This window comes from Drosophila innubila (assembly GCF_004354385.1).
Source record: "Drosophila innubila isolate TH190305 chromosome 3L unlocalized genomic scaffold, UK_Dinn_1.0 0_D_3L, whole genome shotgun sequence".
Classification (NCBI taxonomy): domain Eukaryota; kingdom Metazoa; phylum Arthropoda; class Insecta; order Diptera; family Drosophilidae; genus Drosophila; species Drosophila innubila.
The window spans coordinates 13,072,816-13,361,173 of NW_022995376.1; the positions used below are offsets into that span (position 1 = coordinate 13,072,816).

The 288,358-nt window shown below is 38.3% G+C and overlaps 19 protein-coding genes, 3 long non-coding RNA genes and 4 other non-coding genes across 28 annotated transcripts; 13 read left to right on the plus strand and 13 right to left on the minus strand.

Annotated features, from left to right (window-relative positions):
• Positions 1 to 24,358: 24,358 nt before the first annotated feature.
• LOC117787660 (MOXD1 homolog 2) lies at positions 24,359 to 153,592 on the plus strand. Its single transcript, XM_034626238.1, has 11 exons — positions 24,359 to 24,962; positions 83,966 to 84,894; positions 111,924 to 112,079; positions 128,912 to 129,193; positions 129,475 to 129,657; positions 130,820 to 131,015; positions 137,188 to 137,357; positions 137,461 to 137,623; positions 139,720 to 139,855; positions 148,292 to 148,460; positions 153,060 to 153,592. The coding sequence occupies exons 2-11, from the start codon at positions 84,397 to 84,399 to the stop codon at positions 153,375 to 153,377; spliced, it is 2,271 nt and encodes a 756-aa protein (XP_034482129.1). The 5' UTR covers positions 24,359 to 24,962; positions 83,966 to 84,396; the 3' UTR covers positions 153,378 to 153,592.
• On the minus strand, positions 124,754 to 125,289 carry LOC117787661. The gene is made up of 2 exons (XR_004617691.1): positions 125,045 to 125,289; positions 124,754 to 124,982 (listed from the first exon to the last, which is right to left on the minus strand). It is a non-coding gene; the product is annotated as an uncharacterized LOC117787661 (long non-coding RNA).
• Positions 153,593 to 167,161: 13,569 nt separating the features above from the next.
• LOC117788455 lies at positions 167,162 to 167,756 on the minus strand. Its single transcript, XR_004617771.1, has 2 exons — positions 167,635 to 167,756; positions 167,162 to 167,359 (listed from the first exon to the last, which is right to left on the minus strand). It is a non-coding gene; the product is annotated as an uncharacterized LOC117788455 (long non-coding RNA).
• A 2,855-nt stretch (positions 167,757 to 170,611) lies between these two features.
• LOC117788113 (guanine nucleotide exchange factor subunit Rich) lies at positions 170,612 to 175,437 on the minus strand. Its single transcript, XM_034626782.1, has 2 exons — positions 175,287 to 175,437; positions 170,612 to 175,209 (listed from the first exon to the last, which is right to left on the minus strand). Exon 2 carries the CDS (start codon positions 175,183 to 175,185, stop codon positions 170,929 to 170,931), a length of 4,257 nt encoding a protein of 1,418 aa, XP_034482673.1. The 5' UTR covers positions 175,186 to 175,209; positions 175,287 to 175,437; the 3' UTR covers positions 170,612 to 170,928.
• Positions 175,438 to 175,910: 473 nt separating this feature from the next.
• LOC117787493 (ATP-dependent RNA helicase Ddx1) lies at positions 175,911 to 178,449 on the plus strand. Its single transcript, XM_034626037.1, has 4 exons — positions 175,911 to 176,007; positions 176,074 to 176,125; positions 176,191 to 177,863; positions 177,922 to 178,449. The coding sequence occupies exons 1-4, from the start codon at positions 175,992 to 175,994 to the stop codon at positions 178,365 to 178,367; spliced, it is 2,187 nt and encodes a 728-aa protein (XP_034481928.1). The 5' UTR covers positions 175,911 to 175,991; the 3' UTR covers positions 178,368 to 178,449.
• On the minus strand, positions 178,326 to 179,053 carry LOC117787494 (GSK3-beta interaction protein). Its single transcript, XM_034626038.1, has one exon. The coding sequence runs from the start codon at positions 178,957 to 178,959 to the stop codon at positions 178,516 to 178,518; it is 444 nt and encodes a 147-aa protein (XP_034481929.1). The 5' UTR covers positions 178,960 to 179,053; the 3' UTR covers positions 178,326 to 178,515.
• A 1,425-nt stretch (positions 179,054 to 180,478) lies between these two features.
• On the plus strand, positions 180,479 to 187,232 carry LOC117788842 (inactive rhomboid protein 1). The gene is made up of 6 exons (XM_034627731.1): positions 180,479 to 183,876; positions 185,341 to 185,682; positions 185,762 to 186,016; positions 186,085 to 186,342; positions 186,409 to 186,699; positions 186,763 to 187,232. The coding sequence occupies exons 1-6, from the start codon at positions 180,508 to 180,510 to the stop codon at positions 187,048 to 187,050; spliced, it is 4,803 nt and encodes a 1,600-aa protein (XP_034483622.1). The 5' UTR covers positions 180,479 to 180,507; the 3' UTR covers positions 187,051 to 187,232.
• Positions 187,233 to 187,253: 21 nt separating this feature from the next.
• On the minus strand, positions 187,254 to 188,162 carry LOC117788840 (probable H/ACA ribonucleoprotein complex subunit 1). Its single transcript, XM_034627729.1, has 3 exons — positions 188,108 to 188,162; positions 187,559 to 188,047; positions 187,254 to 187,496 (listed from the first exon to the last, which is right to left on the minus strand). Exons 1-3 carry the CDS (start codon positions 188,145 to 188,147, stop codon positions 187,309 to 187,311), a joined length of 717 nt encoding a protein of 238 aa, XP_034483620.1. The 5' UTR covers positions 188,148 to 188,162; the 3' UTR covers positions 187,254 to 187,308.
• Positions 188,163 to 189,010: 848 nt separating this feature from the next.
• LOC117788838 (bifunctional peptidase and (3S)-lysyl hydroxylase JMJD7) lies at positions 189,011 to 190,079 on the plus strand. The gene has a single exon (XM_034627727.1). It carries the CDS (start codon positions 189,036 to 189,038, stop codon positions 189,987 to 189,989), a length of 954 nt encoding a protein of 317 aa, XP_034483618.1. The 5' UTR covers positions 189,011 to 189,035; the 3' UTR covers positions 189,990 to 190,079.
• A 216-nt stretch (positions 190,080 to 190,295) lies between these two features.
• Positions 190,296 to 197,594, minus strand: LOC117788837 (putative uncharacterized protein DDB_G0271606). Of its 3 annotated transcripts, none has more exons than XM_034627725.1 (9): positions 197,035 to 197,594; positions 196,373 to 196,481; positions 195,761 to 196,125; positions 195,553 to 195,648; positions 193,871 to 195,494; positions 193,545 to 193,798; positions 192,897 to 193,426; positions 191,186 to 192,356; positions 190,296 to 191,123 (listed from the first exon to the last, which is right to left on the minus strand). In XM_034627725.1, the coding sequence occupies exons 1-9, from the start codon at positions 197,305 to 197,307 to the stop codon at positions 190,533 to 190,535; spliced, it is 5,013 nt and encodes a 1,670-aa protein (XP_034483616.1). In that variant the 5' UTR covers positions 197,308 to 197,594; the 3' UTR covers positions 190,296 to 190,532. The 3 variants fall into 3 exon arrangements, with proteins under 3 accessions (XP_034483616.1, XP_034483614.1, XP_034483617.1); XM_034627723.1 differs by having other exon boundaries at positions 195,553 to 195,651; XM_034627726.1 differs by lacking the exons at positions 190,296 to 191,123; positions 191,186 to 192,356 and having other exon boundaries at positions 192,723 to 193,426; positions 195,553 to 195,651; positions 197,035 to 197,593.
• A 291-nt stretch (positions 197,595 to 197,885) lies between these two features.
• Positions 197,886 to 199,159, minus strand: LOC117788841 (coiled-coil domain-containing protein 110). The gene is made up of 3 exons (XM_034627730.1): positions 199,057 to 199,159; positions 198,746 to 198,808; positions 197,886 to 198,657 (listed from the first exon to the last, which is right to left on the minus strand). Exons 2-3 carry the CDS (start codon positions 198,791 to 198,793, stop codon positions 197,992 to 197,994), a joined length of 714 nt encoding a protein of 237 aa, XP_034483621.1. The 5' UTR covers positions 198,794 to 198,808; positions 199,057 to 199,159; the 3' UTR covers positions 197,886 to 197,991.
• A 55-nt stretch (positions 199,160 to 199,214) lies between these two features.
• LOC117787082 lies at positions 199,215 to 204,474 on the plus strand. The gene is made up of 9 exons (XM_034625526.1): positions 199,215 to 199,218; positions 199,623 to 199,826; positions 199,893 to 200,329; positions 200,393 to 200,616; positions 203,120 to 203,139; positions 203,195 to 203,218; positions 203,287 to 203,553; positions 203,612 to 204,096; positions 204,160 to 204,474. Exons 1-9 carry the CDS (start codon positions 199,215 to 199,217, stop codon positions 204,379 to 204,381), a joined length of 1,887 nt encoding a protein of 628 aa, XP_034481417.1. The 3' UTR covers positions 204,382 to 204,474.
• Positions 201,009 to 202,056, minus strand: LOC117788839 (peritrophin-1). The gene is made up of 4 exons (XM_034627728.1): positions 202,037 to 202,056; positions 201,844 to 201,984; positions 201,341 to 201,777; positions 201,009 to 201,270 (listed from the first exon to the last, which is right to left on the minus strand). Coding segments are annotated over exons 1-4 (804 nt in total). The 5' UTR covers positions 202,038 to 202,056; the 3' UTR covers positions 201,009 to 201,045.
• An 896-nt stretch (positions 204,475 to 205,370) lies between the features above and the next one.
• On the plus strand, positions 205,371 to 212,558 carry LOC117787634 (protein kinase 4). Its single transcript, XM_034626206.1, has 3 exons — positions 205,371 to 205,423; positions 210,249 to 211,021; positions 211,196 to 212,558. Exons 2-3 carry the CDS (start codon positions 210,273 to 210,275, stop codon positions 211,920 to 211,922), a joined length of 1,476 nt encoding a protein of 491 aa, XP_034482097.1. The 5' UTR covers positions 205,371 to 205,423; positions 210,249 to 210,272; the 3' UTR covers positions 211,923 to 212,558.
• On the minus strand, positions 206,600 to 206,672 carry Trnav-aac. Its single transcript has one exon. It is a non-coding gene; the product is annotated as a tRNA-Val (tRNA).
• On the minus strand, positions 207,473 to 207,545 carry Trnav-aac. Its single transcript has one exon. It is a non-coding gene; the product is annotated as a tRNA-Val (tRNA).
• Positions 209,025 to 209,097, minus strand: Trnav-aac. Its single transcript has one exon. It is a non-coding gene; the product is annotated as a tRNA-Val (tRNA).
• On the minus strand, positions 209,436 to 209,508 carry Trnav-aac. The gene has a single exon. It is a non-coding gene; the product is annotated as a tRNA-Val (tRNA).
• A 587-nt stretch (positions 212,559 to 213,145) lies between the features above and the next one.
• Positions 213,146 to 214,321, plus strand: LOC117787253 (nitric oxide synthase-interacting protein homolog). The gene is made up of 3 exons (XM_034625734.1): positions 213,146 to 213,967; positions 214,023 to 214,131; positions 214,194 to 214,321. Exons 1-3 carry the CDS (start codon positions 213,207 to 213,209, stop codon positions 214,263 to 214,265), a joined length of 942 nt encoding a protein of 313 aa, XP_034481625.1. The 5' UTR covers positions 213,146 to 213,206; the 3' UTR covers positions 214,266 to 214,321.
• Positions 214,322 to 214,881: 560 nt separating this feature from the next.
• LOC117787085 lies at positions 214,882 to 215,560 on the plus strand. Its single transcript, XM_034625531.1, has one exon. The coding sequence runs from the start codon at positions 214,882 to 214,884 to the stop codon at positions 215,467 to 215,469; it is 588 nt and encodes a 195-aa protein (XP_034481422.1). The 3' UTR covers positions 215,470 to 215,560.
• A 694-nt stretch (positions 215,561 to 216,254) lies between these two features.
• Positions 216,255 to 224,969, plus strand: LOC117787316 (B-cell CLL/lymphoma 6 member B protein). The gene is made up of 5 exons (XM_034625809.1): positions 216,255 to 216,385; positions 219,915 to 220,089; positions 221,132 to 221,455; positions 222,346 to 223,367; positions 223,973 to 224,969. The coding sequence occupies exons 2-5, from the start codon at positions 219,955 to 219,957 to the stop codon at positions 224,433 to 224,435; spliced, it is 1,944 nt and encodes a 647-aa protein (XP_034481700.1). The 5' UTR covers positions 216,255 to 216,385; positions 219,915 to 219,954; the 3' UTR covers positions 224,436 to 224,969.
• Positions 224,970 to 225,184: 215 nt separating this feature from the next.
• On the minus strand, positions 225,185 to 229,382 carry LOC117787317 (actin-interacting protein 1). Its single transcript, XM_034625810.1, has 7 exons — positions 229,223 to 229,382; positions 228,769 to 228,890; positions 228,247 to 228,337; positions 226,983 to 227,246; positions 225,874 to 226,928; positions 225,663 to 225,813; positions 225,185 to 225,603 (listed from the first exon to the last, which is right to left on the minus strand). Exons 1-7 carry the CDS (start codon positions 229,254 to 229,256, stop codon positions 225,494 to 225,496), a joined length of 1,827 nt encoding a protein of 608 aa, XP_034481701.1. The 5' UTR covers positions 229,257 to 229,382; the 3' UTR covers positions 225,185 to 225,493.
• A 251-nt stretch (positions 229,383 to 229,633) lies between these two features.
• Positions 229,634 to 230,817, plus strand: LOC117787282 (GPN-loop GTPase 2). Its single transcript, XM_034625770.1, has one exon. It carries the CDS (start codon positions 229,702 to 229,704, stop codon positions 230,623 to 230,625), a length of 924 nt encoding a protein of 307 aa, XP_034481661.1. The 5' UTR covers positions 229,634 to 229,701; the 3' UTR covers positions 230,626 to 230,817.
• Positions 230,818 to 231,495: 678 nt separating this feature from the next.
• Positions 231,496 to 252,052, plus strand: LOC117787090 (hemocytin). Its single transcript, XM_034625535.1, has 26 exons — positions 231,496 to 231,819; positions 232,321 to 232,413; positions 232,499 to 232,594; positions 232,764 to 233,159; positions 233,379 to 233,506; positions 233,569 to 233,664; positions 233,740 to 233,937; positions 233,999 to 234,165; positions 234,226 to 234,383; positions 234,794 to 234,948; positions 235,009 to 235,611; positions 236,392 to 237,513; positions 237,583 to 238,476; positions 240,022 to 240,570; positions 240,629 to 241,945; positions 242,004 to 242,073; positions 242,135 to 242,384; positions 245,379 to 246,117; positions 246,628 to 247,116; positions 247,182 to 247,688; positions 247,818 to 248,301; positions 248,627 to 250,410; positions 250,678 to 250,893; positions 250,961 to 251,416; positions 251,478 to 251,734; positions 251,848 to 252,052. Exons 1-26 carry the CDS (start codon positions 231,710 to 231,712, stop codon positions 251,974 to 251,976), a joined length of 11,463 nt encoding a protein of 3,820 aa, XP_034481426.1. The 5' UTR covers positions 231,496 to 231,709; the 3' UTR covers positions 251,977 to 252,052.
• A 19,518-nt stretch (positions 252,053 to 271,570) lies between these two features.
• On the plus strand, positions 271,571 to 272,973 carry LOC117787534. Its single transcript, XM_034626079.1, has 2 exons — positions 271,571 to 271,774; positions 271,826 to 272,973. Exons 1-2 carry the CDS (start codon positions 271,758 to 271,760, stop codon positions 272,727 to 272,729), a joined length of 921 nt encoding a protein of 306 aa, XP_034481970.1. The 5' UTR covers positions 271,571 to 271,757; the 3' UTR covers positions 272,730 to 272,973.
• Positions 272,974 to 278,185: 5,212 nt separating this feature from the next.
• On the plus strand, positions 278,186 to 284,098 carry LOC117787932. Its single transcript, XR_004617709.1, has 2 exons — positions 278,186 to 278,263; positions 284,022 to 284,098. It is a non-coding gene; the product is annotated as an uncharacterized LOC117787932 (long non-coding RNA).
• Positions 284,099 to 288,358: the final 4,260 nt, after the last annotated feature.

The following is a 288,358-nucleotide window of genomic DNA, read 5'->3' on the forward strand; positions in this document are numbered from 1 at the left end:
TGGATGTAGTAACTTTACAAGTCAAAATTTTTGTTCAATTTTCCATGATTTTTGACAAGAAAATGTAACGTCTCAGAATCAAGATTTAAGTGTTGTTTTATACTAATTTTGATATAAGGAGTTGATTAAAAGTGAAAACTTTAGATTTAAAAAGTCCCTTAGCATTGAAAACCGAACACTTTATATACCGAAAAAAAATTTGTTTTAAAAATTAAACGTTTTGTTTCAGTCCGATCTACTGTTTCATATAGCTGGTATATTGAAATTAATTTATTTTAAGTTACTTTTATAGATATTTAATTGGTCTATTTGAATAAAAATTTATTCTCTTGCAAATTGGTAAATAAATAAACTCTATTCTCTGCCCGTTTATGGCAATAAATGTCTTTATAACGGAGTCATTTTAATTGATATTTCAGTGCAGAGCATTGAGGTAACGCCCAGTTCTACATTTGCTTTCGATTTGGCTTTTTGGCTTACAGCTGCAATTTTGCTTTTGCCTTTTTGTGCGACATTTTTGGCCCATACATTTGACTCTGGCCCGTTCTATGGCACAGTGACTATATGTATATGTAGATATACTTAAATGGGTGTGTGTGTGTCTGCTTGTCAGTGTGTGTGTTTTTGTGGGTTAGCCGTGTATCTGTGCGACTTACGCGCGGGGGCGTTTTTTAATCAAAATGTAACAAGCCAAAAGCAAACAAGCGTCGGCTCTTCTCCTCCTTCCTCCTCCTGCAGCTTCAGACTCCATTGCTGCTGCTTGCATAGCCATGACAAGCCATGGCCCGGATTAGTATACAAAAGAAAGGCAAAACAACAACAGCAACAACAACAAGAACAGCATGAACTATAGCATAAAGGCCCAGAGATAGCCGGCAAAAGCTATAGAAAGATAGTTGCTGGCGTCGTTCTTTTTATTGGACTTTATGCGCTTTTGTAGTGGGGCCAACTCTGGTCGCTTTGTTCAGGAGCTGCACAAAAAAAAAGGTAGCCAAATCATATAAAAAGCCATGGCCGATGGCTAAAGCAACTCAATAAGCGAACCAGTTACCACCCTCAACTTCCACCCATTTCTAAACTGTGTCTGTGAAAAGGAAGTCTTACTAATTTGTAGGGCATTGCTGTGAAGTTGAAGTTGATTAAATATGAAGGAATCGATTGCATATTTTTGTAGTGGTCAATGGAGATGACAGTGAACGGACTGGCAGTGAGGCTGGGCACATCAATGAAGATTCAAGTTTGTTTTAAGCGTTCGAGCATGAAATTGTACAGACCGTGTGGTCAACGGTATGACGGAGCCAAGTAAGAGAGACAGGGATGGAAAGAGCCTACAGGGCTTTGGCCATGGCTAATTTGTAACAAAATTTACGAAACAAAAGGGCTCATGGTTGAAATGCTTATGGGAGTGGATTTGGAATGGGATGCAGAGAGGTGAAGCACATGTAAGCACTTGAATGCGCCACTTGACGCCCAGCAGTTGTCCTTTGTGGCATTGGCCAGAAATTAATTAACCAGCAGCAGCTGGAGCCGTTTCTATAGACCAATTCGAGGCAACTATTTAGGAGTACTCCTGCTGCAGCTATACAATAAAACAATAACAGCAGTTTGGCCACTGTCAACGCATTACAAGCCACTCAATGAGCTGCCACCGACGGCGCCTAAAGTGCCATACACACAACTTGGCAATGGACATCAGATGATGACCACAAGACGGCTCTGATGATGATGATGATGATGGGGATGATGATGAAGCTCGATTTGTTGCTGTAATTTCCGACATACCATGAGTAGTACTCATACTTCTAATCATACCCATTCTCACACTCAGGCTCAAAACTCACAGTAGTTCGGCTAAGGCGTTCTGGATTGAGTCTTTTGTTCTCACAATTCCGCACTGGGCCCAGTTTGACTAACAGGCCGAGTCCTAACAATGCCTGTCCCAAAATGCCATTCTATGGACGCATTCGGCCGTGTGCCTAAGATTTTTGTGCTGGTCATGATGATGCCTGGACAGCACTTAGGTAGCTTATACACATTGCCATAGGTAAGAGCGGGTTGCTTCAACAGTTTTTTTTTTCTTACACATTTTCTTCTATTTATTTTTTGAATGGACATAAGTGGCCTATTATGATATTATCGCTTGGGATTAGCAGAAAGACGGGGAAAATATTACGCAAAAGGTGAACAGTCAGTTCAATAAAGCATAAATGTAATGTGCATGGAAGGTCACAGCATTTACCTGGAAACAGGTGACTCCGTAAAGATTATAAAAGCATTGCCAATGATAAAGTGAATGAGAAGTCAAACATTGTAAATTGAAATGGAAATGATTGAAGCAGAATATGCGAACAATAGAATTGATCGCATCAACGATAAAGATGAGAAAAATAAATACATTGAGTTGTCCAGAAACATAAAGAAGAAATGTGTGAATAGATGGGAATAAATTGAATGATATATGGTGCGATATATTATTCTTAGGTGGGATGGCGTTGAATAAAGGGGAAGGTGTTGCCATAAATTGAGAGATAAGTATGTAAATTGATTAAGATGGAAATACTTTTAGAATAGGAAGACAGGAAAAAAACAAATCTGAAATGGAAATATGTTTTGAGTTAATAATTTGTTTTAAATAATGAATATTATTTACTTTAAGTAGTAAATAATCACATTTATTAACACTGAAAAAAGCATCATATACTATTAAAGGTTTATTATTTAATTACATGTAAACTGTATACAGAATTGCAGCTCCGACTTAGTTAATCTTCTTTTGCATTTGTTAATTCATTGACACCTGCAATTCGTGTTTATCCACTTTGCATATGAATACTTTTCTTGCCACCCACGCAACTAGTTTGATTGTAATCAACGACCTTTATGCCAAACAATGTGTTTAGGTTCGTGTAACGTCTTTGTTCGTCTACAAGTGAGTTCATATGCCTAACTATAAGTGAGTGTGTGTGTGTGTGTGTGAGTTTGTATTGGTATTAAAAACAAAAGACCCATAAAGATTATGTCAAAAACAAGCTATTCAATTAAGTAACTAAACTAACTGACATTCGCATACAAAGTTGCAGGGACTTAGAGTGTTGAGGAGAGAGAAATAGGAAAAAGGAGAGAGAGAGAGAGAGAGAGACTTACACATACCACAACTGCTACTTGCCACATGCCAACTGTCGTCCTTACACCGAAACATGCGGAGGAAACTTTTGCTCTTTGTCAAGGAAAGCAAAAACAATTACATTTGCCTCTTTTTTTTGCTCTAGTTTATTTGCATAGAATTGAGTTCCCTTTTTTTTTAAACCATTTTTACAGTATTCTTTTTATTTTGCGTAAGTCAGCTGCAATGACAATGATGGGGTTGAATTTTAGTTGAGATCTTCATACGTGTGTCTGGTCTCTCAAGTTAACAAAATATTATTAATACAGTCGAAGGGCTTTGCTTCGAGTGTGTGTCTCTGAGTGTGTGTCAGCCTTTGTGTGGAAGTTGAGTCCAGTCTGTGCTTATTGGCATTATTAGCAAAGGCTTAGGGTCCTTGCGCGTGTCAGCGCCTTTGGCACATGGATGGGTATCTCCGGACACGGACTGCTCGGCCAAGGAGCAGGCCACGTGTCATAAAATAAACAATAATCCTGCTGCGCCTGCCATTCCACTTTAGTGCACAATACTCGTAAATTGTATCTAATAATATGGCCCCGTGTGCGTTCTCTGTTCTGTTCAGTTTGCAATGCTCAGCCGGCAAATAGAACAAACAATCAATCAATAGACAATATTTTCTCGTACCGTTGCCTTTCAACCGGATTCCGATTGCCTTAAAACAAAAGCGCCCGCTGCAAAAAAAAAAAAAAAAATGAAAAAAATTGAAGAAAAAAATAATATACAGGAATCAAGATGATAGAAAAAAAAGATAAATATTTATACCCGGAGCGCAGTGCAGGCGACGCTCGACTTGTTTTTTCAGCTTCGCTGAGCGTATAGGAAAAGAGAGAAATAGACAGGAATGGAGATGTGGAGAGAGAGTTTGTGAGAGACAGAGAGAGAGAGAGAGAGATGGAGAGCAAGCACTGAACATTTGTAGATAATAAAAAACAAGTAGGTAAATACAATATAAATGCTGGTAGCAACTACAACAGTAGCAGCCTCCATCTACGTCTTGTCTGCGTCTTTGCCTGGTGCTATTGTGTGTATCTTAGAGATACAATTCGGTTGCAGCCAGCACTTTTATTACATGCGACTTTTCTACAATTTGTGAACCATTGTCTTCTGGCAATGACTACTACTCCCTGCGTAGCTAACGGGCAAAGTGTTTGAATTTAGTAGCAAGCGGAAAAGCAAAGAAAAACGAAATGAACTACGACCCCGGCCAACAAAACTGCCGGTTCAAATCCAGAGCCAGTCAAGCCAGCCAAGCAAGCATCCAAGCCATCCAAGCAGTTACCAGGTTCAGCTCCAGGTCCTTTGCTAAAGCTGGGGCCCTGCCATTTTTATTTACCAACCGCGCCAATGTAAAGCAAAGCGCTTAGAACCACCTTAAGACAACGTGGAACGAGTACAAACATTATTTGGGTTCATTTTGCACAATACAAGTACGAGGATTTGCAAATACTTTTCCCAACGGCTATAATAACTACGTTATGCCGTTGGCTATGTGGCTCAAATCAAAGTATGCACATATGATGATTATTAATACTTGTGCATACGATTGAGGGACGACTTCCATATTTTTTTGATAGTGTACAGATTATGATCATTGAAGCTACACTTAAATGTTGGCATATTTTTTTTAGAATAAAGTTTCCTTAATTATATATATATTTACATATTTTTTTATTCTTAAAAATTTTAACTTTTCAAAATTTTTATTTATACTTGATAAGTAAAATTTTTTTTTTTTTAATTTATAAAAAATAATATTATAATAACTTTAAATAAATTTTGTCCTTTACCATTGTTCATTACTATAATTAGAAATGCAATGAAGATTTAAATTTTTTTTTTATTATGACAAAAATTTTTATAAAATAGATTTATATCTTGAAAGGCATTAGTATTATCTTGCTTAATTTAGTCTCGTTTTTATTTACTATAGTTTTTGAATTATCATAAAAATTCCCAATTCCCTTAGGGTATATAAATTTCGTTAAATTAAATATTAGTTTTTGGCTTTGTTCAGCTTAATGCCATTTTTATTTGTTGTTGTAGTTGTTGTTGTTGTTATTTTGTAGTTTCATGGAGCTTTAAGTGCAGATGCTAGTTGGTTGCGCTTTTGTTTAACACTGCATAGAAAGGGACAGAATGTAAAATTGGGAGAAAGAGATAAGCATGTATATTTGTAAGTATATAGAAATAGTAAAACAGGGAGAGAGAGAGAGAGAGGGATAGAGAGAAATGTTGACCATTTGGACTGTTAAGTAGTGGGCAATTATTTTTACGACATCTAGTTAAGGGTGCTACGATGTGTGGGCCAGTTGAAGTTGTTGCTTGTCTCTAATTGTGGGCTCTTGGCATAACACAACACCCCAATTTATAAGGTCCAAGAGACGAAAACAATGAGTGAGTCGAAATGTGTTGATGGTCAGATATGAAGTTGGCAGTTTTCTTCGTTTTGGTCTGTGAGAACAAAGAGCACAGAACGCATTAAAGACAGTTTATTTGATATAAATACGTTCATGTGGGCTGCTTGGACCGACAACTTGCTTAAAAAGTTGCCAAAGATAATGAGTTTTTAAGACAGATGTAACAACCCGAACTCCCCTCTTGGTTTGGGTTGGGAAAGTTGCCATTGCCAAAGATTAACTCAATGCAACATAACTCAAACAGTAGAACTGTTTCAACTGTTTAAACTGTTTTGTTGTTTTATGACTCGACATGACTGTTGCCTGACTCTGATAATGATAACAACGCGTTTTTGTTACCATTCACACACACACACACACACACACACACACACACACACACACACACACACACACAAAGAAAGCACTAAAAGCAGCTGCACCCAAGGGCTTTCATTGTGGTCCGACAAATGTCTGCACTTGGATGCAAAGAGTCAAGAATCAGTTCTGTTTGAGACATTTTAGGGGCTGCTGATAGCTTAAGAAACGACTTGAAATCGTGAATGAGTGTATCACAGAGATAGCTTTGTGAGTGCAGTACTAAGTCGAAACAATCAAAGTTAAACAGTTCACCATAATACTCTTATATGCTCCTATTCTCCTTCACATCGAAAGTTCTTCAAAGAGCTTAAATGATTTCACAATTTCAAGTTTCACCCAGACAATAACATTTTGTTATTCCTACAGGTGAAGTAGACATCACAAACTTTGATAGCAAACTGCAGAATCAGGCTGTGAAATTAAGTTTATAGCATGATCAAAGTTACAGTTGGTTTATTTAATTATCTTTCTTATAGATAATGTTTCTATATGCTCATAATATCTTTTGAATCCCATTTAAAGTTTAGATGAAGTTTTGTTACTTAGAATTTATTATTTATTTACCTAATATAAAGTACAATTGAAAAGTACTTTTTAAGATTTAAATAAAGAATAATCAAAGGCTTATAATAAACTTACAGTTGTTAGTAAACGATCGTACATAAACAACGACAATCTGTAATTATAGAGAAACTCAAATTCTACAAAGTAATATCTAATTAAATATGTTTAATTAGTTATTCATTTATATCTCACTTTCCAGTCATGGGAGTTTTTATGACATTATTTAAAAAGCTGCTGTTTTCTCCGATATAACCTTTATCAAACCATTTCTCATATTTGGGTGCGCAATTACTAATTGAAATGCTTTTTGACATTTCTGTTGACATTTTTTAGATTTTAATTAAATTTATGACATTATTTTAAATGTAAATGTTCGCTTTATCTATACCCTCTTTCAAATAAAAGAGGTGAAAAGTGTATTACTTATAAAGTTCGCTTAAACAAATTCAATATATTTATATTAAATCAAATATCAGTCACATACCGGTTAAGAACGTCAGCTATTTAAAAATTTCTAGGTGTCTATTTTTTTAAATGATTATATGTAAACATACATTTTAGATTACTATTTAAAAATTCTCATATCAGTCTGATATAAAACGATGTTACAAGACACATAAGACTGAAAATTTTTATTTTATCTCTTGCGTACATTTTAAAATTATGTCGAAGTAAACATAGGAGATTAGAGTACTTTAGAGCTGTCTACACAGTATCTTTTAGTCGATCACATTGGATAACAGAGTTATTTTTTACATGTCTGTCGTTATTATATTTTTTTACATGCCTGTCGTTATTATCTATTTTGCAGTTGGTCGAATTGTCGACGCGGTCATAAAACTCACAACTGTCATAGACACTTGGTATAAAACATGCCCCAAAGGTCGAACTCTAACTGGAACTGTTCCCGGAGTTAGTGTCGAATTATTACACGGACTGACTACTAACTAACTCGTTTTTTTGCATTGTTTCATTCTGTATAATATAAAGTTTTTATTTTTTTTATATCAAATTTGTATAGCTAGAAATGTTCTTTTGTTTTCATTCTGTGACCACAAGCTGCAATGTTTTAATTGAAACTAAATGTTGCCCTTGTGTAATGTTAAAAAACAAACAACAAGTTGTGCTGCTAAAAACAACAACCACAACAACTACATTGGCAATTATAACTGCATCGAAATACAGTTCGGTCTATCCACTGAAATATACAATACAAAAATGGCCGGAAATCCGCTTTGCGCCCAATCCACGTGCTTTTAATGCCAAATGCATGACGAAGCCGGTCGAGGAGGTTTCGTACTCGTCCTCGTCCTGGTACTCGTAACTGGAACTGGTATTGCAACCAGGGGTGGACAATTGAGTTGTGGGTGGGTCTTTGTTATTATTTGTCTGCCTTTTTAAGTATAGACTTTAGCTCTGAACGGGATTCACATTGAGCTGCAATATAATGGAGATTAAGAGTTTGTTTTTGTGCTTGCTTTTTGTTTATTCACAATAGCCGCACACTGAATTGAAAAGGTCAATAATGAAAAACACACGCTAAATAAATATTATGAAAAGCAAAGTAAAAAGTGTATATTTATTTATTAAAAACGAAAATCAGACATGCAAATCTGACTGAAACAGGCTGATGATTAAATACACTATGCATTTCATTAATTAATACAATTTTAATAAAATAGATGACTGGCTCTTATTGTGTATATTAGATTTGTTGTAAACTTTTTAGAGATTTTAAATATAAATTGAATTTTAAGCCTAAAATATGCTAAATATTTATTTTATTAAGTCTTTTGTGTATGCATCTTTAGCAATCATAGAACCAATTAAATTCCCTTTTTTACCATGAGTTAGAATTCATTGCAAGTTTTCATGCGGTGTATGATGGCATTTTACAAATAGATTTATAGTTTTAAGTAGAGCTCTGAGTTTACACTTTTTTTATTAAAATAAATAATCGAATTTGACGACTAACCACACTGATTATGTTCAGTGTATTGAATTAATTTGTAAACAACAACAAATTACAAAAAAATAAATTTTCCGCACATTAATTAATTGAAGCTCACAAACGGATAACCAAATTCACATTCTCACATACAATTTTTGGGCAATGTGAATGATTCCAGACTCTGAAAAAGTTTGTTAAAGTCCAACAGAACGTTTTTTGTTACCTGTGCAAAATAATGCAAAAGGGTATAAGGGTTAGCAGGCGATTCGCCAAATTATGCATAAGAATTGCAATTAATAGTAGCTGTAAATAAGGCTTTATCATGAAGAGAAAGGAAAGATCTTTCATTTAAAATAATTAAATAATATGGTAATTGTTATAAAAATTATTAAAACTGTATGTAATGGTTTCTACAATATCTTAAAGAATTTCCTTGTCTCTAGTTTAATTCAGTTTTGAGTAAGGAAAACTAATAAGTACCTATCAAATTATCATTGCTATGGTTAGCAGAAATTCAAAAGGAGTTCACAGTATTATTACTTAGTTCTACGGTGTAAGCTAGTCCATCATGCTGGACAGCATTGTATTTGTTTTTACATAAGTAAAGAAGCTTAAAAATTTGTATGTGTTTAAACCAATAAACAAATTTAATTGTACGATTTAAATTTTTTTGCACCCTTTTTTTTTTGCTTGCCACCGCAATGGAAGCTTCTGTATTATTTTTTTTTTTTTTTTTTTGTTAATGAATTCTTTTTTTTTTTTTTAGAATTTTTACAATACAAAATGTTTAAAAGGCCAAAAGCTTAAGCCTTATGCGGTCAACAAAAGCCGGCCGCAATGGGAAAAATAAATATGGGCTCAGTGCCAGTGGGACAACACAAATATACAAAAAGAGAGTAAGAAGGGAGAGAAAGAGAGAGAGAGAGAGAGAGATGAGTGAAACAGAGCCCATTCAGGAGCAATGGGCCACTGTCTTTTGAGTCCAGCACATAAAAATGCATTAAATAAAATTTGTCATATAAATCTTGCAATTTATATGTTGGCCAGGCCAACACGAAAAATGTAATTTACAAACCAAAAGCTGTTGGGATTTCTTGCAGATATTTTTTTTTGTTTTTTTTTTTTTTTGATAGGTAGTTGCTGCTCAAGAGCGAGAGCGAGTTGTCGTATAACTCATTAAGAACGCTTGTCGCAGGTGCTAATTCGTTAAAATGGAAATCAGAATTTTCCAATTAAACTGGATAATAAATTGGCCAACCGAGCAGGCCAAGCAGAGCAGGCTGGGCAATGAAGTTTGGCCAGCAGCTGCCAGGAAAGGAAATAAATTATAAATACGCCGGAAGTTCCAAGTCAGCATGAAAGGGCGAAAATATATATACACATTCACACACATACACACACACACAAACAGCCACCCTCTCCTTGTGCAGGTTTGCATTTCCGTTAGCTAGCTAATTTGTAAAAAGCTGTTGACCAATACACACAACACACAGCTGAGACCGTCAGTAAGAAGATAAACTATGAGCCGTATATAAGCAGATACTTTATCTGCTGGCAGTGCAATGTATCTGTACATGTGTGTGTGTGTGTGTGTCAGTGGGTGGCAGATTTAAACAACACATGTGAGTGTTGAGAGGGGTGGAAGTGGAGCGGGGGTAGCAATTAGATAAAGCAAACGCAACGCTGACAAAGGCAATGCAATTTTACTTGCCAGCCACAGCAAAAGTTGCGCGTCAGTACAAAAGTATCTATGAAATGGAGTTGAGATGCTGCAAGCAGCTGCAGCCGCAACTTCAAGTATGCGTGGTCGGATAGTAGATACCCCTCCGCCCCTTCGCCCCCCTGCTTGCCCTGCTCACTAGCACAACAATTCAATTTAAGCTTCGTGCGCAATTTGCGCAATGCCAATGTACAAGAAGGGAATTGTCGAGGGGGGTTGCATAGGGCAAGTGAAGTTGAAGGAGGAGTAGCAGTAGGATTGGGAGTTGAAGTTGTAGTTTTGGGGTGCGTGGGAGTCAAGGGAGTCTGTGTGCTTGACTGTGTGTTAATTCATATAACAGACAGCTCCTGCTCTTGCCTTAAGCTTAACGCATCCAACATCGTCATTTTGGGGGCAGGATTCATCGTGCAACGAAGTTTTCGACGCCTTGATGCTACACATGAAACTGAAGACGAAGCCTAACGCGTTATCACAAAGTGTTGCCTGTTTTTTTCAAGTGTAAACTGAAGCTTAGGCGTGCGTATGCGAAAAATTAACTAATGCGCTTAAATAGTTGATATAATTTAAGAATTTTTCAAGTGAGCGATCAATTTTGTTAAGGTCCTTATAATTACAACCGTTTTTCTCATTTAAACTTTTAATTAATGTTTTTTTTAATATAAGTGCTTCATATTTTTCTTAATAATTGCACAAGTTTGCTGTATAATTTATACTGTAGTTGTTGTATCAGGCATTTCAAGTTTTATATTCAAAGTGCAATTACATTAGTCAGCGTACATCATTCCATTTATTTTTTTTATATTTTGTTGTTTGACAGTCAGCCAAAAATATTATGTATTCCACGTTCCATAAGAAATATATGTATCTCATTCGCATATAAGTAAAAATAAGAGGCATACATACCCTCATTTTTATACACTCTTTTTTCCCAGCATTTTTGTGTTTCTTGGCCAAAAATCCGATTTGATGTTTAATAGGATTAGAAATATATTTTTATTATTAATATTATTTGACGATACCCAAAAAAAATATTATTCACATTTGTTCTTTAAAATTAATTAATCGAATGTAATAAACTTTTTTTGTTTTTATTCACCATTATAGTGATAATTACCCTAATTTATAACTAAATAAAAATATGTTTAATAATTCGAAACATCATATTCTATTTCTCGGTATCTCACATCGGACATATCTATGTATATCCGGTCTTTATATGCTGCTTAACACTAAACCGTTTGTTTGTTTGCCTATTGCTCTGTTTCTCTCTGTTTCCTGGCATTTCCACAACACACAAGAGTTATTTGGCTTTCCAATGGTTTAATTAAAACATTGTTACTTCATTGTGAAAATGTGCAAAGTGTAATTATATAAAATTTGCACAGACATACACACACAAAGAGATAGACATGGAGGGGAAAAAGAGACAGAGTGACGGAAACAGAGAGTAGAGGAAAGGGACAGGGAGACATGTGGCAGCCACAGCGCTAACAAACAAATAGAATGCCACACAAAATATTCTCCATATGTTGGTGGAGCTGCTTTGAGCTCAACATGAGTGTACGAGTGTGTACGTGTGTGTGTGTGTGTGAGTGTGTGTGCAAATCGCTTGGCTTCAAAAGTTGACACGCATATGTAGATATATGTATGTATGTATGTGCATACGCAAACATATCCACACGTTATAATAGGCAGCAATAAAATTAGACCCAAGTGCCGGGCCCCAAAAAGTATGCTACAATATTTGCACGCTACGCACACCAGAAGTTTTAAGCTCCTACGCACCAGGGTGTGCTTATGAGTGTGCGTGTGCGTGTGTGTGTGGAATGAGGGATTAGAGAAGAGCTTCTTGTGCAACGGCAGTTTAATATCTTAATTGAGGTGCCCGCTTTAAAGATGCACGGGAATCCTTTTGCCAAAAGGATGTCAGGATGTGTCGGAAAGTCAGCTCAAACATAAGCAGGAGAAAACCAACAGCAAAGGCTTCAAATAAATTAACTTTTTCTGGTGATTTTATGTAAATCATATGACAAAAAAGAACAACAACAACAACAACAGTGAGAAACCAAACTGTTTTTGCTGCTTTTTGGGGAAAATGTCGTTGGCAGACAGAGAGGCGACCCATTTATATTTATTTAATGATGTGACCCAAAATTTATTTCTGTATGTGAGTGTTTAATTAGACGGTTCGCCTCACAGGCGACAGTTGGTGGTCTTTACGGCTCAGTGGCCTAGCACTCTCTCTCACTCTTTCCCTCAATCTCTCCCACTATTTCTCTATGCGTGCCAGAGGCGAAAGGAGACCTTAAATGTTAATGCTGGTCTCAAGGTCACATGATATGCGCATATAAATTACTGCTTCCCTTTTTCGATGGTATGCTATAACGCTTATCTTGGAGGCGGCGGTTTGTGCCAAAAATTTACGTACTGTTAAGTAAAGGATTTGTGGTTAATGACGGTCTCTTGACAAAGTAAGAGGTTTGGGTTGCTTTGGACGGTTTCCAATGCTATTTCAAGCTACATATGTTATGTGAAAACTCCTTCAAGTTCTCTTTTTTCATTTTGTGGCACAGTTAGTAACTGTTCTCTGGTGTTTGGAGGCGATGCGGGTAATAAATTCAACTTGTAATCAAATTTAAATTAAAGTGAAGGGTTTGGTCAGACTAACATTGCGTACACATTGAGTAATACGGTTATCTGCTGTAATTAGATTAAAATTCTTAGTTGGTGCACTTCAATTTTAATGTAAGAAAAGAGTTTGGAAAATTTAATAAAATAAATAAAAATATAATATAAGTTTCATATGAAACTTAGAGCGGAATGTAATTGGTTGTGCTAAAGAAAGACTTCCTTCATTCCTATTGATTTTTTTTTCTTTCATTCATAACACTTAGTGTTAAAAAATAATAGCATAAAATAAATATTATTTTATTAATAAAAAAAATATGAATTATATATTTAAAAAAAATTAAATCAATTAATAATTGAAGATTTCTATTTAATATTGTTCAGCCAACATCTGGAGAATTCGTTGTCACCGATTTTTGATAACTAAAAACATAGATATATATGTATATTTTTTTTTAATTTTCGAAAAGATAACTTTTCCGTTTATACTCGCTTATTATAAATTATGAAAAAAAAGAGGAGAAAACACCACTCGAGAGAGAAAAAACGATAATACATTAATGGAATCTTCGGATAAGTGGACGTGCTCACAAATCCAAAAGGACTGACAGATAATGCTAAACAGATACAGGATACGCGTCGGACGAGTGTGACAAATGAAAGTAAGGACCTCAGCTGGGATGCAAAGTGAAGCAATTGCATGGGATGTTTTTCGTCGAGTTGCCCTTCGATTAAGGAACGCCCCCAGGAGCTAAGCCAGGGCTTAGATGTGTTAGATATGTTCAACAGCTGCGTTATTTTTTTTTAAGGCCAAAACAACATAGCAGCCATGACAGCTTTCAATTTCAATACTGTTGCCAGTTGTTGTTGCCAGTTGTTGTTGCTGTTGTTGCCGCCTCCCTCATACGCATTTTTCAATTTGCCAGCTGGAACAGGCACACGCCGGACCACGCCCATCAGCTTAAAAGGCGGCCAGCAGTATTCTAATCCAATCGAAGGCATTTATCAGCGTAACCGATCAACATTGAAAACTTGTGACTTATGCATCAAAGTCAAATGCGATGATTCAAACTGAGATAATCGTACGCAGTTCATCTCATCTCAGCTCCTCGGAGCAATTACCCTCTTGGTGAACAGTGAAATTCTGTCATGAATTTTGATGAAATTTTTTATGTAAATGCAGCACTAAATCAAAACAACGACAATCCATGCCACATGCCAACAATTTGATGCTGCATTGGGTAAAGTTGACAAAAGTCAAAACCGTGAAAAAGCATATCATAAAAACGAAAAAGAAGAGACAAGAGATGGAGAAGAAAATCTTTCACGACGAGTACGGCCGTATAGTATAGTAGTAACTCAAACAATTTTTTGCCGTAATGGCCGCACATAAAAAATACGCAACAAATATAATTTTTCACTTGCGTAACCAATCGATTGGCATGTCCATGTCCATGTCCTACCCCAGGCTCAGTTACTGTTTCTGTTACTGTTTCTGTTTCAGTTCCAGTTCCCGTAACTCTGCTCCGTACCAGGCACTCGCGTTCTGACTCTATCGTGTGAGTGTGTCAAAGATGAGGCCATGCTGATAAAATCCAATCACTATGAATTTACGCTCCTTTACAGGAAATGAAGCGGAAGAAATGTGCAAAATGTATTGACACTCTCCACTCCCCTGTACACCCCTCTAGCAAGTTTACTTGGTGGGGTTGTTGTCTGTCTTTCTCTAGGTCTGTCTGTCCGTCTGTCTGTCCGTCTGTCTGTCTGTCGGTTTGTCTGTGGGGTCGTGTGGCACAGCTCCAAGTTATTGCCAGTGCAATTCATAAAACAAATTGATATTGCCTGCTATTACACACGTCAAATGCCAACGCCCCCATCGAACCGCAAAATGTTAACCGCCTAAGTTCCCTGCTCCCCTCCCCCCACAACTCCATCGCCATCGACATCTTCACCACCACATCCTCGTCTTCCTGCCTTTCCACCGTTTCTAGCAAATTAAATTAAATATTTACTCACATTTGCGTGCGATTTTTATTTCGTTTTATCGAAGCAATTTGCCTGCGACATGTTTTGCTTTGATTAGCTTTCGCCGATGGGGTAATTTGTGTCACAGCATGTCAACGCCCAGTCCCAGTACCAGGCTTCAACTAAGTCCCAGTGCCAGGCTATGCCCCAGAAGCAGGCATCAACTCCCAGACTTTGATTCGGTACGCCAATTTCCAGGCGCTCTAATTATATGCAACAAGCAAATGGACATTGCCGGCTGCCAACTGCGACTTTGACTATAGCTACAGCTCCATCTCCGTCTCCGGATCCGGCGTGCTCACAACTGACGACCAGCCATGCAGTTATAAAATAATTTCTTTCGAAATTAATAAATTGAAGCCTGTTGGTTGGACAGGAAATGAAGGCCTTTGCGACAGCAGCAGCTACCAATTGGGGGGCTGTCCTCTTGGCCTGGTCATGGCTCCTGCTCAGCACAGCACAGCACAGGCATGGGGACACGTCCTTCAGTTGCATATTAAATGCGGGCCAAGTACACTTGACAACAACAGCAGTCAGTGCAGTGGCGTAGTCAGAGCAAGCTACGCATAAATTTCATATTTTCCACCCCAGGGTATATTCGTTTTGCAGCTGGAAATGCAATTCAAATCAAACAGAGCAGTATTTGAAAATTTACAATATTCAATCAATAACCAAACAACTGCATGTTAAAAGTTCATTTTAAAATTTAAAATAAATAAATAAAATAATTAAATAATTGTTTATACTCACAACAATTGTAAAAACTTTAAAATTTTTAAATAAATCAAGTTTCTTAAAATAAAAATATTTTCGGACACAGGTGAAATTTTTTTTTCAAAAAGTAATATAAATTTTTATTTCATTGTGCATATCCTTATTAATTTTAATATTTAATAGGTGAAATCCCTATGTATAAAAAAGTTATGAAGAGATTCATGATAACTAAATTATAATTATTATGTTTTAGTGTCCAATTAATATGAATTTTTATTTCATTGTGCATATCCTTATTAATGTTAATATTTAAATAGTGAAATCCCTATGTATAAAAAAGTTATGAAGAGATTCATGATAACTAAATTATAATTATTATGTTTTAGTGTCCAATTAATATGAATTTTTATTTCATTGTGCATATCCTTATTAATGTTAATATTTAAATGGTTAAATCCCTATGTATAAAAAAGTTATGAATAGATTCATGATAACTAAATTATAATTATTATGTTTTAATGTCCAATTTTCCAGATACATTTTCAGCTAAACAATATAAAATGGAAATTACAAATATTTTGTCAGCCTGTTGGTTACATTCGATTAGTTTGAAGTACCAAATCTCTGTTTTAGCTATAGTGCGAGTATTGTTGCTAATAATAATGATTGCCAAACAATTTGCCCACATTACGGAAACATTCCCATCAGATCTCAGTTTATAGCTAGGGTTGGATGGCTAGCACGGGAAGAATACAAAACGTGAATCGAATTAATTTACAACAATTGCAACGGTTAAGTGACTCGGTACTATGGTACAATTTGAAGCCCCTCAATTCGACTGTCATTCATTAACAATCGATTAGTCAAACACTTTCCGCTTTCGGAAGCTACCATTAATTATTGAGCAACCCTCTTGGTCAATGATCTCTGTGGAACGCCACTGTTCCCGTTAGTTTCTGATGTAGCTTACGCACTGACTGAACTGATTCGAGTCACTGTGCACATTGTCGCACAGTGTCGCATTTAATTTTTTTTTTTTTTTGAGTCCCGATTCCACACACACATTTTGAATTATGTGCGAAACGCCCTTCGGTCACCCCAAACTATACAGACTCAGAGATCGGAGACAGACAGTGAGATATGTAAGAGGCAGGCTCACACTCATATTCATACTCATACTCACACACACTCGCACTCACACACGCACTCAAATTGTGCAGTTGAGCTGGGTCTCTAATAACACATTGCCAACCCCTAATTTACCCTAATTTCTTAACCAATTTCGACCATTACGACGGGTGTGCAATAAAAATTAAAATCCATGCCCCATCTCTGTCTCAGTTGATGTCCCTGTCTCGCTCTCACTCCCTAGCTGCATCCTCTGCTTCTCTGGCCAAAACATAACTCGTTCGCTGACTTCAACTGCGAATGTGAATGTGAATGTGACTGCAGCTGAGGAGTGTCGTGTCTGCCATAATAAACGCTGTCCTCTGACGATGAGCACAGCCGCAAAAAAGAAACACACACAAGTTTAAGTGAAACCAATGTACAGGCTCAGGATCTAGAGATGGGAGCGTGCCGTGACAAGGGCTATTAAACTAGAATCTCATGCATGCAAATAAAATAAATCATTTAATATTAAATGAAGCTGAAATATACTACCTTATATTGATGATGCTTAAATAATTTAAATATATTTAGTAGCATTTTTTATATTTTATATCTTAGATTTTAATTGGTGAATATTGGTTTTCAAATCCAAAATATTTATTTAGACAGTGAGATAATTATGATGAATTTTAAATTTGTTTTAAAAATAATCCCAATAATTTATTAAGTGTGGGTTAATATATAAGTAGTTTATGTATATCTATGATTGTTTAGTTTTCAAAATTTAACAGATTTGAATTCTTAATAATAGCTGTGTTCGTATGTACTGTATTGTATTAAATTGTGCTAAAACATATATTTTAATGTTCAATCCTAAACATCATACTAATACTTTATATCTATAAGATCAGATCCTGATGATATCGTATTTTAATACCACCAGACTCTTAAAATTTTTTGTTTTTCCATTTATCTCTTAAAAATTTAATAATAATTATAATACTAAGACACATATAAATAAATTATTAAATTGTCAATTTAGATTTTTAATTTTATTTAATCGAATAAAAAAAAAATAAAAAATATAATAAATAATTGCTTTATTTAAATATTTGTCTAAAATTTAAATTTAACAACTGAAAAATTCTATTAAAAATCTTCTGAAATAAGTAATATTTACTTTTCTAAGCGTGTCACGCACTCATCTCTAGGCAGGAGCAACTTTGGGGCGCAACTTTGGGCAGCAGCTGGTCAACTGGGCAGTGGCAGCCGAGGTGCATGATTGGCCACACAAACACGCAACTACTGTCAATTATTTGACTGTCATTGACGCACTGGCTGACTGACAAAGTGACGCTGCCGTCGCAGACGTCGCAGTCGCAGTCGCCGTTACCAGTTCCCCTTCCATTGCCCCAAAACCTTCTCAGTTATGGGCAATTCTCTTGACATTCGCATGTGTCCAATGTCCAAGGCACAATGTCTATCTAGTTGGCTGTCTGTATATCAGTCTTTCTGTCTTTCTGTCTGCCTCCCTGTCTGTCTGCCTGTCTGTGTGTTTGTGTGTGATGTGACCTGCTGCTGTCCTGGCAGTTTGCGCTTGCTTGACTGGCCATCAAGTCGCTAACCGATGTCGTCGTTGTCCTGTACAGGTATGTGCATAACCTGTAGGGAGTGGAGGGAGGGAAGGAGTAGTCATCATTGACGCAACTGCGACAAATTTAAATGCGGTCTCCTTTCTCGGTTGGGCCGACGCGTCGGTCGCGTTTGCTGCCGCCACGTTGCAGCAATCATCATTAAAAGTTATTCAATGGATCGTCCTTTCTGTGTGTGGATTGCTGGCAATTTCGCTTTGATTTGCCTTTGTGCAATCGACCAACGGCACATAATTATTTAAATAAATGAAATTAAATTTGTACACGTCAAACATGTGTCGGAAACAACAATGCAAACTTAAATTGTGTCGCCAGAGCTGCCGAGAGTCCACTGTCAAGTCAATAAAAAATTAAGCGCAACGCCCCTCAACCTCCTTTCGTCCTTTAGTCCTGTCGTCCTCTCGTCCTCTTCATGCTTGTGCTTCTTCTCCCTGGTCGAAACTGAGCAGTGACAACAAAAGTGACCCAAATATTTTGCAAGGACAATGCACTTGCACAATGAACACACACAGACAGAGAGAGAGAGAGGGAGATAGAGTCAAAGATACACAAGCAGACCAGAACAGAAAGAGATAGCTGAAAACAGGACACGAGAGTCGAGACCACCGCAGAGTGCAGAGCGATAAAGTGGCCAAAAGGGAGAAGCAGGGGATTGTATGGAGCATGGTAATGGCCAAGTAAATAAACAAAAGTAATTGCATAAATTTATATAAATTAATGGAAATGCATCAAGCAAATGGCTGCAAATGAATTTAAAGCACAAAAGTTATTCAAGCTTTTTATTATATTTTTTAATAGATGAAAAGTAATTAATGAACACAATTCATTTGTCTATAGAACTTTTTTGAATGTCATGTGGATAGTTTTGCAGTCATATAAACACTTAAATAGTAGGCAGATTTATCATATTGTTTATCACTGCACTATTTAATAAATATAAAACTAAAAAGATAAGCATATAAAATGATTAAAGGCCGTTTAAAGGGTTTTTAAAATACAAGATTTAATTCACATATTAATATATAAATACTTTATGTTCTCTCCTTGATGGTTGAGAAGATGATGATGTGTAAGGAACAGATAACCAACATTGGCAGCTGTTATCAAGTGCATTTGGTAACCACAGTGGTGACCAAGTATGTGTGTCAACACGATTTTCAAGTGACAAGTGACAGAAATGAAGTGCACTGCATACAACGGAAATTCAGAAGTGCATAATTTATTAATTGGTATTAATTTATTTCTTGTTTTTTATATTCTATTATAATTATTCACCTTGGGTTAATTTCATTCATTCATTTCTGTTCTAAAAAATAGAACTTTCAAACTAGTTAACTAACTATCAAACTATCGAGACAAACTATTTAGTTGTCTATTAATAAAATAACTGACTTCATTTATTAATGTAAAATGATTAACTGAGTTTCCATTTATATTTGGATTTTTTATGTTAAACTTCTTTGATCGACAACTCTCTATAATTTTGTTTAGGGAAATTTGGTTGCGCCTGTTGATAAATTAATTAAACAAACACCTAAACATCCCGTATTGCTATAAATCAAGATTGTATTACACTTCTGCTTAATATTAAGATGTCAATTTACTCATCATTCGCAATTAAATGACAGATCGTTTATTATAAATAGACCTCTCAAACAGCCACTGACCATGAGTTCAAATACCTTATGTTTCACATGAGGGTAGCAACAAGTTTGTATTTATTTTTCGTTCTTTCATTCAAGATACGATCGTTATGAGCACGCCCCTATTCCAGTTTCATCACACTCATAGGGCAGCTGAGATAAACAAGTTCCCTATATACATATATCTTATGTGTAGGTACGCAAATACTTCACGCTCTACCTGTTCCGAAGAACGCACCAATCAGCAGCCAACTACAGTGTCTGCGAAGTTGGTGTAACACTGGTATTTTTAGAACTCCGCGCAGAATTGTGAACAAGCCATTGGTGGAAACCAAAATTCCTTGAACATGTTCAAGAAATGGAGTTTCATAAATAAGTATAAGTTTAGTTTAGTTGTTCAACAATTTATGGACCATAATATAAGTTGTTATTGTAATACTTTATTGTTTTTTAATAATTAATTTAATTTCAGTTGTATAGTAAGATTTACTTCAGTTAACCTATATAATTATAATTATTGGGGGATTTACAGCAGGTTGGCATTATGTCAAGTCTAGGGTGATCATGTCAAAGTCAATTGTGAGGTAAAAACTATATTGACAGGGCTTGAACTCTTTTGCAATTACAATCTATCAATTTGTTGTCATCTGATTGATTGACAAACCATTTTAATTTGTTGTGAACTTGTGTTTTTTCCGCTTACTATTATTATTATGCACATTGTCATCATCAAAGTGATGGAAGCAATTAAAGGCGGCGAAACTGTTTACATTATTAGCGCATTTCTGGGGATCAGCGATAAAAAGTCTGTCAACTAATTAAAAATGCACATGACATTTATAATGAACTGGGAACTAATGGTAAAATCAATATTATTAATATATACTTAATATACATACATATATGAAACGAGAAAAAAAAATGAAAACGATATAAATAATTAATAATTTAAATGCTCAAATTACTAAGAGACTAAGAATAAAAAAGCAAAACAAATTAAGCCTAACGCATAAATAAATTACGTGAAATGAAATCAAAATAAAATGTTTGAGCCAATGTATAAAAACAGGGAGCAAATAAATAATAAATAATGTTAAACATACACAATTTACTTAATATAAAACCCAATTAACCAAACAACAACAACAACAACAATAACATGGTCATGGACATAGACATTAACAGAGCAGCGTCGCTAAAAGAGACGAAACGAGGCAAAGCAGAGACCATTTAAAAACCCATTGAACAAGCCGAACGCCAAAAGATTCGGCCGGAGATGACAGAATGGTGAAAAGAGGAGAATGTGGAGGATGTGGAGGCCGGACCGACCGAGCGACCGACCGTCCGGCTATGGCATGAATGAATGAATGTCATGAAGTCAACTAGGACAAAGCATATAACACTCATTTATTAATGTACAATTTTAACATCAACATAGAGGGACCCCCCACCAGCAGCAACACTCAGAGACCGGCTAGAGCGGAGAGCATGAAGCTGCTCTCAGCTAATACGCGAGCACATGTTAAATGTACAGCATGTAAACCGCTTTGAGCTCTCTAATCAATTCGACGCTCAGCATGGAAATGCATTTTACATGTAATGCTCTCGACAAGCTGCGCTCTCACTGTCATTCGCTCTCTCTGTAACACAAGCACACGCATACGCACCTACAGTAATAATGACATTGAAATCGCTGCCCCGTCGTCGTCTGTCAACAGAATTGGGGCCAAACTGTGCATGGGAAAACTCAGCCTGCGGGTGACTGTTAACAGCAGGAGATGCTGTTGATGGAATGGCGATGCTGCCGACACCGCAGCAAAACAGAGAGACCAACATGTGAGAGGGAACAAGAAAAGTGAGAGCAACCGGTTAACTACAGCAACTGAGAGAATGAGAGATGACCGGTTATTAACAGCGCACTGTTGGGTGCACTGGCATCTCTGTTCAATTGGAACTGGTTTTGCATGTCGATACAGGCTCTCCCCACTGCTGTGCTGTTTGCGGTTGACGATGGAATGCAACATGGACATTGCTGAGGCTTCCACATATCTCTTTTGCAGATTGATGTCGACGCATATCATTGCACCGAAGCACTCTGAAGGATTCTTAATGCGTTTTATGTTCCCCACGTATTAAATACCAGTTTTTAATTGATCTTATGCTTGAGTGGTTAGTTCATTTTCTTGTCATTTTTTTTTGCGCAGGTTCCTTTTACGATAATATTAGTTATGGCTGCTACAAGTATAATTAAGACTTGAAAGTAAAAGTTCCGAATGACTTTGTGCTTGCGTGACTGTCTCTGACAGATCCAAAAGTGATGGATGGTGATACAGAAGATATTGAATCGTTGTTATGCAGCTGCAATCAGATGCAGACTCAGACAGGAAAGGGTTATTATGTTGTATGTAGTCTGGGATGCTAAAATTTTAAAAGAAAACTTTAATCTCAATATAAATTTAAATTTAAATTGGTTTTAATACTTCGCCAATAATATTCAGTCAAATAAAGTTACATATCACTTAATTAAATTATAAGCTATACAATTTAACTCATTTGCCTATTCAAGAAATCATTTTGTCACAAAAAATGTTTATAATAAAAAGAAATAATTATAATTAAACATACAATCTTATAGGAAAGCTAAGAAATGAATAAGTAAACATATTTATATTAATAAGAAACAATATTTTCAATTAACTTTTTATCAAAATATTTTATTTAAAATATTTAGCTGAACATTTTACTTTTCAGCAGTTCAAATAACATTTCTTTAGCATAACCATTTAACAGAATCCCATTGCAAGTGCCTGCCATCAATTTAAATGTTAATGGCTCGTTTGGGCTTGCCATGTAAAAGCGGCTGCTGCTGCTGCTGTTAATGGCAGACAAATGGGTCATTTTACGTTCAACGCTGCCATGAATTCGAAATGTTAATGAGGCGCCTGATGCTGATGTTGTTTGTGGGCCTTAACAGACTGCTAAAAGCAAATGCTGCAGTTTATGGGCATGTGATATGTGCCTGTTGTGTGTGCTTCCGGCCTGTGCTTGTGTCTATGCAGATGTATGGGCTTTCAACTCGATGTGCTAGCAGCTCTATAACATGTTTATTTGTGGTTAACAGCTGGCGAGGACTCATGTGGGCAATCATGGCCAAAAATAGAGTTAAGTGTTTCGTCAGCATAAAGGTTAATGTTGCATTTACGACTTTTTGCATTTAACACTTTACTCATTATATGAAAGTGTACGATAAGATTCTTTATGCCACATGTTTTGGGAACAAGAAACGTTATTACTTTGACTTGAAATCGTTCTGTTTATCTGGGCTTAAAACCACCATAAGTTTTTTTTTGTCGCAATTTTTTTTTATTAACATCAACATTAAATTTACTTCTATATAAACAGAATTAAGCTTTATCGAAACAAAACTATAATTATTAGGGTAATAAAGAACAAATAAATACATTAATAAACAAATATCTAATTTACCCATACCCGAAAAAAAATGTTGTGCAGAATACAAATAAATATTCTACTCTGTCTTAGAATTTTGTCGGTGTTTAATGTACATTCATTTGCATTATTTTACCGGAAAATGTATTTACTTTGTCATAATTAGCATACGTGCCGTGCATTTGAACTCTAAATGACAGAATAACAGCGCGATGTTAAAGCTTTACAGCAGAGCTAACTTACACACATACAAGCCGAAAATGTTTTTGATGTGCCGCCAGTGCACCTGCTGTGATGTTTCTGTTAACTTTAGCAGCGTACTGTTGGGAAATACCAAGCAACATTATAAGCTTAACAGAGAAATGCTAAATTTGAATCACCAACATTAGTTGCTCTCAGTCTTTGTTGTTCTCTCGGTATTTTGATTGCTTCTGTAAGTGCTTAAGTAAAAGGAAATTGAATTATGTAAACGATAAGCGCTGCTTAACAGCGACACACTCTCTCTCTCTCTTCCTCTCTCGCGCTCAGCTGTGACGCATGCGCTCTGTAGAATACGAAACCCCCTTTCTGCTCTGTTACCGCTCGCCGCCTGCAGCGTTGTAAACAAAAGTTGATTTTTTCATAGTTTTGCTCTCTGTTTGTTGCGCGCGCTCTTGCTTACGCTCTGCTTCCCTCATTTTCTCTCTCGCTGTTGCCGCTGCCACTGAGGTGACCCAACCAGGTGCTGGCCCGCTGAAAGCGAATTCAGTCACTTCCGAAGTTTCAAAGCGAGCGGTTCACGCGACGGACGGCGACTTTTTAACACAAAAAGCATTCAAGACGAGTTCAGCAAAAGCAGCAATAAAAAGCGAAAAACAACAAAACTTCACTCAAGCATAGATTGACAAATAATTGTGCTGATAATATTGAAATTTCTAAACTCAATTCAAATTGCACAATATGTAAATTTAAACTAAACACAACGGTTAATTATAATTATTTGCGGTTTCATATGCAAATCCGTTTGTGCAGTTCCGAAAATCAATTCAAAATTAAATCTAAACACACGCAAATCTAAAATCCTGTAACATCCTGAACTGCGACGAGCAATTCGGACATTTACCATTACGCTTACGCGGCTCTCGCGTTCTCTGTGTGTGTGTGTATATTCTCGTGTATCTCGTGTTAGTGTGTGCGTGTTATGACAGAGAGTTGACAATAGGCAAATAGGCAAATCATATGCCGCCCACGTAATGTGTGACGAAATTTAAATTCGCCATCTATGCAAATACAATTGCACAAATCGTCTATGTATGTGTATGTATAGAGTGTGTGTATACGGGTTTAAGTGCTAGTGAGATATTCATGTGGATTACCATAAACATAAACAAAGGATTAGAAAGAAACAACAGCAGCAGCAGCAATAGAAGACGAGCAAGAAAGACCACAGAAACATTTCTGGGATTACAGCAGCCGCAAAAGAGCAGAAGTTGAAAAAGAAAACTAAGAAGAAGAAGAAGAAGAAGAACAGAGGAGTTTGTTAAAAAATACTGGTATCTGTACATTGGAGTTTGAATTCGACACAGGTGAGTTTTTGGGCTAGTCCCCATGTTAAATGATGTATTACCTGTGCTGCAATGTACATGTTGCACTTGCGGTTTACTCTGTGTGGCATGTTAAGTGCAATCCATTATGCAGATAAATATGTATCTGCCAGTAAGCATCTATACATACTTCGCAACTATGTATCTGTGGAAATGCAACATAAAACTATCTTTACTGCTTGTACTATGCCAACCACAGAACTTGTCCCAAACGCAACGGAATCTGACTCACCTGTGCCAAAAAATGGCGAAGTAAAAAACGCATCCATCAGCTGCATATGTTATGGAATGCCCTCAATCAGTTTTCAGTTTTGCATGCCAAGTTGACAATAATACAAAACGACAAAAAGGACACCCAAAATATGCAAAGCAAATAGAGATAGAATACGAAGCTTAAATACCCTTAAGGAACATAATAGATATCAGTTTGGAATCGATTTATAAATATGAATTTGTATATTGCATTTTAAAAATAATATTTAAAATAAATATTTAACAGGAAATTCAAGAAACTGTAACATAGAACTGTAAATAAGAACATATTTAGAAACTTAAGTGTGAGGAACTCAACTGACCGCATTCCCTAGTATATATAGTATGTAAATATTAAAAGAATTAAAATTCGTTGAATTGCAAAAAAAAAAAAAAATTAACAAAATTAAAAATATTTTCATTGCAGAAAATAAAAAAATTGTGTAGAAATAAAATGCAGGTGCTACAAAAGATGCAAAAGTTTTTGCACCGCTCAAAAGTTTTAACATTTTCAGTGGTGGAAAATAAAGAAAAACTTTTGTTAAGCATAAATGCATAAAGCATAAAGAGAATGAGAGAGAAGAGGCGCACGTTAAAACTAATTGAACCATTTTTGGTATCATTTTTGGCTAACCCAATTCTTTGTATAGCAGAGAATAAAAGTGAATGCCACAAGTTTTCAAGCCAAAACGAAACTTTTGTGCACTGTTAAAGTAAAAGCGGAAATATGCCAACTACGAATATTATTATAGGCAATTTGCAAAATGTTGGACTTATAAATCAATACATGTTTTTATAAGAGATAGAGATATAGATTTGTTAATTTATATTTTATTCGAACTTCTGTTATTTAGAGATGAAATTAAAGAAGAGACATCTCAGCTAGGAAAGTAGTAATTGAGATACAAAGTTTTTCGTTGAATTTTTGATTTTCAGAATACTTTGTTATAATACTGAAACTATTATGATTTCTATTTTAAAATCAGATTCGTTCGACTGTTCATTTATTCAGTCAATCCCATTTGGTTTCTTTTGTATTTGTCATCCTTTTATAGGAGACGCCAACCCATATGCAGCTAGCAAATAATCCTCTTAGGTTCATTCATGTTTTAATCAGTTCATTGTCACAATGATTGATGTAGGTCGTCATAGAATATACACACACTCAAATAAATGTGGGTATTGTCAAAACATAAGACTAGACTTCAGACTCTAGAACCCTATAAGCATATCGTTCATTTGGATTTGCTACCAAAAAATACAACTTTTTTCCCTGTACATTGCAATTGTTCAATATAACGCAAGGGTTAAAAGTGCAACTCGTGCTGCAATTTCGAGTGTATTCATTTTATTGCTGCCCGCCAACTTTTTTAATTACTCATCCATATTATTATTTTGTATTGTTTTCGTTTTTGAATTTGTTTCATTTTGTTTGGTTTTTGGACCCATGCGCAAATATTGAAATATCGTTCTATATGGCGCTCGTCGGGTCGGTTGGTACCGCTTGTCATAAATATTTTAGCTGCTATGGCCCAAGCGGTTTCCAACAACCAGTGCACCCACATTTACACACACACACACACCCACGTAGAAAATATACACATATACAGGAGCAGGATCTGAAAAAATAATCAAAAATAACAGCGCCCATAAAATTGGCGGAAACCAAACGAGAGGCCCATGCAGAAATCCTTTTCCATTGGCAATGTCTAACCAAAAAAGGAAAAAACACACACATACACACCGAAAAATACACAAACATACAACACATACAGAGAGACGACAGTGAACAAAAAACGCATTTTGAAAAATATGTACACAAAAACCAAAGACCGTTAGCAATGCAGAGTGTAGTACAAAAGAAAACAGCGCGGGGAATAGAAAATTGGGAAAATAAAATATCGAGCATTACTTAAAATAAAATATTATTAACAAGAACACGACGATAACATTTCCTGTAACCAAGTGCGGGAACAATTGCATATTTCGAGTAAACAAATATAAATAACTATGGCACTTGTTGAGTACTATATATATTTTAATAATGGAGAAACATTGTGAATATTCTGCTATGTTAAAGTTTGTCGATTCATATTCTTTAACTTATCTAATACTGTAGTAATATCATGATTCGATGATACGATAGTAATATTAAAATAATCTAATCCAATACTTCTACTCGTATACAAATCTTTCTTTAAAATACTTATGAAACTTATTTTGTCTTAACACCTGTACAGGGTATACATAACAAAATCGAATAATATATAAAGTAGCAGCCATTTTATTTTTCGGCTACAATTTTTGTCGCCATCGTTGTCTTTTAGGGATTTGTGTGGGTGAGTGGGTGGGTGTTGGGGTTTCTGGTGTGAGTGTATCTGTGTGAGTTGCAGTAAATAAATATACGCGTATCTGATGGGGATTTATGGCGACGTCCGCGGCGCGTTGGGGCACAGCCATGCACTTGTTGTTGTTGTTGCCGTTGTTGCTGTTGTCACAGTTTTTTTTATTGTATCTTTTGCGGCGGGCCTAGGACTTAAATAAATGATAGATTGAAATTTATATAGCAGAAGCGCCTACCCAAACTTACCCCCCATCCGCTCGATCAACAACTACACATTTTTAGGCAATTTTCGACCTACAAATTTATTTTGATTTGTTTTATTTTTTTATTCCTTTAGAACACTGTGCGTGAAGGACAGAAAAAGGTACAGAGTGCGAAGGAGAGAAAAATAGTATAAGTGGGCGCGATTTGTGCAGTTTTTAGCATCTAAAAATATATGTATGGCGTTTATAAATATAGTTTTACTTTTATATGTGTACTTTATATAGCACTTTATGTGCAATTTTTCACAATTTTTCATCCATTTTGTTTAGGAAAATCCTTTAAGCTTTTTAGATTTTGTAGTCAAGTTTGTTGTTTCAAACGTTTATGAGCTGTAGTTGAAATATTTTGCGAATTCACCAGAGAATTTTCAGTTTCTTTTAAGTTATAATCCGTGATTGTTGAATATATAAATATCGATCAATTTGATTTACAATGCACAAATATCTGAAGTATTTAATGTTTCACACATACATTTAATGTAATTTTGTCAGCAATTCCGTTTAAACAATTTACAATAATTCAGAATGCCTGATGCATGTTAATTGCGTACATAATTTGCATATTTATAAATCACTTTAAATGCCAATCGACTAGTATTATCCTACCTCTTTCTCTACCTTTCTGTAAAATTGCTATTGTGCTGTTTAAATTAAATTTTATTTGCTCTTTACACAATTTCTAACAAAGTTTAATAATTAATTTTTGTGCTTTGCTTTGTGCCAATGCCGGCGGCTTTTACCAAAACCTCAAACCCAAATTGCAAATACTACAAAACGTTGCGCTATTTCAATACACGATGTTCAATAACAGAAGACAAAAACAAGAAATAAAAGTATGAAAAATTTGGTTTTGTTTTCTAATAAAACAATTTGCTCATAGGCAGGCAAAGCTCAATGCAATTTATATTAGCCAATTAAACAAACTGGCAAAGCTGCAACTTCAATGAGTTTAAAATTTCGTGTGAAATTTAATTTCATATTCCTCTGTTTTTCTGTTCCTTTATCGGAATTTTTGCAAACCAAACAACCCAAAGGTAAAATTTGTGTTTATTTGAATCAAAATGAAAATCAGTAGTCCCAAAAATGAACAGTTTTAACAAGCACAAACACGCAAAAAATATATATGGCCAAAAGTCAAAACAAAACACACCAGCAATAACGAAAACAAAAATATCAGGCGAATAGAAATTTCTATGCCAAATGTATCCGGAATGATTGAAATAGCTCTGGTTTTACCTAAACTGACAAAATAGAAATACAAATTGATAAAATACCAATGACAATAGCTAAAATTTTTGAAATAAAGTTTGTTGGTAAATCTTTGACTTTTAAGTGAGATTCGATTCAAGCTGCTTTTGTTTACTCTTTCTTTGGAAGCTGAGAAATTTTATAATTGGAAAATGGTATTTTTTTTTTTTTTTTGGAATAAGCAATTATTATTTGTGCTACAACTTCAATAGCTTTACTCAACTATATTATTTTGATTTTAGTTACAAACCACTTTGAAAACGTAATCTGTTCGAGAAGCTTTAAGCATTTAAGAAAGATTTCTTTTTTACTTTATGGAGCTTTTAAAGTTATTTTTGTAATTACTTCAAAGCTTAAGTAAATCCACATACTATTTTTGCATATTAAATTCACTATGCAATTTTCTGCAAGTGCATTGTACATTCAGAAGCTTAGCTGTTGACTATAATATGCATTTAATACGACAAACAACTATCAAAAATATTGGAGCACCCCCAGGACAAATAAACAGAATGCCAGAAGTTTTAAATAAAATAGCTCACATAAATATTGCTGTAATAAATATGCAAACGGAGCCCAAAAGCCTAACAGCTTCTGCTCGAAGTTATGTGAATTGAGAAGTGTGGTGCGATGTGGTGCAGTGTTTATATGAAACTGGCTTTTAATTTTGGGTGCACCACTCAAATGTTAATTTCATTTCCCGTGCGCCTTTTGTCTGCATTCCTCTGCAATTCTGTTGGCGTGCGTTGCGTTTAAGAGACAAAAAATGATATTCGTATTTAATTTCAATTTCAAAGGATTTTCCATGTATTTATTCAAGGACTTTATCTTAAGCATAAATTACGGGCCAACGAACGAACGAGCGAGCAAACGAGGTGCGGGTCCCATTTGTGCGACGTCTCGTCTGTTGGCACCAACACTACTGTCTCCATCTCTGTATCCTGCACCTGCACCTGTACCCGTCTTCGTCTCCGTCTCCGTCTCCGTTCCCGTCTCTGTCTTCTTTGTCGTCGTCCTCTCGGCTCTGTGTGTTCACCTACTTTCTAGCCAGGCATAAAGGTGGCCTCCATAGTCCTTTGCCAAACATTGTCTGCCTGCCTTGGGGGGGGGGAGGAGTGGCTGTAGCTGGTGTGTGTTTGCCAAACTGTGGCTGCCAGGTTATCTTTCACTGTTTCTTCTATCTTCCGCTCTCTCACTCTCTTTCCATCTTTCTTTCTTTCTTTTTTCTCTACTCTTCTCTGGATTGTATACACGTTCTCCTTACGTTCGCTCTCTGTTTGTCTGCGTGTGCATTTGGTTTTCATTTACATATGAAGCTCCTTAATAATCCTTTTGTGCAGCAGTCAGGCAGGCAGGCAGGCAGTCGCACGTGCATACATTTCGTTTTCCGCTCTGTGCGTATAAGGAAATGTTTAAATATATGCAAATCCAGTTAAGTGTAATCATTTAGCGCAAAAAATGCCAGCAACAGCCAACAAAAGCAAATTCAGTCAGTCAGTAGCTCGACTCAACTTTGCTCTGCTTATTTTCTCTTCATTCTCTTCATTCTTTCTATGGCAATTGCAAAAATTAGAATTTCAATGCAACTAATACAAAGCCCCGACCCAACAACAACAACAGCAACAACAGCAACAAATATAACATTAAAAAAGAAAAAATTACTTATGAATACAGCTTTACAATTTGCTTGCTGAAAATAAAAAATACATAAATAAAAGCACACATATGAGTTTTGGTGGTTCAAAAAATTTGAATGCCATTAAAAAGCACTGCCTACTTTTTTGGGACATCATGCAAAGGGGCTGCGCATTAGGGGACTTCATTGTGAAGCATGAATAATTAGATTATTTAGAACGATTTAATAATGTAATCAAATGATTACTTACTTTTTCACTGAACTCTAAGTTCTTGAACGAAACAATAGCCTATAAACAAGCAATTAATAACCATTTGTACCTTGAGAATTTATTACAAAAAATATAATTTACAATTCATAAAACTTTGAACAATCATTGAAACAATTAACTGTCATAGATTATTTTTTGAAATTTCTGGAAATTTACTCAGAACACAATAAAAGTCTAAGGAAAACATTTTAATTTATTTATATATTTAACTTATATAAAAATACTTCAACAGAAAATAATCTAAGATCTAATATAAACACAATTTAAATTTGACGTTACTTTATTTTAATCTTCAAATCAATTTATTAGAAAATTGTCCTAAATAGTACATAATTCTGTCACATTTTGAACAAAGAATTACTTAAGTAAGACTTAATGCACTATTTACAAACGATATTAGGGTTTCTTGTATGCACATATGTTATTTGGCAATCAAATAAAATGCAGAGAGTGAACACCCCTAAGAAGCGTGTCAGAAATGGCGCGGGCAATGCTCATAAAAATAACTCACAGACATGTGTATGTATGAAGCACATTGACACATAAACATACATATACACATGCAGAGACATGCACACATACACGCATCGCATTACCAAGTGTAAATAATAATAAAAATTGCAGAGAGAAAAATCCATTAACGCTTTGTGGCAATGCATTTAAGCCGCCTCATCCGCATTCGCGTCCGGGGAATGGCCAAGTCTACGACTACGGCTAACGAGCAACGTTAGTTTAATTTCTAGCACAGCAAAGCGCAAAAAAAAAGAAGAAAATTATGAAAAAATAAAATGTTATACATAATGAATGCAAATGCTTTTGCTCGCTCATAATTTCATCATCGTGAAAGCAGCTTCAGCTGTGCTATCATCAACATCATTATCATCCTAGTCGTCAACAGTATGATGCTCGTCTTTGCGGTGGCGTTGCAGACTGCTGCGGTTTGGGTTCCAGGACGTTTCATGTGTCTGCAACGGATATGAAAGCATCACAAACATACCGAGACAGAGCCGAGAGCCGAACAGGACGGGGATGGGGACGGGGACGGGGAAGTAGGCAACGAGGATGGTTGCCTATTTTCAAAAACACGGCATAAGGATAACAACCTCTTAACCTAGTTTGGCTACGTCAACCGGCGGCAACTGAGAGCCGACTGCAGGCAGGCGTGTCATGTAGCCAACTCCTGATCCAGGATCTGGTTCTGGTCCTGGCTGGTACCATTTTAAATTGAACTGTGCGCATTTAAGCGTAAACTGACAGCTTGGAAAATCGAAAGCAAAATAAATTGTCTAGTGAACTTGGTGGTGGTCGGTCCATGGCGCACAACAGCTGAGCTGATTGTAGCCTTTGGGCTTAGTGTCAGACATGAGGCAGGAGGCAGAAACACAGACAGAGACAGAAACAGAGACAGAGCAGCTAAGGCAGTAAAGTCAGCCCATCGAGCCCATCCTGCCAGGAAGTGGCTCTCAGCTCTTGTGCTCTCTGTATGGCTATTAATTGAAATTCGTTGTGCTCCTGCTGCTAAAGTTTTAAAAGCTCTGGCCGGACTAGGACCCGTACTGGCGAGTGTCACACGCAGCCTGGGCCTTAAAGAACATTAGAAGCAGGCGGCGAAACTTGTCGCCCCCAACCACACTCTCTCCCTCCCATTCACTCTACTAGGCGCAACTTATGGCACTACCAAAACTATCAAACTACCCCCGGCCAAATGCCATTTGCATATATATCATCTCGTATATCCTTTTTTCGGTTTGTGTGTGTGTGTGTGTGTGTGTTCGTGTGAAAAGTTCTACGGGTCACATAGAAAAATACCCCTTACTCAATATTTGCATAACCATTGAGAGAGCTACTCACATTTTAACCGAGATAACCGGTTCTTAGACTTGGCTTGTTAGCAATACTCATGACACGGCCTTGATAAATGCAATTGCTTTTGTTGGTTTTGTACATACCTAAACTGAAAGTAACACAAATTGTATTGGTATTGAGGATGCTGGCACATCAGAAATGGGTTTTTAATGATGAAGCGCTTCTGTTTGATTAAATTAGGCATACAAAAGGGTTGCCACTGATAAAGCAAAAGGTTAATAAGTGCGATAAAACTTATCCTTTGACAGCTGCACCAACAAAACCTCAATGTTGGCAGCCTTTTAACTCTCAAATGCAGCTGCAATGTTTTAGGCGGATTTTTTGTTATGAGATAACCCTACTTATCGTATTTTTCACACTTTCACGAGTTCCGAACTATTTTTTTTTTAATCCTTACAACACTTTCTTTAAGCTGTGCTCTTACTTTTAGTAATTATATCGTACTTTTTTATGTTAATATTATATTTTGTATGCAATTTTTGAATTTACATGTAATGATTTAGCTCTACATTTTCTAATATACCATTTTATTCAGCTCTTATTGCTTAACACATACTTGAATTGCCAGTGGCTATAACTCCAATGATATTGAAAAATTACTACCAGTGCTACTCACCTGCTGTTCTATTCCCTCATTGTCTTCCCCTTTCGGCGAGCTTTCGAAACTTTGCACACAGCGGGCTTTCTTCTTCGGAATCGGCCTTCTAAGTTGGCTAAAACTTTACCATTGATACAAACTATCTGAATATACATAAAAGTATATATACATGGAGTGCTATATAACTGCTACTTTTGCTACTTAAAGTTTGCTTTTTGTCTTTGCATATCTAGGTAGGAAAAAAAACGGAGAAAAAAGAGAAAGAAAAGTTGACGGACTTGGAGCTTTGCTATCCAAATTGTGCGCAAATTAATTGAACGCAAAGAACGCAGCAGGCAAACACAGTTGGGAAAGCCTCCATCTCCGACACTCCCTTCGACTCCAATTCCAACTCCAACTCCATCTCAACTCCAACTCCACCTCCTACCTGTCTCTGATTCAGATCCTGATCCTGTTCCGTGCTGGGGCTGTGCTGACCAAACGCTTTGCTTGTTAAACTTAAAACGCTTGCCGGACCCAATGGGGGGAAAATGCGGAGGCGAAAGAAAAACGCAAAAGTTTTTTTGTTGCCACTCACATTTTTTACACGCTGCGTCTGTGGCAGTCCTTGGGCTTCCTACTGCCTGGAAGCCTCTCTCTTTGGCAGCCTGGCAGCCTGGCAGCCGTCTGCCTGCTAATCCAGGACAATAAGTGTTTGTCGTTGGGATTTAGACAATTATTCACGTTAAGTTGACGTCTGAGACGGGGCCCTGGGACACTGACGTTTTGTTATTTTCGACTCGACTCTACTCGACTCGCCTCGCCTCGAAAACGTTTCAATTTGTCCCGGTTTTTGGTCTCAGTCCCAGCCACATTTTGTATTATAAGCGCATTAGGTTTTAAGGTGTCAGCAGTGGCACTCGCGTTGATATGTCATCTGGAAGTAATTTTTATTTATTCGCTCGCTAAGTCGTCTGGCAATTTTATGATGACATTTCGTTTCCAAGGATTTTCGCAAGCATTGCCATATAAATTTTAATATATAAAAGCCCCTCACTTGCTCCCTCTCCCTCTCCCTCTCTCTCTCTCTATCTTTCGAAAGCGCTTTATTTGATTTTGTCGCCACAATAAAACAGGCGACTGAACCGGGTGAACCGGGTGTGCAACTTTTTACGCACTGACAAGTGCTCCCCTCTCCAATACAGAACAGAACGGAACCCAAAAACCCAAAGGCCAATCCTGCAATTCCAATGTTTCACATGTGCCGCCCAGTCTCTGGTCACGTACCAAACATAAAAGTATTTACAAATAATATTTCCATATGGTAAGACGTGACAAAGACTCAAATTAGCGTTGCCGTTTATCTGGTAGGGTCCAGCGAGAAAGCAGAAAGTCCCCTCCAAAAAGAGGAACCTGCAGGTTGCTCCATAAACTTCCGGCCATAAACCAACCGGGGGGAAAATTCGATTCGACTTGACTCAACTCGTAAATATCCATTTTTATATATCGGGCCCCAAAGAATGTTTGTACATAATTTTAATGTTTTCTGATTGAACCTTTCACAAAAGTTTTGTGGCACCGCCATCGCCCATGACCACGCCCCTCTGCCACTGCCTCCTATATCCTATAAATTAAATGGCCAAAATCGGTACAGGATCTGGCAGAGAGAGAGAAAAAGAGAACGGAGGACGAAGTCCATTGGACCATTAATTTAATTTCATGTTTGATTTTTTGATGGTTCTTTTTTGTTTTGTTTTTTTTTTTTTTATTTTCGCTCTTTTTTAACAGTTGATTGCTGTTTGGCAGCTCGCGTTGGTTGCTGTGGTTATTTTGGCATTGAAATTGCTGGTTGGCAGCATTAATGACTGCATTTGGCGGTAAAGTTTTCAAGTTTAATGACTCAAATTTGATGTGCATTTAGTTTATATGGCTAGTGCCTCTGTTTTCTCTCCTAATTCCATTCAATGCAATTTATTTTTAACTAACAACACAGGTGAAATGCTTTAGTTTTGGTAAAAGGAATGTGTAGCTAACTTATTTTTAATAGCAGTGAGATCATAAAAAGGATTTTAAAATTAACTTTAAGTAGTATAAAAAAGACCGGTTTAAAATACAAATAATACAAAAATAAACTAAATAAGATTCCTATTGAAATTCGTATATAATAATAATCGATTTAACGGAAACTGATTAAGACTTCAGTTCAATTAGTCCCCAAATTTTCCATTTTCAGCTTCAATTGGTATGTTGAATAGACATTCTCATTCACAGATATTCTGTCTTTGGCCTGCTTCTGTATTTACCATTGCGTAATCAGTATCTAAGAAACACCTCATGTGATTTAATTTATAATTGAACACATTCCGAATGTCAGGCTACACTTTCAAAGCAATATGAGCCAACTCAATCAACTTGCAGCTCCTTTTCTCTCTCATTCCTTCTCTTTCGCTCACTGTGGGTAATTGTATGGCCCAGCTCTTGGCTTTATAAGTCGCCTGCTTGACTTTCATCCCAGCCCCAAACAGAATTCACCCTTTCAGCACATATGTTTCCTTTGCTTACCTGTCGTTTTGTAATGCAAATCTTTTGCTTTCATCTGCTTGTTATAAATCGCAAGCTATTAACCGAAAAAGCATGAGGGATACAAAAAAAAACCTCACATTTCAATGCCGATTGCAGACTACGGGCTTTGTGTATTATCCTTTAGTCACACCTACTCCGCCCCTGTGCCAGCCTCCTTTGGCATGTGGGTATGTGTATGTGTATTTGCATTTGAATCATTCGTTTGTGCGAAATCAGATTAAATCGCATAATCGAATCTTATGCTATATATAAACGATGACAAAGACTGATGCAGGCAACCAGCCAACCAATAACCGGCAGCAACAACAACAAATAAATACAACCAGAAGCAACAACAGCAACAACAAAAAATAAAGAAATTATGTATTGTATAAAAATCAATAGCGATGTATTGAAAATCCCTTGCACATAGACCCGGGCACGTACAAAACGTTCAGTCTAAAAAAAAAAAAATAGAAAACACGAAAAATGAAAACCACAGCCAGCCACAACAGGAGTACCAAAGTTATCCAGACACATGCGGCAAATACTTTTCAAAGTGAAATCTCATGCAAGAAAAAAATCATCAACATACACACATATTCGTATATGTGTGTATGAAGGCAACAAAGTCAGCGAAGGGTTGTAAAACCAGTTGAATCTTTGGCTTAGTTTTTTGTGTCCCAGCTGATCAGAAACAGCCGACAAAAGTGTCGCAATGACACTGACTGAAGTTTCAACTGGCAAGCAGAAAAAAGACAAAGTTGGAGTTACGATAAGCTTGATATAAATATGATAAAATCAATTTTATACATATAGAGTCTATACAATTAATCCATTAAAATATCTGCGCATATTTTAATTCAAAACATGCAATTTCTTTTTATCGAAAATGTTTTTCTACTTTAAAATATTAAAATGAGTCTTCTGTTTCGATAGGTTATTTTCAGCTGCAATGTAATTTAATTTTCAAAATTAGCCAATTTTATTTTTGATTTTTATACATTTTCTAATTATGCTTTCATTTTATGATTCAAATTGAAGACAAAACAATTATAACCAATTTTATAAGCGTATGCAATTAATACATTTTTAAATCTGCGTTTGATGGATTTCACGTCTCTTTTCGTAGATTAATCCATGCGCATCATTCAGCTGCTGTCATTGTTATTTAAGTCAGTAGAATTTGGCTTTTTGGCTGATTGTTGTTTTTGTTTGAAAATTTAAATTAACTCGATCATAAAAGCCCAGATGGGAGCAAGTCAATACCTTTTTGACAGCATTTACACTCCCACATACATATTATCACTTCCCCTTCCATTGCATTGTCTCATCTACTTTGTTTGCTCACACTTTGTACCACATTTTTAACTTCAAATTAAGTTTGTGTGCACGTAGCAAACACAAAAGCAACAACAATAACAGCAGTAAGAACAGCAACAACAACATCAGCAACAACAATACCATGAGCTGAACCTTTTTGCCTTTGATTTTCTTTGCCTCGCTTGCACTTTTGGCAAATGCCACACTCAAGTGGCCAAGAGCAGCGACTCAACTGAGCTCCCATCTACTCGAGGCTGTGAAAATAGTTCGTTAGCCTTTCAAAAACTAAATTGTATTTTGCCAAAAAAGGGCAGACTGTGAGGCAGTTCGCTTCTATCGTTGTGGGTGATTGGTTTGAGCCGAGCGAAAACCAAATTATTGGCATTTATTTCTCGTTTTGACTTTGCGCCCCGCATTGGGGGCAACATAACAACTGAAGCATCTAATGCGCTTTGGCTGCCCCCACTGACGATTAGAGAGTGAGGGGGGGTGGAAGCAATGTACTTTCCTCTCTACCCATCTCTCTCTCTCTGCCACGCTCGCTCTTTTTCTCTTCTAATTCTGCCTAATTAGCAGCTTGAATGCGCTAAGACTACAAAGCAGCTGTGTAACACAGCAGTCAGTCAGTCATTCAGTCAGGCAGTCAGGCTGCTGGAAAACTCTCGGGAGTGGAAAACTTTGGCAAATTGAAAATGCGCAAAATGACTTTGACCAAAAATCCCCAGTGCCAATTGGCAAGTCACAATAGCCTCACAAAAATGCTGACTAAGCAAAGCAGCTGATGAAATACCCTTGTAAAGGTATCAAATACAGTTAGTGTGCCTCAGGAAAATTCTGGTTATGTGTGTGTGTGAGAAAATCACATACTCTCTTTACCTAGATCAGCAGTTGTTGTTATTGAAGGGAAAAAATTATGTTGCTGAAGGATTATTGGGTATGGGAACCCCGTATCAAAACACATGCATGACTGAACTGCATCCAATTTGCGCATTTGATCAATGTCGCTGATCATCGTCAACAATATAGGTATTAATGTGATTGTTCTTTTTGCTGGGTAGGCTCTAACTGTTACTGAAATCGAAACAGGAACACAAATTGAAATTGATATTGAAACACTGCAGATGTTTCAAATAGTTCAGACCGTTTAGCGAATGGGCTTAGCAAATCAATGGTATGTGAAATAATTTGTGTTTTCTTTTTTTTCATTTCTATAATACTCGTATGTGCACATTTTAAGGGGAGTTTGCCAGCGAAAAAGAGAAATAATATTGTGATGGGACAGTTGATTGATTCGAAAGGGTATTATTGTAGACAGTTGTAGTCCCTTTTCGATAATTTCAATAGTCAATAGTCGACACATTAGCGGCTATCGTGTTAATTTAATAAATTACACCTTACTCTCATTTTTCAAATGAATTGGATCAAATTGATATTAAAATTTGTCAATTATATTAATTAAATTAATGGAATTTTTATATTTATTTCATCAACACCGAAACTAGTGAGAATATATATTAAAGATATGTCATTAAACAGTTTGTCCTTTTGGGGACACTTTAAAATACATCTTTAGATTTTCTCTTATACTCCAGTTAATGGTTGTATTTTCCCTTAACGATCTTCCCCAAGTCAGTATTATTTCTAAACTAAATCAGTTCTAAAGCATGTACCTTTAAGATTAAGTTTCATTTGATACCATTTTAACATTGCCCCGAGAGATGATCCTCATCAACTGCGGCACATTTGCAAGTTGGGCTATTAACCAACGTTTATGTTACTCACCCTGTTAACTCCTTTCCTTGTGCTACGAGAGCTAGTTACGTTAACCGGTCTCCCCTCAACACCCCCTAAGCAATCATTAAGCGCTTTTTATGCGCCTATCAATGTCGACGGTGGATGTCTGTTGCGACTCCTTTGGCCACCTTTAAAAACACTTTTAATTGCTTAAACTTATTAAACAGCTGCCACTGCCACAAAAACTTTCAAGATGTGCCACCTCCTGCAGCCAAGCAGTGCAACCAACTACTTTGTATTTACCTCATATCCTTCAGAAAAGGGGGAGAAAAAAAAAACAACAACAAGACTAGAAGACGGCTCTAAACTTTATTATTGTTGTTGCCTAGACAAAGACTCAAGTCTGAGACGGAGACTGAGGCTAAAAACTGCGACTGCGACTGCGACTGAGCTAAGGTCAGCAACTTTTATTTCTTGGCCAACACTTGTGAGCAACGCTTTTTGTTGCAAATGGAGCCAAGGAGCCAAGTAGAAAGAGTCTCTTCTTCATTCTGCAGCTAGCTGAAGTGGCTTGAAGCGTCGTTGTTGTTGTTGTTGTTGTTGCTGTTGTCTGACAGCGCTTGCTTATCTTTTATATTGTTCTTGGCCAACATCGAAGCAAAGTCTGGACCTCGGCTGCATTTTGGCATTTTGCAACGTTTTTGAAGTTTAATGCCAGAGTCGTGCCTCATATTTCGATGGAACAATAGACGACGACGACGACGATGGCAGCCAGAAACGAAGCTGCACAAAAAAAAAAAAAAAAAAAAAAAACACGAATCCTAAGGCGTGCCAAAGGGGGCGGAGGTGTGTAGTTTGTTCTTCTTTTTCTCTGTATTTCATGTTTTTTTTTGTTTTTGTTTTGTTTTGCGTCGTTGATTTTGGTGGTTGGTTGCCTTTGCCCTGACTGGGGGTAATCCGCCTCAGTTTAGCACTTGAGCGGCGTCCTCATCTCTGGTCTGAATGCATGGATTTGTTTGTGTATATCGTTGTATTGTTCCTCCTGCTGCTGTTGTTGTTGTTGTTGTTGCTGATGCTCTGCCCCCCCGATTTCAACACGCGGCGATGCGGCTGCAGATTGAGCAAAAGTTGCTGTTGCCAGTTTACCAGTTGCCAGTTGTTGCCAGTTGTTGTTGTTGCCGCTGGGAAGTGTGAACATTTTGGGCAACACTCTCAGGTGGCTGCAGGAGAGCCTGCTCAAAAGGTGTTGGTAATGATGATTTTGAATTATTCATGATTCACGACGATTGAAATTATTTGCGCGCCCTGTACTCGGTCGTTGTTGTTGTTGTTGTTGTTGCTGTTGTTATTGTTGTTGGCTGTTAAAGTTTTGCGCGTGTTGCCTCGTCGTGGCACTTATAAGGCCTGCCACAACAATGCCCCGCATTATGCGAAAATCGACTCAGGTCTCTCACTGTGTGTCTTACCTTTCTTGCTTTATGTTAAATCATTCAAATTGAAAAACTACAATAACAGCTGAGGGCCCAGACGATGTGCCAATGTTTGGCCAATGTCTGTTCGCATTGGGTTTAGATCGGTATGTTGTTGTTGTTGTTGTTGCTAGTGTTGTGGGACAAGGGATTGGAATGTTCTCAGGGGAGGGAGTCTGCAACAGTGCGACTTATCGTTAGGGCGCAAGTGTCATACGAAATATGCTGATTGTCTATATGTGTGTAGATATATCAGAGTGTGTATGTGTGTGTGTGTATTTGTACAATGCTCTGCTGCGGCTTTTTATTGAATTGGATTGCCACTTTGGGCTGGGGAATGCTCTTTGTTTCGCGTAGCATAATAAATTTGACTTGGGTTTTTGATAGTTGGACCTTTGTGTTGGCCTTGGGTCGCAAAAAGGTGCATCCATCTAATTAAATGTCAACTTGGTTTGTCAGCAATGCAGCTATGACTCTGAAAGTTGTTCTTCCCAGAACTTAACAATGCCGAAAAGAAAAACAGCTTAAATGAAGTTTATCCAACTTAGCCGAAACAAAAAAATTAAAGTTAGGAATTGTTAAACAGGCATATAAGACATGTAAAATTACAGATTGTCAGATTTTCTTGATGATCAGAACAAACTCTTAATTTGATGCTCCCACTTTCATTTCCTTCCGTATTCTTCTTTTACATTTCCTCATATTTCACATTTATTTGGAATCGCATATGATTTCTTGTCTCTTCTCATGACATTAAGAACATCCTACGCTCATATGCTTATTGTATACGCAATCATTTCATTATGCGATCCCAATTATCTGATTTATCAAGCACTTGCTATCAACACCTTACGAATATTCTCACACAGAGCAACAACAAATAACTTCCCACAAGTGAGCAAAGTGCCAAAGCAATGCCCTAGTAATTTTAGATGTGCTACAATCACAATATAAGAGATCTGCCTTATTGAGGTTGGTTAGAGTAGAGTAGAGAGTTCAGTTGTATGTACTTCCCACAAATTATCACAAATTAGACGCAGTTCGTTGAGAGTCGAACACATGAAAATGAACATGAACATCGAATTGAGCACATGTTTCAATCAAATTAAATTCGAACTCTGGCCACACTCACGCCAAAGTGCCCAGCTGCATACATATGTATATACAAGTAGTTACGTTAGTATAAGCTCATGGCACATAATTTAGCGCGATGCATGCCGATGTGAATAACGATATGAACGGGCGGGATTAAAAAGAAAGAAGGGGCCAAAGATGCCTTCCTCATAACCAACACGTACGAACAATTCACAGTCATCCCAGAGGCTCCACTCGACAGAGGTGCTAATGCTGATCAACAGAAACTGATAGCAACAGTCGTCGCCGAGTCAGAAAATAATGCAAAGAAGCGAGAACAATAACAATACTCCTGACTTTGGCTTTTGCTATAGTTTTGTATGCTGGCTCCTCTTTTTGGCTCCACACAAAATTAAGTCAGAGTCGAACAAGTCCAAGGAGTCGTCGGCAGTCGTCGATTCGAGTCCAGCCAAGAAGTCTAAACAATGCAAACCGACTCGACGACCGGTCGCAACGCCCGCTGGACGTGTATCTGATGCGGCCTCAACTTCAACTTCAAAACCCAACTTCACAGCCTCAGACACAGCCAACAGTCGCAGTTCGTAACACAAATCATCTTCCAGCGCTCACGAAATTGTTGCGCAAACTAAAAAGTCAAAAAAACAAAGGTAACAAAAAAAAAAAAAAAAAAAAGAGTTGAAAAAATCAGAGTAAAGAGCCAAAGCGTGAGGCTGGCAAAACAAAAGGAGGCGTTGGTGTTAGTGTTGGTGTTGGCTGATTGTTGTTGCCTCTTTGTTGTTGTTGTTGTTGTTGTTATTGTTGTTGGCATTGCTGTTGCTGTTATTGTTACCTGTATGGCAGCCTAAGCTTGGCCAGCGAGCAGCGAGTGGCCTGCAGTATGTGTGAACTGGTAAAACGTGACACATTTATATCACTTCGTTTGAATCGCAAAATAATAATAAATATAATAGCAAGTCGCCTCCATTGCCACCGCCACCGCCACCGTCACCAGCGTCTCACAATTCTCCCAGGCTTCGTCTCTCAGCAGAAACTCTGCCGTGCCCATGTGCAAAAATACAAAAACAAAGACAATAACAACGAAAGCTATATAAAAGTTTTGACCTGGGTAAAATCGACATTTTGCTGCCAGGCAACTGCTAAAAAAAAAAATGTAAAGTACCAAAAAAAAATAAAAGAATGGGTAACTTCACAAACTGCTGGAATGTGTTGATAATCCATGCAATACCCTGTAGCCTTTAGCTAGATTTATATATTTGCATATTGTAGATAGTTTCAAGCCGAGTCAAGGCTTAGATGAGTCACCTGGAGGCAGTCAGGCAGTTGTAGGTAGAGATTTGCAATTCGCTTTATTTTGATACAACTCTTCAGATATGGCCACAGGTATATAAATGGAATGTTATATTGATATTTATTTATGGATAATTTATTCAAAACGTATATTAATAGGATATGTTGGTAAATTAAAATTCAAATTGTTTGTTTTGTAAGTTTTGAGTTGTGAGCTGACAGTTTCCTCCCATGATTAATTCCAGTAATTTATTTCATTCTGATGACTTTGTTACTATTTTTATAGTATATAAAAGATCTATGAAGCTATGCCTAAAAACTCCACTAAAGGAACAGTTTTCATAGACTAGATCGGTTTCATTTACAGTATGTTATCGCAGAATGACTATTGTTTATATTAATCTATAAAATCTTATTTAATTGACAATCTGTATAAAAATATTTAACTTTCACTATACTTATTTTTATCAAGTTGCGATATTGAAATATTTGATCTAAAAGTATTTACATATTGATTGAAAAGTATTTAACTTTTATTAAACATTTATATTTTTTTTATCAAAAATAGAAAAAACCAGCTTTTGTTATGAGTATAAACAAATATTTCAATACTAAACATACTTTTACTTGTAGGGGATCGTTTTTGAGTTTAACTGTTTAGAAATAAAACCTAAATTTTGAAAAGTCTTTTAACTTATTTATATAGCAACTTAGAGTAATAAACTTGCATATAGGATTACCTCACGTTGTTTGTAAACGTTCGCAAAACTTATAAGCTCTTTTAAGCAATTGTAGGGCGCTCACAAAATTGGCTTAGCCACTTGGCCAACTTGACTGCTGGTGACTAAAAAAAAAGGGAAAGAGCGAGAAGTTATTTTCATTTTGTGGGTAGCTGCTGTTGGCGCATTTGACAATATACGAAATATTGCACCCCTGGGCATGGGCCCGCCAACAGCAACAACATTGTACCATCCTGACCAGAGTTGTCAACGTGCAGCAGGCGAAAGCCAGAGACGAGACGAACGTCGGATGTATTTGTGGCGTATAATGTTACATCTGCTTAGCGGAAAGACAAATCAACGAAGCGGCTGCAACGGCAACGGCAACAGCAGCATCAGCAGCAGCAACAACATTGACAACAACAACAGCAACAACAACAGCAGCGCCAAACGTCGCACTCAAGTTGACAATGATAAATAGTGAAAAAGCGCCAGGCGAGCGAGCAACAGACGTAGATGGAGATAGAAGTGTGAGAAAGAGAAAGGGAATGGGATTGGAAATGGGAATGGGAAGAGATGAAGATGAAGCCCAGACGGGATAGATGCTGCCATGGATTTTCATGAGATGGGAGCTGGAAAACTCGGCCCGTGTGCGCGCCATGGCAAGTGGTGAAAGTTTTCGCTCGTTTCGTGTGTTGCGGGCGTTGATTGAAGTAAAACATTTCGATTAAAGTTTATGAAATGGCAACTTTTGTTGTTATTGCACTTGTTGTTGCTGTAGCTGAAGTTGTAGTTGTAGTTGTAGTTGTAGTTGCAGAGTGCAAATAACAATGAGATCCTAGACGACATTGTCGACCATAAACTAGCTACGTAGAAATTATTATATATGGATAAAACTCAACAACGACAGAGACAGACACATAGAGATAGAGAGCGAGAGAGTGAGAAAGAGAGGAAGAGAATGGCAAAAACTCTCGAACCTAACGAGCTATGAGCAAAAGCAGCAGTTGATTAAAAGTTTGTGCAACTTATAAAAGGCTAAAGGGTTGGGCTGGGATAAGAGCAGAAGTTGGGGTATAGGAATAGGGGTCTATATCGAACAGGAAGCTCACAAAAGTTGTTGTTGTTGCTGCAGTTGTTGTAGTTGTTGATGCGCTGCTTGCACTTTGCCCTGAGGCATCACTTGGCCCGGGTAGATCAGGTGCCGTTGACAGTTGCTATTTGGGATGCAGAGAGGATTCAAGGAGGAGAGGACAAGGCAAAGAGATATACCATTCAGACCGCAAAGACCAAAAAACTTTGGTGCCCAAAATATAGAAACTAAGCGAAGCTCAAGATGTGCGAATGAGGGCGTGGTTGTGGGCGACGACGACGACGATGACGACGAGGACAGGCAACTAAATACTCTTTGAGGTACATAATTTAAATATAAATAAAGTGCCAAACAAAGTCGCAAAGAAGTAAGCAAAAACGTAATAAAAATGTGTCCAAGTCTAGTCTAGTTAACAGAAGAAAGAGGAATACAGAAATTGGGAGAGTGTGAGAGAGAGATAGAGAGACAAGAAGAGATGGAAATGGGAGCAAGGAACGCGACTAGAGAGTCGTTGACGTTGCCGTAAACAGCTGCAAGATTACGCAGGACTTGAAGGTAACCAAAGGCAGGCAAATCCCCTAAAGGACCCAACACTAAAATAAATAAATAAAACTGCTACAAAATGACATTAAAGGTAAGGCGACAGAGCAGAGCTACCCCTGGACCAGGGACAAAAGAGTAGGTAGACAGAGAGCAGAATGGCTATAGGGTAGCATCTATAGGCAGCTCTATTTGTAGGTGCCAAAGGTAGAGAAAAGGGAGGCTGCACTCTCTCTATAGGAACTAGAAACGTTGCGAAGGGTGACAAGAGTCTGTATATAGTTTAGTTGGCAACGATAGAAGGGGAATAGAAGACTTCTGCTCAACCTGAATGCAAATAACGCGCTGGTAACTCAAATGAAAAATAAAGAAAAAAGGGGTGACATTTTAGGTTGTAGGGCAACATTAATGTACCTACTACCTTGACAGTAAGGGCAACCAAGCGAAACAATCAGCGAACTGGACATGATGGGTAAGTTTTTGTAACGATGTTACCCTGAGAATATGCAGAGTAATTTACCACATTGCTGAGATCTTGCCACGTAACCGAGGGGTTAGGGTAGTTCGACAATTAGCCAAGTTCGTTAAAGGGTGTCCCAAAATATTTGCCATGTAATGCACAGTTGGTGATCGGCAACTGTGCAACCTCAACTCATTAATGTATGCAGATCTAGATTCTCAAAGGGGTTAAGACCAATGGGTAACCAGTTAGCCAGCTGACACTCTTTGCTAGTTGTGGCCAATGGATTGTCAAGTGGTGTCTTGAGCAGTTGGTGGAGCACAGCACAGTACTCTCAGCAGGACCTCAGCTCAGTGCAGTTGAGCTCAGTTGTTGCAAGTTGGTTGGTAAGACCGCCCACTGTTGCCGGTTGGAGTGGAGGCTTTACTAACAGAACGTTGTGTACATTGGGGTGCCATAAAGCAAAGTATAGCCCAATATAAAATGCTAACAGGGTACCACACTATGCACATAAACAAAACACAGGCATGACCCGTGCCACTGCCACTGCTGTTGCACATGCAACTAACCCAAAGGAGACGCCACTAGCCAAAAGAGGTGCGCTGACTGTCTAGGCAGCATGTGCGATAGAACCATTCTATATGCTCTTATATATACATATATACGAGTATATATGTTTTTTATTTACACGATTTGTTATGGTGGCATATCTTACTGTATGTGTGTGTGTGTGTGTGTGTGTCTATAATAGCGTGGAAAGAAAGCCGTTGACGAGAACGACGAAGCATTGAAAATTTTTGAACTAGTTTAAGTGGCCCATCATGAAGTCCCAAGTTTCTCGTTTTCACCAGGATTGTTTTACTTTATAAAACACACACACATACACATACGCACACATAGAGCAAACTATCGCTGCATGGTTATGCAAAGTAATTTTGTTGTGTTTGTGCTGAACTGAATGTGGGCGGGGGCACATAACGAGGCAAGTGGCAAGAGGCAGGAGCAAGTTGAAGCAGCAGCCGGCAAGGACAACATAAAGCATGCTTCCACTGAGCGAATGAGCTTCGAGAGAAGAGAAAGAGACAGAGACAGTGAGAGAGAGAGAGAGAGAGAGAGAGAGAGAGAGCGCTTTGCACAGTTTACTTTTTGTCTGCTGAAGAAGCAACTCGGTAGAATCTTAGGGGTTAGAGGGTTACGGGGGTGTTGGGTACTTTAGGCAGCGGAATGGGGCATCACTAGGAGTAGTGCCACTACCACTACCACTGTGCTGGACCGTGTAAACAGCGTGAAAGCGTTGAAGCTCACAGCAGCGCGCTGCTTTATTTTTTATTGCCACACACAAATTGGCAGTGTGCGTGCTCCGGGGTCCACATGACCCTCTTTTCAACAGCTGCACAACAAAATGCAACCTTCCCTGCCCAATCGCCCAGTTGCTCCTAAGCCCCTCCCCATTCAAAGCGCAGATAATTTCATTTGAAGTATGGTAAAAAAAAAAATAATAAGATCAGAATTTCTACTGCGTTAAAGTTTTTCTCTCCCGTCGAGTAATTTGTAGCTGAAGCTATGAGCTTCCATGCTTTCAGTTTTCGGAGTCCTTGTCCCTCTTATTTTTTTTTGGGGTTAGCTCAACTTGCAGCAGCTGAAAAGCAGCTCATTTCCTTTCGGCTAATGATGTGGGTCAATTATGGCAGCAGTAGTTGCATTTCCCAGTTCCCAGTTCTCAGTTCACAGTTCTCTAGGTTCTCATCTCTCGGTTCACTTTTGGTCTATTCAGATTTTGTCTACTGGAATTAATGGCATTAGTTTTGTGCATTTAGTTTTGATTAGTGTGGGGACTTTGGCTTCGAATGGGTTTTTTCTTTTTTTATTTGGAACTGTTTTTGGCCATTTGCATTTGACTGCTTTGCATTTTGAATTTAATCGCACTCTCACAGTTTGATAGTTTTTCGGAAATTCCATTGAAATCAATGTGCTGCAGATTGTTTTGCGATGTTCCCTCTTTGCATTTTCACTAAACTAACGAAGTTTATGATAATATCTACGCTTTGAGTGCCCATTCAATTGATGATGTGATTCTGGGAGTTATGCAAAACAAAGTTGGATCAAGGAAGCTTCTTGTATTATAATTGCATCCGTTCTAAATAAATGGAGAAGTAGAGCTTTTGTTGTACATTAAACTGTAAGTAATAAGGAAGGACGTTAAGAACATACAGGAAATAAATTGAAGACTTGTTGAAGTACTTCTATTGAAATTTCATTTATAGGCATAAAAATGGGGTGTAGTTGAAAAATGTTTGACTTAAGGAAGATTTCTGCTACCGTTGGCATAAAAAAACAGTTTGTTTTGAGCATATGGAAAATTTTTAAGTTGACCTAGAATAAATTTTGATAAGTGTTCATTATTATATAGTTTATTGAATATTTTTTATTTTCCATATTTTTATGCCTCCTAATTTTCAATTCTTGATTTCCTTTTTAACATGTATATTTTATTCCATAAATTTTAACAAAGTACCATTTAATGCCTTCGACTTTTTGTTTCGCTGAGAAATACAATCTTTGAATAGCTTCTAGTGCCAGATCCACTTGTTATCCCACATTACCTTTCACAAATACCTTGGCTAGCTCAACCAGAAAAAAACCGCATGCACGTTCCATACCCCGTCTGGCATGGAAGCCAAGCTGCTACCCTTCTCATCTGCCGTACTCTTCTGTCTCATTGCGCTGCCAAGTCGAGCTTCCCCCATGTCCATGATTGAAGCTTTATACGTGCATAAAAATCAAATCTCTGTGTTTGTTATTTGTAATTCTTTGTCGTATTTTTTATTTTATATGTCAACGGGCATTTTTTTTTGCTCGTTTTTATTTTACTTTATTTTATTCTCTTTTTTTTTTTTGGCAGAGGTGCGCGCCCTTTTGTTGCGCCAGCTTGGCATTTTTTGGCTTCAGTGCAGAAGATCCCCCTTAATCTCCCCTTCTGCTCTTACCATGGGCTGTTATATTAATGCAGCTTCAATTGTGCGCTGATTGGCAATCGAGAATGTGACTTGCATGCGGTAGGGACATATCTCTGCCTCGTACTACCAAAAAAACAAACGTGGTTTCGGATATTTGAATAGTGCTGGCGTTTGCGCCACTTATTAAATTAAATATATATATAAAAAAACATATATATATGTGTGTGTGTATATATGTTGGTATAATAGGTCGAAAAGGGGGAGTACATGAGTAAACGAATATAAATATCGTTGATGCTTTTTTACTATTTAACGTGCATGCTTCGGCAATTTGATTGTGGTCGAGCAGGCGTATGAAAATCAATTTCACGCTGAACCGCACCAAAAACTTTAATAATATTTGCGTCGCGGCACTTAACAGACAGTGGGACAGTCTGTCTGACAGACAGATGGATAGAGGGACATCGTTTGCCGGATAGAGAGCGATGGCAGGAAGGAGTTTCCATCTGCAGTTTATATATTTGAAGGAAGGAGGGAGGGACGGAAGAGTGCGTTGGCTGTTGCATTCATCGATTTATGGGACGCTGCGTCTCAAAACGAAATTAAAATTCAATAAATGACACTCGAAAGCCAGTCAGGCAGCCTACGCAGACACGCTGAAAGATTTTAATGGCTCTGTAGTGCATCCAATGGGTTTATAATACAGTTTGTGCTGCTAGAATGAAAACAGCACTAATAAGGTTATAGAATGAGACTATTAAATACACTTTCAATATGTGCATTTAATTGAATAATCGTTGGCTAAGAGAGATAAGCTTTTAACTGTTCTCAATGTGATCAGTTGGTTCATCTAAGTTTTGAACTGACTGCTAAAATGCTTAAATAGCCATATTATTTGCTTAAAATATTGAACATGCACTTTTGGCCGAGTTAAAGCTACTCCATTAAATAGAGTATAAGAGCTTCTATAGAACTCAAATCTACTTTTATTACCTGCTTGACAAGCAGCAGGAATTTATCACCTGGCCAACGCAGCGGACTCTCAGCAAGTCGAAGGAAGCCGCGCGCGTCAGACACTTGGCATAGTTTGTGGCCCAGGACTAGGATGAGGAACAGGATGAAGACGTGGACGAGGACGAAGATGTGGACGAGGACCGGGCAATGGGCTTGAAATAGGGCCTAGGCACTGAATACTGTGTATACTGTCTGCTGGGTGCTTTGGAAGCTGGAAGCTTGGGCTTTTGCAGAACCTACACGTAGCACTAACTTTTGCTTCGAACATAAAGTGCGCGCAAAGAATTTACCGCATAAATTTCAGCAAGTAGCAAAAGGCAAAGGTAAATGGTAAAGGCAGAAGCTGCAGGTAGCAAGCCAGAGAGGCAGCAAAAACTTGCAAACCGCACTTTGGCACAAAACTCACAAGACACTCATAACTTTTTATGTTGGTTCGCTGCACACACACACACACACACACACACACACGCACACCCCAAAATTGCAGCCAACGACGAGTGCAAGTTGACCAGGTCCCCAACGACAGTGAGACTGAGTTTGTGTTCAGGTTTGGGTTCGGGCTTGGACCTGGGACCACCCCAAGATTGCAGCTGGTGGTGGTGGCTGCAGTAGCTGCAGCACTTGGGCCAAATCCCTTGGCCGTGCTGAAAGTTTTTGGGTTTGCCGCGTCTGGCCTTTTTATGTATTTTGCTCTCTGCTCATGTGTTTACAAAGTAATTACGCTGCCTGAAATTAAATTCATAGGAACGCCAAGATGAAGATTCGTCGACGTTTAAAAAACGCTTTTTTCGCCAGCTTTTTTGTTGTCTTTTTGGCATAGTTTTTGTTTGCCAGTGCAGTTAATGCACGCTAAAAGGTTTTTTTTTCCAACAGGCGTTGCCCCAACAGTTGGCAACAGTTTTAGACCTCGTTCAATGCCAAGTGGGTAGAGTTCCGTGCCATGCAGATTAGTGGAAATTAAGGCAAGGTATTTAAACGCGGCTTAGGCAGCAGCAGCAACAATAGCAACAATAACAACAATAATAACAACAACGAATGTTGCCTCCTCCAACTTGGGTGGCAAGTTGTGAACAAGCGGACTTAGTCGATGCAACGATGCAGAGTTTAATTGAAACACGAGAAGGCCAGTGAGGCCAAAGGTATGTTGAGATGGAAGGGTTTGGGATTATCTTGTGGTATCAATAGTGAATTATATGAAATTTGAGACGCTTTAGCAGGGTGCTGAGTAACTTGATAAGATATGAGCTTGGGCCAAAGGTAAACAGCACGAATTTCTTGGAAATTTAATGAAATCTGTGTGAAATGCATGCCTTAAGTATTTCGAAATCATTTGAATGCGTTAAGATCAAGTTAAAGCTGATCTTTGTTAAGAACAAGAGGAAACAAAATGCAAAAAAAAATCAGATTTAGTATCGAAACTAACTGAAAGATAAAATACCCAAAAGAAGAGTTAAAGATGCTGAAAAAGATGAGCATTTAAAGGAAAGACTAAAGAAGACATGATTTATAGAAATAAAAGAATTATAACAGACGTAAAGAGTAAGAGGAAAAGTAAATATGACATGAAAACCAACTGGAAAATTAATAAGAATCAGAGTAAGAATCGGAACCCACTCGTACAATAGAATTGTGTGAATTGAAAGGCAGCTGCGCAGCCAGATTTGGGGTAAGAAAATTCTTTAGAAAACTAGAAACAATGTACAGAAAAGAAATCGTATGTGTGTATGCCGCACAAAAGGATAGCAAAGAAAACCTAAAAACTCCCTTTCTATTACTCTATTTTTTTTCCGAGGGTCCATTAAAATGCTAGAAAGTTGGACGATTTTAGGTTTTTATGAGCTTTAAAATGTCTAAACTTAAAAGGCAGACAACGCACAGATTTTCAAGATATTCATGTGCACAAAATATGCTATTGTAGCTTGGTGGGGAGGATAGGAGTCTGGAGAAGGGATTGAGGGGGAGGCTACGCATGGCAATCTAAGCTAACCACCCGCTTGGCATTTTACAGCTTTTGAAAGCCGCACAGGGACACAGAGCACGTGCTGCCTGAGTTACTTGAGTTAAGTTGAGAGGAGAAGATACAAATGTGTCTAGGATATGGCGCAACGTATTAATTTTGAATATGTGGAAAATCTCGCGCGCCAACAAGAGCACAACAAATGCTCAGGAAATGGCAGCTAACAATGAAGATGAAGATGCCTCACGATACGACAAGTACGTCAACGACGACAGACACACTCGCACACACAGTGTCCCTGCGAGTTTCCCTGTCCCCCTTCGCTCTCTCTCTATCACTCTTCACTTAGCCCTGCCTTGCTTCGATCTGAGACTGTCAGAGAAGGCAGCAAGAAGTCAGGCGACGGATGCTGTAGGCCTTTTATTGCTATTGTCAAACTATTGTCTGTGTGTCTGTGACTCTCTCTCTCACACAGAGTGTGCGTATGTGTCTCTGTGTGTGTGTGTGTGTGTGTGTGTGTGTGTGTCGATGTCTGCTTGAGTTGCTTTTTATGAAACATCAAAATGTCAGTCAATGTCATTAAATGACTTTTATATTACACCTAATACGATGACAAGGCCTCTGCCTGGAAGACTGCCTGCCTGCCTGACTGACTGGCTGGCGTATCTTTTTGAGTGTATCTTAAAGATTCTAAAATTAGACAATTGTATTGCTGTTGTTGTTGCTGTTGCTGTTGTTGTTGTTATGGTGCACGACCCAGTCGCCAAAGTCTGGCGTGCATATGCGAATTGCGGTAACAAAACTGTAAAGATCTCAATGGTTATGGTTCGGAGGGGAGTATGAGGACTTATGGAGGCCATGGCTCGCCGCGTTGACAGCCAAACAATTTGCTGAAATAAGTTTGAAATTGAATGAAATTGTCAAAAGCATTTCGCACATTTTGCGTCTTTGCCAGTGACGCGAAAACGAAAAAGAAAGAAGAAAATACGAAAATACAAAAATACGAAAAAGTTTCCTCCCTATATTTATACGTAGGGAGTATTACAAATTTGTCGTCTCGTCTTGGATTTTGCATCTGTCTGGGAAAACTTGGGCTGTCTTTCCCAAAAGTGACTTTAATAAAAGCCGTCGGAAATGACTGTCGATGTGTAATGAAAACCATAAAATATTTAATAAAAATATTTACTATGCATTTGTTGGCCCAGTCAACATCGTCATGGGCCATCGCATCATAAATTAGTTGTTTTTAGTGTGGCCAAAAATGTTGACTTGGAGCCAAGTTGAAGCACTGTGCTTATTTTTGGGGGCGAGAGCTTGATTTATGCCCGAAACTTGATATCACGTTCGTTGAAGCATTCTCTGCTCTAACTACACTCACACACTCTCACACACACATCTAGACTCATGTGTGTGTGTGTGTGCTTTATTTTTATGTAAAGCGCATAAAGAAAAGTTTTTTAGAGTTTTGCCGCCATAAACTGATTTTTATTTATGAGCATAAGACTGACTGTGTCGTATATATATACATATCGAAATCGAGTCGTCATCTGATGATGAAATGAGAGCACTTTCGTTGGAGAAAATAAAGGGGCCCCCCTTTGGGGTCTGGTAGCCAAATGCATCACGCCTTTTAATTATTACAGTTCTTTAGTTAATAGTTTTAGCATTACACAGCTGGAGAAGATTTTCTTTTTCGGTTCCGCTTTCGGGGCCATTTACTTATGGGGGCTTTGAGGTTGGGGGCGGTTTTTAGACAGACAACACATAAGTTTTGATATATGGCAGATGATTCTCTCATGCAACGGTAGTGGAAATCAGCATATGAATAGCTCTAAAAGGCATTAAAACTTGACATTTATGATGATCTATTTAAGCAAACAAACTATTGAGAGTATCCAACAGCGACTGCAGGTCATAATAAAGTCAGTTCCCGCAGTTTCTTTCAAATTAGTTGACGCATTCATATGCATATGTCATTGTTGGGGACTTACGCTGAAGTGAGTTCCTATACTTAAAGTCAAGACTTAAGTTGGATGAAGTTATTCAATTCGAAATGTGATAAAAAAAAAAACCAAACCAGCTTAACTTTAAGTTCCGTTAAGCTTTAATTGGCTTCCAAACTGGTTCGGTTCAATATAAATTTTAAATTTCTTAAGTGCAACAATTGTTAAGTCACTTTCCAATTGAAACCTCAATACAAAACGACTCTAAACCATTTGTGTAATATTATAATTAGAAATTCATTTCAATTCATAAAAACGTACTATTTAGCACTTGGACTAACTTCACTTACAGCCTGAGATGAGTTTTTAAATTCAAATTCTTTAAGCAGAAACTTCCAAGTCATAAAAATGCTGTCTAAAAGATCTTATGCCTTGTTGGCTTCGGCTACTTCTTTTAGCCAGCTTTGCCTTACATAATTTTCTGTTTCTTTTTGTTGTTGTTTTTCTTTATTTTATCCATTGCCAACTCCTTTTTGCCACAACCATTTTTTATGGCTCTTTTTTGCACTGGCCAGACCCGAGTTTTCTTTTATTTAGCTTGATTTCTTTTAATGAAAAATTTGTTACAGCGTTTTATATAACAAAATGCTGGCAGGCAACAATAACACCAACATTGTAAAACAAAGCAGCGACTGCAGTGTTGCAAGTAGCTCCCCCCCACCCACATTCACATCCATCTCGTTCCAGTTCTGCTCTTAACCATCTCCTGGTGCCGACTTTCATTTGCTTTATTTTGGCTTGGCTGATTATTTTTAACTGGCAAACAGCTAATTAAGTATGGAGTAGCATTTGTTGTTGTTGCTGCTGCCGCTGCTGCCTGTTCATTTTGTTAAAAACGAGCGCGCTTTTGTTGCCTGCTTGCCATGCTGAAGGTGCAACAAGGCAGTGGCAAGTGCGTCCCGGGGAATGGGTATGGGAATGGGAATGGGAATGGCTGCCCCAACAAAGTTGCAATAAATGACGTAAAATGTAATGCGGGTTCTGCTTCATCGTTGTTGTCGTTTGCTGGTAACTCAGTTTGTCGTAGTTATGTCGTTTATAATAAAAACTCAGCTCGACTTTAATGGCTGCCGCCTCCTGTTGATGTTATTGTTGTTGTTATTGCACTTGCTGTTGCCGCTGCTGCTGCTGCTGCTGTTTTCTCGGCATCTTTTCAAATCAAATGAGTGGCTCAGCAAGCAGACGCAACTCGCAACAGCAACAACAATAAATTACGAGTTCTGCATTACAACATAATTGACTCTCAGATACTCTGTAAAATGTTGTTGTGAATCTTATGAATACATCAGTATTCGTAACTTTTTCTATAAAAAAACAATTTATATACAATTTAAAATAAAATCAATGTATTAAATCGATTAAAAATTAACGACTAAATTAAACTAAAAGGTGAAATATTTGTAAAAATATTTAATTTAATCCAACATTTGTCAGGATTTTCTGAAAACCCAGACATATCTGTACTATTATCATCCAGAAAACATTATTGATGAGCAAGCTAAGCTGAGTTTTTAATACTACAACTTTAAAATACCCTATTTAAGTAAATTACCGCATACAGGGTATAAGTAAAACAGAACAGAACAGAATCAAACTGAAGAGAACGCCAAACAGTCTGTGCTGGAGTAGCAACCACCGATTTCTTTTTCTCCTCATCAACTTTTCTTTGCAATGCCTTTGTGGTTTTTGCTGCCGCTGGAGATGCCTGCATGTAAGTGGCCTGTGAGAGTGAAACTGCAGCGGAGAAGTACTCCATGTATACTCCCTGTACTCCCTGTACTCGCAGCAGTTTGTTGTGTGCTGGCATATAACTACATTTAGCATTATATCGACATCTGTTTGGCAAAAAGTCATCAAAAGTACTAAAAAGCAAAACAAAGTTGCCCCATGAGCAGCCGGCAGAAAACTTTTGCCAACTTGCTGCTCCTGGATGTGATCCTGCGAATGGTTTGTGGATAGGAAATGAGAGTGGGTGCATCAAAAGGACCAAGTGCAGCCATTTTTGGTGGCTTGTATTTTTATTTCCGTCGTTTCCCAGTAAATACAAAGTAAGCGGCTTTGTTCAACGCAACAATGAGTGTTACTAAATCTTGATGTTAATTTATTTGGATTAAGAACTAAAGAAAATTAATAAAGTTATTTAGTTAAGCTAAATTTTTCAAAATTATATACAATTCTATTTTAACAAATTTGAATTGAAGAATAAGACCTTGTTCTTTTTTTTTATAAAAATACACAAATTGAGAATTAACAAAATATCCCCTGCGACATTTCATGCATCTTACAGATACTTTTATGCTGCAGTTGCGTTCAGTTGCTCCCACGACTAAGATTTCTATTTTTATAGGATGTAACAGCACTCTGAAATTGTATCATATTATTTGTCAGTCGTTGTCGTCTTCGTCTTTTTCGCCTCTATTTCTATTTCTTATTTTCACTTCGACTTTGTTTAGTCGACGTAATGAGCAAGGAAATTGTGTGCAGTAGTCGTCGTATTGTAAAAACTGTAACTGCCTGTGAAACTTTGGTTGTCTCTCTCTCTTTCTCTCTTTCTGGCTCTCTGTCTCTTTCTCGTTGACATTTGTGCCTGTTTTTCCTTTCATTTCCATTTGCTGTGTCGCTTATTGTCTCTGGCAGCTAGCTGGCAAGTCGCAATCCCGTCTGATACCCAAGTAATGAGCCCCAGACCGAAAGACAGAGACTGCAACAGACTGACGGGCAGACAGACAACAAACTAAATGCATTTGAACTGCATCCATTGTAGTTTTAGAGTCACTCTCACAACGGATTGAAACATATTTATGCAAACATATATTAATGCAACAACAATGCGAATGATGTTGATGATTATGACAATATTTGCACTCGGAGTGCGCATATTTTTACACTGCCTGCAACATACGGACTGATGGCGGAAGTTGACTTTATGCATTTGGAAAATGTTGACACACTATTCAAAAATTATTGCACAGCTTTTTGCCATCATCGTTATCGTTGTCGTTGTCGTTGTCATTGTTATTGTTGTTTGTTTAAATGGCGCTCGCCTTTGACAAGCCAACGAGGCTAATAGAAATGGCTCTCAAACGATTGTACAACTCAACATAGTATGTATGTGACACATGTAAATAGCAAATAAAGTTTCTACTAACATTTACGTCTATATCTACTACATATATTTATATTTTTTCAATTTATTTCATTACAGGTATGTTAACAAGCTGCAAACAGAGCCGTTGATTTAATTAAAAGCAAATCGAATGAAAAGCGCAAAAGCCAGCAAAAAACATCAACTGAAAATTAAACGTATGTATTCGTATGCAAAAAAAAATCCGTTATAATTGATTAAGCAGAAAGGAAAATAAGGAAAAGTGTGTTAGAAAATTCAATTAGTTGTATAAACAATTAGAAATGTTCATATAAATTGTTAAAGGATCGAATTTAACGCTGTCGTATGGAATATTCAATTGTCAGAGACTAACAAAGATTAAATGTAAGCAATAAAAAAAATTTTAACTAAATTTTTTAAATAGATACAATTTAAATATTTTTAAATCAAATTTCTCTTGATATGATAACATAACGTTCCGTTCCATTTAGTTTCCTTTAAATTTACATTTTCTCACACGCTACTTTAAAGGTTTTTCTATGCTATTCTTTGCATATATTTAAAGAATGTTGAAGAGTTTTTCCACAACTTTGGGCCTACACAAATTATGACAGATATTTGCCTTCAGACTTTAAAAGCCGTTTATCTAGGGTAACATATCTATTTAGACCTTACCTCAAGCAGTTTGCTACCTGTTTGACCTATACTCTCTTGTAATTGTTTTCCTTTTATATATTTTCATGAATATTCCATCAAGTTATCTATCAGATGACTCAGCTAGTTAAACGTTCTGATGAAATGCATGGTGGGGGTAATAAAATACTCAATATGCATTCTCATGGCTGTCTATTTGGTTTCCTGGCCACCGAGATAACAGCAAAACTTGGCTAATGGCTACTCTTTAACCTTTTAATGTAGCACTTTTTGCTTATCACAGAAGAACTTTACAGAACTTTATGCTCGACGAGCCATTAAGCCGACCTCTACCGCCGTTACCTACGTGTGTGGTTTATGAAGAGCCAGAGTCAAAGTCGAAGCCGAACAACTTTCATAGCTATACGACTCCAATTCTAGACTATAAAACGGCAACAACAACACGAATAACCCGAGCAAGTCCAGACACTCAGAAATTGTTTAATAGACAACGCCTTTTAGGTTTTATAGGCATTTTTCATGCACCGTTCTGTAGGATGCGTAGTGAAACGACCTTGTTATACCCTATAGTCAGAATCAGAAAGAGTTGTATTAGAAATACAAGACTTATTCTTAATATACTAAGCTTGGCATTAAAAGATTAGGATTTTTAGTATTATTTTTTTAAGCTCTATTAAATAAAGTCTGAATATACATTTTGTGAATTCTGAAAGAGTTCTGAGTTCGATGCCGCAGTATTACTGCCTTGATAGTATCATATTGAAGCTCTTTCAGATTTATCTCTAAGTCTTAAAAAATATAAATTTATTTATTTTGTTGATTTTATTTAAACGGATACTAGAATTTCTTACCTTTTTTTTTGATTTAACTAGTTAATAAACTAAAGTACAGGGCATATTCAAGTCTCAATCTCTGAGTCATAATATTATTGTTGGTTGTTATTTTGTTTTTCCATATTATGCGCCAATTTTTATGCACATCAGGCAAAAGGGGCACCGATTTGGTTTGCCCAACCGAAATTGTCAAATAAAACTAAAGGCTCTAAAATAGCTTTTAAAGTCATAAAATTACATGACTTTTAAGTCATAAAAATTAACGACGGGTGCGTGGCAAAAAGCACCGGGAATGAGATATAGAAGAACAACAGAAACAACAACAATAACGTGGCACTAGCAACGTTTGTTTTCATTGTTTTGTTTGTTTTTACTCGTGCCCTTTTTAATAGAATTTCGCTTAATTTGAGTAGTTAGAGGCAGATGAGAAAAAAAGGGCAAAAAAAAAAAGTTTTTCAAACTCTTTTAATTAAATGATTATTGGGGGTCGGGCATTGAACGCACAAAACCCTATCAGGCAATGTCAATAGAGCTCCGGTTAGGAAAAGGGGCTGTGGGATGGGGAGACAATAGCGCAAAGCGTAAAGCGTATTAATGATGAATATTTATGTGCGGCTCAAAGCGGAAGCAGTGTGAAACCGGACAGCGAATACAGACACAGAGAGAGAGAGCGAGAGTGAGAAAGACAGAGACAGAGAAATGAGAAATGCGGCATAAATTAGACTAAAGTGTGGTTAGGGTGGCTCAAAGTCAACTCGGAAAGTGGTTGAGTGGCTTGCTACTGATAGTGATAGTAAGAGCAGTGGGGGATACTTAAGTTACTGGCTAATTATGCAATAGTGCGTAAAGGTCTAAGTGCTCTAGGGTTGTCCTACAGATGTCAGCTGATAAAGTACAGTTTTTACGTAGGTGAGAAGTGTACAAAAAAAGTCAATTTCTATGGAACAATTGAATATGTCGGGGTAGATCTTTTGATAGACCGAAAAGGGGCTTGAAGCACTCTAAGTAAAGATCTTGTGTTGATTAAAAAGGGGTAGTTCTGAGAAATACAAATCGATGGGAGAGTACTTGGTGGTGCATATTAAAATAGACTTGGCCTAGAGTTAAATTTTTAATTTAATAACATTAACAGGTTCCTTATTGTCATTAACCCAATCATCACTTGTAATGATAATTTGTTTTCCATAACAAATTTCAGATATACTCCAATGATGTGTATCCACTATTTCAAATAAAAAGTTTGTCAGTACAGATTTTACTGGTCTAACTTATTTCAGAATAGTTTCTGATGCCTTTCACCTGGATAACTTGTTGCCAGCTATATTTAAGTGTTCATCGCTTAACGTTCAGGGTTTCTATGTTGCACTTATCATAGATCATTTTCTTGGCATTTGCTTCACACCCAGCTAAAACCTCGGCTGTTCTCGACTGAATGCTTGAGCAGGGGAAAACCTGCGTAAATTCCGTTTGCCACACGTCGCACGTCAAACAAATGGCCGCACGCACAACGTAGCTTACTTTCATATTCCCCACACACCTTCACTTGCCAGGCCCCAATCCCACCCCTTAGCGACTGCCCCAACACAATAATCCTGCAACTCAACGAAACGTCGGCAGCAATCTTTGAAAAACGCCAACGGCAGCGGTACCAGCTTCCTTCCAACTCTGCCCCCCCAAAGAGCAGCTGCTGCTGTCGCTCTCTTGGCCCACTGAATAGTGAGGGAGGAGAATGCCCCAACCTCTGACGGTTTGTCACATTCAAGCTGTTGAGTGTATGTGTGTATGTGTCACCAAGTTCTTCTTCTAACCATCAGCCAGTGAGTAAGAAAAATTCAAGTAAATTGATTTTACTTCTACTTGGCTTTGACTGCTGCCCGCTTTTGCCATTGCCATTGCCGTTGCCTGTGGTAGCTGTCAGCTTCAAAACGCGTTCCCGGTTGTCCTTGCAGATTCTTTGCAGAGCGTATTGTGGCTGTCCCTCTATTCTCATCCAGCTTCAGAGTCCTTCAGACCCAAGCCAGCGTTACTGCCATTTTTGTCCATTGACTGCCCTGGCTTTCATGCAATTTTGCTTTTGGCGCGTAATCGACTTCATGCTTTTGCTTTTAATGGTATTTTTCCTGTGGTTCAAACTAATATCCATAATGCATAAATATGGCAAGCCTGGCCCCTGCGACCTATTCAACTGAGCCCCCTCCTCACCTCCTCCCTTCTCGATCGCCCCCAACTCATGCGTATGCTGAGCTGCCTTGGCATTTTTTCGCTTGCTCTCAATATATATTTTTTTTTCTTATGATTTCAAGTCGTTGGACGTCGTCATCGTCGTTGACTTTTTTTTTTTTTTTATATATAAAACATCATTCCTTTTTCTACTTTTTTTTTGCCTTACTTCATTTTTTATCATCGTGAGCTTTTTATACAATTTATGCGCAAAAATCTATACTACGTCTGCAATTTATTGCATTTTCGTTAGGAGACCATTGAAAAATGCTTGAAGTAAGGGCAACAAAAAAAATTTGCTGATTTTAATGTTTTGTCAAAGTAACCAGCCGCTGTTGCTCTTACCCGATTTTGTGGCTCTTCTTGCTATTGCCGTTGATTTGTTAATAAACAATTTTATGTCCTTTGGACTCAGCATAAAACTCACACGGAAAAACAAATTTTATGACCAAGCAGCTTATTGTTTTGATATCCTTGATTAATAGGGTAGTAAAGGGCATATTAGAAACAGCAGCTAACTTGGAAAGTGAAGGACTAATTCATTTATAGGAGTTGTATATGACGATGAGTCAAAATTACTTATAATTATGGAATAAAAATAATACCACTTAGCTAGAAATAATTTATTTGCTTCACAAGCTCTTAGAAAAATTGAAAATTTCTTGCAATTTATTTTGAAATTGTTCAACTTTAAGTTTATTAAAATAGCTTTTATTTTTCAATATTATCTTGATAATCTAGACAAATCTTAGAGTTCAAATTCGTAAGCAATTTGCTTGATTAATTTGCCTTGCATCAATCAGAATTTGTTTGTAGAATATTCCATAGTCGCATATGCTGATTGGCAATCTTATGTTTATTCCTTTGTTATTTTCATTGGTATTATCTCAGCATCTTTTTGTGCAGGATCTCACCAACTGACTATGAGGGCAACAGCTGTCACTTTTTTTGTTGACTGTTTTGTTGTTGCTATTGCTATTTTTAATGTTGTTGTTGATGGTGGGGACATGTGCCACCTTGAGACGACATCAGTAGTAGAAGTTTAAGCTGAAGCTGAGATGCTAAGAATAAGGCAGTTTTCGTCTTAACTGGCGGCCATATATCTTGCCACGCTTGCTGGATGGCTGGCAAATATCTAGCCATTTCTTATACTAGTCACAGTTCTATAATTTCTCGATTTATTTTGCTGCCATGCTGGCAGTCGAGTCGACTGTCCTGACTGTCCTCACTGTCCTCACTGTCCTGACTGCCTGCCTGCCACAGACAATCCAAACATTATTCAAAGTCAAACTTCATTCGCACTCACAGACTCACACATGCAAGCAAATTTTTAACCACATTATTTATTTACTGTTCGCTCTGCCCCACGTGTTTTTGCTCCACCTTCACGCCCTCTCTCTCTCTGTCTCTCTTTCTCTCTTTATCTATCTATCTCTGGCTGTTATGCCCTTCTAGTGTGTGAGTGTGTGTGTAGTATCTGTATCTGTATCTATGTTAATATGTTGCACACTTTTGTTGCTGTTGATGTTGTTTGGTTTTTGCATTTATATCAGCCACAATTTATCAGCGGCCATAACAAAAGGCGCCTGCTGTCATTGTCGCCAAGTTGGCTGCCAAAAACCGAAGCCGCAACCAAAACCCAAAACCAAACCAAAAACTCCCGCTGTCAACTGGGCCTCCAAATATACATATACATTTTTTTTTTATTATTTGCCAGAAGAGTGCGACGCGTCGCACATTTTCTAACTGCAAGTAATAATTTTGCTTTGGCAAAATTATATTTCATGCTCTGAATATTGTGAAAACGAAAACAATAATAAAAGTGCCAAACACACACTCAAACACACAAAGGAAAATATAATAAAAAAAAAAAAATGTATATAACGAAAACGAAAATGATTAGCAATAAACAAGCGACAAAAACAAGCTGCGACTAGAGAAATGAGGTTAAACCTTTTGACAGGTCGTTAGTCAGATGCCCTTTCGACCAAGTTAACTATGTGATATACTGTATTGACAAGAATAATGGAGACTTCAAGAGCTTTCATATAAAGCATTATTAAACGGGTTGTAAATGATGTTCAGCTTAAACACACAATATATTTACATTTAAATTTAAAGAGACGGATGAACATAAATCTCTGAAATATATGAATTATAAAGTTGAGATAATTTAAGTATTACTCTATTCTTTTTGATTTTTTTAAATAAAATGTTTAAATAGAATACTTTTTATCTCTTTATATGGAAGCAGAAAAAAAGAACTTTGGAAACTAGTAAGGAAGTGTTAAACTATGATAATAAAATTAACAACCATAATTACAAAGAATACTTTGAACTAATGCACGTAAGAGTTGATTTTTTTTTGTGAAAATAAAGTTAACATGGAAGTCATGTAATTGTTAATTAGTAAATCATTTTGATATGGGGAAAGTGAAGCGAATGATTGTTAATAGGATAGGTGCAAGTTAGGCACAATAGTCAATATGCTTAGGTTTATTCACTTTCTTATCTTTACATGCAATGTATGTATGTGGCTTATTGGCTGGTCCTTGTTGTTGTTTTGGCATATTTTATGCATGTTTATCATTTATACGCTTTTTTGTTCAACTAAGCGACAAAGAGTTTTTGTTTTTTTCAAACGCATGCACAAACATTAGGAAATATGTGAGAGAAAGAGTGTGTGGGGCAATAAATTAAATAAATTGTAAAATATCACTTGAAGGGGTTGCACTTGGGGATGGAGCTGGCGCTGGCAAAGCTTTTATTAAATTAAATATTTCACTGCAATAAAGATTATCAGCTGGCAAAGGCAAATGATAAAGCAAATAGACACAGAGACAGACAGCCAGACAGACAGCCAGACAGCCAATCAAATAGACAATGTGACTCGCTGACTCTCAAACTGTTTTGGGAGGGGTCTCTGTGTGTGTGTGTGTGTGTGTATGTGTGCAGTCACATACATGAGCGTTAACATTGTAAGCAGACCATATAAATGTAAATGAACTGCTTTTGCCTGAGTTGAACTGAGCTGAACTGAACTGTTCACAGCCTGATGCCGTTTCCGTTTCATAGTCCTTGCTACATAGCATTTCCTGCACACACACACACACATACACACACGCACACACACACACACACACACACACACACACACATACGGGATACATGTACAGTTAGGCAGCAATTTTTTGGTGATGCTACTTGCATGTATATCAGGCAGCGCCACAGCCTCTGTCTCCATTTCTCTCCTCTGCTCTCCTCTCCTCTCCTCTCCACACCACTCTACTGTCAAGGCTACTTTGCATGTGTCTCTCCCGTTTTTATTTGCTCAAACAATATTCGACATAGTAATTTTATGCTTCGACTGCGGAACACATAAAATTATCTTTTGAATAAATAAAGATAAGAGCCAGAGCACAAAATGTTTCCCTAGCACACATAGACATATACAAACATTTTAATGTTTTATTCAAAAGGAAACATCGTTGAGTCAGAGACAGAGATGCAAATTAAAATATCATTCAATGTTGGCAATTTATTATATTATTTTTGATAAATGAATACGACACACAGACACAGTTATAGCTGTAATACAAGCCTTGCACATTTGGCACAAAATAATTGAATAGCATGTACACACACACAAACACACACACACACACACACAAGTATAATCGCACACCGACAAAATAAATCTTATGCTTTATGCACCGCCAATTCATAGAAGTCTGCCTAGATTTCTATTACTTGGATTTTGCCAATTTGGTTTTGTCTTTTGTTTTTTCATTAGTATTTTTGTTATATAAGCCCCAAAAACATTTTCACTTTTCACCCAAAAGAACAACAACAACTTGTGTCTAAGCCAAACGATTAGACAATGTAAAATTCTTGCTTTTAGCAAAAGTATTTCTTTTGCACCCACTTTACATTGAAATTTATTGTAATCATATTTCGTTAGCTTTCATCCTTGAGATCTTGTTACCGAAATTGTTGTTGACGTACATTAGATGGCATTAAGGTCTTTATTTTAATTAGAATTCCGTCTCTGAAAAGGTCAGGCAATTGAATTAGTTTAAGAGATAAGCTTCATAGTCAGTTATTAAAATGGTTTTTCATTGAAACCAAATGAAATGTTGTGACAGGGAAATGTTGAAAGTAGTCAATTAATAATATTGTGCGAGACTGGAGGATACTCGTTTACTTAAATAATAAATAAGTTGACTGCTTAAACAAAAATATATTTTCATAGCATACAAAAAGATTTAATGCGGAAAATAAGTGAAACTCAAAAGCAGATGTATTTAATAAATATTAAATATAAACAAGTAGGCGTTTACAGTCTAGCACGCTCGACAGTAGGATACCCTGAGCCCAAATACTATACTGAGATTGATTTTCGACCAATTGTTCCTATGGCAGCTTTATGATATAAAAGACCGATCTGATCCAAATTTGGCCAGGTTGTACAAAACCAAGCTTAATGCATATTCTATCAGTTTGTTTAAGATATCTCAAAAAAACAAAAAGTTTTTCATACATACTTAGACTTCATTTTCGATTGAGCGTCTCTATTGCAGATATATTATATGGGAACCGATTTGAACCAAATTTGGTCGGGATGTATAACACCAGCCCAGATGAATATTCTATCAGTTTGGTTAAGATATCTTAACAAACAAAAAAATTTTAATACTAAAACTTCATTTTCGATGTATCGTTTCTATGGCAGCTATATGATATAGCGGTCCGATTCAAAAATAAAACAAACTTGATCTGCATATGGTATCCTGGAGCCTACATACCAAGTTTGAAGTCCCTAGCTCTTATGGTCGGAAATCGACGCGTTCAAACAGACGGACATAGCTCAATCGACTCGGCTGTTGATCCTGATCAAAAATATATATACTTTGGGGGGTCTGCCACGCCCCCTTCTGCCTGTTACATACATTCTGCCAAACACATTGTATACTTTTTTGCTCATTTTCAATGGGCTCAGGGTATAAAAAAAATTACAAAGCAAAAAAAAATAAATAAATAAAACAAATTATATTTGATATTTTTCATCTACTTAAATACAAATTTAAAAAAATTAATTAGAAATTGATAAATTGGTAAATCGCAAGTCGTAATCGATGTAGCGTGTGTCAAGAGTAGCCACAAACTACAACTTTGCTCAGCCTGCAATCTGGCAGCACCCATTTTCCTCTCTCACTCTCTCCCTCTTACGCAACAAATTCAAGCCTGCCAAAGGCTGCTGCAGTGCGCGAAATTTGAAATAAAAGGCAATGTCTAATTTTATGAGATTCTTAAAGCGGAAAATGCTAAGTTTTTTTTTACAGCGATAATAAGCAGATACTTATTATATATATGTGTAAGGAATCGAAAATATTAATAATTAAAATTATTATTTTGCAGCTTTCAGTGCTCGGCAAGATGCAAGAGTAGTGCTGCAAAATGATCGCTATTTCTCTCATGCAATTTCATACATAGCTATCAGCTTCTGCTGATTTTGCCATGCAAAAATACATATTTATATATTAACACAATTATATTTTAATCAAATTGTATATTTGTATATACATAAATTATACATTAACATTTTCATTACATGATATCGATAATATTTTTTTATCGCTTAATTCTTATTTGGTACCAAAAAAAAATTGGTACTAATTCGTTCTGTCTTTGTGCGCCTTGCATACAAACGTGAACATGCTGTCTCGCTCGCACGTTTGATTTGCCATGCAAATGTAATTATTGAATTAAATGTAAACTCCGAAATAACTTCTTTATTTTTGGGTCAATCGCTTTGAAATTTTCAGGGTCGTTTAATACGCATACTTCTCAACTGATTGTTCAGTTAGGGAGTGCTATGTCAAAATTGCGCCTGTAAATCGTTTTGTGCAATTTGTGGGCGAAGGGGGCGTGGCACCTAAAATTGGAAACAAACTTGACCTGCGTATGGTATCCAGGAACCTACATAACAAATTTGAAGTCTCTAGGTCATATAGTACTTAAAATCGAAGCCCAAAAGAAAATTGGTACTATTTCTTACTGTGTTTGTGCGCGCCTTGCATACAAACGTGAACATGCTGTCTCGCTCGCACGTTTGATTTGCCATCCAAATGTAATTATTCAACTAAATCTAAATTCCGAAATAACTTCTTTATTTATGGGTCAATCGCTTTGAAATTTTCAGGGTCGTTTAATACGCATACTTCTCAACTGATTGTTCAGTTAGGAGTGCTATGTCAAAAATTGCGCCTGTAAATCGTTTTTTTTTCAATTTGTGGGCGAAGGGGGCGTGGCATCAAAAATTGGAAACAAACTTGACCTGCGTATGGTATTCACAAACCTGCATTCCAATTTGAAGTCTCTAGCACTTACAGTCTCTGAGATCGACGCGTTCAAACAGACGGACAGACGGACAGACAGACGGACAGGGCTAGATCGACTCGGCTGTTGATCCTGATCAAGAATATATATACTTTATGGGGTCTGCCACCCCTCCTTCTGCCTGTTACATACATTCTGCCAAACACATTATACCCTTTTTTGCCCATTTTCAATGGGCTCAGGGTATAAAAAAGGTTATTTCGAATGATACTTGTTTTATCGGTATAATTATTGCAGCCAACATAGCTCAGAATACATTGATTTTCATATTATCTATTTTTTCAATCTATTCGTGCTGTAAACTTCACTTGGTATTTGAAATTCACTTTAGTCTGCTGTGTGGTTTTGGCAGTAAATGGGCAACACATCAATTTTTCTAGCGTGAATTTTCGCCTGATTGGCCACGATCCGTTGCATGTTGATTGGCAAACTGATGCGCTCATTGCCAGTTTCAAGGCTGCTGGTCGACAGCGAATCCAGCTCCGATTCGGACACAACACACACGCCAACTGGTCATTCATTTTGTGTGGAGCGCTTTTTTTTATTGATTAAAAATGTGCAAACATTTTCGCAGCAATTTCGTTTTTAAAACCACTTTCGTTTGAACTGCACATGAGTGTAAAAGGAGGCAATGGAATGGAAGGGTAGGGGGTGGTCTTAGCCTGGCTTTTAAGTTTGTTTCTTGCATGGACATCACGTATTCAATCAATTGCAACGATGTCGACGTTCCCGATGACGATGAATACGAGCTGAAAGAGAGAGAGAGAGAGAGAGCACTGTTTGAGTATAACGCTTATTTTCGGTTGACCCATTTCGCAATTGGCCAAAATGTCTGCAGTGCACCCGGCTTCAACTTGCCTTGTACCAACTCCATTTCCAGCTTTGTCATCTCTTTCAGACCGTTGCCGTTGAACAATGTCAGTGCAAAATTAAGATACGAGGCAGGTCACAAAAGTGCAACCTGATTGCCGGACTGGCTTAGACAGGAGCACAGCATTCACACACACACACACACACAGCATAACGGAGGTGCAGCCACAGTCGCCGCACAATGCCGCACGGGTGTTGACATTTATGTCCAATGCAGATTTTAGCCAGGGCAACAACAACGACAATAAAAATTCCGAGACTTCAAACACAGTGAACTGTTACAATGTATGTGTGCGTGTGCGTGTGTGTGTGTCCGTGTGCAGCAGGATATATGCACAGAACTCTAGCACTGAGTACGTTGGCATCGTTAAACAGGCAACTGTCCGTCTCAGCCACAATGTAAACGTTTCATGTTGTTACCAAAAGTTGTTATAATTTTTAGCTCTCTGCTTTATACCGTAGTAAGCAACTTGTTTTGACACCCCTTCTCCCTTCCCCCTTCCCCCTTCCCCAGCAATCTACTGCCCAGTCTTCTGCCACTAGAAAAAAATCATTGCATACTGCGGGGCGCCTTTGAGCTGTGCACAAAATTTATTGAGCAAAGTTGCTGAGCTGATGTATCGCATGGGCTGGGCCAGAGGGTTGGGTGCGGGGCGGACAGTTGGCATACTTTATCATCAGTGACGACGACGACGCCGACGATGAGGACGAGGACGACGACGTTGACTCTGAAGGATGGCCGAGCGCAGGATGCAGGATGCAGGATCAAACCACAAAATCCAAACTGATGCATACAAATAAAAACAGAAAAATATGCCATGCTGCATGTATTGCAAATACCCTGTAATACTCGTAGATATACTGAAAGTAACTTTCTTATTATAGAAATGTGAGTTGTGTAGTTCACTTAAAAAAAAAATTATTTTAAAACTCCAAAAGTTACAGATAGAGTCTAGATTTCTTATTTAAATCTGACTGGGCTATTTATAGAATTTAACTGAATTAATGTTCATCTATAGACTATCCCTATTATACCCTTTATATCATTATATGTGTACAGAGTATAAAAGGGAAAGGCGAGGCTGCATATATGGAGCCAGATTGTGGCTCTCCTTTGCTCCCTCTCTCTCTCTCTCTCTCTCGTTTCGTCTATTTTTCTTTATCCCTTTCACCCTCTATGCTTTCTTCTGTGTGTGCCCTTTCACATGTGCATTACTGCGGGGTTTTTTTTTTTTGGGTAGGTCGCATTAAACGGAAGTTGCCGCTTCGCTATGCGTTTGTGTTGTTGTTGTGGTTGTTGTTGTTGTTGTTGTTGTTGCTGCTGTTGTTGTTGCTGCTGTTGTTGTTGCTGCTGCTGTTGCTTCTGTTGTTGTTGGCATTGTTGTGTTTAAAAAGTTTTATGCTCGTCACGAGAGAAATTTATTGCACTCCGGTGTTCAAAGCTTTTATCCTTTTTTATCATTTTTGTGTTGCTACTATGTATTGTTGTTATTGTTGTTGTTTGCTCTCTGTCTCTCGGACTGGGCAGAACGGTTGTGAAAAAGCGGATGTGATTTATTTGGTAATGCTAATGATGTTTTTGCTCGTCGTCCCTACCATCAGTTTATTTGAGCTTTGGCTGTAACAATTTTTATCGCATGTGTAGACGAAAAAAAAAAAAATGAGGAAAAAACCTGCCGAAAGTTTTCGGCAGTCAGCAGCAACTGAAAACCGTCATGAAAATGCTTACGACAACGCTTTTCAATGTGGGCAGAAAAGAAAAACCAAAAAAAAAAATAAAAAAAAAATACCTCCCTTGGAGAAGGAAATGTAAACAGTTTGCCATTTATCTTTCGTGGCCAATAAATCGCATTGTATGCCGCACTCCGACAGCACATTTAAGGTAGTCCGTAGTTAATTTTTTAAATGAGCAAAGATACGACACTCGCTGAAGTAAAACTCTCAACTCCTACTCTCAATATGTACTGCATATAGGCTTTATTTATGTGCGGGTATTCAATAGCATGTCATTGTGTTCTGCTATTGACAGGACTCCCATTCCAATCACCCATCTCCCCTCTCAGCTTAGGACTTTAATTGTGCGACTTAAGGTTTTGCTTTATTACAGCGACTTAACTGTATTGAGCTTTATTAATTGTTGCCAGTGAGCTGCTTTGGCAAAGCTTCAACTTGGATCCGCTTTTGGGATTTGAAGAGGGTGACTCCAAAGAAAGTAGCAGACATGCGAATGACCCCAAAAAGCATGGGCAAGGTCAAGCTAGGGGAATCTATTTTTAAATCAAACTCCCTAAACTCTGTTACTTGCCAAAAGGTTAAGTCATGTTGACAACAGATCAGAAGGGTTCCAAACTGCACTAACATTGGACGACATGACTGGTTTCAATTGCGATGACAGAAAAGAATATTGTGCTGAAATTTAGTAGAATATTATTAGAATATGTAACAAAATGTGTAGTGCAAGCTACTTTAATTGAATTTCGAAATAAAGGCAAACCTAAAAATGCATATTTAAGAGTCAAAATTTCCCAAACACTTCCCACATAATAATAATAATAATAAAATGATATTTGTTATATGTGGGCAGCATATTAAAAATGCATAAATATTTTTATAATTGTAAAAAAATCATAAAATTAAATTTTATTACAATTTTTATGACTTTATAGAACAACAAAAAATCATTTTCTATGCACTTCATTCACAGTATATTTGTACAATACTCGGACAAATATAAAATTTTAACCGGACCCAAAACTAGAAAACAAGCAACAAATATTAGGTAGTGACATTAATAAAAATTTTATGCAACACACGTGGCAAGTCTACGTCCGTCCCAGTTTTTAGTTGCACTGTCCACTTTGGAATACCTCTTCCTGCATCTCTTCCCCTTTGCCGTCTCTGTCTGGTTTTTGGGGCCTGTCATGTCAACCGTTAGGCTGTCAGCTCACATATGGAGGTATCGATGTGAACGGGCCGTGTGGGCCAAAAAGAGGCGAGACGAGACGAGGCGAGGCCAGTTGGTTCGGTCAATTCGATTATATTCATTTTTCACCTTTCGTTTAAACTTTCACGTGTCGTGGTTATAGTTACTGTTGCACTTGTTCTTGTTGTTGCTGTTGTTGTTGTTGTAAATTCCATGTAAATTAATTAAACTTGCTTGGCATACAAAAAAACAAATTGCCGGCATGGCACACGTCAGGATGTGCTAGGAGCCGTTCAGTTTCGATGCGACCGACTGGCATACATGGCAAATTATATATTGCATGTCAAAGGACAACAGACAACGTTGTTGCTGTTGCTGTTGCTGTCGCTGCCACGAGCAATAGTGAGCCAGGCAAAGGGGTAATGGCAGTGAGCAGGGTAGTGCCACTTAATATTTTTTATACGCCACAAATCGACCGCACGATCAGAGGCCGCCAGTGGCCATATGGCCAGGCTAACAGGCAGGCGGCCAGAGCAGAGCAGAACAGAGCAGACCGGAGGAGAACGAGGAACTCACACAGGACACAGGTGCGCGACAACAATTAACGAAATTTATTCAATTTGCACCGTCGCTGCATAAAAACTCACACACACAAACAAAAAACTTGCACACGAGCCTTTTAAAATTTAAATAATAAATATGATATTGTGTATTAAGCTTGAAGTTTTGTCTGAACTTTCAGTGCAATAAATTTTTTCATTAAATATAAATAAATAAATTTCGGTTGGTTCCAGTCTTTTAAATTGCACTCATTTCTTTTGGCCTGCTGTGCTCTCAATTTTAAATTAAGGTGATATATCATATGAATTTATAGTATATCCGAGCTATGCTACTTATTGGCCTGTTTGTTCGTGCGTTTGAATTTCCAATTTAAATATAATATTCAATAAATTACGTGAAGGGGTCAAAGCTTACGTCGCATGTGTTTTTTTTTGTCAATAGTACCCGCCAATATTTCAATAGGTAGCAAAGTCCCACAACCATTTTGAGGGCAAAAAATTTGAAATTCAAAACAGGATTTGGCCACAGGAATGACGTCCTGTATCGTATTTGATTCGAAAATTGATGAAAAGCGATTGAAACGTGTATTGTGTTGTTATGTTGGAATATGAGAATGATATCAAACGATTGGTTGCACAGCTATGTGGCTCCCAGACATATGCTTTTGTGAGGTTTAATTCACTTGTGGTGGCCATACAATATTTCACAAAAATTCCTATAAATGAGAATGTAAAATTTTGATCAGCATGACGTGGGTTAAATATGAAAATCACCAAAAGCTTAGCATCAATTTTAATAATGAATTGATGGGAAATGAATTGATAATAAAAATTAGTATTAAACAGACTAATTTTAATGTTTCACGCATTTCTCATAAATTTATAATTTAAAAGCAGGAAATGTATTACGAAAATCAGATTAGTTATTTTAATGTCTTAGTATTTGAAATATTTAATGAGGTGTAAACTTTTTAAATATCTGTAAAATAAACTTAATACTCAAAGTAAAGTAAAATTATAATTTATATAAAAGCGACAATTTTAACAATATATTAAGAGTTGATTGCCAGTAGTAAACGAATGGAAGGATGCCATACAATTTGAGATAGAAGCATTATTAAATGCCTCATAACAGCTACTAAACGAAACCCTTCAACAAGTGACTTGTATTCTATCAGTGCTCCCCCCTTTGTTCTATATGCACCCCGCTGGCGTAGTGTTGTCATATGCTAAGACAACTTTAGCACCCCGGCAAATCCGCACTTTTCAGCTACATTTCCGTCATATAAGCCAGCACAAACACAAACACAAAAGACCTGCCCCCGCCAACATTGTCATGAAGATGACATTGAAGAAAATGCTTTGTATAGTGGCAACAACAACAGCTGTTCTCAAGTGTGGGTGGCGGGTGTTGAAACGATAGTGTCTATGTCTGAATCTTTGTGTATATGCGTCTCTTGTGGCATGCACAATTAAAAGCGTAACCGTAGTTGTTATAATACAGAATATTTACGCTTGAATGGCTGCTTTGTGCCCAAGTTTGAACCCGGAACCCGGGATGAGCTGACGTACCGTATACCCTGTGTGTGTGTGTGTGTGTGTGTGTGTGTGTGCTTTGTCATTCAGTTGCTCTTGAATGCTCCTGCTGCTTTGGAAAATTAATAATTTATTTGTTTTGTCATTCAGCATTGTAAATAATGAGAGAGATTTTCAATAATCTTCTTTGTTAATATTGAAATTAATTTGTTTACTGTTATGCTACTTAATTAAACAAAACGCACACACACGCACACGCATAAGCACTCATACACTCATACACACATACACACACAGAGGCACCGCAGTGTTCTTTGCCTCCCCATCGGCTTACCACAGCCCATAAATAACTGAGGGCGCAAGTGGGAGCTGCTCCAAGGTAGTGGTGGCCCAGGCCAATCTATATGTAAATAGTTTGTATTTACATGGCTGCATTTTAAAGCCTCGACAGGATTTTGTCCTGTTCAATTATGCAATAAATTTATCACTGATTCCAATGCAACACAATCCACAGATGAATGCACTGCGCCTCCGCCTCCACCTCCGTCTCCGTCTCCATTTCCTGTGTCTCTGTCCTGCGGTTTTGTATGTTTGCCTTTGGCAAATGCCTGCCTCTCTCTCTCTCTCCCTCTTTCTTTCATACACTTTCCCTGTCCCTCCCTCTCTGACCCTTAGTCTTTTGGGGCAGCCTCTCATAAATGTCTCTTTTGATTTTGGCACGCTCTATTTGCATTTGTGGCGTTTGAATAGCCAGTTTCAAATTACATATCTCAATAATGCAGTGCGTAGGAGAAAGCTCTTGGCATAATGAAATATTTATTAGCCAAGTGGCTCGGCACTTGTTAGCTAATGTATCTTTAAGATGCAGCTATTAATTTCCAACACTGCGTGTCGCATTTAAATTAACATAAAACCCATAAAAACACAACAAATTTAATTGCAAGGCATTTGTTGATTTTTTTTTTTAAACACAAACAAATTGAGTGAGAAACATAAAATTTTGTCGCTTTTCCCCGCTCCCTGCATAATGAGTAAAACATGTTTGGTATCCACGGTATCCGCAGCCCACGACACACTTCAACAGAAGAACGCATTTTCCACGTATACGAATATCTAAATATCTGTTCATCTATATAAGTATAAGTATCTCACACTATGGTCTTTGGCTAAATGCTGTAGCTGTGGGGAGACGCCGAGAAAAAGACGATGAAAAAAATTGGAACAACTTAGCGACAAGGGAATAACAGAAACAAACTCAACACGCCGCCTGTCATCATTTATTTTGTCAGAGTCTAAAAACAATTCCAACTTATGGCTGCAAACAAGATACTCTGATGGGCTATGGCATTGTGGTATGTAGCTCAGAGCTCAGAGAGATACAAATAAGATTGAACCAGCGATCAGAAGGTATATCGAAGATCTGATGCTCTTACGACAAAAGTATCAAGAATTGTGATAACTTCAACCTTAAAAAATGTCTATTTAATTATTATTTGGCCTCTATTTTTTAAAGAATTGGAAAATTCAAATTTTTGTGTTATTTTTTTTTTTTTGAAAAATTTAAACTGTCATAACTTTGTCAAATCTTTACCGATTTTCTTGCGGAATGTCAATTTTATCATTACTTGGCCTCTATTTTGTTTCTGCATCAAAATTGAAAAATTCAAATTTTTTCCATCAAAGTACAATTTTTCCATACTTTCCCCTTGACACATTTCCAAAAATATTCTACTGTACGCTTATAGTAAAGTCAAAGAATTTACATAGATTAGTTTGAATTCAATTTTCTAAATTATATACATAGTTATTTAATTAATCTATTTGTCGATTGAGTCAGCTTTACAATACCCTCTTTAAAACTATTAATATTATTTCGTAATATTCAATGCTGTAGCAGAAGTACTTAGATGCCATCTACAAGCAGATTTCATTATTTTATCAGCTTCATTACAAGAGTCATCATTTTTATCTTGGTAGTGTATGTATGGTAGTTTAACAAAAGCTCAGCAATGTCTTTGCTAGTCATGGGCTGTTCTTTCCTGCTGTCTCTTAATGATGTGTTGCTCGGCTGCTGCAAAGATTTTGGACATCCCATAGAGAATCATCGTCGTCGCATGGGATGCGCCCCCAACCCCAGTGCCTAGCACCTACACATAGACACACACACAGTCAAACACATAGAATTACATAGGCAAACACACAAGTCATTAAGTGTTAATTTAATGGCCAAGAGATCTTTGTCACAGATAACAAATGCATGCATTTTTATACACACATACAGTGACAGAGACAGCACTGAGGAGACAGTCAACAGCCAAGAGGCAACATGAGTTCTTTTGGGCCTCTATCTGAGCCCTGGCATCTCTTACAAGTTTGTGGAAAACATTTTGTGCGCAGCAGGTGATATATGTGTTGTCTGCTTATGGAAACAACCAGCAACAACCAGCAACAACCAGCAACAACAATAATAACAACAACAACAACAACACCACTAACGCCTCCTCCTTTGGCTGGGCCGGTCATATGATATTTGTGTTGTCGGGTTGCTCGGTTTGTTAACGCTGACAGACAATTAAGTGTTTGCTTTATGTTTATTGGAATGGATTTTGCCGCAGCGCTTTGCGCGTTCTTCTTAACAAATTGATTGATGACAGACACCAAAGAGGAAGACGGCAACAGTGCGTAAGTCAGTGAACGAGACAGACAGAGACAGCACGATAAGTTTTGGTGAATAAAGTCTTGAATTACCAGTCAACTGGTAGCCCACCTGGACATCAAATTTTGAGGGCTACTTTAAGTTATAAAAGTGCCAAGTAACAAGTAGTCCCATATACGAGACGCCTTTGGCTAGGAAAGTGTGCTAAATGTACAGCCTAGAAAATGATGACGATGTAACGGAAACTTTTTAATTAAAATTCGAAAAATTAATTAAATATTTTTTGTGACGCCAGCGCCAACGCTGACGCTGATGACGATGACGACTTTGAGATTAAATTTCCGACCTACCTACGAAATGCAAACCCACTGCTAGAGACACAGAGACAGACTGACTGTCGAAAAGTTCAGGGAAAAAAAAGAAAACAACAGAAACAACAACAACAACAACAAGTTGATGAAACAACACTAACAACAAGTTTCGCAAGGCAGTCGGAGAAGGCAACAATATCAAGTGCAAAATGAGAAAATTCACTTGCTCTACTCAAACAACAACAAAAACTGTGTGAAAATTCTGCCGGTGGTAGAAGACAGAGTGGGAGGTGGAATGTAGAAGGTGGAAGGTTGTAAGTCCGGGGAGGATGAAGAACTCGACGCTAGCAATAGATAGAAAAACAAAAGAAAGTTTTCTACCAGCCTGCAAAAAAAAAAAAAAGTGAATGGAGTACAAATGCCAAAATGAGAAAGGAGCCAACAAGTAAAAGATGAGCCAGAGAACAAGAGAAAAAAAGGCAGTTAATGATGCACAACTGATAAGCCAAAAAGATGACACACAGCTTCAGACATCAGAGTGAAAAGGAAGAAGCCACTCCAACTTTCAACTATTTCCAACTAACGACTGCAAAACCAGTTGCATTACAAGTCAGTAAAAGTACATATAAAAGTAGGCTGATTGTCTGCATGAAAGGTAAAGCCGACACCGACTATGGCTATGGAAATCAAAAAAAATGGGGTTATCAGATGGCAGACGTTGCAGAACGCTGCAACAAAGTATGCCAGTTAATGGCAAAGAATTATCATAGATAACAGTAATCGTAAAAATAATCAAAAGAAATCTGTCAGAAAGAATGCTGAAACTCTTCGAATCGAAAGAAAAACTGTGAAAATTTTGATTAATGGGGAGGCTATGATAAAAAGAAAAGAAATCTTAAGGTTTTCACTATTTAGATAAAATTTAAATACGTTTTTACAGAGTGTACAGTGTTGATGTGCAAAAGTTATTGTAATTGGGGATTATTTGATGTTCCTCGTGAAACTTATCAATTATCCAAATGTGTGATAGAAATTTTCGATTAATAGATAATCAGATATTAATAATGTTATGAAACCATAATAACTAGCTGGTGTTAAGCCCTTGTTGAACCCATTCAAACATAATCATGATCTTGTTTCCATCAGCAAAAAAAAGGGGTGAAATTAAAGCCATGACCCATAGTTCTCTCGACCTAATGTTGCCAATCAATCATTCGCTCACTTGATGGGCTACAAATTACTACAAAAAGGGAATAGTGGATGAAGAGCAAGAACAACTGCAAATGGCAAAAGTTACAAGGGCAAAAACTTAGTCACAAATGTGTTGCTTTCTTACTTCCCATAATGAATTATTTTCTAGGGAAAAAGCAAAGATATTACAAAACCATGTAATACCATTTAAGTGTGTGAAATTGGTTGAGGAACTTATTTGCTAAAGGGAAAGAAGGTGTTACACCTTGTATTAGAGTATAGCAACGTTAAATATATCTAGAGAAATACTGCCCAGTACAAAATAATTAGAAAAAAAAAACATTTAATATTAAATAAACTGCAAAAGTTAATACAAATAGTGTTTCTGAGTGAATTTATTACAAATTTAAATAAATAATAACATAGGTGTGGACTCTCATAAGAATTGTAAGCCATTTAAGCCAAAGAATTGTAGTGTTGACTTGCTTAACATTTTATGTGCTCTAAGTAAAAGGAAAGGAAAGGAAATCAAAGCTATGGCAATTTAGTGCTCAACTCGGTTTCTCTTCAAACATTAATTTGAATCCACTTGAATCTGAAAGAGATGTGCAGTATCCATTCATTTAATTCAATTGCAGAGTGCATAACTTTCGTAACTACAAGTATATGCCAGGCAAAGCCAATTATGCTAAAGTAAATAACAATCTTACTCTATTGCCATCCTGCTTCGACTCATTTCTCGTCTCGTCTCGTTTCGTTCCCATGCTTTTTGGCGAAAATGTTAAAAACTTAAACAACGCTGACATATTTCCCCAGATGCCTTCAAACTTTTATGCCCAACTTCTGCAGTCAAAAAGTCTTTTGAGTGGGTCTATACCAAAAAATTTGATGTCAACGCAGCAGCAGCAATAAAGTGTAAAAAAAAAACACAGAAGAGAAGGCATTTTCATTTCGTGTTTAATGAAAAATGTCAAATAAAAGTGCACAAAACAGAAATGACAGAAACAAATTGCAATCCTTTGTGCGATAGTTTTTAGCGAGAACTCTATGAGTCCTTGAACAGGTAGCACAGGCAGGAGCCAGATGGGTAAAGGGAGGAGGCATGCCAATAAAAACTGCAAACAAAGCGCTGCTCGAGCACTTTAACAAAGATGGGCACACTCTTTGGCACACTAATTACTATTTATTTCAAACGAAAATTGCTAACGAGCAAAAGATATTACCATAGTCGTTCTTGTTCTCGTTCCTCTCTCTAACCGAAGAGTATAATAATCAAAAGGAACAGGTAGGGTTAGCATACTCACAGCAAGTGCTGCACTTCAGGTTACCCCTACCTCCGTTAGAACAAATTATTATTTTTTATGATTATTTAAATTACGCGCCAGTAGCCAAACCAGAAGGCAGTCGAAGCAGCAAACACGGCCTGCGGCCAACTGAAGTTGCTGCTGCTGTTGCTGCTGCTGATGTTGTCGGTGGAATGTCGGTGCAATTTACAAAAGGCAGCTGCGGGAGCAGCAGGCACTTTACAGCTCTTGGAGCACTTGGAAAGATAGCATAGCGGAGCCTTCTCTAATAGTTTTCATCAGGCTGAGAGGCATTCTCCTTACTCCTCGCTTCTCGCTCCTCAGCTGGTTGTTGTTGTTGCCTGCAGCTTTTAGTACAATTGGCTGGCAGCTTGTTTAATGATCATTAAAGATGAAGACGACACACGAGCAGCAGCAGCAGCAGCAACATCAGCAGTAAAAAGCGGCAGCAACAGCGTCATTGGCCAAGCGCAATTTTGATTCAAAGCGCTCTTGACCAGGTCTTAATAAATGAGCACAGGTTGCCCAGCCAGTGAAGCAGCCCAGACTTGTTTTTATGGCCCCAACTCTTTGGCTCTTTTGGCTTGCGGGCAAGTGCCTTGGACTCACTCTAATTAGTCAATTTTTCTCCTCTTTTTTTATACTCAATTAAATCTGCAGCAGCTTCAGTTGCAGGCACTCGAGTAAGCAAATGATGTGCAGTAATTAGTGTTGCCCATCATACCATATATACATACTATATACATACTGACTTGTATATAATTCAGGCAAGGCTGCTTCATCTTCAACTTTTGCTCCGTCCGATGCAGATAAATAATAATTTTCCTGCTGCTTGGGCAATTTTTTGTTGTGGCAATGCCACAGGATGACAGGTGCAGTGACAACCGCACACACACACACAGATATACACGTATACAGGCAAAATTGCTGCAGATATAACCCAGTGGGACCTGACCAAGATTTTAGGGTACTTGACATATTTGTAAAGAAGATTCTGAGAGCCATACATATTCATATATATCTTACACTGATAAAATAAAATTGAAATAAATTAATAATCTAAAATATATGGCTTAAATATTTTATTTAGAAACAAAATTATAATTTGAAAACTTGAAAAAATAAGGAACTATAACTCCAACCACATGCAAATGGTAGCACATTTTTACTGCTGCAAAAGTAATGCATTAATCACATCTTTTCCAACTGGGTGATTTTTCTGATACAAAAACATGTTGAAGATACAAATACACACAACTTACATGTCATACACGATGCCTGTACATTTATAATCAAGCAGCAAGCCGCAGTCGGTGCTCCCATCCTGCAGTCTTCACCTCAACATCAGCTCATCGCAAATACGCATTACATTGTGCATGATGAAGCATCTTCAAGTGGGCAGAGGCAATGGAAAAGCCAAAACGAAAAGCGATTCAATGCTGATGATGCTCTACCCGGTAGCTCTCTCACGCAGTCGATTGCAGCTTGTAGTTGCTAAATGAAAACATACATTGCGGTCGCAGATTGCACACACACGGCCTCCAAGCTAAGCACAAGCACAATCACAAGTACAAGAAATTGCCAAACGCACAGTGGGATCGGCCTTAGAAGTGGGGAGAAAAATGAAAGTCCATTATAGAAATGGGAACGTCTAATTACCAGCTGGGATTGGCATTTGCAAATATTATGCTTAGATACATGTATTTGCTGAGGTTAAGAGCTTGGCCTATGGAAATGTGAAAGGTAATGTTGGATTATGGGAACATGGGAATAGGCAGAGGCAAAAAGATTATTAATGGTTTACTAAAGAATTGTAATTAGTTTCATGATGTTGCAAAACTCCTAATGATCCTTTTTTTTAAATTGTTAATTAGCATTTGGGCCGAGAAATTAACATATTTATAAATTCTCTATACGTCTTAACATATTTTGTTGTGTTCTTTGATTATGAGTAAAAGTATCCCATTTCTATGATTCAATGAATAATAAAAACAATATTGACTGCTGCAGATTAATTAAAATTTAAAATATTGCAGTAAATGAAAAATAAAAATATAAAAATTTGTAAACTATTTTTAATTTTAATTTATTTTTACGATTAATCGAAATTTTGTGCTATGATGCATATGCAATGAGTATAATATACATATAAATATTTATTCTATTTCATAACCACGTTGACTTGAACCACGGTGCGGCAGTAAAACATCCTCATCAATGTCGCTGTCGTTGTCGTTGGCATTGCCCGCAGTCAGACCCAGAGAATCGGAGTCAGAGACAGAGACAGAACAGCAGGCCACGTTAACAGAGTAACCAGTCAAAGCCAGAACATTTGTCCATTTGTCCACTTGTCCACCCGAATGCACCGGCAGCCTCTTTCATTGCCGACGCGTCGTTTCCTACAAATCGTGCAATGATGAAAGCCATGGACAAAGTCTTTGACTTGTATTCAGTTTTTTTTTTTTTGTTATTACTTGTGCCGCAGCTTCTGTTCTTTTTTCTTGCCTCATTTTGTTGTTGGCCTCGGCGGCGCTTGGAACGCTTTTATGCCCATTCAGTGCATCTTGTTGCCTCTGTCCCATCATTGTCCGCTCGTACTCGAATTTGGTAGGACGGACATTGGCGTTTTGTGTAAAAGCGACTAATGTGTGTCTACGGAAGCCATTTCGTGCCTTTTAGCTGTGAGTCAGTCCCAAGTCAGTCAGGCGACTTCCAGCCAGCAACCAGTTTCATTTCTTTGGCAAAAAAAAAAAGAATGTAAAGTAAGATAAAGAAGGCAAAAATAAATATAAAAAAAAAATGTGTAGTTAATTCGCCAAGTAATAATATTATACTCGTACTTATGAATGTCGTCTGAGCAACATGCTGTGCAGTTGCCAGTTCCAGTCTTCGTCCCGGCCATGGCCAGAAAGCAAAAGAACCTGCCGGACCAGCCCCTCCAGCTAAATTGGCTTGAATTTTACGGTTGGTGTTGTTCTTGTTGTTGTTGTTATTATTTTTGTTGCTGTTGTTATTGTCAGCAATAGCAGCAGCAGCAGCAGCATAAGAACAACAATCGACGATTGGCCTCGCCTCGGCTTCGGTCTGTATTTAAGCGACATCATTCATCTGCCCGCCCATCAACAGCAGCAACATCGGCAGCAGCAACAACAGCAACATGGGCAGCAACAACAACGACGGCTGCACAATGCCAATGACGACAGACGCCTGGTGATGACGATGACTATGTTGTAGATGGGATACGAATGACGATGCCGATGATGATGATGACGACAGCAATAATAATAACAAACAACAACAACAACAGCAATAGCAACAACAACAATGGGCAGTCAGAGACAGGCTGCAAGGCAGCCCTGTGGCCCATCAGACAGCTCTGTAGTACAAAGTACAAGTCCGCATAATTATAATCAACGTCATTTAACGTTGCCGGCCGTCACTCAGCGCCATCTACAACATTTACAACAGCCACATCAACAATAACAACAACAGCAACTTGTAAACTCAGAGTGCCCCATCAAGCTTATTGTTGTGTATCTTTTGGATACATTTTTGATAACAGAGAGCATAATAACTTTGTCGTTAGGTTAGGAATTAACATTAAGAGAAGTAATATACAACAGAGTGTACGTTCTCTGATTTAACTGACCATACCATAATGTCTTATTTCTGTTGAAAACTCTGGAATAATCAACTGAATTCTCTTGTCTTGTAGTTTAACTGAGCATTAACAGTAGTTTATCTTAGTTTTCTGTAACGAAAAGTAGAGCAAACTAAATGATGAAACCAAATTGAATAAATCTTTAGTAGATACTTGTACGAACTAGATACATTTGAAAAATAATTTCCTATCTTTCATTGCATAGCTGCCAATTCTGAGAGTATATTATTAAATTCAATTATTTTAACTAAATATTTAAAATAGGAAATAGTTAAAATACTTTCTTTATTTTTTTATAATCTCTTAAAAACAAACTAGACCTGTTCAATTGTAATTCATATTTATTAAATGATCTATGCTAGTGAAATACCTTAAAGAAACTTTCTCAAAGATACAATTTAGTGTGTAAAATAAGTGCCCGTATTAAGACGTTTCTGGAGGCCTTGCACCGTTTACTAATTCCCCTAAGGGCATCAAATTTTCGACTTGTCGGTAGATTAGCTTTTCGAATTACTGACTTGCCTGTGTCTTTCGTTTGTTGACCTTTGTCAACTTCAACACGCGACTAAGCGCTTAAAATTGGTGCAAATACCAGTCGTAGATACATAAGTACTCGCACTGCTGTGTGTATCTAGCGCCGGAAGTGCGCTATTTATAACAAATTGCCGCGTGTTTGACATTTAACCGAACGAAACGTCGTCGGCAATGGCTTCACATTAAAGATTTAAATGTGGTGGCAGAGGAGGGCGTTGAAACCGGAGGCGTTACCAGGCCACCGCGTACTCTTGGCATGTAATCAAATGTAACCGCACGCCAAATATGCGCCCCGGACCCCAGTCCGGACTCAGCTGCCTCAACACAAACACGGACTCGGATCCGGGCACAGACAGACTAGTGGTCGGTGGCTTAGCCACTGCTATTTAATACAATAAATCGCACTGCCATCAGTCGGCAAAGGAGGCAAACAGAGGAGGTCCATGTCCAGGTCTGGTTGTGGGTCTGGGTCTGGCAACCTTCTTGTGAGTGGCCCGACTCGAGTTCAGTTACGCGACCTTCTTCATTAAAATTATGACAAGCTGTAATTATCTTCGATTTGCTTTGACCAACGCACTAATTGCGTGTGAGACAACGGAATGAGACTCGAAACGGGCTGTGGTTTGCGGGGAATGGGCAAAAAATATGGACGTACACTTCAAGTGTCGCTCAAGTGTAACCAAAGAACTGGTTTTTATCGAAATTAGTCAGCTCTGAAAAAGATGTGACTGAGTTATGACAGAGTTAGTCATACGTACATATATAAAACTGACAGTTGAGTGAGTCAAATTGTATTTTGTGGGAACGGTCTTTATGAGTAATGTCAATGGATTGCTTAGCGGAAGATCGTCCACAACATGATGATATTTAAGATTCGAAAGGATAGATTTGCATATGTTCTGCTCCATTTTAATATATGTGAGTTTTTGTGATTTTTCCCAGAATCCGAAATGAGATTTTATGTTAACATTTGCTCGAAACTTAATACGATAAAAGTCTGGATTATACATTAGTAAATTTGACTAAATTTGTGCTTCAAATCAAATTTGATATATCTTGACAATAAATAATAGCTAAAATGTATTTTTGTATACCACCTATACTTTTTTAAATTTAGTTGCATTCCTTAAGCATTTCCGCGTTCGTATTTCAATTTCCTTTGCTTGTCGTCTGGTTTACCCATTAGTTTCCCCCTTCTTATGGCTGTCACTCGCGGTGCAGTCAGTCACAACGTCAGAATATTCCTGGGAAACTGCGTGACCAGGCTAATTAAAGCTTAAGACAATGTTGACGAACTGTCTTGGAGTATGAGTACGAGTATGTTTAAAATTGAACTTGAAGTAGCTTGAGACGTCAACTATGTAGTTTTTCATGTCGAAGACTGGTAGATGTGTATATATCTTACAGATACCGGTTCATAATTTATGTAATTATATGCATTTAAACATTGCAGCACGAAAGCTAACTGTGAGCTGCGTCTTTTGTGCTATTATAGCTCGACATCAAATTATAGCAATTTTATAATTTTTCTTTCCTTTACTTGTCGTCTATTTACAGAGGGTCGTACACATCCGATAGACAGACTCCAGAAGCAGCTGTGTGCCTGTGTCTGTGTGTGTGACAAGCGCAACTAATGAGCAAAGAAGAGCACAACAACAACAACAGGCAGAGCAACAAATCGGAAACAGGAAGCAGCAGCAACATCAGCAGCAACAGCAACAGCAACGACGACGAACGAAAGTAAAACTGCTTGGCCATTATTATCATTACTAAATAATCGTAACTGTGATAGTACCAAAGAAAAGCAGCAGCAGTAATCAGCAAAAGATATAGATACGTTTACAGACACAGAGTTGCTGCCGTGCGTAATTGCGTTTCAGTGATTTTCAAACTAATAAATGTCGTACGCGCAATTGCCGGCAACAACAGCAGCAACAAGAGCAACATCTATTTGTTAAAGCCAAGCAGCCAACAAAACATCGCACAAAATGGCGCACAAAATGAGGCAGACAGCAGCAACAACAAGAGCAACAGCAACAGCAACATCAACACACACGAGAGCAACACAGAGCTGCAGAAGAGCAACACGAGTCGGCACGCATTCAAGTTCAAGGCGGTCATCGTTAATCACATGTTTTATATCCTGCCACACGTTTAGCTCCACGTTAGCGTTGTTGTTGTTGCTTGTGCTGCTTGCTACGGCACAAGCAGCCAGCAAGCTGACCAGTCGCAACAGCAGCAGCAGCGGCAACAGCAGCAATAACAACACAACAGCAGCCGCACAACAAGCGACGCCCGTTTGGGATCATGCCATCGATTTGAATGAGGATTTTCGCATACTATGGCAAATCATTAATCAGGATATAACATTTGAAATACAAGCACGTACATTAGGTTATGTCGGCTTCGGATTCTCACCCGACGGTAATCTCGCTGGCGCGGATATGGCCATCGGTTGGGTGGACAAGGGTCAAACGTATTTTCAGGTGAGTGATAAATAAGATAAAGATAACCAAAAAAACCGAAAACCAAAAAAATAAGAATGCAAACTGGGAAACTCTCCTCAACCATTTTTCATTTTGTCGGGTTACGTGTTCATTTTCCAATGCGTGCGGCCCGGAAATTAAGGCAGCCAACTAAATGAAAAGTTGTCGCCCTAATATCATGCAATTTATTTTGCAAACATTTTGATAAATAATATTAAAAATAAAGAAGCAGCAAAAAATGTTAGCCAAACAAGAAAAACATTTTACAACTCAAGTTGGTTAGTAATTAATTTGTTGTGGGTGGCAGCAACTCCACAAAATGAGGAGGAAAACGAAAAGAAGCGGGAATAAGGAGCAGGAAGTGAAGCAAGTTCCGCTGTAAAAGGCGCACAAAATATGTGCATAGTCTTAGATGGTTGGTTCTCTTTATAGCCACGGCACGGCATATGAATAATGACAGGCTCATTTGTAAGGACTTGACGGGTTTTTATTTGAATGTGCTCGCGTTTTTCTGCCCTCTCCGACTGCTGCTGCAAAGCCTGCGAACAGTAAGGATTATGGCAATTTAGCAAGAGAAATACTGAACTAGGTGAATCCAAACACAGAGAGCCCAAGCCAACCAACCAGAAAAAAAAAGGGTTTCAGGATTTTGTATTATAAATTCGAAAGGGAATATTCCAATACATTTTCACTAGCAAGTTGAAAAAAAAGTTAAGTATCCCAACTAATCATTTATTTGCTGCTGTTTTCTCTTTGAGCAACTTTGTGTGTAGCAAAAACCCAATAACTGACAGCCAAAGTGCAAAGTAAACTAACTGGCAAATAGCTCAACTCTGTGCTCTAAGTTCTTGGTTCTTGGCTCTTGCTGCGATTGTTTGTAGTTTCCGAAACATTTAATTAGACCGTGAGAATAAAGACTGTTAATTAGTAGTTCGAGTTAACACAGCAGCTAATCCTTGTTTGGTTTGTTCAGGGCGCAGTGTTTTCTGTTGCAACTGTAGGATAAAACAAGCGAATGAGTACATAGAAATCTGTAACTTATTTTAAAGTGACTTAAACTCAATATATATATTTTTTAGTTTTTTTTTTTATATTTTTCCATATTTTTCACAGTCACAGCAGAAATTCGGTTTTATTTTATTTGGTGAATACGCACGTTGGGCGCCTTTTTTTGTAGTCGAAGAGATTGAAAAGTATAGCAGTAGAGTATGTATATTTTCGAGCAACCAACGAAAACTCTCATAGGTATATTTAAACTGCATATTCAGAATGCTACTGCACTACACTTTAGGCACCTTTCCCATTCATAATCCCTCCCTGTACTTAGCAACTCTCCTGTCCCAATTTGTGGTAGGCTCCATGGGCTATTGTCGTAAGCGTTGGTCTAACGTTCATTCAATTTTTTTTTTTTGGGGAAACGCCTTCAGCTACGAGTATAACAAAGACGTCATTTGGCATTGCTTGTATTCCAGTTCATCCCGTTGCTGCTCCTCGCTCCTGCTCCTGCCTCTCCTTTGGCTCCTCCCTTGCTGCTGTTCGGCAAGAGTAATAGGAGTCGTCACTACAAAGTGTCTAATGAAATGCGAGTATTGCGTGTTGTGGTTGCGTAGCTCTTCTGCCATCCTTTGCTGTGCGTGTGTGTGGCAGGATATGCGTGTGGCGCCCAACGTGGGTGGCAAGCGACGGGTGGGCGGCCAATTGTGTCGCTGACACAAACAGAAACTTGGGGCATTCGCATTGCTTTTTTTTGCTTTCCTTTTTTCTTTTTTTTTTTGTATGTGTGATTTAATGATTTTCGAGGAATACGACGTCAACTACACACACAGATACACACAGCACACACAGAATATTATTGTTGTTGAATGTTAAATACCAGATACATTAATATGTCTGTCTGCCCTCCTCGCGCCCACTCAGCCTATCTGTCAGACAGTCAGTCTCTGTGCTTTGTGTGACGGTGTTAATTTCACATCTTGACGTGTCGTTGGTAATTGCGAGTCGCTTCAAATTGTACACACACATATATACACACTCACACTCACACTCAAATCGCATAACGAGTCGTGACCGTCTGACGGTCTTTTTGCCCAAATCTCCACCTCTTTCCTCAGTCAAAGTATTTAGTTACCTGCCCCTATTCAACTATCACCTTTGTTGCTTTTAAGTGTGTGTGTGTGTGTGTATGTGTGTGGCTGTTGATTTGTCAAAATACTACGCTTCATGGCCACACAACGTGTCATAGGTTAATTAGAGCTGAAATAGATATTCGTATTAATATAATAATTAAGTGCTGAAGTGTAAGTAAAATGCCCAAAATCAAAGCAATATCAATTGTTATTCCAAGCCTGGAGCGACATACACTCTATGTGTGTGTGTGTGTGTGTGGGTGTTGGTGTGTATGTTTGTGCGTGCCAAAAACTCACAATTATCTAATAGACAATGGGTAATTGCATGCAATTGTTAAATTATGGAATCAATATTCAATATTTATTGCACAATAGAACAACACATTTTCGAGCTAGTTCTCGCGTTAATTGGCTAATTTCGTTATGGCAATTGAAATAACGACAACCAAAGTCAGAAAGTGTACGAAAGTGTAAAAGAGATAGACTCGAAAACAATTAAAATTTTCAATAGTCAAAATGGGACTGGCATTTCTGGTATTTTCTACAATTTGCATTTGCATTTTCATTTTCATTTGCAAGGAAACCACATACTGAATAATTTTCAGCAAAGCACTTATATAATTGTTCAATTGGCTTAAAGAGCCATGCTCAGAGACCTTCGGGCCAAGAGTCGCGCTGTCAGTTTTATACGTACTCGTACTTACATGAAGTGTCAGCCCAAGGGCAAATTTACTTATAAATTGACTGCGGAAGTGGGACGCCATTGGGCAGACACCCCAAAAACTAGACATTGACATAGTTCACATTGAACCATAAAACAATGTGTGGGAATTATGTAATACATTGAGAACATTTGTTGGTATTTCATCATATTTGCATGCCATGACACAGTTGAAACTTTAAATATTTCAAAATGCATCAAGCTGAATGCTGTTGGCATACTTTATTAACTCTGCTATAAAATCTTTCAAGTAATAAAAAATTTAAGATATTTTGTTTTTGGCAAAACTAATTTAAGCTGTATTATCTATATTTTTACCAAATGTAGTAGTATTAAGAGTACAAAATAGATCAAAATGGCATTCCGCTTGCAAAACGGTTGAGTTTTGAAAAATATATGACAATTTGAAGTTGGTCAGACTTTGGATAATTAAAGATATTTCATATTTTTTTCTTGAGTCGTTTCCACGTATGTTAGAATAACTGATATTTGATTGAAAAATTCGATAACTAGTAATCTAAATTTCCGAGGTCAATTTAAGGATTTTTAATATTCCCACAACTAAGTTCATTTTATAATTTCATAATATGAGAGTATCTGATCCAAGTGTCAGATGCCTTTTAAAGTTTATTATCATTTAAAGTTCCCACGAGTTTCTCTAAGATTTAAGTCAGCTGTTTTAGTATTTCTCAAAAACCGTTGACACTCTCAGCATCGCCCTCGAAATGTGTATGTAATTCAATATTTCAAAGCCTAGCCGTTCTGAACATTCCACAGACGACACTTTCACCCACAGCTTAAAACAAGCAGCTGCTAAATGGCCGCCAAGCGCCAGTTTTAAAGGTTGACAAAATAGTCAAAAGAGAGAGAGAGAGAGAGAGAGAGAGAGAGAGAGAGAGAGAGACTAAACCAGCGAACTGAGCTCGAGGGAAAGGGGGAAAAGCGTAGGGTGTTGTTGCCTATTAGTCGGCCATTATTTGTAGATACTTTGCGATAAGCAACGATGCCGACAATAGCGCCACACCTAGCAGAGAAGGAGGCTAAAGACCGAGGCATACCAAAAACATAATAAAAAACAAATTCGTGTAATTTATTTTCAACTTTTATTAGAGATGGCGAAGATGGTTGAAGGAGGGAGGCTGGCGCTTATCAAAATTTTAATTAATACGCATCAGAGAAACTTTACGAAAATGGTTTTTAACGCTCTATGGCCCTAAAGCAACGCTGTGACGTTAATTAGTGCCATCCAAGTGGCGACTCTGTTGCACTCGTTTCACTACAATGTACAAAGCTCCCAAAAAAACATGCCACAACAAGCCATTAGCTAGAGAACCGGGCGATTAGTATCTTAAAAGTACTTAAAAGGTCATTACACTACAGCCAGGCCAACAAAACAGCGAAGCAACGAGTTGACGAGTAACGAGCAACGAGGAATGGGGAATGAGCTGAGCAACTTAGCCAGCGACTAATTATTTAATTTCAAGTTTTAACTATGCTCCGGCTGTGGCAAGCAACCGACGAGCGAGCCAACGAGAGCTGTCAGTCATCTTTACCTCGCAGCAAATGCCGCACTCGCACACTCGAATAAAGCTTTGGCCCCTTTGGCTCTAACCTAACCCATTAAGCACTGGGAGATAACAGATCCATTATAGAAGAATTACGAGTACGCAACATCACCCATCTCCATCGACATCGACATCACCATCTCGTACTCCATCTTCAACGTAGTCATCTTTCGCTAATGACCATCGATGTCGATGCCGATGTCGATGTCTATGGCGCTTTGCGTCGTCATTATCGTCATCATCATCATCGTCGTCGTAGTACATCACTCAACCTCATTGGACTCACTGGCAATGGCCCTGGTTTGGGTAGCGTTGGTCTCTTTTCAATTGGTCTGGGTTGAGTTGGGTTGGGTTGGATTGCGTATCTATTCGCTATCCATATGACCAGCTGTCTGTCTAATTTTCAAGTGGTTACGCTGCACAAACTAAAACAAGAGCTAAAAGGGTTTAAATAACACGCCGAAGCGCAGATGCTCTAAGCACAGCAATAATATTTATGTGTTTACTTAATTCCAAGTACCTCTTATGATAGTTAAGAACACACTTAAGCACACGTGCTTCTCACCAACGACTCCTTGCACCATATCATTATTAAGTATCTTGACTGAAGATGTAGCTTTCAAAAGAAAGTGTAGTAAATCTTGAATACAAATATCTGAAAAATATTGTAAATATCCTATACAACCGAAAATTTATAAATTAGAGCTGTATTTTAAAATTAAATATTTTCCCACTTAATATTCAGATTTTACCGATTGAGTCTTAAATCTCTTTGAATATTCTAATTAGTCTTCATTGGCTCAAATTAATTATTTTCTAATCTTTGTGTAATTTATAACATGCATAAAATATTTAATATTAAAAGTACATGTATTATTAAAAAAAAAAATAATGAATTAATAACGTTTACAAATATTTAACCCAACGAACAATTTTATTACAAATCAGATGAAAATTATACTCATCTTCCATTTAAACTGCCTTTTTTCTTAAGCACTCGAGTTTAAGATTTTAAATATTAAAATTTTTCTCAAATCTCACACTCATCTACATATTTTCCAAGAAACCATTGCATAAGTTTATTGGCCAAGTTAATGTGCTCCTGCTGTGAGTTGACCGAAAATAAAAAAAAGAAAAAAATAGAACAGAGGAAAATCGAAAAACGAAAACCATTTGGCAACCTTTTTGAACTTTTGCCTGGCCATGGCATGACGTGTGCAAGTTTCACAGGCATTGTGTTTTTTTTTCCCTGCTTTTGGTGTATCTAGCAGATACATTAACATTAGCACGTTGTTCTATTTGGACGCAGCGCGCTGTTAATTATAAGTGAATGATTAATTGTGCTAGCGCTAAAACATCGACAACATCACTGGGGTCAAATTGTGAGCGTTGTGGCTTGAGTTCGACCTAGGTTTGGGCTCGGGTTTGGGTTCGGGCTTGGTTTTTAGGATTGAGACTCTTGATTGGCATATGAGTAATGAGCTTTTTGTTTCTCAGCATACAGTATATTTGGTACTCGTCGTACATTTGTGTGAAATTGTTGATTCTTTTTTTTTACAACTTACAACTCACAACAACTGCTGCCCACACACACTACACACAACACAACAGCTTGCATGTCATCACTTGAGACGAGTTTTTTATTGTAGTTGTTTAGGGGAATCCATGTTTCTGTTACTTTCTTTCTTACTTTCTCACAGCTGTTGGTTGAAGAATGCGAATAGCGTGCTGAGCGCTTAGAATTCAATTAGTTTTTATAGACATTATCCAATTTGCTGTAGTCGATGTTGCTGTTGCTATTGTTGTTGTTGTTGGGTGCGTGTTTCATACACGAGCACACACACAGAAATGTATCTGTATCTGTATCTGTAACTGTCTGTTAAGCGACGAAACGATTCGCGTGCTGGGCATTGAGCTCACTCTCAATGGCCATCCATTTTTCTATTGTTCCCTAAGCACTATTTGTAGTTGTAGACACGAACACACACACACACACACACACAAACACACACACTTCGCCTACGCACACACTTAATAAATCATAAATACATGCCGGCAAATTATATAGATGAGTTCCCGCTCTCATTCCTCCTCCCCAATTTCCTCCCACAAATTTCAGTGACTGCGCATTGAGGAGCCAGCGAATAAATAATAGTTAAATATATATTTTCCTATTTCCACGATGCCTAAACATTTTGTTATTAAATTTTATGCCGTTTATTTGTTGACTTGAGCCTGAGGCCTCTTATTATATGAACACACAGTTCCGAATTGGAGCTGGAGAATACGGAAAATATATGTACATAGGAAGTACAAATTGCGTCAATTGTGTGTATGAATTTGAGGGCTTAGTTTAAGACGATATGAATGTGCGTTCAACTAGCCATTCATATGATAGTTGTGGATATCATTTGATACAGAATGAGGCAAATGACGCAAGACCAACAAAAAAAATACACTACAATACAAAGTCGAAGTATGACATTGAGCAAAGTTACTCTGGCATGTTGAGGGAACAATATAAAGTTAAATGTGCTGTGAGATATTATCCAACAAAGGTGTTCAAAGATATTTACGAGTTCAGATAAGATACTTTCAAGCCTAAATTCTTCATTTAAGTATCCTCAACTGACAATTCACTCTTTGTAAACCTGTTGGCTTCGTAAATCAACAATTATCTGCATGTCCATTTCATCTGTAGCAAATTTTAATCACTTTTCATTGCATTCCATTTTGTAGACTATTAAGCATCAATTCCCTTTGAAATTTGGCACATTAAATTTCTAAAGCATTAACTATTTATGAGCAACTTGAGATTGAATCAATTTGTTAAAGTTTCGAATCTCTTTCTGCTTTGGCCAAATCTATTGGCAATGTCATCACTGTAGATCAATTAACTGTTAAATCAATTTACAATTTATGCATAAACTTTATAATCAATAGACTTAAGCATCTGTCTTAAACCGGAGACCCAAGACTTCGACTTTGCAACTGCAACTCAACGATGCAGTTTGGCCAACGATGCATTAAAGCCTAAGACAAAACAATTACCTAGTTGGAGCCAAGAAGGAGTTGCCAGCCAGTTGTTATAGCCTGGCTATAGCCAGATGACTGGCTGCCTGGCTGACTGGCTGGCTAAATCCGTTAGGCCATAAAAGCTATAAATGCTCAATTACAGGAAGTAAATATGCACACTTGATGCACAATCTTGCGTAGAGATGGCTTGGATGCTGCAACGTTGACTTTTAAAATTATCGCAGTTAGTGGAGAAGACGACGACGATGTCTAAGAGGACGACAAGCCAAAGTTTAATAACTTGTCTGAAGACTGTGTGAGAGAAATTTAATTTCATTACATTCATGTGACATAAACCGTTGGCATCGTGTCTATGGGCCTGGCATTTTGATAATCTATTACACATGGCCATGGCCATAACGCAAAACCTCAACCTCAAACCACAAAACATCCCAGCCGCAGCTTCAACTTGTGTTTAGCTGCCACATGCAACCCGAAAAGGAGGACACAGCTGGAGTAGAGGCTGTGGCAAGGGGACAGCGGATAGGGGAGTGGGGAGTGGGTAGGGGAGGGTACCACTGGGGCTATTAGTGCGTTGTCTTGCCAAGTCTTGAGCTGTCTTGGCTCTTCGGTACAATGCCAAGTGCGCATATTTGCTTTAGCGCAACAACAACAACAGCATCTTCCCGAACTCAAAGACAACGATGATAATTGCAAAAAGTACCGTTTGCCGTATGCGAAAGATTTTCTTTCTTGGACCCTCATATGCTGCTCTTCAGCCCCTTTACAGCTCCCTCCTGCCAATAATTTCATTTCAAGTGAGGCCTCCTCGCATGCCACTCGCATTGCGTTTGCAAAATATTTTTTGCGCCACTCGAACAATTTATGAGCGTTGAAAAGGCTTAGAAACCAAAAGGAGGAGATTCGATGCCATGAGCTGAGCTGAAAAGAGGAGGGGAGAGGAGAGAAGAGAAGGAAGGATTGCCTGTTGATTATGTTGATAATGTCGTGTGGTAGACCCACAAACAGCAAACCGAACCGGTTTACCACATTGCAGCATCTTTCACAGTCCCGGTCTCGGTTTTAGTTGCAGTCTCAAGTTCCACTCTCAGAACTGCGCTAGTCATATTAACGTGTACCGTTCGTTGTTGTACTTGTTGTTATCGCTGTTGCTGTTGTTGTTGCCTGTTGTACCTGTTGTCGTCGCTGGTGCTGCGTACGACACAACAAAACAAACTGCAACAACAGCAGCGCCCGAATATGGTCAACGCTCTTTTAGCCATGTTTACACGTTAAGTGTGTTTGTGTGTTAGCCGTGTCTCTCTCCTTCTTTCCTTTTTTTTTTTTGCCGCATTTCTTCCCAGGCTGCAGTTGTCTCATTGTTGTTGCCGTTGTTTTTGGGTGCCTCGCTAATCACATTTTGATTAAAAGACAAGAAAAAACAAGTGATATCTACAAACAGACAAGAGCCAAATACTCTTGTCGACTTAGGGTATAAAATTAATTAAAATAGTCTGAGCATACTAAATAAAGTAGTGAAATCTACTAAAAACATGTCTTAAAGCCACGTTTTAAATGAGTTTATAAAATGGAAAATAAAACTCTTTGTTATTATTATATCAAATTAATTTTGTAAAATTAACTAACCTAATCATAGTTAAACATAAACTAATAAATATTCCAACAACAACAATTAATGTATTAGATACATAACGTAGAACAAATATTAAATATATAAATATTAAATTCAATCTCAAAACATTCACAAATTTATATTAAGATTCTCCACAATATGATGGTTAAATTTAATAAAATGTTAGAGTGCTATAATATAAAAACTTATTAAAGTTTAGATGCGAGTATACACGACTAACATTCTCCGTATAGTACCGCTATTCTTTTATAGCAATTGCAGAATAGAGTATTAATAAAAATTAAAAGTCATCCATTGAGATTCCTTGTTAAGCATCAGCAAACATTATCAAGATATCATAATACCCCCAACACAATCGAGAGCAACACCAACTTTGTGGCGAATGCAGCATCTGCATCTGATACCAAGTTGCTGCCACTAACGGTGCTTCAACAACTAACAACAACTAACAACAACAAACGACAAGGACAGGCCTGCAAAAAATAAAGTATCTGATATCTGTTGAGGCTGCGTGAAAGCATATTTATGTATATAGATTTTGAAAGGCCTCTACAAAAGGCAGAAAAAACTTAAATGACACAAAAAAAAAAAGAGTACACGGAAATTTGGCGAATGGTGAATGGTGCCGCATGAGGCATGCAACTTATGTTTAGTCGCCCCCTCGTCCACATTTCGCACAGCCCACTTAAGTGAGTGGAAGTGCGTGTTGCAACTTTGCTATTAGAATTTCCATTATATTACTCGACACATACATGCGGCAATTTTTATATTCATCATTAATTAAGCGCTAAACAGCCGCCCGCTGTGCGCATTTATGCCTAGAGCGGATTTGATGTTGTCTAGGGAGTGGGAGAGAGAGAGAGGGAAACAGCATGACATCATTTTGAGAAATTGGAAAGGGAAGCCATAGTCATCTACACTCATCTAGTCATGGAGCATGTGTGAGCTGTCGGTTATATATATTAAAAACTGCATGGAATTGATTTGAAAATAGCTACGGCGTAAGGCATACGGCGGGTGGCAAGCGGCAAGCGGCAGGAAGAGAGCAGCAGTCAGCAGGCAGCAGGCGGCAAAAGAAAAATAGAAATATTCTGTTAATGCCGATGATGATGCTGATGATGCTGATGATGGCATGGGATCCCCTGCCGTCTGGCCTGTGTGTTAATTAAAAGCCACTGGACGCTGGAGTTGGAGTGCAACAACCTTGGCATTTCCTGGGTACTTAGTCAACCCGACAGTCGCTTGATTAAGGCAGCGTATAAATATGTATAGTCTATATTCTTGTCCACATAAAGTATATAAAAAAAAATACTTGAAGTACTTATATCTATAGTAAGTATGTGCGTTTTATATGATGCGTAGGCTGCAGCACGCATCAATATGCGCAGAATGGAGTCAACTTGTACTCGTCCCACTCCCAGTTTCAATTCTAAATCCCAATCCCCCAGTAGCTGCCTGCCCGGGCATTAATGGACGCTGACTAATGATGAAATGCGCGGCATTTGCCCGCTTTGGACTGAGACTGAGACTGAGACTGAGGCTGAGACTGGACTGGGCTATGCTGTCGTTTCATTTATGTAGAAAAGGATTAAGGCCATAAACCAAACGGTTGACGTTGGAGCTTAGCATGAAAAATGATTACCGCTCGACAGTCGAGAGTCGGCAGCAACAGCAGCAACAACAGCAACAACAGCAGTTGGCATTTCGAGTTGAAGTTGGAATTGGAATTGAAGTTGGGAGTTTTTAGGTAGGTGTTAAAGTGGTCGTGGCTTCTGCGGCTCTCCGCGCATTTAAAAAATGTGACTGAGACTCCGGGTATCGGGTCTGCTACTGGGCCCAGCCTCATAAACTCTGAGAGCTGAGACAAGTGCAGTTTGCCAGGCATTCAACGACGGGGTGCGGCATTTAACCTAAGCCTCTAAACTATGTGCATTTAATGGCATACAAGTATTTGCTCCGACACTTTCCATAGACTTCATTAAGGCCAAAATGTGATAAAGGTCGTTAGCGCAAGTAGCTTAAATATTTATATTCCCAATGCAAAACAACAACAACACAACACAACTGACTCATTTCTCATGAGATATAATAAAGAGGCATAAGCTAATTAATAAGCCATAACAAATCATTCTCAAGAAAGTTGCAAATTAAAGCCACAATACATTTAGTAAAGGTCAAGTTGCAGATAAATAAACTAAAATTCAGTTTAAACGAGCTATAATAATGAAATATTACAAACATAAAAGATAGGCGAACTTTATTTATATTCCATTTGAATAAGAATAAAATAACTGAAATTCATTTATTATATTTGTTAAGATTTGTATTACAATTAATTTTTTCTAATTTTATAATATAATTTTAAGATATTACTATATCCCTAGGACTTTGGATTATTAATAGCAGCGATTGTAAACTTTTTTGTAGTATTTCACATTTGAGCATGTCTTTAAATTAATATTCCATTTAGTTTGCTAGAACTTTTAGTCTATGGTGGCTATGCTTCACAAATTTTCAATTTATAATTTCTAATGAATGACTTTGCTTTTACCCATCCTTATTCTTATTTGTATTCCGTTTGCTCAACAATGCGTCCGATTTGAGTTATGCATTGAAGCGGCAGAAATGACTTAAAAAAAAGAAACTTCTTGCTAATACATTTGTCCATTTGTTGAACAAATTTCTAACTTTACAAAGTTTTCTGCTGTAGGCACTTAAAGACAACCGAGTTTGAGTCCGAGTGCGAACCGAATTCGAGACTGGACCGAACAAAGCTTGACCACAAAGCGAGAGCACAGACAATGGCACCCAAAGGCGCACTTATATTGCTTCACGTTCACAAATCAAACTTTTGGGCCAACAACAAGAACGCCAACAGAAATAGCATGGGGTGTATATAATATTTTTGGTACTTGCTGTTTGTATTTTATTAAAAAACCGTAACTAATGATGCCTAAATTCGCAATAAAAATGACGCGGGCCGAACAGGCGAAAAAAAGAACCCACAACGCACAATATGGTCCATTAGTGTGCTTTTTGTTGTGCCATTAGAAAATACTAGATGCCCGCCCCATTCGTTACTCCCGCCCCCGCCGAATCACCGCAATTTGAAACAATTTTAATAAAAAATAAAGAAAAGCGAGTCGGAAAGGCAAACAACGTGGAATAGAAGAAAGAGAGAGACAGAGCGTGAATGAAAGAAAGAGAGAGAGCTTGTAGAGCCATTGCGGTAGCTTATTGTGACAAATTTTAAGTAATTTCATTTTTATTTTTCCAACAACGGCCACAACTTTATATTGTTCTTGCACTTTGGTTCTCAACAGCACACAGCTCAGAAAGGAAAAGCAAAATAGAGTGCGAAAGAGAGGTGAAAAAAGATGAGGGGAAGAAGAAATTTTGAAATCCAGTCAAAGTCAAAGCAGCTTTGGAATTTGTTTTTCTTTAAGCGTAAAAAGTTTCTTTCCGTCTCATTAAAGGCAAAAAGTTGGCTGACTGACGAATTCCCAGCGCATTTATTTACACCTTTTTTATTTTTATTTTTTTTTTGTTTTTGAGTGCTGGCTAAGGGATGCTGGAACCTGCTCTTCCTTTAGCCTTTTGCCGCCCACAAAACTCAATTTACAAGCCCTTTTGTTTTGCATGTGCTAAAGGTAAAAAGCCGCAGCACAGCTAAATAAAAATCAACCCAATGCCAAAGCCGAAGCCAAAGCTAAAGCTAAATCCACATGGCTCTAGGCGCGTCACAGTCAAACGGGAAATACACCAATCAGTGTAAAAAAACACAAATATATACACAGATCACATACTATATACAAAGACAGCGAACGAGAGAAGAATAAAGGGCAAAGGCGAAAAATAATCAGTAAAGTAAAATCTGTGGCACACCCACACATAAACAATGAAATGGTTTGTGCTACAACATATATATATATATCTCTTTGCTTCGATGGACTGAAAATATTATTGTTTTCAGTGTAGCTATATCCGCACAATCTAAACCCCTTGCCCTACTCCTTCAGTGACTACACCTATGCGAAAAGGTGCTACGAAGGGGGGACAATTGTGCTGAGCTTCGGAAGCTCCTTGAAAACCTATTGAAGCTATAAATCCTTTGTGTTTTCAATTTTTATTTTATTGCTCTCCACAGACGCGTGTGCTCCTGGCATGGGCAAGGGCTGTCGGGCTGTCGGGTTATTTTTTTTTCTTTACCCCGCATTAAGGTGAGCTGCGGCGAGGGGCGTCATTTCAGTGGCGTGACTCAGCTGGAAATAACAACCAAAAAGCAGGCAACAGCCCCACAAAACCCATTGGACTTCCCAACTGGTCTGCAGCTACCTCGTATACATTGGACACCCGAATGCACAAAAGCAAAATTTAAAAAGATACAACACAAAACACTTGAGTGGCGCGTTTCATTTCGATTCGTTTGAGAGCCACCGTATTGGATAGGTATTTCTCCCTGATTCTCCCTCCTCCTTAACCTCCTCAGTTGTTGATTTTTTTTTTTTTTTGCCCTCCTCTTTTTGGGGTGCGCCATGTGCGCTACAATTTAAGGCAATTGAGTTAATCTAGCAATGAGTTGTTTGGCAGGTAAGGCAATTGTTTTCGATACGTGCAAGTGTATCTATTGCTTTTGTGGGGGGTGTACGAGGGACTTGTCAGTTAGGGGTTGGCACTCACTTAAATGTCCATGTCTCAAGAGTGTTATGCTGCAAATTATGCAGATGGCCGCATCACACACTTTGGGGCTCATCTTATCTTCGAGCAGGGTGAAATTTCATTTAGCTTATGTCTCACTTTTGAGCTTTTCGTTTATATCGAGCGAGTACTTTTGTTCTCGTTACTTTTATTATAAACTCGCTGGTTAATTATTACTTGCCCAACGAAGCATTTGATTTGTTTTTTTATCATTTTTTTTTATTACTTTCAAGAAGAAATCAGAAATACTCGCTGGTGTTGAGCTGTATTTAATTTGTTAATCGTCGACTCATTTCCTGCTACAATACTTACTCGCTACTCGTTGGTTTTTATTCGCCACTCTTCTTTTGTTATTAATTCGCTAAATTTGACCAACTTGTTGATAAAGCTTTTTGGGAGTAACTTTAAATTATTTTTATTTATTTCATTTATTTATGTTAAAAGTTTAAATTTAGAACTGAATAGATAAAAACTTTTCCTAACAACATCTACATTGTGAATTAAAGGGCATACGAATATCTTTTAAAATCGGCTCAGATCTTACTACTCTCAGCCATTTTTTTTTGTTTTTATTGTGTTGTTCTCCTTGCCTTTTTCTGCTATTTTCTGTATATTTTTATTTCAGTGGGAGTGTGCATGCTTTCTTTTTTACATTTGTTGCTTTTACCATTTAAACGTTAAAATAAATGACTTCTTAGCCTTTTCGAAAGTTTATTTTAACCTCAATGGGAGACAGAATGAGTGAGCAGAGAGAAAGAGGGGTAGTAAAAGAGAAAGAGAAAGAGAGACTGCCAGAGCCCAAAGTGCACGAGCAATAATCGAATTTGAGTGAATTAAGATTGGGGAATTGATGCGAACAATAGACCAAATGGAATAGTAGTATACATATGTGTGCGTGTGTGTTCTGTGTGCTGTGTGTGGCTGTGGCTGAAAATTATCCTTAAAGCAAACAGAGAGCTAACAAATATGGCGTGTGTGTATGTGAATTCGTGCATCTCGTGCTCCATTCTTCTCTCGCTTTTTTCTCTCTCTTTTTTTATTTGTTTATCGATAACACTTGGCACTAAACGGGCGACTGCCTGCCAGGGATGTCCTGACAGTAATCAGGCGCTCAACAAATAGCAACAAGCCACTCATTCGGCTTCACTCCTTGCCCTCCCCTTTGGCCCTTGCCAAGTCTTGCAGTGTTTGTGTTTGTATTTTCATCAAATAAAATTGACACACACAAGTGTTAGCCGCTTTGGCTGACAGCGTATTTGGCAGCGAACTTGGCAAAAGAAGCAGCTGAAGGAGGAGCTGAGGAGGTGGCAATGTACAGCCCGGAGCTGACTTTAAGCGCTTGGTTAATTCTGCTTGCTCTCGAGCTTTTGATTTGACAGTTTAGTTAAATTAAATTGAGGACAAGCTAAACAAACCGACCTCCCTTCGATAACAAGCCAACAATTTCAAATTGCCTTTTACCTACATCAAAACGTCTTATATAACAATCTAGTTATATCCTAAATCGCCCACACAAACACTCAAAAACACATCACACACACAGACACACTTACACATGTACACTTACACACAACCCTGTTAAAGTTCAAAAGCGTTTGGGGCGACAGGCGGTAAGGCGGACGTCAATTGAAGTTTTAACATACAAATGTAATTAAAACGTTTTTCGCAGACGCCCCAGGGCACAACAACAACAACAAACACAGCAACAACAACAGTAACAACACACAAAGTAAAAGTGAAATTGTGTGTGTTTGTGTGTAAAACGGAATTGTCCAAAAAAAGGGGAAGTCCTGACTCGAATAACACACACACACACACACACACATACATACAGAACGCACTGAAAAAGAGAGCAGAACAACAACAAGGCCGTCTCCAAATTGTTGCCGGCGGATGCAATAAGTTGCGATAAGGTGTTCATTCCCTGGGGCATATTTTCCAAGAAGGGAGGGGGGGGAAGCAGTAACTTGTCCAAAATCAGAGAGAAAGAAATGAAAACGTGCTACAAGAGACGCCACAACACTCGAGGGTTGTGTGCCAAGGCGAAACAATGGCAAATGTCGTTGTTAACCTTTTTTGCGCCAAGTTCAAAAACATCTTTACACCCTCCCCCAAAGCTTTTCGCCCACTACCCTCCACTCCATTCTCCTTCCCTCCTCCACCTTCCACTCAGCTCCACTCAACTCTGGACTCTGACGCAAACAATGATATTTACATTTTTTATCTGCCTACGTAAAGAGTATTTTTTTTTTTCTTCCTTTTTGCATTTACGGGCAGTCGGCTGCGTAAATTTTCCTTGAAATTGGAGCACGAGGGCTGCGCACGTTTGGGCATTTATAAAAATGAAATAAGAAATATAAAAAAAGGCCAACTCATATCAAAGCGATCATGGATTTATAGCCTTAATAATAGAAAGAGTGTAGACCGAGACGGGGGGCATGTGCGGAAATTGCCAAAAAATGAAACGAGATTTCCTGTTGTTGTGCGCAATGCCCAAAGCCAGACAAGTAATTAGGCAAAGGATTTGTGTCTCTGCTTTGGAGATGAGCGTTTCTTTTTTATGTGCATGTATTTGTGCTTGCTGCGCGTAAAAGTATGCTATAAAAATACGTGAGCTTCTGCGAAATTCGTTTCTGACTGCGCAAGCAGGCGACAAAAATGTCAATAAGCATTAAGAAACTGTGGCTGTCTACTTAATTAAACTATGGTATTTTTCTTGGGTAGTATAACTTGACTTTAAATACAAATTACATTCTTACTCTTTTCATTTTTTATTTCTTTTTTATCCTTTCAGTTTTAAATTTATATTTTTTAATTTTATTTACAACTTTTCTTGAATTTTTATATATCTAGTAGAATCTTGATGAAAATATTTTTTTTTAGAATTTAATAAAATTTAAATGCAGAATGAATAATAAAGCCAAATAATGATTAAAATGACATTTCGCTTAAAAATCGGTTCAGTTTTGATGAAGTTATCACAGTTTGAAGTTGGTCAGACGTCGGATTTAATCACTTTACAAGTTAAACTTTTTATACAATTTCTCATGATTTTTTACAAAAAAAATGAAAGGTCCCAGAATCAAGTTTAAAGTGTTGTTTTATACTAATTACGATATAAGGAGTTCATTAAAAGTGAAAACTTGAGATTTAAAACTTTGAATTTTCAAAATTTCAAAGGGGGGACCCTTACCATCAAAATCGAATTTTTGTCGAAAATAACTAAATTTTCTAAATGAACAAAAATTGAATACAGAATGAATTTAGAGGCCAAATAATGATTAAAATGACATTTCGCTTAAAAATCGGTTCAGTATTGATGAAGTTATGACAGTTGGAAGTTGGGCAGCTCTTTGACCTATCAACTTAACCACAACTGTACCGGTACAAACGTTTCGGTAATCGGAATCTGACAGGCAATTTTTATTCCTATACTAAAAATGAAACGGTTAGCTTCGGTTTTCTCATATTTTGTTTGTCGCCTGCACAAGTTTAGCATATTTCATATATGACTGTCATTCACATATGTCTATATGTCCTTGTTGTGCACTCCTCAGAGCGAGTCGCCTTTGTGACTGAGCTGAGGCAAACTGATGAACTAGTGGCGCCCGGGGTTGACAGTTTATCAAATTGCGGCACAAAGTCGAAAAAGGAGCAACCGCGAATTGCGAGTTGAAATGCGGGTGGCGCAGAGGAGTGTATGGGGAATAAATGTGGGGAAAAGCAGCAACCCGGCTCAACCACGAAGAGCTCATTAAAATAATTTTGCACAAACATTAATGCCAAACACTTTAAAAATACAGACGTTGACGTTGCGTCTGCACTGCTGCAAGTGACATTGAGTGGTTGAGTGGTGGAGTGGTTTGGCTGGTTGAGAATGCGGGTGTGAGTTTGGGTGTAATGCGTCGGCAGGGTGGGTAGATAACGCTGCGGCGAAAGTGTCAAAAACGCTTAATAAACGTCAATGTCAGCAATGCCAAACAGAAAATTTGAACAAAACACTTTTCGGCGAGTTTTGTCAATCTCTCACTCTTTCACTCCCTCTCTCATCTAACTCGCTGACTGTCAGCTGTTTTTGGGCTGGGCAAAAACAAAAAGGAAACCAGAGAAAAAATCAACGCAATTGAATTGCGCACTCAGTCAAACAGTCGCTTTCTCTAGTCAGTCGTCGGTCCGTCTGACTGTCGGTGAGTAACCCAAGCACGGACCCAATACCAATACCAACACCAACACCAAATCCAGATCCAAATCCCAAAACCCTAACCCCAACCGAAAACCAACCTTCAGTTTCTGCACACTTTCATTTCATTCGGCGTCGTTCATTCGCTTGACAAATGGAGTGTCATAAATGCAGCCCTTAAGGGCGCGCAGTACAACCCCCTTCCATCCCATCTCACAGTTTGCCTATCGCATTTTGCCTTTATGCTAAACGACACGTAGCCACACACACACATACACAAATACACTCGCACATACACCCAGAGCACAGTCTGAGGCTGAATTCGACTGTCGCTAAAAATGCACAAGGGGATTTTAAATTTATTTGAATTTGCTTTTAGTTTCGGGTCTCTTTGCTGTTGTGCCTCTGTGTGTGTGTCTCTGTGTGTGTTCTATATTCAACAGATTTCGATGGCAGCCGTTACACATCGCATTTAAAAAGTGGTCTCAATATACAAACAGCAGCAGACACACAGACAACTGCAAAAGGAAAGCGACACCCAGCGAAGAGAAGCAACCCAACGTCAACATCAGAATTCAGAAATCAACATCAACCGTCATCGCACAAAACTGACAGCCATCAGCTTAACAATATGACAAATACAATTTTTCTTCTCTGTTTTTTTTTTTTTTTTTTTCATTATACATAATTTCATTTTACTACAAAAACGCATTATTATATAATGCGCTGGGCTGTGCCCCAACAGAGGGGCGTGGCACCGACTGGCAGCAACGTTTTGGGCGGGCGGCACTTGGCACTGGACAATTGAAAGTGATATAAAATAGTCGCTCATTTTTTTGTCATCATATCTTTTATTTTTTGTATCTCATATTTTTGTCTTTTTGTGGTATTTGTCAGCAGGGTGCTCAAGTTGGAGTTGAAGTGGTTAAAGGGCTGGGCAAAGGGGGTTGTTGGGTTGCGGGGTGCGGGGTGCGGGGTAAGTAGAGCGACTGAAATAACGCCTCAACGCCGCTGCAGAGTTAATTTTGAGTGACGTGCAAAGTTTGTTAATTGAATTTGCCTGCCTTTTGATATGTGTGTCTGTGTGTGGCAGTCAGTTTTGATGATGCACGAGTTACAGTGGGGACTAGCTAAGTGGGTTGCTTACATGACATTAATTGAGTGAACGACCAAACTAAGGGTAGGCGAACAAGCTAAATTGCTCAAAGGGTTATCTCAAGCATCGCCACCCAAAAAAAATTGTTTAATGCAAATGGGCCAAAAGCCCAAAGATCTCCCAGGGGGAAATAACTGAGATTGCGGTCTAAGCACCAATGGGATAACCATACAATGCAATACGGCAAGATAAACAACAGTCATGACTTTAAATATAACCACGGGGGGTCGCTACTTGGATACAGATATTTACTGGGACGTTGCGAAATTAGGTTTTATTTAATGATATAACTTATAGAGAACTTTGCTAAAATATACATCAAATATTTATTTTTTAAATAAGCTTAACGTGATGATTATTAATAATAATAGTAGGCGAAAGACAAATTATAAGCTTCCGTATTAATTAATAGTTCTCTGCACAAACAATTAAGCTCACTTAAAGCTTGAAATTCGTTTAACTGACTGCAGTTTGATGCTGTCCCTTTTCTGATTGAGCTTATTTAAATGGGTTCACAATAAATTATTGTTTATATTTGATCATTTAATTCACATCTTCACTCACACACCCTTCACTCACACACCCTCTTTAAAAATACGCTATCTTTATATTGTTATTACTCTGCATTAACCAGTTCTATTTTCTATTGATATTTGGCTTGTGCTAGATTACTCTAATGATTAATTATTTTCATATCTTACCTATAAATACATCGTCATTTTAACATTGTTCACTTTGCCAATAACCACTGTTAATTTCCATTAATCCGGAAGCCACGTTTTTTATTATTATAGCCAATAACTTTGATTGTTTGCGCTGCATTGCACTCAAAGTGAACACACACACACACAGTACTCGAACATCACAATAATAAATATTTATATATACATATTTTTAATCATTTTAATAGGTCACTTTTTGCGACTTACTTTGCTAAAAGCTTAATGCAGAAAATTCATTTAACAATATGGCAAAAAGATAACCATAAAACAGGCATTTTTGCAGTCTAATTTATAGAATTTTCATACGATTGGTTCAATGGCTGTAACATTTTATTGATCTCATTTGTTTATCTGCATACAGTGTAAGAGAATTTTAGAGAAGAATGATTGATACTTATTAAAATGAAAAGCTCTAAAGCTCTATTGGTCTACTCGTATTTTAATTTTAATAAAATGACTTCAACTTACAAGTGCACACTTCGAAATGTGCACAGAGACAGTTGAACACTTGGCAAATATATAATCGTATGATATACGAGTAGTAAACCCATTTAAAGCAACCTCAAGCTTAGTCTGAGTTTGGGGTTGCATTGCACAATTTGTTGCTGTTTGCTTTTATAAAATATTAACTAGCAATTTGCAGTGTCTGCATTTATCCGATAGCATAGGGGCTGGCAAACAAAACTTGGACCAAAACTTGAAGATGAAGCACACAGACAGACAGACGACAGATTGACAGACAGGCGGACAAATATAGAGACAGGTTCAAAAGTAACTCAAACGATTTAATTTGGCTAAACTGCAGGCAGTTGCAATCTCACTCTCTCTCTCTCTCTCTCTCTCTCGCTCTATATCTCTCTCTTTCACTCTCTTCTGCAGTCTGAAAAGCACTTTAACTATATTAATTGATATATTCGCTTGGAGCGATAATTTGCACAAACTCAAATCAAAATCCTGCCAATACCAAATAGCTTCATTACAGACATTGACTAGTCACAAGTTTGAAGTTGGGATTTTGGTCTATATAATTGAAGATTGGGGTGCCTGATGACTTGATGGCTTTGCCCGCCGGCGCGCTCTTTTTGGCGCAGGCCAGACAACATGGCGTATACGTAATCAAATGTGCATGAGCCATCAAATATTACTGTCTGACTTTGTCGTTCATTTCTAAGCCAAGAATTACACACGAGCTGCAGAGGCAAAGCGCCTTTAACATGGCTCAAACGGCAGTCGGGGCAATTGCCAGACAGACAGACAGACAAACAGTCAGGAAAACAATTTACAATGCCACCAAGTTGCTGCGGAGAGATCGCACAAGATTTTGGCACTGCCAAATGGCAATAGATGGCAGATATACTTACTATGCATACAGAAAAGAGGGCCGACATAGAAGTGGCCTCAAAGGGTTTGTCTGCCTTAAAATTAAAAAATTAAAAAGGTGGTCAAAGAACTTAATTTCATTTGGAAATAAAGTTGCCAAGGAAATGAACAAACTAAAATACTTTTCAGATAATAGCTTGATTGGGAGTTTCTTTTTTGTATATTTATATCAATTATTATATAAATAAATATATTGCTTTCTCAGACACAGAATAAAAAAAAAGAAGAAACACATTCAAATCTATTTTTAATCTATAAATATTAATTTTCAAGAATTATGGTAAATTTACTAATGGTATTTTAGAAAATAATTATTCTGATTAAAACACTTTAGAATTAATTAATTGAGGCTAAGCTGTAGTCTTGTAAAGAAACCAAAGACTAAAGTCAATTAGAATTATATTAATACCATTGTGGTTAAATTAAAGTTTACATTCCATTACTTTACAAAAGTGTTGTTAATATATTAAGGAACACATTTCACAAGTTTAATTTCATTGGAAGCACTTACTCGCTCCACCTCAAAAGATCGATGGCTTGGCGAGAAAAGCATTCACTTGAAATTTTCCTCAAGAGTAGTTTTCTTGTGGTTTTTTCGTTTTCTAACTAATGGCATGCTGCCTACGCTCACCTGTTCTCTCACATGCTGCAACAGCTCATCTCTGAGAACTTTTAGCTGATATAGAAAAACCCCCCTGAGCTTGGCTACATGCATATAAATCAAATCTGTCGGACAGCATTTTGAGAACCTTTCTCAAAAACTTCAGCTGCTGCACTTTCGACGCTCGCTCACACATGACAATAACTCGCCAGTCAACCCACTGTTGCAATGCTGCATGGAACAGAGGGGGTAACTGTGAAGTTATGCTACATAGATACACTTTATATGTATGAATAGATAGATACTCAGATAGATGGCTTACATTTTGATATTTCTCAGCTTGTGGATGTGTGTGTGTGTGTGTAACCAACCCTTTTGCTGTATGCGTTTGTTTATAAAGCAAAATCTGAACATATAACGAGACTGGGCATTAGTGTGGGCGTAAAAGGGTGAAGTAGATGTTTTTGTTGTGGGGAGTAATAAGTTTAATGTGTGCTGCGAGCATATTTTAAGACTCTCTCTCTCTGTCTCTCTTTCTCTCTCGCTTTCTGGTTCTCGCTTGAGCTTTTCGCTGTTAGCCAGCTGACAGTTGTTGTTGATGGTTGACTGCCTTGTTCTACCAATCTCAACCCTCTCAACTGGCTGCTGCCAGCTTACATTAGCAGCATCCCAGTCATGGACTTGAGCTTGGGCCTTGATTCCTTTGCACTCTACGATGTACGACGAGTACTTCAAGTGTACACTGAACTGAACACTGAACACTGAACTGTCCCAGCTGACGTTGAATTATCATAAATTGCTAAAGTTTGTTTTTGGCGTAACAAAACTTGGAACTGCCACTTGCTGTTGCTGCTGATGATGGGCTGTTTGTTTACTATACATATGTGTGTGTGCGTGTGTGTGTGTGTTTGTCAAAAGTTTTCATCAAGCGAAAATCAGCACAATTAGGCGCATGTTATGATGCCAAAGGGTTCAAGGCATTATTATTGGTAGAAGTGTGTGCAAGTGGGGAATGGTTTGGGTATATTTTCAATATATTCTGTTCCTAAGTGCAGTGACAGGGCTTTGCATAAGTTTGTTTTGCCCCTGCCACAAACGTCAATGTTACATAATCCTATTAAATTCTTGTTGCGGGTTTTGCTTTTTGAGAAAGCAACGCAAAGGTGCTTAATTTGCCGCTGCTTATATTGATTTCCCCTACACACACATACACACACACACACACACACACACACACACGCACACATAGACGCTCTTCAAGAGTTTACACTCTTTTTTTAATCACCGCCTGCTCTTTCACATATTAGGGGGCGGCAGCTAAAAGGCATTAAAGTCTTGACAAGGCTATTAAATGCTTAAGAGGCAGCGACGTTAATGACAACATCGAGCACACAGAAGGCCAAATGAGGGCAAAGAAGGGCAAAAAGAAAACGGCGACGTCATCGTTGTCGTTGTCGTTGTCGTTTCGCCGTTGTTCAAGCAAAAGTAGTCGAGCCAAAGCTCGCTGGCAACTCGCAACTCGCACAAGGATTACAATTTACGAGTCCTGCGAACCATGAAGGTGTGATAAAATTTCAGCAATTAAAAAAACGTGTGCGTTGACAACGACAACCACGAGAAGGACGAAGTCCCAACAGGAACGCTCTCCATTCCCTCTTCTACAATTTCTCCTACCATCCTGCCACATCCACTCACGACAACAACAACGCAATCGTGGCATGCAACTTAAAATGAATGAAAACTTGGCAACCAGTTGACTTAATAGTTAGCCGAACTTTTAATGCTCTAATTATAACTATTTACTTATTAGTTGCTTTCTTTTTTGCAACATTTACCCACAATTACATAAGTAATTGCTTTATTCATACAGAAACAATTATAACAATTACTTAAGCAATTATGCTTTTGATACACTGCAAATACTTTCGAGCAAATTAACAGCAATAATCAGCCACCTTTTGCAAAGTAACTAAAGTAATTAATTACCAGACACAATTAATTAATTCTATTTTAATAATGATAAATTAAAAGTTAGAATAAATGTTGTGTATCAAAATAAATATTACTTAAAAATTTTATCAAAAATTTCTTAAATATTATTCCTAAAATATTTATACGTTTCGTCTGGATTACTTAAGATTTTAAATCGTAAATCAATAGAGTTGTATGTAATTTTTAAAAATATTTATACATAGAAACAAAGTATTTCTTTATTAATTAAAATTCAATTACATTCACAAGTGCACTATTAATTAAATATAGACGTCAGAATTACCCAATCAATTAAAATTCTAAATAATAAGTACAAGTATTTTCTAAAGGAACTTTAATTGTATGCAAAAGAGATCTTGATATTCGTCTTACTCTTCTTTTGCAAATCTGTGCCATTTAATACTCTTCACAGTGACAATCTTAATGAGAGCTTGGTAGTTGCCCGTATTTGGAAAGAGTTCTAAAGACGACATTGGTGGCATTTGAGCTGCACGCATAAAAAGTTGTGAGCAGTTAAAACGTCGTTGGCATTTGAAACACTTTTCGAGCACAAGAGCAGCAGCAGCAGCAGCCCGAGAATATTGCAAATTTATTCGCCTTCCTTTTGCATAATTACCCCACACAACGAGTCACCCGCAGGCATCCAAAAGGATGGTCCCCATATAACCCACCCGCAACCCACTTTCCGTTGCCGACCCCGACCCCGCCCACGCACACGCAGATTTTGATAACGTCGCTTGGGTGCTTGCAACATTGCAGCGCGTATTTTTAATTTCCGTCACACAGTTCGCTGTACTCACAATTCTCTCGGCATACGCGACGTATACGCGACTTTTGGCTGCTGTTGCGATAAGCGAGAAACATGTCAAGGTATATGCGACTGTGTTGCTGTTTGTGGGTGTGTGTGTGAGTGTGTGTGTATGTATGTACGTATGTGTGTGTATGTAAAGGTAGATAATGTAAAATTAAAAGGGAAACTGTGCAAAACAGCAGCGGGAACGGAACTGCGCGTTACAGATCTTGAATTATGCGTTTGCAGATTGCAAAACAGTCAGACAGACAGACGGACAGAGAGACAGACAATTCCCCAAAACGTCTATCGTTTGCATAGATACAAAATATATACTATATAGCAATATATATGTATATAGAAGTTTTGCTCGAATTTATGTTAAATGTTTTGTGCAAACTTTTAATTAGCCAGCTAAATGGCAAATGGCGCAGCGTGTGATATGATTAATGAAATGCTGGCATGTAATTGTGGCCAACACACACACACACGCACACACTTACAGATACACAGTTATAGAGTAGGAGCACGCAACAAGGGACGTTTAGGGGTAGAGTATCGGGGGTGTGATGATATAAATTGGGGCAAATTAATTGCAACAGCCTCAGGTGTGTGAAAATTTCAGTTGTAATTTGATGATGGAAACACTGCGAGCAGAAAAGTTTCACTCCATAATGTTGGGCAATATGTCAGAAGAAGGGTGGGAGGAAGGAATGGAAAGAGGGAATCCTGGGAAGCTGAACATCGCTGCTTAAGTGCAAAAATAAATGCTCGAAATGAATTGTGTGAGCGCCAGTCAGTTGAGGATAAAAGATGCTAAAGCATTAAGCAGCATAAATCAAATGTGAACGAATTAAACCCAATTGACCAGCAGCTGCGGTTGAGATTTTCAAAACAGGAAACATGCGATCTAATGGATGATAGCAACTCAAAACATGGCATTTCGTATTAATTATAAGCATTAAGCAGGTAAGAGGGAGAATTAATGGCAAATGTTTATATGAGCACATCTGAACATGCGCTTTTAGAAAAGATTTATTTATTGTAATATGAATATAATGATAATATTTAAATTATAAATTTGACAATTTGAAATTCAGCAAACTAGCCTATCTATTCAAAACTTTAAAATACTAACAATTTTTTAGAACGAATTGAAAAAGTGCATCTGCTCATTTGATTATTGCCATTCGTAGTCTAAAATTCACTCCGAGTGCTCAATAAAAGTCAAAACTAAAAATTGATAAAGCAAAAAAATATTAACTAGCTCACTCACTCTATATTGGTATACAACTATCGAACTATATTTTTGGGTAACTACATTAAGAGCTTGGAAAAAAAATAAACAAATAACTTTGATGGCAGTCGAAGGACAAACGACAAGACATAATTAAATCAATAAAATTTTGAAATATCTACATAGAAAACTACTCAAAAATTCCATCAGCTTCAATTACTGTTGGCATGAGTAGGTGGGAGAGGGTCGAGCACGACTTTTGCAACATCATCAAAAAATTTTTGCCATACCAAAGAGCAGGAACACAACAAGTTGTCCTCGCTCTGGCAAGGATGTGCCCCGATGGTTGTGAGTACGGCTTGGTAAACATAACGCCCATTTGCAGTCAACTGCCAATATGCGAAGCAGCCGCCCAACAACAATCACAGAACATGCCCCAACGCCCCCTTACCCCTCTCCCTTGTCCCCTACCCGCACATGCTAACCAAAGCAGCGACTACCAAATATTTTCAACAGGGGCCAGTAAATATATGTAGCAGAAGTATGCATATGTGTGTGTGTGTGTGTGTGTGTGTGTGTGTGTGTGGGAGGGAGGAAAGAGTGTATATATAAGAATTTACATCACATGCACACAAGCACTCAGTTGAAGTCAGACTCATCTGGCGTCTGTGTTGAGGCCTGGCCAACATGTGCAAAAGAATCGAACAAGTCAAGAGAGTAAAAGAAAACTTTAGTCCAAAAAAAGGGGTTTTTTGTTTCTGTAGAGGTGGAACCACTGCCCAACTTTAACTTGGTAAAGCTGTCAAAACAGCAAGAGCGAAATAGAGGAGAGATACCTCGAATGAATAAACAGGCAGAGAATGAGAGACAACTTGTGTAAAATTTAATTTATTTAAAAAAAAAATGTATATGAAATAAGTCAGACACACAGAGAGGCCGCTATGTGAGAGTTATGCTCGTAGAGAATGCTTCTGGTTGAGGGGGACAGAAAGAGAGAGAGAGAGAGAGAGAAAGCTGGGCATTATATTATTATTTAATTGTATGAAAATACACCCGATAATGGTGAAGAAGAACTCAAGTCAAGCAGCGCACAAAAGTATGCATCAAATTAAATATTTTCTCGTGCATATTTCATTCCAATTAATAAACGAAAACTCACACAATTTTCATTGTTTCTTTCACATTCTTGCAGGATCGACACGTCACACGCAATGGCGACACTGAGCCCGTTGTGGATCCCTCGCAGGATTACATGCTGATGCTTGGCTATGAGAATGCCACGCACACCGTCCTACGATTCCGTCGAAAGTTGGACACATGCGATGCCAGCCATGACATCGCCATAACGGTAAGCACCGTCGACATTTTAATAGATATATTGGCCAAAGTTTGTGCCAAGTGAAATTTATGCACTCACTTCCCAGTTAACTTCAGTACTAGAGAGTATTGAGTCACACACACACACACACATACACACTATGTACATGAGTGTGTCTCATAATTTATGTTAATAAAAAGTTTCTTATATCTTGAGTTTTGGGCTGATGATATAAGCGCTGCCATCAAAATACTAAAGTGATTCCAGAGGGGAGTAAACAGCGGCACGTACTTACCCCCAACACCCCCCACACCCCACAACTGACTAGAGGGTTTTTTTTTTTCCTTTCGGGGACTGCAAATAACTACAACAGGCAACTAGCATGAGTTGAACAAGTTGGCGCAATATCCTTAAGCAAATATCAACACAAAATGTAACGCCAATGAATAGACACAGGGGTGTGGCTCCAAGGGGGGTCTGTTTATGCTACCGGAAGTAATTGGCGGGGATATGCTGATAGGAAGCTATTTGATGTCTACTTAAATATACCGATATGGGGTGATAGTAAAAACACAGGAAACTTTGTATCACACCCTATAAATCAGTTATAGCTTGTTTAGTTATGTATAACAACAAAGGACAGTATAAAATATGCATATAAATCAACAGGTCAACTATATCGATAAAACTGCTTAGGAAGAACATAGCGAACATTTTATAACTATAAAATAAAAATTTTAAAGAGAAATTTTTTAAATTATTCGATATTTTGTGTTACTATAACATAAAATAATATTGTCAACCTATGATGTTATTTATCTGTTGTCAATATCCAATAAAAATTAAAATAAAAAATATTTATCTATACGATAGTTTTACAAAATAATATAACAACTTGAGGAAACTGTAATTAAACTATAAGTTGAACATATGTTTAACCAAAACCAATTCCGGTCAATACCCCTTGAGCGACACCACTGTTGTTTTGGTTTGGCCAAAAGCTTTACTAAAATCGCATCACTTCTCAGCCGTATTGGCATCAGCATCAGCCAAAAGAAAAAGTCATAGTGATAAAAGTTTTATCACGTAAAACTTAAGCGTAAATCTTAAAGAAAACTTTCTGGTTAACTTGAGCAAACAAGCGGCTCCCAGGCACAAACACAAATACTCACCAGACACACACACACATGCAGAGATAAGGATATACAGACACAGATACACATGTACACGCTTGGCGACAAAGTCGCGCGACAATCTCTCCTTCCGCTGCTAAAACCACATAAGATATACTAGACTCGTACATATATTAAGATGTAGGGCCAAAAGGGAAAACACCCGAAAATGAAAGGAAGCTAGAAAAATTATGCACAGTCGCGTTTGTGTGTGTGTGCGTGTGTGCTTTGTTGTGAGTGTGTGGACACATTTGGTTATTGCTTTATCTAAACGGTTTTTCTGACTTGTCTACTTTTAGTGGAGAGGGATGGCATTTTATTTGTCTGGCGTATTAATTGGGTTTTGTCGCGTCATCAACGGGCATTCTGGGCCCGAAATCTCTTCTACTTAAATCGCTCAGACAAATTAGTTCGCAATGAACAGGCTCTTCTTGTTGTTGTTATTATAGTTGCTGCTATTGTTGTTGTAGTTGTTGTTGTTGTTAGCATTGCTGCTGTTGGTAATTTTTGTAGCACAATGCAAAGTTTTAATGAATTTTGTTGCTGGGCTGGCCTTTCAGTTGGCTTAAGTTTGCACAAAGTTGGCAATTTGGTTGTTACTTTTGTTTCCTTTACTTCGCATTTGCTTCACTCTACTTTGCTTTGCATTTGTGCTTTATTTCACTTTGCTTTACCTCACTTTATTTTACTTACACTGCGCTTTACCCATTTCCATTTCCATTTCCATTGGCATTTCCCTTTTCCTTTGCGTTTGCGTTTGCGCAAATTTTCCAGTCAAGGTATTTTGCATCTTTGTCCATTCGCGCGTTTAATATTTTCGCAAACTAACAAAAAACTTTAAACTATCCAACCACACCAAAGTCCAGGGCAGTGGATAGGGGTAAAAGAGGGAGTGAGGAGGTCGTCAAGGGGTCGCAACCATTTGGCAAATTAAGCGCCATTTGTTGTGCGTGTTTTGTAGTGTAGAAAGGCAGGGAGGGAGGTCGAAATAATGGTGAAAGGCAGGTGAAAGGGCAAGGAGTAGGTTACCTTGGGGTAGTTAAATTAATAATGTATTGTGTGCAGAGCGGTGGCAGGTGCACTTTCCGAGATGATGAGCCTCGGTTTTGTCGAGGGGACTTGAGGTCAAGCGGGTCATAATTTGCGCTGCACTTAAAAATTTATTAATTGTTGGGATTTTTACTTCGTGTAATGACTGGCAAATGTGCAAATTAAAATAAATTTAAGAGATTATATTGGTGAGAGCGCAAATATTATTAATGGCAGCGCAAACCAAACAGAAATCTGTCAAGAAATTATACTTAATTAATTGCAAGCAAAAATATACTGAGTATATTGGCAAAGAAAATTTACAGCATTAAACTATAATTATTTTATAAAAATGACAATGTTGCAACTCTACAATAATTATAAATAAAAAATAGTTTTTTGAATTTAATAGTTAAGAAAAGGGAATTAGGAATCAGTAGTATAAAATTTTTAATGAAATCATCATTTCATTTTTCTAATTCCAAATGTCAATTTTAATACCTTTTTAAAGCAAAATATTAAATTAAATAAATTTCCTGCCCTGAAATAAACTAAAAATCACTGCTGTGTAATATACTCCACCGCCACTTGTGTTTATAAATTTTCCAGCTCATCCTTATCCCATTTTCAGTATTACAAAATATTGTTTTCCTTTAAATTTTCAATCAAAGTTTTTTCCTGCTAGCACAAACCCTAAATATAAAATAGAAAAAAATTAATATGCTTATCATATTTTCCATGCCACTTCAAAGCGCACTGAAGCTAACCATATGGTTTTAACCTAAGCTGCTCAAGTGGCATAATCAACCCTCTTACTCTTCTTCTTCCATCTCTTTCCCCATGGCAACCCCTTGGGCTGTCCAATTTCATATTAGGTAACCAAATTAACCCAAAAAGAATGCAAAATATATACAAAAAAAAAAAAAAAAAATGAGAAGAAAAGTAGGGAAACAAGAAAAACTAAAAAGCGCCTGCATTTTTAATATACTTACAACAAGGAGGCAAAACAAAATTTCCAGCTGTTTAAGCGCATAATGAAATCCCCTTTTAAATAACTCGGTACCGAGAAATATTTTTTACCGTACATTTTCATAGGTAGTTCAAATGCTTCAAAAGTTTCAAAGGTCATAAAAAATTGGTTTCCAGTAGCTCAGTCAATCAGTCGATCAGCCTTTCAAGTTGCCAATGTTCAATTAAGCGTGCACAAGCAGCGTCAATAAATTTTATTTTCCTTTTTTTTCCGAGCAACCCCTCGAAGTTAAGCTGAACTCGACCCTAACATATGTGACGCATAACCGAAAAGTTCAAAGTTAACGTCTGGAAATTCGCTCTATACATTGATAGACTAGTATAGATACATATAAATATATACTTGGTTGCCCAACAAATGTATGTTTATTTTTATAATTAAATATGGCGGGGGCAACCCTTTGGCGATATAAATAAATAAATAAATAAAAAAGCTGCCAGCAAGCTAAATAAAACGCATTTATTGCACACCGCAAAAACGTCAACCACAATAAAATGAGGGGAATTACCGCCACTGGAAACCGCCAGACGATGTGAAATATCAATCGATGTGGGTTCATTTGTGTGTAATGAACATTAATGAAGCGCAAAGAGCGTGACTAATAACAAAATTACCAATTGGCCAAAAAGAGTGCCAGAGAACGAGAACGTACAATGACTGACGTCAGCTGGTCACCCTAAACTCTGTATCCTTCTGCTACGTCTGGCCAAATAAAATGGCCAAAAGTGGAAATCGTTAGTAAATTTTTGCAGACAACTAGAGAAAGAGGGAAAGTCGAAGAATCGAAGTCGCATATTATAATAAAATGCGCATAAACCATAAATGCCATTAACTGCGTCATTTCAATTTGATTCTTGCGTTCAGATTTCGCGGCTTTTGCCTAATGTCAGTCCGCCCATTTTATGCGCCAGTTGAATGAGTTTGTCTGTCGCCATTTGACTGACGGAAGCACTTTACATAAGAATACCACAAAAAAGAAATGTGAAATTTAAACACAGTTACAGCGAGCGATAAAGAGAGAGAGAAGGGAAAGAGAGAAGCTAAAAAGGGAATATTTAATGGTCTCTTTTGTTGAACAAGTTTGTCAATTTCAATTTATTTCAATTCTTCTTTCTGATATTTTTATAAATTTTGAAGACATTTTAATGCCTTCTGTTTGGCAAGTACAAGTAATTGCTCAATTTCGCACAGGGATTTCTGATAGAGGAAGAGAATCTTATAAGATTTATTAGAGGTGTAGATTAGGATATTTATTATACACTCTTCTAAGCTGCAATTAAAATCGTCTTTTTTATGTGCAAATAAAGCGAAGCTCTTGTTGATGACTTCTCAATTAATGTTGATAAATTAATTTCAATTTACATTTCCAACAATAGATACAATTTCGAATGGGCTTTAATTAAATCTTTTACCTTTTAATTGCAGCTCATGCCAAACCACCCACAGTTAATCATTAAAATCTCTATATTTAGCCCATCTACAATCCTCAAAATTGGCCCACTCGTAAAACACAAAGCGACAACTTGACGAGCTACATAAAATTGTCATTAAGTGGCTCGAAGAATTTTCATTTATCCCATCCAAAATCCGCAAATCAGGCGGTGTGGGAAAACTTTTTCTAAAGTGCCTTTCCAATAAATGGAATGTCTTTCGGAATTAAAATTAATGTTGTTGGAGAGGCACTTCAACAAAACTTTGATTTATGCAAATAATTAAGTAATTACAATTTATGCATTAAGCGGACAGTTCGTCCATGACTTTCATGTCATTATTTGCTCAGACTTAACTCAAACGCAAAACCCAAATTCCAAATTCAAACTCAAATTGAAATTATAAAATTACTGAATTACAAAATTACGAAATTACAAAAACAATGAAGCAACAATAACAACGATAATAACAAAAACAAGAAGAAAGAAGAACTCATTTTAAATGCAAATTTTTCGGTACGCATTGCAAATTACAATATACACGTACATACAACAACATTCCAGTTGCCGTAAGTGACAATTAACACTAATTGTCATTAGAATAATTTCATATTGTGCTTTACTTGTTGTTGATTTTCTTCCTGTTTTTGTTGCTGTTGTTGTTGTTTTCGTTATTGAAGTAATTGTTTAAACTTACCACGGCATTTTAACGTCTGGCAATTTAAAATGCAAAAAATTCTGCACAACATTAAAAAAAACAGCAAGTTGTCGTAGTCAAGTTCGAGTGTGCTCGACTGAAAGATACTCTTTGAACATTTCTGCAGCAACTCAAAACGTGCTAAACGCTTTTATTCCATAAGTAAAATAAATGTTTTTACATAACATAAAAAATTATTATCTAATGCAAATAAAAGACAATTTTTTAATTATCCTCTGCTCTTATTGATCAAAAGCTTTATTAAATTGAAAATCTAATCAGCGAATTTGGAATTAGTTTAATACATCTACTCGACATATTATGCACACTCTCTGATTAAACAGCTAGAGGGTATACTAAAAAACTTTGCCGTGTGAACTAAAGAGGAAGTTCGTGGGTTCGGTGGAAAAATATTGTTTTTAAAATATTTTATAGTTTATATGGTGTGGAGTGTTGAGTGTTGAGTGTTGAGTATATGCAGCCCAGTACGAGTAATGGAATTATGCAGCCCGCTCGCTACACATGTTGCTACAATTTTTGCTATGTGTTTATTATTTTAACACGAAACTTGCACTCCTGAGTGGTGGTCCTGGTGGTGGTGATGGTGGTGCTAGCTGCCTGCTCCACTTGTAAACAGTAATTTCGCCCATTAATGGGCCTCTGGTCTAGGTCCATGCCCGGGAACCTATAATAACTTTCAGCACACTCAAATCTCCCCTATTCTCTTATATATATTCGAATGTGCTCATGTACAGAAACTCTGTAATTGTTATTGTTGTTGTAACATTTGTTGTAGCTGGCATTGCGCGCTGGCAAAACAAAAAGGCAACAAGTCAAGTCGACAGTAATTTTCAACACTTACAAGAGGGTAGACTCCATAGTACTAACAATGTCTGCAAAAGGTAATGCGAGTTCCACAAAACGTTTTCGCCACTTCTACGGGAAATGATTAAAACAACTTCTTACTTTGAAAGCCTATTTATTCTGCTAATCCATTTAATTATACTTAAATAAAAAAAAATTGGAAAAGTTGGAATTATTTTTTAAACAAAGAGTTTTTTATAGTTAATGTTACCTTAAGCTAATGCTGAGAACGATTGGGACATAAAATCTCTCATAAAGCTTGATGAAATTTAGACGAATTAGATTAAGGGAACACATGGCAGAGTTCTCCTTATTTCTTGCTTTGACTTTTGTGCAAAATGGTGCCATAAACATGTACACAAACACTCACACTAATAGAGGGGGGCCTCTTACGAGTCACATATGTGTGCAGTTTGTCACGACATAAGCTGGAAACTTGCTGAGAAGAAGTCAGCGGAGTGAGGAATGAGAATGGAGAAGTGAGTATTAAGGCGGAATTCCGCGTCACATCAAAACACAAAAACCAAACCAAAGCAGTGACTTTTATAATGAATTATTAGTGGAGAGCAGTGTGTGCGGGGCAAGCAGCAGGAGGACAGAAGGAGATGCAGCAGGAGGAGAATGAAGCCAGCAGGAAAGGGAGCTGATGGCTAGTGGTTGCTTGTGTGGTATTTGTGGGTCTTGTGGTCTCCGCTTGGCACTTAAAAATTTAATAGTGCTGCAACAAATAAAAAACTCGTCGAAACCGAGCATAAAGTGATCCAAAAAGTATGCAACAATATTTAAATTGATTTAAATTAAGCTTTTAAAGTCAAGTGTTCGACACAACACTAAAAAAAACTCTCCAAAAATTGAGAAAGAAAATCCTTTTAACTTTTTGCTAAAAGAAAAATAAAAATCATCACAAGAGCATAACCAAAATGTTGCAGCAGACCCTCGAAAGCTTTAGATAAATGGCATTTAGCCGGCCGCAAGCCAAGTGGAGGTGCAGCCACAACAAAATGTTTTAAGCTTGGCTAAAAGTGTTTTGACCAGTGCTTTAACCCTTTCAAGTCCTTGAAGTCCATTACAACTGCAGTCAGCAAGTTTTGAGTGTGTGTTACGAAGAGATTTCGAGTTGAAAAAGATTACATATGACAGACTTAAAGCTTAAACTAAGCTTATATATAACTAATTAGTCAGTCTTGAGTTTTTAAAGAAAATCATGTGTAGTAAAACTTGAGGCAATCAGGTATTTTCTAAAAACACCATTGAATTTAATTAAAAATCATAATCTTTAGTTTCTCTTTTCACTACTTTTTACTTATTTTTTTTAATACCTTGTTTTTAATCAAATAGAGAGAATGTTTGTAGGTATGTTACATATGTGGAAATGCTTGTGCACCTTGCAGACAAGCCCCATGTTGCCTAATTCATATTCATTTATTGTGTTGTGCAGTTGCCTTTTTACTAGTTATCCCATCTATTTGCATAGTTGCCTGAATCCTTTCCCCTACCTCTTTCAACCACCCTTAGATTACCACAGAGCTCAAGCAAACTGGCATATCCGTTGCTTTATTACATTTCGTTTAGTTTTGGCCAACTGACCACTTTTTTGCGGTTACTTTGTGAATGTGTGTGTGTGTGTGTATAGATCTAAAATACCTCCCTTCCATAACCCTTTTCTCCCCCATCCATTTTCCGTGCTCGTCTGTCTTAGTTGCTCGGCTTTTGTGGTTTTTTCGGTCACTGACGCGGCATGCACAAAAAAAATATATGAATACTCGTAGACCGAAAAATTGAATTTACTAAACTAGTTAGTTTTGCAGGGAGGATGGAGAGCTAGAATATTGCACCATTTAACCATAAATAATAAAATAAAATAACTACAGGTTGGCAACTATTCGCACACTTTATGGTGCTGTCCAGATTGTGGTCCAATATTTTTATAAACAAATTGTTTTTACAGCTCAGCTCAGTGGGGGGAAAATGTTGCCGTATGGAGTTTGTGGTTTATCCTATTTATTTTCTCTTTTTTTGCACACTGCAGTCAATGGTTGCCAACGGTTAATTACTTTCGCTCTAAAGATGTGCAGATTTTAGACTCTGCTCTCTTTTTGGTTTGGTTTTGTTGCTGTTTCTGTTGTTGTTGTAGCTGTAGTTGATTTGGTTGTAGTTGTTGTTGGCCTGTTGCATTTGACATGACCGTAAAAACGTTGAAAGAAAATCCAGCTGGCAAGCTCGACTCGTTATTTATGGCCTTGGCTGCAGCAAAAACATACAACAACAACAACAACAACAACATCGTAAAACTGACTGAAAAATGGCCAAAAATCGTTACGGCACCAAGAGCTTCAACGACTCCAACAACCTGCCCCAACCCCCTTCCACAAAAAGTCCTTCTGCTTCTGCCTCTGATGCTGCTGCTGCTGCTCTTGACTCATGGCTCCCACTCACTCGGTTGCTTTGTTTGTCATTACATTACTTTGGCTGTTAAATCCCGCACCGAGTTTTGTATTGCAGCCCCTCCCCCCTCCAGCATAGGCTCCCTTAAGTCTCACCCCCGTCATGCTGTACTCGCTTCTCTCAATATTTGTCGCTTTTGGGCATTAAAACAAACGTTTCTCGTTGCGTTTAGCTTTATTTTTCTCTTTTTTTTGGTGGCACACGATTCACATGCACTTCTAGTGCCCGCAACAGCAGCAGCAACAACAACAATAACAACCACCACACGCACACATAATCAACAACAACGAAACACGAAAATCTCTGCTCCAAAGTGAAGCGCAACAAGAAGAGAATTACAATATCCGCAACAGGTCGCACACAAAATGCTCTTACAAACAAAAGTTTATAAAAAGTCATAGCATAGTTTTTGGCATGAATGGAAAATAGTATATTCAAAATTTGAAGCATGCTTTTGTGCGCTGACCAAAATATACAGTTGTGCTTTAACAATCTTTCGGACATATTGACGCTGTCACAAATCGATTTAAAATTGCAATTAAATTTATGAATATTTATATATTTTAAATTAAAAATAAAAAAACACTAAGTTAGATTTATTAATTGACTCAACAAATATTAAGAATGCATTTAGAAACAACGAAAATATCCTTTTGTTGCTGTTGAGTTGTTTGTTATGTGAATATCACACTTCACAAACTCTTAGTTACAAAATGCATTAAAAATTCATAGTACGCATTGCTAAATTAGCGAATTCAAAGCTTTGACCATTTCTATTGCCTGTTACCGTGCAACTCATGCGAATCTCTGCCAGTTTATACAAGTGGCGGCTGCAACTGCTCGCAACTGGCAAACTCGCAACTTGCAACTCGTAACTCACAACTCATGTGTAAAAGAGGACAATGGAGGCTTTAGCTTTAATAAAGCAACAAGGGGAGGCATTGCCAGACTTCATGCCACTCTGCAGTTCACACACATGCACACAGGATACTCGTCATAGTCAGGACATCATAGCCAGCGAGTCATAGACCCAAACGGCGACCACTTTTTGGGTCCGGTCCACACACACACACGCACACGTACACGCACACACACACACACACACACACGCACACACACATGCTTCACGTTTGGCTCTCACGCCGTTTGCCTGTTTTTGGCTCTTTCGCTGTTTATTTGTTTGGTTGTTTGGTTGTGTACTTGATTTTTGGGCAAAGCGGCAAATAACATTTTTGTTTGGCTTTGACGTTGTTGCAATTGCAACGGTTATTCCATTTGCTTGACAAATATACGATGACGAGAACGATGACGATGACTCTAACGTTGATGCTGATGCCGTCGATGACGATGATTATGTCGATGTCGATGTTGATGGCACAGAATGAAACGTTTAGTCCCTGTCCAGATTCACAGGATGCTCGGATTTAGGCAGGCAGAGTCCAAACTTTTAGCGAGAATTATGCGCATTTTTATTTTAGCTGCGTTGCCGAGAGGCGAGTGAGTGTGTGGCTTAAATCCCACTGCAATGCCTGGGTTAATGGCCATGTGAGTGTGTGCCTGGGTGTGTGTGAGTTTGTTTGAGCTGTGGCATTGGCAAAGGCTTTTAAGCAGCATGCAATAAACATTCAGTTGCATGCTTCTTTGCGTTCTCAAACTTCAAAGCTATGAACATAAAACCATTCGAAAAAAGCGGCCGAAATAAACGCTTTTTGAATGCCATAAGATGTGGAAAACAACACAAAACGTTGGTTTAAACTTTAAGCGATGAGAGCAGTCCTGTATCTCGGCAGGCAATTAGGGAAACTGTTAGTGATGTCAGACAAAAAATGATGTCCATTGAAAGCAGCTTAAACAGTTTATTTAGACGTTAATTACTATGCATAATACGGTTTAATTAAAGTCTTTCAAATAACTTATGACCTAGCAACTTTGCAAGTCAACACTTTGTAATTTTTTAAAATAAAGAAACATATACATACAGAAAATAGCAAATTACTTATATTAAAATTATTCCCTATTTTAGCATCAGTTTAGCTCTTTTGTTATTCATTTAAACCTCAACTTTAATTTTAACTATTATTATTCATTATGCATTTAAATCTTATAATTTTGATAAATGCAAAATGTTGACAGGTCTAACAAATATTAGAACGGCAACAGTAGAAACAACACCTGGTCTCGACTTAAGGAAATCTAATTAGTTTGTTAATTTAAATGGAATTGTGGCAGCAGCTATAAATAAATTCAATTAATGTCAACTGCATGAAGAACACACACACACACACACACAATCATACAACACACATTAGTTAAAATGACTCAATCTAATGCAACAAAAATCATTAAGCCACTTAAGAGGCCACAACTGAGTTGAGTCTGAACTTGGACACAGACTAAACGATTAGAGAGAGAGACTTTTAGTACTAACACACACATGCATGCACACCTGCTGTGCTGATGTGTGTGGTTGTTTGGGTGTGCTGCATGCTGCATGCTGCTTGTTGTTGCATATGAAAAGGCTGTCAACAAAACGACAAGTTCTGCCTGCTACTGACTGCTGATGCAGCTGCTCCAGCACTTTTGTGGCTGGCAATCAGAGCAACTGACACGGCAATTAGAGCACAACAAAAAGTTACCCATTTGATGTGGTGGTGATGTGGGAGTAAGAAGGGGGCGTGGCATTGTCGATATACCACTTTGCATATTAGTTATTGAAATCAGCTGTCAGAAAGTTGCAGGCCACACACGTTGTTGCAGCAGTGCACGAAAAACCCATTGATGATTGAATTGCCAATGCCCCACAGAGGAATAAAAGTCAAGGCAACACACACACACACACACACACATGCACACAGACACACAACAACAGCACTCACATGCACAGTCTAAAATGGCCGACGTGACCATGGCAACCTGCTGCAAAGACAGTCAGACAATCAGACAGTCAGACAGTCAGACACCTCTTGAAATGCTTCTGGGGAACGGTTGATTTGATTGCAACTTTGCTGCTAAAAGCAGTTGTTGCAAGCTCAGCTGCTACTGAAAGTTTAACAAAGCGACTCGTTGCTTTCATTGTGAGAGCAAGTCAAAAAGATGGTGCTAACCAAACCAACACAAGTGTAATTCTTGTATGTGACTTTATCTGGGAGTGTGTGTGTGTGTGTGTGTGTGTGGTGTGTGTATTTTGTTCTATTTATAATTCAATTGTAAATGCATTTCAATTACGTGCACATTAAACAAGCTGGCAACGACGAAGTTTTGTTTGGCCCCTGACAGTATTGAACAAGGGGTCAGCCTGTACAGTGCTCACCGGGTTCAACTTGACCACTTGACCATTAGCCATTAGCAGCATGGCCAGCTATCCGTTCCTTACGTTTCTTACGCTCCTTATGTCTCGTCTCGTTTTCGCTTTTGGGACAATTGGACCATTATTAAAACGCGTTGAGATGGCAAAACGCAAGTGGCAACAAAACAAAAACTCGAACTGAACTCAACTCAACTCGACTCGAACAGCAGCAGAGCAAAGAAATAACAATGCAATAGCATCAACAACAAGCAAAACAACAGCCAACACAAACAGTAATGGGCTATAAAGTTTCAAAGCGCCACCAGGTGTGTATATACTCGTACATACATTCATATGTGTACATATATTTGTGTCCAGGATTAAAATGTGTGCTTGGTAGACTTAACTAAATACGTTGTATGAGCACAGAATGCCAATTGAGCATGGCATGAAGATGGACAGAATAAAGAGACAGAATAAAGAGACATAAGCAGAAAAGTCGAACAAAATGCTACAAACTCAGAATGAAATTATTTAATATAGAACAAAATATTATTCTAAGATTCTAATTTATAAATATCCAGATACATTTTTGGTGCACTTCGAAATCATTTATCTTACAAATTCAGATAAATGTAATATAATACTTTAAATATATACTGATTTTTAGTATTTCCACATTTTGCAAGCAACTATTAACTTTCATTTTATTTGTATATTTTAAGTTTAACTCAAAACAGTTAAAAAAGAGTTGATTTACCAATGTGTATATTTATAGAGCAATAACAACTATTAAAAGCCAAACAATTTACAAAGTTTTGCCAATTTCTTCATTGAATCTCTGAGGTTTTTTTCTGTTTTCTAGGTGCAAAAGTACGTCTCAATTTATACCAAAGACGAGGCACGCTCATCTTACGATAATTCGGCCTCATAATATTATGATCTATGTATCTACAGATGAATAAGTTTACATAGCGATTCTGTAACATAACATAAAGTATTATTATTATTTTTATGAAATTTGCTTATCGACTTGACTTACTAGTGAATTTGGGCACTGTTCGTATATCCGTTTACGGGAAGCGACAAAAATAAAATTCTCCCGATTGCCAGCCGTAGTTTTAATGGGCCTTGGAGGTGATAATACCACAGGCCACCATTTCCTGATTCGCAAGAGAAGTTCCATCTTTTGGCTCCATTCCCTGTAATTGTCACGACCCGTTAAATGGGGTATTAACAAAGACCGACGATGAGCAAGCATTTCTTTCCAGTTTCGATGCGATAATCGAGAGAAAAAAATAAACTAGTAAGCTAAAAATGAATTGAAATGAATAACTAATCTATTGTTCAGGCTGACAGCTGTGGCAATGTCTTTTTGGGTCTGTCGAAAGTTTTAAACCAAAGGTTAAACGACCTTTGAGTACACTTAAGCCGAGTACCAAGTACCGAGTACTACCGTTCGAATTTGAGGTTCAGCCAAGCGTTAAGGGCTGCAACCCTTGGCAAGTTTTTTGGGCCGTAACCAGGACTCTAATGAGTACTTGTACCGGCGCATTTTACAATTAGCCAAGAGTCACCAAAGTGCAGGACACCTGTAGTTTTACTTCCAGCTCTCTCTCTCTCTCTCTCTCTCTCCCTCTTTCTCCCTTACACACACGCACACACATACAGCACACATACATCGGACATCGTCTTTGGCAATTAAGTTCCTGGCCGAGCGTTGACCACACGCCAAATGACCGCAGCCCGTTTGCTTTCATTAATTTTTGGTTGTAATCCTTGCTGAAGCTTTTCATTTCATTTTAGTTGTTGCTGTTGTTGCTGTTGTTGTTGTTGTTGTTGTTGTTGTTGTTCTTGTTGCTACTATTGTTGCTATTTTGTTGTCGTCATTGTTGTTGCTCTACGTGCGTGTGCATAGTTCGTCGCAGGCTTTTTCACACTTTGTTTCTACGTGCTGATACCCTAAAGGCTCTTGAGTTCATTAGATTTAGAAATAAGCGATTCCAAAAGAAATCACATATCTACAAGCATATTTTTCTAACATTTCTGTAAGAATTTCACTAACATACAGAGATTTTGCTCTGATATTTGGCCTGAAAACTTTATTTAATGCATTAATTTAAATTTCATGTTTTTATGGTAAAATGTTTGTAAAGACATTTTCTGAAACCAAAATTATTTAAGTTAATTAACGTAAATAAGAACTTTCGAATGCTAGAAACTTAAACGTGTCATATTTTTATAAAAAATAATTTAAAAATTCTGTTATTCACAAAATATATTATTGTTTAAAACAAATTTAATCTGAAGAAAAAGTATATTGCATAAAATATGAAGCACAAGTCTGTGAAAATATTGATATTTAATTAATGTATTTTAAAAGAATTAGTTATCTATAACAATCAATTCAATTCAGACAGTTGCTAAATTACAATTTTCCAATATTTTAATAAAGGTTAAGCTAAAGAAAAATATAAATATTATAGTCCATTCTTTCTCAGGCTCTGATCTCATATTATTATTATAATAATTAATCTCAAAATAATTGTAATAAGCTGCTTAATTTGTAGGGTATTTCTTAGTCGACTTCCTCACCACATTTCCATGCCTTTTTTTTGTGCTTTTACTGAATGACTGTTGAGTTTTTTCACAGTGGTCATGTTTTTACAACTGGGCCATGTCCAGCAGCGCCGTAGCCACGTTAATGACTTTTGTGCTGCGCCTGTCGCACGGCAAATGTTTTAAAAACTGCCTTTTCCACTGAAATTGTTGTTGCTGTTGTTGTTGTTGGTTTCCTTGTTGCTGTTGTTGTTGTTGCTGCTAGCTGGCGATTGCCGGCCGGTTAGCGCGTTTGCCTCAACCGCCCGCAGTGTTTGCCAGGACAGCGGGCAACCGACTCATTTGTACAGGTTTTTTGCCGACTACGTATGAAAAGTGCGGGGGCGTTATATGGCACGGTGGATGGACGGCGGTGGGGAAGGGGGACAAAGGGGCTGAAGGGAATTGTTAATTAAAGTATTGTCTCCTCGTTGCTGGCAAAATGAACAAGTAGACAAGGACTCGTCGTCGTAGTTGTTGCTATTGTTATTGTTGTTGTTGTTGTTGTTGTTGTCCTGGGCATGGCCCTGACTGCCCTGGCCGTCAATTGTCGAACATGGTGCTCTACAGTTCCACTTAACAGCTACAATGGGCACTTTGCCACAATGAATTCAAATGGATGCCCTGACCGGGTTGCAGATTTTTTTTTTTTTAACAAACTCCTCACCTCCCCTCCCTTCTCCCTGCGCCATCTTGCTCAATGCTGTGTCCCATGTGTGCTACATGTTGTTGTTATTGTTGTGTCGCTGCTCACACACACACACACACACACACACACAAATACACTAATGCACGTGCACATGACATGCACACAATGACAGCTGACTGTTGGCTTCCAAAAGCCCCCGAGGCGAACGAGTCAAGTACAAACAGAGAAAGCAGATGGACAGAAAGTGTGACAGAGAGAGAGAGAGGTGCTAGAGAGTGTGCAGAGTGCAGAGGCCGCTATATGGCACTTCCCGCTGGCGGGCACATTTCGCCTGACGCGTCAACCGTCGTGTTGTGATTCTTTAATGAAAGCTTTAATTTGGGTTTACCAATTAAAACTACGTGGCAAATGAAAAATACATACAAGTCACATGCATAATACAAAAGAAAAGGCCCCAACACACACACACACACACACACACTCACACTCACACTGACAGTAAAGGGAAATAAGAGGTAGGATTATATATCTAGTTGTATGTCGGGTGCACTAGACGTGTAAATTGAAGCCAAGATGCACTGGCGAACACAACGACGAGTCCTTCACTCCTATATGTATTTGGTGTGGGCGAAACCAATGAAAAATTACGACAGTGTAACTGCAAATTTCGTAAACGCTCAAGTACAGTCTGCAATAGGGATTCCTGAAAATTGTGTGAATTTTGGCAACGTTGCATTTAATGCATTTAAAAGTTAAAGCAATTAACTTAAGTGAATTTCTATTAGTTGACTTTGGTTTGCTTTAGTTACGGCCACTGAACTACAAACTGCATGTTTAAGTGTCGAGTTTGTGTAATGAACTAGTGAAGTCTTGCAACGTTGCATTAGGAAAAGTACTTGGAAAAGAAAATAAATATTGAAATGCAAACAAATATATAGCCAATGTTTTGTAATGAGATAAAAATAATAGTTGAATAGCTTAAAAAATATATGCACCTTATGAATCATCCTATTATTTAGGATTTAACAATTGTAGAATTGTAAATTTAAAAAAAGATGAATTGCAATATAGCATAATTATTCAAGACTTTTGGTATTTACCGTTTCATACGATTCACTAATTAATCCGCCCATTGAATTGTGGCAACGTCGCTCGAGCAACTCCGCCTCCGCCTCATTACAAGTCGAAACAGGTCTGAAAACATGAAACATGGAGCACACAACATGCATACAAGGAGTACAATACTCGAAGCACCGACAACATGAACTGCAGCTGACCAAACAACACCTGCCCCCGTTGCCAATGGCCGCAAGGTGACTTCCGTTTCCTTCCGCTGCTCAGCTCGAGCGCACCTTTTTTTTATACTTAATTTAGCTGTGCCATGTCCTCGTCCTCACTTCGTTTTGCCCCCCAGTGGCAGACAGTCCATCCGTGTATACGTCAGCAGCGACATTATTGCTGTTGTTGTTCGGTTGGTCGGTTGCCTCGTTGTTGTTTTTTTTTTTTTTTTGTATTGTGCTGTTGCCTGCTTGCCGGCAACGCCATTATAACGCCATTTTGTGCACTCACACTCACACTCACACTCACATACCGTTAGCAACTAATTTTTTACACATTTTTCAACTCTCCATTATCGTTTCTTCCTTTCTTTGCTCTTTACAGAACGACACGATGCGCTTGCTGTACATGTATCACGCACAGGATCCGCCTCACGGCTCGGTGCGTCCCGGCACGTTGCCCGATCCGGAACGGGCCTTTCGTCCATATCGACCCATGGTCCTGATGCAGCGTGCCCAGCTGCAGTTGCCAACGCCGCATGATGAGCGCGTCCGTGTGCTGGAGCTGCGCAATGAGGATGTCGAGTTGCCCGGCGGCGATACGCCGCTTTTTTGGTGCAAAATGTTCAAACTGGAGGATATCAATCGCAAGCACCATCTCATTCGGGTAAGAAAGGAGCAATCCCAGTCCAATGCTAAATGTTATTACTTAAATACAATGCATTATTGAGGCCAAGTGCAGTTCGTTGCATTCAGCTTTTGTCTGTCTGCCTGTCTGTCGCGAATGCCGCTCTCCTTGGCCTCAGCATAACCAAATTGAAAAATTAAAAATTTATTTATCTTTGTCTCTTCCCCAATTTTTTTCTCTCTCGCTCTCGCTCTCGCTGTCTCTTTTGCACGCGACGTTGTCTCTTGGTCTGTTCATATTCATTTGATGGGGACCAACAGTACGAGCCGATTTATGATTCATCGTCCAGTGTACACTACTTGCAGCATATTACGCTCCACGAGTGCCAGGGCTCCTCGGAGCTGGAGGAGATGGCACGCGAACAGGGCAGACAGTGTATGGGAGCCCGTTCCATACCCCTGGCATGCAATGCCATTGTTGCCTCCTGGTCGCGGGGCAGCGAGGTAAGCATCAAATTCAACTGAACTTAACTCAACTCTCCCCCACTCCACTCCACTCCACTCCACTCAATTCAACTCAACTGCACCCATCCTTATAGCTATCCCCATCCACATCCACATCCTTATCCCAATCCCCATCACCGTCAGAACCATAATCATGCAATATTAATTTAACCTTCGCAAATGCTTCCTTTCAACACAAAATATAAGTAAGCGATGGTCCAGAGTACGAAAATTGAAATACCCTTGCAGAAATCTAGCTAGGATATGATCTCGTTATTCAAGCTGTATAAATAACAATAAAGAAAATCTGCTAAAAGTATCTGAAAGTGAAAAAACTCTTTCAGAGTTTTACTTATAGAAAAGATATAAGAAATTTGCTTGATAAATTCAAATTAAAATAAACAAATTAATAAAACCGAATGATCAAATATTTCTAAATACATTTTTAATTATTAGAAAAGAAACTTAGGAATCAAAGTTTCGATACATTAAGTTTCTGAACAAAAAATCATAGAAAATTAGGGAAAAAAAATTGATCCTTAAAATTTTTAGATTTTGTGTGTTATTTCATGATTTAGCAAAGATTTATTATGCTAATCTTTTAAAAAATCTATAAAGTTGTAAACTAGCCAATACATTGAAAATTCAATTGATCCAACCAAACTTAAGTCAGACATATCTCTAAAGTTTGAATACCCAATATCTGCAAGGGCATCTCAATAAAGAAATGGCTTGTCCTTCTGCACTTTTCGGAACCTTTTTGCCATGCTTTTCATAATTTCATCACAGCAGCGCCATAATGCAGTGCCATGAGCTGTAGTTGTTGTTGCTGTAGTTGTTGCTGTTGCCGTATTTCGGGCCGCCAGGGGGCGCTTTTGTATACTGCAATGCAATGCAATTGCATGGCGACGGTTTGCGCTGCTGCTGCTGCTGCTGCTGTTACTTCTGCTGTGCATTTAAATTGCACATGACCATGGCATCAACTTCCGTCCTCCGTACACGTACATACATATATAAATACATGTACTTACACATACACAATACGAGTATATCGTATATGTATACGTATGTAAAATACAAACAACACTCCACACTCAAAAGCTTGTTTTATTTTTCGTTTTCGGTTGCTTTTGTTTCATTCGACGTCCTTTCTGTTTTGCAGGGCTTTACGTATCCCCATGAAGCGGGCTACCCGATTGAGTCGCGACAGGCCAAATATTATTTAATGGAGACCCATTATAACAATTTGAAGCCGGACTTTGCCCAATTGCATGCCAGACAAATGGCGGATAATTCTGGTTTGAAAATCTACTTTACGCACGTGCTGCGACCAAATGACGCTGGCATATTGTCAATCGGTAAGTATGGGTTGAATTCACCATAGAACATAGATATAACTCTCTCACAATGTGGGTATACATATGTGTGTGTGTGTGTGTGTGTGTGTGGTCTGACTGCAGCTGTGCGGTATGAATTTCTGTGTGTGCACATACACATATATATTTTATGCGACGGGAGTATAGCATCCATATATGCAACTCATGTCAGGGAATTTATGAGATTGCAGAGACCAAAAGCAGCACTGGGAATTGCTCAAGCTTTAGGGAACTAGGGGCAGCTAGGGGCAAAGCGAAACGGAGGAAACTCTGGAAAACTGACAACCGCCGCATTGGTGGCTAGTAAAACAAAAGCTTATGAGTTTTATGTTCTGGCTAAAGGTGTGTGTCCTGACGGCACAACAACAATGCAGCTTGTCTAGCCGTCCCAGACTTTATTCACAATTTTCAACAATAGAAAAATATATATTTTTAATTGCTTATCAAGTGTGTCCGCCATCGCTACTATCCTTTGGCCAGTAAACCAGAACAACGACAATTTGTTAAGCGATTTTTTCCAATACATTATTAATTATGAAGTGCTTGCCAGTGCACGCATACAGCAAATTAATAAATAACTAATGCATATCCATTGCATGACTATCGAAAACTTTGAGGTATTCAATTTTCCAATTAATTATTGAACTGGCATATTCCAATCCAAAGGGATGGAAATGCGTCAAATGGATAAATTCAATAACAGCAACGAGGGCCACAACATAAAGTTATTGACCAAAGTTGCAATTAAAACGGGTTTAATAAAGTTATTATTACTTCTGTAAATATGGAATCATGCAAATAGAAACGTTTAATGGTGTTTCTTATCATGCTATATGCCTATTATTTGGAATAGTATGGAAATTTTAGGAATAAAGGTGATTAGTATTTGTGAAAGTATTTTCGGATTTCTTACTACATATTATTCTGATTACAAAATAGAAAGAAATTGAAATGAACCAAGTGTTTTCTACTCTGTCTTTGCTGAGAACTATTTTTGAAAACAATTCAACAAAATATCTTAATTTATTATTTTAGTATTATGCATGTGTATTCAATTTAAAATTTAATCTCATTTAATTAAATACAATAAGTTTAAAATTTTGTCAAATTTCTTAAAAAAAATTTTAAAATTTTTTTATTGCTTAGATTTTATTAACAATAAATTATTACACAATTAATTATATAGTTTTTTCGACAACTTCTCATATAACCCACGCTTCACAAACCCTTCCAATAATATTTATGTGCTCCAACTGCTTAAGCGCTTTTTGAGTTCATATAGTATAGTTTACCGTAACCTCACTTCCATGAGCATTTTATACAACTCTGACAACACACCTGCCTATGCCAAACTGTTCCACAAATTTTCAAGTTTTCCTGCCAAATGCAAATCTATACATACATATGTATTTATATGCATATATATATATAGATGTATCTTTATATTCGTATGCCTGAGCACAGGATAACTAAAATACTAATTTCACTTTACAATTTGTTTTCTACTTCTCTTTTTTATCCTACTTTTTATTTTGACTCACCTCCTACTGCTTCATCTATTTCTTATTGTTATTGTTGCTGTTGGTATGGTTTTTGGTTGCTTCTTTTGGTTTTTGTGTTTGCTTGTGGCCACCAGGCTGAGGATAGGTGGATGAGAAGGAGAGGGAGCAGGAGGGGAAGCACACTGTGGCCGCTGTGTTGTCGTTGTCGTTGTTGTAATTGTTATTTTACTTTTGTTCATAGTCACGCAAACCAATATAACTTTGTTACAACCGCACAGAGACATGGCCAATACAGTTGGGACTGTGGGGCGGTAGCAAGCAAGGAAGTAGGAGAATAAGCCATACAGGAAGAAGGTATCATTCCAGCCCCAACCCCCAATCCCCCAAACTCCCACTGATTTTCCCTCTCCACTGGCCGCACGTTCTCGACGATGCTTTTTGAGTAGGTGTTGCCAAAACTTCCGGAGTAGCAAAAGTAGATTAATACATATTGATATGAGTACAGTGCGATTTCTAAGCGAAATAAAGAAATGAAAATGGAATTTATTCTTTTTGGGGGTCGTCGCGTCATGCAATGAGATTATGGCTTATACTCGTTGCTTCTCCCAGTTGGCAACAGTTCGAAATGCTATTGAAATATTTAATTGAAATTTAACGCATACCACAACACAACACATACAAGCACACAGCAGTCAATAAATAAAAAAATACATATATATTTCAATCTATAGATAAAATTAAAAAATAAAAATAAACGTTTGGCAACATTTTCCTGGCTCGCTACAAATTGAATTACGTTTGGTTTGGTTCGCTGTTGGAAACAAGGGGAAGGCGGTAAGGATATGCCAAAGCTTTTTCCGAGACCCACACGCATAAGTAGCTGCGAAAATACTACGCTTCCTGTACGACTCTCACTCTCCCTCTCTCTTTCTGTCTCAATCTGTCTGTTTGTCTGTCTGTGGATCTGTGTCCATCTCCTCTGTGCTGCCTCTCTCGGCCGTGTGGCAAAATTTAATTTCAATTTAATTGGTTATTGATATAGCGCCCTGGTGTATGCAATGCTGCTTTGATTAATGTTTCTGTGGCTTCACGAATTTTTATGGCACCTTGGAGAGGTTGGAGGCAGAAGGTCTGAGGCAAATGAGTCTGGGAGCCTGTTAAGCCCAATGGGATTTATAATCGAACAACTCACAGCTTATCGAAATGCTACCATTTATTTGCTTTACAAAAGCCAAAACAAAAGAAGTACTAAAACGGTGACAAAACGTTTTTTAAATTTCAGAAAAATACACATAGAAAATATATTGCTTTGTGTCTTTAATTTAAAAGCGATTATCCAATTCGTAGTTCGTTGAGCAAATTTATTAAAATATATAAAAAAATCATAAAGAGTTTTAATGATAGCAATCGAATTTATCTTTTGTATACCGATTTAAAACGCGAAATGTAACAAGCAGATTACTCAAATAAAAGTATTCCAAAACCAATTTACAAGTTTATTAGCTGATATCAAAGATTTTTTCACTAAAAATTAACTTCGCTTATTCCTGTCGCTTTCCCAACAACCTTATCGAATATAATAGCCATGGCATGATTTGCAATAAATTTATTTAAATATTATAAATCTCTTAAATTGCTGGCACATTTTTGTGTATCAAATGAATGTGTCACAGTCTGTGGGGGAAATCTTTTTCGTAATTTTAAGCATTTTATACAAATTTGCATTGCATATTTGCCCTGAATATTATTTCTATTAATTTTCATAGCCAAGCATTTTCCCCTGTTGTTGACGATAATGATCATTATGATGGTCATCATGTCGATGAAATCAATTTTCAATTACAAGCACGAATTTTAACTATGCGTTGTTGGCTTTAAAACTTTGAAATAGCTCGTCGCGTTTATCTTTTGTTGGACATTTTATAAAATGTCATGCAACGAAATCAATCAACAAGCCGAGGGGACGAGAGAGAGGGGAACATAGGAGGCGGGGAGGCTTATAAAAAGTATCTAGCAAATATTGCCAAAGCGCGTCCAGTGAGTAAAATCATCAATTTAATTCCAAATTACAATTCATGCGCGTTTATCAAAGTTTGCCAAATTAAAGCGAAAAAAGTTTTGTTTTGACCAGATGCTGGATGCTGAATTTATGGTGACTCTGAGAAAAATATATGCATAATATTTTGACTATTTACGAAGTCAAACTCTTTCAATTTCAAAAATTTCTGGAAATTTACATAATTTTATTAAAATATATATTTAGGCTTACAAAAGAAATAAGCTATTATATTTCAAAATAAAAGGATATGACTTTAATTTTTTGAGGAGAAATAAAAGCGAAATCAATTTCACATAAATTACAGTCGCTATGTATCTGTATCTATGCGTCACTCTTTCGATGCTTTTTGCCAATTTCCATTCATTAAATCAAATTCAATATTGGCCAAAGCGACGCAACGAGTGGGAGTTGATTTAAGGTTTGGAGGTTTGTTATTGGTTGCTGAGGTGGGAGGCCGAAGGGATAGTGGCTCTATTTCTATTTGATTTGGCCCAGACGACACTCTGAACACAGTGAACAATTCATAACTGCATATTTTTCAAATCGATATTTAACGCTCCCGTTCTGCATTCAACATTCAAGGTATAGTATATGCAATAAGGGGGGAGAGTAGGTTTTAGAGGGGCCTTAATTTGGCAACGCAGTTGCATTTGCCACACGCCACGTTGACAGCAACCCGATGGTTGGTTGCAACTTGCCACACGGCAATGCCAATGCAAATTGGTGACTGTATCAAAAATGGCGGCAACTTTTCTAATTATTTTAAATGGCAATTTGTGTCACACGCGCAGCTGCTGCAAAAATTCAATTAAAGTTCTTTTTTCAGTTTCTATTTTTTTTATTTTGACAATTTGATTAGCATTTTTGGACAACACAGATAACTGTAGCTATTGGCAATTGGCAATTGGCTATTGGCTATGGCTTTCATCGAATTTTCGGGAAAATCACATTTGATAAAACCAAAAATCGAAACGACATTTTAGACCATTATGTGAAGGCCTATTTACCGAATCCTAATGGCCTTCCGGGCTTACACATTGTTATCTGGGCCGACAGAGATGTGTCAATAACTCGAAACAAATTTTTGATTGATATTTGAGATAAGTAAATAAGCTTTAATTGTAATATATGCGTAGCCTAAATATGTATACGTGCTAAAATCGGAAACTCTCATTTCCGAATAACAATTACCAATCAATTTCATGGAAATATGCATAGCATATTATTTGGGGCAGTAAAACATTTTCCATCTGAATAAATTTAACTGTATTTGAATTAATTAGGCAGACATTTTTAATTGATGTAATATGTGTATCTCTAAATAAATAGGTGATATTCAAAAAACAAAATTCTTACACAAATTAACTTACATAATAATCTTTTTGTTTAGTTATTTAGCTCCTTAGCTTGTCCAATTTTAAAAAATGAAATCAATTTAAAAGATAAGAAATATAAAATACTTGAAAAGGGATTGTATAAAAAATTCAGTATAATACTTACGCTATTTTATATTTGATTCTTACTTACACAATCAAATCATTTCTATGCTATTAAAATTGCATTCCTCAGAGTACACCTGCACACACACACACACACCTGAGTGTTACGGCAATGCAATCAACTCGTATGTCATTTCCAATGTTTCCTGCAAATGTTGCTAACCGAGCATGACTAAGCCATAAATACACACACACACATGCAATACTTTTTACCATAAAAAATGGATTTTACAATAAACAAAAAACAAGAACAAGAAAACAGCCCGATCGGATTTACAATAAAAATCAATTGCCAGCTGGTCTCTCTCTCTCCCTCTCTCTCTCTCGCTGAGTAAAAGGGATTTTCCAGCAATGCCAAGTATTTTCCGCGAGTATTTTGATTGGCATACTCACAACCCTCAACAGACACTCACACACACACACACACACACATACATACACGACACCCACGCACAACAATTGAAATGCCAAACAGTGGAAAAGATATATGTATATATAGGACATGAATTTCAAATATTTTTTTAACATGTCAGACAACACGCGGCCCTAATTGCATATGAACGTGGGAAGTATTGGGATGTGCTCGTACAAGGCGGCGTATGAGCAATATTCCACAACATTTAACTAATTGGGGCAACGTTGGACACTCATACACCAAATTTAGTTAGGGCCAACACATAATTTGATTGCCAAAAAAAAACGAAGTAAACGTTAAGAGACAAAAAGATTGCAAATTGAGTAGGAAGATGAAGACTGAATCTCGTGGTTTTCGGTCTACGTTGACAGCGTTGACAAAGTTGTTAACAAACATCAAAAGCAGCAATTAAAATGTAATTACACGTTTTACGCCAAATCGAATTAAAAAATCAACGTTCAAAGCTAAAGCAAGTGAAGTGCCATAGATAGGATATGGTCTGGGTACAGGAGAGTCCCCAATGGGAGGCGGGGTAATGTTAGGTGATTGTTCATGTCGTGCTAACCAACTGAGCTTTTGATGAAGCTCACTTCGCACCACTCGAAAGCGTTAATTAAAAGCATTCTCCACACGGACTCTCACTCTGTTTCTATATGTGTTTGTGTGTGTTACCTTACAGGCATGGATCCCAACTGGCGCCACATTATACCGCCGGGACAGAAACGCGTGATATCCGAGGGCCAATGCATTGAGGATTGCACCGGCTATGCCTTCCCCGCACAGGGCATCAACATTTTTGCGGTCATGATGCGCACACATCAAATCGGCAAGGAGGTTAAACTGCGTCAGGTGAGTCAGTCCCAGTTCTCTTCCTCGTCTATTGACTATTTGCATAGAGCGCTTTGCGATGGGGAGTTAAAGCCAAATGCTAATGAGCAAACTAACTTTGCAGATACGACAAACCGAGGAGCTTCCGCCAATTGCACACGACAGCAATATAGATGTGGCCTATCAGGACTTTCGACGTTTGCCACAGTCGGTGCATTCCATGCCCGGCGATAGACTCATCGCCGAATGCATTTATGACAGTTCGTCACGAAAGGCAATTACGCTGGGTAAGTGCTACATCCAACCCAATCCCCACTTCCTCTCTGGCGAACTAAAATATAGGTGGAGTAAATAAAAAAGAAAATTGCAAGCCGCCATTGTCGTGCGCAAAAGTGCAAAAATTTCAATGGTTTGCCCGTACGGGCAAAAAGGCAAGTCGTCGTTATGACACATTTAAATCAGCCAAACGATATGCGACAGGCGGCAGTCAGTAGTAAAGTGAAGAAGGGACCAAGTGCAGAACTCGAACCAGGCACCGTCATACAGTACAAAAAAAAAGGACACGAAAGGAGCTGAAAAAGCAGCAGCAAGAGAACAGTAGATGCAGTCATGGAGGAGCTGCTGGCGACCTCATTGTAAAATACATAAACCAAGACATTGAAACATTTCACTTAGCACGAAACGGCCAGGTGTGAAGCGAGTTGGGGGACAGTCCCATTGTATTGTGGAAAGGACAAGACAAGGAGTGAATGTGCGAGGGAGGATTACTTAACTGACTGATGTGCAAGTCTCCAATAAAGTAGACAATGTGACAGGCAGATGAGAGAAACAAGGAGCATATTGATGCTCTTAAAAGGCAGCAACTAGAGATTGAAAGAGAGGAATAGACAACAAAATCAGACTTGATCACATTAATTGCAAGGTGTATACCATTCTATTGTCAGTTTAAATTAAAAGAAACAAAAAAGCGGAAAACAGATATGCTGTAATCAAATGTAAATACAGGGTATGCCGATAAATCAAAACAGTCGCTAAAAATTATATATTTACATTTACATGATATACTATATATATCAATTATTATAGAAGAGATCAGCTTTCATTGGCATTTAATTTTGAAAAAATGATATGATGAAATTATAAATTTTTCATACTACGAGTAAGGAATTAATATTGGAAGAAAAATCAACTATCTGATTATAATTATTTAAAAATCTTCTATTTTTTTCAATTAAAATCTTAATAAATGTGAAGTAGGACAATAATTTTCATAGTATTATTACAATAATAAATTCAAAAACATTATTTTCCAATATATATTAAATAATATTAAAAATAAGTAAACCAGATAATTACTAGCCTGCAATTGAAGAAATGATTAGTGAATAGAATCGAAATGCTTTGTCGATAGAAGCACATTCCAAAGATACTCACCAGATGGCCACTTGCAGTTCGGGTCAGACATTCCAAGCGAGCAGTCTTAATAGAACAGTGCAAAAAAGAGAAAAGAAATGTGAAAAGAAAGACAGAGAGAGGTAGTGAGAGGGGGAGGGGAAAGGGAGACGACACCTAACGTAAATTTGACTTTCTTGTTTGCTGCACAAATTTAACACACACACACACACACACACAATCTGCAATCTAGACTAAGTGAATGAACGCAACGGCAACAATTGAGTGCAACTCTATGGAGACACAGTTGTAATAGACAAATCTAACGACGTTGCACTAAAGGGAGGCACAGATACACAAACAAACACAGATGCAGATGGATAGAACAGATAGACAGTTATAGGAATAGACATGCAGAGCTGAGCAGTAAAACAGGCAGTCAGGCGTATGCGTCGAAAACATAAAGCTTCCCAACTCAAATAAAGCAAAGGCGATGACGATGACGACGAGGATGAATATGAGGATGAGGATGTTGATAGCAATGACGATGGCGATGCTCAATGCTCCTACTGTTGTATCCTGCGTCCTACATCTTTCAGCCGGCTTCCATCAATGTCGTCTTGCGGAATATTATTATGATGGCGCCTGCTGCTGTACTGCCAACTGCCAACGGCCGCTTAATTTTGTCTTTTGTTCATAGCCAGTGAGGCGACGAGTCATTGGGGTAGAGACTGGCGGAATGGACGGGACAACTTACCTGGCCAGCCAACCGCCAGCCAGGAAATTGTCCTGACTGGCGACGTAGACAGAGACGGTGACGACGAGAGATCCGTTGAGAATTTTTGCATTTTGTGTGTTGTCAGCCGTGCGATATTTTTCTTTTATTTCAATTTTTCTTCCCTTTTTTTTTTTTTTAATTTTTATGTTTATTTTGAGTTTTTTGTTTCCGTTACATTTCTTATGCATTTCGTTTGCTCGCTTTCCTTTACAGGTGGCCTCACAATGAAGGAAGAAAGCTGCACCGTGCTGACACTTTACTATCCACGCCAAAAGAAACTGACAACGTGTCACTCACTACCCAGCCTGCCCACAGTGTTGCATTCTCTTGGTATCGAACAACTTGCAACGTAAGTCCCCCCTCAAATTTTTATATATATATACGCACATACACACACACACACACATATATACATATATACATTTGTGTGTGTGTGTCTGTGTGCTGAAATTTACATTAAGTCCACCATACAGCCGAAAGCTATTGCAATGGCTGCCACACAATGGGAGTGAATATCGAATGGTGAGCCAAATGAAAATTGACATTTAACTAAGAAAAAACGAAAGAAATAGGAACATTAAATAAGTCAAGGCAAAATATACAGCTGAAAGACTCAAGACAGTTGACAAAATGAAATACAATATACAATCGATTAATAAATGTACAGCAAGAAATTCTTGATAAATTTGTGACCCAAATAAATTTTAAATATATCGATTATATTATCCATAATATTCCATATTATTTTAAATTATAGCACAACATTAACTAAGATTGATTGACTGCATGTTGATTTGAAAATGAGTAATTCAAAGTCTTAGTAATAATTGATATTTACAATAGACTATGCACAAAAGTTTCTATTCAAATCAATTATTTCTCAATTGAATGACTTTGAAATGTTGTTCCGAAGCTCAAAAATAAGTGAAGCATATTTTTAGGAGCTTCAACAATAGCATAAGTATTGAATTAAAGTCACTTATTTCAAGAGTAAAATATTTTATTCACAATATAGTACTTTGTCACCCACTGTGCACGGCTTCTCTGTGTGCAAAGTATACTATGCACCCACTAACGCCACTCGACATTCGGTCTTGTGTATAAGGAAATTTGGTTTATTCCTCTGTTGACTAAAGTAATTGGTGATTTAATGATGTTGTTGCATAACCAAATCACCTAACGAAGTCGCAGCCGGCACAGGCACAACTGCGGCAACTGAAGAGTCTGGCAAGACGAAGAGCGAAGAGTGGAAAATGGAGATTGGAGATTTTCGATTGGAGAGAGTAGATGTTGGACGGATTCATTAGGTATGCTCTCTCAGTTTGAAGTATTTGCCCAACAAACAATTGGAAAATGAACTGCTCCGCATTGCGTTCTAATTGTGAATGTGGAAAAATAAATTACGAGACATGGCTGAATGCAATCGGAGCGAAGGCTAACCAAAGCCACAACCTCAGAGAGATTCGTTTTATTTAGAAAATATTGATTTCTATTAACGCCAAGTGTTAAGCAAACAGACAGCAGCCAGTTTAGTTCAGGTTCATTCAGGATGCTCCACAGCTCGACAGCTCTTGACCCCTGAATAGAACTCTGACTCTGACTCTGAGTCTGCCCCGACTGCTGCCAATTCAAATGCGGTCGGGCATAATCACCTCGGGGAGAGCATAAATATTGTATTAAAGCGTTCGCTGAAAATTAGTCGAAATTAAACCTGAATACCAGTCACAAGATTCATTTTGTGCTCGTTCTGCTGTTCAATGGGCGGAGAATTGAAAGGTATTTGAGGGTTGACTGTACTCGAAGAAGGCACGCTCTATTAATCACTTCCTATTGACACAAGAGCGTCGGTCAAGTCAAAATCAAAGATAATTTTCTATGCTACGGATTTTCCTCTTCTACATCTTCCGTTGCGCAAATCAAAGTAATCGAAATAAATAGATTAAGGCATTGGGGAAAGGTACAAACGGAAACATTGCCAAGTAAATGAGTTATTAAAGAAGGGGACGAAGTATTGCTCTAAAAGGGGGACCAAAGTGTTGCTTAACATTTGCGATTTGATTGGTTTCTGTTAAGTCCATGTATAGAATGTTAATGTTAAATAAATGAACCTCAGCTTATGGCTATACAAACAGCTCAAAAATGGCAAATTGCTGATATATTTGTGGTTAATTGGGGTTAGAGGCGAGAGTTTGAAATTAGCTGATTGGAAAATCTAACTGAAATATTAGAGACGTAATTAATATTACTGAAAAGACAAATGTATAATTCTAAAACTACTTCAATATACGGACTTAAATCGAGTTGATTTTGCTTAAACTCAACACAACAATTGCATTAATAATTGCACACGTATTAGTGCACTTTGACATGGAAAGCTCTACACCACTAAGCTAAGCTTTAAGCTTCAATAAGCTTCTGTGTGTGTGTGCATCGTCTGTGAACTGCAGGCTATAGAAATACTTGACCGCAAGATATTTTTATGGCTTTTAAGTGCTCGCACATTAGATCATCTTGTGGAGAAGCCCTCTTCGATGTATATCTCGGCTACATTTCAGCGGTTTTCCTCTTCATTTCCCCAACAGAGTCACAGCAACATCATCGCCTTCATGGCACTCTCGTCCTTTATTGTTGTTCCGTTGTTGTCGTCATTGTTTGCTGTCGTTGTTGTTGTTGTTGTTGTTGTTGTTGTTGAAAGTGATTGTGAGGCCCTGCCATATACTCTGGCTTTTTGTCCTGACACGGCCATACAATGTTCACTTGACTCGTCCACACACACACCCACACTCACACACCCACACACACACACATAGAGGCAAGTTGAACTGCGTGTACCGAAAATCGACATGAATTGATAAAGTCATTTGCAATTGTCTGTCGTTATGGCTCGTTCTGGAATTTGTTTTTGTTGTTGCTTCACGCGTTTGTTGTTGTTATTGTTTGCTTTATACAATGGCATGAAGGCCTGCAGCGTTGTTGCAATCGTTGTTCTGGTTGTTGCTACTACTGTTGGTCAGTTATTATGGCTACTGCAATTTTGTAGCGCTTAATGGTTCGGTTCGGTTCGGTGCGGTTCGGTCGGTGGCCAGTGTCTGTCTCTGGCTCTGGATCTGAGCCGTAAGTGCGAATGCGATATGAGGATTAAAATTCATAATGAAAACCCAAAAACGACAGCAACAACAACAACAACAACAACAACGACAACAATGATAATAATGAAATTGCCATAGTTGTTTTGCAACTACAATACAATATGAAAGGTAGAACAGGCGGAAGGGGAAAGCGCATTGATCTAAAACTGGGGGCTGGTTTTTGGTACTAGATGGACCACAAAACCGCTTGTGCGCTTCAAGTTTAATTAAACAACGACAAAAACTAGAAAATACCACAATAGACTGAGCTCAATTCGAGGATTACAATTGTTGTAGATTTTTGAAATTTGAATAAATTCTGTTGACCAAACAATATCAACTGATTTTCAAACTGTTTATTAAATAAATAAATACGAAGCATTATCATAAGTGATTTGCAACAAAGCAAACTTGCAGGAAATTGTACTTTAACAGACAGAGAAAATGTTCAATAATAAAATAAATTTTTTATATCTAGTAATTTTCAATAAAGTCAACCGATATTAAAAATATTGTAAACAGAAACTCTAATATGCAGCTCCTATTTCAATTGTGCTTCATGCTACAACTAAATAGACCATGCAATATCCAAAGTGAGTTAAGGTTTCCTTTATGTGCAATTTGGTCAACCGTTTGTCATGTCCTGAATGATAAGCTAATGATGCAGAGGTTGATCGAATGAGGTCCGGTATTAATGTAATTATAAGCCACTTGCCATGACAACCTTCTAACCCAACATCGCAACCTTGTAGGACTTGATTATTATGGTCGAGATTCAATTTAATTTGATACGCACGGATTTTGCGACTACGCCAATGCAACAATGACGCAGCACGGACTTACTCGGAGCTCAGAGCTCGAATTGAGGATAGTCGATTGAGGATTGTGGATTGAGGATTGGGGAAAGAGGCAACTCGAATACACCCAAAAATTGTTTGCAGTTCAACTGTGGCTCAATTGACCAGCCCACACACTAACGAGCAGGCAGCTCAAATGGACAAGTTATGGGGTTGTTGGTCGAGACACATCAGGAGGGGACACAAGAGGGCAGTGTATGACTCCGAAGGGCAGATCTGGGCATTGCAGTGTGGTGCAACAGAGGACAGGCAATGTTGTACTCATCGTCATCGTCATCGTCATCGTCATGCAAAACTCATTGAAGTCGTTAGCGTGCGTCCAACCAGGCCAGGACTGGCCTCAGACCCAAGGACATAAAGCACAATGCAGCCAGCTCACAGGAGCCTCTTCTTGTCCGTCCCTCTGTCCATCTGTCCCTCTGTCCCTCTGTCCCGCTGTCCATCTGTCCGTTTGGCAGGGCAAGCACTGACCAGCTACTGGTTGTGCTTCATTGATCATACGCCCAACCACCCATACACACACATACGTTAACACACACACACAGGCGACCCAACAGTTATTGGCTTAATTTACGTTTTACGTTTGGGGTTTTGTTGCCTGATTTTGTGCCGTGGCTTCATTTTTTCCACGGCCCAAATAATGTGATAGTGGTTTTCACAATTTACGCACTTGCCATGGCACCGAAAATTAATTTTAATTGTACGCTCATCTGTATGTGTGTTCGTTTCTGTGTGTGTGTGTGTGTGTTGTGTGTTTCGGAAGTGTGCCTTTTTTTCTTTTTCGAAAAAAAAAAAGACCCAGCATTAAAATCAAAGTAATTATTCAAGTTGTGTGCTTTATTTTGACTCTTTCTTTCTTTTTCCATCTCTTTCTGCTTTCCCTCGCTCTCTCTCTCTTTATCACTCTATATCACTCTGCACTCTGTTACGCAATTGGCCTCATTGTATAGTTGTTGTTGTTTGTTAATTGTTAAAGGCCCTTATTACTGATAAAGTTATCGCTCTTTATACTTATTTTCGTTTTTATATTTTCGTCATTTACCTACACTGAAGAAGCTCATTAAGGCGTCGATATCCTGCTTGATATCCTTTATTACTTTATGACTTCTTGTTTTACATTTTCTTCCATTCATTACACAACCAACTTTCATCGATTGATGCGTTTTTCCTTCAGCTTTCATTCCTTTATATTTCCTTTTTATCTGTTAATGGCAAAGGCTATCAAATTGCTTTACAGCACGTAGTTTGAATTTTTAGTCTCTGGTCATTTATTCCTTCATCTCGTTTTATTATCCTTAATGAATTTTGGGAGAAAAAAAAACAAATCATTTAATGAGCGATAATCCAATTGAATTTAAGAATATCAAAAGATTTTTAATAAACTAATCACCACGAGCTCATCAAATATTTAAGAATTTTCATGCTGACTATTAAATTAGTTTTTTTCGAGTTACATTTCAATTTTATATGAGAACTTTTCATAATTAAACCCTATTTAAGCTTCTTGTGTTTTGTTTAAAACATGTAAATTTCTATAACGAAGATCTTAAATAACTAAGACTTCAAGAAACTGCTTACTATTTGCAGACCAATTGAATTATCTGTTGCAGTTCATTCAAATCTAATCACTTGTCCAAACTCAATTTGAACTGACAGGCCAACAGATAAATCATAGATGTAGATGAATCTTAGGCGTATTTTTCAATTATTCCTGCATTATCATTCATAGCAGTCGTCTTAACTGGTTAAATCGTTTCAAATAGCCATAGACGGGAGTGAAAGAGCACTTAAATCCGTTGTACTCGCACTGTTGGCCAATAGTAGTTGCCTATTTGTGCAATTTTAGTTTTCATTTGTCATCAACATGAACATTGCTTTTAGCCGTTGCTGGCCATTTCTGCCAATTGCAATTGCAATGGCAGTTCAAAATTGAATTTCACCCATACATATAGGCACGATGAATGCACACAGATACACAGTAGGAAATCGCAGCCGTCATAACGCTACATAAATAAACCCATTGGAAGGCGCATTGCAGTTGCAGTTGCAGTTGCAGTTGCAGGTTGCTAGTTGCCAGTAGCAGTTGCAATTGCAGTTGCAATTGTAAGTTGTACATTGCCATTTGCCATTTGGCAGCACCCTTCGCTGTACGGCTTAGACCCTATTGCCCTTCATGGCAATAACCCATCCCTTGCCCTGGCCAAATATGAATTTTGGGGGCTTTTGAGGTTGCGGATATGTGCATTGTGACGTGTGCAGCCATTGGATTCTATAATCAACAATGCCAAACCAAAGTGGAGTCACAGCTTTTGTTCCGCTGTTGCTGTTGGCTCATAATTTTAATTATACTGAGTGCCAATGAAGTCAACAGCGATAAGACTAAACCGTCGGGCGTCAAGCGATTGATGATGCGGGAGGCGGGCAAGGGAGGCGGGGCAGGATCAGTATAATCTATGCTCTGCCAGTTTGCCTTTTAGCATTAGCAACAGCTGTGTGCGTTTCCAGTGCATTTATATTTATTATACTCGTCGCATTGCACGGATGCAGGGAATGAAGTATGAAAAGCGTGTGGGAGGGGTTGGGGTTCCGCTTATGGTTACGGTCACGCGGTGCCCGGATATATTAGTAACGCGTCGAGCGACGGTTCGCTCAATAAACCGCAAACAGCAACCAACAAGCGTGGTGAGGAAGGGGGAAGGGACGGGGACGAGATGCCTGTCAAAAGATACAAGTATGCAAGTCACAGGAAGCAGAACACGGAACACAGTTCATACAGAGGACACAGGACAAAGGACACAGGACAAAGTTGGACATATGGACATATGGAATGAATGCAATATTTTATTTTATATATTATTATTACTATTACCGTACGGTGTACAATGGACCGGACGGAACCACACACACACAGACACTCATACACTCACACAACAGCAGGGGAAGGACACGGGACTCATACAAGTGGCCAGTTTTTAGTCTTGTGGGTGGTTTGCCAACCATATCAGTATCGACAGGGTAGAGAGAGGTAGCGGGGTTGCCATCAATCCGCAGACATTAATATTTTTCGTGTTGCCAACCGCAAATTGTTGTGGCTCTCATTCGATGCTGCAACAGCCACTTACCCAACCCAACCCAACCCAACACTGCACATCACAACACAACAGAACTGAACAGAACCCAAAGTCAAGCCAACACGTTGGACCACCCTGTGATATCAGACAACCCTCGATGCGGATTGAGTGGAATCATAAATTAATTAAAAGAGATTTGTTTGCGGCTTGCAAAGGATTCTGCCACACACACACACACACACAGAGAGAGACAGAGTCAAAACAGGAAACAGAAACCAAAACAACAAAGAAAATGTGCGTTGCCTGATGCTTTATTGTTGCTCTTCTTCCTCATGCTATTGTGTAGATGTGTGTGTGTGTGTGTGTCTGTGTGTGCGTCGGTGTTCTACAAAATTAAAGCAACATTTTTCGTAATGCCAGGCAAAGAACAAAATTAATTAGCCTAATTGTAAGGGCGGTCGAGACGAACGGCAAGATGTCTATGTCTGGAGAGGGGACTGCAGAGGGGGGCTGAAAGGCAATCATAGAGCGGGCTAACGAAACGAAACGAAGCGAAATGAATGAATGGCTGCAATGAATGAATGAATGAATGAAATGAAATGAAATGAATATATAAGGAATTTATATTGCGCGAAAGATGCAGAGGCGTAGCAACAAACTATTTGCAATTTTACAATAGATAAACAATCAATGACAACATGTAGCAAGTAAAGAATAACTTAAAAAAATCTAAACTTTGATTAGGTAATTCTTGCTTATGAGAAAAGTAAAAAAAAAACGAATAAAATAAAAATAAAACAAATAATGAACGATAAATCCGATTAAGGCAAAATAAACTTTTTTCTATATATAAACAAGATCAGGCGAGAACAAACAAAGAAACTGAAAACGAAATACATCTAAAGACTCGTATAAGCATGATAAATGCAGGCATTAAACAAGATGAATTTTAAATTTATCAAAATAAAATGTAAAAAGCATAAACAAATATTGTAAATCCACAAACAGTTGTATTTAGAGGGTTGCTACAGCTGCATAAGCTACACAATTTAATTCCCTACACACATACACACACACACACAAACAGAAAATAAAGAAAATGATTGGCTAAGTCAAACTCATTAGTCATAGCACCTTCTGCAAACAGTTGTGGCCACAGTTTTCCCCTTTTAAAGTTATTCCCACAACGCCACTGATTGCCACAGTCAGCCAAATGCTTTGAGGTTTTACACTTTTGGCCCATTTGTTGGGTTTTTGCCTGCTGCCTTTGCGTCCTGGCCCTTTCTTTGTCTGCAATTTCTTCTTTATTCGTATGCGGTGTGCGGTGCGCGGTGTGCGGTGCGGTTTTTATTTCGTTTGGCCGCGTCACCCTTGGCATACCAAAAAGTAACGTATTTGACGCGTCACAAATGAAAATCTAAAAGATTAATTAGCTCAAGTTTTTCGTCGACCGTCTGTCTCCTGACTTGTCTCTTCTATCGAAATCCCGGCGTAAATCTACGCCGACTTACCAACTTACTGAACAACCCTCCCTCCCTCCAACTCCACCTCCAACTCCTGAGCGTCTACCCCCGAGCAAAGAACTTGAAAATCTGCTGGCAAAGCGCCTTTTGGGGCTGTAATAAATTTTAAGTCCTAATCAAAGTTGACAATAATAATAAAGTTAATAATGTTATTTTGACTCTCTTCTTTTTTTTTTTCTTCCTCTTCTTCTGTGTGTTCTTTGCAGCGACTCAAATCCCGTGCTGATTTCATCACCGCCCGAATTGGCTGGCATGACTCTGGAGGCACGTCTGATATCCTACGATTGGGAAAATCAATTTGGCGAATTTCAAGAGGCCACACGCAAAGGCAGCTTTAAGCCCATCTGCTGGGGAGCCAAGAATCATGCGGTGCCGGTGAGTAAGCAACTTCGATTTATGCTCACGATAAGTCTACTCAAGTGAAAGTCGAAAAAAAAAAATGTAACGAGACAGAAACTGAGCCAATGGATAGTAGTTTATTTTTAAATCGAAGCTAAGACTCCCTACGCATTGACAACTTATTCTGTACATAGAAAAAAAAAACAAAATAATTTGAGGAAATATTAAATATGAAAAGCTGATAAACAGTCTTTTTAATAATCTAATTAATATTTTTTTAGATATATACACCAATATTTAAATACAAGAACATTCATTAAAAATATTTTATATTTTAAATAAGTCTTATTTTAATACAACTTCACCTTGCAAAAAGAATGCAAACGAATGAAAATGAAAATAGAATATGTTCTAAGTATAAATGCTCTTACTATCTATTTATATTACATCTTGCATTTATTTGCAACATAATCTTCTTACGTCTGTTGGAAATGTTGCAAACTGTAGGTCAGATTTGAAATACCCAGAGTCAGGTTAAATGTAACTAAAAGGAATGACCATCGCAAGCTGCTGTCACAGTTGAAATCGCATTAACCCTTTTCTTGTCGTCTCTATTTTATCTAGTCTCTAATCGCTGGCAACATTTCGCTGCTTGCGCTGCTTTACATCCATCAGCTTAATCAGCTAAATTGCTAGACAATATCTGGGATAATTTTTCTTGCTGCCATTTGGTTTGGGACTCACCCACACTATGCAACATGCCACGCAGATAGATAGAGAGAGAAAGGAGAGAAGTGTAGATCCTAGACAAGTGCTCATTTATTCATTGTGAAGAGTATGGGCAAAAGACATTAGGGGCATCCAAGCCCAGCAGTTACCGAATACACACCCTCCTCTCGGACCACCTCTGAGAGCCCGGATAATGTGGCTGCAGCAAAGCGGATAATGTCTACCGGAAACCGCACGTTATAAAGTGCAATCAATTGCAGTTGGTGGCTGGTTTGGCCGGCCGACTCTCCATCTATAGCTATGGCCAACATTCGAGTTTGTTAGCGCCACTTACACAGACCAGACCAGACGAGGCTCAAGCTGCAAGCCAAAGCTTCGATGGAGAACTATGGAGACCCATTCGGGTCACATATATCAGACGGAACACGTACAACTTCGACAACGATCATTCTAATGGGTCACACACTGAAACCAAGTCGCTAGCCAGCTGCCTGAACGTCAGCCACACTAACTCACGTCCCGTCCAATGGTTTAAAGTTGAAGCCATTCGTCCAACCGGCTAACAGACTAACAGACAAACTGACTGACTGACTGACTGACTGACTGGCTGACTGAATGAATGCTCCCATATGAGCATGCTTCTAGTCGCTGGAAAATTGTAGGAAATTGCTTAACTTGGAAATTGTTGCCATTTTTATGCCATTGACTGGCTGGTGGCAAGTAAAATTATCAACGCTTGAATTGTCATCGATTTTCCGTGCTATTGAGTTAAATGTTGTTGGCCATTTCAGCTCTTCGCTCTGCCACTCCCACTCCCACTCGCCTCCTTTTATTTTTTTTTTTTTGTTCTGCTTCTTCTTTTTCAACCATCAAGTCAATAATTCATTGAGGTTGCCCCAAGGCATCTGATGGCTTCTCTGACAGGCCCATTGAATTTATAAACCCTCGCAGCGTCCAAATTAGCAACCAGAGAGTGCATAAAATAAAATACGAAGCAGAAAAAAAGCGTTTAGCCATGCGACAAAATAGTTATTTTTTTCTTGCCAAGGCAAATGATGAGCAAACATGTGAAGCAGCTGCAGATTGAAAGGTAAAAGCCGTTCAATCTACCGTTAAAATATACAAAGCACCTTTACGGAGGCTAAAAAAAAAAAATTGGCCCATTTAATGAATCTGACAAAAAAAAAAATCAGGAAAAACTAAAATAAACGCAGAAAAGAGAGAGAAAAGCAAAAGAGCTGCCAAATAAGATGTCTGATTAGTTTAAGCCGTTGAGCTGGAAGGCCTAGTTCCGGGACAAGAAAAAACTGGGATAAGAATAGAAATTGGAAGAAAATGCATTCTGTTCGAACTATAATATCTAAAATAAATCAAGTAATTCATTTGTGGTTCAGCTTTAAATTCTTGTAACGACACATATCTACATTTTTTTTGTGTTTTGAGCTTCAAAGAATATTTTTGGATTGGCAAGTTTAATTGATGAAAGTTTGAAATAAAAAATTCAATTAATACAATAAGCATTCATTTTAGCATCGAAGTGTTACTATAGTCAAATTGTTTCTAGTTAAATTAATGTTCAGCTTAAAGTGATCTAATTTATTTGCTTAAATCACTCTTATTTGTAGCTTTGGAATTTTTTCTTTACTGTATAATAAACTATTTTTTTATAAAGTAATATAAATACCAAACATTTAACGACAAATTGTTTTCCCTGTTTTCGAATTCATCTCATTGCGTATAGGGTCAACGCTTTAATCCTGCAATTAAATTGCGGATTATATTGTTGAAGCAAACACTTCAACCTTCATTACAAACTTTATTCAATTTAGCAACAAACTCATTTCTAATCCCTAAATAGTATCCACATATGATGAATTTCTATATTTTCCTTAAAACTCCATGGCGCAACCCATTTCAAAGTTGCACCTGCCTAAAAACAAAATAAAAATAATAATAAAAAGAAATAAAAAACAAAAACAACAAACATTTTGTCATTGCCTGGCAACACTAATTAGCATAAAACAGCAACAACAACAAGAGAAAAAGGTGTAGCATACTTGGCAAACGCCTGGCATATCAAAAAGCTGCTGGCAAATGGACAAATGGACAGTTCCCAAAATCAACGCCCATTCCAAAGGCAACACCAACAGCAACAGCAACAGCTAATTAGCATAGTCAGAACCCAACGGGAATCTATAGGATATATGGGGATAGACGAGGCTTAAAGCTCAGTCATGGTCAGAGCAGGGCAATTAAGGCTTTAAATTTATGCATATATTTATATAATGTGTACATTTTATAATTTTACTGCCCACCTTAACATACTCTTCGTACATTCCTTTTCAATTATAATGTATGTCTCTGTTGGTGGCAACGACAACGACAACGACAACAACAAGACAACAACCTCAAACACCACAGCATATAAACTGTCCAAACACACCTGCAAATGTCTGTCAAGCATTTGCGTTATATTTTATGATAGGAATGAGCTCGGAACAGGATCGACTGGGAGGTGGCATAAAACGCTTTACAAAATGCCTTTTGAAAAATTCAACAGCCACCAACAAGAACAACAACAACAACAAGAACAACAAGAATAACAACAACAAACAGCAAACAAACGAACCGTTCGTTGCCTGATTTCTGATTTCAACGTTGGCCCCGTCGCACGATTTGCATAATATTATTAGTAAACACTCGTTATGAAGTCTCTCACGCCCCCAACACCCCCCGCCCCCCTGCCCAGTTCTGCCACGCCTACACAAATGCAGACATTCAGAGTAGATTTAGATTTTTTGGACTGCCATAAAATATTTGACCGCAGCCCGGAAAGATGGCGAAACCGAACCCGTACCCAAACCTGAACACAGCCAGGAACAGAAGGAGAACCACAGCCAGAAGCGAGAATACCAGTTCAGTCCAGTTCCATCCACAGATCCCCATTGCCATTACCTATTTATAAACACAAATTTATGCAGCGTAATTAAAACGCAAAATTTTCCCGAGAGCAGGAGTGTTGCAAAACGAGAAATCTGATGGCTTCATTGTTTAGTTATTGCGCTCGGAATTTATGTAGGTGTTGTGGATTTGCGCCTGGAAAAAGGGAATCAGAGTAGAGAGAGAGAGAGAGAGCGAGATCAGATCCTAGACTAGACGGCATAAAGTATGTTTAATCATGGCAATCGTATGCCATAGCTGCTGCACCTATCTTGAGCATAATTTAATTTGGAATCGACTGTGTTTTAATTGAATATTCGCACCTGGAGAATATTCCCCTCTCGGTTATGGATAATAAATAAGTTTGAACGAGCTTGAAACGATTCCCAAACAGACTATCGTTTTATTAATAATATTTATAATTTATTTGAGAGATAATATTAAATTTTAAATCCACTTTAATACATATTACTTCAAAATGTATTTAAGTTAACTGAGATCTTAGCTAGACATTAAAGAAATGAGTTTAAATATATAAAAACATTATATGCTTTGAAGTAAAATATTAATTTTTATTTGTTTTCTCTCAATATATATTCAAAAAGAATATACCAGATTGAATTTTAAGTAGAAAGTTTATATTTTTACAGAAAAGTGCATTGTTTTTACGATTTTACGTAGCTTGACAACTTGACAACTTGTCCGAGCTAGAATTTATTTTCTAACAAGCAACTTTCAATGCTCAGAATCCTTGAATAAGAATAACTAAAAGCATATACGTACGCATCAAGGACATAAGAAAAGTTTTTCATCTCTTAAGACTCTATTACAATATCAAAAGACATAAATAAGCTTTTTAATTTCCTCTCGCTCTTTCTGTGGTTTTGTGGTATTTAATTAATGTTGTAATTTATTAGAAGCCAAAGTAACGCTAATGTTTATCCATTTCCTCTACTTTTCTTGCAGCGCTCCGAGTTTCTCGAAGGCTACAGCATAAATGTAACCAAAACGTATAAGAAACACAAACGCTGCAAGCCCAAACGTCTCTATGCGCCCATCACGGAGCGCACCTCGCCGTCGGCGGATCTCAGCGAGTTGCCGGTGCTGCATGAGCTGGACAACAACAACATTATCGAGGGCGCGGCACGGAGTAGTCGCAGCTCGGCGACAGATGGCCATGGTGGACTGAGTGGTGCCACCAAGAATAATTGTGGACAGCTCTCCAGCTGTCTGCTATGGCTGGGCGCCTCATCCTGGTGGCTGCTCCTAATGCTAAGGACGTGAGGAGCAGGTCCATGCACAGGCAGAGCAGAGAAAAGCAGCAGCAGCAGCAGCACAGGCACCACCGTCTAACTACACTATATACATAAATATATAAATCTAAACAAAACAGTAAAAAGGCAACTACAACTCTATAACTATAAATGACAGCTCTTAATCCTACTACAAAACAAAATAGACAGACAACAACAAAAAATGCAACAAAAAGCAGAACAAAATGTAATGATAAAAAAAAACTATGAAAGTACTATTAATTATTCATAATAAGCTAGAAAGAAACTCCCACAGATCCCGCCCTCTCCTGCTGTTTCCTCTGTTTATTTATGCCATGTCTCGCACACATTTTGTTGTTTTTGTTCTAGTATTTAGTAAATTATTAATTATTTTTTTCTAACGTATTTTAAGTAAAAAAAATTTCAAAAAAAAAACAAAAAAAAATATAATAAAAAATAATCGAGTACCGCATTTTAAAAACTGAAAAGCAATAATTAGTTGTTGTTGTCGTTATATGATATACAAAAAAGTAATGCAAATATATATATAAACGAGTACATATACATAATATACGTATATACATATAACTAAATACTAGTACAGTCATTCCTTCTACATAATAGTTTTATTATAGTCTATAGAATATATATATATATATAGAATATTATCTACATATAGGGTTGGACTTATGTAAAGCTTGAACGTCTGATGATTTTTGTTGGGCATTGCAAGACACAATCGTAATTGAAGAAATTCATTAAATCATTTGAGCAAAGGCAAAGAGCTAGTTGAAAATGGCATTAAACTAAAAACACATAAACATATATACATACTTCATAAAATATACATATATAGATCGTAAAACATAAAACATACTCGAATCCCAGTTAAGTTTAGTTTCTTGTAGTGCGTGCAAACTAAAAGGAACTTAGTTCGGAGCGTAAGGAAAACTCAAGAAAACTTCATAAATTACATCATATAAAATGATATACGTCCATATATAACAAAAAGAGCAAACAAACAACTAACACATTTATTTAGTTAATGTTTGAAAAGACTTGCGACTTTACTTTGTTTTTTTGATTGGGAAATGGCAAAAGACTAAGCAAACCAACTCTCTAGGAGGATGATGATGAGGATAGAAGCGCTTATCGATAGTTTTCAATTGAGTTGAGATAGATGAGGAATGTTTAACATAAACCAAGGCCAGCTAAGAACTTTAGCAGTATGCCATAATTGTAATGTAAAGGTTTGCGTTTAAAACTGTAATTATTAATTATGTTTATATAGATTTTAACTATGCTAGGGATGGGCAACTGAAAAATATCGACAAATGTATACTTTAATTTCAAGTGTTGTGAAAGGTAAAAATAAAAATCTAAACTACCGAAAAAGTAATTCAGCAGTTAATTTACTATCAAATCTCCACCCAATTTGCCTAAACCTAGCTTCAGCTGTATATTTTTGTTGATTTATCGATTTAAATACTCGCTATAACAGCCTATAATTTGTACTTTTACTAGGTTATGTTCAGTTACTATTTAGACTCGACTCGAAATAATGCTCTACACTCAAAGTGTTGCCTTTCTTTCTCGTTTCTTTTAATATTTAAATTGTTCAACTACTTTAAAACTCTCTCTATCTCTTTTAAATCTAACTACTTATAAATCTATATTTAGCTATAACTAATTGTATGCTAGAAGATTAAGTTGTAAATACTTTCTACTTTTTAAGGCAATCGTAAGGCAACTGATGCGATAATAGCTGACAAGAAACTCGGTTTTTGGTCAAATATTTCGCATGTGAGAGAAGCTAAGCATTATACAGGGTGTGTGATTAGGTATTTGGAATGGGCATAGGTATGAAAGGTATAGATATATATATAGAGATCACTACTATATGTACACAGATTGATATGACTCCTAGCCAGACGAGTTGAGGGCCGTCAAGTTCTGCTCGAGAGTAGTAAAAATATACCATATACATGCATAAATACGATAACGATATACATAATAACATAAAAATAAATATATATATATATATACATAACTATTACTATAAAGTCTATATATACAATACAATATATCTATAAGTAGTTACGTGGTTCGTAGTTGTAAATGTGAATGTGAGTATTTTATACAATGGCAAAAAAAGAAATGAAAAAGCAAAAAGAAATATTAACAAAAATATTAATAAAAGTAAACGTAAATAAAGCAAAGCGTAAAGCGACTAATTGAAAACCCAAAAAAAAAACTAAAGTTACAATTTTTATACCAAAACGGCAAAATGCATATGAAAGTTTGCTACATGAGTATAGTATATATAAGATATATATATCTATACAAATCATATATAGAATATATTTTTAGGATAACCGCTGTTAACTGGCATTAACTATGGATTAGTGACAAGTTGGCAAATGCAAAGTTGAAACAATCAAAATAAATCCCGTATTTAACATAATGTGAATGAAAAAAACTGTTAGAAAGTTTGCCACAAATTAAAAACTATTTGCGCAAACCAACACACACACATATACACTCACACAAATATATAGATACAAAACACCTAAAAAAAAAAAAAATAACTTCAGCCCTGTTAGAAATTAAAAAGAGAAAAAAATAACGCAAAGGAAAGTTTGTTGTGCAGAGCTCGAGGACTGCGCCTTAGGGGCGTGGCTGTTAAATATGGGGCAACGTGTTTGAGGTCTAATGTTTTTTTTTGTGTGTTTGTGCATCAGGTCACTTGACGAGCAACTTTTTAATGGGCGACGAGTAAGGCACTTTGTGTCGCCACCCTCTTATCCCCTTCACATCCCCCACTCCTCGTTCCTTTTTAGCCGCAATCTCGCCTCCACTTTCAACTAAATGCCCACAAAGCTTTGACCCAGTAAAGGCAAAGCTGAGCGCCAATGACGACAACAATGAGTGTGTCTAATTAGGAAAATCCAAACCTTACCCCCTCCCCAAAAATATATAGAGAAAATGAAAGCGGGAAAGCGAGCAACAAGCAAAGGTTTTTATAGTTTAGCTTATACATTTTATTTTCTTCTATTTTTTTTTTTTGTGAAGCCTTGTCATAGCAACCTGGCAGTTTTTTCACTGGCTGTTGTTGTACCTTTTTGTCTGGAGTTTTAATTAAACTTCTGGCCAAAAAAGAATGAAATAGAATACAATACGGGCCGAACATAATTACAGTCACTCAAAAAACGGCAACTTTTCAGTATTTCCGATTGAATTTTTTTTTCAGACTTTGAACAAGAAGCACACAGGAACAACAGCAGACTGCACAACAGCTGACAACATCTACACTATACACCAAAAAAAAGAATATAAAATAAAAGTATTATACTATATAATTTAATTAAATGCAAACAAAAACGGTTTTGGAAAATGTACTTGCGATAGCTACGACAAAAAGTCAGAAAATAGTTTAAAAAACTACATAAACATAAAAAAAACAAGCGAAACTAAAATACCAAAAAAAAAAGAACTATAAAACTCAAGCTAAACGAAAAAGTAAAAGTAAACTACATAGTACATTTAAAATGCAACAAGCACACACACCACATACACTGACAAACTCTAGCAAACATTTAGCGAACATTTTAGCGTTTGTGCTATGGGAATGAAAAGGAGATTTGCTGTCGGATTTGCGCAGAATGCAATGCTAAACAAAAAAAAAATAGAAAGAGAGAGATAGAGATAGAGATAGAGAAAGAGGGAGCAAGCATTCAAGAAGTTTTTTAAGAAGTTATGTTAAGCGAGCGGCTTTTCTGAAGCCTTTCAGCGGCAGCTACTCAACTTTTCGAGCCATTACGGCTTCTTCTCTTGGCTGAGGTGTAAAATGTTAGAGAATTTATGGAGACAGAACAACTCTATAGCTATCTTAAAAAGTTCTACTTTTTTCCACTTTGAATAAATAAAAATAAATATTCAAAAAAAATTTCAGTAAATGTATACTGCAAAAAAAAAAAACTTAATCCATTCATATTAATTGGGTGACTTTCATTGTCTATGGTTAAATGTATAACAAAGTGCTTTACCCTTTTTCATTTATTCTTATCCTTTTTGCTTAGTCACTTCATGGTCTCCCTTCATTCTCTTGAATTTCTCTTCAGCTCTTGTTTTTTTTTAACGGTTAAGCTTTGTTGTAAGGCAACTAATAAGTTTTTTAATACTGACCCAATTAGCTCGTTTACTTCAACTTCAAATTGCTAGAAGCTTCTTAACTTCCGAACTGCTGCAGTTCCAGCAGCAAGTCCTTTGTCTATAGCTCAAAGCTACTCTTAAAACAAGCAGCTACTTGTGCTAGGAACAGGTGCAGTCTGTCAAAGTAGCACAAAAGAACTCAATGCATAGACACTACACACACACATACACAACGTAGCAAGCTAGTAGGATACTATGTCATAAAGGCCCCTTTATTGAAAATTTCTATTTTATTTTTGAAAAAAAAAACTATAAAACAAAGCAAAAAAAAAACAGAACCTACCTAAAGCGAGAAAACGGAAAACCTAACTATTTTTAGTATGTACCTTAATTTTTCAAAAAGAAGAAACGTAACAAAACCCTGAGAAAAGCGCAAAAAAGGAAACTCCCGAATAAGAAAAACCAAAAGCAAACTAAACATAAACACGTATAAGATGAAACTTAACATAAACGTAAAATTAAAAGCAATAAAAAGCAAATGCATAGCTATCAAAATAAATAATAAAAACGAAGGCATAATGAAATAAAGCAAATAGGTTAAATGTAAACGAAAATAATGAAATTAAAAAAAAAAATAAGTACTATAGCAAATAGTTTTGCGATTGAGTGAAAAGTGTAATATACTTTTTGGTTGGGATAGCCTATTGGCTCAGTGTGTGGATGCGAATGTGAAGGAATGTGACAAATGGCATATGATAAAAGTAAATAAAAAACAAAAAGTAAATACCAGAAAAACTATTTTAAAGTAGAGCAGTTGCAAATATTTAAATGTGTCGTTAGTAGAAAAATAACAAAATTAAAGAAACCAAAATAGTAGTAGCATTGTCGTTAGCCATAGTAGCAAAAGGAAAATAAATTAAAGGATGAACTGGAAGAGAAAGCGGAAAATGAAGAAGAACATACATACCATACATCAATCAATCAAACAAATAAGCAAAACCAAACTACATACATAAACATACATCATAGCATTTAAAAATAAAAACAAAACTAAAGCATCAATGTTTGTGTATATCTCCTGCATGAAATGTAATACAAATACATACAGCATATTCATACATAGGTATATATATTTAAATATATATAGAAATGATCGTGTCCCCAAAAACAAAAGTACTCCAAAGCCCATAAACTGAAACCGAATCGAAGTAGACCGATTAAAAAAAATAATAATAAATAAAAAATATAAGAAAACTAGAAGCTCAACAAAATGACAGCCACATAATTTAACTAAAAGTAAAAAAGCGTAAACTAAAGTAAAGCATAATAGGTAATACCGTATAAGGCATTTGATCATAAGATAGATACAAATAGACAAACCAATGGCATTGAAATGACAGCTGGCTGAGAAATGAACCGTTAACCTATCCGAAATCCACCACTGCCGAGAAATTAACCACACTTTGCTCAGTTTAACCAGAGTTTAAAACTGATATAACCTCACATTTAACATAATCATTCTTGATGCAGGCAAACCTCAACTTCAACTAAGTTTAAACCTCAATCAACCACAAACCCGTCACGTTGATCCAAAAATTCCTAACATCTAACCTAACCTCAAACTGTCAAAGTAAGCCTGTTCGCATTCAGCCAGTTTAAGCATTTCGGCCATTAAGACATCATCAACTATACAAATGACAGGCATTTTTTGATACCAAACACAAAAGAAAGTGAACAGCATTGTTTGATTGTGAGCTAAGTTCCGACACTCGACACTGAAGCAAGTGAAACAGTTTAAGTTACGACTAAATCATTTTGTAATATACTAAAACCGCAAAGCTAAGCAACTCTTGCAACTACAACTACATATACTCTATAAGCAATATGAAAGCCATGACATGCATAAGTATTTAATTGTAAATCTTGTTTGTTCAATCTGATGTACAACCAACCAACAATTGTAGTTAAGTTCAATTGAAAATAAGCTCTTTACTCCCTAAAGTATGCAATGCTTTTTGTCATTCAACTTTCACACACACAGTCACACACCCACAAACACACATACTGAATAATGTACGCATACAAATGAGGTGCACTTCTTTTAGTGTGTCAGCATTTTCGCTTTAATGCATTGCGTATTTATTTATGCAAATTTAGTTAAATGCAAATTAATTACATACTGCTAACTGCCAATGAAAATCTGAAAGCGTTGCCAACAACGCCGCAAACTGAAAATGTTTACAAACAACAATAAGAACAACAACAGCAACAACAACAACAAGAGCAACAGCAACAACAGGAAGAGCAACAGGAACAACAACTTCGGCTACTTTTCCAGGCAGAGAACAAACAAATAAACACACAAAAACGATGCAAGGCCTCGAAGCAAAAATTATTTTTGCATCATTAATTTACATTTATATTCAATTAAAGCGCAAACACATGGCGCATTAAACAAAAAATCAAAAAAAAAAAAAAAGTCAATGAATGGAAGGCGCGTGCCAAGTGGGCGCTGGAGGGGGCGTGGCCTGGCACACAAACAATGCCAAAGTTGTAAGCAAACAATATGAAAAAAGTTCAGTGCCAACCAAGAGTAGGAAAATGAGGGTGTGCTAAAGAGCAGAAACAGAAGTGAACAGCAATGAAAGCCATTTAAATTGACCTATTTTTTGTGTAGATAAAAGATCGAGTCTTAATATGTTAAGCAACAGAAAAGCTAACATTGTAAGCTTTAAGGATTTCTATTTAAAAGAAAGTTATCAAATGGTAAACGGATAATTTACATTTTAATATCTTTTTCATTTGATCATCTTGTTCAACATTTTTAAACCAGCCCAATTAGTGGTGGAAGAGCTATTAACATAAGTCAACTGCTGTTAAGAGCACTTGACATGTTGCTGGTGTGTAACATAAACACAATGTAATTTCGTCTGGGATTTTGCGGTTTGAAACCGTTTCTTTAGTTTAGGTTAAAAATTCAGAATTAAGCTGTGGCAACTTTTAAAACAATTTATATTAATTAACTATTTAAAATGCGCTTTCACATTTGGCCTCATGGTCACTTAAACAAAGTCAACACGTTTAAACAATATGCATAACTACTATGAACGAGATGAGGGGAGTTTGTCAACTTTTCGGCGAGGCTATTTAAACAATTTTCACAGAGTGCATAAAATATACAACTCGAATGTGAATTGTTTTATTTGTTTGTTTGTCCGTTTGTGCGTTTGATTGTTTGTTCATTTTAATGCTGCTCTTGTTGTTGCGGTTGTTTTGCGCTGTTTAAAATCAGTTTAAATCTTGTGCAGTTGTCAGTTATGGGAAATTACTTTACAAGTGATGCATTTATAATAATTTGCATATTAAATTATTTTCAATAGCAGCCCAATGATTTTTACGTTTAACTACAACAACAAATACAACAGACACACTCACACACCACAATAAATGCAACAAAAAAAGTATATATATATATATATATATATATATAAATTACAAAAGCAAAAAAAATCCCTCAAACAAAATGTGAAAAAATAAAACCCAGCAAAGATGAAAAAAAAACAAATTTGCAAAATAAAAAGCATGAAAAAAATTATGAAAAAATACATTAATATTAAAAAGCGTTTAATTTGCCAACATTTTGAGTGCAAGAGGGCGGGTCTGCGGGGGCGGTAATGTGATATATTTGCCTGGCTTTGCATACGCTGCAAGTTTCGGATTTGAGTCTGCATTTGCATGTGCGTGTGTGTAAGTTGTGATCATTAAGCAATTTTTAAATTGGCATTCAATTGCAAATTTTTTATATTAAATTATGTGGACAAAACGACAAGTGCGAGAGCCAACCACATGAGGAATGTCCATGGCAATTTGCCAACGTTGCGTATGCTTAATGAGCTGAGCTGATAGAATGGCCACAATGAATGCCCGCTGCTCTTTTTCTCTCTCTCTCTCTTTCTCTCTCAGTCTCTATCTTTATCTGCTCTGTAATGTGCATTGAATAGAATCGGGCGATATAAAATTCAATTGTTAAATCAGAATATGGCAATCATTCAGCTACGAGTAATATATGTAAGTCAATTTATGCGGCAGCATAAATAAAAAAATAGAGGAAAACAGACTACGTAATCTGGAAAATTGCAAAATACTAAAAATAAAAAGAAAATATTAAAATGAGTAGCCTGATCAGCAAAATTCGAGTTGTTAAAGGCAGTCAACGAAGTAAAATGAATTGGCCAGAGAAAGAAAGCAGAAAAAACCAGAATGTTAAAAAGGATTTTTTAACTCATTAAATGGATATAAGAAAAGCAAAGGTACCCACTTATTTGTTAAGCAAACTGTAAGTTGTAGGCAGTTAATTAAGTTTTAATAGCCAAAAAGATGTCAAGTTACCAAAATTCTTTCAGATATTCACATGCAAAAGATCATTGAAGCTTATTTCCATAGAAGTTATCTACTACAATCCAGGATTGATTTAATTCTACTCTAAGCAAACAGCAAAACTATTGATTTCCTTACAGTTGAGTCAGTGTTTGGTATTAAAAAAGACGCAAGCTCAAATTCCTTTTGACTTTTCAGGCAAGACAGTGACATGAAGAGCATTTAAACTCATTGACTGCATCCTTTTTTGAAGCCTTTCAACTCATTTGCCTAAGTGTTATATACGATGATGAAGTTAGCTTGAAAATGGCAATAGGAATGACAATGCGATCAGAGGAATGTGAATGCGAATGTGATATCCAATTCCACTTAAACAATCGAAACTCACTCAGCCACTTGGCATAATTTGAGCCTAAAAGCGTGCTACGAATTTTTTTCGTTTTGAAAACTAACACAAAAAAGGGGATAAAAGCCAAGAGTGTTAGGGAAATTATACAATACAATAAAAATAAAACGCTGTCACATCAAATTCGAGTGGCAATTTCATCAAACTACGCCAGAGCTATTAATTTCTGACACGCACCCTAAAAAAATTCGAAGGGAAGGATGAAGGCAAATAACACCTAAAAGTATTTCAATAATTCCATCCTATACCTGATAACATCAAGGGGTGAAATGAAAAAAAGGTAATAGCTGCTGACAAGTTTCGAATTTCTATGGCCATTAACCCTTTTATGGCCGATACCTGGCCCAAAAACTTTAGCATATTTCAACAGTTTATAACGCAAATAATGCTGAATTGTGCATTTCTAATAGACGGTAAATGGCAACTGTCGAGTTGCAAAGCCAATTCCAGCACTTACTGCCATTGCCAACTGCCGACTTGCCATTCAAGTCATAAAAATCTAAATTTCAAAGCAGCAGCAGCAAACATCAGACCATGTGGGAGATGATGCTGGCAAAACACTATGAATGACAGAAATTTTCGACACAAGACATGTATGGCATTTAAGTGCAGCAGGAGCAGCAGCCACAGTATCTGCCACAGGCTCATTCTCAGCCTGAGCCTGCAAGGACGAGCTGTCCTGCGAGGACAGACAGTGTGACAGCCAAGGCATGCAAAAATCTAAGCCTTCTGCTGATGAGCCGCATATGCACAAACATATACGAGTATGTATAGTAAACGTAGAAACGTAGAATGGAGAATGTCTGGGTGTCTTGTAGCAATCACCTGAAACTTGCAACCTGTAACGATGACTTGCCGATGAGACAAGGACAGGCTTGTATGGAGAGTGAGGAGGAAGGGATAAGGAATGGGGAATAAGGCTGCTGCTCGGGGGCAGCTGCTGGTCGTAAAGTGCAATAATGCTTGAATTTATGCAACTCAAGTGTAATAAAAATATGCATAATTCTGCAATAAATGATTTTAAGTAACATACACACACACACACACAGGCAGACACAAACGCTTGCAGTTCTTACAGCCCCAGTTGCATGCCATGAGTGACAGGCGACAAACGTGTCAGTTTCATTATCAACTGTCGGACTGAGCGATTGGTTTATTGTTCATAATAATTTGGTAAATAATATTGAAAAATATATTTACTTTTTGTTCGGAGCTAACTATCTAATTGATCATTTAATAAGTTATCAGAAATTATTCTGACAATTTATCGATAGTCATCTTCATCTCTTTGTTATAATAATTTTTCTAGCTTCTGTTTATATCTAAAATTTCTGAATTAACTCAATTATTATATTTACTTGTCGGCTGCACCGATCTGGTCCTTTTCTATATGCTGCTTAAGTGTTATGCACTTACGGCAAACACATGCACTCGCATAAAGGCAAAATCTTTTGGATTACAACGTCAGGGCAAATATGCTACCTGTGCTATCTGAATGTGAAGAGGGAGAGGTGGCGTGGTGGGGAGAGGGAAGACGACAGTGTTATGGCCGCTATTGCCATAACTGTTGTAGCTTGGCAAAACTTAAGCAGTTTGCAGGTGTTGCAGCGAAATTGCAGTTTATCTAACCGGGCTGGCGATTCTTTTGCTTTCATTTGCTCTCTTTTGCTTTCTTGTTTCTTTTTTTTTTTTGGCTGAAGAACTTAATGATCTGTGGCATATGCTGCGGGTCATGAGCATGGCAGTGTTGGTGCGGTGGGTGGTTAAACTGGCAGCAGGAAATTAAGTTTTGGCTTGTTCTATTGCGTAAATGGGTTTTTAGTTCCATTTTTGGCGTGCACGGAGGTGAGTTGCATAAATCGCAAAGCGCGTGTAAAAGCCATGAAATCGAATTCGAAACTAGCTGCTGCTCCCCAAAACGAAATGATTGACGAAAAAACCAGCGGAAGCAGCTGGCCCACAAAGCAAGAAACGTAACTGAAGTCGGCACATAAATCTTCATTGAATTTTTTGGGGAGCCAAAAAGCCGTCGAGTCATGGACGAAAATCGGACGAGGTCCACAGCAAAATGTGGAGAGCTCAGTTGCACCCTTCCAAAGTCCAAGCCACGACTGTCCCGCCCACTTGCCTCATTGTTTTTGGTGTGCAACGAAACGTAAGCAGCTACGAGAACTCGCAGCTCGGAGGAACGTTGTCCGCCTCCATTGAGGCGTAGAACAAAGGGCCATTATTTACAGGTGCTGCGCTCCAAAAGTGCCAAAACAAAGCAGACGCACTCACTCACACTCTACCTAGATATTCAACACACACACACACATACACACTCACGCACTGCCGCACCCACACGCACACACGCACACACTCACAGGCGCAGACACATTGATTAATGAATTAATGAGGTAAACTTTGCACCTCAATGACAGAAAAGGCATCGCAGGTGGAGCAGCTTCGTGTAATTCCCTTCTGTTACGTTCCCGTTCCCGTTACGTTACGTTATTTCCTACCCTTCCCTTGCCAGCACTCTTGGCTCTGGCTTGGTTTCTGTCTCTGATTTTGGTTTGCTAATGTATCGGTTCAAGAGGTCAGTCAGCAGCTGACAGGCACACAAAACTTTCAGCGCATAAAAGTAGGCAATGAAAAGCTTTGCCAATCACTGCAAGCACAACACCTAAGCAAATAGAGATGGCATCGTGAGCTAACGTTTCTATGATAAAAGAATCAATGAACGAAAAACATATTTTGCAGAATAAGAAATAAATTTTGAACAAGTACACTGCAAAGAAAATGTAGGTAATTTTTATTATAATAATCTGTTAAAAATTAAGGTACTTCCGGAAAATAATTTAAATGATTTTATAAAATCTAGTAAAAGTATATAAAAGTACATTTAATTTTAGAGCAGGGAATGCAAACTTCATGTGCAGGCAGACAACGATGCCAATCACGCACCCATCCCTGCAAGAGGAGGCGTGTCGCAGGAACTCAAAGCTGGATGCTGTTGCTGACACGTGATAAAACGCTGCCAACGATGCTGTTGGTGTTGAGGTTGTTGCTGTTGCTGCTGTTGCTGCTGTTGCTGTTGCTGTGGCTGTTGCCAAACTGTATGGGGATGGGGAGAGGGAGAGGGATGGGGATGCAGATGAAAGGTAGGTAGCAAGGGGTGTGAGTTGAGCAAAAGGTTCACAGGGCACAGGCATTAACATTTACATGACACTTGGCTCACAAGTGTGGTATAAGAAGTAAGAGAAACAACAACTTTGGCGGCACATACACCCACACACACACACACACACACTCACACATCCACATACTCACATATGCTTCCAAAAAACTTGAATGATTCTTTTGTGATTGGCGCCCAGGTGGTCGGTCGGTGCGTTCGGTCCAGGCATGTTGCGAAACGCCTCAAGGCAAACGGAAACTCTGTAACTGACGCCCCGATCCATCCACACACACACACACCCAAGTTGGGTACGGTATTGCCATTAACGTTTCTATTGTGAGCTCTTGGCCTTAGCGAAATAAATAAAATTCGACAGCTGGGGCTGCCGAGAGAGTGACCCAAAAGAGCTAGACAGCCCACCCACACGGCAGACAGTTTGTGGTTTTCAAATTTCACACAGACAAGCAGACGGGTGACAGCAACAACAACAACAACAACAACACCAACACCTATTCCTATTCCTATTCCTATTGCCTGCAGTGGTGCTACTGCTCAGCGTATTTATCTATTCATGCTCACAAAAAGCAATTCGGGCAGAGGCAAGCTTCGAGCTCGTGTCTGAGGAGGAGGGCAAACTTCAATGCAGCTAACGATGTAGGGACAACAACGAAGCAGCCGGCAGAGCAGCCAACGGTTGCCAATGGACTCTCGCTGGGAAGTTGATTCCGTGATTTTCGGCAAAGTTTTCTATGGCGCTGTTTTTTGGGGTCGTGCCGAGGTTGTTACGGCTGCATTTTGAGCTTTTATTATGGTTCCTTCTATTTTTTTTTTTTTTTTTGGTATATTTTGGTGGGTTAGAGCTGCCCCCGCTTCGTGTTGGTTCAAAGTTGAAGTTGCAGCAAAGTTGCAAATAAAAGCGAATAATAAAAATAAAAATAAAAAATAAATAAAAAAAAAACTGCCGAGTTTTCAGTGTTTTACACAAAAGCGTCGACATAGACATGAATGAGCTTTGGGCTATGGGTACGAGTTACTGACTACTGGACGAATGGTTAGATGCTTCGCTGGCTACAAACAAATAGACAGATAGTTAGAGTGAGTCCAGAGTTCGAGACTGCAACATGCATTAGATTGGCAGTTGGGGATTTACTTGTAAAATGCAAATGCAATGAATGTACAATTTAGAAATTTTTACACTAAAAATTCTAGACTCTGACGGACAGAGGGCGACGGGTTACGGGTTACGGGTTACGTGTTACGGGTTACAGAACTCCAAGATAGGGGAACAACTGTTTTTGAAGCTATGTGCATTGAGCTGCACTTCAAATTGGTTGCTTGTCCAAAGGATACTAGGGAGGGAGAATGGGATTCTCTGAGAGCTACCAACGGAAAGGGGAGCAGCAACATTCGCTTTTGGTTCATTTGAAATGCAAGTCGTTGCTTTGTCTGAACGACTCGTAATCTATGCTAATGAAATTGTTTTTGGTTTTTAAATCAAATTCGAACAAATAGCAACAACAACGTCTTGTTAAACTGTTGGCATGCCAGAAAAGTGCTCTGTAAAATTTGGGAACTAGGATATTCTAAGTACATTATTGTATTATTATTACTCGCCAATCACTCAATTTTCTAAGATGAGAAAATTAATTAAAGTCTTAGCGCAACAAGATCGGCTAAATAAAACGGTTGTAATTGGTGATTTAATAAAAACAATGCAAGCTTCTTAATATATTTAACGAATATTTCCGTTTGTATTACCATTGTTATAAGAGTTTGTTTGTATTTTGTTCGTTACATTCAGGAGTGATAAAGAATTGGTCCGTCTGCACTGATAGCCCCAATGCCTACACGGAAGTCGCCAGCTCTTTGATCGCTCAGATTTTAGGATGATTATCTGCAATTATTAAATATTATATTAAATATATTATTATTCGGGGTCTGAAATAGTTGCGCAGTATTATCAATAAAAATGACTCTGTTTGGGATCGGGCTTGCGGAGCAAATAATTTCATAAGTTTGGCCCATGATTTGATTCAAGTTCGGTTAGGTAATATTTAAATTATGTGTTGATTTTAAAGATTAATAGCCATGATGAAAAAGTCAAATTTAGAAAATGAATGTGTATTAATTATTGATTTGGATTGCACTGTTATTAATAAATTTAATTACCGAATTGAGATGGAAAATTTGAACCAAGACTGACATGGGAAGTGGCACCGAGTGGACACTGATAACTGCGGCTTATCAGCAAAAGCAGACACACCAAAATTATCAGATACGAACTATTCATCGTTGGGCTGAAGCTTTGCGACTGTCGGACGATTCAAGAAAATGTTGAATATATATTCAAAGCGTATAAGATTTGGATCGCATTTGACGCCAATTTGACTCTCTACAGCAACCAGGTCATCGGGGAGCCAACTATAAGATACCCTTTACACATTTTATTTTCTATTATTAGCCAGCTTTTTGGGTTTACAACTTCTGAATATTTTATCACGACATGTTGATAAGCTCGAAAGTTAATTTAGAAACAACTCTGGACAGCGCTTTTTTTACTTTTTGCAGCATAAAGGTTAGAGATACAACATTATTCACGCGCGATAAGAAGGGTATTTAAACTGTACTTAGCTTATGCTCTAATATTTGTATTTTTTGAGCTGTTTACAAATTATTATGTACTTGACTGAATACATTCACGATTACAGTTCAAGAAAAGGTCATGCTTTGAGTATTCTCTGATTTGGTTAGTTTTTAATGAAGTATTGTAATTTGCGAGTCAAAGGAACTTGAAAATACTAAATCAAAATATTTGTTGACAATATTTAAAAATGACCCTCTTTAAGAAAAATAATAAAAAAATATTCGTATCTCATACAGCTAACAGATGTGTTTAGTACTTGCACTCCTTGATATTTACATATACATATGTGTGATCAATAACACAGCTGAGGTTGTGTGAGCAAACGAACTATTGTAAAGTATCTACAAGTTACCGCAATTCCATTACTCGTACATGCCAGAGTACAAAACTCTGGACTTTTATTACAACCACAACAAGTTTAAATGCCATTCATATATATGCGTCACATAATATAGAGATATCTCCAGTCCCAGCTGCAATATTACTCAGTCTGAGCTTTGTGCAAAATACTCGCACACAAATCTATGCATGTGTGTGTGTGTGTGTGTGTGTAGCTATGTACATATGTTTGTATCATGCTATATTGAAGGCATTCATCAAAATCACCAAGGCAACTCGAAATTCATCAGATATTTTGGCAAACTTGTTACAACTACACCTACACGTTGCAGTGGCTACTAACAACAACAGGAGCAACTACAACAACAACAGCAACTACAACGAGGCAATGTCTGAGGCTGCGGCATGCTGCTTAACCCTTGAGTGGTATACCAGACACTTGGCTGCTGCTTTTCAGGGCGATGCATCGACTGCCAACGGCCGTCGCATGTGGTGTTGTTGATTACATTGTAATATTGTTGCTGTTGTTGCTGTTGTTGCTGTTGCTGTTGTTGTCGGTGGTTTTGTTGTCTGCGGCATGCCCTAGCATCCTGTTGTAGTTGCTATTATTACAGTTGTTATTGTTGTTGCTCCTGTAGTCCGCAAAAAAAAGAATTTGCAAAAGTTTTTAACAATTTCTGCAGACCGCGCACTTGACGGGGACGACTTCCGTTGCAATGTGCCTGGTGTTGATGCTTTTATGTATGTATGTATATTGGGTGTGTAGGTGTATGTTTGTATGTGTGGGCTACCTCCTATAACTTTGGCTGCCTCTTCACTGAAGCGTCAATAGTTATTTTACAACAGCAACAGCTACGTTAACAACAAGATGGAAGTCGGCATGAGTAGTCTGTTGTTGTCGGCGACAACGGATGCGAAATACACGAATTTCTGCGTTGTTGCCGACGCCGACGCCATTCAGTTTGCAAAACTTGCAAACATACATATGCACATACATACACACAAACATAGATATACATATATACAATAGATATGTATGTATTGCTCCCTAGGGGCTTTGACGTTTGAGAGCAGCTGAAAAGTTCTATGACGTTAGCTGCCTCTGCAGTTGCCGTTGTTGTTGTTGCTGTTGTTGTTTTAGCTGTTGTTGTTGCCGCTGCTCGTTACCGTTCACGTCTCCGTCTTCTCGTAACATTACAGTGATTACGTTTTGTAAGCACTTACGTTTACGATTTTATTGTAAGCTGCTGCTGCTGTTGCTGTTGTTGCTGTTGCTGTTGCTGCTGCTGTTGATGTCAGCAGCGGGGAAACTTGGTTGCAGTCGAACTTTGCAATTGTGCGAATCGCGCTGCACAAACTTGAAAAGTGGAAATGCACAGCGACGGCAACAGACACAGCGAACAGACAACACTAACTACAACTACCAACTAGCAACCTGTATTACGGAGTCATCGCCAAATCAAGCAGCGCACGTAATGAATCAGTCACAGTGATTAACTTTTACAGCAGCCACGAGTTACGGTCCAAAAGTATCCACAAAAGTCACATGTGGCCAATTGGCAGTTGTGCATATGTACATATACATCTGTGTGTGTGTGTGTGTGTCTGTGTGTGTGCAATGCATAGTGGTAATGGAGAAGCTGCCATTTTGCCATTGTCTGTGAACCGCAAGCAGTTCACTTGGATTGTAACAATGGCTAAGCCGCAGTGTTTTTGATCGAATAGATTTGACCCTAATTTTCAAACAACTTCAGCTGAACAAGACTAAAGACATATGGGCGAGCATGACCATTTCGAAAATCTATCCTATTTATAAATTACAATTATAAATTACAAAAAAGCACGCGCTGTATGACTTGTCTTTCGGTAAATAAAATTACTTCTCAGTATGGTATTTAAATTAATTATTATTTGGCCTGTTTTCTGTCTAATTAATATATATATTTTTTTTAAGTTGGTTTGTTTAGTTTTGCAAGTTTAAAACGTAATTCCAAAATTGTCTGCGAGCAGCAAGCAGTTCATTCGGATCCTATCAATGGCCAAGCAGTGTTTCATCTTAAAATAATAGAAATGCAAGAAATGAACACATTGCTCTTTATAGATAATTATTATGCATTATCCAATTGCATTTTATTAATAAAAATATATTTGTTGTTTGTATAATTATGTGTAGATAATTTGTAAATTTTTAATTAACAAATATTGCAGCAAATTTCATCTATTAAGTTATGAATTACATTACGTATACGTATATTAATACAATTAATTGCCGCGGCAATTCACGCTTTCGTTGTGTGTCTGTGTGAGTTTGGCTTACAATTAACAAAGTTTTCAACAATTACACGGTACACATGTACACCAACCAACCAACCAACAAATAAAAAATAGTTTGCACAACACACGATTACAAATATGTGTTATATGTAAGTATATTACGTATACGCACTGAGTATATAAATTCTATCAATGCCTGTGTGTGTTTACATAAGACGACAGCCATCACGTCCCGCCTCTCGGCTACCGCGACGCAGGGACTGCTGGGTGGGCGTGGACTGCGTTGATGAGGGATTGGCCTGGTTGCCATTCGATTTTGATTTAGATTCGAGGCTGGCATGACGAGTCAGACGCTGCTCCGACGTCCTCAGATTGCCATTTGGCAGTTGCTGGGATTTTGGCACAAAATTATTGTTGGAACCATCCAGTGCATCGTTTTCCAGCACTGACGTCGCATCGTCGTTCAACTCATTGTTATCATCGCCGTTATCAAGGTCTGGCGACTCGCCCAGCGACTGTATGTACTGCTCCAGAAGATAAATATGCGGCTGCAAGGTCATCACAAAGCCACGGTACAGTGATCCCTCATTATCGAAGGTGCATTGACTCAGCTGCTTCAGTGCAGCCTCAATTCGTCTACAGGCGCCCACAGATTCGCTACGTATAACCACATTTACAATGCGCGATATGGAAGCCGCATCCTGCAGCAAAATGGACAGCATCAGGGCATAGTCCGTGCAATTGGCCTCGATGAAGAGCTGCAGCAGATAACGCAACTTGATGGCCAATTTATCGTTTAGATACGTGGCCAACACATCGCTGTTGTCATCCTCCGAGGCAGGCAATGAGTACAAGCGTCGATAACGGAAATTATCGAATGATAACTGTGAATTGGAACGGTTCTTCAGCATTGGCAGCGAACTGAGTTGCAGCTCCTCCTCCTCCTTGATGCAGGGCTGCAACTGCGGCGACTCCAGCTGCGGGGCAAGACTAAAATATCCCGATTCGGAGGTCTGTGATGAGCTTCCAGCTGCCGCTGTCTGGCGATGCGTTCCACGCAGCTGGGCAAAGTCATCCCGTCCAGCAGCAGGCGGAAATGGACTGGGCAGCTGCAATTCCGCATGAAGCGTTTGGAGTGCTGCAGCAATGTTGTCGAGCTTGGCAGCGCCAGTGGCCTCCTGGGTAAGCCAGTTCACCAGATGGAAGTCCAGATAGGCGCACATATAGCCCAAGTCTAGGAGCTTGTGGTGCTGCAGCAATTGGCGCGCATGACGCTGCAGTATGAGATCAATACAAAAGATTTCACGCTGCTGACGTTCCTTGGTGGATTTGCGACGCACCACAGACGCTGGTGCGGTGCTGCTGCCACCGCTGGGTGCCTCGCTACGCTCCACAGACGCCGCTACGCTCTGCTGCTTGTTATCCTTGGGTAAATTGCTGGTGACTGTGGTGGAATAGCTGCGCTCCCGCGTTGCAATTGGTCCCAGGACCAAATTGAAGACATCTGCATTTTGATTCACCTGCGTTTGAGTTTGTGGTTGAGGTGGCGCAATCTTCACATTCAATACCATGGAACAGCGCGGAGAATCAATCTCATTGGGATCAATGGCTTTAAGAAAGCGTATGAGATCCTTGGCCAACTCCCATTTGCGTTGATTCAATGCAATATCCAGCAGCATATTCGCATGCTGTTTGCTCACTGAGGAAGGCTCCAGATTCTGTATAATTATCAAGTAGCTGGCTGCCGTTTCCAGCTGCTCCGCCTGCAGGCACAACTGGAACAGCTCCTTGGGCTTTCCAGCCATGCTGAACAGATAGGGCCAGAGGGCAATCTCAGTTTTTCGAGCACACTGCACAATCGTCTGCAGATATACAGGGAATTCACGTATAAAATCCAAGATGCTGGGCAACTGTGCATCCGGTATGGGCTGCTTGCTGCTGGCCTCCTCCTCAAGGACCTCGTGGAGCAACAGTTCCAAGGCATGCGGGAAGTATGGTAGGCTGCGACAAGACTGTGCAATCTCCCAGGCCGAGTAGCCCAAGTTTCGCTTGATCAACTGCCGGAGCACCTTATGGAGATACACCTGAGACTTTCGTTCCATCAAGGCGAATGGCAATGCAAAATGTGAATTGCTCTCATTCGTATATAGAGTGCTCTCATTCTCCACGCCCAAAACGATGACGTTATCAAAGAGTATGACAAGTGGATAGAGTTTGAGAGGGAAGCTCAGCATAATCCGCTTAGACATGAAGCTATGCAAACGCTGTGCGCCGCTTTGTTCGGCCCGTTGCTGAAGAATTGGCAACCAGACGCGCATGCCATGAGCGCCAGAGTATAACCAGAGGCAATCCCGCATAGCGCAGTGCTCCAGATTGTGGGAGAGCCAAAAGCATTCCACACAGCTGGCCAAGCAGGTGGCCAGTAGCGTATTGGGCACCTGCTGTGCCGCATCCTCCCTTTGTATCATCAAAATGCGTCCACAGACATTCACCACAATTGTCTCCGCCTCCGCCTGATGTTGCTGCTGCTGTGGCTTCAGCTCGTTCCTGAGATTGGTCACAGTTAGACTCACAATGCAAGCGGGATGGATGCATATGCTCTTTACATCCAACTCATAGGCGCACTCGATATTTATGATGTACGCCGACTGGCGATGCATGTGGAACAAACTGACGATTCCATCCGCTGTGAGGACAATCAGTTGATCTCTGAATACATTCAAACTGATGACAGGTGCGCGCACCTGAAGCTTATGTCCAAACTGGTTATCCAGCTTGCATTCGGCGGGATAACAACGCAGCTCATCCGTCCGATCCAGCAGCGAGTAGCAGCCCATCACAATGAAGCCCTGCCACCAGAGTAGACCGCCGGAGACGACAAAGTCCTTTTCCTGTGACTCATTTCCGAAGAGCTTCCACTTCTTGGTTAGCATTGCATAGTGCGCCAGACCAGTGCGTCCAGCCACGGCCACATGTAATCCTGCTGCATCTATTGCTGCATAGCGAATGGGCCAATTGGTTGCCGCATAATTGAGGGGCAGTTGGAGGAGCGTCCAATATTTGCTTTCGGTCAAGATGCTGCCCATGTTGGGGGTTTGTTTCAGCTCGAGGCAGTCGTCATTATTGGTTACAGCGCTGCTGGGAAACGTGCACTTGGTATTGCCATAGGTCTGCTCCAGATTATCGCCCTGATTAATGTACAAGCAATCGTCGCCCTGCAGTAGAATGTGGGAGTGTGCACTCATGCAGGGATTCATGCTCAAAGCACTCTTCACAAACTGCAGTTGGAGCACATTGTTCTCCCCCTCGCGGGTCGTCATAAACAGTTGATAGCCCTCAGTGGACCATTCCAAGCGGCGCAGCTGTAAAGGATTCTGTTTTAGCAAGTCAACATGCAGTCCAAAGTCCCAGCTCAATGTAGACATTAGCAGAGCTCCAAAGGTGCTCCACAGAGACAGTCCGCCGTTTGTCCAGCTCACAGCAAGCACACAACCATCGGGACTCCATTTCAACTCATTGACAGCTCCCAGACTGCCAGGCAAAACATTCTCGGTTAACATAAGCCTGTGTGAGTATTCCAATCCGGCGGAGGCATCATCTATAGCGTAGACAGCCACTGCAGAGCTCTGTTGTCCATAGGCCAGCAGTCTAAACTTGTGATTCACGCTGCAAACACTCGCATCCGAGACATCCGGAACCCAGCAGCCGTGCATGTGCGCGGTCTCGAATCGCAGATGATCCGCGATCAGAAAAGCCGCTCTCTGATCACTGAAAACAGCCGCACAGCCGCCAATGAAGGGTGAATATTCCAGAGATGCCACAAAGGCAGCATTGCCGATAGCTGGCAAATAGTTAGCGGGTTGTTGCTGCTGTTGTTGTACGTAGAATGGAATGTCGCGGAGTTTGATCACTGCTAACGGCTGCAGTTCCTCTGCCCCCAATTCCAGCTGTGACCACTGCACACGGAGCAGCTCACATGTTTCCGTCGCCAAAAGCAACTCACTTAAACTGATGCAACACACTGTGGAGATGACGGCGTCCAAGGTAACGCAACACACTTCGCGCAAGCTCAAACGTGGAATATTCTCCTTGATGAAGAGCTCCGCTGAATCCCGTTTGAGGCTCATTGCAGGCGGATCCACCTGCATCAAAATGCCACTGCCATTGGCATCAAAATCCAGTTGATACAGCAGCAATGAGCCGGTGTCCGTTAACACTGCCAGCTGCCTGGAGTCGGGTTTCCATATAATCAAATGATTGCCACCGTATTGCTGCAGAGATTCGACACTGCGACGATAGTACGCAATGGGCAGCAAGGGATTCGCATACCAAATGCCTACAAAATCCGATCCAACGGCGGCAACGAGTATTTTGACAGCATCACAACAAATGTGACGAATGTGCGCCGATTCACCCGGCAGCGCAAGGCTGACGCGCTTTGGCCAGCCCAAAGGGAAGTACATCCTCTCTCTCCAGTGAGCAAATTGCTGCGGACATGCAAAATGGATGTTAACGACAATTAATCACACATTAAACACAGTCATAGCATGTGTTAAGCACTTACACTTGAGTTAACTAAAAAATATACGACGAAATTTACATGTCTATTGACTAATTAGCACTTTAACAAAACAATTGTATTAAGTAGATAAAAAAAATCACTACGATTTACGCGTATACAAATATTAGTGCTGCATAATGTCACAAAATCACTGTCAAACAGCTGATGTATGCATCTGACGTTTCACAGCACTTAAAATGTAAGTCAGTTGGCAACATTACAAAATAGTCGCTGGCGCCATGTCGCTGAATCTAGCGATAAATTTAAAGTAAGGTACTGTAAATTTAAAAATACCATAACTTTGCAATAAATAAAAAAATTTAAGAAAATTTAAAATTCAAAATGGCATGAAATAAAGGTTAACATATTAATTAAGATTTGAAGCTTTTCATTTAAAGGGGAGAGAAGTTAAAAATTTTATTCTGAGAAATATATTATAAAATACAGAAAAATCCAACGAAAACTCTGCAAAAATTTTTAAAATGCTAGCTTCAAAATTAAAAAATTGTCAGAAAAAAAAGGTGGAAATAATTAAGATACCAATTTAGACATTTGACCCAAATTTGTAGATATTGCCAGATCAGACAATTTAACAGGGTGTCATCATTTGGGCCAGGTGGCAACGTTTGGTTTCACTCTAGCCGGTTGTCAGAGTGAAAAACGAAATAAATAAATTAGTTTTAAGATATTTATTAACAAACCAGTGAGATGACTGCATTTGAAGGTGAGCTTTATAATATTTGCAGTGACAGGCAATGATTTTCAGTAATAAAGAAAAATTAATTTGCAGAGTTTGGTGTTCTGCCCGAGTTGGGCAAAGCGACAGACGAGTTGGACTGGACGTAAGTTAATTATGGTTATATTTTTCAATTGATTCTGTATGATTAACATATAATTTTGCTTGCAGCTTGCCTACGGATGTGCAGGCGGAGGCCATACCATTAATACTGGGTGGTGGGGATGTACTAATGGCAGCCGAAACGGGTTCCGGCAAAACGGGTGCATTTTGTTTGCCCATTCTTCAGATTGTCTGGGAAACGCTGCGTGATTTGAAGGAGGGAAAGACTGGTAAAGGCAGGACTGGAGCTGGCGGTGCTGCTGCTCCATGGACCATGTCCTTTTTTGATCGTACCAATGCACTAGCTGTGACTCCGGATGGCCTGCGATGCCAATCGCGTGAGTTCAAGGAATGGCACGGATGTCGTGCCACAACTGGCGTCTATGGCAAGGTCAAGTTCTATTACGAGGCAACGGTTACCGATGAGGGTCTGTGCCGCATAGGCTGGTCCACCCAAATGGCCAATTTGGATTTAGGCACCTGTCGTTATGGCTTCGGCTTTGGCGGCACAGGCAAGAAATCAAACAATCGGCAGTTTGACGATTACGGCGAGGCCTTTGGCAAGGCAGATGTCGTCGGCTGCTTGCTGGACTTGCAGCGCCTGGAAGTGAGCTTCACGAAGAATGGCGTGTCATTGGGTGTAGCTTTCAAAATTCCCGAAAATCTACGCAATGATACATTTTATCCAGCTGTTGTGCTGAAGAATGCCGAAATGTTGTTTAACTTTGGAAAAACTGAGTTTAAGTATGCACCAGGACAGGGCTATGTGGCTGCTTGTCAGGCGGATGCGGAACACAGCAAAGCCAATCCTCTGGCCAGTCCCGCAGCTAACGCAGCTGCCTCTAAGCCTGCACCTAATGCTCCTCAAGCCATCATTATTGAGCCTAGTCGCGAACTGGCGGAGCAAACCTACAATCAAATAGAGAAATTCAAGCTGCATCTAAGCAATCCCGAAGTGCGATCCCTGCTACTGATTGGAGGCGTTCGTCTCGAGGAGCAAAAGGCGCAGCTGCAGCAGGGTATACATATTGTCGTGGGCACACCGGGTCGCTTGGAGGAGCTGATTAACAGCGGTTTTGTGCAGCTGACGCACTGTCGCTTCTTTGTGCTGGACGAAGCGGATGCACTTTTAAAGCAAGGCTACACGGATCTCATTGACAGACTGCACAAGCAAATACCCAAGATAACCAGTGATGGTTGTCGTCTGCAGATGATTGTCTGCTCTGCGACATTGCATGCCTTTGAGGTGAAAAAGATGGCCGAACGCTTGATGCACTTTCCCACCTGGGTGGATCTCAAGGGCGAAGATGCTGTGCCGGAGACAGTGCATCACGTGGTATGCATGGTGGATCCACAGACTGACAGCAGTTGGCAGAATCTGCGTCAACCTGTGCCCACCGATGGCGTTCACGATCAGGACAATGTTCATCCTACAGTTCAATCTCCTGAGACGCTATCCCAGGCTGTGAAGTTGCTGAAGGGGGAGTACTGCATCAAGGCCATAGATCAGCATAAAATGGATCGTGCCATTATCTTTTGTCGCACCAAACAGGACTGCGATAACCTGGAGACGCATCTGCGCCATCAAGGGGGACAACGCTATTCCTGCGTCTGTTTGCACGGAGATCGAAAGCCGCAGGAGCGCAAACAAAATCTGGAAATGTTTAAGCGGCAGCAGGTTAAATTTCTAATCTGCACTGATGTGGCTGCACGTGGTTTGGACATTACAGGATTACCATTCAGTTAGTAACAGTTTAATATGTAAACTTAAACAAAATCTTAATAATCCCCCTGTTGCAGTGATCAATATAACGCTACCAGACGATAAATCCAACTATGTACATCGCATTGGACGCGTGGGTCGCGCTGAGCGGATGGGACTCGCCATCAGTCTAGTGTCCTCGGTGCCGGAGAAGGTTTGGTACCACGGTGAGTGGTGCAAGACTCGTGGACGCAATTGCAGAAACACCAATTTGACTGATGTACGCGGCTGTTGCATTTGGTACAATGAACCGAATCTGTTGGCCGAGGTGGAGGATCATCTGAATATAACCATACAACAGGTGGATAAGTCTATGGATGTGCCGGTCAATGATTTCGATGGCAAAGTTGTCTATGGCCAGAAGAATCTTAATATGGGCACTGGCTACGAGGATCATGTGGAGCAACTGGGCCCAACCGTACGCAAATTGACCGACTTGGAATTGCAATCACAATCTTTATTTTTGAAACGCTTAAAAGTCTAGAGTGGTTCGATTTTGAGTTGCTACACGATCCGAAATACTTTCATGGTTACGAATACACATAAAATACATAAATAAACTAACATTACAAATATTGTGTTTAATGAGTACAGCCTCAGGTTGAAGTTGTTTATCGGGGAATCCCCTCCACTTAGTCGTCGTCCTCCTCCTCCTCTTCTTCGTCTTCTTCAATGAATTCAGTGCGCATTTGCTGAAGTTGCCGCAACTGTTGGCAGAGTTGATTACCAAACGACTCAACATACCGTGGACTGATCTTGTCCAGCAGTGCATATGGCGTCTCAAATATCTCCTCTTCCTCCGGCTCCCCCTCATCATCGTTATCCAGCAGTGCAGCTTTCAGTACCTTGTCCTCATCGATAGTGTCATATTGTGAAGAGACTATTTTGAATCCTCGGCTAGTCACTTGGACACAGCAAGTGGCACTCTCAATGGTGCGGATATTGAGATAGATCTGCGTGGCACTGCTGTCCAATTTGGAAGATATGGCTATTTCGGCCACGTGAGCCTTGACATCATCTATGATGGCATTCGCCTCGTCTATACAGTTGAACTCTTTCTCGTCACTCTCCTCCATGCTGCCAACGATCTAGCTCCGTTTTAATTAAGCTCTTTAAATTTTTCTTCGATTTTACAAGCGCAACATGTTTTATGCTTTAAAACAGCTGTGAAGAGAGCAAAACTATCGACTAAGAATACCGATAAGAAATAACGATGATTTTCTGTCTTGTATTGCCACCTGGCAACGAAAAAACAACAAAGCTGCCACCCATTCACAAACATACATTTAAACTTGATTAAATTAATCCATCGATTTAGGTTGAAATTATTTATGGTTTACATTTTCTGGCACATAATAATGTCAGCTATACCAATGTTTGACTTTATTTAAGCATTCAAAGTTCGACCTTTGAATAAAAATATGCAAAAATACGAGTTTTCTACTCGTGCATGCGCATTGTGATACAGAAACTTTTGTATATTTACCAAGTAAATGGCATAGCAGTATTTTAGGCGAATGGCGAGAAAGCGTATAAACATACATACTTACGTATATGTATACATTTAGTACGATTTGAATTATTGTGCTCGTTATTTCGTAAAAATGATTTTGCAACAAACGGATGTTTAAAATGGATACAAATTTAAGGAAAATAACCAAAAGCAAAGATAGGTAGAGTGGCAAACATAATTATTCATCCAAATGTACAATTCTAAGCTGTGGAAAAAATTCGAGAAAAGTGTTCATATGTGAAAAATCGATGAAAACGAATTCTTATACATTAGCCAAACAGTTTTCATTTACTTTTTACACCTGTATGTCAATAGTTAGCAAAAAAAATGTATAAGCATATATGTACACATATATAATCGGACTAAGTATAAAAAGAATACTTTTTTTAAATAAATATTAAGTAGGACCGCACTAGTCAAGAGTGATTAAGTTGGAGGATACCTGGCGCTCAGCTCACACCGACACATACATATGTACATACATACAGTTGGTCAAGCAATTGTTTTGATAAAATAAAATATTTGTACATTTAATTTTGGATAAAATAACTTTTTCTTTGGGTTTTTCATGTTTTATTAGAGTCGCTTTTAAATTTTAGAACAAGTTTAAATGAAAAATGATTTTAAATTTGAATGAAAAATAATTAATAACAAATACAAATATATGGGCATGTGAGTTTTAAGAAAAATGTGCAGAAGGAGGCATGGCGTGCCACTTGAAACTCAAAATTTAAGAGTTTTCAATGTAAAAGGACTTTATCGATTAAACTAAGAGACCCTGTACTCATTCTAAAAAAAAAAACAATATTAAATTTGTAGTTTTAGAAATAGTGAAGCCCAAAGGATTAATTTAATTTCTCTTCCTTAATTTTTTATAATATTAAAAAAAAAAACAAATAAATTAATAAAGAAGTTTTTTTAATAAAAGATGATATATATTGTCAAAATAATTACTTGACTAACTGTATATGTATATGTGTTTTTTGGAATCTGCCATGCCTTCTTTTGTGAGGAATATACCCATCTTAAGAAAACAATTTGAGTTTCCGTTGTTATATCTATTTCAGATGAAATATTCAAGATCGAGACGCTCAAAAGACGAGTTTTTTAAATGAACCCTGTTGGAGGTGAAACGCCCATTGGTCTCGCAAATCCGCGAAGAAATCTAAATAACAATAGCGGCAGCAATATTGAATGCGATTCGCTTAACGTGAATGCTGGAAGTGCTTGCAGCGGGCGAAGGAAGTCGCTGAATTATCAGCCGCAGTTGTCGCTCAAGCCGAATGGAGGAGATGGAGGAGAATCAAGTACCATGCAGCTATCGTCAACAGGTCGCTTTAGTCCGCATCCAAATGAAATATTTCTGCCACAATCAGCCAGACTAACAATACCACCCTTGGAGAAGTTCGACGATGCGTTAGTAAACGGTTGTCTACCGCCACCATCTCCAGCTCCCAATAGCGATTGTTTGTCATCTAACATAACTCATGCACACACCCACGTACATTCACATGGTCATACCCAATCTCAATCTCAGAGCAAGACAAACCAAATGCAACAATTAAACTTGAATCACTTCCAGCATCAAGCTCATGCTCACACCCATGCTCATGTCTATCCGCTGTCATCCTCAAACTCAGCATCCTCGATTTGCACCAGTAATTCGGGGAGCGCAAAGTCCCAGCCATGCATTATGGCTCTGACCAGTGCGGAGAATATCAATGGTTCTACTTTGCATAAGCACAACAAATACAATCAGCAGCATCAACGAGTCATGTCACCCAATTCCAAGTACCGCCTGGAGCGTTACAGGGAGCCAATGTCAGGTCAGAAGGCAAAAATGATGGACACCATGAATCAGTCATCTCCGGCACCGTCGAGTGCCTCTTCAGGTCGTTACTTCCTGCCACCTGCCAAGGTGCAGTGCGATGCCTACAGCGGATACTTGGGTTCAACGGTTCACACACCTGTTAAGCGGTACGTGCCCACGCCACCTCTGGCTAGTGAGCTCTACACGGACTTATCTCTATCGACATCGATGACGTCGGCAGCATCGACAAGTTGCGTGGCAACTTCTTCTCTTCCCGTCTCATCGCAGTACGTGAATATGCCATTGCCATATAACTATCGGGTCAAGTGCTGTCATCTGCCCAATGAGGAGACTGGCCATTCCAAGAGTGCTCAAACATATAATGTTAGTAATAATGGATCCTCCTCATCATCGTCATCCAGCTGCCCCTGCCCCTCACCATCGCCAGCATCATCTGGAATATCTGTATCTTTTCCAGCACCTGCCTCTGGCATCTGTTCCCCGATTATATCGACAGGAGCAGTAACAACGAAGAGCGTCGGATCCTGTAGCAAGATTCGATCCACTGCCAACAATACCGATGAAGCCGAATCCATTATAGTATTACAGCCAGCAATCAGTCAAGGTCAAGGTCAGGTTCAGGGTCAAGATAGTACCGGCACCTGTTTACACTGCAATACAACTCGCCGGACAACTGGAGTACATCAGACAACCCAAACAACAGGACCAATTAGTCCCGTGCCAGTTTCCATGCCACATGTACCCATGAAAGTGACAGCCGCCAATGACTTGACGAAACTAAAGTATCATGAACAGGAGATGATGATGGCAACCCATTCAAATTCAATCTCTCTCTCGCCGGTAACAATTGCCGAATCGACACAGCAGCAACAGCAGCAACAGCAACAGCAGCAACAACATCAGCAACAACAGCAACAACAGCAAGCGAAACTTCTTGCTGACAATGGAAACCAAATGACATTCCAGAGACAAGCGAATCAACATCAAATGTATGCAGCTCCTCAGCTTCTGTCCAGCTCGCCGAGATTGCAGCAGAATCAAATGCAGAATTTACAGCAGCAACAGCAACAACAACAGCAGCAGCAGCAGCAATCGTTGCAAGTTCTACCACAGCAACAACAGCAACAGCAGCAGCAGCAACAACAACAGCAGCAGACTTATCGCTATTCATGCAAGAAGCGGATTAGTATTTATGTGAGACGGGAGATTGCCCGATTCTTTGGCGTGGAGACAAGCTCCGAAGCTGCAGACTATGCCATTTGGTATGGACGGCATCGACGTCTGGCCATTCGAAGATTTGGCCCATTGAACTCCATCTCGGAGTTGGAATACAATGTACCCATGCCAAATGATAGCCGTGATATTGGTGGCGCCAACAATGGTGTTGGTGTTGGTCCGCAGCGAGCCCTTAGTGAGCCAAATAGCTGTGCACCAGACCGTCCCGATATTTTACCAGCTCAGGATACCCAAAATATTGATATGTCACTGCACGGAGCTTGTAGATGGCGCAAATTGAATGCCAACAACGATTTCAATGCGGCTGAGTTTGTGGAGCGCAAGGCATCAGTGGCCCACATGTTGATGACGAGTATCAGTTATTTGATAAACATATTTAACAAGCGTCTAACGAGCCATGGCAGCGGAAACGGAAACGGCAACTGCATCAATCGACGCCATCGGCAATGGTCACGTAGCTTTGCTCCCATCCACGTTCATGGCAGAGCAGATTTGGACCATGGCGAACGGCATCAAATGGATATGGATTCCGAGTGTATTGCGGATACTTTAGCGGCGCTTATCGAGGATGAAGTCTTTTTTGATAATCCCTGCGAAGTGTCCTTAGCAGCGTCCACAAATGATGAAGGAGCCGATTTGAGCCGACAAACAAATAAGCAAACCGCTAATCAAACTGCGAATATGGGATTAGGACTGGGAGTCGGAGTCGGAGTGGACACCGGAGTTGGAGTCTATATGGCTGAGCGACATCACAATGGTTGGCGCACGTCGGCACTGAATAGTAGTGGAAATGGCAGCAGTGATCTTAATTTAATTGGATCCCATGACTCTCATACGCACCAGGCGAACCAAATTAATTTGAGCAATTCCGGACAGAGTCAAGCCGCGCTTCGCACATCCAATTTCACAGTGTCGTCGACTAATCGAGGCACTCGAATAACTGCACAATTGCTAGACGGAGTCTTGGAGAATTCCCGACGTCCTCAAATGCGGCGTATCAAATATTTCTCAGTCAATGATCTCGATGATCGCACGGACCATCGACCTTTCTTCACATACTGGATTAATACCGTACAAATTGTTGTGCTATTCTTGTCCATTGTGTGCTACGGCATCGCACCGATCGGACTGGGATCTGAGCAAAAGACCGGACAAGTATTAGTGACCAGCTTGAGCCTGCAGACAGTACAGCACGTTGAACAGCGCAATCTTTGGATTGGTCCTCGTAATAATGATTTGGTTCACATGGGTGCAAAGTTTGCGGCCTGCATGCGACGGGACGTCAAGATAATGGACGTACTCACGAAAACTAGAAGGCAGGAGCGTGAGACAGCTTGTTGCATAAGAAATGATGATTCCGGTTGCGTTCAGAGTTCACAGGCGGACTGTTCCATACGAGGACTTTACCCAACAGTATGTATTAAGTACTACTTACTGCCAGAACTTTGTCAAAACTCAACCGATTACCTTGCGGAATGTCAATTTTATTATTTCTTGGCCTCTATTTTGATTCTGCATCAAAATTGGAAAGTTCATTTTTTTTCCATCACTGTCCATTTTTTCCATACTTTCGATGACTGTCCATTTTTTCCATACTGCCCCCTTGACGGTTTTTCAAAAACTTCAAACGATCATAACTTTGTCAAAACTCAACCGATTACCTTTCGGAATGTCAATTTTATTATTATTTGGCCTCTATTTTGATTCTGCATCAAAATTGGAAAATTCATTTTTTTTTCCATCACTGTCCATTTTTGTCATACTTTCGATGACTGTCCATTTTTTCCATACTGCCCCCTTGACGCTTCTTTAAAAACTTCAAACGATCATAACTTTGTCAAAACTCAACCAATTACCTTGCGGAATGTCAATTTTATCATTTTTTGGCCTCTATTTTGATTCTGCATCAAAATTGGAAAGTTAAATTTTTTTCATCACTGTCCATTTTTTTCATACTTTCGATGACTGTCCATTTTTTCCATACTGCCCCCTTGACGGTTTTTCAAAAACTTCAAACGATCATAACTTTGTCAAAACTCAACCGATTACCTTTCGGAATGTCAATTTTATTATTATCTGGCCTCTATTTTGATTCTGCATCAAAATTGGAAAATTCATTTTTTTTTCCATCACTGTCCATTTCTTTCATACTTTCGATGACTGTCCATTTTTTCCATACTGCCCCCTTGACGCTTCTTTAAAAACTTCAAACGATCATAACTTTGTCAAAACTCAACCGATTACCTTGCGGAATGTCAATTTTATCATTTTTTGGCCTCTATTTTGCTTCTGCATCAAAATTGGAAAATTCAATTTTTTTTTCCTCACTGTCTATTTTTTTCATACTTTCGATGAATGAATTTTTTCCATACTGCCCCATGGACGCTTTTTCAAAAACTTCAAACGATCATAGCTTTGTCAAAACTCAACCGATTACCTTGCGGAATGTCAATTTTATTATTTTTTGGCCTCTATTTTGCTTCTGCATCAAAATTGGAAAATTCAATTTTTTTTCCATCAGTGTCCATTTTTTTCATATTTTCGATGAATGAATTTTTTCCATACTGCCCCATGGACGCTTTTTCAAAAACTTCAAACGATCATACTTTTGTCAAAACTCAACCGATTACCTTGCGGAATGTCAATTTTATTATTATTTGGCCTCTATTTTGATTCTGCATCAAAATTGGAAAATTCAATTTTTTTTCCATCACTGTCCATTTTTTTCATACTGTCCCATTGACACTTTTTCAAAAAAAAAAAAAAGAATTTGGGAAAGCTTGATATTAGAAAACCCAATCTGACCAGTTAATTTAAGAGTTAGTTTCTCAGGACTGCATTATTATATAAAGATAAAAACATATTTGTTATAACTAGAAATCCATATCAACTTGGAAGAAGTGGTCACCTGGAGAGTCCGGCCCTGGAGGGCGTATATCCGGATCTGTGTGCGGTTTGGATCCCAAATTTTGCGATGCACCTGCATCTATTGCTCCCTACGAATGGCCTGATGACATTACCAAATGGCCTATTTGTCGGAAAACCAATTCATTTTCACAACGCTATCGATATAAAGATCATACGGCAGAGCATATGGTCTGTGAAATAATTGGACATCCATGCTGCACCGGTCTTTATGGTGAATGTCGAATTACGACTCGAGAATATTGTGATTTCGTCAATGGATATTTTCATGAAGAAGCATCGCTTTGTTCGCAGGTAAATATGCAAACCCAAATCAATCAATTAAAAATCAACCCATCTTTAATCTACAAATTTTCGTTTCCTATTTTTTCAGATCTCCTGCCTAAATAACGTTTGTGGCATGTTCCCGTTCTTCTCAGTGGAAATTCCAGACCAATTTTACAGACTTCTGACGTCTCTCTGCATGCATGCAGGTGTTTTCCACCTGGCAATTACTCTCATTTTCCAGCATTTATTCTTGGCTGATTTAGAGAGATTAATTGGAACATTGCGAACTGCTGTGGTCTACATTATGTCCGGCTTGGTTGGCAATCTCACTAGCGCAGTGTTAGCACCACATCGTCCAGAAGTAAGTATCCTATGCTCCTAAATGCTTCATACTTAAGCCTATTTTTATGGATTACATTTATTTAACAGGTTGGACCTTCTGCCTCGCTTTGTGGCGTAGTATCCGCATTAATTGCGTTGCTTATATTGATGCATTGGAAACACTTACATAAACCATATGTGGCATTGTTCAAGTTATTACTTTTGTGCACGATCCTATTTGGAATTGGCACATTGCCATACCAGCTTAATTTCGCCGGATTGCTTGCCGGAGTTGCATGCGGAGCATTTTTGACGATATCTTTAGTTCCGTTTACCACATTTACCAAATACGGACGTAAAAAGAAGGTAAATTCGAACATTGTTTTTAATTAAAATGGAACTAATCATAATAACTATTTGTAATAATTGCAGATAAATCTAATTTGGACATGCATACTGTTTCATTTGTTTATATACGCGACCTTAATAGCGACTTTTTACATATATCCCAGCGAGTTTAGTTCATTTAATTTTGTGGATGATATATTTGGTAGTAACAGCTATAATAGTCCCACAAATAGCAATATCGGACACCATAATGGCGATGTTGTGAGCAGCACACGGAGATATTCCCAGACACAAAAGCCTCAATATTATTATCATCATCACTCCGAAGACATAATTCGGAATAGTGTTGCTTTCACTGAAGGAAATAGTATCACGGTAAATCTATTTGATATTCAATATTATTCTGAATACTGTACCACATTTTCTTCTTCTTCATAGCACACTTATCCGGAGGCACAACGACAGAAGGCTGCTGAACCTTGGCCGGGGAGATCATATACGCGTTCATTCAGCTACAATATAAATTATAGTGACAGCATTTATAAAACTATGGAAAACACTGTTCCAGATAGGAATTCAGTAAAGATCAAAACCAATTTCAATTCTCCAGGTCCTGGTCGATTAATAGATAAGAATAACGACTCTCTTGACAGAACTGCCAAGGCGCCTCAAATTAATCACAAATATATCGCCCATATGAATGATACACAATTTAAAGGCCTATAAATCTTCCAAGTACTTAAATAGATATCTTTTCATGTAACAATAGCACAATTAATTGAGTGCACAAAAATAAAAAAACACATGTAACTACTTAATTACACATATAGTCTTAAAATATTGCATGTATCGTGATCAGTAATTACAAATAAAATAAATATTGAACCACTCGATTTCTTTGTTTATACGACTCGTATAAGGATTTTTGATTTATTTTTTATCAATGTGTATTTTATTATTCTTAGTGTTATTTTACATCTTGAATTACCAACGTCCACGTCCTCCGCCTCCACCACGTCCTCCTCCGCCTCCACGGCCTCCTCCGCCGCCACCGCGTCCTCTATTAAATCCTCCTCCGCCGCCGCCGCCACCACCTCCTCTATTGAATCCACCGCCTCCACCTCGGCTTGATCCACCTCTAAATCCACCACCACCACCACCGCCACGGCCACCTTTTAAAAAATTATATATTAATATTTTACGTCAGTTGGTTTTCCAATAATTTATAACTTACCAAATCCACCGCCGCGTCCCCGTCCGCCACCAACTCCTCCACTAGGGCCACCTTTCCTCTTGGCACCTTTCGGCTGTGGCGGTTTAGGTAGAAATCTTGAAATTGGCAACAGCTTTCCGGGATCAATGTATAACTGTTGGCTTGCCTTAAAACTATTTGCGTACACATTATCAGATAGTTTAATAGAGACGGAGTAATCCCGAACAGTGCCAAATATCTCGTCAATTTTGCCAATCTGCTCCTTATTTTCGAGGAATATGGGTGCATTGAAGTATGGTACGTCATCTATGTCGACTTTGCAAACCAGATCATTCTGACACGAATAACTGAAGTTGCCCAACGGAATCACACGTTCTGGCGGTCCCTGATCGAAGGCGCCACGACCTCCCCCGCGGCCTCCACCTCCGAACTTGTTGAATCCGCCACCGCCGCGTCCACCACCTCCGCGTCCTCCACCGCCGCCTCCACCTCCGCCACCACCACGGAAACCTGCATATGTCCAATAATTGTAAAAGTGTGCGACAAAGATTATCTTGTAAAGTTACGAACCTCTACCACCACCGCCACCACGTCCTCGACCAAAAGACATTTTTTAGCGTGAAAACTGGAAAACAAAATACGAACACGTGCGTCGCGTGTTGTTTAAAAAAGGTTGAAGTAGTGATGGTACAGTTAATCGATAGCCTTGTATTAATCGATTATTTTCTTTCAACTAGAGCGTTCATGTGCCGGGCATACACTACGTCACAGTTTAGTGTCACACTACAATTAAATGCAATGAATGAAGAATGAATACTTTATATGGCAAGAATCAGTATTTACTTCGAATTAAATGAACAACCTGAACATTTTATTCAAGATATAAAATATGTTCACAGAACACAGCATCTTGATGTGATGCAGTGTGAACGTAGCATAACATGCTTAACTTATCGATGATAGAACAAACATACTCGATGTTTCACTCAACCTCGATGGTATCGAAATTTTTCTGGGTGCCAAGGCTGCCACACTTTTCCAAAACTGGCCAGCACATGGAATCAGGGATTTAGTTCGTATATTCAATTTGGTGAGCTAGTTCGATTGAACTTGTTTACCACCGTTGCAGTGCTGCCAACTTTTTAGAGAAAAAAATGGAGAGCATCCGAAAATTAGCTGAAATTGCAATTAATTAATAATTTGATAAAAATTAAAATTCAATATTAGATAAAATTAAAGAATAAATTTTTATGAAGGTTTGAAGATCGACACCCAAAGGAGATAGAAGTTACAAAATTAATTCTAAAAAAAAACTCAAAAAATCGACAAAACTCTAAAAATAATTCTGCAAAAATTTTAAAAATTTTATCTGCAGTATTAAAAAAAATTCCAAATTAGGTGAATTTTCTTGGGTGAATCCAAATTTTCAATTTGATTAAATTAGGGGAAGTTGCCAGATCAGAAAATTTTGCAGGGTGGCAACCACACCACTGATACCATGGCTCAAACTCAGATTGATGCGGCCGTAAAACTGTTGCTCCAGGAAGCCGAGGAGCTGTGCATTGGCGGACAGATAACAGAACTGAAGCAACTGCCAACTGCTCTGGAATTTGCTCGTGACTGTTATGCGAAAAACGCGCCCGTCGTCATCCGAGGAGCTGTTGCTCATTGGCCGGCTGTGAAGAAGTGGACACCAGAATACCTACAAAGCACACTAAACGATAAAGTTGTAGATGTGGCTGTTACTCCTAACGGCTATGCTGATGGCCTGGCCAAACAGGATGGCCAGGAGTACTTTGTGCTGCCGCTGGAATCAAAGATGCCGCTATCCGAGCTGTTGAAACGCCTCGATGATCCAATGGGAGCTGTTCATTACATACAAAAGCAGAATTCCAATTTCAGCGAGGACTTTCCGGAACTGGCTGGCGACATAGTGTCAAGTGATTTGGATTTTGCCCAGCAATGCTTTAATAAACCACCAGATGCAGTTAACTTCTGGCTCGGAGACGAACGCGCCATTACATCCATGCACAAGGATCCATATGAGAATGTGTATTGTGTTATTTCTGGCTACAAGGATTTCATTCTACTGCCGCCACATCAACTGTCCTGTGTACCCCGTCGCAGTTATCCCACTGGCATTTATAAGCAAAAGCCCTGTGGTCAGTATTACATAGAACCACTTATGGACGATGACGACATGCAGCAGCATACGGAGTGGATTAGCATCGATCCATTGGCACCCGATATGGGCACATATCCACAGTATGCCAAGGCACGTCCTTTACGGGTTCGAGTCCATGCTGGCGATGTTCTCTACCTGCCCAATTATTGGTTCCATCATGTCCAGCAAAGTCACAAATGCATTGCTGTGAATTTCTGGTATGACATGGAATACGACAGTCGCTATTGCTATTATCGCATGCTGGAGCACCTAACTACCTCATCTTGATTGCTATGTAATGAAGATTTCAATATTCTGTGATTTTAAATCAAAGAATTTAAATTGTTAACATATTAAATATACATATATTGAAGAAAATCTTTAAAATTTGTTATTTTTCCTCTGGGTTATCAAAAATTCTCAAAAAGAACTTCCTTTTTTGCATATAATAGATGTGAAACCTAAATGTGATTTTCAAATCCATTTCAAACTGAATTTTCTAAATATTATGTAGGACTATGTTTAATATAATATAGTCTTTGATATCCTTTAATATTCAAATCCATTTAATATCCAAATTAAAAGAAATTGCAGTTTTATGTTTTATATACGAGTATATAATAAGTGTATAATTTAATAAAAACTAAATATTCTTTAAAAGCCAAAACAAATCGATAAATAGACCGCCTACTGCAGTTAGTAACTAATTTTGTCAGTATGTATGAGTAATGTCATATGCATGGTGGTATTGTTGTATAGATGTGTGGGTACATATGGTTAGGAATGTTGTTTGGGTATGTCATTTATTAGACGAACTATCTAAATAACTAACTAGTCTAAGCTGATATTCTTCGTTTCTTGGGCTGCAGCCGCATTGGCCTCCTCCTCAGGATTCTCATTGTTCTCGCACTCATTGTCGCCGCCATTTACCGAGACCTTCTTCTGATCTGCCTCGGCCAAATCGGCATCATTGTTGGAATCTTGTGAATGCGACTGAGCTCGGACTCGTTTATTGGTCTGTTTCTTGCCACCGGCAGCTCCTCTTTCATCTTTAGCCTTAGTTTTAGCCGGGCAGCTATTGCGCGGCTGCTCCACCACAAATAGTTGCTCCAGATATGTGCGATACCAGAGCAAAAACTCATCGCGTTGTCGTGGCATTTCCATCTTCTTAATCTTTGCATAGATGCGCTTGGGCGAAATGAGCGGCGATGCGGCATTGGGTGTCCAGCTAGCAGCGGAGTTTTGAGCAGCGTTTGCCGTCAACTTGGACACTTCGGCAAGCATCGAGTCATTGATAATAGTGTTGCTGTGAGTCTGGTTACGTATGCGTTTGATTATGTACTCAATAAGCTCGTGATCGGGCGCCAACTCAATGATGGCCACTGGCGTTGCGGCATCTTCAATGACCACTTCAATTATTTGCTAAAATGAAGATGACGAACAGTAAGCGGATGCAGGCGTAAACGGAAGACTAAGCTACTTACATCTTCGTTATCTACGGGAGCAGCAGCAGCTGCTGCTTCGCATTGTTCTGGGACAACTGGTGCGGCAGCTGTTGCCAGCACTGGCAAGCTCTCCTCATCCTCGGGACAATCGTTAGCAGGTTGCTCCTGCGGTGGTGTCTCAGTGTCACTTTCAGTCGCCTCTGTGGGTCCATTTACAGCGACATCCTCGGCTGGCTGAGCACTAGTCGCCTGTCCCTGGTTAAGTGTCTTGCGTAGACTGTGGACATCATTGTATACCTGCTGCTGTTCGCCTTGTTGCTCCTGTTGCAATTGCTGCTGCTGTGGTTGCTGCTGCTGCTGCAGTTGTTGTTGCTGTTGTTGCTGCTGCTGTTGCTCAAAGAGTGTTTCCAGTCGTCTGTATACATCCTCCTTGATCGATTCGTAAAACTTTGTTGTAAATTTATCATTCTTCAATGCATTGACCAGCAAATTACGATTCAACTCCTCGGAGGCGGTGTCTTCAGTCTGCTCCAGCGTAGCATTTGATTCATCTGCTCCAGCAGCAGAATCCCGGGTTGTGACATTGTAGACAGGAGCCGTAGGCGGAACTTGTAGTGCTGTAGTCGGTACTGGCAACTCATAATCCATATACTGAGCAGGCAACTCAAAATCAAAACGCAGATGACGTTGCTGCAACGGAGTCAGAGACACTGCGGATGTGGTCGGTTTAGCCGGAACCTTATTGCGCTGATAGAGCGGACTATTCACATTCATGTTGAGCAAATTGGATGAGCCGCTGGCCAACTGCTGTACGGCGCCTTCTTCCTCACGCTGTGTTGGCATCTGACGACGACGATTGCGACGTCTGCCAGTTGTGCTGCCGCCTACATTGAAAATAGATGAATCATTGTTATCATCCTCCTCCACATCCTCGTCATCGCGGGCATCCTCACGCCAATCGCGACTGCTGGCGCTGTTATTCAAATTGTTGCTGTTGCTGCTGTTGTGCTGCAATTGCTGTGCTGTCGGCTCATAAAAGTGGCGATGCTGTTGTTGTTGTATTATCATGGTGCCACTGCTACGTGCGGTATGTGGCAGATGCGCTTGAAAGTAGCTGGGACGCTGACGCTGCCGTTGAATTTGACGATACTGATGCTCCACATTGAGTTCCTCGTTGCTTTTGTTAGATAGCAAATTCTGTCGCGTGTAGCTGCAAAGCGCATAAATATTAATGGGTTAATACAAGCGAGCAACAAACGAAACATAGTTTAAACAATATTAAAATTATTAATTAACGATTTTAGTAGTCAAAGATAAGCACAATCCATTTAAAAAGGCGCAAAAGTATTGTTTTTATCACCTATTTAAATGAAATTAGTTGCCTTGATTGAATTTGTTAGCTTTATAAGTCTAAGCTTAAATTTTTTAATCATTTTAGTCAACAAAACCAACAATAAGTTATGTAATTTAAAAAATTAAATTTTAGGCATTTTCAGTCTACTTACTTTAAAAACTTCAATAAAAAAACAAAAAAAAATTACAATATTTTTGTCGTTGGAGATTCGTTCTACATATATTTAAAAAATATATATAAATGATTTGTTTATTACTTTAGCAATAATTTCAATTAACAGCTCGTTGGTTCCTAATTCTCCAAAAACCGAATCAAAGAATTATAATAACTGCCTAATCCATGTGATCTAAACCAACACCACGAGATTATATACATATATAAAATCTGGCGCTTTACCTTCGGAAATTGTCCCAATAGTTGTTGGCCCGATTGCCCGGTGGCACCTGATTGTTCAGAGTGGGCGGTGGAACTCCGGTCTCCGGCAGTGAGTGCAAGTTGTTGGCATGTTGATTCTGTGTACGCAAATTGGCATTGTTCTGGTGTATGGTATTGTTGTGATGGTTCATAAATATGGGTCCCGGACTGGCGCGATATGAGCCCGGCGACAGCGGTGTCTCGTTGTTGTAGTGAGTTGCTGGCGGTGGCGGTGGTGGTGGCGGCGGTGGTGCTGCGTTATTCAAATATGTCTGCTGCTGATGAGGATCGTTGCTGCTATAGATATTGTTGCGGTGACTGCTGCGATGGTAGTTGCTAAAGGCGCTCTGATGACTGGCCCCAAAGCTGTACAGTTGTTCGGATTGGGCGCGATTGCTGCCACCTCCTAGACACAAGTTGTTAGGCGCCAACCCGCCAGCAACAGGTGGCACAGACTCGGAACGCAAGCTATAGGCGTGATCCTGGCAAGCTGTATTCAAGCGATCTTGAAGCTGTGTAAAAATTTAGCAAAATTAGTGTCCAATGCAATAAAAAAAAGAACTAAAGACTAATGAATCATTTGACTGTTTATGGCTAATTCCTTGAATTAATTATTTAACCAATGCTCACCACATGAATTTGATTGTTGAGATTATCAATCTCGCGCTGTTGATGCCACAACGTCTGATTGCACTGACAAACCGAGTTAATTAGCACCTGTTGAGTTTGCATGAATTGCTGCAGCAGCACAGCATCCGATGTTGGATTAGTGCTTGAAGCATTCGACGATGTAGTTGGAGCCACCGGTGCAGCTGGTATATTACTGGGCGGCGTTGGCACATAGGTGGCTTGTGGATGCCAAGAATTGCCAGCATTATGTGTGGCTGTTGAAAGAATAAAATGAAATTCGAATTATTAATAAATAGATATTAGATTTCAGTTAATTGTGCCCTTACCCCAGATGCCCTGAACTGGATTCATTGGTGGCGGCATATACTGGGATCTGGTGCTGCTGGACTGTATACTGTCATGGCCCAGCGACAGGCTGTCCAAGGTCATATTCAGCTCCTCTTCATTGTTTGATATAGAACGGGCAACTGGCGCTTGTTGTTGTTGCTGCGGCTGCTCCTGTTGTTGATTCTGTTGATTGCGTCGTTGTTGCAGTTGTTGTTGTTGTTGCTGCTGTTGTTGCTGTTGATATTGCTGTTTCTCCACCACGGTGCTGGCTGAAGGCGCACGCTTTAGTGTGGTCGAAGATGATGCGCGAACATGTCCAAAGTATCTATCACTATCGGTGTCATCATTGCCCTCATCATCCGCCTCAGAGGTGGTGTTATTCATGTTGTTAATATGGTTGTTGTTGTTATTGCTGCTGCTGTTATTGTTGTTTGTATAATGGGCCGCATACTCTCGCTGCTTCTGCTCGTACTCCTGACGCAGTTGATCGCATTGTGCCCGCAACTCACTGCGCGATGGTACTTGGAACGTTGGCTTGGCCTCCTCCTCCTCCTCTTCCACCTCCACCTCCACCTCCTGCTCCAATTCCACTTCACGCTGTCTGCAGGGCGTGGGAGTTGGTGTGAGACTATTACGCTGAAGTGCATCCTCGCCCAGTTGGACTGCAGCAGCTGCCTGCCTCTTGCGTCGCTCAATTTCGGCCTTCAATTCCAAAATACGTTCGCGTTCCTTTTGCAAAAGTGCCGCTTCAGCGCGTAGTTCTGATGTCACATCATTAAGATCATGCACACGCTGCTCAATGGGCATCTCAATTCGCTCCAGAGTCTTGCCCACACTGGGCGTGCTTTCGTCAATTTGGTTGACAGTGTTCAGCATGCCTTTAAGCTTGGCCATTTGCGCCTTTAGGGCATCAATATCAGCAGTCTTCTGATTAATCATAGCCTGAGCATGTAAAGCACGCTGTGCAGCGTCGGCTGCTTCCTGACGCAAGAGTGGCGCATTACGTTGGTATTCCACAGGTACCACACGCTCATTGCTGGGCTTCGGTATCTGTTTAGGTGGTGTCGGTTCCTTCTTTGGCTTTGGCTTCGGCTTTTTCTCATGGCCAGCTCCATTGAACGTCTGTGCCGTTTGCCTGGCCGTGCGATTAATGCTGTTTAGCTCGTTGACCAATTCACGCATATCCTCTCGTTGTGTGCGCAATGATTCCAGCTTCTCTTGCAGTGCCTGTTGTTCGGCCAAAATCTCTGGCCCATCATCACCCAGCACACTGCTCAATTCGTTTTGATTGTGTATAAAGGCCGTGAGATTCTTCATGCGTCCCACCAGCGAAGCCATATCATCCTGAACCTGCTGCACCGACTCGTAGTTGGGCGCATCGCCATCACCATTGTGCGGCAAGCGTCCGGCATGCTGACGCAGTTCCTCCATTTCATTGAGATGGGTCTTGGCCATGTTTTGTATTTGCAGCAGTTTTTGCTGCTCATCTTGCAAGTGCTGCATATTGCGATTAGATGCATCCAATCGCTGCTGAAGCTCATCAAAACTGGGCGTAGTATCCGGCGTAGGTGTCTCCATTGCACTGTGCAGCGATTGTATGGACTGGGCACGAATGTCGCTCATCTACAAAACAATTTGTTAATCTGAGTATTGCTGACATTATTACAATGGAATTACGTACTTCACTTAATGCAACATCCTCGAGGCTGGTCGAATTGACAACGCCTTCCTCCCTGTCATTACCATTTGGATTGATTTCATGCACCATGTTGTTCAACTGCTGTGAATATAATATAAAAAGTAAATAAATTTACATTAAGTGCTCTGCATGTAAAGATTTCTGTTTTATTTATTTGATTATTTTAGAATTTTTGGATTTTTACTTTTACCTCTTCTAAAGTTCGTACTGTTAGCTGCTGTCTGTTATTCCAATTCTCATCCAAGCCCAACAAAGTTCGCAATTTCTCAACTTGAGTGCGCGTTGGATTATTTGCTGATGGTCCAAAAATTCGGCGAACTAAAGTTTGTAAAGCTGTGGACGGCTGAGGAATATTATTGTTATTATTCGCACTGGCTATCGACTGGTGTTCCTCGTTGCCGTTGGTTGTGTTGGGTGTGACGACACCTACTGTGGCATTAGGTGTCGTTGCTGGTGGACGCAGTCGTAGCACAGCTCCTGCTGTCGGCGGTGGCTGCTGTTGATGCTGTACTCGCTGCACTGGACGCACCGGAAAGCAATAGCGCTGCTGTTGATCTGTAAGACATAAGACGGAATATCGTATATAGAATCTTTTCAGAGCAATGACGCAGCCAGAAACTGGCCAAATGCCCACAGTGATCGATGCGAATAGCCCTCCACTCCGTGGGCGTTTATTTTTGTGCGCTGTTCTAAATTTAGAGCATGAACTAGCGCACATTTGATGTAGGCAGTATACACATTCAATTTAGCCACCCAGGTGCGTAAAGAAAATATTTTGCGAGTATATTATTTAATTTCTTACCTGCTGGATCGTAACTATGCTCCGCAGCCAATTGACGCAGTGCCTCACGTTGCTGCAACTGTTGTGTGGATATTTCGGATTTTGTTAGTGTTGCACGTTCCAGCAAATCCTTGAAGCAACAACAAATGAAGATAAGCAATAGAACAAATACCAAAAAGGCAGCAATTTTGCTGTTATTTCAAAGTTATGGTATATGGAATTAAAACTGTGTAGACAGTCGGGAAAAAATAGTGCTGTTGTTATATGATGGAGGTCGGCTGAATTACTAAATCGGCGCCACAGACTTCTCGAATGTTTTGGCCTAACATGAGTGTAAAGTGTATTTTTAAATGCAAGAGCACAAAATAATGGCTAAGAGAGAAGATATTCGTACCAGAGCAGATGGATCAGCTAACGAATGGGCGTCATGGCAACGCGAACGTGAAAAATGCTTTATATTAATATAAACAAAAATCAATCGTATTATTGCACGATAACATTATCTCAGCTATATTGTGTGAAAATTTCAGCCTCCTAGGTCTTATGGTTTCGGCTGTGCAATGATTAGTCAGTGATTCAGTCAGTGAATGCGGACAAAGAATTTTATATATATAGATAGATGAATATATGATTAATATAAGGACAATTTGTCTATCTTTTATAGACTTTTATCAGTAACTTACATAAAGGGCTTTGTAGGTGCCACACTGTAGGGGCGATGTCAGTTCCTTTTCACGTTCCCGCTCCCGTTTCTCTTGTTGTTGCTTGATTAAGGACGAGTTGCGCGCACGGTTGGTGACGGAGCGACTTGCGGAAGATGACGATGTGTTTGTGCTTACCGGCGACGTTGAAGTTGTTGTTGTAGCTGTTGTTGTTTGTTTTGGTACTGCACCGGTACTGCGACTTGTATCGCACTCGTTTTTCATTATTAACTTTACGGGCGGAGTCGGCGCCATCAGAATATATACATACACTACCACAATTGTTAAATGTAAACTTAGACTGAAGGAGTACTACCTACTAGATCGAGAGATTCAATTTAATTTCAATTTGACACAACCCACAAATGTATGAAATGTCAATTAGAATACGTTGAATTTATGGTATGGCCTATTCTAATTAAACAATCAAATTGTCAACATCATTGTTTTTCCCATATTGTGGTGTGAGAGCACGAGCTTGCAACTCCAAGCCTATTTTCCTCCATCAAAAATACTTTCCACACAACACTGCTGATTGATAAATTCTTTTACTTAAACATTTTTAATCTTTTTCATATACAAATTTCAACTTTTTTTATACACTTTGTGTTTTAACACAAGACGTTGCCACCTGGCAATAAAAATATAGTCAATTTGAACGTCAGGCAACCTTGATCTAGATAATTTTTCTGACCCACGATTAATAATCGATAGTACTTACGATACATGTAGGCATCCCGATTGTCAAAAGCATTATCATCTACTCTTACTATACCTATCGATAATTTACTGTGCTAACGACAACAAATTTAAAAATTTGAAACTTGATCAGCTCAACTGCATGTTTAAAGAATTATGATTTAATCAATTATAATTACATATTTTTTATGTTTGTGTAAAGTAATCAGCAAGGGGATTCATTACTAAAATGTAATTATTCTATTTGCTCTGCTTGCGCTGTATAATTTCCTCCTTTAACGTCTTGATACGCAGTCGCTCCGCCCTCAAGGTCTCCTCTTGACCACGCAAGTCACTAGTGAAGTCCGTAACCATATTAATCATTGCATTGAGCAGTTCCTTATTATCTGGAGTGGCACTGGTCTCAGATGCAGCAGATGTTGCCGTCTCCGATGATGACAGTGCGCTTCTGCTGGTGCTGCTACTGGTGCTACTGCTCGATTGCACGGATTCCATGACCTTCGTTTGTCTACTCTGCATCACAGTCGAGGATTGTGACTCCAGTGAGGATAAGTGCTGTTCTATTTGCTTAGTAGAGTCCGTCATGTTCTGTACCCGCTTAAATTGCGCCTTCAAATTTGCAATCTCGGCTAGCTTTTCCTGCAGATAGCTGGCCGTTTCTTCTTTGTCCTCCTCAACGTCTGCAGCGTCTGTCTGCACTGCAGCAGCTCCTTCCGTGACAGCTGAAGTCTCAGAACCTACTAGTGACCCAGATGAGCTTATTGTAGTTGAGGTAACCTGCGAATGGTGCTCTCTAGTCGCCTGTCTCAATTGTTGGCGCTGCACACTCAATCTAGACAATTCTTCCTGCAGCTGTCGATGCTCCTCTTGCATTTCCTGCAGTTGACGGTTGGAGGCCGCCAGAAGCTATAAAATATTAATAGAAAACAGCTCATATATACGATATTGTTCCCATTGTTCATTATTCACATTATAGTATGTATATTCGACTTACCTCGCTCAACGCGGAATTATCTTGGGGTTTATTCAACTCATTGACCATTTCGAATATCGTTCCCTAAAAGAAAAATCTCTTGATGACTATGTACATCAACTATAGCGTGTTTTGCTAGCCATTTAATGATGTTTTCAAAACACACAGACACTCATATACTAGAGTACAGATGTCTATAAATACCATTTCTCGTTAAGAACCGACTTTGCAGTAATATTTGTGTCAATCATTTTGACGTTTTTGAGAAATAAGGAATGGCTGCCCCTTGGAAAAGAAATTACTCGAACATAATTATAATTATATAAACTTACAGAGAGTAAAAATGCAGCCGCTGCACTAACAATGAGAACAACCAATTATTTTAAATTATTTAAAGTTAAACAATGCGCTGGTATGTGCACAATGGGATGCCAATATTCTTACTAAATGGCTGTGCCGAAAATGAAAATATTTTATACGATAATTTATAATGTGTATGTTCTCAAACATAGAGTTCTCTCCACGCGTGGCAGGCGACAAATGTTTCAATAACAAACTCTTTATCACGCATTTATATTGGCAAAATGTCAGCTATATAAACATTTACTGTGGAATCCCCTGCTGTCAATATACCAGGAATCACTGAGTCATTAAAATATGAAACTGAACTGCAATTAAACTAATTAAAATGTTTTTAGGACAGGGCTATGAACAGGTTGAGAAGAAATTGATAAGAGAAAAATATCCGTTAACTTAATTGATTGTTGAGAGCCACAGTTTCCAGCCATATAAATGTAGTACTCTTTGAACTTCGACAACAGTCGAGCAAAAAGAAAAGAAGTGGGTACATCAACATGTGGAATACAATATAAAATTTATGGATTTTATTCTTAAATAGTGAAATTACAGACTTTAATTGGCATCTCAGCGCTCTTTCTGCAGCTTCAGTGTGTACTTACAAATCAGATTAGAGTACCCGGATATGTTGACGGTTATGATCGAAACACTCTCTTTACAGGCAACATACAGCTCTGCAAAGGTGTGGCCGATAAAGTATTTCTTCCCTTTGTAGGTGACTGCAAGAAATATTATCTTTGCTGGAGTAAGTGGAAATTTAATTAACGTAAAAATTAAACTTTATCGTCTTTATAATTTTAAATAATGTCAGATGGTGAGGCCATTGAGAAAGAATGTGGAAGGAATTATCAATTTAATGCCCACAATCAAAGTTGCAGCTACGCTAATGAGGATTTATGTTTTCCCAAGTGTGAAGAACGTAAACTGACCACCTTTGGCTATGATCGCACCTGTACCAAGTACGTTCTCTGTTATTATGGTATTCCTGTGCTGAGGGAGTGCCAGGATGGATTGCAGTACAATGCCGAGACGGATCGTTGTGATTTTGCTCAGTATGTGGACTGTGTGGACAATGAGTGTATGAGATTTGCTGAAATCACAGAGCTGCTCTATTTGCCTAGCAAGTCATCATGCAGTAACTACTTCCTGTGTGCCAAGGGTATTCCCATGAATATTACCTGCGCCGAAGGACTACATTTCAGCACAAAGTGCAACTGCTGTGATTATCCGGATAAGTCCGAGTGTCAGGTGAGGTTCCATTATTAAAGTTTTCATATAAAAATATTCTTATGCATCTTCTTAACACATCAGATTACTTCGTTGAATCGAAGCATCCAGCCCTATTCTCGTTCGCCGCTCCGAAAAGTTGATAGTGTCTGTCCAATCAGTGGAATTCACTTCTTGGCTCATAAGCAGCGTCGGGATGCCTACAACTACTGCGTAGATGGTCATGGTATTACCTTGGATTGTACACCAGGTCTGTGGTATGATGCAAGTGTGCAAGAATGCCGGGAACCCAAATATATAAGTGTATAGTAAAATGGTTCTTTCTAAAAGTGCAAGTAAATAAATAAAAGAACATTTTTATGAACCCAAAAAAAATAATTTTTTTTTGATTATGAAATGATAGTCAATTCTAGTTTTGGGTATTTCAATTTCCTTTTGTTTGTTTTTATCAGAAACGTTGCAATATTTTCGTTTCTTAAATTGACTTTTTACTTTTATTATCTACATTTTGGCCTGTTTCTATTTGAATGCAATATCTACTTGTGATAATATCAGACATAAGCGTACATTTTTTTTGTATGATCGCTTTGTTGTTCTTTTGTCGGCTGGCTGGTCTCAGAGAGCAGCATTTGTTTAACAGCTAAAATTAGCCCAAGTGAGGGGAACTCTGAGCATTCAGAACAAATGAAATGCAAACACATTCGTTGAACTTTAAAATTTATTTGGTTCGACATCCCCTAGGCACCCACAAATTGAGGTTCGCGGCATTCCTCCAGCTTGGCATCGTACTCCAAACCAGGAGTGCAGTCCAGAGTGACACCACGACCATTCAAACAATAGTAGTAGGCTTCCTTGCGGGTCTTGTGGGCATAAAAGTGAGCTCCCTCCTCCGGGCATTGGATATCAGCGGAACGGGGAGGAACCCTGGCATAGGGCTGAATGTTGCGTTGCAGTGCCTCCACCTGATAAATCATCACAATTAAAAAGCTGCTTTAAATCGACAAAATATAAGGAATAGAAACAAACACGCACAGTACAATTGGCGCGTGAGGGGAAGTCACAGCATTGACAGTCGGGATTGTATTGAAGACCAGCGGCACAGGTCTGATTCACTGGCAGACCATCGACGCATATATAGTACTTGTCGCAGAGCGCTTTACTGGCAATATAGGTTATGGCGGCGGCATTGTTCTGGCGTATGCAGAGATTATCCACACAGTCCACATACTGAGGGTAGTCGCAACGATCTGTCATCGCATTATACTGCAGTCCGTCGCAACATTCACGAATTACCGGCTCTCCGGCAAAGCAGAGCACATACTTGGTGCAAGTGCGATCGTAACAGTAGGAGCTGAGACCCTGAGACGGGCATTTGGGAAGGCAACGCACCTCGGAGACGTCCACACATTGCTGATCGCGGGCATCGAAGTAGTAGCCGTTAGTGCAGCTGCGAACTATGGCCTGGTTTGCTATTCGGCGAGGAAGAGGTTTTAAGCAAGTAAATACTAGGTTTTAGAAAGACTTTTTTCACTTACCAACACACAAATAGTATTGGCTACAATTGCTGACGTGTGGCAGAAACAGATTGTCGGCCACATTGGAGCAAATATTTATATCTGCCAGACCATTTCCGATGAGCGTGGTGAAGCACAGCAAGGCTAACAGTTGAAAGGCCACTGTTGGAAAGGAAATTTAAATTCATCCTTTTTTTCCATATTATATACTCACTTCTTGAAAGTTACCGCTATTGCAACTGTTTTCTTATTGCCAAGAAAACTCCATTTTATAGGCAAAATCATTACAATTTTGGCAATCATTTGAAGATAAAAGTAGCTTTGTCTTCGGCGAAAACTTAACTTATCTGATGTGAATTTGATGACAAGCGCAGTGTCAGCTTGCAAATTGAATAGATAAAGGCAATACCCGTATCACATAAACATACTCGAACAATACTCGTTATAAGTACCTACAAAAAGAAAAATATTAACTTATCTTTCTCATAGGGTAGCTCATTATTTGCTGTCATCTGTTTTTATCAGCCATTAATGTGCATATGTTAATTAAACTTACAACGTGTCCTAAACATTGGAATTACACAATCAATGGAAGGCAACACCAAAACAGAGATCGACATATTCCAGGCATGTATCTTAAAGTAAATGTTACGTTTATACTATGTAATTCACGATTTTCAAGACGAACTAGTTGCAAAAGCAAAAGATATAAATGTTCATTACATTTTATTAAATACCATTAAATAAAAAGTAAAAGCAGAAATAGACCGGTTTATTATAAGAGTAATTGTAAGTTAGATTCATTAAAATAAAAGCCCTTTTAATATTAAAAAATTTTTGCTTATTTTAGGAAAAAAATCACAATATACAAAAATACGCAAGAAATTTTAAGAAATTATTTTTGGTTATTATGAAAAAAAGTAATTAATTCTAGCAAATAAAATATAGTGCTTTAAAATAAATTGAGAAAATAAAGTGTCAAGTATTATCTTTATACAAAGTCCCAAAGCAAATTCATATTTCTAAATAAAATAATATTTTTATTGGATAATGTACTTTTACACAGAGAAGCGTTTATAAATAAACTCGGTTTGCGTATTTATTTTTGTACCCATTTATAAAGGAAGAGACAAATAAAAAAGAGTAAAAATCAAATTTCTATACCATTTGCTAAATTAAAATGTAGTTTTCCTTTGGGAGTCTTGATACGCGTGCCTGAATATGATAAGGTTACTTCCCAAAAACTGATTTGGCCATTTGTGAAATTGATTTTTACTCTTAAATGTGTATAAAACAGTCCCAAAGTAGAAGAAAAAAGTAAATCAATCTGTCATATAAATTAGACAGTTGCTGAGTAAAACTTACAGTTGAGTTCGGGAACCGATGCGCCTAAGAAGTCAGTAAGGGTCTTTTATATCAGCTAAAAGCTTATTTTACTTGTTAATATTCATATTTTATTAACAGTGAAGTTGCTACCACTTTATGGATTGGTCCTATTCGGCTTGGTCCACTGTGTATTTCCCCAGAATATATTAAGTCCAAACCCGCCACATGAATTGATTGTGGCGCCCGAACCCGAAGGTGTGGAAAAAGAAGAGCAGGATGAGGATGTGGATCCAGAAATAAAAAAATACGGCATTATTTTAAATGGAATAAATCTCTGCGCTAATATCGCAAATAATTCGTTTCTGCCCCATGTCGGCAACTGTTCCGATTATATAGAGTGTGTTGGTAAGTAATATTACAACATTATATAACATTAAATTAATGCATTTATAAACCCTTGTAGACCAAAAAGCAATTCCAGGAAACTGTTATCATGAGAATGTTATCAATGAATTATGCATAGACAATTTATCAGACTGTAAACTTGGATTTGATTACACATATCAAGTATGCAATAAGATGGAATATGGTGTTAAGTGTATGCCAGAATGTGAGGATTATAACCTGACCAGCTTTTGCTATGATCGCACCTGTACCAAATACGTTCTCTGTTACTATGGTATCCCAGTTCTGAGAGAGTGCATGGACGGTTTGCAGTACAATTCGGAGACGGATCGTTGTGATTTTCCCGAATATGTAGACTGTGTTGATAACGACTGCTCTCAAGAAATAACACCAAGAGATATTGCTTATATTGCCAGTAAGGCTAGTTGTTCAAAGTATTACATTTGTTCTTACGGAAAGGCATTTAGTCAGGAGTGTACAAATGGTTTGTACTTTAATCCAGATACTAACCACTGTGATTTTAAATCAAAAGTTGAATGCAAGGTTTGTTCTGATCTGATTGATTTGAATACGAGTATATATATATATATTAATTTGTTGTTCTAGGTCACGGCTCAGCAGCGCAACATTAAGCCCTTTTCTCGATCGCCACCTCGACGTGCTGATATAATTTGTCCAGAGAAAGGAGTTCATTTCTACGCCCACAAGAGTCGCCGGGATGCCTACTACTATTGTGTACAAGGTAATGGTGTTACCTTGGATTGTACGCCTGGTTTGTTTTACGACTCCGAGGCTCACGAATGCCGAGAGCCACAATACATTGGCTAGACCCGTTTTTTGGTACATCTTTCATCCAATCCTATACATTTCTGTTGTGTCTAATATTATGAATTTTTTAAATACATGATTACAAAATTCTTACTCAGCGTTTTCTTTTCGTGTATTAAATTTTGTATGTTACGTACCTGGTACAATCTGAATTATCATAATGACTATCAAAATTACTATCAGTTCCTGTTTCTTAATTATTTTTAGAGGTAAATGCAAAAATATTTTCCTTGCATACTTTTAGAATCTGGCTATAATTTCTATTCTTGTCTTTTGGATAGCATACAAATGGACCTAAAGACAACTCTTAATTTTTTTTTAAATTTCTTAGAATTCAATTTGTTCTGCTGTCGCAGAATTATTAGATTTCTGAATTTCATGCTTTAATTATAGTGAAGTAAAGACTTTGTCAACTTTGCTCAAGATGTTTCTAAGCGTTTCGAGAGCTTTTTTTATTCCATATCCAAACCATTCACAATGGGGGATACCGTTAGCATTGCGCATGTGTTGTGCAGCTGCCGTAGATATTTTGAGAGAATTGAGACCCCATTCATGCACGGGGCCACCCACTCACAAACACAGAGACACACACGCCTCGTAACCAATACCGAAAACAAAAACAAATGTTGGCAGTCTCTGAATTAACTTTGCAAAGCAACGCACACACACATACACACACACGGGTATAAAAAAAACGAAATAATCTTGAATCTGAACTCATGAAAAGTGAAAATGTTTTGCTAGCTGCATTCAGAAATTCAGTTGGCGTTGTCAGTTCGCTGCGGGTCCTTGCGCAGGAGGAAGCAGATTGGCAGGCACTATAATTAAAATGAATACATAAAAGCGCGCAGTGTGTTTATAAATTTGTATAAAAGGAACCGATCTATGCATTCCATATACAATAAAATTGCAATAAATTTTTTTCAAAAATTGTTCAATAAATTTAAGAGAATTTGAGCTCAGCGAATCGAAGCGGTTGTCGCGTGTTTTATTCAAGGCTGGCAAGAGGATTCGTTATTGCCAGTTGTGTGTATCGTGCCAGGTCAGTTGAGCGTTCAAGGACTTTTTCGTGCAACAAAAACAACAACAGCAACAGCAACAACAACAATATGCGTGCAATAATAATAAAAACAACAAACAGAGTGCCACAAATGTGCAAATAAGGCGGTGATTTCAAATCAAATTAGTTAGTTAATATATCATAAAGGCGCAGGTAAAAAGTGCTAACAAACGACATGCAAATTGGCCTGCACTTGAAAATAAACCACATATTCATATATACACACATCCCACAAACCAACACACGCATTCGCCCACATTAACACAACTTTCGCATTGAAATTGCATTGAAATTGCTCACATTGCTCATACGTAGCGTGTGCCATCAAGTGGGCAACAGCGACGCAATCTGTCTGCTTGTCGCTTTGACAGACAGATTGACGAACAGACAGACAGACAGTTTGGTAGTCATGGGCTTTATATCCACCTAGCTTTTGACCCAAGCTGATTTCATACCTCCACATTCTCCCCATTTGCATTTTGTTTTTGCAAAGAAATTCAACAACAAATTCACTTCCCGCCAAGGCACAAAACACAAACGGGGCCCAAAAGGTTAACGGCTAAAGCAAGCCATGAAAAAAAGAAGGCTGAGAAACCCATTTAACAAAGTAAAAGTGAAAGGATGTGAGGTTGAAGTACAGCGCGTGCTTTTGTACTTTACGTTTCATGTTTTGCTTGTATATTTTCCCATGGCTTCAGTTTTGTTTTATAAATCGAGTAAGAATCCTATGAATTCGAGTACACATATTCTTAAGAAAACAGGAAGAAATACATCTGTCACAAAGTCACAAAAGTCTAGACTCTACACAAAGACTTATTTGTGAAATTTTCAGAATTTTACGTGTTCGTTTATTACAACAAAAAATATAAAATAGCAGCTGGGTTGAGGAAAACCTCAGATTGGTAAAACAGTCCGTTTATAGCCAGTGTATATATTATCAAAGAAATAAATTATCTTTAATCTGCCGAAAAATTATGTTTTTAATTGTTTTAATACCAAAATATTATTTCACTAACTTAAGCTTAAAAACGTATTAGAATCAGCTTAATATTACAGCTAAAAGAATTACAAACTCTCATTTAAACTCAATAGATAGTTGATTTGAAAAAAATTTATATTTATTTAATAAAAAATGGACTACAAAAAATTGAGCTCACCTGTTTCCGCCCGGGATCGAACCGGGGGCCTTCTGCGTGTTAGGCAGATGTGATAACCGCTACACCACGGAAACAGTTGTAACGAGGAAGTCAGAACGGGCATTTATAGTTGCTAAAGGCGCTCGGTTTGAAAATTTGTCAGCCGGCGTTGCAAACAAGTTCAAATATCAATGAAGCATTAAAAAAAGAGAAAGGCATTGACAGTCTACAATCAAAAGTAAAGCAAAATCATTGGACCCAGAGATAATGTATTATATTCATATGTATGCTCACATACTTTAGTACATAATAGCTCTTTTATATACGGTGGCTGGCTATGCCTTTGAGTTTTTTTATTTCAATGATTCAATCGCTGAGGAAATACTATATTAAAATATTATTTAAATAAGATAAGATTAATCTATTGACTGATTATAGTAAAATGTATAAGTCGCATTAGAATAAGATAAGATAGGACAATAAATTACTTAGAAAGCTGACATTGAGTTAATGAAAAATTACCTTTATATATTTTATATTGTAAATATCAAAACTTAAAATCCAAGTAACTGTAGAAGTTCTTTTTTGCCTTCATCTAGTGGTGAAGCTACCGAAAATTAAATAATGCTAGAACAAAACAATCAAAAAAAGGTTATACTTTTAATTTTAAAGCTCAATGTATCAAATATACATATGTATTAAATTTTTATAAAGATTACGTTTGGAAGCTAGGACTTATAATTAAAACTGTAAAACTAACGTGTTTTTATTACTATTCGACGCTTTAAATTGTTATATTAAAGTTTTTCTAGTTTCCGACACATTTTAATGGCATGCAAAATTTTAACTTATTTTAAAGAAATATAAAAAATAATTTTAAAAAATCAATTTTATCTGTTTCCGCCCGGGATCGAACCGGGGGCCTTCTGCGTGTTAGGCAGATGTGATAACCGCTACACCACGGAAACAGTTGAAACAACTGCGGCAAAATAGCCAATTTCAATGCAAATATTTTATTAAACAACATGTCTAAAAACGGTTGCAATAAGGACAGATAATCTGTTTTGCTATTTTAAAATTATTTTGGAATGCGACCAAATGATTTGCCAATTTAATTTCGCTTTTTATTGCGGCTAAAAACAGCGAGACGCTTGCTAATGCTGATAATAGAATTATGAGCTTATTGAGAGAAAAATCTATGTACCTCCCATGAAAAGTGTAAAAGATTTATTCTTAAATATTTATAATTGTGCTCGATTTGTGTTAATTTACAGACTGTTTTGTCAGATGTGAAAATATCATAAACACTTTTAAATCTAAACTAAAAAGCTAAAAAGGAATGGCAAACAAAGAATGTAAAGAGTCGAGAGATGAAACTCAAAGCCCATCTGAGGTCAACCGTTTAGCAGTTGAACTAAACAATAGTTTCCTTGGTAACCACTTTAGCAATTTGAGCATTTCTCAAGTTTAAAAGGAGACAATGTCAAAGTTCATTAATATCGGTTCCGACAACTTCCAAGAACACTTATTTGTTGACCACAAGAGGTAAACGATACAGCAAGTTCAACTCTAGACAGCGAATGGTAAATTGTAATCATAATAAGCTAAATCCACAGGGCTTTATGATAAAATGAATGAGTGATAAAGGGAGAGGGAGACAGAAAATGGCAAATCAAGCGTATACAATGCATTGAACCTTGGAAGTCAGGCAAATTGTCGAACAAATACGAATACAAATCGAAAAGGGGGAGGACAAAATGAGCAAGAAACTGAAATGAACCTATCAGAAGGTTGTCAAAATGTCTCTTTTAAATACGAGTATGTTTATTTTATTACTTTTGCTCGTGCTTGAGTATTTATTTATTTGCGCACTGCTCTGAGTGCCGTTGTGTAACTTTTCTCGCCCAAGATGTCGATGACAATGCGAAAAGCATTGAACTTTGAACTTTGACGGGCACAGTTGAACACGGTACCTTTAGCTGACATAGACACATTCCAGAAAATATGCTAAATATAAATATGAAATTAAACGCCTGGCCATTCTATATGCAATTTTTGCTATTTGAAATACAATTTGGAAAGTTCATATTTCTTCTCTTTTCTGTACGATCTTTGGTTGTCATTGTTGATTGGTTAACAACGCTGCGACTACCATGGTCCAGACCAAACACGACAACTGAGAACAGTTCAATGAACAGCTAAGCAAGTTAAGCGGAAAACGCAAATGTAAACAAAGCGCACAGAGCGAACACTGAGACGAGAGCATCGAAAATAGCTAAAAGTTGGTTGGTAGTTTATTTCTAATCATTATATTGACTTCTTTCTTTATAATTAATTTTGAAATTAATTGATTTATTTATTTTCATTAAATAAATGCGAAAATAAAATACAAAACAATCACCTTAGTGATATCAATTAAAATTTACAATGCAAAAAATATAATCACCTGTTTCCGCCCGGGATCGAACCGGGGGCCTTCTGCGTGTTAGGCAGATGTGATAACCGCTACACCACGGAAACAGTTGAGTTTGGTCCGGCGAAAAAGGCAATAAAAGACCACTAAAATTTGTAATAGTAGTACTAATTTAGAACATCTCATCTATATGCATCCTTTAATTTGCACTTAGTTATTGGAATCATACTTTAAGTTCGGGCAAACATAAAAATAAAGTAGATGACAAAATTAAAATTCTTAGTGGGGAACAATAAAACGTGTATGGGAATCGAGGTTTAATATGATTTTTGTATTTTGTAAATAATTGTGTGTCTAAAAGAATTTTACAAAATACAATACGAAACAATCCCCTTAGTGATATCAATTAAAATTGAAAATTTAAAATGCAAAAAATTTATTCATCTGTTTCCGCCCGGGATCGAACCGGGGGCCTTCTGCGTGTTAGGCAGATGTGATAACCGCTACACCACGGAAACAGTTGAGAATGCATTGGATAAGTTGCCTGTTTCACATATTCAAATACACAAATAGTTATTTACAATGAATTTTTCAAATATATTTTTGGAAAATAGTATGAATAGAACCACTGTGCAAATCCCAGGACGTGTTCTTTGTAACATCGCACCTTGTGTGTGTCTGCAATGTTGTTAATGAATGTCTGTGTTCATTTTTTGGCGCGCTTGGCTTTTGTGTTGAGTTTGTTCGTGGTTCGTGTGTCGTGTGTCGGTTTTCGATTTTGGGTTTTGGCTGCAGCCAATGACACGGGAAGTGAAAGCATTACCAGAATGCTGTTGTCATTGTTGTTGTTATTATTGCTGGGGTTTTTTGACCAGGCAGCAACCTTTGTCTGCCGCTTACCTATGCAGCCCTTGAAAGCCTGAATGGGGGAGGGGGAGTCATTTTGGGGCTGCTGTTGTTGTGGGGTAGTTGAACTTGAAAGAACGCACAAAGAGGAAACAAACGAAGCAGACAGACTTGGAGTGCAGCACAATAAAAAGCGATGCGCACGTTTCCTGTTTAGCCATCTAAGTATATATATATATATGTGTGTGTGTGTGTGTGTGGGAGATTCCATCTTCCGTCTAGGCAACAAACGGTTGCGGCTTCAAATGAAAAGCCAAATGACTCATGCGCTTTGTCTGGCTCCAACTGGCAAACTCTTAACTTCAAATAAGTTTCGCGTCGTGTGTCTGTTAACAATATTTCCTACTTACAGTCAAGTGTTGGTCGGAGTCTGGACATGCATTTCTGGATTGACAAACGGTCGCAACAAACCGGTTACGGTCGTTCGCGTGTTGCTGCCTCATTGTCGCATGCGGGTGGCGGTCTCAGCTACGGGCATCCGCCGCGTCGCAGCAAATCCAGCAGCAACAATGGCAGCAGCAACATGGCCGCCAGCAGCAGCAGCAGTGGCAGTGGCAGCCACAATCAAAATCTGGCTTCAGTGCATCGAGCACCGTTTGGTGTGCCGTTTGGTGGTGACTTTCAGACTGGTGCGAGCAGCAGTCGCCAGGCATCCCATTATACCAGCAGCAGCAGCAGCAGCAATAATAATGCACATGCCAGTAACCAGCAATTGTTGCACCACAGCAGCAACAACAATAACAGCAGCGGCAGCTGCAGCAATGCTGCCATGACAACTGCAACTGCCAGCAATAACAACAATGCCAATGCCAATGCAACTGCTTCATCGGCAGCCGTGTTAACAGGCAGTGGAACAATTGTTCCGCTTGTCGCACGTGGCTCGCATTATCATCAGCACAGCACGCGATATCAGCCAAGGCCACAGCAACAACATCAGCAGCATCAACAACACCAACAATTGCAGCAGCATCAGTTGCAGCAACAGCAGCAACACTATCACTACAACTACCATCATCCTCAATTTGGCAATATGGCTGTGCCCGTGCGGCAATATGAGTCACAGCAACAACAACAACAGCAGCAGCAACATCTACAGCAACATCAGCAACATTCGGGAGTTTATGCGTAAGTACTTTAAAGAATCTTATCATTTTATTTTTTTTATTAATATCTTTATTTTGTATTATTTTATTAGCATTGTTTAGTTTGTTGGGATACTTATAATTTCTTAACTTGGCAAGTTATTTTGCAATTGCTGCAGTTGCAATCACACATATATTAAACTCCTCATTTCCATAGTGACGATGCCTACAGCGCTTATCATCATCATCACAGCAGCAGCAACAGTGGCAACAACTGCAGCAACACCAACAATAGCCGCTATGCCACACCACGTCGACACAACTCTAACAACAATATGCGACACACAACAGCAACAGCTACATCAACGACTGCAGCCACGCCCATACCGCCCACACAGACACAGACAACAGCAACGGGACCCAGCAACCAGCTGCAGCAGCAACATCACGCATTGTTGCAACACGCCGATTCGCAGCTACTGCCAAGTCATCTGAAATGTGGTATGTGCGCCTCGCTCGTGTTGGCCTCGGTGTTTGTGGCAGGCGCCAAGTTCTACTTTGACCATCAGGGCACCGGGTTGGAGGTGCTCATTTTTTGCGCCTTTTCGGCCACATTTTTTTTGGCTGCCTGCATGGTGTCGCTATGCCGCATTCCCAAGGGATTCTTGCCGAATGGACGCGGCAATGGACGTGCCGTTTGTCACAGCCGTGGCGTGAATACAAGTGGCAATGGTGCCGGTTGCCTGTTGGAGTTGAATGATGTGCGTTACTTGGATGAGCGACAGGTGGAGATTAGTGCTGCAACGGCTGCAGCAGCTGCTGCTGGTCCGCCGCCGTATCATATAGCAATATTGCTGCCGGAACAAACACCGACGGCGATGGGCAACAAACAACTGCCACTGGATGAGTCGCCGCCGCCGTCCTATGATAAGATACTTGTGTAGGTTAGACTAGGGGTAGCGCTTTATGGTTTTATTTAGGAATTGAGCGTCAATTTCAGTTTAGAGCCAGCTATCAACCCAATCCAATGAATCCAAAAATTCTTGCTCAATATTTTTCTAATGATATCAAAATTTATATAAACATATACACGGCAAAAATGACATTTGCATATAGATGATATATAAAGATATACATACATATATACACATACATATACATATAATTAAAAAAATAAATATAAAGTATATTTTTAAGCTCCTATTAATATTTTTACACTTTGAACTTTCTAATCCAAAACACACACAATCCCAAAATCCAAACTTTCTACTAAACTATGTATCATTTTTGTTCTGTGATATGCACAAAAGAAAATCATTCGTAATAAACCATTAGAGACAAAGCAAAGCAACAAAAAAATCGAAGTAAACAAACCACAAAAAATAGAAAATAGAGGACATATACTCGATATACTATATGAATATGTGAAAAATAAAATTAATACACATCAATCAGCCAAAACAGTATTAGTAGTCAAGTAGACACTTAAGTAACAATTACTCATATGCAACATTAAATAATTAATGTAAAGGTGCAATATAATGCAAATAAATAAATTATGAATTAATTTGAAAACTAAATTTCAAATTTGCCGGTTATTATTGGCTCTTGGCATATCTAAATATTTCACTAGCCGTGTGGTGACACTGGTAGGTAGATAGGCCAATCGATAATTGGTAAAAACTCCATAACGAGCCCAATTTAAATTTATTAAATAGAAAGGCTGCCAGACGTTCAAACTATCGGTAAATTTTTCTGGGATTCAAAGCTGCCATCACTGACAAAAAATGCAAATTTTAAAATGCAAAAAACTCAAAAAAATTAATTAATTTGATGATAATTAAAATGTAGAAATTAAACAAAATTAAGCTTAACATTTTAAAAAATGTTTGAAGTTCGTCAGCCGTCGGGAAGAGAAGTTATCTAATTTAATTCTAAAAAAAAATTATATTGAAAAATCAAGAAAATTCTAAAAAAAATTATGCCTAAATTTAAAAATTTCTAGAAAATAAGAAGTCCGAAATTAAGTACAAAAATAAAAAACACCCAATTTCGGAAATGTACTTGTTTTTTTTAAGTACAAAAAATCGAGTCAGATCAGAAACTTTTACCGGATGGGCAACCCTCGGATCATAAAAAATTAGCACCAAAAAATCCCAAGCTGGAAACGACTAAACTCTGAATTTTGTTTATTAATTTTACTTGTTTACTAAAAAGAACTGTATATTATGACTCGCCATGCACGCAATTGCACCGCCGGAGCGGTTTACACTTACAACGAGAAGAAACGCGATGCTGCCGAATCTGGTTATGGTACAAATGCCAAGCGATTGGGAAAAGATTCCGTAAAATCATTTGATTGCTGTTCATTAACGCTGCAGCCATGCAGAATTCCTGTGGTTACTAAGGACGGCTACCTCTTCGATAAGGAAGCTATTCTGCAGTATATTGTGACCAAGAAAAACGAATACAGCCGTAAGCTAAAGGAATATGAGCGTCTGCGTCGTGTCGAGGAAAACGAACTTGCAGTGGAGGCAAATAACAAGCAACAGGCGCGCATGGAACGGTTTGTAAATGCCGAGAAGCCAACAACAACTCCGGCACATCGGCCAACAGCAACTATAGTAAAGCCCAGCCAGGCTAATGCCACGCCTAGTACATCAGCAGCAGCAGCGGCGGCAGCGGCATCTAGCTCTGGCAGTTCCATATCGAACATGGCCAATGGACATGAGAAGAAACTGCCCAGCTTTTGGCTACCCTCAGAGTGTCCCAATGCGGGTGCTGCCAAGGCGAAGAAACCAGATGCCACCATTTATTGTCCAGTCTCCCAGCAGCCGCTTCGAGTCAAGGATCTAATCGATGTCAAGTTTACGCTTCTCAAAGATGGTGACAACAAGCGTTCTCTGATTGCCAAGGAAGCTCGTTACATGTGTCCCATCACACATGATGTACTGAGCAACGCCGTCCCTTGTGCCGTGCTTCGTCCCACGTAAGTCTCTCCCAGATTATCCTAAAATTCGATTTTAATTGAAACATACTTGCAGAGGCGATGTGGTTACTGTGGAATGCGTGGAGAAGCTTATACGTAAGGACATGATTCATCCGCTTACCGATCGCAAGCTCAAGGACAAGGATATCATTCTTCTACAACGGGTAAATAATGCAGTAGAGTCTGCGTTTGATTATGCTCTATATTACAACATTTACAATTCTAGGGCGGCACTGGCTATGCTATTACCAATGACAATCTGCAAGCTAAGGAAAGCCGGCCTATGCTGCAAGTTTAGACAATATGTCAATTGAAATTGTGTTATAATTAAGCTACTACAAAAATTAAACTAAAATATCTGTGGGAAATAGCAAAATTCATTAATTACGAATCATTTAATATTAAATATATTTAAGAATTATTCAACAGACATTTAGTGGTTATTACAAATTTCATAGCTCTTCAATATTAGCCGTATAACAAATATCGTCATCATATATTAAAGACTTGCTCAAGTATCGGAGAAAATATAAGATTGAGATTTATTTTTAGTATTTTGAATTCCGCTTCTGAAAATTTAACTTCTTTCACTAAAAATTATCAACTTTGGTCATAAAAGATGAGTTTATTTTAATGTGGAACAAGTAACAAACTGTTAATGTTTATAAATAAAATGGTATAACAAAAGTTTTAAAGTCATGCCGAAAGGTAAGTTTCCGGAGTTTTAAGCGACCTTGACACACTCCCAAAGAAAACAGTTAACAGATAACTTTTTGGCAAAAAAAATAAAGTATTACACATGTATAAGATAACAATATTGATAAGCTATAATGACCTTGAAAAGTACCTTAAAAGGCGAAAGAAATTCAATGTTGATAGCATAGTAAAATTTGTTACAGTGAAGAAAACACAAAATGTTTCAGGTAAAAGAATTTGCCAAGCTGCTCTTCCTGCTGATCCTGGCAGGAGAAATTGCTGACAATCGGGCGGATGTATTTCCACAATGCACAAACGTTGAAGCAGATACTTTTGTTGTGGCCATAGATGATTGCACCAGCTACATATATTGCAATGGGGAAGACTCCTTCAGGGACACCTGTCCGGATCAAACATATTTCGATGGACAGGCTCAGGAATGTGCTTTTGATGATGCTGGTGTTTGTCTTCAGCCTCTGGAGACCACAACAATGAAGGCAGCAATTACTGTTGCTGCGGAGATAGAGAACAACAGCATGGAGGAATTACCTGTTGAAGCAACAACAACATCTTCAGCATCACCATCCCCATCACATACAGAGGTTAGGCCTTCAAAGCCAGAAGGAAGTAGACCACATTGTGATACCGCCGGGGATGGATATCATCCGCATCCGGATCGCTGCGAGTATTATTACAGTTGCCTGCGAGGATACTTAACAATCGTGCGATGTCCCTACAAGTTTGGCTGGGATTATGCGGAGGGACGATGCAAGCCCATGTCTGAGGTGCATTGCTTTAGCTTATAGATAAATCTCTTAAGTCGCTAGGTGAATAAATGCTGGGCTAACCCAGATTTTGTGTGAGGCAGCCACACGAAATGACAATAATAAATAAGTATTTGTGGCATTTTAATGAATTGAAAAAGTGCAACAACAGCAGCGACAAGGGGCTGGGAGGGGATTCGGCCCAGCAGCGCCTCCAATTCGCCTCCATTTGTATTTGTCAGGCGTTGTCAACATAATTCAAATCTCAACAGCAGGTACAAAAATGTATTTTTGTAACATTTTGCAAATGCTGTTGTTGTTGTAGTTGTAGTTGTTTTGTTGGCTTCCACATTTTTATTGCAAATTAATAATGCAGACGTTGCGAAATTTGGTGTAGTGTGTGTGTGTGTGACTTTTGGCCATGTCAATTGTGTCTTGGGTTGCAGATGGACTACACCTCGATGCTCATTATGTGTACTTATTAGGGACTAACAAATGTTTTGATTAACTAAATGTTGTTGCATCCAATTAATTAAACAACAAATTGCCAGTACAAAACTGCAACAATTTCTCTTCAGCCTGCCAGCTCATTAATTAGAACATGGAACAGACAACAACGTTGCTGTTGATGCTGCTGATGATGCCGCTGATGCTGATGCTAATGCTGATGCTGATGAGATTGAGATCGTTAGGAGCTGAGCAAAGACATCCATAGTCACATAGTCACATCAACAGCTACAGTCTCAGCAACATCCACAACGACGACGACGACGAGCGAGAAATCAAATCAGCAAAACAAATGGCAACAACAAAAACAGCAACAACAACTAAAGGCACACAGCAAAAATTGTCAAGAGATGGACATTCGAAAAATAGAAAATCTCCAACTAAAACCGAAAGAATTGAAACATTTTCGGATATTTTCATTTCAGATGCGAGCAGCAAACGGTTAACAAAGGTGCGCGCTTAGCAAAAAAAATTAAATAAAGAAAAAAAAATATTTAAGAAAATACAATTTCTACGTAATGAATAACTAAGCAAAAAACTAAAAGCGTGAAAAACTGTGAAAAGCTCGCAAGGCAATTCATCAATGTGAAGAAGGATTGATAGAAAATGATAAATGATTAGAAAATTATCAAATTTTGCACAGAAAAGCTAAAATATAAATGAAAATTAATTATATTTGTGGAATTTTAAGAATATTACGCAAAATAACAAAAGATTATATTAAATAAAAATAAAAGCAACAATTAAGTAGTTGTTATTATTTATTGAAAACGTCACAAAAAATAAAAGGTACAACAGATTTATTTATAAATATATTATGGATTTTTTTATAATTAAAAATTATGAAAAATTGTGTATTAAGGCAAAATAAAATAATACTTATTTCTCTAGAAAAGTGTACATAAAAAGGGCTTACCAAATAAATAACAAATTAGATGCAATTCGTGCAAAGCCAAAACATAAAAGTGCATAAAGTGCGCATAAATTAAAAGCAAATGCCTAAAATAAAAAATTTTATGTGAAAAGAAACCCAAAAAGAAAAAAATATCGGTAATAAATCTGAAATATCTTTTGGCAATGAAACTCAAACAAAGTGTGTGTAAAATAAAAAGTGTATATAAAATTTTATAAAAAGTATATACAAGAAATAGCTTCAAAATTAAAATTTGTTGACTGAACAAAAGAATTAATAGTTTTCCAAGAGATGCTTCAACCATTTCAAGCGGATTATTTACACGGTTTTATATACTTAACAAAAAACATAAACATAAAGAAATATATATTCTTAAATATGTGACAAGTAGCGAATGACATTAAACACAATATAAAAACCATATTATTGTTAATATTCAACACAAGCCTTCCATAAATTGGAGCAACACATGACGATCAAAAAGAAATTTTACTAAGAAATAAATAAATGGAACTTAATGCTCTATAAACTGGTATGAGAACAGGAAATAGTGAACTTGTTGACAAATTAAATTCCAGTTAAAAACCCCCTCTAAAAACAATTGGGCCCAGGAATATAAATAGATTTTGCCAGGGCTGTTGGAAATGCTGGACTGTTTTCAACTAAAACAAACTACAATAAAACAAAGAAAACCACAAGAAATTCAATTTTTGCGAATATTAAAAAAAAAATCTAAATAAGAAATCCAAAACGCCGCGTGACAAGAAAAATAAGTGGACGGAAATTTATGTTCGCCCCATGTCATGGAACAAATGAAAGTTAAAGAGCTACAGAAAACAAAACAACAACAAAAAAGCGAAAATCCTTTTGAGTTTTATTAGAATGGCGACGCGGCGTATGAGCGATTATGTGTAAAATATTACGCATCAACGCAGAAAGTGAATGAGACGGTGGAGGCGGAGGCAGAGACAGAGGGGGGAGGGTGAGGGTGAGGGCATTGGAAGGGTGCAGATGTTGATGATGAAATCACTTGACAAAGACAGCACTTGGACAACAAATCAAAATAGACAGGCTGGCGAGAGCGTTTAGCACAGTTCTTGTGGCGGCTATTTAAAAATACATAAGCAACAACAACAACCACAACAACCACAACAACAAAAACTAATTTCGGAATACGAGCATATCAAGTAAAAACTGAGCAGAAATACCAAAGAGTTACGGAAAAGACACTTTCTGTGTGAACGAGCGCCAAAAAGGCCATACCCCAGAGCGTCCTTCTGGTCCACCCCACCAATCCTCGCCTCTGTCGCGGCCAGTTGCCTTGGCTGGTTCTGGTTGTGGTTGTGGTTGTGGTTCTGGTATTCTTCTGCCATCGTCGCTCAATAGAAAAATGCTTAGATGCGATTTGCAGTCAGTCGCTGTGCACATAATGGAATGAAGAAAATTCCGTCTGTCTACAACAACAGCAAATCGCATGCTGGGCTGGTGCCGGCAAACGGCTAGCAAAGATGTCGTAGTTGTCACTTTCGGGGCCTCCAATGAGTTGCAGTTTGCAATTCTCACACAATTTCTTTTATGCATGTCCGTTGCACACACAAAAATAGCCCTCGGACAAAAGTAGTGGGTACCCGCTACCCACCCAGCGTTAGCATACTAAGTAGTATCTCATTGCATCTAGTATAATATTATTCCCCTCCGCCTCATGCCACCCCACTCAATGGCTAAACAATGGAAATTGGCAGATTTATAGCACAGCCCAGAAACCCACAGAAATACAAAGACAGAGATAGATATACGTGTATAACCCAGGCCAGGCCAAAAACCAGCGAAAAACAAGAAGCACAACACAACAACAATACAACAACAACAGCAACAACAAGCATAGCAAATTAATTTTATTTAAATAAATTTAATTTAATTGCCAGCCAAAAGCACATGCTAAACCCCTCACACCCTAACTCACACATACGTGTGTGTCTGTTTGTGATTGTGTTTGTTGTATTTTTCCTTTTAGCATTTTTATTGTAATTTAGATTTGTCAACTGGGTGCCTGCCTGCCGAATGCTGTACGCTGACAATATTCACAAAATAAACTAAGCATATACCATCCAAAAAAAAAAAGAGACTACCTTGGAATGCTTCAGAAAAAAATATAAAATATGTAGAGCGAAATAGAAAGACACAGAAATTAAAGATTAAGGATTAAATAAACAAATACTATATGTAAACAAATAAAAAAAATTGAGATTATTTTTAATATTTTAATGGAATTAAGCGCAAATTGATTGCTAAGCATTTTCTCATATCCAAAACTTTAACGTAATTTTTGAGAATTTTATAAGCAAACCATTTAAACTACTTTTTAAACCGCATCGATAAATATAATTCATAAAGTTCAAGCTAATGAAACAAATTTTCCTTGAATTAGGGGAATTATATTCACTATTAATCCAAACAATCATTTTTAAGCGTCTATTCAATTATGTTTTTATTATTTTTCAAACAGCAACAAACATAGTACACAGTTTCAATGGGCTTGTCATATCAAATATTTAATTGGCTTAATATTTTGAAGAATATAAAACCATTCATAATTCAATTCTTAACAATCTGTGACCCATACGCTACCTTTTCTTCCCATCATCAGCAACAACAACTACACTCACATATATACATACATATGTATAATGAGCCACCATAGCATGCCATGGCGTATGAGTAATATACCAAATGCTACGACATAATACGTATACGCCGCGTGTACGTCTCGCACAGCGACAGGCCGCCTTAAAGATCAACGCTCTATAAAGAGCATTTTGTGGATCTCTTAAAATCAAAACGAAACGAAAAGTGTGTGACAAAATGTTCAATAAATAAACAAATAAAACCGACAGCAAACCAAAACGCAAGCAAAGCAAACAAACAAAATTATGAATAGAAAAATAAACTGAAAATGTTGTGTTCAAATGACACGCGATTCTTTTGACAGAAATGAGATTCATTAACAAAATGTGTAAAAATCTTAAAGTTTGGGATCATAAAATAAAATTATTTATATGTTTTGCAGAACTATTTATGTAAGGGACAAAGCAACAACTTAATGAATTATGGAACATGTAAATACAACAAATGCAAGACAACAGCAACAACAACATCAACAGCTGCAACAACATCAACTGGAGCAACAACAACAGCACAATGAAAATCAACAACAATTTTGCTTACGATGGCATAATCATCAGGTAAGAATCGAATTAGCATTTTAAATATTTATTTAAATTTGGTCTAGTAACTGTTTTTTTCTTTAAGTAAAACTAAGTGTATCTTTTTTACTTTGTATTAGCTTAAATAATTATTTCACACTTCTGGTCATTTTCTACTAAGTATAAATAATAGTGCAAAAATGATTTCAGCATTTAATCCATTTAAATACATCTTTACAATTTTCACGTCCACTCCAGGTGCCATTCATTGCGAGCCACTTAGCTCATCTTATGATTTATTGGCTCCAATGTGTTGTTCAAAGCACCCGAAAACTTAAAATAATGAATATAAATGAGTGTTTTTATAGTCGACGTCAGCATTCGACTCATTCGCGCGCCAGTTTATATGGGGGTATTATCTAGGGGTCTGGCCTCGGACATAAAATTGACTGGACATCGTTCACAAGAAGCGGCCAGAGAAAATGTCACTCGTCTATATATAGGGTATATAGTCAGTTGTATGCAAGTATTTGTGTGTGAGAGTATAAACATACTTATTCACACATAGTTTTCCGCATTTCATATAGTGACAATTTTGTAGCTCGCCAATGTTTACTACAGATCGCTGTAGGATCTGGGAGATGACCGGGAGGCAGCACAAAGCTGTCCAAAATAGCTAAAGGCAACGGAGCGGGACGTGGAGAAAACTGGCTGGCGGGTATAGGGGTAGCAAAAAAAAAATGTCAAATAAATGAAATTTTCGTGCAATTGCCAAAATCCAAAGAATTTTTACTAGCAACTACGAGTAAATCTAATTTCGAATCGTCGAAAGAAAACACGACGCAATTGCAATTAATGCTCAGCTGCCATTAAGTGTCGCCTGGCGCATCTGCTCCAAATGTTTTCCGGGCAATCTTACCCAGCCTAGGGCCAAAATCACAAATTTAGCCCCATGCCCAAAGAGTCCCGGCAGCTGGTCTGCCAAATCTACTTGTACTATTTATATGATCAAGTGACCCAATTGCCCTCAACCACAACCACAACAACCACAACAACTACAACAACTACATTTCAATTCCAGACTAGTTTGCTGAGCACATTGCCGATCCTATTAGACCAATCGCATCTCACGGATGTGACCATTTCGGCCGAGGGTCGTCTGCTCCGTGCTCATCGTGTCGTGCTCAGCGCCTGCAGCAGTTTCTTTATGGAAATCTTCCGTGCTCTGGAGGCCAGCAATCATCCGGTCATCATCATACCCGGAGCCAGCTTTGGTGCCATTGTCGCCCTGCTAACGTTCATGTACTCGGGTGAGGTGAATGTGTACGAGGAGCAGATTCCCATGCTCCTCAATCTTGCCGAAACATTGGGCATCAAGGGATTGGCGGATGTGCAGAACAATAATGTAAGTCAGATGTTTGAAATGAAAAATTAATAATATGTAATAACATTTATATGACTTTGCCCTTTACACTTCATCAAAAACTTTAAACTCTCATAACTTCGTTAAAACTTAACCGATTTTCATCAGGAATATCATTTTGATCATTATTTGGCCTAAATTAATTTTGCATTCAAACTTTATTCTCTAGAAAATTTATTTTTTTGTCAGTTTCACTTTTTCCTTATTTTTTTCATTTGACACTTTATCAAAAACTTCAAACTCCCATAACTTTGTCAAAACTTAACCGATTTTCATCCGGAATATCAATTTGTGAACTTTTTGGCTACATTTTCCTTTACACTTCATCAAAAACTTTAAACTCTCATAACTTTGTCAAAACTTAACCGATTTTCATCCGGAATATCAGTTTGATCATTATTTGACCTCTAAATTCATTCTGCATCAAAATTTTATTTAGTTAGAAAATTTAACTTTTTGGTCATCACTGCCCACTTTTTCTTTATTTTTTCCCCTTGACACTTATTCAAAAACTTTCGACTCCCATAACTTTGTCAAAACTTAACCGATTTTCATTCGGAATATCAGTTTGATCATTATTTGACCTCTAAATTCATTCTGCATCAAAATTTTATTTAGTTAGAAAATTTAATTTTTTGGTCATCACTGTCCACTTTTCTATTAGTTTTTCCTTGGACACTCATTCAAAAACTTTCGATTATCATAACTTTGTCAAAACTTAGCCGATTTTCATTCGGAATATCACTTTGATCATTATTTGACCTCTAAATTAATTTTGCATCCAAATTTTATTCCCTTAAAAATTTCATTTTTTGATCATTATTGTCTTCTGTTCTCTAGTATTTTGCTAATTACCTTCTCTTTCGTTACAGCTTCCCAAGACAACACAGAGCACTTCCTCCACCGCCCCAACATCCTATGTGGAGCCCACAAGCATCGACAAACCATTGGGGTATGAAACACCCAAAACACCATCGCCAACGCCAACACCCACGCCCACGCCCACAACCACGCCCAATCTTGCCTTGCCACAATTACCGAATCCTACGCTGCAAACACCACTTCTGGCCAACAAGCTGGGCACACCTCTGGAGAATTTCTTTTTCAAATCGCTGCAATTTTATCCGAATCTGTTGCCGCAACCATTGAATTTTTCGCAAACCGCGCTGAACAAGACCACAGAGCTGTTGGCCAAGTACCAGCAGCAGTGTCAGCTCTACCAGAACAGTCTGGAGGAGGAGGATTGCTATGGCGCCAAGCGGATGAAGACGGGCAGTGTCAGCCAAAACAACATTTCAACGCCACAGCCGCCCAAAGATGTCAAGCGCATTGACAAAATCGTGGAGAATCTGAGAACCACAAATAGCAACAAGTCGCCCATCGAATGTGGTGCGCCCAATTCAATTGTGGCCACCTCACCAGTGGCACTTGCACCCCAGAATATGTCGCACTTCTCGCCGCAGTTGCCAGTTGTGAAATCCTCGCCCAGCTATAACAATCCCCTCAGTGCAGGTCAATTGTACAGCAGTGCCAAGTTGCCCAGTTACAGTGCTGCTGCCACGCCCACAACGGCACAGCAGGCATCGCATCAGGTGGCGGCACATCATGCCAACACACCCTACATAACACCCGAGGATCATGCCAAGCTGCAGCAACACATCGAACAATATGCCGCCTGTCAACGGGAGGCGGCGGCAGCGGCAGCAGCGGCTGCTGGTCAAATGGTCAGTGCCAAGTCGGAGCCGAATTTGTTGTCACTTGCCGCCGAGAAGATGGCCACGCCCAGCAAGCCGCCGTCCAACTCCAAGTTGTATGCCACATGCTTCATCTGTCACAAGCAACTGAGCAATCAATACAATTTGCGTGTGCACCTCGAGACCCATCAGAACGTGCGGTGAGTCTTATTTAATTCAATTCAATTCAATCCTAAACAGACAACATTATAGACATACATTTTTCATAATTCAAACGAAGAACTTCACAAAACCCACAGTTTTTAAGATAGAACACTCATTTTGATGCTAAAAATTCTCTTTCATTGTTATCTACCATTACATTTTAAAGCCATAAAAGTTGGATAAATATTTTAGTATTTATGGCTGTTTTAACTTTTTAAGCAAAGAAAGCGCCTAAATGTATCCCCTTACATTTTTCATTTAAATACTGTTAAAGCTTTAAAATTCATAGTTACATACATTTACTAAGCTGAATTTTAGGTTTCTGTCCAAAAAAAGTATCATTTCTTATGTGTTGTTATTAAAATAGTTTAATAATAATGAAATCTCATTCTATTAGCATAAAAAAATAGCTGCCAATGAAATGGTATTTCACTAGCATTAGCAGTACTCTTTTTTCAATGCCAGTGAAAAGTCATGTCATTGGCTGTAATATTTTCACAACTAGTGAAATTCAATTTAGTATTACATGTTTTATAGCGGCTGAAACGGGTATCTTATTTTCAGGCATTCGACTAAAGCATTTTTACTTCTTATATTTCAGCTATGCGTGCAATGTTTGCTCCCACGTTTCTCGCAGCAAGGATGCGCTGCGCAAACATGTCAGCTATCGTCATCCTGGAGCGCCGTCTCCTTGCGAGAACGAGGCGCGTCGCAAACGAGTCACAAAGTTAGCAGCGCAGTCGACGCTGACGTCAAGCGCTGCGACTGCGACTGCGCCGTCGGCAACGGCAACCAGTGCCGATGTGGCAGCTGGCGAGGCATCTGTATCGAGTGCTGGCTCGACATCGGGTTCGACACCAGGCTCACTATCGACGAATCCTTACCTGTTTCTGCCCAATCAGTTTCAGTTGGCGGCTGCTGCAGCCGCCGTTGCAGTGGCCGAGTCAAACACAACGCCAGCCTTGGATCTGGCGCATGAGGTACCCATGTCCATGAAGAGCTCAACGCCAACGGCCAACGGCAATGGTGAGGCAGACAGCGAAGCTGGTGCATCGGCCACATAGAAATGCAGCGCAGAATTCAATTAGTAAAACACACTCAAAAGAACACAACAATACATAATACACAATACACGCAAATTAACCCCACCGCGTACCGAACCAACGTCTTAGACCCGGCTGTGATACTTAGCGCAATTCGTCGTTTTTTTGTTTCTGTTTTCATTTGAATTTGAATTTGAATCTCACTATTTGTTAATTTTAGCGCAATTTGATTGAGAGCTTGCACTTATCGATAACGCGCTTCGATAAATCTGAAGTGGTGGCAGCACTACCACAGTTTGAGAGCCACAATAACAAACAATTGGAGTGTCCCTCAAACTGTAAGCATAATTGCTAGGCTCTGCAAAAACACCTTCTACAAACACCAAACACACACTCTCACACACACATACAGACACGCCTACACACATTCTAGTAAATTAAGTGCAATTTTTATAATTATACACAAACATAAAACACGCACGACATGCACACAAAAAGACAAGGTGAAGACCTACAAAAATCCAAGATCAAAATAAATATTAAGCCACAATACAATTTGAAGTCGTATTCATTTTTATGCAAAAACTATTTTATTTCAATTCATAATACAATTATTTACGTACGCAAGCGCACTTTACATATATGTTTAAACTGTAGTTCAGTTATATAAGTATCAAAAAGTTGTTTAAAAACACACAAGCATAATGTACTTGGACTAGGGAAAAAAGGGAACAGGTTGATCAATCTTTCAAAGACTACTCGCAATTATAAAAAAAGAATAGCTTTATCCATGATATGATTAGCAAAACACTTTTGAGCTTAAACTAAAAGGATATTATGAGTGCGTATTATAAATAGCTAAATGTAAATAAACTTTTGCACTTAAAAATGAAATGATGCTGATGCTGAATCGATCGATAATAGCAGCATGACAGTTATATATGTGGGATTTAACCGGATCTGTGGGTATCTGGATCTCAATCTGTATCTGTATATATGTATCCGTCTCTCTCTATCTTTTCTATCTGATTAAGTATAAAAATAGGCGCTGGCTTGCGATGTTACTTTCTCATTTGGCTTTAAATAGTTTCCACGTGCCACACTTTGGTATTGCAATCCTGACCAGTGGAGATCACAGTATTATTATCCAGCCACACGAGGCGTGTAATTTGCGACTGTGGATGGGCATCTAAGCGAAACGAATTTGTAAATTCACAAGTAAAGTTGAAAAGTGTACGAATAGCTTACTCTTGATGATGGTGTGCTTGGCTGGATTGGTCACAGACCATATAATAATGGTGGTATCTAGAGATCCGCTGGCAACCAACAGCGAATTGGGAGACCAGGCCACAGTGTTGACACGCGCATTATGGAAGCCCCATTCCTTGTTGTGAGCCGGCTGCAATATCAAATAAATATATATATTGAAATTTAAATTAAATATCTCTCGTTTGCTCACCTTGTATTCCTCCACTGAGTAGAGCACCACCTTGCGATGTGCATCGCAGGCAACCAAATACTTTTGATCTGGGGAATATGCGACATCGGTGACAGCGCCCAAATGATCCAGTTCCATCTTCAGCTCCAGAGTGTTGCCTTGGAGCGAATAAATGCGCAGCTTCTGATCATCACCGCCAACAGCGACATCCAAAGTATCCGAATTGGTAGCAATGGAGCTGGCCTCGTATTTAATGGGCAACGAGAACACTTTCTTCTGGTCCTGCACCAATGTGAGTTCCTTAATGCAGGCCAAAGCAATGATGTTCTCATTGCGCACAATGGCCAGACCACGTGGCTGGCAATTGAGCTTGACAACGTAATCCGTGTAGTTGTTGCCCTCGACACTGAATTGGCGCAGACTGTCGTCAATGCCGCACGTGTAGACGAACTCATCCCAGGCGGCAATGCCGTTTATCTGGTTGCCATGGCCAGTGCCAGTGATGCGGTCATTGACACCATTTCCGGAATTCCAGTTGGTCACAACGCCGTCGTGGCTGCCGGTGTAGATAGTGCTGCGATCGTCGCTCAAAGCCAGAACCGTAATGGGCTTGTTGTGTCCCTTGACCACACGCAATGGTTTGCTGGGATCCTCCACATTTAAGTAGGTAATCACGCCGGATAGCGAGACGGTAATTAGATGCTCTCCTTGCCACAGGCACGACACCTGCTGATCGTCCAAGCTGGTGCCCATAACAAACTCGGTAATCAGCTCTCGTGATTCCACCTGCCAAAGGCGGCAGGTCTTGTCACCCGAGCAGGTTAAGAGCTGAGTGCTATCTGGTTTCCATGCGACCGCATAGACGCCTCCCTTGTGCGCTGGAGAACCGAATTCACCCACCAGATCGGAACTGGTGCCATCATACAGAAACACCTTGCCGTCAAAGCCAGCTGAGGCAAAGTATTTTCCATCGGGTGAATAACGCACGGCTTGCACATAGCGCGAGTGCTCCTGTTTGGTCATTTTGAACTTGAACGGCGGTCCCTCAAAGACGCCAATGGTGTTGTCCTCACTGCCTGCAATTCCAAGTATTAGATACGAGTCAAACTAAAAAGATTACGCCTACTCACCAGTCACAATGCGGAACGGTCTGGCTGGCCGGAAGTCCGCCGAATTAATGGGCTTTGATTGGCCACTAATTTCACCCACCGATGTGCCCGTTTCGGACATAAAGACATGGCCAAAACGTTCTCGACCCTCGCCGACGACAACAATTCGCTGATTATCTGGTGACCAGCTAATGTCCTTAATGGGTCCACCAATTGGCTGGAACTCATTCTTCAGCAAATGCTCCTTGTTTACTGTATCCCAAATGCGAATCTTGCCAGAGGCATCTAAATAATTAAAAGAGAGTGATTAAGGTGATGAATCAGATGAGTCATACTTTTAAAAATGTATACAGTCCGGCCAAAATTAATTCGTACACTCATTTTTTATATTTCAACTATTACTGTGGGTCAGCAGATGATAACAGCAGTTATTTTGGAATAAAATTCGCAGTATATAGAAATTACAAAGGAAGAATACATTAAATTATAAAAAAAATTGTCGTTTTTTAATTGATTTTCCTTTTATCATTTGTATTAAAAATATATGTAATTAAAAGATTGTTTTAAAAAACTTTACTCTTTTTATTTATGACTTTAAAATTACGGGTTGTTTCTATTGTTTTAATAAGTATTATCTACATGAAAAAAAATATAATTTGTAAACAAAAATAACTTTATGTCGTACGTGTAAATGAGTCACATAAAAAGTATTTAATGAAAATCCGTTTAAAACAAGTTTGGAATGTTTTAAATTTTGCCTTACTTGTCTAACTTCTTTTTTAAGTTTTTAAAGTGTTTTTTTTTAAGTAAATTTCAACAATTTTTTTCTTCTTTTAATTTTTCTTTAACTGTTAAAATTCGGACAACAGTGTTAAAATATTCAATTAAAAGCCAAATTTGAAATCTATCTTCTTTATAGTTGTATCTCATTCTCAACCTACTTTTTATAAACACTTTTAGCTGCGTCAGGGAAATCTCTATAGATAAGTATAGTTCCCAATAAACGAACCCATTGAGTGTACCGGTTTCCATATTTGGTATTAAGAAGATAAGAGCCGAAAAGTTTGTAGGAAAGATAACATCAACAAAAGATAAGAAGACTTCCCCTACTTGGTAAATTGTATAATCAAAATTCTTTCGCTTGTTCTATGCATTTTAAAATCAAATATTTCGATAAGTTTGCAACTGCCAATGCCAGCGATAAGGTAATCGGTACATATGGTAATATGATGTGAATTGGCAGTTGAATTCTGAGTCATGTTAATGTTTTTCATGGTTAACTTACCGCCGGATGCAATGTAAAAGCCGCTGGGTGAATACTTGGCCACATTCACTGCACACGAGTGTTCCGTGTAGACATCGGCAATCGCTGGATTCTGGACAGGCGACGGCGTTAATCGGAGCGTGACGAGGCAAATCAAGAAGAGAAAGCACAAATAATCATAACAAATTAATAATAATATTTACAGGCAACTTTTTGTTTTTTAAAAAAGACGACGACATCAACATCATTATTATGTTGCGTGGGCAGCAAAATAAGATACAAAGATATTTTCTCTTGGGTTGTTGCCGGCTGTATACATGAGTATATATGTACACAAACAAATGTATGGTAAATAAATATAGAACAGCCAACACACACACATACAAACAAATCATATATGCGGATTGTCGTTGTCGAGTGGAAAATTAACGCTTGAAAATTGCAGCTGCTGTGCGCAGTCCAAAAATAACACAATTTTCGCTTTATGGAGCAGTCGACTCATATTTTGTATGTTGTATCTTGTGCAATATCAAATGAACTTACCTCAATATTCCGGATTATCACCGAATTTCCGTTGGCATAGAGGAAATTCTTGCCCTTGGGATCCGCGCCCAAAACAATGGGTTGACCACGTCCAGTGCGCGGCAGTGTTGCATATACATTTTCTGTAAAGATTTTAATTTGTATTTCATTCAATTGTAAAACAAACACAAAAGGTAAACAGCTGTAAGCAGTGGAGTGAAAAAGAGAGAAACAAGGGTGCGGTCGGCGGCTTTTTTTTGCCGGTTTACTTTGCTTTCTCCGGGTCACAGATAATTCCCCCTTCGACGCTGCTGCTGCTGTCTCTGCGAATCGCTGAATTCCATTTATGGTCATATTAATTCGTTTCCGCTGTTTTTACCGTTCTTCGTTGACTCATTTTTGCAACGTTGTCGCTGTTGTTTCTCTGCTTTATTTTTTTTTGGTAATTCGAGAAGCGAACTTCTCTGAAACTTACTGTTTTCGTAGGCCGGTTTTTGTGGTTGCGCCATTGCTCTATCTCTCTTGCGGTTCTAGTGGCTTATGATTTCTGTTTGGTCTTGTAATACTATTCTTCTCGCCTGCAAGAGACAAATTTTGTTTTTTTTTTGTTTTTGAAACGCGTTGCCACCCGTTAGAAGAAAGTTGCCATTTATTTTAATGTTGCCACACCTAGAAATCTAATCTAGATTATTTCAATTATATATTTAATTTTTCCCAGAATGATCTTCTTGTTTATTTTTTTTTTAACTTTTGAAGCTAGAATTTTAAAATTTTTATGCAGAATTCTTGTTGGAATTTTAAGTCCGTGAGCCAAGCCTGCCTTCCCGTTTTTTGTTGCGACGTGGTTATTAAAACAAGTTGGCAGAACTGATGGCAACAGTGTTGGCGAGCTTGGTCACACTATTTGGCAACAATAACAAACAAAAAATAAAAATAAAATAAATCTTTTTTAAAATGCTGCAACGCGTACAACCGAAAGTAGAAAATCCACGTTACGGTCAACTAATTATTGGTCCGCCTGGCTCTGGGAAGACCACATACTGCAACGAGGCGTACAAATTCTATCGGGAGCTGGGCCGGCAAGTTGGCGTCGTCAATTTGGATCCGGGCAATGACAACATGGCATATGAGCCAGTGGTCAACGTTATGGAGTTAATAACCGTTGGCGATGCCATGGAACACCTGAAGCTGGGTCCCAACGGAGCACTCATGCATTGTGCCGAGTATCTGGAGCAACACATTGATGACTGGCTGCTGCCAGCACTGCGAAAGTTGGGCGCCACACACAATTATTTTCTATTCGACTGTCCGGGTCAAATCGAACTCTATACGCATCACAATGCCATGGCGCGTGTCTTTGAGCGGCTGGAGCAGGAACGCTACAGTTTGGTTACTGTGAACCTTATCGATTCACATTACTGCTCGGAGCCCGCGAAATTCATTGCCACGCTGCTGATGGCGCTGAATACAATGCTGAGGATGAGCTTACCTCATGTGAATGTGCTGTCCAAGGCGGATCTGCTGCGTAAGCATGAATCAAAGCTGCACTTCAGTGTGGACTTTTACACGGATGTGCTGGATCTAAAGTATTTGCTGGAAAAACTTGACGATGATCCCACAATGCGAAAACATCGCAAACTCAACGAGGCCATTTGTTCCATGGTAGAGGATTACGCATTGGTATCGTTCAAGCTTCTGGACGCTTTCAGTACTGACAGCATGCTCAGGCTGCGCAATCACATTGATAAGGCGAATGGCTATGTTTATAAAGCGGGCGAGGAACAAACTGTCAACTCTCTGCTGGCCTGTGCTGTAGGTGCTGAAACGGAAGCACTCCGTCAACAGCATGATATTGAACCCTATACAAAACAGCAGTGACGCAGTTGAGGAACATATAGGGCTATATTATAACAAATCATATAACATAATTTTATACACTATATTTCCATTATATTTGCCGATTGTTTATCTACATCCTGTCGCCAAAAATTGTTCTAAATAGTGGGGCAGACCATATTGTAACTTCCTGTGATAAATACATTATTTCACTATCAAGTGGCGCTGCAAATTGTGTACATTAGTTTTTCTATAATTTAAGCATAAATAAAAATTTACCATAATTATTTCAACACAGTTGACTCAATTAGTTTATGTTTTAAATAATACGCGCAAGACAGGTGTTGCCCATCGTCATGTTATTTTATGGGCAGCACTGGTTATAGGCTATCGATTTGCAGCGTTGATATTGATAGACAAAGACTATTGACAGTAGTTGCCGTTACGACAATCATAAGACGCGCTTTAAGTTGAATTCTTTTAAAAGTATTACAAGTTCATTGTAATTTAATTCAACGCTTAGTATTTAATTCATTCATGACTGTTTTACGATGTGATAACCTCAATTACGACGTAATTTATGATTTGCCTATTCTTTATGTAATATTTATAGTCACAGCCTTGAAATATTCTTTTAGGTCAGTTTCATAACATCGTAGGAAGCGAGAAATATTATTATCGCTACCAAGTTTCTAAATTGCACTTTCAGTATTAAATTTAGCATAAGCTTAGCACACTAAAAGTCGATAAGACGAAAGAAAAAAATATTTGAAACGCGCAGATTGGAGAAATCAGCACATTGGACGTTGACTTTGAGAAGCACAAAAAAACAGCGATTAACTTTTAATAAAATGGCGAATGGCTTTAGATTCAGGCCTATAAAAGCCCCAGAATCTGAGTATCGACATTAGTTGTGTTCGCGCGGTCGATACGAAGCTGTGAATATGTTTTAAAGTGAATATTGCTCAGTGTTTTGTCAAATAGAAGTTACTGAAGTGGATCTAAAAGGATTCACAGGAAAGCGGATTACCAGTGTCTACTCTTTGAATACTAAAAGGATAACGGATTACCAGTGATATATGAAGCTGTTATATTAAATAACAAGGATATTTTTTCCAGCCATAAAATGGCAAACAAGTTAATATACTGTTTGGCATGGCTGCTTATTTTTTCTAGCATTGTAAATGCTAATGAAGGCGATATTGTGATGTCAGACGTCGAAGACGAGACTATAGAGTGAGCTAATATATTATAAATAATTTGAAATTATTATAAATTACAAAATGAACTGAATACAATTTATGAAGTCCATATTAAGGCGTTTTCATATAAAAAATTTAAAATTATATTTGGATATATCTCATTGATGAAGTTAAAATACTAAATTTGAATGCAATGTAACTTTGAATACTAAATTTTCCTGGACTATGAACTATGCTAAGTTAAGTTTAAAAAAAATTGTATATCCTTGTACTTGACAAAACAGTCAAGGTATATTTTATTAAAAAAAAGTATTATATAGTTATTTGGTAAATTATACTCTTTTTATTCGCGCGTAAACTTAAAGTAAGCAAACATTATTGATTTAAGGAACACTTATCACATCTAGTCTATATTTTGGTGCTCAATGCCTGACGATTTTCGTTTCCGAATCAGGCAGATTATTTACTGCTTCTGTTAACAAAATTTAGAATTCTTTGATACGTTATCTAATGCAAAAAATTCGCTACTTTATAGTCCCGTCGTTCAGGCTGTACCGGAAGATGTCGATAAGGAACGCGTCGAGCGCCATATTGGTCTTTTTAAGACCAAGCAAGCGCCGCCTATGAGGTATGATCTGAAAGGAAACGAGATAAATTCTTTTCGAGTAAAATAAAATTATAATTATTATTGTTTCTCTTAGTCCATATTATAGCTATAGCCAAAGTGACGCTGCCGCTCAAGCTGGAGGCGGAGGTAGAGGTTATGCTCCACATTCTGGGGGAATAATCGGAGGCTTTAAAGCATCAGGGTGAGCATTAAAAACAAATTAAATATCATTCTAAAAATACAAGAACGATTCTTTGATTTTAGCGCGCAATTAATGAATAATGCACTTGGATTTTTGGGCATGGGAAAAGGGTAAACTTTTGAATAAAATATATTCCTGAATTAGTTGATGATATCCACAATTGATTTAGGGTCAACGGCAACTTTTATGGTCACCAAGTACAGCAACTGAGAGCCTATGGCAAGTGCTCCGCAATGGAACTGCCTCCAAACGTGATGTCCAAATGCGATGGGTCTGGTCGTTGTCAAGTCTATTGCCCAAATGGTTATATATTCTTCGAGAACGTAAATACGCTGGACTTGTTTTGCAGCAACGATGGTTGGATAATACGCAACTCGCGCTTGACTACAATACCGGCGTGTCAGGCTATATGCATACCAAAATGTGAGAATAATGGCTTTTGCATATCAGCTGGCGTATGTCAGTGCCCGGAGAACTTCTCAGGTCCGCTGTGTCAGCACAAGAGGTCCGTGTGTGCCGCCAAGCCTCCTGTGCCCAAGAACTCGAGGCTAACCTGCATGAACAAGTAAGTTACATTTGCAACATGAAATTAGAGTATAAACAGACAGACGCTAAAATTATACATATATTATTGACGAGCTGAATCGATATAGCTATTACCTTTTGTCCGTCCAAACTAGTTGCTCAGTTTTGAAGCTATCTAGAATGAGCTTAGTATGTCAAAGATGAGCTCCTCTCATTCTTGTTAAATTTACTAAATTTAAATTTAAATTTTGACTACAAGCATATGCAATGCAGCATGCATGCGTGGATTCCAGTATCCCGATGGAAGCGCCATAACCAACATTGAGTGTCGCAATGGTCAATGGATTCACACCAAAAGCGGCCTGGCAAAGATACCCGATTGTGCACGTAAGTCAACATCACATCACAACTAAACTTTTGACTAACCTTCAATCCGATTGAATTCACAGCGACCTGTTCACCGGCTTGCCAGAATGGTGGCCAATGCATCAGTTTCAACGTTTGCCAATGCTCCAAGATGCATCGCGGTGCATTCTGTCAATACGGTAATAAGAATTAATATTTAACTAAAATAGAAAAATTATAGTTAAATTAAATTTGAACATTTTTAAACTGCACAGAAGTTGCAAACTGTAATGTGACCAAATCCCAATTTAATGGAAACTACAAGTGTGCCTTTGACATGGAGGAGGCACGTTGTACCTTCAGCTGTCCAGTTTTGCCAGGCTTAAAGGTGCAAGGACGCTTGGATATTGAGTACAAGTGTAGTTATCAGCAGGGTGTTTTTTTACCCGCACCAGTTCCAAAGTGCATTTTCCGTAAGTTTAACATTTTCGAGTAATGTTTAAGATTTAATAAATAATTTGAAACTACTCGCAGCACCTAATTATGCCATTAAATCCGGCGGTGTGCAAATGCATGAAGCTCATCACGCAGGACACACATACCATGGTGCTTTCAGTGGCGAATATAGTTCAGAAATTAGAAGCCAGCGTGAAATTCTGTTGGCATTGCTGGCCAAATATAAAGATCTGGAACGAAGAAGTGTAAGTTGAGATGGGAACAGCAAGCAAGTTTATTTTGATATTGTTTTTCTGACTTGGCAGGAATGGTGGTCATCGGAGGAAACAGTGACAACGCCTGGCTGCTACTCCTTGTACATGAGCGGCGAAGTGGACGTAGTTATTGATAAGTCCCCAAGACCCTCGATGTGCACCACCTGGGGTGGCATCAATATGAAAACGTTTGATGGCTTGGTTTTCAAGTAAGCAAATTTGTTTGACTCTATCAGTAACTAAAGCTTACAATGTTTGATATCTTTGATTTCTGAACAGATCTGTCATATAAAATGTTATAAAATGTTTATCGTCTTTGTAAGAAATAATTTCTTTATGATACCTTATTATATATTTTTATAAGCATGCTGAATGCTAACAAAATAATTTTCAGTGTCATAGCAGCATTTCTAACAAGACTGGTATAAATTGTTTTTATTTTTTAACGCGTAGTGTAAGAATCGTTTTTTTTTAACCTTATCTAAACTGTTTATAAAGCTTTCTTATGACCTTAAAGTACAAGCAAAGTTATTTTCAATTGATAAATCTTCTCAAAAGATTTAACTAACAATTTGTCTTTGCAACCAATCTATATCAAGTTAATTATTCAAACTTACAGAGCTCCATTATCCTGTTCACATACGTTGACCATGGATAAGGTGTCGGGAACTTTTGATATCACCCTTAAGGCATGTCCCTATGGCTCTGGATATGGCTGTGCGCACACTCTGAAGATTCTGTGGCAATCGGTGCTTTATACACTGGAAAATTTGAGTAAGCAACTGTAGAGAAAGTTATTTAAATTTACTAATATGCATTTCAACTCCATTTTAGATGGCACAATGCGGCTGTCCACGCCCACTAAAGAGCTGCCTATTCCCGTGCAAGTGATGGGCATGAAGGTGATGCCAGTGGCGCAACATGTGCAAATTGATCTGGAATCAATTGGAATGAAGCTGGACTGGGATCATCATCAGTATGTGGCTGTACACGCTGGTCAGGCCATGTGGGGCAAATTGGGTGGTCTTTGTGGCTCCCTCGATGGCGACTACAGCAACGATTTGATGTCCCGAACAGGCAAGAAACTGGAAACGGTTAAAGCATTCGCCGATGCATGGCGTGTGGCTGATAGCAGTGAAATGTGTCGCGTTGAGAATAGTGCCGAAATGGAATTTGGCATGGAATCATGTGAGCAGAGCAAGCTCCAAAAAGCTGTCAGCATCTGTGAACGTCTCCTGGCCAATGAGAAGCTAAGCGATTGCATCAAGCCCTTCAATTATGATGCACTCATACGCACCTGCATTGCCGACTACTGCAATTGCCCCAATCGAGAGCAGCCCGAGAGCTGCAATTGTGATGCAATCGCCATGCTGGCCAAGGAGTGCATGTTCAAGGGTATTCAATTGCAACACGGCTGGCGCAATCTGGAAATATGCCGTAAGTATGCCGCATTTATTACTGGTAGAGTAAAAGGGTATGGTGGATTTTTTATTTATTAATTTAATTATTAATACACGAAAATTATGATATTGCAAACAAGACTAACAACTATATTAACAATTAACAAATAAAATTAAATTGAAATATAAATTATGAACTGAAACAAAAATTATAAATTTAATGCAATGTATGTAACAGGTGTGGAGTGACATATCCCATAAAGTATATATACTCTTGATCAGTATCAATTTTTGAGTCTATCTACCGATGTCCATCGTGAAATTGAGACTATAACAGCTAGGGCAACTAATTTTGGCAGACTTCTATAAATTAATTTGTGATAAACGAACGAAGTAAATGATCTACAATCGAAGCTTTTCCGAATGAAATTATTCCGAAATTCATGACCTTAGCGACACCTTCAAAAAACTCAAATTTTATAAATTTATATTTTTACACAAGTTAAAATAAAAGGAAAGTTTGAACAGTAGAACCATAAAACTTAACACGATATTACAAAATCATGTTTGTAACAAAAGTACTAAACTATTAACCAATACTTCAACATAACCTCTAAATAAAACTTGAAATTTTGCAAGCACGTTACTTAGACCAATATAAAATAAACTATGTATAACTAATACAAAATTGCCGTTAATTGCATATTGTTAGAGCGTAAATTAAATTGATACCATTTATACATTATAACGGGTATTTTATAGTTGGGCACTCGACACAGGTTTTACCTATTTAATAATTTCACATTTTTGCCTATAGCTATTAGCTGCGGCTTTGGACGCGTCTATCACGCTTGTGGACCGGATGTGGAGCCCACCTGTGAATCGGATTTGAATTCCGTTGCGCCCACAAAAGGGAAATGCAATGAGGGTTGTTTCTGCCCAGAGGGCACCGTACAATACAAGGATGCGTGCATTACACGAGAGCTATGTCCCTGCACACTACGAGGACATGAATTCAAGCCCGAGGCGACGATCAAGAAAAGCTGCAACACCTGCACCTGTAAGAATGGCCAATGGAAGTGCACGGATGATAGATGTGGTGCTCGTTGTGGAGCCATTGGTGATCCCCATTATCAGACTTTCGATGGCAAGCGCTACGACTTTATGGGCAAATGCTCCTACTATTTGATCAAGACGCCAAATATGTCTGTGGAGGCGGAGAATGTTGCCTGCTCCGGTGTCGTATCGGAGGCATTGAGCTATGCTGCTCCGGATGATCCTTCGTGCACCAAATCTGTGACCATACGTTTCTTGCTGCGCGATGGCACTCCGGCTACAATCAAACTGGATCAGGGATTGACCACTGTGATAAATGGCAAGGCCATTGCCAAGTTGCCCAAGATTTTGGGAGCTGGTGAGGTGTTGATACGACGGGCCAGCTCCACATTTTTGACTGTGGAGTTTGCCGGCGCCATACGCATCTGGTGGGACGGCGTCTCACGCGTCTATGTGGATGCACCGCCAAGTTGGCGTGGTCAGACCCAAGGATTGTGCGGTACCTTCAATTCCAATACGCAGGATGACTTTCTAACGCCCGAGGGTGATGTTGAAACGGCTGTCGAAGCATTCGCGGACAAATGGCGTACCAAGGACACGTGCCAGTTCCAGGCGGAGACACATCAAGGACCGCATCCATGTACCTTGAGTCCAGAGAAGAAGGCGATTGCCGAAAAGCATTGTGACTGGATATTGCAGGAAATCTTTCAGGAATGCCACTTTACGGTGGAGCCGGAACAGTTCTATGAGGATTGTCTCTACGATACTTGCGCCTGCAAAGATGATCCTGCCAAATGCTTCTGTCCCATTCTCTCCGCCTATGGCACCGAGTGCATGCGACAGGGCGTCAAAACCGGATGGCGTATGTCCGTCAAGGAGTGCGGTGAGTAACAACTACAGCTGTTGGATAGAGAAACACCTTTGATGATGATTTATCAATGATAATCCTTAGCTGTCAAGTGTCCCATGGGTCAAGTGTATGACGAATGCGGCGATGGCTGTGCCTTAACCTGCGATGATTTGCCCAGCAAGAGCAGTTGCACCCGGGAATGTGTCGAAGGTTGTCGCTGTCCACATGGCGAGTACATCAATGATGACGGCGTCTGTGTTCCCAAGCATAAATGCCACTGCAGCTTCGATGGCATGATCTTCCGGCCTGGCTATAAGGAAGTGCGACCCGGCGAGAAGTTCCTTGATCTTTGCACCTGCATTGATGGCGTTTGGGATTGTCAGGATGCTGATCCAGGCGATGATGTCAAGTATCCACCCTCATCCGAGCTGCGCAGCAAATGCATCAAGCAACCCTATGCAGAGTTCACCAAATGCGCTCCCAAGGAACCGAAAACATGCAAGAACATGGACAAGTATGTAGCCGACTCATCGGAATGTCTGCCTGGCTGTGTGTGCATGGTTGGCTATGTCTATGACACATCCCGTCAAGCTTGTGTGCTGCCCACAAACTGTTCCTGTCATCATGCGGGCAAGAGCTACGACGATGGCGAGAAGATCAAGGAGGATTGCAATTCTTGTGTTTGCCAGTCGGGCAACTGGAAGTGCTCGGAGAATGGCTGTGAATCCACCTGCAGCGTGTGGGGAGATTCACATTTCACCACCTACGATGGTCATGACTTTGACTTTCAGGGCGCCTGTGATTATGTTCTCTCCAAAGGTGTCTTTGATAATGGCGATGGTTTCAGCATTACCATTCAAAATGTGCTGTGTGGGACAATGGGAGTCACTTGCTCCAAGTCTTTGGAAATCGCTATAAGTGGACGTGTTCAGGAATCTCTGTTGCTCAGTTCGGATGCCAGCTATAGCGTCGATCCCAATAAGTCGACCATTAAAAGTAAGTAACGTTATAGCTGTGAAACTGTGAAAATCCTTAACTCGATTATTTTTTTCAACGAGTAATCAAGTTAAATTAATCGATTTCCATGAAACTACCACTCAACTCCAATTTTATTTGCACCAAAATTGGAAAATTGAATTCATTTACAGCACTGTTCATTTTTCAATACTTTCCCTTTGATGCTTTTTCAAAAACTTCAAACGATCATAACTTTGTCAAAACTTAACCGATTTCCTTGCGGAATGTCAAATTGATCATTATTTGGCCTCTAATTTGATTCTGCATCAAAATTGGAAAGTTCAATTTTTTTTCCATCACTGTCAATTTTTTCCATATTTTCGATGACTGTTCATTTTTTTCATACTGTCCCCTTGATGCTTTTTCGAAAAGTTCAAACTATCATAACTTTGTCAAAACTTAACCGATTTCCTTGCGGAATGTCAATTTAATAATTTTTTGGCCTCTTTTTTAATTCTGCATCAAAATTGGAAAGTTCAATTTTTTTCCATCACTGTCCATTTTTTCCATATTTTGGATGACTGTTCATTTTTTTCATACTCTCCCCTTGATGCTTTTTCGAAAAGCTCAAACTGTCATAACTTTGTCAAAACTTAACCGATTTCCTTTCGGAATGTCAATTTAATAATTTTTTGGCCTCTTTTTTGATTCTGCATCAGAATTGGAAAGTTCAATTTTTTTTCCATCACTGTCCATTTTTTCCATATTTTCGATGACTGTTCATTTTTTTCATACTGTCCCCTTGATGCCTTTTCGAAAAGTTCAAACTGTCATAACTTTGTCAAATCTTAACCGATTTCCTTGCGGAATGTCAAATTGATCATTATTTGGCCTCTATTTTGATTCTGCATCAAAATTGGAAAGTTCAATTTTTTTCCATCACTGTCTATTTTTTCCATATTTTCGATGACTGTTCATTTTTTTCATACTCTCCCCTTGATGCTTTTTCGAAAAGTTCAAACTGTCATAACTTTGTCAAATCTTAACCGATTTCCTTGCGGAATGTCAAATTGATCATTATTTGGCCTTTATTTTGATTCTGCATCAAAATTGGAAAGTTCAATTTTTTTTCCATCACTGTCCATTTTTTCCATATTTTCGATGACTGTTCATTTTTTTCATACTGTCCCCTTGATGCTTTTTCGAAAAGTTCAAACTGTCATAACTTTGTCAAATCTTAACCGATTTCCTTGCGGAATGTCAAATTGACCATTATTTGGCCTATATTTTGATTCTGCATCAAAATTGGAAAGTTCAATTTTTTTCCATCACTGTCGGTTTTTTCCATATTTTCGATGACTGTTCATTTTTTTCATACTGTCCCCTTGATGCTTTTTCGAAAAGTTCAAACTGTCATAACTTTGTCAAATCTTAACCGATTTCCTTGCGGAATGTCAATTTTATCATTATTTGGCCTATTCTATTTTGATTCTTCATCAAAGTTGAAAAATTGGAAATATTAACTCTATAACTGTTATTTTGATCTATGATAACTGACTCTAAACTTCTTATTTTTCCCAACAGAACTACGCGATAGTGTGAATTCCAAAGGACACAACGCCTTCCACATCTACAAGGCTGGTGTCTTTATCGTAATCGAGGTGATTCCACTTAAGTTGCAGGTGAAATGGGATGAGGGCACTCGAGTCTATGTGAAATTGGGCAACGAATGGCGGAACAAGGTTAGCGGTCTGTGTGGCAACTACAATGGAAATGGCTTGGATGATATGCAAACGCCATCATTGGGCTTGGAAACGAGTGCAACGTTGTTTGGCCATTCCTGGAAACTGCAGCCACATTGTGCTGCACCTGTGGCACCAATCGATGCCTGTCGTCAGCATCCGGAGCGGGAGACGTGGGCTCAGTTGAAGTGTGGCGCCTTAAAGTCGGAACTCTTTGCTCCGTGCCACAGCGAGGTACCATTGGATCGTTACCTGAAGCGCTGCATCTTCGATACATGCGCCTGCGATCAGGGCGGAGATTGCGAGTGCTTGTGCACCGCTGTGGCAGCCTATGCGGATGCCTGCGCCCAAAAGGGCATCAACATACGCTGGCGATCGCAGCACTTCTGCCGTAAATACCTCTTGTTATAGGTTGATTCATTTAAATCTAATATCTCTTAATTATATAGCCATGCAATGTGATCCACACTGCTCGGATTACAAGTCCTGCACTCCTGCGTGTGCCGTCGAGACTTGTGATAACTTCCTGGATCAAGGCATCACAGAGCGCATGTGCAACCGTGAAAACTGCATTGAAGGCTGTCACATCAAGCCCTGCGAGGATGGCTTCATCTATTTGAATGATACGTACAGGGACTGCGTGCCAAAGGCGCAATGCAAGCCAGTGTGCATGATGAAGGATGACAAGACCTACTACGAGGGTGATATTACCTTCCAGGATGCCTGTGCCACCTGTCGTTGCTCGAAGCGCAAGGAAATCTGCAGCGGGGTTAAATGTGATGCACCTGTGGTACTTCCCACGCCAGTTCCGTACATAGATGGAACCACTGCACCTCCGTTGGCCACACAGAACCAGACGAAATGTGTGCGTGGTTGGACACGTTGGTTTGACAAGGATGCGGATGCCACGGAGAAGAGTGTGCGCCTCAATGATGAGGAGAAGCTGCCTCGCTATGATCGCCTCGAGAGTATCTATGGCACCTGCCTCAAGCAGTACATGACCAAGGTGGAGTGCCGTGTCAAGGACACACACGAGCCACCCGAACAAATGGATGAGAATGTCAGTTGCAATCTGGTGGACGGTTTACGTTGCATTGGCAAGTGTCATGACTACGAATTACGCGCCTTTTGTCAGTGCGATGCGGAGCCCGAAGTAACAACAGTCAAGCCAATTGACAAGCCGCAAATCGGCACAGGCTGCGATAAAGTCATTGCGGAGTACAAGGAGTATCCTGGTGATTGCCATAAGTTCCTGCACTGTCAGCCCATGGGCGTAGACGGGGGCCATATCTATGTGGAAAAGACCTGCGGCGAGTACATGATGTTCAATCCCACCACCTCCATTTGCGATCACATTGCCATTGTTCAGGAACTGATCCCCAGCTGCGGCAAGCCCAAAATCGACCTGGAAATAGACATCAAGCAGTGCGATGATGGCAAAGTTTGGTCAGAATGTGCCAATCAATGTGAGCACACTTGTCACTACTACGGCAGCATTCTACGGAAACGTGGACTCTGCCAGCGCGGTGAGCACTGTAAGCCTGGATGTGTGGACAAACTGCGTCCAGATTGTCCCAATATGGGCAAATATTGGCGTGATGAGGACACCTGCGTGCATGCTGATGAATGTCCCTGCATGGATAAATCGGAAAAGTATGTCCAGCCCCACAGTCCTGTTATTGCCGAGTTTGAGATTTGCCAATGCATGGATAATGCATTCACATGTGTCCCCAACAAACCGGAGCCAACGCCAGTGCCAACACCACGTAATTATTGATCACTACATACATTGAGATAACTCTGATTAACCTTTATCTTTTGCAGTACCATTTGAGCCAGCTGTTCCCATTATTCCAGTTACTCTGACTCCGCCCATGCACTGTGCACCCGAGCGGTAATATTTTATGTCTTTTAGTTACCAAGCAATGTAATCCCAACACATTATTCTTTTGCAGTCTCATTCCAGCTATTGAAAATGGACCGCTTTCATTGCCTGACAGCATTTTCAATGCCAGCTCCCAGTTGGCCCCTGACCACGCCCCCTACAAGGCCCGTTTGCGTAAGCTACCTGGCGACAGCAGTTGGTCACCTCAGATCAACGATCAAATGCAGTATCTGGAGCTGAACTTGGGAAGCAAGGAGCCTATCTATGGTGTCATCATGGCGGGAAGCCCCGAATTCAACAACTATGTCACGCTTTTCAAGGTAACACATAACATTTAAGACATTTTTAAGAAAACAGACGAAGAAAAACTAAAGTACTGAAAACTAAAGGATTATCTCAAACCGTTTGTGGTGAAACTATCATCTGGGGATTATTTGCTCCGACATTTTTGCTCATATTTAAATTAAATCTCTCGTAACACTTGTTCAAAAACATCAAACTCGCATAGCTTTGGCCTCTAAATTGATTCTACATCAAAAATTAATTTATTTTAAATATTCAAATTTTATGTCATCACTGTCATATTTTTCCATACCAACCCCTTGACACTTTTTCAAAAACTTCAAACTCGCATAACTTTGCCAAAACTTGGCCGATTTTCATGCGGAATATAATTTTGATCATTATTTTTCCTCTAAATTGATTCTGCATCAAAAGTTTTTTTTTTTTTTTTTAATATTCAAATTTTATGTCATCATTGTCATATTTTTCCATACCAACCCCTTGACACTTTTTCAAAAACTTCAAACTCGCATAACTTTGCCAAAACTTGGCCGATTTTCATGCGGAATATAATTTTGATCATTATTTTGCCTATAAATTGATTATGCATCAAAAGTTTATTTTTTTTGAAAATTCAAATTTTATGTCATCACTGGCATATTTTTCCATACCAACCCCTTGACACTTTTTCAAAAACTTCAAACTCGCATAACTTTGCCAAAACTTGGCCGATTTTCAAGCGGAATATCATTTTGATCATTATTTGGCCTCTAAATTCATTCTGCATCAAAAATTAATTTATTTTGAAAATTCAAATTTTATGTCATCACTGTCATATTTTTCCATACCTACCCCTTGACATTTTTTCAAAAACTTCAAACTCGCATAACTTTGCCAAAACTTGGCCGATTTTCATGCGGAATATAATTTTGATCATTATTTTGCCTATAAATTGATTATGCATCAAAAGTTTATTTTTTTTGAAAATTCAAATTTTATGTCATCACTGGCATATTTTTCCATACCAACCCCTTGACACTTTTTCAAAAACTTCAAACTCGCATAACTTTGCCAAAACTTGGCCGATTTTCAAGCGGAATATCATTTTGATCATTATTTGGCCTCTAAATTCATTCCTCATCAAAAGTTAATTTTTTTTGAAAATTCAAATTTTAGGTCATCACTGTCATATTTTTCCATACCAACCCCTTGACACTTTTTCAAAAACTTCAAACTCGCATAACTTTGCCAAAACTTAGCCGATTTTCATGCGGAATATCATTTTGATCATTATTTGGCCTCTAAATTGATTCTGCATCAAAATTTTATTTATTTTAAAAATTCAATTTTTAGGTCATCACTGTCATATTTTTCCATACCTACCCATGACACTTTTTCAAAACCTTAAACTCGCATAACTTTGCCAAAACTTAATGATTTTCATGCGGAATATCATTTTGATCATTATTTGGCCTCTAAATTGATTCTGCATCAAAATTTTATTTTTTTTGAAAATTCAAATTTTATGTCATCACTGTCATATTTTTCCATACCTACCCTTGACATTTTTCAAAACTTCAAACTCATAACTTTGCCAAAACTTGGATTTTCATGCGGAATATAATTTTGATCATTATTTTGCCTCTAAATTGATTATGCATCAAAAGTTTATTTTTTTTTGAAAATTCAAATTTTATGTCATCACTGGCATATTTTTCCATACCAACCCCTTGACACTTTTTCAAAAACTTCAAACTCGCATAACTTTGTCAAAACTTAGCCGATTTTCATGCGGAATATCATTTTGATCATTATTTGGCCTCTAAATTGATTCTGCATCAAAATTTTATTTATTTTAAAAATTCAATTTTTAGGTCATCACTGTCATATTTTTCCATACCTACCCCTTGACACTTTTTCAAAAACTTCAAACTCGCATAACTTTGCCAAAACTTAGCCGATTTCCATGCGGAATATAATTTTGAGCATTATTTTGCCTCTAAATTGATTCTGCATCAAAAGTTTATTTTTTTTGGAAATTCAAATTTTATGTCATCACTGTCATATTTTTCTATACCAACCCCTTCACACTTTTTCAAAAACTTCAAACTCGCATAACTTTGCCAAAACTTGACCGATTTTCAAGCGGAATATCATTTTGATCATTATTTGGCCTCTTAATTGATTCTGCATCAAAATTTTATTTATTTTGAAAATTCAAATTTTATGTCATCACTGTCATATTTTTCCATACCTTCCCCTTGACACTTTTTCAAAAACTTTAAACTCGCATAACTTTGCCAAAACTTAGCCGATTTTCATGCGGAATATCATTTTGATCATTATTTGGCCTCTTAATTGATTCTGCATCAAAATTTTATTTATTTTAAAAATTCAATTTTTAGGTCATCACTGTCATATTTTTCCATACCTACCACTTGACACTTTTTCAAAAACTTCAAACTCGCATAACTTTGCCAAAACTTAGCCGATTTTCATGCGGAATATAATTTTGAGCATTATTTTGCCTCTAAATTGATTCTGCATCAAAAGTTTATTTTTTTTGAAAATTCAAATTTTAGGTCATCACTGTCATATTTTTCCATACATTCCCCTTGACACTTTTTCAAAACTTTTAAGCTCGCATAACTTTGCCAAAACTTGCCGATTTTCAAGCGGAATATCATTTTGATCATTATTTGGCCTCTTAATTGATTCTGCATCAAAATTTTATTTATTTTGAATATTCAAATTTTATGTCATCGCTGTCATATTTTTCCATACCTTGACACTTTTTCAAAAACTTAAATCTCTCATAACTTAACCAATTTTGATGCGAATATCATATTGATCATTATTTGGCCTCTAAATTGATTCTACATCAAAGTTTTATTTATTTAGAAAATTTTATTTTAATAACACCGTGCTGCAAAATGCTGCGTGTAAAGCCAGTCAATTTATGGCAATTCTTATTTTTTTTTTTTAGTGTAGATAAGCTTGTAATAAAAGTTATTAAACGATTCTTATTATAGATTCTGCATAGTCACGATGGCATTGCCTATAACTACTTGGTAGATGAGACGGATAAGCCACAAATGTTCAATGGACCCCTCGATTCCCGAGAACCTGTAAAGACACTGTTCAAGATTCCCATCGAGGCCAGTTCGCTCAGAATTTATCCTCTGAAATGGCATGGATCCATTGCAATGCGAGTGGAGCTGTTGATTTGTGGCGAGTTACCGACTGTCGTGCCACCAACAACGGTGCCAACAAGCACGGAACATCCGCCACAGCATTATGAGCTTGAGTGTGTCGATGAAATGGGTGTGGATAAGGGAGAGATGCACGAGCAACAGCTGCAGGCGAGCAGCTTGTGGCACTTACCTCAATCGGAGAGAAAGCCACGACTCCTTGATCTGCTGAAGCTATCGACGCCACTTGCTTGGCGTCCACTTGCCAATACTCCCAATGAGTTCGTTGAATTTGATTTCCTGGAACCACGAAATGTTTCCGGTTTCATAACCAAGGGTGGCTCAGACGGTTGGGTAACTGGCTACAAGGTAATGTTCTCCAAGAGGAAACCTACCTGGAACACAGTACTAGCTCCCAATGGACAGCCGCGCATATTTGAGGCAAATGTGGACGAGAACTCACCAAGAACTCATCACTTCAAGAAGCCCATTCTGACGCAATATCTGAAATTGGTGCCAGCCAAGTGGGAACGCAATATAAACATGCGCATTGAGCCTTTGGGATGCTTTAAGCCATACCGTAAGTAACTTTATTTATTTCTGATTTTTATTTAAAGTTACTTAAAGCAGTCAATTCCATATTTTTTTAAATTTATTTGATGTATTGACTTATCCTATTTATTATTATCAATTATCGCATTTAATCGCATCAAGATAGGATAAATATAGCTTTATTTATGGCTGTTTTAAGCAATGCATGCGCCTAAAAGTATGCTTCAAGTTTTCCCTGGAAATTTGAAAACGAACAAAAAATTAATATATACCTAAACTGAGCAACGGTTATCTCTTATTCAAGTTCTTGAAAGGTAAAAAATATTTAAAGAGTCAGAAGGTAGTCAAACAATTTTTAATTAATTCATCATTTGTTGATAGTGTTAAGGAAAACCCCACTCAGTATAAAAAATAAGTAATTATTTAAATATGAATATATTGGTTAGACAAAAACATTGAAAGCTAATAAAACTAAAGAGGAAATTAAGCAGAAGAGTTGACTTTCAGTAAATGTTTCTCAACTGCCCTGTATTTATAGCTGCTGTAAAGGAAGAAATTCGCGAGGAAGAACATGAACCCACCAAGTGCAATGTTTGTGAGGGCATTGTGAGCAGCAGCTCCAGTTCCAAGTGCCAATGCAGTGATCAGCTTTACTGGAATGGCAACAAGTGTGTGCAGCGTAACCTGTGTCCTTGTGTGGAGAACTATGTCAGCTATCCAATAGGCAGCAAGTTTGAGAATGCAGCTTGCGAGGAATGTGTCTGCGTTTTGGGTGGTCGCAACAACTGCAAGCCCAAGAAGTGTCCCCCCTGCGAGGCACGACATCTGCGTCCGGTTATAACCAGCGGTTGCTTCTGTAAATGTGAACCGTGTCCCAAGCACCAGCGTTTGTGTCCTTCCAGTGGCGATTGTATACCAGAGATTCTATGGTGCAATGGTGTCCAGGATTGTGCTGATGATGAGGATGATGCCAGCTGTCGCCATTCGTTCACCGTTGAGCCAGATATTAACCGCGAGAAGAATGAGAGTTAGTGTTGAGTGTCGTTTAACTAGTATTTACTTTATTTAAATATAAATATTTCTTATTTATAGCCACGATTATAACGTGTCCTGCACCAGTTTGTCCACCTCAGATGAAAATTAAAATCATTGAAAAGAAGGCCCGCAAAATGTCGAAAATCTTTACGTTCCACAAACAAGTGTCAATTGTGGATGATGGCGTTAGCATAACGAAAACGAAATTTGTTTCATCGAATGAGAAAATATTGGCAATGCCCAACAGTGAACTAAACTATCAGGAGGAGGAAGAGTGCAGCGAATTCACCTGTGTTCCCATTCCCACCAAAGAGGTGAACAAGAATGAAACCATCACCTGCTCCGAACCCAAGTGTCCAGAAAAATACGATGTGGAGCTGGACATGAGCAATGCCAAGGCAGGCGATTGCCTCAGGTACACTTGTGTACTGCGACCCAACAAGGATGATGTCTGCGAGATTAGCGGCAAGAGTTTTACCACCTTTGATGGCACTCTGTTCAAATATAGTCCCTGCAGTCACATTCTAGCCAGAGATATTCACAATGGCAGTTGGACCATATCAGGTAGCGATAATTTTGTTTTATACGACAGTCGGCTGATAAGTCATTTTCTTAAGTAAATAAGTGCAATGATTTAACTTTCCATCTAGGTAATTTTTCGAAATTTTACTCTAAACATTTTCTACTTTGCAGTGCATCAACAGTGCACAGATGAGACGCGCAAGATTTGCCACAAGGTGGTGACCATTACGGATCTTTTGGCAGGCAATGAGTTGGTGCTGTTGCCACAGCTAAAGCTGAAATTCAATGGCTTCCAGTTTACTGTGGAACAGCTCATCACTTCGCCCATTTGTAAGGCCTCATTTGTGGTATCTCAGCCGGGCAAGACGCTGCTCGCTGTGTCCACAAAGTACGGCTTCTGGGTGCAATTGGATGATATTGGAATTCTTAAGGTCGGCATCTCCTCCAAGTTCATACGCACTGTGGATGGCCTGTGCGGTTACTACAATGGCAATCCACGTGATGACAAGCGCACACCAGATGGCCAAGTGTTGGCCAATACGGACAAGTTTGGCAACAGCTGGTACGACAAGCGTATTCCCTTGGATCAGTGTGGAGATCAGAAATGCACCAGACAGCTACAGGCCAAGGCGTTGCAATTGTGTAACATTATCAAGTGAGTCTCCTGAAAGATGGTTTTTTTTAATTTTTGCCAATATTTTTTGTAAAATAATAGATTGTATATCTAATTCCTAACATTATTATCAGGCATTCCAGTTAATTGCATTAAGAACGATTTATTTTAATGACTGTTATGACTGTTTAAAGATCTTAGAAGCGCGTGCGCCAAAATGTATGCAATATTTTTCACAAAAACTGCATTTATGGCTGTTTTTTACGTGCTGTTCAAATTTGATTCATTCGAGTAGTTGAAAATTGAAACCAGGTCTTTTGTAAGGTTATTAATCCTGTTTCTAATTCTTACAATTTCTTTTTTGCAGTCATCCCACATTTGCCAAATGCCACAAGGCGGTCAACTATAAGCAATTCTCGAACAATTATTGCCTCGAGGCAGCCTGTGACTGTCTGTTGGCCAATAATGGCGATGCCTCTGCCTGCAAGTGCAACATACTGGAGAGTTTTGTGAAGAAGTGTCTCAGCGTGAATCCTCTAGCTCAGCTGACCACCTGGCGAGCAGTGCATCAATGTGAGATTAGCTGTCCCGCGCCTCTGGTGCACTCGGATTGCTACAAACGACGCTGTGAGCCATCGTGTGACAATTTGCACGGCGATGACTGTCCTGTTCTGCCGGATGTCTGCTTCCCGGGCTGTTACTGTCCAGAGGGAACGGTTCGCAAGGGTCCCAATTGTGTGCCCATTGCGGAGTGCAAGGATTGTGTCTGCAAATCGTTGGGTAACTCCAAGCACTTGACCTATGATCGCAAGAGCTTCAGCTTCAATGGCAACTGCACCTATCTTCTGTCTCGGGATGTGGTGCTGCCGGGTGTGCATACTTTCCAGGTGTATGTCACCATGGATGACTGCAAGAAACTGGGCCAAGCCAGTGCCATCGATGGTGCCAGTTGTGCCAAGTCGCTGCATGTGCTCAATGGCGATCATGTGATTCATGTGCAGCGTGTGAAGCATCAGCCAAAAGCGCTCCAGGTGCTGGTCGATGGCTTCGAAGTGAAGAAGATGCCCTACAAGGACAGCTGGATCACGTTGCGCCAGGTGGAGGGCAAGGAGTTGGTGCTGTCACTGCCCGAATCCCATGTAGAGTTGACAGCCTCGTTTGAGGATTTGATCTTCACGTTGGGTGTGCCCAGCATCAAGTATGGCAGCAAAATGGAGGGACTGTGTGGAGACTGTAATGAAGATGCCAGCAATGACCTGCAACCGAATCCGGCCAAGAGGAAGCCGGGCATAGATGTCATCCAGAGCTGGCAGGCAGATGAGCCCAAGCTGGGCCTCACCGATGCCCAGGAGTGCTTGAGTGAGAATGTGCCCAAGGATCACTGCATACCGCTGCCGCCAGAAAAGGATCCCTGCCTGCAGTTCTACAATGAGGAGCTGTTCGGCAAGTGCTCCTTGGTTGTGGATCCCATTGCCCATGTGTCCGCCTGCCAGCAGGACATCTGCAAGCCGGGAAACACTCAGCAGGGCGTCTGCATGTCCCTGGCTGCCTATGCCAAGGAGTGCAACAAACAGGGCATCTGCACCAACTGGCGACGTCCAGAGATGTGTCCATATGAATGCCCCAGCGACATGGTCTACATGTCCTGCGGCTGCGCCAAGAGCTGTGATACCGTCAAGGCCATGTCCGAATATGATGCGGTCAACATTAAGACTCAGTCCGTGTTCCACACGCTGAATAGCGATGACATGTGTCTGAGCTCGGAGCGCTTTGAAGGCTGCTTCTGTCCGCCGGGACAGGTCATGGATGCCGGCAAGTGTATACCGGAAGCAGCGTGCACCAAATGCGATGACGGACTGCATCTGCCGGGAGAGAAGTGGCAGCCTGACAAGTGCACTGACTGTCACTGCGATGTCAAGGGCAAGACTTCTTGTGTCCAGAAGAAGTGTCAAGTGGAGGAGAACATCTGCGCCGAGGGATATAAGCCAGAAACCATTACCAAAGCCGACGAATGCTGTCCACGCTATCGATGTGTGCCGGAGCTCAAGGAATCGCAGAAACTGTGCCTCGCTCCGTTGATGCCTGTCTGTGGTCCTGGCCAGTTTAAGAAGCAGAAAAACGATATCAACGGCTGTCCTCAGTACATTTGTGGTAAGATTCAGTTCAAACATAACATAGACGTTAACATAATAGTTACAATGTGATAGAAGAAATCGTGGCAAAGTCCTTAAAGTATGTGTATCAGTTAAAAGTATAACCACATCTTAAGTTTTCAAGATGGAATACATTTTTTGTTTCATTATTTTTACTATTTCTACTTAATTGCTTTAAGATCGTTGAAATATAACGATAGTTATAGCTGTTTAAAGTTTATATATATTTTATTTAATTTAATCAACCTGTCCAAAATTCACACAGAATGCAAACCAAAGGAGGATTGTGAGCCTTTGGTGCCACCGCGTGAGCTGTTGCCTGGCGAGGAGCTTGTCAAAATTGAGGAGGGCTGTTGTCCCACTCAGAAGATTGTTTGCAAGCCGGAGAAATGTCCTCCGGCACCAGCCAAATGCCAACAACGCTTCTACGAGGTCTACACACAGCAGGAAACAGGCGTTTGTTGTGCCACACACAAATGCGGTACGTTCACGGATATTTTTGGACCAAACAATTGATCAATTTATATTGCATTTTTGCTTTTTCGCAGTGCCACCGAAGCAATTGTGCATTGTGCAGTACGAAGTGGATGATTCAACCAGTTTTACCAAGCAAATCGGTGACAAGTGGCTGCATGCCAAGGATGTGTGCAAGCTGGAGCAATGCTCTTATGGTCCCAATGGCAATGCACAGGTTGTAAGCACCCAGGAGACATGTAAGACGGACTGTGCTCCTGGTTACAGCTACCAGAAGTTGGACAAGACTAAATGCTGCGGCGAATGCGTGCAGACATCCTGTCTATTTGAACAGAAACTGTATGAGATTAATGCAGCGTGGAGTTCACCGGACAACTGTACGCACTACATGTGCCTGAAGAAGGATAAACTGCTGATGGTCAGCTCCTCGATCGAGGTCTGCCCGGATGTCAGCCACTGTGCGCCCTCGATGCTCTATGTGGATGGTTGTTGCAAGCTGTGTAAATCGGAGCCAGTTATCGAGGATCTATGTGAGTGTAAATAAAGTAAAATGAGAAAGGACAATATTCATCTGTTTACTTCTTTTTATAGCTACTTGCTTGCCCGTTTCGCGTGCAGAGTCTCAAACGAAGGAGCTGTTGAAGTTTACCAAACCTGGTCATGGTCTTTGTGTTAACGCCGAGACCATTAAGGGATTTACGGACTGCGAGGGCACCTGTAGTTCTGGTTCCAAGTACAACACTATCACCGATGTGCATGAGAAGTTCTGCACCTGCTGCAACATCAAATCCTATCAATCGATCTCAGTGAAAATGGTCTGCGCAGATGGACATACGTATACTCAGCGCGTAAGTTTTATCCTACAGTTTATTTACATATTATATATATATAATATAACCATTCTTTCTGTATTTCTTTTTTCTACTTAATAATAAATTATATATATTACTTTCAATTACAGCACGAGGTACCTTCTAGTTGTGGATGCTCGCCGTGCACTGAATTCTCAGAGAGCATGATAGATGTGCGAATACAAGGAGCACAGGATGTGCAAATGCCATTGCTGCAGTTACTCGGCCAACGCTATTAAGCACTATAAGGACTATAAGTATTAGTTACAAATCGATTAATGCATTCAATAAAGAGAATATTAAAAAAACTGTAAACTGTCTATTTTTTATATTTTTATGTTTTATGTAGAAAAAGCAGAAAAGTACTGCAAGTTATGAATGTAAGAACAATATAGCATACATATGTACAGACGTTTTATGTTATAATGTGCAATTGCCATGCCACATTCAACGAGTTCAGCTTAATTTTAAGTCAATTTATAGCAGCGCCTGCAGCAGCGCCAATATTTGTCCATGGCACGCAACAAGACTTTTATCGGTTGGCAGTTCTTTCAATACCCTGTGCAAATGTGGAAAGTGCACAGAGGGTAGCATAACTATGTGCCAACAGACACGAGATGGCATAGTATTGGTGTATTTCAGTGCACAGGGTGCCTCGAATTCGATCTTGTTGTACTAATTCATTCTTATTCATTCAGGACAGCCATTAAAAGAAAATAAAGTGGCACCTTTTGATAATGCAGTTGACGCTGCTTTATGAAAACTCTTGCGGATTTCATACTCCGACTTGAACTTACTGCATTTGCATTTTAATATTTAATTGTTATTGTTGTTTGTTTTTCACAGGTGCACACACACAATCAACCCGATAATTTCTCAAGACAGGCAAGGACATAAAAATGCGTGGCAGAAACTCGAAAGTATGTGTATAGTGTACACAGTGCATACAAGTGTATACACACACACACACACATACTTGCATACATACTTATATACGTAATAACAAAGACGTTGACTTTTCTGGGGCTGACGTTAATTTATTTACTGCTACGCTTGGCAAATGGCAGTTCCTCTTCTCCTTCTACTTCTCCTTTCAAAGTACTCTTTCCATTCACCTTTGCCATAGAAATCCTGTAACAAAACCGCAAGCAATGCGCGCTCTGCACTTTTGCACATTCATTGCATTTTATTTATTGTATGATTCAACAATTTACGTAAGTTAGGCGACGCGAATATGAAATTATCCTTTTGTATGGGCAACCCAACCGACTCGACATTGCCCCCAAGGAAGTTGACAATAAAAACACGTACACACGCCTATTATACTCGTAGTTGCCTTAAAGCATTTTATTAATGCAATGCCAAAGTACCTGGCTGACGTATTTATGCATACCTAATATGACCTGAGGTTAGCTTATGAGTTGAATGGATATCCTTAAAAGGCAACTACTTATATTTTAAACATGTCATTGGTATCAATTAAATGTTAGTTATTATATACAATGGTAAAACTGAGCATGCTGCAGAAATCCAGGAAACAGACAATTAGAAAGCTGACTTTTTAGCATGGTAACATTTACACTCACAATTTGAGTGCATATTAAAAACGTAATGGAGCAATTTGCTTCAAAATTCGATAGGTAGCTTGTGTGTATATTGCAAAAACACTTTCGAGCTAAATGTGCAGGCAAAACAAACGTGGAAATATGTAAAAGTCGCAAGTGCTATGCTCTGCGGCTTATTGAACAAGGTATCGATACTTGCGGACACTCGATATAACTATTTTTTTTTTTAGATATATTAAATCGACAGTTTTCAAAGACTTTTTGGAATACAAGTTTCATTTCTGTTGAATAGATTGTCAGAGTACAGGGTTCCGCATGGAAATTTTGAGCAGACATTGGAAAAAAGTTTTAAAAGTTAAAAAAAGAGGCAATTTATAAGTTTACTTCTATATTTCATTGTTTTTTTTATTAGTTTACTTCCAAATTGCATGGTTTTTTTTTTGCTAACTGATTAATTCATAAAGCATTTTGTCCCAAATAAATTTGGATGATATGATAACCTAATAATCAAGTAAAATAGGTGTCACAATGTGAGTTACAAAATCAAAGCTGCTGCGTTTTAAGATTTAAAATTTTGAGCAAAGGGGCAATTTATAAGTTTACTTCTAAATTTCATGGTTTTTTTTTGCTAACTGATTAATTCATAAAGCACTTCGTCCCAAATAAATTTAGATGATATGATAACCTTATAAATAAGTAAAATAGGTGTCACAATGTGAGCTACAAAATCAAAGCTGCTGCGTTTTAAGAAGAGCACTTAGTATGCAAAAGTAATCTCAGGCAGGAAATAAGTAGTCAAATGGCTAACGATTCGAAATATACATATACACAAATGTATGTGTGTGTGACAAAAAATGAAGGAAAATATTAAAATATAATATAGTATGGCATACACATATAGATGCAAGGCACTCAGTCACACTTTTACACATAGACAGACACGTTGCGTTTATTTTTGCCAAGGATCTGCTCAATCGATATGCAATTTTCCTAAATTTTGTACTTATTGCTAGCAGACACACACACATACACACAGATACACAGATATACAGATACATTTATTTATACATACGTATACGGCCTCTTAAAAATCTAAAATGCAAAAATCGTTTATTTGCTCAAGAGCCGTTAAAATGTACAAACTGAAGGGCATTGGTGGAGTATGGCTTTGGCTTTGGCTTTTGGAATGGGGTGATTCGTTCGGCCGCTGCAAAAAGTCAAACATGGCCATTTGTTGCAGGTTTCAATTTCAGTTGATTGCATACATAGAGAGAAGCAACTAACTTGCTACCTTCAATGCCATTGACGAAGAAATTGTTGTAGATATTTGGACGTGCAGTCGAGCGCAAAAAAGGAACACAGACAGCGACGACAGACGGTCCGACAGAACCAACGACTGTGCGGCCTCTGCACTGAGACATATGTAGAATTCACACACACACACACACATACACACATGTAGTAAGACATACAAAAATTATAAGGATATACGCTACGTGCAGTCAATAAATAAAACAGTTCTGTGTAGTCCTTGCAGGAGCAGTTGCAAGTAACACACACAAGTCTTGGATCAAGCCATACGAAGGGAACACGTTCGATTTAATACAAATGCGCTTAGGTGTAGGCAAGAGCCAAAGGACGAAGCTACGGTGTAACAGGAACAGAAACAGGCTGCATGGGTGCGATTTATGCCAAGCGACGTTTTAAGTCTTCGTGGCAGCAACAGCTGCTGATGCTTCTACTGATGCATCTGCCACAGCTGCGCTTACGAATGCGCTCCATGAAGTCATTGCATTGCATTTGCCTGGTTAGCAATTTGTAATAATTTTCGTATTACCCCTACAGCTGGTTATCTAATTTTGTGCTAATATAAATATGCTTGCCATTTTATAAATTTACCTTTAACAAATCAAACCTATCAGACTTCAAAAGAGCGATTTATTTAGATTCTTTTGCGATTGGTTTTAAATTTAAATAAAAAGAAATATTTTGTACAATTTATTAATTAAATTGCATACGTGTATGTTTGTGGGAAAATCATCTCTACCAAAACGATTTTGGTAAAACTTTTTTAAATAACAATAAAACAACTCTCGTTTTAAAAATAGTTTAAGAGCAAACTAGACATAAATTAAGCTATTATTCTGTTTTCAGTTATGTGCTTTAATTCTACCTAAATATTTTTATACAAAATTGTATTATAACTAGAATTCCTTTTAAGATATGACTGAAAAGTGATTGCCTGACCTGACAATAAAACAACTCTCGTTTTAAAAATAGTTTTAGAGCAAACTGGACATAAATTATGCCTTTATCCAGATAATTCGCTTATTTTTCATTCAGGAATATAATTTATTGCATTTAGCTTGAAACTGCTTAGATATGATGTTTCATAGAACAGTCTTTCACCCATTTTCCAGTTGGGTTAGGCATTTTCTAAAATTCAATGTTTTATTGCGAATTCATAATGAATGTATTCTGTTTTGAGTTATGTGCTTTAATTCTACATAAATATTTTCATACAAAATTTTATCATAACTAGAATTCCTTTTAAGATATGACTGTAAAGTGATTGGCTGACCTGACCTGAACTTAGTTATGGCCAATTTTCAAAAAATATTCAATTAATTTGGCTTACACAAAAACATTTGCATACTTTGAAGGGTCACAAACAATGATTTTGTCTTTTGCCTGCTTGAACTTTTGTGGCTAGTCTATAAATTTTGATGCTACATTCCATTGCCAAGTTCTAAATGCTTACAGTTAAGTTTTGCAACCAAAAACTCACTGCAATACTTTAAGGCCACCTTTTGCTATAGCCAAAGCAAAATTGCAGCCATCTGAACAATGTGAAACGAAATGCTGACTAGGAACTGTTGTTGGCTGCTATTTTAGAACTCAAGAAACTCACACACACACACACGCACACTCACACCTACACACATACACACATAGGAGTGTGGAGGCACATTAAGTTTGGCATTAAATTCAAAATACGTGGAAAATGCGTATGGGAAATGCAACAGCTGCATATTGTTTGATAAATAAATAGGGAATATGTATGTATATGGAGGAATATGGAGTGACTCTCACACACACACAAACACACACACACACACACACACACACACACACACATACAGGTAAACATACATATCTTATGCTATTACCAAACGCAATGATTTTTCGGCACAAGCTGTTGTCAGTGATATATGCGATGTATGTGTGCCAGATAGAGAGAAAGAGTGAGAGGGAGAGAGAGATAGTTGTGTGTGTGGGTGTAGATTTCTCGTTCCTCTTTTGTTGCATGTGCACTTTAACTTTTAAAGCTGCATTCTGGGCGTGGGGATGCGACTGATTAGAGAGAAAAGGATGCAAAATTTATGGCAACTGTCTGCAAAAGATAATTTAACTAACAAACTCTTACGCGCGCGCACACACACGCACACACGCACACACACAATGGCCACAAATTGTTACGACAGTGATAAATAAATGTTAACAATGTGCAAATTGTTTAAATTTGCCGCAGCAACAACAGCAAACGGCAACAGCAACAGCAGCAACAACAATGTGAGAAGTGTTTGTAACAAATGCAAATGCACATTTACAACCACAATTACAATTGCATTATCACACACGCATACACATAGACACACACACACACATACTAACACTTGCCTGCCAGCATGCGGCTTTTGTAATACTCACACACACACACACACACATACACGTACACACTCTCACACATATGAGGAAAAAGTTGCACGTTAAGTTTTACAGGCGGCTTTTTCTCATTGTTGTTGCTGCCGCTGCGAGAATTATTATTACGCTTGTTATTGTTATTGCTGTTTTTGTAGTTGTATTTGTTGTTATTTCAGGCTGCGCTGCTTGTTGTTGTTGCTGTTTTGTGGGTTGTTAGTTTTGTAGCTGCAAATGCGAAATAACCAAAAACTTTGTCTGGCAATTTGCTTAAAGCAGTTATTGTATTAAATATTTCAAGTACTTGAATGAAATAAAGTTAAGCCTTATTAAATTACTAACAAATAAATAGATTAAAGGTAAGTTGATGTGATGCATGTAAATTAGATAATATTTCCTAAACGATTAATACCAAATTACGTTAAGCAAACTTCACTTTGAAGTGTAAACACAAATTATTTATAATGTTAAAATTTATTTATTTTAATTTTTATATATAAATGTCGACAGATTAAATCTTTTAATTTACTATTATATGTATAAGGGTGGGTCAATATTTAGGGTATTTGTATATATATGTTGCTAGTTGGATTAAAGCATTATAGGAACTTAAAAATTAATTACTTATGATTACATTTCATTTAATGTACCTTTTTTGCCGTCCTCAATCAGTTTTTCATTCTTGTAAGCTTTCTTCATCATTCAGGCTTACCTTTGACAAATTTTAAGTAGCTTAAATTGCTCATAATTATATCCTTATATTCTTGCGCTGGGCAAAGAATGGTTATTGTTGGTTTTTTGTTTGTTTTTTTTTTGGTTTGCATTGCAAGGCCTCTAAATTGCATGCTGAGTCTTTAGCTGCCTGTTGTCCTTGGCATGCATTTGTTGCTTGTATCCTGTCCGCCATTGAGGCTAATCCTTGACAAAATGTGCACAAAATAATTACAGCGGATTTCTTGTTGGTACTGTTGGGCATTTAAATGGCAGCCGCACTTTTGGTGACGCTAATACGGCGTTCATTTGTCGCCTCTATAACTCTGCCTCACAATTCTGTCCCGTCGTTTCACACATGCCACTTGGGGCAGGGCTCAGCAGGACTTTTTGGCAGCTTACTTGCCACAGTCGGCGAAGAGCCTCTGTTTATTTTCAGCAAACTTTTTTGTTTGGTGCCAACTACAATAATTTCGTTGCATAATATCCTTTGACAGGATACACTTTCGCTAAGCCTCAAGGAGCACACAGCATGCTCGGAACGTCATCAAACAACATAAAATTGTTTTTGGCACACGCTCCACAGTCTTTCGCTCTCTCTCTCTCTCTCTCTCTCTTCTCTCAACTGCCTGCCAAGTAGTCGAAATCGAGTCGACTCGAGTGGAGCTCTTACTTCCACACATTATTTGCCCATTTGTCTGCTCTATATTCCAAGATCCAAAAGGGTATATTAATTACGAGGTAGATTTAAAAACGTACATTTTTGATAGATTATTCTTTTAATCTTGAATTGTGAATACTAGAATTATTTAAATCGAAATAACACTCGCATCACACCTCAAACTTCTCAATTCGAATTTTTTTTTTAAAGAAAATTAACATTTTATATTTTTGCATCTTTTTCACAATGCGGAATAGTGGAAGTATTAAATTGAAAGTTTTGGGACTTGAATGTGCCTTTGTTACTAGACTTTAACCTCGTTTTGGGGTTATTTTATTGACATTTTTTTTTTACTGATAATAATTATAGAAGAAATATACATGACGTCACATTAATATTATTAACTATTATCACTATTATCTACTGAACCTAAGTTGGACAACTTCTTTCAATATTTCTTGGTCGATCAATCAGGTATAATTTATAAACAAATAAATTGCAGAGTATTATTTGGTCTATCACATTCTCTTTGATCTTCTGTTCTTTCATTCTTGTTTCGCTATTGTTTTGTTTGGTTTCGACGCTGCTCAATAAACAACATTTATGCATGTTTACAATTTAATATGTTGCGCGCACATGTGTAAAAAACAATTTGTGCCTGCCTGACTGCCTGCTTGGCTTGTTTGGATGGTTTGGCTGTTTGGCCGGTTGCCTGACTGTATGCCAGCCTTCCTGCGAGGCATAGCAAAAAGCGGCGATGATGTCCTGGCGCAGGATAATAGCTTTGGCGGCTGCTAAAATTGTTGCTTATTGTTGGAAGTGCGCCAGGCGCTTTTCTTGCTTCTGTAGTTGCTGCTGTTGTTCCGTTTCGATGTTGTTGGCAGTTGTTATTGTTGTTATTGTTGGATTGGCCGCAATTGCAAGCCGCTTGCGGCAAGGACATGCGGCCAGGACATTGGCATCGCGTGCGTGTTTATCATTTTAATGAAGCAGCCGCCTCGCAAATTCTCCCATTCTCGTGCTTATAACGCGTGTGCTACGTTTCTTTATCATTTAATGAGCTGTAATCGCTTTTAATTACCCCGAATGCAGGAGATGTATCCTTAAAGGACACTAGATGCAAGGCAATTGCTGCTTTAAGAGCTTGCAATGTTGCTCAATATTTCTCTCTTTATTTCTTTTACAGTCTCTCTCTTCTACACAGCTGCCTTTGTGTGTGCAAACGTGCGTTTATAATGGATTTATCTGTGTTTCCCTTTGTTTGCACTCTTAAGAGGAATATTCAGAGGACCGCCAGCACTGACATTTCATAGGCCATCGTGCTTTGCATAATAAAAAACAAACTTTTCTGGCGGCTTTCTTTCTTTTCAACCTGAACTGTGGGTATTGCAACTTGCCACAAACTTTAGATGCATCGTACTCTCTCTCTCTCTCTCTCTCTCTCTCTCTCTCTCTCTCTCTCTCTCTCTCTCTCTCTCTCTCTCGGTCTCTTTCTCTCTCTGTCGCTTTCGCTATATCATCAATAGACATTGCCTTTAAGGGGCATGACCATGTCTAGTTTAATTTAGGGCCAAACATTATCACTTTGCAAAGTTTCGACGAAGAACATTATTCAAAACGCTTTAAGTTGTCTCCTTCTGTAAATTACTAGCCATTTAATTACACTAATTGATATTTAGACATTTGCAATTGATTAATAACTACACACAAGGCATAAGATGAAACCGATTTTGAATATTGCGTTTGATTCGAGGAATTCCCAATGGGACAGACGCAACGGCAAACGAACAAATTGATTTATAATGTATAAATTATGGCAAAATAATTAAATGTAATACAGGATAATGTGTTTCAATGCACATGCTACTTTTATACACAAATTGCTGCAATTATCGTCGATATGCATATATTAAATATTATACAAAATATTAGTCTTCAAAGTGTTTATTTAACAATTAAATATTATTTTAATCGGTATTTAAAAATATGGGCAATTTGTTTTGGAAATCTTAGTTAAATGGACACTAAATACACTGTACAATCTCAAATTAATATAAATACGTGTATACATCAAAGGACTTTGACATAGAAATCAATAAGAAGCATTTCAAGCATCTAGAGTAGAAGCAAACAAATCATTTTAGCTGACAGTTTGACATGTTTCAAAACAGCTTGGCAAAATGAAAAACCATTTTTAGCGCCTTAAGATATGCCCGAAAATGTTCCTAAATTTGATGGCACTTTACAAGAGTTGCAGATAATATTGACAAATGTCTTGGGCTAATTAATTATCAGGTAGCAGATGAGCAGATGAGCAGCTGAGCAGCTGAGCAGCTGAGGGTCTCTTCCCTCTGTCTCTGGGGATACAACGAGCCTAGGCATTTAACTTAAGCCCAACTTTTGACATTCTAAAGAAGCTGGGGGTGAGACGGGGTCGCACCTTTGTGCCATTGCGGGTTCGAAAGGCAAAGAGGGGTGGCCCATTTGCGCTTAACTAAGCTGCTGGTAAATAATTCATTAATTTTCGCTTATGATTGTAATCCGCTTCTGCACGGACCACAGCCAAGGAGTAGCTGACGGCGACGACGTTCAAATCCTTTTACTATTTGCACAAGCGCACGAAACTTTAGTTAAACATAGCGGCAACGCCCTCGGCTTTCCAACTGGGACAACATCAAGAGGGCTAAGCGGGCAGGGGGTGTTGTGTATCTGTGTGTGTGTGTGTGTGTGTGTCATGCCCGGCTTGGTTGCCTAGCTGGCTGGTGGTTCTGTGATTTGGGCTCCTGGAATTGTGCAAACATTTACAATTTCAAATTTCAAGTATTGTTTACTTTTCCTCTCGTTGTATTTGGTTGTATGTGTATGTTTGTGTGTGTGTGGGACAACTTTTGTTTTAAGTCGAAAAGTCGAAGCTGCAAAATACAAGGGGTACAGCCAAAAAAACAAGTTGCCTGCCCCCAAAAGTAGGCAACACCAACACAATGACAGACAGACGCGACTCCCTATCTATCTCTTTCACTCGACAAATATAACTCCTCATATATGTGTGTGTGTGTGGGCGGCTTTCAAGGTCAAAACTTTGGCTCAACTTTTAAGCCTAAGCGGCTATACAAATATGTCTAGCACACACCCGTGACAACATGTTGCAGGACAAGTAAGCACTGCCCCATGCGGGTGTTGAGCCCACTCACACACACACACACATACATGCATACATGCATTTATACACCAAAATACACACGTGTTACATGCCATCATGAAGTAGGTTGAGTTTTGGATTATGTGTTCAAGTGCAGGAAGAACTTTTGAAAGCCTATCAAAGTCATATCTTTAATTATTGTCTAAGTATTTTGGCTCAGGCAAATGTTTTTATTTGAGTTAAATATTCTTGAAAAAATCAACTATTTTTACATATAATTATTCAAACTGTTTAAATATAATTCTTAGTTTTACTTAAAATTCATCGGTTTTTTTTTGATTTTAGATTAACTAAATCCATTAAACTAACTAATTAGGTACACTACAAAGTTGCAATTTGAATTTGTTCAACAGCTGATTTAAGACCCAAAACCATTGTCTAGTTAAGGCGAAAAATATATTATAACAAAAATATATATTTTTCTTTTCAATATTCGATTATATGTTTCACAGCTAAATAAACTTTACTTACATGAAAATGAAACAAAAAGTTACTCAGTTGCCGCTTTTTCTTTTGAGCTCATCACTTTTATGAATTTTAATTATTCATTTGGTTGGTTTTAATTTGCCGCATGAATTCATGTGTCTGTAAATGAAAATATCGTTCAATAAGAAAAGCGCATTAAGATTTTTCGCCAGTGCTGCTGCTAATTGAAAATTGTACAGTGCAATGCGCGTTAAGTTGTCAAAGTTGTTTTATTTTTTGTTTTGTTCATATTGTTCGATTCGTTGGACTCCTGTAAGCGACACATGAGCTATCCCGGTCTCTTTGTTGGGGCGTGTTGGGGGCGTTGAGTCACAAAAATATTTTGGTTGCCACGCCTACAAGGCTGGGCACGACCAACAGAAAAAAAAGACGGCAAACAAAAGCACAGACGATCGTCTGCTGTTGTTGTCCTGTACGGCATATTTGCATTTGTTTTAATGCCAGGCCGCTTAGGCTAGATAGTGGCCCCGGACCCGACCCACAGCCAGACCCGGGACTATGGAAGCGCATGGGAAGTAGTTGAACTCGTTGCCTGTTAAGCCTAAAATCGACATGCAACCTACTGGCCTCCGGGTGTGGTCTACGCCCACATAACTTTCACCCCTTCTCTCCCGTTGCTGCATTTACTCCCATCCCACGTGCACAACGTGAGCAGGAATAGAACGGCGGCTGCTGATGCTCCATTGCCGATGCTGTGCGGCTGCATCGGCGTAAAACTTGGCACTTGGCCAACGGAATTTGCTGGCATAAAGTACAAAATATTCCAACAGCTCTCATCCGTCCCTCTCGTCCTGCTCCGCTTTCTGAGCTTGGGCACAATTCGAGGCTTATTTCTGTTTGGTTGACACTCGGCGCAAAAATTTGTCGTAAGTGCAATTCGTTGTGGCGTCAGCGACGTTGACGTTGACGTCGACTGCGACTGCGACGTTGGCATTGGAATAAACTCAATTGCAATTGTTTTGCGCCTTAAGTTATACTATAGATTTTTGCCTTAAAGCGCCGCTCAAGTCAATGACACATAAGTAAGTGTTGTTTGCATTTCAAGTATTCTCGCAAATGATTTCATCTTGAAATCTGTTACATTTTATCATAATAATTACGAATTTATAGTAGTAAAATGCTTCGTTGATTTAAATTATAAATTTTTGCGAAATTTTTTAAGTCTAATCTTTGTTGATGATTTTTAAAAATCATTATTATTTAATAAAATTAAATGTGTAAGTAATACGTTACCAAGTATTTTACATATATTAAGTTGAAATTGTTTTTAAGAACGCATTCGCGCTTTCGGAAGCAATCTTAAAATATGCAAAATAATGTCATAATTAAGGATTTATATGAAAAAGTTGCGCCATAACACACTCTAAGCACTTGCGACTTGAACTCTGGCAATTTTGAACTTGTCTCTCGCACATACACGCACACTAACACTTAACAAAAAAAGGAAACGAGGGAGCGATAGAGATGGTGTGTACAAGAGCGAATGAGAGAGCAACAGTAGACTGTGAAGCACTTCATAATCAGCCATACTGCATACTACAGTTTCTTGTAGCACGCATATCAATCTCTTCTCACAAAGGCTTGTTGGAAAAAGTTTTACGAACTGCTCGCGCATTCGCGGAAATGACACTGTGGGGCATGAATACTAATTTCTAATTTCGCAGCTGGCGTCGACAACACATTAAGTTGGATACGAAGACGACGACTTGCAGTAAACTAAACCAAAAATTTGCGCTGCGTTGAGCATATTTTGTGGTTGATAACTGGGCTTGGGCTCCAAGGGATTTGGAGTACAGCATCTGGACATTGTCGAGATGTGGAACAGTGGGCGAGGTTAGCACTCCTGACTCTCCTACCGACTAAAGTTATGCGTTTGCATTTCCGTCACCCAAATGGTGGTGCAATCAACATGCTATCCAAAAAATGAATGAAAATCACTAATGTGGCATATACAAAGCTACATAAATACCCTAAAATTGTTTGTACCAGGTATTTTAATAAGAAATGTATCTGTAAGAAAGTCATTAAGCTACTAATTTAATAGGCTATTTCCACGACCACTCACATTTGCCACATTTGCTCACATTTGAATGTGCCTCATATTTGGCTTTCCACGACCAAATGTGAAACTGTTAAGACACTTAAAGCAAAGCAGCTGTTTGGCTTCTGTGCACAAATTATAAAAAGCAGACAATAACAACATTTTATTATTTATTATGATATTATAATTGGCGCAAATTTAATGCCTACCGAATTTATTGATGAAAACAGCTGGTTAAGGTGATAATTGTTTTTTTTAAAGAAATTATAGATAAACATCGCGTGTTCGATAAAAAAATACTGAAATTCACAGGGTCGAATGACAAAAAAATCGGCTCATTCATTATGAATGAGCCAAAATGATCATTCGGATTTTGTACTGAAATGAAGTCCACATTTCGGCCAAATGATGAAAATGGCGTCGAATGAGCCAAATGTGCTGTCGTGGAAATAGGCTATAAATCTACAAAAGCTTAAAAATCAGGGTAGAATCATATTTACACTTCCGTTTATTAATAAAAGATATATTAATTATTATTTTTTTTTTAAATCTATCTAATTAATTAAAAATAATATTTATTTTCTTAAAATTTGAAAACAACAACTTGTTTTTTTTATTATTAGGCTTAAGGCAAACCTGATGAGATTTTCAATATACCCATTATGTAAAAATGTTCTTTTCGCCCCTTCCCACTCTATATCCTTGGTACTATCTATTCCGGTTAGCTGTACAATCTTTGCTATCGTCAGTTGCATCTAAAGCACTTACCACATTGTTGTTGTGGTTTCTCTGGGCAACATCAGCAGCTTGTAGTCCAGAAAGTTTCACTGCACGTTGTGGCGCATGCTGATGACGATGATAATGATAATACAGATGATGATGTTACAGATGATACAGATAATGATAGTCCCAAGTCCATGGCATGACCAGAAGAAACTTTTGCGACTTGGACTTGCGCTCATTAGGCGTTAATTGCGCTGACAGCGCGCTTCGAGTTAATAAACAAATTAAATGGCCCAACAGGCTGCCAATTGGCCAGAGTTGCAGTTGCATTAGCAGCTGGAGTTGGAGATGAAGCCAGAGGCATTTGGCATGTGCATTTCCACTCTTGACATTCTTTTTTTTTTTATATATATCTACTACATATACTTGTCTGAATTCCAACGAGTTGACATTTGCACACTGTCTGCCACTCAGATGTGCAATCCCTGACTCCTGCTTCCTTCCTTCCTTCCCTGCAACATGCAACCCTCGTCTATTGTTTGCACCCAAATACGAGTCTAAAAAAATGTGTGAGAGAGAGAGAGAGAGAGAAAGGGAATACAGTTTTGTCTGCGTCGCTGGTTTGTGTCTGTCTGTCTGTCTTCCTGTCCAGCGTCCGGACTTGTCTGTCATGACATTTGTCCTTCCGTCTGTCCAACCGTCTGTCTGGTTCTGGTGCCCATCCATGTTTAGCTTAAATAACTCAGTGACGACTGTTGCGGCATAGAAATGAAAAGTTCGCATTTGTCACTGGCATAACGGATACTGGGGACTGTTCCCTGGTTATTGTAGTCTTCATTGTTGTTATTGTTATTGTTGCTGCTGTTGTTGTCGTTGTTGTCGTTGTTTATGCATTTCATAAATATAAAAGTGCCCAAAATCCAGTGACGAGCCTTTAGGATAGATAACATGCCGCCATCCATACAGTCAGTCGGGACAGTTTATAATGAGAAGCATTTTATAAAGCTGAATTGAAAGCACTTAACATTGAACTTTGTCTTGTTTGGGTTTGTTTCTAGTTGTCCAATTAAACTGAGAAACAGTCGACAAATATATATAAATCAACTTTGAAATTGAGCTTAGGGCAAAGCAAAAATATATATATGTACATACACCCGATAAGCTAGCAAGTATGGGAGCACCAAGACCCCACATTGGGAGGCATACAAGAAGAGAATAAAGAACCAACATCTACCTCAGCTGGGTAGAAACTTCAGATCTAAGTCACGGCAAATGTCGCCTAGGTAGTTGCTGGGCAATTAAAATTTTCTCACGATACTCATCGGTTTCTTGACAGGACATTGTAGACTGAGAAGTCACCTAAGTAAGTTATTAAGTAGTTAAATATATCATACTTTATGCAGTTAAATTTATCTAGAATTTTAAAAATTTAGTGAGCAGCCTTTTTTGAATATTTAAAAATGTAGGATAAATATAAAAGATCAAAACTATATTTACTGTGTAATCACTTTTATCTAGGTAGAAATAAGGTTTGAAATTAAAGTTATATATTTTTCTTGACAATACTTGCATTATTTTTTTTTCTCGAATTTATTATTTAAGTAATGTAATACTATTGGTTCATGTTTTCTATATATTTAGTTGTAAGAAAACTTAATGTATTTTTCTGAATGCATAAACAAATTGTAAGTGAGATAAATAGACAAGAATAAGCAATCTTGTGCTTTGGTTTGCTCAGATTTGCTTTTACATTATTGTGAACAATTTGGAATATGTATGAATGTTAATTCTGTACACTCACCTTTAGCTGCTTAATTTGCCAGCTATTGATGGTCCGTTGAAGCCTGGTAAGCCGAAATCAGCTTGCCAGGGCATTACAATCAATTATGCATTAGCTTAAATCGTCACATATGTGTGCGGAGTCACTTCTCTGGTTCTCTGGTTGACTCGAACCAATCTGTGCCGTACACAGTCAGTCAGTCAGTCAGCTAACGAGCCACTGAGGCTTGAAGTTATCCCTGCTGCCATTGCCTGTGTCCTGCTCTCAGTTCTCAGTGCTCAGTTCACAGTCACAGTCACAGGCTCTGTCTCTGTTTCTGTCAGGCTGAATTTCATGTGAATTGAATTGATTTTCAAGTGGTCTATGCTATTAGTTGTAATTGATTCTTGAAATAATTTATATCATGGCTTTTTGTCGCCGTCTTTTAGTCTGGGCTTTATTCTGGCAGGACGTGTAAGTTTTGCAAATTGCATATCAAAGACTTTCCACTTAATGGCTTAAATTAATTAGAGACACTTTTCCACACTTGCCATGTGACTCAATTTAAAGCTCTGACAGCTGCCACAACTATTCTGGCTGTCAAATACAAATAATTCACGAATGCACTTTGCAGCCGACATGATGCATTTCTATGACCGTAAACCGTATACCGTTATCTTGCTCATCTCCAGCCCACTCCTCTTTATCTCTCTAGGTGATATTAAAAACGCGCTTGCTGACTGAAAATAAATATCGAGCCGAAGAGCTGAAGAGCTGACGAACTGGAACTAGAGATGGTCACGAAATTTTAATCGATAGTTTGAAATAAATTTTTCCGATTTTTGTATCGATCGTTGGTAAATGCAATATTATTAATAGTTTTAATAATAATGATCAAATCAGTCTCATTTCTTAAAACCAGATGATATTTTCAAAAATATCTGCAATTTTGTGAATTCGTTGTAGTTAATTATATTCTTCAAATATTAACTTAGCAATAGATTAGTTAGTAATGGACAACCTGATAGATAAACTTTGTCGAATACTCGAACTATGTCCATCTCAAACTGGAACTGCTTTGAGTTGCTTTCAGCTATTGCTGCCACGTTCGCTCATTGCTAATTCCACGAAATCGAAGCATCATAAAACCTTGATGCTGCATTTTGGCCTCCATCTACATCTACATCCGACCATCAGTTTCATCCAGCGCTCGCTGTATCGTTCGGTTGCATTATGTTAGCATATTTTCAAGTTTTTCACGCCACTCGCAGCCACTTTGTGCCCATTTTGGTGGCACAACCAGAGCAGCTGCATCAGCAAACGACAACGGTGAGCAGCGCATCGAACGGTGAACGGTGAACGGTGAATGGCGAATGCCAAACGCTCCATTCCGTTCCGTTTGGGCTGCAATTTATTTATGAGCCTGTTGTGTTCATGAATATTTTGTGCGGTGCTGTTGCCTCCTGGTTGTTGGTGGCACCTACACGAGCTTTTGGTTGCCTCGGCGCACTTAAAACTTGTTTGATTTACAAAATGACGGCATCGTCGCCATTGCCATTGTTTAGGCGTGCCTCCATCTTTTCATACCATTCCATTTCATTTTATTCCTCCTTTTCAAAGAGCTTACGAGCAGGCAGGAGGCAATTCAGAGTGCGATTCTCTGTTGTTGCGTTGTTGGTGTAAATTTCCTTTTTATTCTTTCTCGCACAGCTGCAAATTTATTAGAAGTTGACAAAATGGTGCTAGCGAAGAGTGTACGTGATTTGCGGCATTGATGGAGGAGTCTGTTGGGTAAGAGGAATGGTAGAGGTGCAGTGTCAGGAAGTGGAAAGTGAAAGATTGACGACTCTGAGCAAGTTTCGAATGGCACAAGCTGGAAAGAACATAGTCAAAATCAAAGCATTGCGTTCTTGAAACAAAATTTTAGTTGTGTTAAATAATGTGTAATGAGTGCTTTCAAGAATTTATTCCACATGCCAAAAAAGGTCTTAAATCAGTGTTGTGTAGTAAATTAAAAAAACTTGTCATAAAATTGATATTCATTACTTCTTAAAACGACTAAGGAATCAACAGTTGCTTCGTGATCTATTTGCAGTATTAAATAGATGATATTTATTGATATTTAGCGAATAGAAGAAAACCGACTGTTATACATATTACGGATTCGTATCTAAGTAAAAATCACATTGTACCATGCTTTGTCAGCTAAAAAACCATTAAAAAAATATGCCATCTTAATTTACAGCTAATCATAAATAAGAACGCCAAAACGCCCACGAGAACAAGAAAGCAGAAAACATACACAAAAGTATACACAAAGAGATAATAAAAACGCAAATGCCAAAAGGCAAAGAGCAAAAGTAGAAAAGAAAGACAAGGAGAAGGAGGAAAGAAAAAAAAATGCAGTATTAAATATTGTAGGCCTGCCAGGACACATTAACTTTGCAACAGAAACGGACAGGACAAACGGGCAAGTCGAGTCGACTCGAATCAAGTTGAGCTGAGCAGGCAAGAAAATTATCTGGCTAAATGCCAAAAAATTATGCACACATACACACACAAACACACAGAAATAGAGAGCCACACATAGGCACAAACAGGACGGACAAACGTGGCAGGACATGCTCTATGCACGTTTCGCGTGAGCGGCTCACGAAGGACACTCACACACAAAATAACCACAATTAGGATAAGCGACGTTAAAGTGCTGCAAAGTGCCGGCGGCGTTTAGAAAAAATGAAAATAAGAAGAAAAAATAACACATTTCAGCTGAAAAACAGAAAACAGTTGCCGCTGCCGCTGCAGGGCTGCCCCAAAAATTGTGCAGCCTACTTTAGTAGGCGGGGGGGCGTGCTGAACTTGCATACCTCACATGGCAAAAGAGACAAAATTAACAATAAGCTACAACACTAAACGTGCAAACGCCAACAATTTTGTGGACTAGGGTTGCAAAACTTTTCTTAATATGATTTGGTCAAATATATTTATAAAATATGAATTTATTGTTTTGTGTTAAATTTCTTTTAATTTATCAAAAAATTTGACGGCACATTACAACTTTTGTATTACAGATATTACGATTTACCCAAGTCTTAGTAAAAATAGTTTTTTGCCTCCTTTAGTCCTACATCTTTTGAATTTTTCGACAAAATTTCTTTTTTTCATCTATATTAGTCAAGGAAATTTAATTGAGTGTTTTTGTAAGTTTTAATTGTGTCATATGAATTTTATAGCCTATTTTAGAAATTGGAATTTTTTATTTTCATAAACTAAATTAATAATTTAAGATGGACAATATTTTAGTAATAGGTATTTTTTATTTTCATAAACTAAATACTGCACTTAATTATTTCCTAAAAATGGGTTTGTAATTTTAATTCCGTAAATGCGTGACCAAATAGTTGTTTACAAGAGGCTGTAAGAACTGTTTACATAGAAACTAAAAGGTGACTTAAGACATTAGGATAATTCTTAAAACATATTGTTTGCCATCCCTGGTCGTTTGGTCTGCTAACTGCAACTAACTCAACCAACTCGTGGACTGAGTAACTGTCTCTGGTTCTCTGGCTCTCTGTCTAGAGCTGTCTCTCTGCTGGTCCTTTTGGGCCTATTAGCCTTAATGGGACTTTTGCATGCTTCACTACAACAACTTGCTTGCTTGGCTGCTGACTGCCTCTTGCTAGTATTTCGTTGATTTTGTTTTTTTTTTTTTTTAGGTTTGAGGCTCGCCATTGCCTCGGCATTTTTTGCACGTCTTTGCAGTTTTCAATTATTTATGGTTTGTGGACGCTTTTGCATTAAAACTGCCTAAATATTGCCAAGGCAAAAGGCTTGTGTTAGCTATCCTGTGCCTGCCTAGACAGACTACCAAATTGCCATGCAAAATATGGCAACGAGCAAAGCTGCATTTGACCCAGCATATGAGTCAATCTTCCATGTATCTCCCCTCTTTTCGCACCTCTCTTTTCCAAATTCCCCATCATTTCCTCTGTCCTGAGCTGGCTACTGTTTATGTAAAACAGCTTAACACGCGCCCAAAATTGCTTTATTTGCCGAGCAGGTGAAAACGTTTGAGCGTTGGCTTTGCTTTTTGGGTTGTTTGGCCAATGGTCGGCAGCTAAAACGTGAGAGCGTTGGACATAATGACTAAATTACAATGTAAATATTGGTTAAATGTTGGTTAATGTTTATTTATTAGGCTCACCGTTTTGAGCTTGATTTTAAACGTTCCTTTGCAGAGCTGCTACAATGAAATTTAAAACTGACTTGCAAATTCAAGTAGAAAAACTTACTTCTTCTGTGGTTGTGATAATCACCATTCTTCGGGAAATTAGTCCTAATTTTAGAACCACGCCATGGCGCCTAATCGTCGATAACAGCAATAACTTATCCATAATTGTCCCCATTTACCAAAAACCAAATAAAATATTTTGTAAAATTTTATTTTAATTTTGACAGCACCTATTCACCAGGAAGTTTGTTGATTGTAAAATTGTATCATGATGTCACTAGCGACAACTCTTCTTCTCTTCTATCGGATACGCGACATCGATAACTTTTTACATTCTGTTAAGTTAACAGATTGGCCTGCCTTCATTCGCGATGCTTATACTATTTTTTGCCATATCGAAAAGTGCTATATTAAAATAATAAAAGCCGGTTTTTTAATGTCTCCTTAAATTTTATTAAAATTTTACATTAATTTCAATACAAATTACGTAAATATATCTCTCACCTTCGTCAATGATACGAGCAGTATAAAATGGGTATTAAATAGATATTAAAAATCCGGCACTTAGAATGCCGATTTGTATACTTCCTGAGACATATCGGTTTGCCTGTTTGAATCAAAGTGGGCGAGGAAATATAGAAACTAAAATACAATTCACAAATAGTGGAGTTCAGATTTGGACGCCACCGAGATCGCATCTCAGTCGAGAGAATTAAAATATAGAATCATTTAGACAAAATTATTATTATTAAATATTCGGTATAATAGTAATGTCTTCGATTAGATTTAACTAAATATTGAAAAACGGTTCAAACCTTCCGATTGCTGCAAAGTGGATGCGATATTTGCTTAATATATTATCGATTGATTGGTGTGTATCGGCATACCGCCACGTATACGTAAACCTCGTTAAAAAAAGCAAGGCATTTAAATAGTCGTAAAATGGAAGAGAATCTTTGGTGAGTTATTTTGATAAATTATTTGACAATGGCTAATTGATTGCAATGCAGGCTAGCAAAAACATTGACAGACATGATGATATCTGACATTCACACGGACTGCAAATTTGTGATAGAGACTGCATCTGGCAATAAAGCTTTCTCTGGCCATAAATTAATCTTTAGCTGTGCCTCCGAGGTCTTTGAAACTATGCTCTTTGGAAACTACAGTGAGTCTCTAAGCGGAGAGGTCACTTTAACAGATGTTGAGCCAGAAATATTTGAAATATTTCGTGAATTTATGTATAGCGGATCCACAAAGCTGCGCCAACTTCCATTGGATACGATATTGAAGTTAGCAGTGTTCGGAGATAAATACCATGTGAAGTCACTCACAGAGGCTTGCGAGCGTCAACTGCTTTTACTAAAGGGGACCTGTAATACGGAACAACTGCTGCTCATATATCAGTTTTCCCATTCAGTAAATAGCCAGGAATTGATCAAGAAGATCGGAAAGGCGCTGAAGAATGACGTTAAAAATTATCAAAATAGTACGCAGCATCCAAGATTCCATCTAAAATTGAGCATTCACGAATTCAAGAGCTACATTGAGGTGGTTGATGGAGTTCTATGCGAGCCAAAGCGCTTTAAATTGATTGATTCTTATCTTCGCTATGGAAATTTTGATGCTTGCTTGGATCACACGGATATTCCCAATGTCAATGGTAATATAATTAACGAACTTATTGGAATGATAGATTTTCTGAAGTTTTCGGCCGAAGAGTTTCACGATGGACCCGGCAGATCCAAACTGCTGAGTGATGCCGAGAAGTATAACCATCTTTATTTGATTGCCACTGGCAAATTAAGAAGGGCTCTCATAAAAGAGAAAAAGGAGAGAAAAGAGAGAAAGGAGAGAAAGGGAAGATGTAACAATAAAAAACCGTTTAAGAACTCGCTTCAAATATCAACATAATGTTTGTAGGACCAATTCCCTCAATTAAATGGAAAGAAGAACAATGGATTTCTCAAAAGCATGTGTTGGCGCTCAGGTTGACCTTAATTCGTTGAATAGTTTAGTTACTTCAACATTATTTATACGATATAAATAGATGCTTGAAAGTGATAAAAACATTTGTGGTTTTTAGTAAACTTACTGAGTAAATAATAAAGTATGACATCCTGTTTGCCGATGTGTCCAGGCACTGTGCTGTGATAATCATTTATGTATTTGCATTGTTGTCATTTGTTGCTATTGTGTATCTGATGTTATTGTTGTGGTTCTTTGTTGATTTTTATCAGCTACAAGCACCGCACATGACAACCATTGCCAGACTCCAATATCAGCTATCATAGGCTGCACAATCGACCAACACTCCCCCTGACAACTGGCTACTTTTCTGCTATATGTGCAACATGTGCGAGGGATCTTTTTTGTACCGTTGCAGAGGGTTTAATAATTTTGTCGTCGAATGTGTAACGAATTAAATCAGGCGTGACTGATTATTATTAATCAGAATGACTAGCCGAGCCTGTTGCTCTTTCCGTCTGCCTAGTTAAACTTATCTCTCATGTTTAACTCCGTCTTGATGTCAATAATTGAACACAAGACACTAGAAGGATATCAAACCTTCCATATTAAACTTTAATTTTATTATAAGAAAGGCACAGAAAATTACAATTTTTTTTTTAAGTTCCTAGCAAAAACTGTTTGTATTTTTTTTTTCTTACAATTTTTGTCGATAGTGCAAGCGATATGTTGATAGCCGACTGTCTGTTGGGCAGGTTAGATGTCTAGCAGTTGATCCTGTACTCCCCCATTAAATTGTAAACGCGCTATCCATGTTCCTGCTATTGACTGTCAAGTGATACGGAAGCTTGTTAAAGTGCAGACGTGCGTATGAGTAATATTTTATGTGCAGAACTTTTAAGAGTGTATGGCATAATCTGGGTAACATGAAATTACGCTTGTGATTGCATAAAACTGTAATTGATACGAATGTTTAAATTATGATTAGAATCAAAATTGAATTTTGTATAAAATAATATTTAAAATTGCAGTAAGGAAGAGTGATAAATATTTGCGTACCTATCATACCCCTAATATAGTGGAACAGCGAAAATCAAACGAGGAAATTTAGTTTGAGAATAAAATTTCAGTTTAAGGAAACGTAATATTTCAATATAATAAATACATATTCGTCTTATAAGGAACATGTTTTAAAACATCTTATTAATTTATGCAAATTTTATTATTACTAATTTATGCAATATTTATGCTAAATTTTATTAAAAATCGGCATCACACTTTAATAACAGCTGCAAGTATGTATAGTAAGTACAACAAAATAAAAAAAGAATTGTTCGATGTTGCTTTTTTATATTTCATATCATAATGGCGCCACAAAAAAATTTGGCCTTTGTTTTGATTTTGTGCTTCTGGAACTCTTGTATTGCTGTTTCACGAAGCGTACACGTAATGGAAAATTATTCACATTTTGTTTTGTGTTGGCATTTGTGTAGCTCTTAAATGAGAGAGATGTTGAGAGTAGTAGAAATAGAGCGAGAGAGATTGAGAGTGGCAAAAGAGCAGCCTGCGGTAGAAGAAAGTAGGAAGTGCCGAACACTTTATGCGCGTTTTGTCTTTTGTAATCCTTTGCAGTAACTTTTCATTTTTATGTGTGCCGACGACGATTTTTCTTCTACTTCTTCTTTTGTTTTCTTTATCTTTTTTTTTTTTTTGTTTAAATGTTGTTTTTTAGTTTTGTGCTCTGTGCTTTGGTCTGTTTCTATTTTACGCTGTGCGCTTGTCAAGCGACGAGACGCCGACGAAAATTAAGTCATGAAAAGTGAAAGTCGAGTCGTAGACAGGTTGCGAAAACAGGAGCAGAAAGGGTTAGGTGTTGTGGGTGGAGTGGTAAGCTCTTTTTTTTTTGGACTGACATTCGCGTTATCAGCGACATTTTAAACTCGCTCCCAGTCTCCATGTATACGAGTATACGAGTATATATTTTATTTTAAATGTTTTGCTTTCTGACACTTGCTGTCATTTCGCATGTGAGTATGCGCGTCTGTGTGTGTTCGAGTTGTAGTTTGTCGGCAGTGCTTGGCATTGTTTATATCACAACACGCCGACGAGTTTATATTTTTTTCTTTTCTCGTTTTTCCACATGCTCGTCACGTTCAACTTGTTATCCTGTGCGCTTATCACAAAATGTCTTATTTTGCCTGCCTGACTGCCTGTCTCTGCCTGCCTTGACTTGCTTGCTGTCATTACCCGTGTTATTTGTTGTTTTCTCTGTCTCTCTCACTTTCTGTCCTGTTCATCTCTTTGCCGTGCTGCAAAAAAGGTAAAATTATGTGTTATGGCGTCACGTGACATGTGTCATATATGTTACTCATGCTGTCGGTCTTTGTGGCTTTTGTTCTTTACCTCTGCTGTTTTGCAAGCTAATAAAAAGTGTTTTTTAGCTGTTTTTTTCAAATACTGTCGAAACAAACGCAGAGTATAAATATGCGACATATTCAACACGTTATCAGTGAGAATCAAAGAGAATTTTGCACTGAATGTTTGGGTTGATAAGAAGAATGAAATGTCGGCGACATAAGACAAAGTTAATTACGAAACGAATTTGAAATGCACTTAGAAAATAAAACATGTTCTTATACATAGAATGTAATCATGTAGGTAACAAATCTCTATTAATAAATTACAACTAATGTTACTGATAACAGCCGATCAATTTACGTCTTAAAATGTAAACATATTGACTTAAAAACCCATTTAAAGTAATATTTAAACTGCAATTTCCATTTGTTTCAATTCAGGCAGAACAAACTTCTAAAAATTCTGAAAATTGTCTTATTTACTTGAAGTGATAAACAGTTAGCGTAAGAATTGAGTATATTAATTGTAAAATTAAGTATCGTTTTTTATATATAACTAATATTAATTCCTTCCCAATTTCAATGTAAATTTATGATATAACGAATAACGAAAGCACTTAGTCAATTTAGTTATATTATAGACATTTCAGCATGAGTCTCAACAATTTTTTTTAATACTCAGTCATGTGTCTAACTAAGGACGCACAGTTCCCATGCTTAAGTTGCGTTACAGGCTAAATTGAATGTATTAATCTTGATAAGTTTCTTCATTACATTTAGTTATTTTCCGCTTATTTATTGTTCGGTACGCATACTTACCATTACAATATCATTTTCCGGTTTCTTAAAAGGGTACTCAGTTGTCGTAGTAGCTTTTCATATTTTCTTGTGTTTTCTGTTTCTGTCTTAATTTTATCGCGTGTTCAAATGAGTTACTTTCGGATGGGGGATTTCCCCATTGTGGTTGCGTGTTTCTATTACCTGAATGAAACTTATCGTTTTGGTAAATATTTCGCTTGTTTATTTCTTACTTTTCAACTTTAATGTTAATTTTCCTGCATTTTTTGCCCTTGTTTACTTTTGCTAGCGTGCAGTTCACGCCTTGCTATTTGATTATGAACTTGAAGTACACTTTTACGGTTGATTTTATGTTCGTTATTGTACTTGTTGTTGTTATTATTGTTTGACATTTTTGTTTTGAAAGCGTGCAAAACAATTAATCAGACATTCACGGTCCTTCCCCTGACATTGGCAGCTAAATTTAATTGAATTTCATGACACAGCGACACAACAGCGAAAAAAAAATGTACTTAATTAACTGAACGACGCATTAAACAACAAATAATTAAAACATAAAGTAAATGACACTCATAAATACGTGAATTACAATTGCGGACCAAGATCGAAAGAATTTTACAGTTATAGATGAATTCCCCATAAATAGTAGTGATGTAAAAATACATCAAAAATCGAAAACTCGATTTTAGTGAAAGCAATTTTCAACTAAAAATTTTCAATTTTAAATTGTTTTTTTTTTTTTACGATCAGTTGAGTTAATTATATCGATTTTCAGAAATTTCGACCACTAAACGCTAATTTGCTAATTATTTTATTTGCCTTTATCACGATCCTTTTTTTATACTTTCCCCTTAACAATTATTCAAAAGCTTTGAACTGTCATAGATTTGTCAAATTTTAATTAATTTCCTTGCGGAATGTCAATTTTATCAATATTTGGCATTAAATAAAATTGCCATATTAATTTCTTTCCATTACAGTCCATTTCTTCACAGTTTTTGAAAAAAAAATTTTTGCTACTTGATTTACTTGATGAATTATTTGCCGATTAAACGATAACTCGTATAAAATGCAAATAATAGTTAAAAAAGCACCAATGAGGGCAACTAATTTATAGAATTGTAATAAATTTAAGCTTGTAAATGGTTGAGAGACTTCGAAAGTATGCCAAATAAATTTTTGGGATGTAAATATCACTCGCTGACGTTTTGTTGAAGCTTTTGTTGTGTGTGTGGCAAACATCGTGACAAAGTCATAATTTCCATACACACAGAAATACACACAGATACAAATGCACACATACATATAAAGCTAACTTGCCGGCAAATGCTATGCCACGTGCTTTTGCTTTCATTTGTTTTTGTTTCGCATATTCCGTTTTGTGCGGCATATTCTTGTTGTTTGGCCGTCGAGTCGCTTGCTGCGTCAGCTTTCCTCGTCTCGTCGTGTTTTTGGCAACGGTTCAAAAAATTTAGTTGGCAATTTTCGTTGCACTTTGCTTAATGTTGATTCGTCTAGGCCTATTTTGGCTTAGGCCTTTCTGCCTCAGTCCGGCGCAGGCGCCAATTTCGTCCATCAGCAGCTGCAACTGCAACTGTCAAGTTGCATTTTGTTGTTTTGATTAACTTGGCTAAATTTATTTATTTATATAAGCACATAATCTATTTAATTTCTTTAGCCACGTTTGCTGCAAGCCCTTTTGCGGTAGGTTAGTTAGCCCGCAAGTATTTCATTTCACTCTCTCTCACTCTCTCTTTCTCACACACTGTGTGTGCCTCTCTTTCTCGCCTTCGCTCTCGCTCTCTCTATCTCTTTTGCTCCCGTTTTGTGAACTACTTGTACGCTCTCGCTCGCAAACAGATGTTTTTGTTGGCACTTCGTGAAAGCGCGCGCTCGTGTTCGTTGTCTGTTCCAATTCCATAACGTTCCGCAGCCGCTTCGCTTAGCCAGCAATTGCATCCTGTCGCCTCAGTTGTGTGGCAGTAGCCGCTTTGTAAACATTTTACCGTTGTTTGCATCACGCGTCGTTCTCCCGTCGCCTGTCGTTGTCGTTATCTCTACGTCTTTCGTCGCCGTTTTTCGTCGTCTTTCTGTCGTTCGCGTTGCGTTACGTTACGTTACGTTACCAAAAAGCGTTGCATACTTTGCGGCTGTTGTTTGTGTTGCCCAATTGGATTTGAATATCCAACAAATATCCTTAAATATTCAAATATTTATATTGAGATATAAATTTAACGAAAATTGAATTTTTGATTTAATCGGTGCGTGTCTATGATTTCAGTGTATTGAAAGTTTCAAAAGTTCTTATCAAATTAAACCAAACACGTAATACCTCAACTTCTAAAATAACAAAATTATTGAATTATATATAATAGTAGAAAATATTAGCTTTAATAATATTTATTTTCATTTTAGTTCAGTTTTTTGTTGAAAGCATAGTTCTTGTTTTATACTCCTGTGGAGCTTTGATGTTGCTTTAATTGCTCAATCTGTATTCGATTCTTGCACCTGCTATAACAGTCTAATATATGCAATTTTAATACAACCAGTCAAAGAAATTTGTGGTTTTAAAACTTTTGTGCCATTTGCGGTCATTGTGGTTGCTCCTGTGACATTTGACAGCCAGTTGCAAGTGTCCAGTGCAGCTTGCTTAGCACAAGCCATATGAGAGTGCCTTTAATGGTTACATTTTATGGTGCCAATACAACGAGAAGTTTATTGGCCTATTGATAGTGCATTCAATAGGCAAATGTTTTGCAAATTTTTCTGACATTTTACTAATAAAATCTTTATGTCTCGTAAAAGTTTATGGAAATTTAATTATTAAATTTAGTACATGGTTCGGTTGTAAAATAACAACAATTAGTTTAGACAAATTTTATAAATCAAAAAAAAAAAAAAAAACAATTCCTAGTTATACATATTTATAGTTAATGTTAATTTATAAAAATCATTATATTCATAATATTTATTTTCTACATTTTGTATTTAAAAAAGGTATGTTGTAAAAAATGTAGTCAAATATTTCTCTGCAAAATTAATAAAAAGTGAAAAAAATAGAGACTTGTAAAATTTTAAATAGCAAGTAACAGCTGTTGCCTCATCCAACACTTTTTGCTTGCTAACTTATTCTTCTTCTTGCGCTTTTGAGCTGCCAACTTGCAAGGCATTTATCAATGCAGCCACTTGTTAGATACATTACACATACGCACTGTGCACACATTTTCAACAAGTCATGTTTATCGATTCGTCATCGTGAGCTGCAGCTTAAGCAAAAAGCCAAAAGTGCTGAGCATATAAATTTCATATAGTAAATCTAAAAACGGCAAAAACTTGATTACATTTTAAGCTTCGTTTTGCGCTCGTGTTGACATTTTTCACAGCAGTTGCAGCAAAACGAACGCTTTTTAAAGTTGTCCAGCCACGTTTTCTCTCTGACACTCAGTGTGTGTGTGTGTGTGTGTGTGTGTGTGTGTGTGTGAGTAGCTACTACTGTTTCTTTTAGCTGTTACGACTGTTATTTCTTCTACTTCACTGTGTGCTAGTGTGTGTGTATGTGTGTGCCCAGCTGTGCAATTGTTGACACCCACTGTTGAGAGTCGAAGGCAGCGCTCCATTTGCCCTGCTGCTGCTGTCGGCTATTTTACTCAGTTAGCCGCCTCTGGGCATCTTTTGGCCCGCACATTCAGTTCATTAACCCTTGTGGTTATGTCTGTGTACTCCACATTCTATTTATATATATAAAATATATAGAAAATATCTTTTATATATTTGAAAGTATAATACATTTATGCAGCACTGAACTTGGAAAGTTCACTAAAAATTAAAGTGCCAAAACAACTTTCTAAGCTTTGGAGCTCCAAGCTTTCGCTTAGTCCAATTCTATTGGACAAAATAAGTAAAAAGCCAAGTTGAACTGCATTACCAAAAGAGGTTTCTTCGACTTGCTTTTTTTTATTGATTTCATTCAACTGTTGGCTACAGTTTTCGAGTATACTTTAAGAATCTCGCTGGCTGCGTAAATTCGTTTTTTATTGAACCAAAATTTTGGAAACGCAAGTTGAAAAATGCGCGCGCCGACAAAACTTTGCCAAATTGCACTCATAGTTTGGCAGTTTTTTGGACTTTGTTGTTGTTGTTGTTGCTGTCCATTCTTGGCGTACACAAAAATGTAAATTAAAACTTTGCAATTAATTGGCAAGTTGAACAATGCAAAAGGTGCAGAAGCCAAGGGTTTGCAACTCAAATAATAATGTCAAAAAATTACCACTATATTATATATTATTATTATATTTTTGCTTAATTCCTTACAAACTATTCAGCAAGCCAAAAAGAGTACACGGTCTCATGGCTTAAACTATGCGAAAAGTTATTAAAACTTTTGAAATAAATTCCATTATATTTAAAGTTTTATTTAAATGTATTAAGAGTTCAGTAAATTCAGGATAAATATTTATAGAATTTATAGGCAGATTAATTGAAAGGTTAAACAGGTAGATTAAAATGTTGCACAAGATTTCGATTTACAATTTTAAATTATTTAAGCCGAAGCTTCTTGATGGTTAAAATGACGTTAAAATTTTAAGAAAAATTTATCTTTATCTCTATGATAAAGGTTTTTTGAGTCAAGAACAAAGTTTAGTTAAATTCCTAAAATCCCTGCAGCAACTGGGATTGCCTATAGCCACTACTAGTTTAGATTTTAAATTTATGACATGCAACACAGATAGAGATAGAGATAGAGATAAAGAGAACACATTATGATAGAAGGAACAGGAGCACTCTTTCTCTCACACTCTCTGACTAGGATTCGTCCTGTTTCAAGCTGCCAGAGACATTGCCTAGCCGCCTTTTTTTGTTTTGCTTCTCTTCGCAAGTTTTGTTTTGTTTTGTTTTGTGCCTTTTTATTTATCTCGCTTGCGCTTTTTTGCATTCACAACGAGGGCAAACCACACTCACACATCCGCACACTCACATGCAAATAATCTCACATACATTTAGTGGAACAAGACAACATGTGACAAGTGCAGGCGTCCCTCAGAAAAAGTAAAAAAAGAGAAGAGAAGAGAAGACGAAGACGAGGACTCAGCGAAGGAGAGAACCTTAAATAGATGCACACATAAATTGCGCTCTATATATTTATGCGCCGGCATATATGCAAATGCGTTCTTCTTGCCACATCACAGCCAGAGGTGGCAGCTTCCTGCCAGACGAGAGGGGGCAGCATGTACAGCAGCATCTTTGTAATTTGCTCATTATTGTTGTTGTCTTTCTCGCTTTTCGCCACTTGCGACGCATTGTTGTCGCCATCATTATAAGAGGAAATTACAAAATAAAAAAAAATGTTGCTACGCTTTATGATTGGCAGCAATTTCCTTTGCGAATTTATTGGTTCTACGAATTTTTTCTAGCCAAGCTAAAGTTGAGGTCAGGTTTTCAAGAAATGGCGTATAAAATGTTAGTTTGGCTCTTACGAATTTTTATAATGGTGATTTGACAGTCTGACACCGATACTCATGGGAATTAAATGCTTTCTTATTTTCTATTTACTAGAATTTAATTAGTTAGAGTAAGGTCAATAAGAGCTTAAGCAATCATATAGTTCAATTGAAGTGTTCTAATTTTTTATTGATTGGAAACGTGAAAAACAAGAGACTTTTTGCTGGCAATCCTGGCTCAGAACTATCCGTATACAATGTCAAATGCAGCGTCTAACCAGAAAAGTATTTGTCATGCTTTACCCGTCAGTTGTTTCTATTGCCGAGCTGCTTACCCAATAATCCCTGCACTTTATTTCATATACCCAACGCCCTCACACACACACACTTCATGACTCGTTGCATGCCTCACTGCGCTTTTCATATTACCACGCCTACGGCTGCGGCAACTCTCGAAGTGAATCAACCCTCAAGTTTAATATACCTGACCTGGACCCCCCTCCTCCACAGAATGGGGAATGACAGAGGGGAGTAGGTTTCGTTTGTTTTATAATTTCACAGACTTTGCCCCGCCGCGCCGCACACTTTATAAAAAGGCAGCACATGTGGGCATTATTTATGTATATTTTCACCTACATTTATTTTATTTATACATAGGGGAGCAGAGGATTACAGAGACACACAAGGAAGGCAGAAGGATGCTGTAAAAGTAGTCACGAGGCAATTGCTAAGAGAGCTTCAGTTTCTTCCCATATACAAGACTATATATGCCACACAAATAAATGAAAAAATATAATAAATATGTACGAGTATAAGTAAAGATAGACAGTCAACTTTGTATTGGTAGTTAGCAACCAGGACAGCATTAAGCGGCCTTCGTATTTTCGCTGTATATGTGTGTGTGTAAGGATGTGTGTGTGGAGCATAGATGTATGTGATGGTGATTGTATGGTGTATCTCTAGGCGTTTTCACGCCGCCTTGTGCGACTCAATAAAGCGTAAAAGTTAAAACAACATAAAGGACAACATATTGAATTGTAAAATATGTAGGGTATAAGTAGGGTGTGCTAGGCAGTGACAATCAATGCGTTTCTGCATATATTTTCATTGATTTCACATTGAAATGAAGCCTAATTGCTTGCATTTATGATCTCTTTAGTAGATCGAATCGTTTCGCAATGTGGCAAAGCTTTAATATTCCTTTAAATGTCGTTATGTTGAATGCTGAATATAATAAAAAGTAAGAAACAAGACTGAACTAAAATAAAAAACACATAAAAACAGCATAAATGCTAAGCTGCCAACGACGACTCCAACACCAAGCAGAATTAGAGAGCCAACAATATTGAAGCGTCAACAGCCGCGTAGGCTGTAAAAACTTTTTGCCTTTGACCCATGCGGCGTATGAGCAATATGCTGAATGTTTGTTTGTTTTCTGAGTTTTTCAGTTATGACTGTGAGTGCAAGAGTGTGTGCTAATTTATTGTTTATGTTTTGGTTATTGCATTTATAAACATTGTTTATTTTAATTCAATAATGAGTTGCAATTAATGAATACAAACATAAATTTAAACACTTCAAGGTTACCAACAATATGATTATGACATATGCAAATAATTTAGATCGTAATTAAATTTTTTTAAAGGTCTTCAAGCGAATTTAACTTTAAAGTAACTGCACTGACACTTTTTGCTTTGGTTAAGCGCTTTTACATTGCGCCTTTGCTCCAGTCAAGTCTCATAAACATTATCATCATCATCATCATCATCATTTTGTAACTTGTGCAGCTCTCTCTCGTCGTTGCCATCTTTTTGGCTCGTATTTTCGCCCGCAATTTACACAGCTGACTTTTTGTTTTGTCGCCTCTTCACATAAACCAGACACTCATATAAATATAAATACAGCTACATATACATGTATATAAGCTTAAACATGTACACATATATATGTACATAGGAGTAGAACAGCCGAAAGTCTGAGCTCTTTGGCTTTCTGTGCTCTTGTTTTGTGTTGTGTTTTTTTTTTGTTGCTTTCAGTCAGTCAGAGTTACTCCAGCTATTGACACCGCTTCTTCTATGCCCTTAGCTTTATCATTGCCTTTCGTATGTCTCAGTCTGAATTTTGTCGCAATTTCGCTTTCAACAAGGAATTCGGGACGGGGAAGAAATTTAAGAATTTCGCTGCTGCGTGTTTAAAGCTCATAATTATCACGCGTTGCACATGGCGTATACGTGTTCTGTTTTTAATGGAAATTAATGTCTTTGCTGCTGCTAATTGAGCATTTTTTGTTGTTGTTTATCCTCTTTGTTTTTTTTTTGTTAATTTGAAAATTTATTGTTCTTACTCATGTTTATTATCGTCAAACCCATTTTAATTATTTTTAAAGATATAACAACTCAAACCAAAATGACAAATGTGTTCTACTTTCAGCGCTTTAACGAACTATATGATAAAGTAATACAGTCGAAAGATACAAATTCACTTTAAGCTGCATCATCATTTATTTAACATTTAACAAAAACAAAACAACTTCAATAAACACCAAAAAAATTAGATTGAAATCAGATAAAAGCATTTGCATAAGCTTTAATGTCGCGTAAACTTTTCAATATTTTATAAATTAATTTCAGTATCATAAAAATCAGGAATTAATGTAGTGCCTAATGTCATGTGTAATAATATCATGTGAAAGATATAAAGCAAAACATAAAAAGCATAACAAGGAAAAAACCACTAAATTTACGGTATTAAAAAAAACATATATACATGTAGATGTATATTTATTTATTGATAACAACAATATAAATTAAAGCAAGAGCAAATACAGTTGAGCTGCGAAAAAAATTGTTATATCTTTATTAAAATTGCAAATTCCGCATACATTTTTGACTATTAATGCATACAGTTTAACAGGTAGTAACAAACATTGCCTAAAAGAATGCTGCAAAAACTTAAATAAAGAATTAAAATCAGTTTATTGATATTACATTTATTCGTATATATATTTGGGTAAGTTTATTTTTAAATCGTACATCAAATATTTGCATTTTACGATTTTATGGTTACGTTCGAATAGTTTCTGAAAAATTTAAATTTGATTTGATGTTTTAAATCACAGTTTTTTTAGGATATTCACAGTCTAATGCAAATTTAATATTCATATGAATAATCTTAATAATTTATTTATGTCGATTTATGGTCCTGTGAGCACTGAATGTTGTACTTGAATATCATAAAATATTTATAAAATGGTCATCTTGGAAATGATTAACTAGTGTCAAACTAATCTTAAGTCACCGCCAATCAATAACTTTAATGCTTAATTACTTACTTTGAAACAATATATGAATCTCTTGAATGTGAACACTCTTTCCATTAGCAGAAGTCTACACACAATTCACACTACTTGCCACAAACTCGAAAAGAAAAACTTTTTATGTTGCTGCTCTTTAACTCACGTAGCTGACGGCATCTACGCGGCATCTACCCATTACCTATCCTCGTTCCCTCATTACCTCGTTCCCTCATCCTTTACCCCAGCACCTGCTGCTCCCGTTTCCGTTTCGTCTGCTGAAACCTACAAAACTTAACCACAAATGTCACATGCAAATTCAGTTTTCCTTGTAACGGAAATGCAAGCGAAAAAGTAGCAGCAACAGCAGCAAAAGATTTTTATACATAACTTTTTATGTTGCTCATTGTTGAGACTATGAGGCGGAAAAGAATAAAATACGCCCCATAGGCAATGAGCCTGTGACTGTATGTGTGTCTGTGTGTGTGTATTTACATTTGCGCCATTTTATTTCATTTTCATTTGCAATTTTCTTTGGCGTGTGCACATTTCCTGCGCGACATAGTCGTGACTTTTGCCACTGCAAGCTGACTGACTGAGTTGACTGGTTGGACTGGTCTGAGTTGGTCTGACTTGGTCTACTCTTTACATTTCTAATTACATGCTCATTTTCAACTTGAAACGTAGCGCCAAACGGAAGCCGCTCTGGTAATGATGCTGCAAGCAGTGACAGACATTCCCCCCTCACAGTCCTTCCTTCTTCCTTGTCAGTCATCATATTCTGTGTTGTAAACATGGTCGTTTATGCCGTTTAGTTTTATGCGTGCCACGAGTGATGGCAGGAGAAAGACACTCTTGGGATGACTTTATGTCTTTAGTTTTATGCGTGTCACTCAATTTCTCTCTGCTCCCACTTCTTTCAGTGTTTGTGTGAGTGTATGCTTCATTCCGATAAGCGAAAGTTTCATCGCAAATTATTTCACATGTTGCCTGTTGTCCATTATTCTTTATTTCATTCTTTTAATACCCTTGGCTAGGCCTTTAAGTGTATTTACTTTGTGAATAGTATGTAACAGGCAGAAAGAAGCTTGGTAGACCCAGAAAAATATATTTTTTTTTTGCCAGGGCGATTATCCCAGTCGGTCCATTTTTGTCCGTCATTCTGTCCGCCTTTCTGTATTTACACGTTAATCCTAGCAAGTCTACATTTTTGAAAAATCAGTTTTTATAGGCACACAAATATAATAGGAAACTTCTTTTGAACTTCTTTTGAATCATAGGGTATCATATTATTGCATATGCTCTACTGTGGTACTTTCCACATGTTTTTTATGATTGTGCTTCAATTAGTAGCGACTTCCTTCACTTCGTAATTTGAGTTTTATATGACTTACCAAGCTCCTTTTTGTCCCATAGCTTCGAGAGTTGGTCTTTGCTATTAACTGTTAGTTTTTCATGCCATTTTTTTTTTATTGTTGCTTTGCTTTATTGAAAAGAATTTTTGTAGTTACATTTTCGTATTAAAATCAATTACAAAAGCAAAAAAAAGGGTATCTATATAATATTTTGTTAAATAAATTGTTAAAAATTGGGTTTTATTTACGGAATAACATTTTTTATCTGTACTTTAAACTTATGGTAATAAGTTGATGGTCAGTAAGAGTGATGAAGCTTCTATATTTGCTGTGTTTTTATAGCTATCACATATTTTTCGAAGTAACCACAACTTTTTATGAATCGCTGTAATTTTTAAAAAGCAACCAACGAATTTCTGCACATTTTGCAGTGTTTCCCCAAAATAGTTATTTTTGTTTAGTGTCCCTAGACCGATATTCGATACAACCTCCACCAAATGCTTGACCTGTGACTTAGTGACGGTTCAAATGGACTTTAGAGTTTCTGTTGTTGGTGTTCCTGCTTTATTGTATTGCCTTCCTGGGGGCCAAAGTAATTAAATCAATGTGCACGCTGCTCGCTATTGCTGTTTACTGTGCTTGCACTGGATTTCAAATTGCGACGCAGGGTTTGGTGCACTTTTAAAGGGGTCAAAGCAGGTGAATTGTGGGTGTTCTGGTTCTGCGTTTTAATTTCCATATTACGTGCGACCATAGAATTTATCATCGGGGTACCAGCGCAAACACATGTAGACATTTGGGCCATGCAAAGTTAAACTAAATAAATTGCATAATCCACAAAACAAATTGGAAAATGCAAACCGAACCCAAACAATGAGCATACAGGAAGCAACACCCCAACACCCCAACATCAAAGCCGAAACCAACACAAACAACACTAGCTGGTCATTATTATTGCTACCAATGGATTTACAGTTGCTGCTGTATTTATTGTTGTTGTTGTTGTTGTTGCTTTTGTATATCGTTGCTGTTCACAAATATTTATGCCAAATAACTCAACTTTTGCTAATTGCATATTTGGTGTTCATTAGGGTCATCCTACAGGCCAAGTGCTTCCAAACGCCATACATACATACATATGTATGGATTGGGGTATTTTTGTATGTCTGTATGTTAACCTAATACACCACTTGAGGCATGAGTGGTTTGTGTAATTCCAAGTACATATGCAAATCGTATTGTAAATATAATGAAAAGTAAATACATAAAGCAAATTACATTTTTTTCCTCTCTGCATGTATGTTCAATTTTTCTTCAGTTGTCTGGTAAATGAAATTGAAACTGCTGCAAAATCAGAAATGAAAAATAAGAACTAAATTTTTTTGAATATAACGAAAGTTGTATGCTCTTTTATTAATATTAATAAAATTATTTTAATTTATTGATATATGGAACGGAATTTTATTTCGATTGTTGCGGGAAATTACCATTTTAATTACAGAAAAAAGGATATTGTACAAATTCAATGTCTACAATTTTAATAAGTATTTATTTTTAAGACTTACAAGAGACATCAAATAATCTGTTTATTAGATTTTCAAGTCTTTCTAGTTCTCAAAGCTCGCATTAATGTTAATACCCATTTCATACAAACTATTTTGATAATGGATCTTATTTTACATGTGAAGTAATCTACGAGACTGTAAGAAGCATTTTTTAATAAACTCGACAAACTTTGTAGTCTAGTTAATATACCCTTAAGAAAAGTTAAAAGTACTCTTACTCAAATGAAAATAAAAACAAAAAAAATGGGAAGTACTGAGAACCAACAACAATCACTCTTAAATACTTGCCACTGACGTTGGGTGCATATTGAAAATTCGTTACAATGATATCCTCGGGCGGCTTAAAAAACAATAACAAATTACTTTTTTAATGCCTGCTGAATACAGCCAGCTGTGTGTGTATGTATTTGACAAAAGATTTTGCTTGTTGCGGGCTGGAAAAACATTTTTCCATATTAAACCAGCGGGCCTGCGGATGAAGAGCTACCTGCTGAAAATCGATTAAGCTTTTTGGGTATAACTGATTGTTTGTTGGTTGTGCGACTCAAATAGCGAGTGGTGATAGGAGAGTGGTGAACGGTTGCGCTTGGGCTGTTGATTGAAAAGTTGGCAAATTGGGAGAATGAAGCGCATACTCATACTCCATCCAAGGGAAAAGGCAGCTGTAGCTGTATCTGATGCCGTTGCTTTAACGTGCAGACAATAACCACCATGTTTATGTTTATACTCTGGGGAACTCGGTCTCTTTGGCTTCCAACTTCATCTCTAAC

Excerpts from the sequence above, each read along its gene's own strand:
- LOC117787660 (XM_034626238.1), top strand. The coding sequence starts at position 84,397 with ATGGCGCACAAAATGAGGCAGACAGCAGCAACAACAAGAGCAACAGCA. Across the intron at positions 112,080-128,911 it reads GCCATGACATCGCCATAACG|AACGACACGATGCGCTTGCT; the intron begins GTAAGCACCGTC and ends TGCTCTTTACAG. Across the intron at positions 131,016-137,187 it reads CGCTGGCATATTGTCAATCG|GCATGGATCCCAACTGGCGC; the intron begins GTAAGTATGGGT and ends GTTACCTTACAG.
- LOC117788113 (XM_034626782.1), bottom strand. The coding sequence starts at position 175,185 with ATGTACTTCCCTTTGGGCTGGCCAAAGCGCGTCAGCCTTGCGCTGCCG.
- LOC117787493 (XM_034626037.1), top strand. Across the intron at positions 176,126-176,190 it reads ACAGACGAGTTGGACTGGAC|CTTGCCTACGGATGTGCAGG; the intron begins GTAAGTTAATTA and ends TTTTGCTTGCAG. Across the intron at positions 177,864-177,921 it reads CATTACAGGATTACCATTCA|TGATCAATATAACGCTACCA; the intron begins GTTAGTAACAGT and ends CCCCTGTTGCAG.
- LOC117787494 (XM_034626038.1), bottom strand. The coding sequence starts at position 178,959 with ATGGAGGAGAGTGACGAGAAAGAGTTCAACTGTATAGACGAGGCGAAT.
- LOC117788842 (XM_034627731.1), top strand. The coding sequence starts at position 180,508 with ATGAACCCTGTTGGAGGTGAAACGCCCATTGGTCTCGCAAATCCGCGA. Across the intron at positions 183,877-185,340 it reads TACGAGGACTTTACCCAACA|AAATCCATATCAACTTGGAA; the intron begins GTATGTATTAAG and ends TGTTATAACTAG. Across the intron at positions 186,700-186,762 it reads CTGAAGGAAATAGTATCACG|CACACTTATCCGGAGGCACA; the intron begins GTAAATCTATTT and ends TCTTCTTCATAG.
- LOC117788840 (XM_034627729.1), bottom strand. The coding sequence starts at position 188,147 with ATGTCTTTTGGTCGAGGACGTGGTGGCGGTGGTGGTAGAG. Across the intron at positions 188,048-188,107 it reads TGGTGGCGGTGGTGGTAGAG|GTTTCCGTGGTGGTGGCGGA; the intron begins GTTCGTAACTTT and ends GGACATATGCAG. Across the intron at positions 187,497-187,558 it reads GGGACGCGGCGGTGGATTTG|GTGGCCGTGGCGGTGGTGGT; the intron begins GTAAGTTATAAA and ends ATTTTTTAAAAG.
- LOC117788838 (XM_034627727.1), top strand. The coding sequence starts at position 189,036 with ATGGCTCAAACTCAGATTGATGCGGCCGTAAAACTGTTGCTCCAGGAA.
- LOC117788837 (XM_034627723.1), bottom strand. The coding sequence starts at position 197,307 with ATGGCGCCGACTCCGCCCGTAAAGTTAATAATGAAAAACGAGTGCGAT. Across the intron at positions 196,126-196,372 it reads GCATAGTTACGATCCAGCAG|ATCAACAGCAGCGCTATTGC; the intron begins GTAAGAAATTAA and ends TATGTCTTACAG. Across the intron at positions 195,495-195,552 it reads AGGATGTTGCATTAAGTGAA|ATGAGCGACATTCGTGCCCA; the intron begins GTACGTAATTCC and ends ATTGTTTTGTAG.
- LOC117788841 (XM_034627730.1), bottom strand. The coding sequence starts at position 198,793 with ATGGTCAATGAGTTGAATAAACCCCAAGATAATTCCGCGTTGAGCGAG. Across the intron at positions 198,658-198,745 it reads ATAATTCCGCGTTGAGCGAG|CTTCTGGCGGCCTCCAACCG; the intron begins GTAAGTCGAATA and ends AATATTTTATAG.
- LOC117787082 (XM_034625526.1), top strand. Across the intron at positions 200,617-203,119 it reads CCCAAATATATAAGTGTATA|TCCCAAAGTAGAAGAAAAAA; the intron begins GTAAAATGGTTC and ends TGTATAAAACAG. Across the intron at positions 203,554-203,611 it reads CGATTATATAGAGTGTGTTG|ACCAAAAAGCAATTCCAGGA; the intron begins GTAAGTAATATT and ends AAACCCTTGTAG.
- LOC117788839 (XM_034627728.1), bottom strand. Across the intron at positions 201,778-201,843 it reads CCAATACTATTTGTGTGTTG|CAAACCAGGCCATAGTTCGC; the intron begins GTAAGTGAAAAA and ends CTCGCCGAATAG. Across the intron at positions 201,271-201,340 it reads CCTCACGCGCCAATTGTACT|GTGGAGGCACTGCAACGCAA; the intron begins GTGCGTGTTTGT and ends ATGATTTATCAG.
- LOC117787634 (XM_034626206.1), top strand. The coding sequence starts at position 210,273 with ATGCATTTCTGGATTGACAAACGGTCGCAACAAACCGGTTACGGTCGT. Across the intron at positions 211,022-211,195 it reads CAACATTCGGGAGTTTATGC|TGACGATGCCTACAGCGCTT; the intron begins GTAAGTACTTTA and ends TCATTTCCATAG.
- LOC117787253 (XM_034625734.1), top strand. The coding sequence starts at position 213,207 with ATGACTCGCCATGCACGCAATTGCACCGCCGGAGCGGTTTACACTTAC. Across the intron at positions 213,968-214,022 it reads TGTGCCGTGCTTCGTCCCAC|AGGCGATGTGGTTACTGTGG; the intron begins GTAAGTCTCTCC and ends ACATACTTGCAG. Across the intron at positions 214,132-214,193 it reads ATATCATTCTTCTACAACGG|GGCGGCACTGGCTATGCTAT; the intron begins GTAAATAATGCA and ends TTACAATTCTAG.
- LOC117787085 (XM_034625531.1), top strand. The coding sequence starts at position 214,882 with ATGTTTCAGGTAAAAGAATTTGCCAAGCTGCTCTTCCTGCTGATCCTG.
- LOC117787316 (XM_034625809.1), top strand. The coding sequence starts at position 219,955 with ATGGAACATGTAAATACAACAAATGCAAGACAACAGCAACAACAACAT. Across the intron at positions 220,090-221,131 it reads TACGATGGCATAATCATCAG|ACTAGTTTGCTGAGCACATT; the intron begins GTAAGAATCGAA and ends TTTCAATTCCAG. Across the intron at positions 221,456-222,345 it reads CGGATGTGCAGAACAATAAT|CTTCCCAAGACAACACAGAG; the intron begins GTAAGTCAGATG and ends CTTTCGTTACAG.
- LOC117787317 (XM_034625810.1), bottom strand. The coding sequence starts at position 229,256 with ATGGCGCAACCACAAAAACCGGCCTACGAAAACA. Across the intron at positions 228,891-229,222 it reads AAAACCGGCCTACGAAAACA|AAAATGTATATGCAACACTG; the intron begins GTAAGTTTCAGA and ends AAATCTTTACAG. Across the intron at positions 226,929-226,982 it reads ACCGTTCCGCATTGTGACTG|GCAGTGAGGACAACACCATT; the intron begins GTGAGTAGGCGT and ends TTGGAATTGCAG.
- LOC117787282 (XM_034625770.1), top strand. The coding sequence starts at position 229,702 with ATGCTGCAACGCGTACAACCGAAAGTAGAAAATCCACGTTACGGTCAA.
- LOC117787090 (XM_034625535.1), top strand. The coding sequence starts at position 231,710 with ATGGCAAACAAGTTAATATACTGTTTGGCATGGCTGCTTATTTTTTCT. Across the intron at positions 234,166-234,225 it reads AAGATCTGGAACGAAGAAGT|GAATGGTGGTCATCGGAGGA; the intron begins GTAAGTTGAGAT and ends CTGACTTGGCAG. Across the intron at positions 240,571-240,628 it reads GCGATCGCAGCACTTCTGCC|CCATGCAATGTGATCCACAC; the intron begins GTAAATACCTCT and ends TTAATTATATAG.